We start from the raw sequence: 288,358 nt of genomic DNA, 5'->3' as shown, positions 1-288,358 counted from the left end.
ACAAATACGGTTGTAACCACTGAAAATTTCAGAGTAATTGGTCCAGTAATAAAAGAGAAAAGCGACTTTTTAGGTTTTCCATTGGGTGTCCAAAAAGTGTCAAAGAACAATAACAACAACAACATAATATTGAAACGATCGCTATGTCCACTAGGTGTCCGACAACAAAACGATCGCTATGTCCACTACGTGTCCAATAATATTAACCTACTGTCCAGCATAAAAACATCCAAGAAATCCCATCCCGCATCGCAAAACCACAAACAAACATCCCTGGTAACCCACCGGAGACCGAAGGCACTCCCACAGACACTCATGACCAGAATCCAACTAAAAACCAACCACACTGTACCGGTACCAACCATAGCACACGCCAACAGGATACCAAAGGACAGATCGACAGTGTCACAGCTACCCAGTGTTGAAAATACAGAATACCAAATATGGAAAAAATATCACATGACATCATTTACCAGATAAAACGAGGGTCTTCACAATAATATTATTCAACTTTAAATTTTTTTTCTTCAATTCTACCGATTTATGCTTTGCTTTACACAACTGAGCCCATAAGCAAGTCTAAAAGGAATTTAATCCCAACTCAAATACTCGACCCACTGCCCTATCTCCCTCCACTTTCCTATTCTCGATCCTCTGCCCTGTCTCCCTCCCCCCGGCCAACTGCTCCACCTTCCTATCCTCGACCCACCGCCCTATCTCCCTCAACCTTCCTACCCTCGACCCACTGAACTACCTTCCTTTCCCCTTCAACCTTTTTATCCTCCACTCATTGCCCAATCTCCCTCAACTTTTCTATCCTCGATCCACTGCACTATCTGCCTCAAACTTCCCACCCTCGACCCACTGTTCGACCTTCCTCAACTTGCTTATCTTCGACCCACGACGCTATACCACTCAGTACCTAACCTAACGGCGCTAGAATCAAGACTCGATCGCCAAAATGAACTCAACCATCTTGCGACCTACTTCAATGTGTTATACTGGTCAAGTATGCCAATGAGATGATTCAATCGTACGTCGACAAAACATGATAGACGGCATTTGTAAATGTAGGCTGGAATCTCAATTGCTAATCAATAACCATAATTAGTGGCTTAAAATGTGCTAGTGATGGCATCGGGTTTGGAGTCACTGTTTTCAAAATTTTAACAGGCCATTCGATATCGACATATCTGTATTCCTTTTCAGAAACTCATTCAATGTCGCCTGTATTTCCATGCGAGGCAAAACGATGAGGAAGTAATCAAATATTTGCACGCTTGGACTTTTTCAACGAATGTTCTGCCATATCCTGTTCTATATACAACTTTCTTTTACGTGACTGAGAAGGCTAAAAAGTCAAAAAAAAAGTCAAAAATATAAGTCACTCAGGGAGTGTAATCCCTTCCAAGCTATTTTGAGCTATGAAATGTTTTGTCGTAGCTAGCGTTTCCAACTGCATTTTGATTCAGCGTATAGTACCAAAAATGAGCTTATCTTATCTGCAACTTAATGAAGTTGCAAAGGACGCAGTTCGTACGTAATCATTGGCATCGCTTTCACTATAAAATGTTGAAGAAAAATACTTTATACGGACCAGAGCACTATTCCTTTTTTCGGATCAGCATCATATTGTCACAAGACTGACGACACGGCCAATTATTAAGGTCATAAAACGGCTTGTTAAAATTTAGAAAACTGTCATTTCCAACAAGAAACCATCAGTAGCCAAATTAGTAACACATTTTCAAACTGCCAATTATGGTTATTGTTTACCATTTGAGATTCCAGCCTACATATACGAATGCCGTCAATCATGTTTTGTCGACTTACGATTGAATCATCTCATTGGCATATACCACCAGTATAACGCATGGAAATTGGTCGCAAGATAGGAAAGTTTAGTGTGGCAATCGGGTCGTGAATAAAGCGCCGTTAGGTCAGGTACTGAATAGTATAGCACCGTAGGTCAAAAATTGGTAAGTTGTGGCAGATAGGGCAGTGGGTCGAGGATAGGTAGGTTGAAGGAAATAGGGCAGTAGGTCGAGAAGAGAAAGGTTGAGGGAGATACAGCGGTGGTTGGGGGATGAGAAAGTTGGGAAAAATAGGGCAGTGGGTCGAGGATAGGGAGATGGGGAGATAGGGCAGTGGTTCGAGGATAGGGAGATAGCGTAGTGGGTCGAGAATAGGGAGGTTGGGTGAGATAGGGCAGTGGGTCGAGGACAATTTTCAAGTGAACGAATAGGTCGCGGAGGCTCTAAGTGCCTTTAACGGAGTCCTGAGGCGCCGTACGGAGCACTTTAAGAACCTAAAGTACACGTAATAGGATATAACAATGCGAACAACTATGTAACGAATGTTTCCCGAATTTTGATCTCCTGAATTCTTCCTCTTTACACTCTACCATTGCAAAATTATTGGTACTTATTTTAAGAATGGTTTTGCGAGTTTAGGACATATATTTACCAAAACACAACTAAAATCTAACAAATAACACGCGAAAACCGACAAAACGAGGTAATATTCACAACCATGAAAATCTGTCTGAATGACTAAATCAGTGGTCGGCAACCACCGGCCGCGGCCCATCGCCGGTCCGCAGAAAGGTTACTACCGGTCCGCAGAAACGTGACGCAAAAGACGGACAATGTCCTAATAACAAATTTAGTTGATTGAAATTTGGGTCGCGACCCCGTAGTTGCGGACCCCTGCCGTACGGTACCTTACCAGTACTGCAGTACCTGTTGCTGTATGTAGGCCTGCTATTCGATCGTGGAACGGTTCTTCTCTGGCATATAAAAACTCAATTCAATTTGCTCTTATCAAAATTAACAAATACAGTTCTAACCACTGCAAATTTCAGAGCAATTGGTCCAGTAATCAAAGAGAAAAGCGACTTTTTAGGTTTTCCACTAGGTGTCCAAAAGTGTCAAAGAACAACAACAACATAATATTGAAACGATCGCTATGTCCACTACGTGTCCAACAACAAAACGATCGCTATGTCCACTATATGTCCAATAATATTAACATACTGTCTAGCATGAAAACATCTAATAAATCCCCATCCCGCAGTTGCAAAACCACGAACAAACATCCCTGATAACCCACCGGAGACCGGAGGCACTCCCACAGACACTCATGATCAGAATCCAACCGAAAACCAACCACACTGTACCGGTACTAACCACAGCACAAGCCAACAGGATACCAAAGGACAGATCGACAGTGTCACAGCGCCCCCAGTGTTGAAAATACAGAATACCAAATATGGATAAAATATCACATGACATCATTTAACAGATAAAACAAGGGTCGTCACAATAATATTATTCAACTTTCAATTTTTTTTTCAAATTTTACCGATTTATGCTTTACTTCACACAACTGAGCCTATAAGCAAGTCTAATAGGAATTTAATCCCAACTCAAATTCTCGACCACTGCCCTATCTCCCTCCACTTCCCTATTCTCGATCCGCTGCCCTGCCTCCCTCGCCTCGGCCAACTGCTCCACCTCAATTCAATTTGCTCTTATCAAAATTAACAAATACAGTTGTAACCAATGAAAATTTCCGGGCAATTGGTCCAGTAATCAAAGAAAAAAGCGACTTTTCAGGTTTTCCACTAGGTGTCGAATAGTGTCAAAGAACAACAACAACATAATATTGAAACAATCGCTATGTCCACTAGGTGTCCGACAACAAAACGATCGCTATGTCTACTACGTGTCCAATATTATTAACCTACTGTCCAGCATAAAAATATCCAACAAATCCCATCCCGCAGTCCCAAAAACACAAACGAACATCCCTGATAATCCACCGGAGACCGGAGGCACTCCCACAGACACTCATGATCAGAATCCAACCGAAAACCAACCACACTGTACCGATACCAACCACAGCACACGCCAACAGGATACCAAAGGACAGATCGACAGTGTCACAGCTACCCAGTGTTGAAAATACAGAATACCAAATATGGAAAAACTATCAGATGACATCATTTAACAGATAAAACAAGGGTCTTGACAATAATATTATTCAACTTTCAAATTTTTTTTTAAAATTCTCCCGATTTATGCTTTACTTTACACAACTGAGCCTATAAGCAAGTCTAATAGGAATTTAATCCCAACTCAAATTCTCGACCACTGCTCTATCTCCCTCCACTTTCCTATTCTCGATCCGCTGCCCTGCCTCCCTCGCCTCGGCCAAGTGCTCCACCTCCCTATCCTCAACCTTTCTACCCTCGACCCAATGTACTACCTTCCTTTCCCCTCAACCTTTTTATCTTCCACTCATTGCCCAATCTCCCTCAACTTGTCTATCCTCGATCCACTGCACTATCTGCCTCAAACTTCCTACCCTCGACCCACTGCCGACCTTCCCCAACTTGCTTATCTTCGACCCGCGACGCTATACCACTCAGTACCTAACCTAACGGCGCTACAATCACGACTCGATCGTCAAAATGAACTCGACCATCTTGCGACCTACTTCCATGTGTTATACTGGTCAAGTATGCCAATGAGATGATTCAATCGTACGTCGACAAAACATGATAGACGGCATTGGTAAATGTAGGCTGGAATCTCAATTGGTAATCAATAACCATAATTAGTGGCTCAAAAATGTGCTACTAATTAGGCTACTGATGGCATCTGGTTTGGAGTCACTGTTTTTAAAATTTTAACAGTCCATTCGATATCGACATATCTGAGTTCCTTTTCAGAAACTCATTCAATGTCGCCTATATTTCCATGCAAGGCAAAACGATGGGGAAGTAATCAAATATTTGCACGTTTGGTATATTTTAGCGAATGTTCTGCCATATCCTGTTGTATATACAAATTTCTTTTATGTGACTGAGAAGGCTGAAAAGTCAAAAACTGTCAAAAATATAAGTCGCTCAGTGAGTGTAATTCCTTCCAAACTATTTTTAGGCCATGAAATGTTTTGTCGTAGCTAGGGTTGCCAACTGCCCTTTACTTCAGCGTATAGTACCAAAATTGAGCTTATCTTATCTACAACTTAATGAAGTTGCAAAGGACGCAGTTCGTACGTAATCTTTGCCATCGCTTTTACTATAAAATGTTGAAGAAAAATACTTTATACAGACCAGAGCACTATTGCTTATTTCGGATCAGCATCATATTGTCACAAGACTCACGACGTGGCCAATTAATAAGGGCATAAAACGGCTTGAAAAAATTTAGAAAACCATCATTCACATCCAGAAACTATCAGTAGCCCAATTAGTAACACATTTTTAAACTGACAATTATGGTTATTGTTTATCATTTGAGATTCCAGCCTACATATACGAATGCCGTCAATCATGTTTTGTCGACGTACGATTGAATCATCTCATTGGCATACACGACCAGTATAACGCATGGAAGTTGGTCGCAAGATAGGAAAGTTTAGTGTGGCAATCGGGTCGTGAATAAAGCGCCGTTAGGTCAGGTACTGAATAGTGTAGCACCGTAGGTCAAAAATTGGTAAGTTGTGGCAGATAGGGCAGTGGGTCGAGGATAGGTAGGTTGAGGGAGATAGAGCGGTGGTTCGAGGATGAGAAAGTTGGGGAGATAGGGCAGTGGGTCGAGGATAGAGAGATAGCGTATTGGGTCGAGTATAGGAAAGATGGGGAGATAGGGCAGTGGGTCGAGGATAGGGAGATAGCGTAGTGGGTCGAGAATAGGGAGGTTGGGTGAGATAGGGCAGTGGGTCGAGGACAGTTTTCAAGTAAACGAATAGCTCGCGGAGGCTCAAAGTGCCTTTAACGGAGTCCTGAGGCTCCGTACGGAGCACTTTGAGAACCTAAAGTACACGTAATAGGATATAACAATGCGAACAACTAAGTAACGAATGTTTCCCGAATTTTGATCTCTTGAATTCATCCTCTTTACACTCACCGTTGCAAAATTATTGGTACTTATTTCAAGAATGGTTTTGCGAGATTAGGACTTATATTTACCAAAACACAACTAAAATCTTACAAATAACACGCGAAAACCGACAAAACGAGGTAATATTCACAACCATGAAAATCTGTCTGATTGACTAAATCAGTGGTCGGCAACCACCGGCCGCGGCCCATCGCGGGTCCGCGGAAAGGTTACTACCGGTCCGCAGAAACGTGACGCAAAAGACGGACAATGTCCTAATAACAAATTTAGTTGATTGAAATTTGGGTGGCGACCCCGTAGTTGCGGAACCCTGCCGTACGGTACCTTACCAGTACTGCAGTACCTGTTGCTGTATGTAGGCCTGCTATTCGATCGTGGAACGGTTCTTCTCTGGCATATAAAAACTCAATTCAATTTGCTCTCATCAAAATTAACAAATACAGTTGTAACCACTGAAAATTTCAGAGCAATTGGTCCAGTAATCAAAGAGAAAAGCGACGTTTTAGGTTTTCCACTAGGTGTCCAAAAGTGTCAAATAACAACAACAACATAATATTGAAACGATCGCTATGTCCACTACGTGTCCATCAACAAAACGATCGCTATGTCCACTACGTGTCCAATAATATTTACATACTGTCTAGCATAAAAACATCTAATAAATCCCCATCCCGCAGTTGCAAAACTACGAACAAACATCCCTGATAGCCCACCGGAGACCGTAGGCACTCCCACAGACACTCATGATCAGAATTCAACCGAAAACCAACCACACTGTACCGGTACTAACCACAGCAAACGCCAACAGGATACCAAAGGACAGATCGACAGTATCACAGCGACCCAGTGTTGAAAATACAGAATACCAAATATGGAAAAAATATCACATGACATCATTTAACAGATAAAACAAGGGTCGTCACAATAATATTATTCAACTTTCAATTTTTTTTTTTAATTTTACCGATTTATGCTTTACTTCACACAACTGAGCCTATAAGCAAGTCTAATAGGAATTTAACCCCAACTCAAATTCTCGACCACTGCCCTATCTCCCTCCACTTCCCTATTCTCGATCCGCTGCCCTGCCTCCCTCGCCTCGGCCAACTGCTCCACCTCAATTCAATTTGCTCTTATCAAAATTAACAAATACAGTTGTAACCACTGAAAATTTCCGGGCAATTGGTCCAGTAATCAAAGAAAAAAGCGACTTTTCAGGTTTTCCACTAGGTGTCGAATAGTGTCAAAGAACAACAACAACATAATATTGAAACAATCGCTATGTCCACTAGGTGTCCGACAACAAAACGATCGCTATGTCTACTACGTGTCCAATATTATTAACCTACTGTCCAGCATAAAAATATCCAACAAATCCCATCCCGCAGTCCCAAAAACACAAACAAACATCCCTGGTAACCCACCGGAGACCGGAGGCACTCCCACAGACACTCATGACCAGAATCCAACCAAAAACCAACCACACTGTACCAATACCAACCACAGCACACGCCAACAGGATACCAAAGGACAGATCGACAGTGTCACAGCTACCCAGTGTTGAAAATACAGAATACCAAATATGGAAAAACTATCAGATGACATCATTTAACAGATAAAACAAGGGTCTTCACAATAATATTATTCAACTTTCAAATTTTTTTTTTAAATTCTCCCGATTTATGCTTTACTTTACACAACTGAGCCTATAAGCAAGTCTAATAGGAATTTAATCCCAACTCAAATTCTCGACCACTGCTCTATCTCCCTCCACTTTCCTATTCTCGATCCGCTGCCCTGCCTCCCTCGCCTCGGCGAAGTGCTCCACCTCCCTATCCTCAACCTTCCTACCCTCGACCCAATGTACTACCTTCCTTTCCCCTCAACCTTTTTATCCTCCACTCATTGCCCAATCTCCCTCAACTTGTCTATCCTCGATCCACTGCACTATCTGCCTCAAACTTCCTACCCTCGACCCACTGCCGACCTTCCTCAACTTGCTTATCTTCGACCCACGACGCTACACCACTCAGTACCTAACCTAACGGCGCTACAATCACGACTCGATCGTCAAAATGAACTCGACCATCTTGCGACCTACTTCCATGTGTTATACTGGTCAAGTATGCCAATGAGATGATTCAATCGTACGTCGACAAAACATGATAGACGGCATTGGTAAATGTAGGCTGGAATCTCAATTGCTAATCAATAACCATAATTAGTGGCTCAAAAATGTGCTACTAATTAGGCTACTGATGGCATCTGGTATGGAGTCACTGTTTTTAAAATTTTAACAGTCCATTCGATATCCACATATCTGAGTTCCTTTTCAGAAACTCATTCAATGTCGCCTATATTTCCATGCAAGGCAAAACGATGGGGAAGTAATCAAATATTTGCACGTTTGGTATATTTTAGCGAATGTTCTGCCATATCCTGTTGTATATACAAATTTCTTTTATGTGACTGAGAAGGCTGAAAAGTCAAAAACTGTCAAAAATATAAGTCGCTCAGTGAGTGTAATTCCTTCCAAACTATTTTTAGGCCATGAAATTTTTTGTCGTAGCTAGGGTTGCCAACTGCCCTTTACTTCAGCGTATAGCACCAAAATTGAGCTTATCTTATCTACAACTTAATGAAGTTGCAAAGGACGCAGTTCGTACGTAATCTTTGCCATCGCTTTTACTATAAAATGTTGAAGAAAAATACTTTATACAGACCAGAGCACTATTGCTTATTCCGGATCAGCATCATATTGTCACAAGACTCACGACGTGGCCAATTATTAAGGGCATAAAACGGCTTGATAAAATTTAGAAAACCATCATTCACATCCACAAACCATCAGTAGCCCAATTAGTAACACATTTTTAAACTGACAATTATGGTTATTGTTTACCATTTGAGATTCCAGCCTACATATACGAATGCCGTCAATCATGTTTTGTCGACGTACGATTGAATCATCTCATTGGCATACACGACCAGTATATGGAAGTTGGTCGCAAGATAGGAAAGTTTAGTGTGGCAATCGGGTCGTGAATAAAGCGCCGTTAGGTCAGGTACTGAATAGTGTAGCACCGTAGGTCAAAAATTGGTAAGTTGTGGCAGATAGGGCAGTGGGTCGAGGATAGGTAGGTTGAGGGAGATAGAGCGGTGGTTCGAGGATGAGAAAGTTGGGGAGATAGGGCAGTGGGTCGAGGATAGAGAGATAGCGTATTGGGTCGAGTAAAGGAAAGATGGGGAGATAGGGCAGTGGGTCGAGGATAGGGAGATAGCGTAGTGGGTCGAGAATAGGGAGGTTGGGTGAGATAGGGCAGTGGGTCGAGGACAGTTTTCAAGTAAACGAATAGCTCGCGGAGGCTCAAAGTGCCTTTAACGGAGTCCTGAGGCTCCGTACGGAGCACTTTGAGAACCTAAAGTACACGTAATAGGATATAACAATGCGAACAACTAAGTAACGAATGTTTCCCGAATTTTGATCTCTTGAATTCATCCTCTTTACACTCTACCACTGCAAAATTATTGGTACTTATTTCAAGAATGGTTTTGCGAGTTTAGGACTTATATTTACCAAAACACAACTAAAATCTAACAAATAACACGCGAAAACCGACAAAACGAGGTAATATTCACAACCATGAAAATCTGACTGATTGACTAAATCAGTGGTCGGCAACCACCGGCCGCGGCCCATCGCGGGTCCGCGGAAAGGTTACTACCAGTCCGCAGAAACGTGACGCAAAAGACGGACAATGTCCTAATAACAAATTTAGTTGATTGAAATTTGGGTCGCGACCCCGTAGTTGCGGACCCCTGCCGTACGGTACCTTACCAGTACTGCAGTACCTGTTGCTGTATGTAGGCCTGCTATTCGATCGTGGAACGGTTCTTCTCTGGCATATAAAAACTCAATTCAATTTGCTCTTATCAAAATTAACAAATACAGTTGTAACCACTGAAAATTTCAGAGCAATTGGTCCAGTAATCAAAGAGAAAAGCGACGTTTTAGGTTTTCCCCTAGGTGTCCAAAAGTGTCAAATAACAACAACAACATAATATTGAAACGATCGCTATGTCCACTACGTGTCCAAAAACAAAACGATCGCTATGTCCACTACGTGTCCAATAATATTAACATACTGTCTAGCATAAAAACATCTAATAAATCTCCATCCCGCAGTTGCAAAACCACGAGCAAACATCCCTGATAACCCACCGGAGATCGGAGGCACTCCCACAGACACTCATGATCAGAATCCAACCGAAAACCAACCACACTGTACCGGTACTAACCACAGCACACGCCAACAGGATACCAAAGGACAGATCGACAGTGTCACAGCGCCCCCAGTGTTGAAAATACAGAATACCAAATATGGAAAAAGTATCACATGACATCATTTAACAGATAAAACAAGGGTTGTAACAATAATACTATTCAACTTTCAATTTTTTTTTTAATTTTACCGATTTATGCTTTACTTTACACAACTGAGCCTATAAGCAAGTCTAATAGGAATTTAATCCCAACTCAAATTCTCGACCACTGCCCTATCTCCCTCCACTTCCCTATTCTCGATCCGCTGCCCTGCCTCCCTCGCCTCGGCCAACTGCTCCACCTCAATTCAATTTGCTCTTATCAAAATTAACAAATACAGTTGTAACCACTGAAAATTTCCGGGCAATTGGTCCAGTAATCAAAGAAAAAAGCGACTTTTCAGGTTTTCCACTAGGTGTCGAATAGTGTCAAAGAACAACAACAACATAATATTGAAACAATCGCTATGTCCACTAGGTGTCCGACAACAAAACGATCGCTATGTCTACTACGTGTCCAATATTATTAACCTACTGTCCAGCATAAAAATATCCAACAAATCCCATCCCGCAGTCCCAAAAACACAAACAAACATCCCTGATAACCCACCGGAGACCGGAGGCACTCCCACAGACACTCATGATCAGAATCCAACCGAAAACCAACCACACTGTACCGATACCAACCACAGCACACGCCAACAGGATTCCAAAGGACAGATCGACAGTGTCACAGCTACCCAGTGTTGAAAATACAGAATACCAAATATGGAAAAACTATCAGATGACATCATTTAACAGATAAAACAAGGGTCTTCACAATAATATTATTCAACTTTCAAATTTTTTTTTTAAATTCTCCCGATTTATGCTTTACTTTACACAACTGAGCCTATAAGCAAGTCTAATAGGAATTTAATCCCAACTCAAATTCTCGACCACTGCCCTATCTCCCTCCACTTTCCTATTCTCGATCCGCTGCCCTGCCTCCCTCGCCTCGGCCAAGTGCTCCACCTCCCTATCCTCAACCTTTCTACCCTCGACCCAATGTACTACCTTCCTTTCCCCTCAACCTTTTTATCCTCCACTCATTGCCCAATCTCCCTCAACTTGTCTATCCTCGATCCACTGCACTATCTGCCTCAAACTTCCTACCCTCGACCCACTGCCGACCTTCCTCAACTTGCTTATCTTCGACCCACGACGCTATACCACTCAGTACCTAACCTAACGGCGCTACAATCACGACTCGATCGTCAAAATGAACTCGACCATCTTGCGACCTACTTCCATGTGTTATACTGGTCAAGTATGCCAATGAGATGATTCAATCGTACGTCGACAAAACATGATAGACGGCATTGGTAAATGTAGGCTGGAATCTCAATTGGTAATCAATAACCATAATTAGTGGCTCAAAAATGTGCTACTAATTAGGCTACTGATGGCATCTGGTTTGGAGTCACTGTTTTTAAAATTTTAACAGTCCATTCGATATCGACATATCTGAGTTCCTTTTCAGAAACTCATTCAATGTCGCCTATATTTCCATGCAAGGCAAAACGATGGGGAAGTAATCAAATATTTGCACGTTTGGTATATTTTAGCGAATGTTCTGCCATATCCTGTTGTATATACAAATTTCTTTTATGTGACTGAGAAGGCTGAAAAGTCAAAAACTGTCAAAAATATAAGTCGCTCAGTGAGTGTAATTCCTTACAAACTATTTTTAGGCCATGAAATGTTTTGTCGTAGCTAGGGTTGCCAACTGCCCTTTACTTCAGCGTATAGTACCAAAATTGAGCTTATCTTATCTACAACTTAATGAAGTTGCGAAGGACGCAGTTCGTACGTAATCTTTGCCATCGCTTTTACTATAAAATGTTGAAGAAAAATACTTTATACAGACCAGAGCACTATTGCTTATTTCGGATCAGCATCATATTGTCACAAGACTCACGACGTGGCCAATTATTAAGGGCATAAAACGGCTTGATAAAATTTAGAAAACCATCATTCACATCCAGAAACCATCAGTAGCCCAATTAGTAACACATTTTTAAACTGACAATTATGGTTATTGTTTACCATTTGAGATTCCAGCCTACATATACGAATGCCGTCAATCATGTTTTGTCGACGTACGATTGAATCATCTCATTGGCATACACGACCAGTATAACGCATGGAAGTTGGTCGCAAGATAGGAAAGTTTAGTGTGGCAATCGGGTCGTGAATAAATCGCCGTTAGGTCAGGTACTGAATAGTGTAGCACCGTAGGTCAAAAATTGGTAAGTTGTGGCAGATAGGGCAGTGGGTCGAGGATAGGTAGGTTGAGGGAGATAGAGCGGTGGTTCGAGGATGAGAAAGTTGGGGAGATAGGGCAGTGGGTCGAGGATAGAGAGATAGCGTATTGGGTCGAGTAAAGGAAAGATGGGGAGATAGGGCAGTGGGTCGAGGATAGGGAGATAGCGTAGTGGGTCGAGAATAGGGAGGTTGGGTGAGATAGGGCAGTGGGTCGAGGACAGTTTTCAAGTAAACGAATAGCTCGCGGAGGCTCAAAGTGCCTTTAACGGAGTCCTGAGGCTCCGTACGGAGCACTTTGAGAACCTAAAGTACACGTAATAGGATATAACAATGCGAACAACTAAGTAACGAATGTTTCCCGAATTTTGATCTCTTGAATTCATCCTCTTTACACTCTACCATTGCAAAATTATTGGTACTTATTTCAAGAATGGTTTTGCGAGATTAGGACTTATATTTACCAAAACACAACTAAAATCTAACAAATAACACGCGAAAACCGACAAAACGAGGTAATATTCACAACCATGAAAATCTGTCTGATTGACTAAATCAGTGGTCGGCAACCACCGGCCGCGGCCCATCGCGGGTCCGCGGAAAGGTTACTACCGGTCCGCAGAAACGTGACGCAAAAGACGGACAATGTCCTAATAACAAATTTAGTTGATTGAAATTTGGGTCGCGACCCCGTAGTTGCGGACCCCTGCCGTACGGTACCTTACCAGTACTGCAGTACCTGTTGCTGTATGTAGGCCTGCTATTCGATCGTGGAACGGTTCTTCTCTGGCATATAAAAACTCAATTCAATTTGCTCTTAACAAAATTAACAAATACAGTTGTAACCACTGAAAATTTCAGAGCAATTGGTCCAGTAATCAAAGAGAAAAGCGACGTTTTAGGTTTTCCACTAGGTGTCCAAAAGTGTCAAATAACAACAACAACATAATATTGAAACGATCGCTATGTCCACTACGTGTCCAACAACAAAACGATCGCTATGTCCACTACGTGTCCAATAATATTAACATACTGTCTAGCATAAAAACATCTAATAAATCCCCATCCCGCAGTTGCAAAACTACGAACAAACATCCCTGATAGCCCACCGGAGACCGTAGGCACTCCCACAGACACTCATGATCAGAATCCAACCGAAAACCGACCACACTGTACCGGTACTAACCACAGCAACCGCCAACAGGATACCAAAGGACAGATCGACAGTATCACAGCGACCCAGTGTTGAAAATACAGAATACCAACTATGGAAAAAATATCACATGACATCATTTAACAGATAAAACAAGGGTCGTCGCAATAATATTATTCAACTTTCAATTTTTTTTTTAAATGTTACCGATTTATGCTTTACTTTACACAACTGAGCCTATAAGCAAGTCTAATAGGAATTTAATCCCAACTCAAATTCTCGACCACTGCCCTATCTCCCTCCACTTCCCTATTCTCGATCCGCTGCCCTGCCTCCCTCGCCTCGGCCAACTGCTCCACCTCTATTCAATTTGCTCTTATCAAAATTAACAAATACAGTTGTAACCACTGAAAATTTCCGGGCAATTGGTCCAGTAATCAAAGAAAAAAGCGACTTTCCAGGTTTTCCACTAGGTGTCGAATAGTGTCAAAGAACAACAACAACATAATATTGAAACAATCGCTATGTCCACTAGGTGTCCGACAACAAAACGATCGCTATGTCTACTACGTGTCCAATATTATTAACCTACTGTCCAGCATAAAAATATCCAACAAATCCCATCCCGCAGTCCCAAAAACACAAACAAACATCCCTGGTAACCCACCGGAGACCGGAGGCACTCCCACAGACACTCATGACCAGAATCCAACCAAAAACCAACCACACTGTACCGATACCAACCACAGCACACGCCAACAGGATACCAAAGAACAGATCGACAGTGTCACAGCTACCCAGTGTTGAAAATACAGAATACCAAATATGGAAAAACTCCTCACAGACACTCAGAATCCAACCGAAAACCAACCACACTGTACCGGTACTAACCACAGCAAACGCCAACAGGATACCAAAGGACAGATCGACAGTATCACAGCGACCCAGTGTTGAAAATACAGAATACCAAATATGGAAAAACTATCAGATGACATCATTTAACAGATAAAACAAGGGTCTTCACAATAATATTATTCAACTTTCAAATTTTTTTTTAAATGTTACCGATTTATGCTTTACTTTAAACAACTGAGACTATAAGCAAGTCTAATAGGAATTTAATCCCAACTCAAATTCTCGACCACTGCCCTATCTCCCTCCACTTTCCTATTCTCGATCCGCTGCCCTGCCTCCCTTCGCCTCGGCCAACTGCTCCACCTCAATTCAATTTGCTCTTATCAAAATTAACAAATACAGTTGTAACCACTGAAAATTTCCGGGCAATTGGTCCAGTAATCAAAGAAAAAAGCGACTTTTCAGGTTTTCCACTAGGTGTCGAATAGTGTCAAAGAACAACAACAACATAATATTGAAACAATCGCTATGTCCACTAGGTGTCCGACAACAAAACGATCGCTATGTCTACTACGTGTCCAATATTATTAACCTACTGTCCAGCATAAAAATATCCAACAAATCCCATCCCGCAGTCCCCAAAACACAAACAAACATCCCTGGTAACCCACCGGAGACCGGAGGCACTCCCACAGACACTCATGACCAGAATCCAAATAAAAACCAACCACACTGTACCGATACCAACCACAGCACACGCCAACAGGATACCAAAGGACAGATCGACAGTGTCACAGCTACTCAGTGTTGAAAATACAGAATACCAAATATGGAAAAACTATCAGATGACATCATTTAACAGATAAAACAAGGGTCTTCACAATAATATTATTCAACTTTCAAATTTTTTTTTTAAATTCTCCCGATTTATGCTTTACTTTACACAACTGAGCCTATAAGCAAGTCTAATAGGAATTTAATCCCAACTCAAATTCTCGACCACTGCCCTATCTCCCTCCACTTTCCTATTCTCGATCCGCTGCCCTGCCTCCCTCGCCTCGGCCAAGTGCCCCACCTCCCTATCCTCAACCTTCCTACCCTCGACCCAATGTACTACCTTCCTTTCCCCTCAACCTTTTTATCCTCCACTCATTGCCCAATCTCCCTCAACTTGTCTATCCTCGATCCACTGCACTATCTGCCTCAACCTTCCTACCCTCGACCCACTGCCGACCTTCCTCAACTTGCTTATCTTCGACCCACGACGCTACACCACTCAGTACCTAACCTAACGGCGCTACAATCACGACTCGATCGTCAAAATGAACTCGACCATCTTGCGACCTACTTCCATGTGTTATACTGGTCAAGTATGCCAATGAGATGATTCAATCGTACGTCGACAAAACATGATAGACGGCATTGGTAAATGTAGGCTGGAATCTCAATTGGTAATCAATAACCATAATTAGTGGCTCAAAAATGTGCTACTAATTAGGCTACTGATGGCATCTGGTTTGGAGTCACTGTTTTTAAAATTTTAACAGTCCATTCGATATCGACATATCTGAGTTCCTTTTCAGAAACTCATTCAATGTCGCCTATATTTCCATGCAAGGCAAAACGATGGGGAAGTAATCAAATATTTGCACGTTTGGTATATTTTAGCGAATGTTCTGCCATATCCTGTTGTATATACAAATTTCTTTTATGTGACTGAGAAGGCTGAAAAGTCAAAAACTGTCAAAAATATAAGTCGCTCAGTGAGTGTAATTCCTTCCAAACTATTTTTAGGCCATGAAATGTTTTGTCGTAGCTAGGGTTGCCAACTGCCCTTTACTTCAGCGTATAGTACCAAAATTGAGCTTATCTTATCTACAACTTAATGAAGTTGCAAAGGACGCAGTTCGTACGTAATCTTTGCCATCGCTTTTACTATAAAATGTTGAAGAAAAATACTTTATACAGACCAGAGCACTATTGCTTATTCCGGATCAGCATCATATTGTCACAAGACTCACGACGTGGCCAATTATTAAGGGCATAAAACGGCTTGATAAAATTTAGAAAACCATCATTCACATCCAGAAACCATCAGTAGCCCAATTAGTAACACATTTTTAAACTGACAATTATGGTTATTGTTTACCATTTGAGATTCCAGCCTACATATACGAATGCCGTCAATCATGTTTTGTCGACGTACGATTGAATCATCTCATTGGCATACACGACCAGTATAACGCATGGAAGTTGGTCGCAAGATAGGAAAGTTTAGTGTGGCAATCGGGTCGTGAATAAAGCGCCGTTAGGTCAGGTACTGAATAGTGTAGCACCGTAGGTCAAAAATTGGTAAGTTGTGGCAGATAGGGCAGTTGGTCGAGGATAGGTAGGTTGAGGGAGATAGAGCGGTGGTTCGAGGATGAGAAAGTTGGGGAGATAGGGCAGTGGGTCGAGGATAGAGAGATAGCGTATTGGGTCGAGTAAAGGAAAGATGGGGAGATAGGGCAGTGGGTCGAGGATAGGGAGATAGCGTAGTGGGTCGAGAATAGGGAGGTTGGGTGAGATAGGGCAGTGGGTCGAGGACAGTTTTCAAGTAAACGAATAGCTCGCGGAGGCTCAAAGTGCCTTTAACGGAGTCCTGAGGCTCCGTACGGAGCACTTTGAGAACCTAAAGTACACGTAATAGGATATAACAATGCGAACAACTAAGTAACGAATGTTTCCCGAATTTTGATCTCTTGAATTCATCCTCTTTACACTCTACCATTGCAAAATTATTGGTACTTATTTCAAGAATGGTTTTGCGAGATTAGGACTTATATTCACCAAAACACAACTAAAATCTAACAAATAACACGCGAAAACCGACAAAACGAGGTAATATTCACAACCATGAAAATCTGTCTGATTGACTAAATCAGTGGTCGGCAACCACCGGCCGCGGCCCATCGCGGGTCCGCGGAAAGGTTACTACCGGTCCGCAGAAACGTGACGCAAAAGACGGACAATGTCCTAATAACAAATTTAGTTGATTGAAATTTGGGTCGCGACCCCGTAGTTGCGGACCCCTGCCGTACGGTACCTTACCAGTACTGCAGTACCTGTTGCTGTATGTAGGCCTGCTATTCGATCGTGGAACGGTTCTTCTCTGGCATATAAAAACTCAATTCAATTTGATCTCATCAAAATTAACAAATACAGTTGTAACCACTGAAAATTTCAGAGCAATTGGTCCAGTAATCAAAGAGAAAAGCGACGTTTTAGGTTTTCCACTAGGTGTCCAAAAGTGTCAAATAACAACAACAACATAATATTGAAACGATCGCTATGTCCACTACGTGTCCAACAACAAAACGATCGCTATGTCCACTACGTGTCCAATAATATTAACATACTGTCTAGCATAAAAACATCTAATAAATCCCCATCCCGCAGTTGCAAAACTACGAACAAACATCCCTGATAGCCCACCGGAGACCGTAGGCACTCCCACAGACACTCATGATCAGAATCCAACCGAAAACCAACCACACTGTACCGGTACTAACCACAGCAAACGCCAACAGGATACCAAAGGACAGATCGACAGTATCACAGCGACCCAGTGTTGAAAATACAGAATACCAAATATGGAAAAAATATCACATGACATCATTTAACAGATAAAACAAGGGTCGTCACAATAATATTATTCAACTTTCAATTTTTTTTTTTAATTTTACCGATTTATGCTTTACTTCACACAACTGAGCCTATAAGCAAGTCTAATAGGAATTTAATCCCAACTCAAATTCTCGACCACTGCCCTATCTCCCTCCACTTCCCTATTCTCGATCCGCTGCCCTGCCTCCCTCGCCTCGGCCAACTGCTCCACCTCAATTCAATTTGCTCTTATCAAAATTAACAAATACAGTTGTAACCACTGAAAATTTCCGGGCAATTGGTCCAGTAATCAAAGAAAAATGCGACTTTTCAGGTTTTCCACTAGGTGTCGAATAGTGTCAAAGAACAACAACAACATAATATTGAAACAATCGCTATGTCCACTAGGTGTCCGACAACAAAACGATCGCTATGTCTACTACGTGTCCAATATTATTAACCTACTGTCCAGCATAAAAATATCCAACAAATCCCATCCCGCAGTCCCAAAAACACAAACAAACATCCCTGGTAACCCACCGGAGACCGGAGGCACTCCCACAGACACTCATGACCAGAATCCAACCAAAAACCAACCACACTGTACCGATACCAACCACAGCACATGCCAACAGGATACCAAAGGACAGATCGACAGGGTCACAGCTACTCAGTGTTGAAAATACAGAATACCAAATATGGAAAAACTATCAGATGACATCATTTAACAGATAAAACAAGGGTCTTCACAATAATATTATTCAACTTTCAAATTTTTTTTTTTAATTCTCCCGATTTATGCTTTACTTTACACAACTGAGCCTATAAGCAAGTCTAATAGGAATTTAATCCCAACTCAAATTCTCGACCACTGCCCTATCTCCCTCCACTTTCCTATTCTCGATTCGCTGCCCTGCCTCCCTCGCCTCGGTCAAGTGCTCCACCTCCCTATCCTCAACCTTCCTACCCTCGACCCAATGTACTACCTTCCTTTCCCCTCAACCTTTTTATCCTCCACTCATTGCCCAATCTCCCTCAACTTGTCTATCCTCGATCCACTGCACTATCTGCCTCAACCTTCCTACCCTCGACCCACTGCCGACCTTCCTCAACTTGCTTATCTTCGACCCACGACGCTACACCACTCAGTACCTAACCTAACGGCGCTACAATCACGACTCGATCGTCAAAAAGAACTCGACCATCTTGCGACCTACTTCCATGTGTTATACTGGTCAAGTATGCCAATGAGATGATTCAATCGTACGTCGACAAAACATGATAGACGGCATTGGTAAATGTAGGCTGGAATCTCAATTGGTAATCAATAACCATAATTAGTGGCTCAAAAATGTGCTACTAATTAGGCTACTGATGGCATCTGGTTTGGAGTCACTGTTTTTAAAATTTTAACAGTCCATTCGATATCGACATATCTGAGTTCCTTTTCAGAAACTCATTCAATGTCGCCTATATTTCCATGCAAGGCAAAACGATGGGGAAGTAATCAAATATTTGCACGTTTGGTATATTTTAGCGAATGTTCTGCCATATCCTGTTGTATATACAAATTTCTTTTATGTGACTGAGAAGGCTGAAAAGTCAAAAACTGTCAAAAATATAAGTCGCTCAGTGAGTGTAATTCCTTCCAAACTATTTTTAGGCCATGAAATGTTTTGTCGTAGCTAGGGTTGCCAACTGCCCTTTACTTCAGCGTATAGTACCAAAATTGAGCTTATCTTATCTACAACTTAATGAAGTTGCAAAGGACGCAGTTCGTACGTAATCTTTGCCATCGCTTTTACTATAAAATGTTGAAGAAAAATACTTTATACAGACCAGAGCACTATTGCTTATTCCGGATCAGCATCATATTGTCACAAGACTCACGACGTGGCCAATTATTAAGGGCATAAAACGGCTTGATAAAATTTAGAAAACCATCATTCACATCCAGAAACCATCAGTAGCCCAATTAGTAACACATTTTTAAACTGACAATTATGGTTATTGTTTACCATTTGAGATTCCAGCCTACATATACGAATGCCGTCAATCATGTTTTGTCGACGTACGATTGAATCATCTCATTGGCATACACGACCAGTATAACGCATGGAAGTTGGTCGCAAGATAGGAAAGTTTAGTGTGGCAATCGGGTCGTGAATAAAGCGCCGTTAAGTCAGGTACTGAATAGTGTAGCACCGTAGGTCAAAAATTGGTAAGTTGTGGCAGATAGGGCAGTGGGTCGAGGATAGGTAGGTTGAGGGAGATAGAGCGGTGTTTCGAGGATGAGAAAGTTGGGGAGATAGGGCAGTGGGTCGAGGATGGAGAGATAGCGTATTGGGTCGAGTAAAGGAAAGATGGGGAGATAGGGCAGTGGGTCGAGGATAGGGAGATAGCGTAGTGGGTCGAGAATAGGGAGGTTGGGTGAGATAGGGCAGTGGGTCGAGGACAGTTTTCAAGTAAACGAATAGCTCGCGGAGGCTCAAAGTGCCTTTAACGGAGTCCTGAGGCTCCGTACGGAGCACTTTGAGAACCTAAAGTACACGTAATAGGATATAACAATGCGAACAACTAAGTAACGAATGTTTCCCGAATTTTGATCTCTTGAATTCATCCTCTTTACACTCTACCATTGCAAAATTATTGGTACTTATTTCAAGAATGGTTTTGCGAGATTAGGACTTATATTCACCAAAACCCAACTAAAATCTAACAAATAACACGCGAAAACCGACAAAACGAGGTAATATTCACAACCATGAAAATCTGTCTGATTGACTAAATCAGTGGTCGGCAACCACCGGCCGCGGCCCATCGCGGGTCCGCGGAAAGGTTACTACCGGTCCGCAGAAACGTGACGCAAAAGACGGACAATGTCCTAATAACAAATTTAGTTGATTGAAATTTGGGTCGCGACCCCGTAGTTGCGGACCCCTGTCGTACGGTACCTTACCAGTACTGCAGTACCTGTTGCTGTATGTAGGCCTGCTATTCGATCGTGGAACGGTTCTTCTCTGGCATATAAAAACTCAATTCAATTTGCTCTTATCAAAATTAACAAATACAGTTGTAACCACTGAAAATTTCAGAGCAATTGGTCCAGTAATCAAAGAGAAAAGCGACGTTTTAGGTTTTCCACTAGGTGTCCAAAAGTGTCAAATAACAACAACAACATAATATTGAAACGATCGCTATGTCCACTACGTGTCCAACAACAAAACGATCGCTATGTCCACTACGTGTCCAATAATATTTACCTACTGTCTAGCATAAAAACATCTAATAAATCCCCATCCCGCAGTTGCAAAACCACGAACAAACATCCCTGATAACCCACCGGAGACCGGAGGCACTCTCACAGACAATCATGATCAGAATCCAACCGAAAACTAACCACACTGTACCGGTACTAACCACAGCACACGCCAACAGGATACCAAAGGACAGATCGACAGTGTCACAGCGCCCCCAGTGTTGAAAATACAGATTACGAAATATGGAAAAAATATCACATGACATCATTTAACAGATAAAACAAGGGTCTTCACAATAATATTATTCAACTTTCGAATTTTTTTTTTTAAATTCTACCGATTTATGCTTTACTTTACACAACTGAGCCCATAAGCAAGTCTAATAGGAATTTAATCCCAATTCAAATCCTCGACCCACTGCCCTATCTCCCTCCACTTTCCTATTCTCGATCCTCTGCCCTGTCTCTCTCGCCTCGGCCAAGTGCTCCACCTCCTTATCCTCGACCAACCGCCCTATCTCCCTCAACCTTCCTACCCTCGACCCACTGTACTACCTTCATTTGCCCCTCAATCTCTTTATCCTCCACTCATTGCCCAATCTCCCTCAACTTTTCTATCCTCGATCCACTGCACTATCTGCCTCAAGCTTCCCACCCTCGACCCACTGTCCGACCTTCCTCAACTTGCTTATCTTCGACCCACGACGCTATACCACTCAGTACCTAACCTAACGGCGCTACAATCACGACTCGATCGTCAAAATGAACTCAACCATCTTGCGACCTACTTCCATGTGTTATACTGGTCAAGTATGCCAATGAGATGATTCAATCGTACGTCGACAAAACATGATTGACGGCATTCGTAAAAGTAGGCTGAATCTCAGTTGTTAATCAATAACCATAATTAGTGGCTTAAAAATGTGCTACTAATTAGGCTACTGATGGCATCGGTTTTGGAGTCACTGTTTTTAAAATTTTAACAGACCATTTGGTATCGACGTATCTGAGTTCCTTTTTAGAAACTCATTCAATGTCGCCTGTATTTCCATGCAATGCAAAACGATGAGGAGGTAATCAAATATTTGCACGCTTGGTCTTTTTTAACGAATGTTCTGCCATATCCTGTTGTGTATACAAATTTCTTTTACGTGAATGAGAAGGCTGAAAAGTCTAAAACAGTCAAAAATATAAGTCGCTCAGTGAGTGTAATCCCTTCCAAACTATTTTTAAGCCATGAAATGTTTTGTCGTAGCTAGCGTTGCCAACTGCCCTTTAATTCAGTGTATAGTCCCAAAATTGAGCTTATCTTATCTGCAACTTAATGAAGTTGCAAAGGACACAGCTCATATGTAATCTTTGGCATCGCCTTGACTATAAAATGTTGAAGAAAAATACTTTATACGGACCAGAGCACTATCGCTTATTCCGGATCAGCATCATATTGTCACAATACTCACGACAAAATTTAGAAAACCGTCATTCTCAACCAAAAACCATCAGTAGCCCATTTAGTAACACATTTTTGAACTGCCAATTATGGTTATTGTTTACCATTCGAGATTCCAGCCTACATATACAAATGCCGTCAATCATGTTTTGTCGACGTACGATTGAATTATCTCATTGGCATACACGACCAGTATAACGCATGGAAATTATCTCCCTCCACTTTCCTATTTTCGATCCTCTGCCCTGTCTCCCTCGCCTCGGCCAAGTGCTCCACTTAACCATCTTGCGACCTACTTCCATGTGTTATACTGGTCAAGTATGCCAATGAGATGATTCAATCGTACGTCGACAAAACATGATAGACGGCATTCGTAAATGTAGGCTGGAATCTCAATTGGTAATCAATAACCATAATTAGTGGCTTAAAAATGTGCTACTGATTAGGCTACTGATGGCATCATGTTTGCAGTCACTGTTTTTAAAATTTTAACAGGCCATTCGATATCGACATATGTGAGTTCCTTTTCAGAAACTCATTCAATGTCGCCTGTATTTCCATTCAAGGCAAAACGATGAGGAAGTAATGAAATATTTGCACGCTTGGTATTTTTTAACGAATGTTCTGCCATATCCTGTTGTATATACAAATTTCTTTTACGTGAATGAGAAGGCTGAAAAGTCAAAAACTGTCAAAAATGTAAGTCGCTCAGTGATTGGAATTCCTTCCAAACTATTTTTAAGCCATGAAATGTTTTGTCGTAGCTAGGGTTGCCAACTGCCCTTTACTTCAGCGTATAGTACCAAAATTGAGCTTATCTTATCTACAACTTAATGAAGTTGCAAAGGACGCAGTTCGTACGTAATCTTTGCCATCGCTTTTACTATAAAATGTTGAAGAAAAATACTTTATACAGACCAGAGCACTATTGCTTATTTCGGATCAGCATCATATTGTCACAAGACTCACGACGTGGCCAATTATTAAGGGCATAAAACGGCTTGATAAAATTTAGAAAACCATCATTCACATCCAGAAACCATCAGTAGCCCAATTAGTAACACATTTTTAAACTGACAAATATGGTTATTGTTTACCATTTGAGATTCCAGCCTACATATACGAATGCCGTCAATCATGTTTTGTCGACGTACGATTGAATCATCTCATTGGCATACACGACCAGTATAACGCATGGAAGTTGGTCGCAAGATAGGAAAGTTTAGTGTGGCAATCGGGTCGTGAATAAAGCGCCGTTAGGTCAGGTACTGAATAGTGTAGCACCGTAGGTCAAAAATTGGTAAGTTGTGGCAGATAGGGCAGTGGGTCGAGGATAGGTAGGTTGAGGGAGATAGAGCGGTGGTTCGAGAATGAGTATGTTGGGGAGATAGCGTATTGGGTCGAGTAAAGGAAAGATGGGGAGATAGGGCAGTGGGTCGAGGATAGGGAGATAGCGTAGTGGGTCGAGAATAGGGAGGTTGGGTGAGATAGGGCAGTGGGTCGAGGACAGTTTTCAAGTAAACGAATAGCTCGCGGAGGCTCAAAGTGCCTTTAACGGAGTCCTGAGGCTCCGTACGGAGCACTTTGAGAACCTAAAGTACACGTAATAGGATATAACAATGCGAACAACTAAGTAACGAATATTTCCCGAATTTTGATCTCTTGAATTCATCCTCTTTACACTCTACCATTGCAAAATTATTGGTACTTATTTCAAGAATGGTTTTGCGAGTTTAGGACTTATATTTACCAAAACACAACTAAAATCTAACAAATAACACGCGAAAACCGACAAAACGAGGTAATATTCACAACCATGAAAATCTGACTGATTGACTAAATCAGTGGTCGGCAACCACCGGCCGCGGCCCATCGCGGGTCCGCGGAAAGGTTACTACCGGTCCGCAGAAACGTGACGCAAAAGACGGACAATGTCCTAATAACAAATTTAGTTGATTGAAATTTGGGTCGCGACCCCGTAGTTGCGGACCCCTGCCGTACGGTACCTTACCAGTACTGCAGTACCTGTTGCTGTATGTAGGCCTGCTATTCGATCGTGGAACGGTTCTTCTCTGGCATATAATGACTCAATTCAATTTGCTCTTATCAAAATTAACAAATACAGTTGTAACCACTGAAAATTTCAGAGCAATTGGTCCAGTAATCAAAGAGAAAAGCGACGTTTTAGGTTTTCCACTAGGTGTCCAAAAGTGTCAAATAACAACAACAACATAATATTGAAACGATCGCTATGTCCACTACGTGTCCAACAACAAAACGATCACTATGTCCACTACGTGTCCAATAATATTAACATACTGTCTAGCATAAAAACATCTAATAAATAACAGACACTCATGATCAGAATCCAACCGAAAACCAACCACACTGTACCGGTACTAACCACAGCAAACGCCAACAGGATACCAAAGGACAGATCGACAGTATCACAGCGATCCAGTGTTGAAAATACAGAATACCAAATATGGAAAAACTATCAGATGACATCATTTAACAGATAAAACAAGGGTCTTCACAATAATATTATTCAACTTTCAAATTTTTTTTTAATTCTCCCGATTTATGCTTTACTTTAAACAACTGAGACTATAAGCAAGTCTAATAGGAATTTAATCCCAACTCAAATTCTCGACCACTGCCCTATCTCCCTCCACTTTCCTATTCTCGATCCGCTGCCCTGCCTCCCTCGCCTCGGCCAACTGCTCCACCTCAATTCAATTTGCTCTCATCAAAATTAACAAATACAGTTGTAACCACTGAAAATTTCCGGGCAATTGGTCCAGTAATCAAAGAAAAAAGCGACTTTTCAGGTTTTCCACTAGGTGTCGAATAGTGTCAAAGAACAACAACAACATAATATTGAAGCAATCGCTATGTCCACTAGGTGTCCGACAACAAAACGATCGCTATGTCTACTACGTGTCCAATATTATTAACCTACTGTCCAGCATAAAAATATCCAACAAATCCCATCCCGCATTCCCAAAAACACAAACTAACATCCCTGGTAACCCACCGGAGACCGGAGGCACTCCCACAGACACTCATGACCAGAATCCAACCAAAAACCAACCACACTGTACCGGTACCAACCACAGCACACGCCAACAGGATACCAAAGGACAGATCGACAGTGTCACAGCTACCCAGTGTTGAAAATACAGAATACCAAATATGGAAAAACTATCAGATGACATCATTTAACAGATAAAACAAGGGTCTTCACAATAATATTATTCAACTTTCAAATTTTTTTTTAAATTCTCCCGATTTATGCTTTACTTTACACAACTGAGACTATAAGCAAGTCTAATAGGAATTTAATCCCAACTCAAATTCTCGACCACTGCCCTATCTCCCTCCACTTTCCTATTCTCGATCCGCTGCCCTGCCTCCCTCGCCTCGGCCAAGTGCTCCACCTCCCTATCCTCAACCTTACTACCCTCGACCCAACGTACTACTTTCCTTTCCCCTCAACCTTTTTATCCTCTACTCATTGCCCAATCTCCCTCAACTTTTCTATCCTCGATCCACTGCACTATCTGCCTCAAACTTCCCACCCTCGACCCACTGCCGACCTTCCTCAACTTGCTTATCTTCGACCCACGACGCTATACCACTCAGTACCTAACCTAACGGCGCTACAATCACGACTCGATCGTCAAAATGAACTCAACCATCTTGCGACCTACTTCCATGTGTTATACTGGTCAAGTATGCCAATGAGATGATTCAATCGTACGTCGACAAAACATGATAGACGGCATTGGTAAATGTAGGCTGGAATCTCAATTGGTAATCAATAACCATAATTAGTGGCTCAAAAATGTGCTACTAATTAGGCTACTGATGGCATCTGGTTTGGAGTCACTGTTTTTAAAATTTTAACAGTCCATTCGATATCGACATATCTGAGTTCCTTTTCAGAAACTCATTCAATGTCGCCTCTATTTCCATGCAAGGCAAAACGATGGGGAAGTAATCAAATATTTGCACGTTTGGTATATTTTAGCGAATGTTCTGCCATATCCTGTTGTATATACAAATTTCTTTTATGTGACTGAGAAGGCTGAAAAGTCAAAAACTGTCAAAAATATAAGTCGCTCAGTGAGTGTAATTCTTTCCAAACTATTTTTAGGCCATGAAATGTTTTGTCGTAGCTAGGGTTGCCAACCGCCCTTTACTTCAGCGTATAGTACCAAAATTGAGCTTATCTTATCTACAACCTAATGAAGTTGCAAAGGACGCAGTTCGTACGCAATCTTTGCCATCGCTTTTACTATAAAATGTTGAAGAAAAATACTATATACAGACCAGAGCACTTTTGCTTATTTCGGATCAGCATCATATTGTCACAAGACTCACGACGTGGCCAATTATTAAGGGCATAAAACGGCTTGATAAAATTTAGAAAACCATCATTCACATCCAGAAACCATCAGTAGCCCAATTAGTAACACATTTTTTAACTGCCAATTATGGTTATTGTTTACCATTTGAGATTCCAGCGTACATATACGAATGCCGTCAATCATGTTTTGTCGACGTACGATTGAATCATCTCATTGGCATACACGACCAGTATAACGCATGGAAGTTGGTCGCAAGATAGGAAAGTTTAGTGTGGCAATCGGGTCGTGAATAAAGCGCCGTTAGGTTAGGTACTGAATAGTGTAGCACCGTAGGTCAAAAATTGGTAAGTTGTGGCAGATAGGGCAGTGGGTCGAGGATAGGTAGGTTGAGGGAGATGGGGCAGTAGGTCGAGAAGAGAAAGGTTGAGGGAGATAGAGCGGTGGTTTGAGGATGAGAAAGTTGGGGAGATAGGGCAGTGGGTCGAGGATAGAGAGATAGCGTAGTGGGTCGAGTATAGGAAAGATGGGGAGATAGGGCAGTGGGTCGAGTATAGGGAGATAGCGTAGTGAGTCGAGAATAGGGAGGTTGGGTGAGATAGGGCAGTGGGTCGAGGACAGTTTTCAAGTAAACGAATAGCTCGCGGAGGCTCTAAGTGCCTTTAACGGGGTCCTGAGGCTCCGTACGGAGCACTTTGAGAACCTAAAGTACACGTAATAGGATCTAACAATGCGAACAACTAAGTAACGAATATTTCCCGAATTTTGATCTCTTGAATTCATCCTCTTTACACTCTACCATTGCAAAATTATTGGTACTTATTTCAAGAATGGTTTTGCGAGTTTAGGACTTATATTTACCAAAACACAACTAAAATCTAACAAATAACACGCGAAAACCGACAAAACGAGGTAATATTCACAACCATGAAAATCTGACTGATTGACTAAATCAGTGGTCGGCAACCACCGGCCGCGGCCCATCGCGGGTCCGCGGAAAGGTTACTACCGGTCCGCAGAAACGTGACGCAAAAGACGGACAATGTCCTAATAACAAATTTAGTTGATTGAAATTTGGGTCGCGACCCCGTAGTTGCGGACCCCTGCCGTACGGTACCTTACCAGTACTGCAGTACCTGTTGCTGTATGTAGGCCTGCTATTCGATCGTGGAACGGTTCTTCTCTGGCATATAATGACTCAATTCAATTTGCTCTTATCAAAATTAACAAATACAGTTGTAACCACTGAAAATTTCAGAGCAATTGGTCCAGTAATCAAAGAGAAAAGCGACGTTTTAGGTTTTCCACTAGGTGTCCAAAAGTGTCAAATAACAACAACAACATAATATTGAAACGATCGCTATGTCCACTACGTGTCCAACAACAAAACGATCGCTATGTCCACTACGTGTCCAATAATATTAACATACTGTCTAGCATAAAAACATCTAATAAATCCCCATCCCGCAGTTGCAAAACCACGAACAAACATCCCTGATAACCCACCGGAGATCGGAGGCACTCACACAGACACTCATGATCAGAATCCAACCGAAAACCAACCACACTGTACCGGTACTAACCACAGCACACGCCAACAGGATATCAAAGGACAGATCGACAGTGTCACAGCGCCCCCAGTGTTGAAAATACAGAATACCAAATATGGAAAAAGTATCACATGACATCATTTAACAGATAAAACAAGGGTTGTCACAATAATATTATTCAACTTTCAATTTTTTTTTTAATTTTACCGATTTATGCTTTACTTTACACAACTGAGCCTATAAGCAAGTCTAATAGGAATTTAATCCCAACTCAAATTCTCGACCACTTCCCTATCTCCCTCCACTTCCCTATTCTCGATCCGCTGCCCTGCCTCCCTCGCCTCGGCCAACTGCTCCACCTCAATTCAATTTGCTCTTATCAAAATTAACAAATACAGTTGTAACCACTGAAAATTTCCGGGCAATTGGTCCAGTAATCAAAGAGGAAAGCGACTTTTCAGGTTTTCCACTAGGTGTCGAATAGTGTCAAAGAACAACAACAACATAATATTGAAACAATCGCTATGTCTACTACGTGTCCAATAATATTAACCTACTGTCCAGCATAAAAATATCCAACAAATCCCATCCCGCAGTCCCAAAAACACAAACAAACATCCCTGGTAACCCACCGGAGACCGGAGGCACTCCCACAGACACTCATGACCAGAATCCAACCAAAAACCAACCACACTGTACCGGTACCAACCACAGCACACGCCAACAGGATACCAAAGGACAGATCGACAGTGTCACAGCTACCCAGTGTTGAAAATACAGAATACCAAATATGGGAAAACTATCAGATGACATCATTTAACAGATAAAACAAGGGTCTTCACAATAATATTATTCAACTTTCAAATTTTTTTTTCAAATTTTCCCGATTTATGCATTACTTTACACAACTGAGCCCATAAGCAAGTCTAATAGGAATTTAATCCCAACTCAAATCCTCGACCCACTGCCCTATCTCCCTCCACTTTTCTATTCTGGATCCTCTGCCCTGTCTCGTTCGCCTCGCCCAAGTGCTCCACCTCCCTATCCTCGACCAACCGCCCTATCTCCCTAAACCTTCCTACCCTCGACCCACTATACTACCTTCTTTTCCCCTCAACCTTTTTATCCTCCGCTCATTGCCCAATCTCCCTCAACTTTTCTATCCTCGATCCACTGCACTATCTGCCTCAAACTTCCCACCCTCGACCCTCTGTCCGACCTTCCTCAACTTGCTTATATTCGACCCACAAAGCTATACCACTCAGTACCTAACCTAACGGCGCTACAATCACGACTCGATCGTCAAAATGAACTCAACCATCTTGCGACCTACTTCCATATGTTATACTGGTCAAGTATGCCAATGAGATGATTCAATCGTACGTCGACAAAACATGATAGACGGCATTGGTAAATGTAGGCTGGAATCTCAATTGGTAATCAATAACCATAATTAGTGGCCTAAAAATGTGCTACTAATTAGGCTACTGATGGCATCTGATTTGGAGTCACTGTTTTTAAAATTTTAACAGGCCATTCGATATCGACATATCTGAGTTCCTTTTCAGAAACTCATTCAATGTCGCCTGTATTTCCATGCAAGGCAAAACGATGGGGAAGTAATCAAATATTTGCACGCTTGGTATATTTTAACGAATGTTCTGCCATATCCTGTTGTATATACAAATTTCTTTTACGTGACTGAGAAGGCTGAAAAGTCAAAAACTGTCAAAAATATAAGTCGCTCAGTGAGTGTAATTCCTTCCAAACTATTTTTAGGCCATGAAATGTTTTGTCGTAGATAGGGTTGCCAACTGCCCTTTACTTCAGCGTATAGTACCAAAATTGAGCTTATCTTATCTACAACTTAATGAAGTTGCAAAGGACGCAGTTCGTACGTAATCTTTGCCATCGCTTTTACTATAAAATGTTGAAGAAAAATACTATATACAGACCAGAGCACTATTGCTTATTTCGGATCAGCATCATATTGTCACAAGACTCACGACGTGGCCAATTGTTAAGGGCATAGAACGGCTTGTTAAAATTTAGAAAACCATCATTCACATCCAGAAACCATCAGTAGCCCAATTAGTAACACATTTTTAAACTGCCAATTATGGTTATTGTTTACCATTTGAGATTCCAGCCTACATATACGAATGCCGTCAATCATGTTTTGTCGACGTACGATTGAATCATCTCATTGGCATACACGACCAGTATAACGCGTGGAAGTTGGTCGCAAGATAGGAAAGTTTAGTGTGGCAATCGGGTCGTGAATAAAGCGCCGTTAGGTCAGGTACTGAATAGTGTAGCACCGTAGGTCAAAAAATGGTAAGTTGTGGCAGATAGGGCAGTGGGTCGAGGATAAGTAGGTTGAGGGAGATAGGGCAGTAGGTCGAGAAGAGAAAGGTTGAGGGAGATAGAGCGGTGGTTCGAGGATGAGAAAGTTGGGGAGATAGGGCAGTGGGTCGAGGATAGAGAGATAGCGTAGTGGGTCGAGTATGGGAAAGATGGGAGATAGGGCAGTGGGTCGAGGATAGGGAGATAGCGTAGTGGGTCGAGAATAGGGAGGTTGGGTGAGATAGGGCAGTGGGTCGAGGACAGTTTTCAAGTAAAGGAATAGCTCGCGGAGGCTCTAAGTGCCTTTAACGGAGTCCTGAGGCTCCGTACGGAGCACTTTGAGAACCTAAAGTACACGTAATAGGATATAACAATGCGAACAACTAAGGAACGAATGTTTCCCGAATTTTGATCTCTTGAATTCATCCTCTTTACACTCTACCATTGCAAAATTATTGGTACTTATTTCAAGAATGGTTTTGCGAGTTTAGGACTTATATTTACCAAAACACAACTAAAATCTAACAAATAACAAGCGAAAACCGACAAAACGAGGTAATATTCACAACCATGAAAATCTGTCTGATTGACTAAATCAGTGGTCGGCAACCACCGGCCGCGGCCCATCGCGGGTCCGCGGAAAGGTTACTACCGGTCCGCAGAAACGTGACGCAAAAGACGGACAATGTCCTAATAACAAATTTAGTTGATTGAAATTTGGGTCTCGACCCCGTAGTTGCGGACGCCTGCCGTACGGTACCTTACCAGTACTGCAGTACCTGTTGCTGTATATAGCCCTGCTATTCGATCGTGGAACGGTTCTTCTCTGGCATATAAAAAATCAATTCAATTTGCTCTTATCAAAATTAACAAATACAGTTGTAACCACTGAAAATTTCAGAGCAATTGGTCCAGTAATCAAAGAGAAAAGCGACTTTTCAGGTTTTCCACTAGGTGTCCAAAAGTGTCAAAGAACAACAACAACATAATATTGAAACGATCGCTATGTCCACTACGTGTCCAACAACAAAACGATCGCTATGTCCACTACGAGTCCAATAATATTAAGATACTGTCTAGCATAAAAACATCTAATAAATCCCCATCCCGCAGTTGCAAAATCACAAACAAACATCCCTGGTAACCCACCAGAGACCGGAGGCACTCCCACAGACACTCATGACCAGAATCCAACCAAAAACCAACCACACTGTACCGGTACCAACCACAGCACACGCCAACAGGATACCAAAGGACAGATCGACAGTGTCACAGCTACCCAGTGTTGAAAATACAGAATACCAAATATGGAAAAACTATCAGATGACATCATTTAACAGATAAAACAAGGGTCTTCACAATAATATTATTCAACTTTCAATTTTTTTTTTTTTAAATTCTCCCTATTTATGCATTACTTTACACAACTGAGCCCATAAGCAAGTCTAATAGGAATTTAATCCCAACTCAAATCCTCGACCCACTGCCCTATCTCCCTCCACTTTTCTATTCTGGATCCTCTGCCCTGTCTCGTTCGCCTCGCCCAAGTGCTCCACCTCCCTATCCTCGACCAACCGCCCTATCTCCCTAAACCTTCCTACCCTCGACCCACTATACTACCTTCTTTTCCCCTCAACCTTTTTATCCTCCACTCATTGCCCAATCTCCCTCAACTTTTCTATCTTCGATCCACTGCACTATCTGCCTCAAACTTCCCACCCTCGACCCTCTGTCCGACCTTCCTCAACTTGCTTATATTCGACCCACAAAGCTATACCACTCAGTACCTAACCTAACGGCGCTACAATCACGACTCGATCGTCAAAATGAACTCAACCATCTTGCGACCTACTTCCATATGTTATACTGGTCAAGTATGCCAATGAGATGATTCAATCGTACGTCGACAAAACATGATAGACGGCATTGGTAAATGTAGGCTGGAATCTCAATTGGTAATCAATAACCATAATTAGTGGCCTAAAAATGTGCTACTAATTAGGCTACTGATGGCATCTGATTTGGAGTCACTGTTTTTAAAATTTTAACAGGCCATTCGATATCGACATATCTGAGTTCCTTTTCAGAAACTCATTCAATGTCGCCTGTATTTCCATGCAAGGCAAAACGATGGGGAAGTAATCAAATATTTGCACGCTTGGTATATTTTAACGAATGTTCTGCCATATCCTGTTGTATATACAAATTTCTTTTACGTGACTGAGAAGGCTGAAAAGTCAAAAACTGTCAAAAATATAAGTCGCTCAGTGAGTGTAATTCCTTCCAAACTATTTTTAGGCCATGAAATGTTTTGTCGTAGATAGGGTTGCCAACTGCCCTTTACTTCAGCGTATAGTACCAAAATTGAGCTTATCTTATCTACAACTTAATGAAGTTGCAAAGGACGCAGTTCGTACGTAATCTTTGCCATCGCTTTTACTATAAAATGTTGAAGAAAAATACTATATACAGACCAGAGCACTATTGCTTATTTCGGATCAGCATCATATTGTCACAAGACTCACGACGTGGCCAATTGTTAAGGGCATAGAACGGCTTGTTAAAATTTAGAAAACCATCATTCACATCCAGAAACCATCAGTAGCCCAATTAGTAACACATTTTTAAACTGCCAATTATGGTTATTGTTTACCATTTGAGATTCCAGCCTACATATACGAATGCCGTCAATCATGTTTTGTCGACGTACGATTGAATCATCTCATTGGCATACACGACCAGTATAACGCGTGGAAGTTGGTCGCAAGATAGGAAAGTTTAGTGTGGCAATCGGGTCGTGAATAAAGCGCCGTTAGGTCAGGTACTGAATAGTGTAGCACCGTAGGTCAAAAAATGGTAAGTTGTGGCAGATAGGGCAGTGGGTCGAGGATAAGTAGGTTGAGGGAGATAGGGCAGTAGGTCGAGAAGAGAAAGGTTGAGGGAGATAGAGCGGTGGTTCGAGGATGAGAAAGTTGGGGAGATAGGGCAGTGGGTCGAGGATAGAGAGATAGCGTAGTGGGTCGAGTATGGGAAAGATGGGAGATAGGGCAGTGGGTCGAGGATAGGGAGATAGCGTAGTGGGTCGAGAATAGGGAGGTTGGGTGAGATAGGGCAGTGGGTCGAGGACAGTTTTCAAGTAAAGGAATAGCTCGCGGAGGCTCTAAGTGCCTTTAACGGAGTCCTGAGGCTCCGTACGGAGCACTTTGAGAACCTAAAGTACACGTAATAGGATATAACAATGCGAACAACTAAGGAACGAATGTTTCCCGAATTTTGATCTCTTGAATTCATCCTCTTTACACTCTACCATTGCAAAATTATTGGTACTTATTTCAAGAATGGTTTTGCGAGTTTAGGACTTATATTTACCAAAACACAACTAAAATCTAACAAATAACAAGCGAAAACCGACAAAACGAGGTAATATTCACAACCATGAAAATCTGTCTGATTGACTAAATCAGTGGTCGGCAACCACCGGCCGCGGCCCATCGCGGGTCCGCGGAAAGGTTACTACCGGTCCGCAGAAACGTGACGCAAAAGACGGACAATGTCCTAATAACAAATTTAGTTGATTGAAATTTGGGTCTCGACCCCGTAGTTGCGGACGCCTGCCGTACGGTACCTTACCAGTACTGCAGTACCTGTTGCTGTATATAGCCCTGCTATTCGATCGTGGAACGGTTCTTCTCTGGCATATAAAAAATCAATTCAATTTGCTCTTATCAAAATTAACAAATACAGTTGTAACCACTGAAAATTTCAGAGCAATTGGTCCAGTAATCAAAGAGAAAAGCGACTTTTCAGGTTTTCCACTAGGTGTCCAAAAGTGTCAAAGAACAACAACAACATAATATTGAAACGATCGCTATGTCCACTACGTGTCCAACAACAAAACGATCGCTATGTCCACTACGAGTCCAATAATATTAAGATACTGTCTAGCATAAAAACATCTAATAAATCCCCATCCCGCAGTTGCAAAATCACAAACAAACATCCCTGGTAACCCACCAGAGACCGGAGGCACTCCCACAGACACTCATGACCAGAATCCAACCAAAAACCAACCACACTGTACCGGTACCAACCACAGCACACGCCAACAGGATACCAAAGGACAGATCGACAGTGTCACAGCTACCCAGTGTTGAAAATACAGAATACCAAATATGGAAAAACTATCAGATGACATCATTTAACAGATAAAACAAGGGTCTTCACAATAATATTATTCAACTTTCAATTTTTTTTTTTTAAATTCTCCCTATTTATGCTTTACTTTACACAACTGAGCCCATGAGCAAGTCTAATAGGAATTTAATCCCAACTCAAATCCTCGACCCACTGCCCTATCTCCCTCCACTTTCCTATTCTCGATCCTCTGCCCTGTCTCCCTCGCCTCGGCCAAGTGCTCCACCTCCCTATCCTCGACCAACCGCCCTATCTCCCTCAACCTTCCTACCCTCGACCCACTGTACTACCTTCCTTTCCCCCTCAACCTTTTTATCCTCCACTCATTGCCCTATCTCCCTCAACTTTTCTATCCTCGATCCACTGCACTCTCTGCCTCAAACTTCCCACCCTCGACCCACTGTCCGACCTTCCTCAACTTCCTTATCTTCGACCCACACGCTATACCACTCAGTACCTAACCCAACGGCGCTACAATCACGACTTGATCGTCAAAAGGAACTCTACCATCTTGCGACCTACTTCCATGTGTTATACTGGTCAAGTATGCCAATGAGATGATTCAATCGTACGTCGACAAAACATGATAGACGGCATTCGTAAATGTAGGCTGGAATCTCAATTGATAATCAATAACCATAATTAGTGGCTTAAAATGTGCTACTGATGGCATCGGGTTTGGAGTCACTGTTTTTAAAATTTTAACAGGCCATTCGATATCGACATATCTGTATTCCTTTTCAGAAACTCATTCAATGTCGCCTGTATTTCCATGCGAGGCAAAACGATGAGGAAGTAATCAAATATTTGCACGCTTGGACTTTTTCAACGAATGTTCTGCCATATCCTGTTCTATATACAACTTTCTTTTACGTGACTGAGAAGGCTAAAAGGTCAAAAAAAAGTTAAAAATATAAGTCACTCAGTGACTGTAATCCCTTCCAAACTATTTTGAGCTATGAAATATTTTGTCGTAGCTAGCGTTTCCAACTGCATTTTAATTCATCGTATAGTACAAAAAATGAGCTTATCTTATCTGCATCTTAATGAGGTTGCAAAGGACGCAGTTCGCACGTAATCTTTGGCATCGCTTTTACTATAAAATGTTGAAGAAAAATACTTTATACGGACCAGAGCACTATTCCTTTTTTCGGATCAGCATCATATTGTCACAAGACTGACGACATGGCCAATTATTAAGGTCATAAAACGGCTTGTTGAAATTTAGAAAACTGTCATTTCCAACAAGAAACCATCAGTAGCCCAATTAGTAACACATTTTCAAACTGCCAATTATGGTTATTGTTTACCATTTGAGATTCCAGCCTACATATACGAATGCCGTCAATCATGTTTTGTCGACGTACGATTGAATCATCTCATTGGCATACACGACCAGTATAACGCATGGAAGTTGGTCGCAAGATAGGAAAGTTTAGTGTGGCAATTGGGTCGAGAATAGAGCGCCGTTAGGTCAGGTACTGAATAGTGTAGCACCGTAGGTCAAAAATTGGTAAGTTGTGGCAGATAGGGCAGTGGGTCCAGGATAGATAGGTTGAGGGAGATAGGGCAGTAGGTCGAGAAGAGAAAGGTTGAGGGAGATAGAGCGGTGGTTCGAGGATGAGAAAGTTGGGGAGATAGGGCAGTGGGTCGAGGATAGAGAGATAGCGTAGTGGGTCGAGCATAGGAAAGATGGGGAGATAGGGCAGTGGGTCGAGGATAGGGAGATAGCGTAGTGGGTCGAGAATAGGGAGGTTGGGTGAGATAGGGCATTGGGTCGAGGACAGTTTTCAAGTAAACGAATAGCTCGCGGAGGCTCTAAGTGCCCTTAACGGAGTCCCGAGGCTCCGTACGGAGCACTTTGAAAACCTAAAGTACAAGTAATAGGATATAACAATGCGAACAACTAAGTAACGAATGTTTCCCGAATTTTGATCTCTTGAATTCATCCTCTTTACACTCTACCATTGCAAAATTATTGGTACTTATTTCAAGAATGGTTTTGCGAGTTTAGGACTTATATTTACCAAAACACAACTAAAATCTAACAAATAACACGCGAAAACCGACAAAACGAGGTAATATTCACAACCATGAAAATCTGTCTGATTGACTAAATCAGTGGTCGGCAACCACCGGCCGCGGCCCATCGCCGGTCCGCGGAAAGGTTACTACCGGTCCGCAGAAACGTGACGCAAAAGACGGACAATGTCCTAATAACAAATTTAGTTGATTGAAATTTGGGTCTCGACCCCGTAGTTGCGGACCCCTGCCGTACGGTACCTTACCAGTACTGCAGTACCTGTTGCTCTATATAGCCCTGCTATTCGATCGTGGAACGGTTCTTCTCTGGCATATAAAAACTCAATTCAATTTGCTCTTATCAAAATTAACAAATACAGTTGTAACCACTGAAAATTTCCGGGCAATTGGTCCAGTAATCAAAGAGAAAAGCGACTTTTTAGGTTTTCCATTAGGTGTCCAAAAAGTGTCAAAGAACAATAACAACGACAACATAATATTGAAACGATCGCTATGTCCACTACGTGTCCAACAACAAAACGATCGCTATGTCCACTACGTGTCCAATAATATTAACCTACTGTCTGGCATAAAAACATCCAACAAATCCTCATCCCGCAATCGCAAAACCACGAACAAAAATCCCTGATAACCCACCGGAGACCGGAGGCACTCCCACAGACACTCATGACCAGAGTCCAACCAAAAACCAACAACACTGTACCGGTACCAACCACAGCAAACGCCAACAGGATACCAAAGGAGAGATCGACAGTATCACAGCGACCCAGTGTTGAAAATACAGAATACCGAATACGGAAAAAATATCACATGACATCATTTAACAGTTGAAACAAGGGTCTTCACAAAACTATTATTCAACTTCCAATTTTTTTTTTAAATTCTACCGATTTATGCTTTACACAACTGAGCACATAAGCAAGTCTAATAGGAATTTAATCCCAACTCAAATCCTCGACCCACTGCCATATCTCCCTCCACTTTCCTATTCTCGATCCGCTACCCTGTCCACCTCGCTCCAGCCAATTGCTCCACCTTCCTATCCTCAACCCATTGCCATATCTGCCTCAAACTTCCCACCCTCGACCCACTGTACTACCTTCCTTTCCCCTCAACCTTTTTATCCTCCACTCATTGCCCAATCTTCCTCAACTTTTCTATCCTCGATCCACTGCACTGTCTGCCTCAATCTTCCCACCCTCGACTCTCTGTCCGACCTTACTCAACTTGCTTATCTTCGACCCACGACGCTATACCACTCAGTACCTAACCTAACGGCGCTACAATCACGACTCGATTGTCAAAATGAACTCAACCATCTTGCGACCTACTTCCATGTGTTATACTGGTCAAGTATGCCAATGAGATGATTCAATCGTACGTCGACAAAACATGATAGACGGCATTGGTAAATGTAGGCTGGAATCTCAGTTGGTAATCAATAACCATAATTAGTGGCTTAAAAATGTGCTACTAATTAGGCAACTGATGGCATCTGGTTTGGAGTCACTGTTTTTAAAATTTTAACAGGCCATTCGATATCGACATATCTGAATTTCTTTTCAGGAACTCATTCAATGTCGCCTGTATTTCCATGCAAGGCAAAACGATGAGGAAGTAATCAAATATTTGCACGCTTGGTATATTTTAACGAATGTTCTGCCATATCCTGTTGTATATACAATTTTTTTTTACGTGACTGAGAAGGCTGAAAAGTCAAAAACTGTCAAAAATATAAGTCGCTCAGTGAGTGTAATTCCTTCCAAACTATTTTTAGGCCATGAAATGTTTTGTCGTAGCTAGGGTTGCCAACTGCCCTTTACTTCATCGTATAGTACCAAAATTGAGCTTATCTTATCTACAACTTAATGAAGATGCAAAGGACGCAGTTCGTACGTAATCTTTGCCATCGCTTTTACTATAAAATGTTGAAGAAAAATACTTTATACAGACCAGAGCACTATTGCTTATTTCGGATAAGCATCATATTGTCACAAGACTCACGACGTGGGCAATTATTAAGGGCATAAAACGGCTTAAAATTTGAACGAGAATATCGGTTGGAAACCGAATACTTATCGATCGATAGTTAGGGGATCCCTCAAAACAGAAACTGCAGTTTCGATTCATCCGCTCGTGTAACTTGCGCACTGCGCATCGCACACACACACTCGGCGGGTCTCAAAATTCTCTCGCATTACAAAAATCTAGATCACTTAAAATCAATAATTGATTGATAACTCGCTAATTATACGACATAATTCGCCCAAAATCAATAGGAATCTGGTCCGAGATAAGATGAATGCACATGCAAAATCTGGAGCAGATTCAATCTCGCTTTCGTGAGATATCGCGTGCATCTAACAGACAGACACACAGACAGACATACATACAAATACTTATCAATATACTTACCGATCTTAAGATCGATAAGTAAAAACGGTTAAAATTTAAAAACCATCATTCCCATCAAGAAACCATTGGCAGCCCAATTAGTAACAGATTTTTAAACTGCCAATTATGGGTATTGTTTACCATTTGAGATTCCAGCCTACATTTACGAATGACGTCAATCATGTTTTGTCGACGTACGATTGAATCATCTCATTGCCATACACGACCAGTATAACGCATGGAAGTTGGTCGCAAGATAGGAGAGTTTAGTGTGGCAATCGGGTCGTGAATGAAGCGCCGTTAGGTCAGCTACTGAATAGTATAGCACCGTAGGTGAAAAATTGGTAAGTTGTGGCAGATAGGGCAGTGGGTCGAGGATAGGTAGGTTGAGGGAGATAGGGCACTAGGTCGAGAAGAGAAAGGTTGAGGGAGATAGAGCGGTGGTTCGAGGATTCGGAAGTTGGGGAGGTAGGGAAGTAGTGTAGTGGGTCGAGTATAGGAAAGTAGGTGAGATAGGGCAGTGGGTCGAGAATAGGGAGGTTGGGAGAGATAGGGCAGTGTGTCGAGGACAGTTTTCAAGTAAACGAATACCTCGCGGAGGCTCTAAGTGCCTTTAACGGAGCCCTGAGGCTCCGTACGGAGCACTTTGAGAACCTAAAGTCTACGTAGTAGGATATAACAATGCGAACAACTAAGTAACGAATGTTTCCCCGAATTTTGATCTCTTGAATTCTACCTCTTTACACTCTACCATTGCAAAATTATTGGTACTTATTTCAAGAATGGTTTTGCGAGTTTAGGACTTATATTTACCAAAACACAACTAAAATCTAACAAATAACACGCGAAAACCGATAAAACGAGGTAATATTCACAACCATGAAAATCTGTCTGAATGACTAAATCAGTGGTCGGCAACCACCGGCCGCGGCCCATCTCCGGTCCGCGGAAAGGTTACTACCGGTTCGCAGAAACGTGACCCAAAAGACGGACAATGTCCTGATAACAAATTTAGTTGATTGAAACTTGGGTCGCGACCCCGTAGTTGCGGACTCAACTTACTTATCTTCAACCCACGACGCTACACCACCCAGTACCCAACCTGACGGCGCTACAATCACGACTCGATCGTCAAAATGAACTTTTCCATCTTACGACCTACTTTCATGTGTTATACTTGTCAAGTATGCCAATGAGATGATTCAATCGTACGTCGACATAGGATAATAGACGGCATTCGTAAATGTAGGCTGGAATCTCAATTGGTAATCAATAACCAGAATTAGTGGCTCAAAAATGTGCTACTAATTAGGCTACTGGTGGCATCTGGTTTGGAGTCACTGTTTTTAAAGTTTTAACAGGCCATTCGATATCGACATATCTGAATTCCTTTTCAGAAACTCATTCAATGTTTCCTGTATTTCCATTCAAGGCAAAACGATGAGGAAGTAATGAAATATTTGCACGCTTGGTATTTTTTAACGGATGTTCTGCCATATCCTGTTGTATATACAAATTTCTTTTACGTGACTGAGAAGGCTTAAAAGTCAAAAACTGTCAAAAATATAAGTCGCTCAGTCAGTGTAATTCCTTCCAAACTATTTTTAAGCCATGAAATGTTTTGTCGTAGCTAGGGTTGCGAACTGCCCTTTAATTCAGCGTATAGTACCAAAATTGAGCTTATCTTATCTGCGAAGTTGCAAAGGACGCAGTTCATACGTAATCTTTGGGATCGCTTTTACTATAAAAGGTTGGAAAAAAATACTTTATACAGACCAGGGCACTATTGCTTATTTCGGATCAGCATCATATTGTCACAAGACTCACGACGTGGCCAATTATTAAGGGCATAAAACGGCTTTTTAAAATTTAGAAAACCATCATTCCCATCCAGAAACCATCAGTAGCCCAAGTAGTAACACATTTTTAAACTGCCAATTATGGGTATTGTTTACCATTTGAGATTCCATCCTACATATACGAATGCCGTCAATCATGTTTTGTCGACGTACGATTGAATCATCTCATTGGCATACACGACCAGTATAACGCATGGAAGTTGGTCGCAAGATAGGAAAGTTTAGTGTGGCAATCGGGTCGTGAACAAAGCGCCGTTAGGTCAGGTACTGAATAGTGTAGCACCGTAGGTCAAAAATTGCCAAGTTGTGGCAGATAGGGCAGTGGGTCGAGGATAGGTAGGTTGAGGGAGATAGGGCAGTAGGTCGAGAAGAGAAAGGTTGAGGGAGATAGGGCAGTGGGTCGAGAATAGGGCGGTGGTTCGAGGATGAGAAAGTTGGGGAGATAGGGCAGTGGGTCGAGGATAGGGAGATAGCGTAGTGGGTCGAGTATAGGAAAGATGGGGAGATAGGGCAGTGGGTCGAGGATAGGGAGATAGCGTAGTGGGTCGAAAATAGGGAGGTTGGGTGAGATAGGGCAGTGGGTCGAAGACAGTTTTCAAGTAAACGAATAGCTCGCGGAGGCTCTAAGTGCCTTTAACGGAGTCCTGAGGCTCCGTACGGAGCACTTTGAGAATCTAAAGTACACGTAATAAGATATAACAATGCGAACAACTAAGTAACGAATGTTTCCCGAATTTTAATCTCTTGAATTCATCCTCTTTACACTCCACCATTGCAAAATTATTGGTACTTATTTCAAGAATGGTTTTGCGAGTTTAGCACTTATATTTACCAAAACACAACTAAAATCTAACAAATAACACGCGAAAACCGACAAAACGAGGTAATATTCACAACCATGAAAATCTGCCTGATTGACTAAATCAGTGGTCGGCAACCACCGGCCGCGGCCCATCGCCGGTCCGCGGAAAGGTTACTACCGGTCCGCAGAAACGTGACGCAAAAGACGGACAATGTCCCAATAACAAATTTAGTTGATTGGAATTTGGGTCGCGACCCCGTAGTTGCGGACCCCTGCCGTACGGTACCTTACCAGTACTGCAGTACCTGTTGCTGTATGTAGGCCTGCTATTCGATCGTGGAACGGTTCTTCTCTGGCATATAAAAACTCAATTCAATTTGCTCTTATCAAAATTAACAAATACAGTTGTAACCACTGAAAATTTCAGAGCAATTGGTCCAGTAATCAAAGAGAAAAGCGACTTTTCAGGTTTTCCACTAGGTGTCCAAAAGTGTCAAAGAACAACAACAACATAATATTGAAACGATCGCTATGTCCACTACGTGTCCAACAACAAAACGATCGCTATGTCCACTACGAGTCCAATAATATTAAGATACTGTCTAGCATAAAAACATCTAATAAATCCCCATCCCGCAGTTGCAAAATCACAAACAAACATCCCTGGTAACCCACCAGAGACCGGAGGCACTCCCACAGACACTCATGACCAGAATCCAACCAAAAACCAACCACACTGTACCGGTACCAACCACAGCACACGCCAACAGGATACCAAAGGACAGATCGACAGTGTCACAGCTACCCAGTGTTGAAAATACAGAATACCAAATATGGAAAAACTATCAGATGACATCATTTAACAGATAAAACAAGGGTCTTCACAATAATATTATTCAACTTTCAATTTTTTTTTTTTAAATTCTCCCTATTTATGCTTTACTTTACACAACTGAGCCCATGAGCAAGTCTAATAGGAATTTAATCCCAACTCAAATCCTCGACCCACTGCCCTATCTCCCTCCACTTTCCTATTCTCGATCCTCTGCCCTGTCTCCCTCGCCTCGGCCAAGTGCTCCACCTCCCTATCCTCGACCAACCGCCCTATCTCCCTCAACCTTCCTACCCTCGACCCACTGTACTACCTTCCTTTCCCCCTCAACCTTTTTATCCTCCACTCATTGCCCTATCTCCCTCAACTTTTCTATCCTCGATCCACTGCACTCTCTGCCTCAAACTTCCCACCCTCGACCCACTGTCCGACCTTCCTCAACTTCCTTATCTTCGACCCACACGCTATACCACTCAGTACCTAACCCAACGGCGCTACAATCACGACTTGATCGTCAAAAGGAACTCTACCATCTTGCGACCTACTTCCATGTGTTATACTGGTCAAGTATGCCAATGAGATGATTCAATCGTACGTCGACAAAACATGATAGACGGCATTCGTAAATGTAGGCTGGAATCTCAATTGATAATCAATAACCATAATTAGTGGCTTAAAATGTGCTACTGATGGCATCGGGTTTGGAGTCACTGTTTTTAAAATTTTAACAGGCCATTCGATATCGACATATCTGTATTCCTTTTCAGAAACTCATTCAATGTCGCCTGTATTTCCATGCGAGGCAAAACGATGAGGAAGTAATCAAATATTTGCACGCTTGGACTTTTTCAACGAATGTTCTGCCATATCCTGTTCTATATACAACTTTCTTTTACGTGACTGAGAAGGCTAAAAGGTCAAAAAAAAGTTAAAAATATAAGTCACTCAGTGACTGTAATCCCTTCCAAACTATTTTGAGCTATGAAATATTTTGTCGTAGCTAGCGTTTCCAACTGCATTTTAATTCATCGTATAGTACAAAAAATGAGCTTATCTTATCTGCATCTTAATGAGGTTGCAAAGGACGCAGTTCGCACGTAATCTTTGGCATCGCTTTTACTATAAAATGTTGAAGAAAAATACTTTATACGGACCAGAGCACTATTCCTTTTTTCGGATCAGCATCATATTGTCACAAGACTGACGACATGGCCAATTATTAAGGTCATAAAACGGCTTGTTGAAATTTAGAAAACTGTCATTTCCAACAAGAAACCATCAGTAGCCCAATTAGTAACACATTTTCAAACTGCCAATTATGGTTATTGTTTACCATTTGAGATTCCAGCCTACATATACGAATGCCGTCAATCATGTTTTGTCGACGTACGATTGAATCATCTCATTGGCATACACGACCAGTATAACGCATGGAAGTTGGTCGCAAGATAGGAAAGTTTAGTGTGGCAATTGGGTCGTGAATAAAGCGCCGTTAGGTCAGGTACTGAATAGTGTAGCACCGTAGGTCAAAAATTGGTAAGTTGTGGCAGATAGGGCAGTGGGTCCAGGATAGATAGGTTGAGGGAGATAGGGCAGTAGGTCGAGAAGAGAAAGGTTGAGGGAGATAGAGCGGTGGTTCGAGGATGAGAAAGTTGGGGAGATAGGGCAGTGGGTCGAGGATAGAGAGATAGCGTAGTGGGTCGAGCATAGGAAAGATGGGGAGATAGGGCAGTGGGTCGAGGATAGGGAGATAGCGTAGTGGGTCGAGAATAGGGAGGTTGGGTGAGATAGGGCATTGGGTCGAGGACAGTTTTCAAGTAAGCGAATAGCTCGCGGAGGCTCTAAGTGCCCTTAACGGAGTCCTGAGGCTCCGTACGGAGCACTTTGAAAACCTAAAGTACAAGTAATAGGATATAACAATGCGAACAACTAAGTAACGAATGTTTCCCGAATTTTGATCTCTTGAATTCATCCTCTTTACACTCTACCATTGCAAAATTATTGGTACTTATTTCAAGAATGGTTTTGCGAGTTTAGGACTTATATTTACCAAAACACAACTAAAATCTAACAAATAACACGCGAAAACCGTCAAAACGAGGTAATATTCACAACCATGAAAATCTGTCTGATTGACTAAATCAGTGGTCGGCAACCACCGGCCGCGGCCCATCGCCGGTCCGCGGAAAGGTTACTACCGGTCCGCAGAAACGTGACGCAAAAGACGGACAATGTCCTAATAACAAATTTAGTTGATTGAAATTTGGGTCTCGACCCCGTAGTTGCGGACCCCTGCCGTACGGTACCTTACCAGTACTGCAGTACCTGTTGCTCTATATAGCCCTGCTATTCGATCGTGGAACGGTTCTTCTCTGGCATATAAAAACTCAATTCAATTTGCTCTTATCAAAATTAACAAATACAGTTGTAACCACTGAAAATTTCCGGGCAATTGGTCCAGTAATCAAAGAGAAAAGCGACTTTTTAGGTTTTCCATTAGGTGTCCAAAAAGTGTCAAAGAACAATAACAACGACAACATAATATTGAAACGATCGCTATGTCCACTACGTGTCCAACAACAAAACGATCGCTATGTCCACTACGTGTCCAATAATATTAACCTACTGTCTGGCATAAAAACATCCAACAAATCCTCATCCCGCAATCGCAAAACCACGAACAAAAATCCCTGATAACCCACCGGAGACCGGAGGCACTCCCACAGACACTCATGACCAGAGTCCAACCAAAAACCAACAACACTGTACCGGTACCAACCACAGCAAACGCCAACAGGATACCAAAGGAGAGATCGACAGTATCACAGCGACCCAGTGTTGAAAATACAGAATACCGAATACGGAAAAAATATCACATGACATCATTTAACAGTTGAAACAAGGGTCTTCACAAAACTATTATTCAACTTCCAATTTTTTTTTTAAATTCTACCGATTTATGCTTTACACAACTGAGCCCATAAGCAAGTCTAATAGGAATTTAATCCCAACTCAAATCCTCGACCCACTGCCATATCTCCCTCCACTTTCCTATTCTCGATCCGCTATCCTGTCCCCCTCGCTCCAGCCAATTGCTCCACCTTCCTATCCTCAACCCATTGCCATATCTGCCTCAAACTTCCCACCCTCGACCCACTGTACTACCTTCCTTTCCCCTCAACCTTTTTATCCTCCACTCATTGCCCAATCTTCCTCAACTTTTCTATCCTCGATCCACTGCACTGTCTGCCTCAATCTTCCCACCCTCGACTCTCTGTCCGACCTTACTCAACTTGCTTATCTTCGACCCACGACGCTATACCACTCAGTACCTAACCTAACGGCGCTACAATCACGACTCGATTGTCAAAATGAACTCAACCATCTTGCGACCTACTTCCATGTGTTATACTGGTCAAGTATGCCAATGAGATGATTCAATCGTACGTCGACAAAACATGATAGACGGCATTGGTAAATGTAGGCTGGAATCTCAGTTGGTAATCAATAACCATAATTAGTGGCTTAAAAATGTGCTACTAATTAGGCAACTGATGGCATCTGGTTTGGAGTCACTGTTTTTAAAATTTTAACAGGCCATTCGATATCGACATATCTGAATTTCTTTTCAGGAACTCATTCAATGTCGCCTGTATTTCCATGCAAGGCAAAACGATGAGGAAGTAAACAAATATTTGCACGCTTGGTATATTTTAACGAATGTTCTGCCATATCCTGTTGTATATACAATTTTTTTTTACGTGACTGAGAAGGCTGAAAAGTCAAAAACTGTCAAAAATATAAGTCGCTCAGTGAGTGTAATTCCTTCCAAACTATTTTTAGGCCATGAAATGTTTTGTCGTAGCTAGGGTTGCCAACTGCCCTTTACTTCATCGTATAGTACCAAAATTGAGCTTATCTTATCTACAACTTAATGAAGATGCAAAGGACGCAGTTCGTACGTAATCTTTGCCATCGCTTTTACTATAAAATGTTGAAGAAAAATACTTTATACAGACCAGAGCACTATTGCTTATTTCGGATAAGCATCATATTGTCACAAGACTCACGACGTGGGCAATTATTAAGGGCATAAAACGGCTTAAAATTTGAACGAGAATATCGGTTGGAAACCGAATACTTATCGATCGATAGTTAGGGGATCCCTCAAAACAGAAACTGCAGTTTCGATTCATCCGCTCGTGTAACTTGCGCACTGCGCATCGCACACACACACTCGGCGGGTCTCAAAATTCTCTCGCATTACAAAAATCTAGATCACTTAAAATCAATAATTGATTGATAACTCGCTAATTATACGACATAATTCGCCCAAAATCAATAGGAATCTGGTCCGAGATAAGATGAATGCACATGCAAAATCTGGAGCAGATTCAATCTCGCTTTCGTGAGATATCGCGTGCATCTAACAGACAGACACACAGACAGACATACATACAAATACTTATCAATATACTTACCGATCTTAAGATCGATAAGTAAAAACGGTTAAAATTTAAAAACCATCATTCCCATCAAGAAACCATTGGCAGCCCAATTAGTAACAGATTTTTAAACTGCCAATTATGGGTATTGTTTACCATTTGAGATTCCAGCCTACATTTACGAATGACGTCAATCATGTTTTGTCGACGTACGATTGAATCATCTCATTGCCATACACGACCAGTATAACGCATGGAAGTTGGTCGCAAGATAGGAGAGTTTAGTGTGGCAATCGGGTCGTGAATGAAGCGCCGTTAGGTCAGCTACTGAATAGTATAGCACCGTAGGTGAAAAATTGGTAAGTTGTGGCAGATAGGGCAGTGGGTCGAGGATAGGTAGGTTGAGGGAGATAGGGCACTAGGTCGAGAAGAGAAAGGTTGAGGGAGATAGAGCGGTGGTTCGAGGATTCGGAAGTTGGGGAGGTAGGGAAGTAGTGTAGTGGGTCGAGTATAGGAAAGTAGGTGAGATAGGGCAGTGGGTCGAGAATAGGGAGGTTGGGAGAGATAGGGCAGTGTGTCGAGGACAGTTTTCAAGTAAACGAATACCTCGCGGAGGCTCTAAGTGCCTTTAACGGAGCCCTGAGGCTCCGTACGGAGCACTTTGAGAACCTAAAGTCTACGTAGTAGGATATAACAATGCGAACAACTAAGTAACGAATGTTTCCCCGAATTTTGATCTCTTGAATTCTACCTCTTTACACTCTACCATTGCAAAATTATTGGTACTTATTTCAAGAATGGTTTTGCGAGTTTAGGACTTATATTTACCAAAACACAACTAAAATCTAACAAATAACACGCGAAAACCGATAAAACGAGGTAATATTCACAACCATGAAAATCTGTCTGAATGACTAAATCAGTGGTCGGCAACCACCGGCCGCGGCCCATCTCCGGTCCGCGGAAAGGTTACTACCGGTTCGCAGAAACGTGACCCAAAAGACGGACAATGTCCTGATAACAAATTTAGTTGATTGAAACTTGGGTCGCGACCCCGTAGTTGCGGACTCAACTTACTTATCTTCAACCCACGACGCTACACCACCCAGTACCCAACCTGACGGCGCTACAATCACGACTCGATCGTCAAAATGAACTTTTCCATCTTACGACCTACTTTCATGTGTTATACTTGTCAAGTATGCCAATGAGATGATTCAATCGTACGTCGACATAGGATAATAGACGGCATTCGTAAATGTAGGCTGGAATCTCAATTGGTAATCAATAACCAGAATTAGTGGCTCAAAAATGTGCTACTAATTAGGCTACTGGTGGCATCTGGTTTGGAGTCACTGTTTTTAAAGTTTTAACAGGCCATTCGATATCGACATATCTGAATTCCTTTTCAGAAACTCATTCAATGTTTCCTGTATTTCCATTCAAGGCAAAACGATGAGGAAGTAATGAAATATTTGCACGCTTGGTATTTTTTAACGGATGTTCTGCCATATTCTGTTGTATATACAAATTTCTTTTACGTGACTGAGAAGGCTTAAAAGTCAAAAACTGTCAAAAATATAAGTCGCTCAGTCAGTGTAATTCCTTCCAAACTATTTTTAAGCCATGAAATGTTTTGTCGTAGCTAGGGTTGCGAACTGCCCTTTAATTCAGCGTATAGTACCAAAATTGAGCTTATCTTATCTGCGAAGTTGCAAAGGACGCAGTTCATACGTAATCTTTGGGATCGCTTTTACTATAAAAGGTTGGAAAAAAATACTTTATACAGACCAGGGCACTATTGCTTATTTCGGATCAGCATCATATTGTCACAAGACTCACGACGTGGCCAATTATTAAGGGCATAAAACGGCTTTTTAAAATTTAGAAAACCATCATTCCCATCCAGAAACCATCAGTAGCCCAAGTAGTAACACATTTTTAAACTGCCAATTATGGGTATTGTTTACCATTTGAGATTCCATCCTACATATACGAATGCCGTCAATCATGTTTTGTCGACGTACGATTGAATCATCTCATTGGCATACACGACCAGTATAACGCATGGAAGTTGGTCGCAAGATAGGAAAGTTTAGTGTGGCAATCGGGTCGTGAACAAAGCGCCGTTAGGTCAGGTACTGAATAGTGTAGCACCGTAGGTCAAAAATTGCCAAGTTGTGGCAGATAGGGCAGTGGGTCGAGGATAGGTAGGTTGAGGGAGATAGGGCAGTAGGTCGAGAAGAGAAAGGTTGAGGGAGATAGCGTAGTGGGTCGAGTATAGGGAAGATGGGGAGATAGGGCAGTGCGTCGAGGATAGGGAGATAGCGTAGTGGGTCGAGAATAGGGCGGTGGTTCGAGGATGAGAAAGTTGGGGAGATAGGGCAGTGGGTCGAGGATAGGGAGATAGCGTAGTGGGTCGAGTATAGGAAAGATGGGGAGATAGGGCAGTGGGTCGAGGATAGGGAGATAGCGTAGTGGGTCGAAAATAGGGAGGTTGGGTGAGATAGGGCAGTGGGTCGAAGACAGTTTTCAAGTAAACGAATAGCTCGCGGAGGCTCTAAGTGCCTTTAACGGAGTCCTGAGGCTCCGTACGGAGCACTTTGAGAATCTAAAGTACACGTAATAAGATATAACAATGCGAACAACTAAGTAACGAATGTTTCCCGAATTTTAATCTCTTGAATTCATCCTCTTTACACTCCACCATTGCAAAATTATTGGTACTTATTTCAAGAATGGTTTTGCGAGTTTAGCACTTATATTTACCAAAACACAACTAAAATCTAACAAATAACACGCGAAAACCGACAAAACGAGGTAATATTCACAACCATGAAAATCTGCCTGATTGACTAAATCAGTGGTCGGCAACCACCGGCCGCGGCCCATCGCCGGTCCGCGGAAAGGTTACTACCGGTCCGCAGAAACGTGACGCAAAAGACGGACAATGTCCCAATAACAAATTTAGTTGATTGGAATTTGGGTCGCGACCCCGTAGTTGCGGACCCCTGCCGTACGGTACCTTACCAGTACTGCAGTACCTGTTGCTGTATGTAGGCCTGCTATTCGATCGTGGAACGGTTCTTCTCTGGCATATAAAAACTCAATTCAATTTGCTCTTATCAAAATTAACAAATACAGTTGTAACCACTGAAAATTTCAGAGCAATTGGTCCAGTAATCAAAGAGAAAAGCGACTTTTTAGGTTTTCCACTAGGTGTCCAAAAGTGTTGAAGAACAACAACAACATAATATTGAAACGATCGCTATGTCCACTACGTGTCCAACAACAAAACGATCGCTATGTCCACTACGTGTCCAATAATATTTACCTACTGTCTAGCATAAAAACATCTAATAAATCCCCATCCCGCAGTTGCAAAACCACGAACAAACATCCCTGATAACCCACCGGAGACCGGAGGCACTCTCACAGACAATCATGATCAGAATCCAACCGAAAACTAACCACACTGTACCGGTACTAACCACAGCACACGCCAACAGGATACCAAAGGACAGATCGACAGTGTCACAGCGCCCCCAGTGTTGAAAATACAGATTACGAAATATGGAAAAAATATCACATGACATCATTTAACAGATAAAACAAGGGTGTTCACAATAATATTATTCAACTTTCGAATTTTTTTTTTTAAATTCTACCGATTTATGCTTTACTTTACACAACTGAGCCCATAAGCAAGTCTAATAGGAATTTAATCCCAACTCAAATCCTCGACCCACTGCCCTATCCCCCTCCACTTTCCTATTCTCGATCCTCTGCCCTGTCTCTCTCGCCTCGGCCAAGTGCTCCACCTCCTTATCCTCGACCAACCGCCCTATCTCCCTCAACCTTCCTACCCTCGACCCACTGTACTACCTTCATTTCCCCCTCAATCTCTTTATCCTCCACTCATTGCCCAATCTCCCTCAACTTTTCTATCCTCAATCCACTGCACTATCTGCCTCAAGCTTCCCACCCTCGACCCACTGTCCGACCTTCCTCAACTTGCTTATCTTCGACCCACGACGCTATACCACTCAGTACCTAACCTAACGGCGCTACAATCACGACTCGATCGTCAAAATGAACTCAACCATCTTGCGACCTACTTCCATGTGTTATACTGGTCAAGTATGCCAATGAGATGATTCAATCGTACGTCGACAAAACATGATTGACGGCATTCGTAAAAGTAGGCTGAATCTCAGTTGTTAATCAATAACCATAATTAGTGGCTTAAAAATGTGCTACTAATTAGGCTACTGATGGCATCGGTTTTGGAGTCACTGTTTTTAAAATTTTAACAGACCATTTGATATCGACGTATCTGAGTTCCTTTTTAGAAACTCATTCAATGTCGCCTGTATTTCCATGCAATGCAAAACGATGAGGAGGTAATCAAATATTTGCACGCTTGGTCTTTTTTAACGAATGTTCTGCCATATCCTGTTGTGTATACAAATTTCTTTTACGTGAATGAGAAGGCTGAAAAGTCTAAAACAGTCAAAAATATAAGTCGCTCAGTGAGTGTAATCCCTTCCAAACTATTTTTAAGCCATGAAATGTTTTGTCGTAGCTAGCGTTGCCAACTGCCCTTTAATTCAGTGTATAGTCCCAAAATTGAGCTTATCTTATCTGCAACTTAATGAAGTTGCAAAGGACACAGCTCATATGTAATCTTTGGCATCGCCTTGACTATAAAATGTTGAAGAAAAATACTTTATACGGACCAGAGCACTATCGCTTATTCCGGATCAGCATCATATTGTCACAATACTCACGACAAAATTTAGAAAACCGTCATTCTCAACCAAAAACCATCAGTAGCCCATTTAGTAACACATTTTTAAACTGCCAATTATGGTTATTGTTTACCATTCGAGATTCCAGCCTACATATACAAATGCCGTCAATCATGTTTTGTCGACGTACGATTGAATTATCTCATTGGCATACACGACCAGTATAACGCATGGAAATTGGTCGCAAGATAGGAGAGTTTAGTGTGGCAATCGGGCCGTGAATAAAGCGCCGTTATGTCAGGTACTCAATAGTATAGCACCGTAGGTCAAAAATTAGTAAGTTGTGGCAGATAGGGCAGTGGGTCGAGGATAGTTAGGTTGAGGGAGATGGGGCAGTAGGTTGAGAAGAGTAAGATTGAGGGAGATAGAGCTGTGGTTCGAGGATGCGAAAGTTGGGGAGATATTGCAGTGAGTAGAGGATAGGGAGATCGCGAATAGGGAGGTTGGGGGAGATAGGGCAGTGGATCGAGGACAGTTTTCAACTAAACGGATAGCTCGCGGAGGTTCTAAGTGCCTTTAACGGAGTCCTGAGGCTCCGTTCCGAGCACTTTGAGAACCTAAAGTCTACCTAGTAGGATATAACAATGCGAACAACTAATTGACGAATGTTTCCCCGAATTTTGATCTCTTGAATTCTATCTCTTTACACTCTACCATTGCAAAATTATTGGTACTTATTTCAAGAATGGTATTGCGAGTTTAGGACTTATATTTACCAAAACACAACTAAAATCTAACAAATAACACGCGAAAACCGACAAAACGAGGTAATATTCACAACCATGAAAATCTGTCTGAATGACTAAATCAGTGGTCGGCAACCACCGGCAGCGGCCCAACGCCGGTCCGCGGAAAGGTTACTACCGGTTCGCAGAAACGTGACGCAAAAGACGGATAATGTCCTAATAACAAAAGCCTGCTATTCGATCGTGGAACGGTTTTTCTCTGGCATATAAAAATTCAATTCAATTTGCTCTTATCAAAATTACCAAATACAGTTCTAACCACTGAAAATTTCAGAGCAATTGGTCCAGTAATCAAAGAGAAAAGCGATTTTCTAGGTTTTCCATTAGGTGTCCAAAAAGTGTCAAAGAACAATAACAACAACAACATAATATTGAAACGATCGCTATGTCCACTACGTGTCCAACAACAAAACGTGTCCGAAAACCAACCACACTGTACAGGTACCAACCACAGCAAACACCAACAGGATACCAAAGGACAGATCGACAATATCACAGCGACCCAGTGTTGAAAATACAGAATACCAAATACGGAAAAAATATCACATGACATCATTTAACAGATAAAACAAGGTTCGTCACAATAATATTATTCAACTTTCAATTTTTTTTTTAATTTTACCGATTTATGCTTTACTTTACACAACTGAGCCTATAAGCAAGTCTAATAGGAATTTAATCCCAACTCAAATCCTCGACCACTGCCCTATCTCCCTCCACTTTCCTATTTTCGATCCTCTGCCCTGTCTCCCTCGCCTCGGCCAAGTGCTCCACCTCCCTATCCCCAACCAACCGCCCTTTCTCCCTCAACCTTCCTACCCTCGACCCACTGTACTACCTTCATACTGTTTTTAAAATTTTAACAGGCCATTCGATATCGACATATTTGAGTTCCTTTTCAGAAACTCATTCAATGTCGCCTGTATTTCCATTCAAGGCAAAACGATGAGGAAGTAATGAAATATTTGCACGCTTGGTATTTTTTAACGAATTTTCTGCCATATCCTGTTGTATATACAAATTTCTTTTACGTGAATGAGAAGGCTGAAAAGTCAAAAACTGTCAAAAATGTAAGTCGCTCAGTGATTGGAATTCCTTCCAAACTATTTTTAAGCCATGAAATGTTTTGTCGTAGCTAGCTGTCGTAGCTAACTGCCCATTAATTCAGCGTATAGCACCAAAATTGAGCTTATCTTAACTGCAACTTAATGAAGTTGCAAAGGACGCAGTTCGTACGTAATCTTTGGCATCGCTTTTACTATAAAATGTTGAAGAAAAATACTTTATACAGACCAGAGCACTATTGCTTATTTCGGATCAGCATCATATTGTCACAAGACTCACGACGTGGCCAATTATTAAGGGCATAAAACGGCTTGTTAAAATTTAGAAAACCATCATTCCCATCCAGAAACCAACACTAGCCCAATTAGTAACACATTTTTAAACTGCCAATTATGGGTATTGTTTACCATTTGAGATTCCAGCCTACATATACGAATGCCGTCAATCATGTTTTGTCGACGTACGATTGAATCATCTCATTGGCATACACGACCAGTATAACGAATGGAAGTTGGTCGCAAGATAAGAGAGTTTAGTGTGGCAATTGGGTCGTGAATAAAGCGCCGTTAGGTCAGGTACTTATATTTACCAAAACACAACTAAAATCTAACAAATAACACGCAAAAACCGACTAAACGAGGTAATATTCATAACCATGAAAATCTGTCTGCATGACTAAATCAGTGGTCGGCAACCACCGGCCGCGGCCCATCGCCGGTCCTCGGAAAGGTTACTACCGGTCCGCAGAAACGTGACGCAAAAGACGGACAATGTCCTAATAACAAATTTAGTTGATTGAAATTTGGGTCGCGACCCCGTAGTTGCGGACCCCTGCCGTACGGTACCTTACCAGTACTGCAGTACCTGTTGCTGTATGTAGGCCTGCTATTCGATCGTGGAACGGTTCTTCTCTGGCATATAAAAACTCAATTCAATTTGCTCTCATCAAAATTAACAAATACAGTTGTAACCACTGAAAATTTCAGAGCAATTGGTCCAGTAATCAAAGAGAAAAGCGACTTTTTAGGTTTTCCACTAGGTGTCCAAAAAGTGTCAAAGAACAACAACAACATAATATTGAAACGATCGCTATGTCCACTACGTGTCCAACAACAAAACGATCGCTATGTCCACTACGTGTCCAATAATATTAACCTACTGTCTAGCATATAAACATCTGATAAATACCCGTCCCGCAGTTGCAAAACCACGAACAAACATCCTTGATAACCCACCGGAGACCGGAGGCACTCCCACAGACACTCATGATGAGAATCCAACCGAATACCAACCACACTGTACCGGTACTAACCACAGCACACGCCAACAGGATACCAAAGGACAGATCGACAGTGTCACAGCGCCCCCAATGTTGAAAATACAGAATACCAAATATGGAAAAAGTATCATATGACATCATTTAACATATAAAACATGGGTTGTCACAATAATATTATTCAACTTTCAATTTTTTTTTTAATTTTACCGATTTATGCTTTACTTTACACAACTGAGCCTATGAGCAAGTCTAATAGGAAGTTAATCCTAACTCAAATCCTCGACCACTGCCCTATCTCCCTCCACTTCCCTATTCTCGATCCGCTGCCCTGCCTCCCTCGCCTCGGCCAACTGCTCCACCTCAATTCAATTTGCTCTTATCAAAATTAACAAATACAGTTGTAACCACTGAAAATTTCCAGGCAATTGGTCCAGTAATCAAAGAGAAAAGCGACTTTTCAGGTTTTCCACTAGGTGTCCAATAGTGTCAAAGAACAATAACAACAACAACACATAATATTGAAACAATCGCTATGTCCACTAGGTGTCCGACAACAAAACGATCGCTATGTCCACTACGTGTCCAATAATATTAACCTACTGTATAGCATAAAAACACCCAACAAATCCCCATCACACCGTAGCAAAACCACGAACAAACATCCCTGGTAACCCAACGGAGACCGGAGGCACTCCCACAGACTCTCATGACCAGAATCCAACCAAAAACCAACCACACTGTACCGGTACCAACCACAGCACACGCCAACAGGATACCAAAGGACAGATCGACAGTGTCACAGCGACCCAGTGTCGAAAATACAGAATACCAAATATGGAAAAAATATCACATGACATCATTTAATTAACAGATAAACCAAGGTTCTTCACAATAATATTATTCAACTTTCAATTTTTTTTTTAAATTTTACCGATTTATGCTTTACTTTACACAACTGAGCCCATAAGCAATTCTAATAGGAATTTATTCCCAACTCAAATCCTCGACCCACTACCCTATCTCCCTCCACTTTCCTATTCTCGATCCGCTGCCCTGTCTCCCTCGCCTCGGCCAAGTGCTCCACCTCCCTATCCTCGTCCCACCGCCCTATCTCCCTCAACCTTCCTATCCTCGACCCACTGTTCTACCTTCCTTTCCCCCTCAACCTTTTTATTCTTGACACATTGCCCTATCTCTCTCAATTTTTCTATCCTCGATCCACTGCACTATCTGCCTCAAACTTCCCACTGTCCGACCTTCCTCAACTTGCATATCTTCGACCCACGACGCTATACCACTCAGTACTTAACCTAACGGCGCTACAATCACGACTCGATCGTCAAAATGAACTCTACCATCTTGCGACCAACTTTCATGTGTTATACTGGTCAAGTAATCGAATATTTGTACGCTTGGTCGTTTTCAACGAATGTTCTGCCATATCCTGTTCTATAAACAACTTTCTTTTACGTGACTGAGAAGGCTGAAAAGTCAAAAACAGTCAAAAATATAAGTCGCTCAGTAAGTGTAATCCCTTCCAAACTATTTTTAAGCCATGAAATGTTTTGTCGTAACTAGCATTCCCAACTGCACTTTAATTCAGCGTATAGTCCCAAAAATGAGCTTATCTTATCTGCAACCTAATGAAATTGCAAAGGACGCAGTTCGTACGTAATCTTTGGCATCGCTTCTACTATAAAATGTTGAAGAAAAATACTTTATACGGACCAGAGCACTATTGCTTATTTCGGATCAGCATCATATAGTCACAAGACTCACGACATGACCAATTATTAAGGGCATAAAACGGCTTGGTAAAATTTAGAAAACTGTCATTCCCAACAAGAAACCATCAGTAGCCCCATTAGTAACACATTTTTAAACTGCCAATTATGGTTATTGTTTACCATTTGAGATTCCAGCCTACATATACGAATGCTGTCAATCATGTTTTGTCGACGTAAGATTGAATCATCTCATTGGCATACACGACCAGTATAACCCATAGAAGTTGGTCGCAAAATAGTAAAGTTCAGTGTGGCGATCGGGTCGTGAATAAAGCGCCGTTAGGTCAGGTACTGAATAGTATAGTACCGTAGGTCAAAATTAGGGCAGTTGTGGCAGTGAGTCGAGGATAGGTAGGTTGAGGGAGATAGGGCAGTAGGTTGAGAAGAGAAAGGTTGAGAGAGATAAAGCGGTGGTTCGAGGATGCGTAAGTTGAGGAGATAGGGCAGTGGGTCGAGGATAGGAAAGTTGGGGAGATAGCGTAGTGGGTCGAGAATAGGGAAGTTGGGGGAGATAGGGCGGTGGGTCGAGGATAGGGAGGTGGAGCACTTGGGCGAGGGAGACAGGCTTGAGAACCTAAAGTCTACGTAGTAGGATATGACAATGCGAACAACTAAATAACGAATGTTTCCCCGACTTTTGATCTCTTGAATTCTACCTCTATACACTCTAACATTGCAAAATTATTGGTACTTATTTCAAGAATGGTTTTGCGAGTTTAGGACTTATATTTACCAAAACACAACTAAAATCTAACAAATAACACGCGAAATCCGACAAAACGAGGTAATATCCACAACCATGAAAATCTGTCTGAATGACTAAATCAGTGGTCGGCAACCACCGACCGCGGCCCATCGCCGGTCCGCGGAAAGGTTACTACCGGTCCGCAGAAACGTGACGCAAAAGACGGACAGTTTTCCTAATAACATCTTTAGTTGATTGAAATTTCAAACAATAATGAGTTGAAAAGAGTCTTTGCGATTTATAGGGTAGCTACTTTGGCACTCTGTTGGGCAATACTGCTATCTGAATACCCCGGCATTGCAAAAAAAAGCTTTTACAGGCATTTTTACATTCATGTGAGATCGGGTTTTCAAAATTGACAACTACAAAATCGCAGTAGGCTAAAAGTAAGAAATACGTTACTTGAATAGCATCACTTTTATTTTTAAATTTAATATCAACCTAAATTTAAAACGTTTATTGTTACGTCAAATTCTGCACTTATACTGATTGGCCAATGCTACGGCAGTAAATAAGGAAGTCTAAACTCGGGGGAGATTCCATAAATATAATTAGGGTTTTATATAGTTGTTATAGCTAAATTCGCTACACAGTCGCAATGCTCATATTTATGGAAAATTTAGATTGTTTCGCGACCCAGAGCGGAGGGCTTCTCGACCCAAATTCGGGTCGCGAACCCGTAGTTGCGGACCCCTGCCGTACGGTATCTTACCAGTACTGCAGTACCTGTTGCTGTATGTAGGCCTGCTATTCGATTGTGGAACGGTTCTTCTCTGGCATATAAAAACTCATTTCAATTTGCTCTTATCAAAATTAACAAATACAGTTGTAACCATTGAGAATTTCCGGGCAATTGGTCCAGTAATCTAAGAGAAAAGCGACTTTTCAGGTTTTCCACTAGGTGTCCAAAAGTGTCAAAGAACAACAACAACATAATATTGAAACAATCGCTATGTCCACTACGTGTCCAATAATATTAACCTACTGTCTAGCATAAAAACACCCAACAAATCCCCATCCCGCAGTCGCAAAACCACGAACAAACATCCCCGGTAACCCACCGGAGGCACTCCCACAGACACTCATGACCAGAATCCAACCAAAAACCCACCACAATGTACCGGTACCAACCACAGCACACGCCAACAGGATACCAAAAGACAGATCGACAGTGTCACAGCGACCCAGCAATGAAAATACAAAATACCAAATATGGAAAAAATATCACATGACATCATTCAACAGATAAAACAAGGGTCTTCACAATAATATTATTCAACTTTCAAATTTTTTTTTTTAATTCTACCGATTATTGCTTTACTTTACACAACTGAGCCCATGAGCAAGTCTAATAGGAATTTAATCCCAACTCAAATCCTCGACCCACTGCCCTATCTCCCTCCACTTTCCTATTCTCGATCCGCTGCCCTGTCTCCCTCGCCTCGGCCAAGTGCTCCACCTCCCTATCTTCGACCCACCGCCCCATCTCCCTCAACCTTCCTATCCTCGACCCACTGTACTACCTTCTTTTCCCCCTCAACCTTTTTATCCTCGACTCATTGCCCAATCTCCCTCAACTTTTCTATCTTCGATCCGCTGCACTATCTGCCTCAAACTTTCCACCCTCGACCCACTGTCCTACCTTCCTTAACTTGCTTATCTTCGACCCACGACGCTATACCACTCAGTACCTAACCTAACGACCAGTATAATCCATGGAAGTTGGTCGCAACATAGTATAGTTTAGTGTGGCGATCGGGTCGTGAATAAAGCGCCGTTAGGTCATGTACTGAATAGTATAGCACCGTAGGTCAAAAATAGGTAAGTTGTGGCAGATAGGGCAGTGGGTCGAGGATAGGTAAGTTGAGGGAGATAGAGCGGTGATTCGAGGATGCGAAAGTTGGGGAGATAGGGCAGTGGGTCCATAGTGGGTTGAGATAGGGCAGTGGGTCGAGGACAGTTTTAAAGTAAACGAATAGCTCGCGAAGGCCCTAAGTGCCCCGACTTTTGATCTCTTGAATTGTTCCTCTTTACACTCTACCATTCAAAAATTATTGGTACCTATTTCAAGAATGGTTTTGCGAGTTTAGGACTTATATTTACCAAAACATAACTAAAATCTAACAAATACCATGCGAAAACCGACAAAACGAGGTAATATTCACAACCATGAAAATCTGTCTGAATGACTAAATCAGTGGTCGGCAACCACCGGCCGCGGCCCATCGCCGGTCCGCGGAAAGGTTACTACCGGTCCGCAGAGACGTGACGCAAAAGTCGGACAATGTCCTAATAACATCTTTAGTTGATTTCAAACAATAATGAGTCAAATATTAATTAACAACAATTATTAATTATTACCCGTTTAATGATAATAAGTACCCCGGAAACTTCGACCTGGACTTTCTGACGACTTCGCCGTCAACACTAATTGTATTCAAGCTTGCATTCTTTGGCCCAACTGTGAACAGAATACAGTTTCTTTCAACGCAAGTACATGGGCCTTGAGATTGCAGCGTGCTGCGCTTAAAAAGCAAGCATCAGTTGGGATTGATTATACACGCTTTCAGTTACTCTGTAACTCGGAGGTGATTGAGTTCGTGGCCAGCGCATTTACAGCCAAATTTGGTGTCTGCATTGAAAGTCAAGTATGATGAATTAGCCTTCTGCGTTAAGTATTTGATTGGAATCGCTACTTGTGGCGTGATTTGTTGCAACGACGGAAACTGTTGGGTTACTTTTTTCAACACCTAATATATATATATATATATTAATTATATGTGTTGTACACAATCCTGTCCTGTATATTTCCTATCATTACTTGACGAATGTAGTAATGGTATTTACACTGCTATACAGAAGGGCGCCTGACATTTTTTCATAGCAAGTGTTATTTTCGCTTTCGGAATACTTTTGAAACTCTTCGCTTTATCCTAAAGTCGGTTCTGAAATTGTTTTGTGTTAGAGACGTTATTCGAATTTCTCAATACACACGAGTTGAAATTTTTTCAGAGGAGAATTTTGAATGAAAATTTTAGAATGCTCAACATATACAAATACATTAGAGTTAAGTTTCGGATTTCGAAGTCATCAAATAAAGTCCAAGTCGAAGTTTTCGAGTTGCCTATTCACGTTAAACGGGTAACTTAATAATTGCCGTAATAAGAGTGGCTTCAATAATATTGGCGCATTGCCGTCGCCGTCTCTTACGAGATTACCGTACAATACATAGCTCTTTGTCTTTACCTTCAATCTAATGCTGCTATAGATATCTGCACAACGGTTTTCCGCTATATCTCTGGCCGGCTACGGGACACAAGTAAAAGAACAAAAATAAATAAATAAATAAATAAAAAAACACAATAAATAAAACAACACAATTAAATAAATAAATAAGGAATACCAAAAAATGCAGCGCATTTTCACATGGTAAATGCACGTTCGACACATGGCCCAAAATACACAAATACCTATTGGACTTGCTTATATAGGCTCAGCTGTGTAAAACATAAATCAGCAAAATTAAAAAAAAATATATTATTATCACAGGCACCTATTTTATTATATACAATTGAACTTAGATGAATAGCTTACTGAAATAAGTACAAATTGTATATATATATGTTGACTCAACACCGGTTGTCAAAACCAGAATTTGCATGAAGCATGAAATTGAATCTGGCAACAACATTATGATAAACAAAGTGTAGTTGACAAGGGCATAATTGAATTATTAAATATTTCAGAAGAACAAAAACTGAGTTCACAACGTCTTTCTCTGCACGGACATTGTCACACGACCGTCATCCATCGCGTGCAGTAACGTCTATAGTCGACCCTGTCTGTAAGCCAAAGAAAGGAAAGTGAAGTGTAAGATAGGGATGGTTAGTTTGCTTTATCTGTTTCAGCACTATCAGAGGAATACATTTGGATTGTTTTGAAATGACAGTCTACATTTTTATTTGATTACCATGCAAATCGGAAAAATGCATTGGGGTTTGTGATTAAAAAGACAAAATGGATCGACAAAATTAGAAAATGAAAATAAATAATCAGTTTCGTTTTTAAACATTTGTAAGAAAACTCGCTGTCTGACAAAAAACCTACATGCAGAAGCCTCGGAGCTTATTTGTTCTTTATAGCAGCTTACTTTGTTTTCTTTTTTAAATTTGTCTTTTTCCTAGAAAAATATATTCATTTTCAATTTCATTTATTTGTTTATTCTGGAAATTTTTAAATCTAGCAAAATGAGCTGTGTCATTGGAAAAGTGTAATAAACAATAAACTATTCTGATAGATTTGTAAATTAAAACAACCCACATGTGTGACTGATAACAAGCTTATAGTTTGACCTAGTTTTCATTTACTGGAAAATAAAAAAGTCTGTACCCTAATAGAAAAGGTAAACTCAATAACACTTGAAGTTATTACTTCTGACAAGAGTATAACAAAATTTTAAAAGTTACTATAACCGCTGTGAGCCAGATATTTGGATAAGCAAATCCAATGTACCATTGCAATACATTGATAAAATTCTTACTTGTATGTATTGAATTCTTGAAAAATAAACACGTCAAGCATGTTTTCACAAAAAAAGCCGATGAGGAATAATCTCGGCCGGCTTTTTTGAATTTGAGATTGAAGTAGAATAACATTGTACATATGCAACAATGCTCCATTGCAAATTACAAGAAAAGGCCTTTCCTAAATAACTTACGAGACCCAACCAAAGGCCAACGTATAGGGAATGTAAACACGTGTTGAAATAAACCTATTAAGTCATCTGGAATGACACAAATGCAAAACCATAATATAGATCGAATGTAACTACTTAAAATATAAGATACTTCTATCTCAAATTTTCATGATCTTAGTGATGTAATTAATTTAGTCAAATCGTTGATATTAGTCCGGCAGAATCGGGCCTTAACATTGTTTTGGGACATAAAATTTTTTTTATTGTTTAGATATAATGTATATGACATATATAATGATACCCAGGTGGGTGTGGAGTATATAATGTTGAGCAATTTTTTTTAAGTGGATTTAAAGTATTCGGCCCAAGATGACGCACATCCTGAACCCTAACTTGGTAAACATACAATGTTCAGGTTGTGCGCCATCTTGGTACGAATACTTCAGGAGCGCCTTTTTGTTAAAAACAATTATTTCATAACTACATGGTTTAGTTTTGCATACATGGCAACATTGAATCTCCTTACAATGTCAGAAATTTAATTTTAGTAGAATAAATGGTGGTTTATTTCACTAATACAAGCCAAGATCCATCGACAGCATCTAGCCACTTTCTATTGCGCTCTTCAAACTACATTTGCGTTGCCGCGCGCATTTCGTTTTCCTAGTTTAAGCTTAGGGACTTGGGAAATATTTTATTAGTTGAATTGGATTGGAATATTTGACCTCGTCTTTCACTCCGAACAAGGCCATGTAAAACCATCCACTGATATCTAAAGATGTGTAAAGAGTTTTCTTTTGGAAGAACCGCAACCTTTCAGTGCTGCATTGACTTTGGCAAAATTAATATATCCTTGTGGAGATAGAAGGTATGCGTATGCGTAACCGAGATGTGCACCTGTTATGCCAACACAGTTGAGTCAAAGTTTTGAATACTAGTACATCACACACATCTTCCTGCGTGCTTCGGTTGTACGTAGTAACGCGCACATTTTTGCGCACATGTATCAAATTCCACTTGATTATTGAGCTATAGGTTTTTGACGAGCTTTTGTGTATGATTTCATTCCATAGAATTTGTATGCTGTTCTAAAGAATACTAGTTTCAGCTTTTTCATTCATTCAAACCTCGTGTTAAAAGTAAGTTTTGTAATATTGCGTGTTGGTTTCCAATATTCTTAAATCGGTGATGCCAGTAAATCTTAAATACAAAAAGATCAGTAACATCTGCAATAAAAACAGCAGTACTCTCTCAAATGACAGCTGGGGGATGGATACTCTTAGTATCTGCTCCATCGCGTGCCTCTTACAGTCTTACCAGTTTACATGCGTGTCAATTGGTATCTAAGCTCAGCCAGAGACAAAAAGTTTCGGACTGCAGTTGGCGTGACGAAATGTTTTTAAATATATATTCTACAATAAGATTATTTGATTGTATACTACTGAAAGTTCCGCCTTATATGTCTTTTCCCATTGCACTATTCCTTTACTGATATTCGATAATATGAAGCTCACTGACATAGTTCTTAAAGTGTGTAGATGGGTATAATCTTTTCCACGCTGTTCAGGTGGGAATGCGCGAATATATATAAGAATTGCTAATATTGGTTTGCAATGCGATGAAATCCCATCTTGGCATTTCTGCCTCTCGCAATTGCTGCGTATACTTATCGGGGAAGTTCTGTGGCGTGGTTATCAAATGAAAAAAAAAAAAAAACATGGGAGTATTTTTTCTACTTCTCTACTACTATCAAACCTTGACATTTTGTGAAAACTTTTTTCCATGCAACCTTTTTATAAAACATCCCCAACAACCACAATTAATTCTGTTATTAAACTTCCGAAACAAACACATCATCAACAGATGCATATATCACCAAGTAGATATTGCTGAATTGATCTTTATTTTACCATTTTTCATGTAATTCTTTTTGGTAAACCTATTATCTATCGTAAATACAGCACATTTGACAATGTTGTAGTGTGCCACTGCTTTTTTTGGCCTCACATATTTGATATTTGTAGTTAGAGCTCTTGGGGCTCTGTCAAACAAAGTTACATACAAAATATTAGTTGTAAATTGCAAAACAGGATCATGTTGTTGGAATAACTTGGCATTTTACCACCCGTATATCATTCATTGTTGAGAATATTAATAAAATCATAAAATTTAAAAATCCGTTCTTGTGAAATTTTTGTTGTAGCTAAATTCCAGGGACAGCATGACAACAGGCAAGAGAAGCACGGTCGCCTCTTTTAGTTTATGACAGGGTTTCTTAAAAGGGGACCCCGTCCTCCTTGGAGGCCGCTGATCGGTTATCTGGGAGCACGAACAAACAGATGGAAATGCGAATATACAATTACAATGTATTTTTATAGAAGAGAAGAAGCAAAAGTGTTGAGAGTCTTTGGTAGTTTGAAAAGCATTGGCATGGAACATAAGAATGAACTACATTCTTTCCCAGGGATATACTATGAAATGTAGCAATTTTCTCATGCTTGTTCTCGTGATATCATTATCTTTCACTGTGACGTCGTGATCAACCCGCTGCCTAACAATTCTCGCTAACAAATAATTGACTGTTCTCCACTGGGTGTATATCCACTTGAACCACTGGCATTAGCAGGCTTGTATTGTTAATTGCAACAAAAACGGGTATTTTGAAATAGTACTCTTTATTTTACGCGCATGTTTCGACAGTATTTCCATATACTTAATATGGGTCGCGACCCAAACTGGGCTCAACAAATACCTAAAAGTGATTGATTTTATTTCCTAGTAAATTTGGTGCTTGCGTAGTTTGTGCACCAAGATTGCGCACAACCTGAACATAATATTGTAACAGGTTATGGTTCAGGTTGTGCGTCATTATGATGCACAGGTTTGACGAAAAACACTAATACAAATATCGAGCCGTAAAAAAAATTGCTCAAGGCTGCAAACTCCACACCCATGTAGAAATGATGGGCAATGACCCCAAGATGAATAATCACAAATAAAAAAAAACTTTATGTCTGAAATCAAACTTGGGCCAAAAAGGTCCCCTTATCTGCCGGACTATATACACTCCAGTGAAGGTTTACGTTATATATACAAGGAAAAAAATTGAGAAAATGTTTCAGAAAGAATATAATTTATTTTCAGAAGTACGATCTAAGATCACCGAATACAGGCCACGCAAATAACTAGCACCTCATTTGAACATATTCTTCAGCCTTCCCCATGTTCTAAATTTTCGTCTGCGCAAAATAGTATACCCCTTTATCACGGCGGTGTGCATCGATGAGTTCTTGATTTAATCAGGTATTAAATTGTTTCTGGACATTATTTTTGCTGCTTCAAATAATAAAACACGTCCGAGAAAAATATTAAAATATACTTATTTATTGATTGGTGGTAAACACAACCGATTCGATTAATGAAGTCTATTTAAAAAAGATTTTACATAGGAAATATTTAAGGTAACTCAAGAGAAACCTATTAGATGGGATTAATTAAGTCTATTAAAAAAAGCTGCAGAATACCTATTATAAATAACATTAGCGTGTAATATTTACCCTGTGTAGCGCCTATCGTCGCATATTTGCAAATGCATTTTCTCCAGCAGTCTATGGTTGATAATTCTTTGTACAACAATGATCCACACAATTGTCAAACCATGCGACATATCTAAATATAAATACTTGATAAATAAATACAATCACAAAATTTTAATTTAATAAAATATGTAATATGTTTCACATGAGAGTTTTCTCGAATGCCTTTGATTTTGCACAATGAAACATAAACTGATTTACGATAAAAATTAATCCTATGAAACGGGTGTTGATAACGTGACATTCATAGTAGTACCAACGATAATAAAAGTACCTATAAATCGTTGGTTGCAATTGTGCGTAGGCGAGCGGAACACATATGATATACCCCCACATTAAAATATTGAAATAAATTGAATATTGAGCAAACGGAGAAAAAAAAGAGTCTAAAGTATTCGAGTAGGCTAACCAAGCCCCGCTTGATTAGTTAATTTAAGTTTATATATTTTTCTAAAAAAATTTAAAATTTTAATCTCGTCTTACATGGGAATCAAAGTTTGGCAAAGTTTTAAATTGGATCCAGTCCATGCTTCAATCTTTTTGATTATGTTGTATAACGATAACTCCGTGACCACTAAGATATTGATTTGCCGGAACCCCTCAAGTTTTATAATTCGCCATTTATAAAACATATTTATACCTGCAGCTTGATATAACTATTTTATTTATCAAAAATCATCTGCTTACCTTAATGTTGCGTCGAAAGAATCAACAACAACGTTGAATAGCCCAAGCTTCCACGAAATAGACAAACCGATCGTCATCACGTACCCCAGTGACTGGTTGAGAAAAGCGACGCGTTTCCCCACATTCCCGCTCAAACTAATTAGCGATATAACATAATTAATTAGCTTTAATCAAATTAGAAAACGGTCGAGGTAAGAATTGACTAATTACTCGGGTTACAGTAGGTCGATCGTTTGGCCCGGCGATATCATGCGTCTGGAGAAGTTTTGCGGTATACTCCACGTTGATGCGAATTTTACAAAAGACAACAAACATTCTTGCACAATGCGGATTTTGCTTGGTTTGCTTACGTTATTTCTTTTCTCACGTCATTCCTCTAGTAAAAAACAAAATCAGCATCTGTTGCTGATGTCATCTTAGCACGGCGGCTAAAAGTGTACTGCTGAGCTATTATAAGTACTTGGATTACCTTTTTACGAGTAATCAAGCATGACTTGAATATAAGAATTGAACGGGTATTATGCATGGATGTGATTTTTTAAATTCTTGAAGATGCAGCAAACTGAACAACATTGCTTCGGTTGTGAGTTTGCGGCTCAATGCGTGGCAATATCACCTAATTCAGATTCAGTTAGTGTCCTCAATATGGCATTCACCACAATAATGGTGTTTGTCGAATGTATAATTTCTATAGTTCATTGATGAAACCTCACGCACTTTCACTGGCATCACCGCATCAAAGTAGAATATATTAATAAAAATATTCACAATTCAAAACAAAACGGCAATGCTTAAAAATACGGACACGGAGGTAAAATGATAGTAATATGAAGTTGTGTAAATAAAACGTGTACCCGTGAATTGAAATTAGACAGCAGAATGTCGTGTACACTCTCGGCCCCAGCAAGTCTTGAAAAGTTTAAATAAGTAGCTTTCATGTGACTTTTTCCATTTGCATGTATACACTGAACACTTGAAATTGATCGCCTAGGAATTAGGAAATCGATAGCTTTAACAACAACAACAATTTTACGATCCGTATGTGCACCTGGTGTTCAATAAAGGGTTTTACACAACAAGCTAATGCTAAATGAATTCTTTTCAAATCATTCGTTCCAGCCTTTTATTTTCAGAAACCTCCCGCCACCTTCAACGTCTACTAGGAAGAAATAGTTCGAACGATACAATTTATTAAAATATTCCTTTTCGGGCACATAAAAAGGAGTAATGAAAACAGTGACGGCGTACATGAAAAATGTTGAAAACGCAAAAAGTCAAGTCAAAGCGTCGATCTTCCAGTCAATCGGTCGCTAAAAAGTGAAACTAAAACAGAAAGCTACAAAAGTGCATATATATAAATAAAATTTGCGGTTCGACGAAAGCTCGCGTATCAGCACCTGATTGATTTTATTAGCAAAGGTTGAAAGCCACTAACTTAATTGTTAAAGTGACGAACTAATTGGGCGTGCCTAACTATTGAAAAAAAAACGTCGGGAGCTTCCACAAAGCGCTTGTGATTTCATCAAAGCGAACGCATATGACCGTAATTAAGCAACAAAAGCTTTCTCAATGTAACTTATGTCGAATATGGCGCATATTCTATTCAGTGTGTAGCTTATTATCTAGCTTCAAACAATTGTACACAAACGGCGAAGTAGAATGTCCGAAAGAACGACTTTATCACAAGGGGAACCTCTCTTGTGGAACATCGTGTAAACCTACGTCCACTTTTATATCAGATTTCGAAGCCGAGCAAAATTTCTCTTCCTGTTATTTCCATTTTTTAGGTGCTCAATGAAGTTGAGTTTTGATATAATGAAGTGAAAATAAAGTATAATAAGCATATAAATTACATATTGTACTAAGTATTAATGATAACTCCATCTTGCATTCTTATTATTATATTCGTCCAATGTACTGTGAAAATCAATTATTACGTCACACAGGGTAATGTGTAAAATTAGATTTTAGATTAGATGATTTATTCTAGTCTACTCTATTTCACTTGAATCCTTCTCCAGAGAGAGAGAGATAGAGAGAGAGATCTTCAGCTAATGAATATGGGAAGCGGGTCGTCTAAAACGCAGAGTATATCAAAGCCGAAAGAGATATCTCTTCAGGCAGTACCTAATGAAAAGTCTATGGTAAAATTAGAAGAACGTGAAACCATTTCAGATGAGGATGTGAAATATGTAAGGAAGGCGTTAAATTGCTTGCCTATAAAACTTCGCTTGCCTTCTCTAAAAAAGGTGGATATCCAAGAGAAAAAAATTGTTAGCGATGAAGTTGTCTTACGACAGAACGAACCAAGTAAATATTGCTACGTTATTGAGAAAGGAGCTTGCGTCATCAAATACAAAGATGATGAAATGAAGTGCGTGATTGGGATTTTAATGCGAGGTGCTGTGTTAGGAACAGACTCCATTTTTCTCAATTTACCTGGCGTGGACAGCATTGTTGCAAAATCTGGCACGAGACTATTGTTTTTTTCAAAAGAACATATCATAAGGACAGACAATAAAGACGTAAATTATAACGAATGGATGATGAAATCACAAATTTTCAAGGCATTGTCAAATTTGGAAAAAATGCCTAGTCTAGACGGGACGAAACAAACGCCAATGTCGACTCTTGTAACGGAGTGCTTCCGAATATCTCCCGTATTCCGAAATTGGCCAGATTACGCAGTAAAGAGAATAGCCGAAAGTATAAAAATCCATCAAACGTGGATGGTACCTACTGGTGCTCATCTTTTTGAATGCGGGGATAAACCAGAACCACCTAAGTTGTACATAATGGTAAGAGGAAAATTTGAGGTAGTTGGTCTCGAACGCGATTTGCTTGTCACATTAAAAGCGGAAAATTATCCTTTCGTAATTGGGGAGGAAAATATGTTCACCGGGAAACCTTATCAAATGACTTTGAAGGCAATGGAACCCTCGTTTGTTCTTGTGTTGGATAAAACTCAACTCCAGTACGCTTTAGGAAAAGAGGAAACAACAGCTAAAGAAACATTGCTCGGTTTTAAAACCTGGCATGAAGCAAAACAAAAGTGGACGCAGGAAAAATCAACTAAAAATGCTGGATTTACACATAATGTTCCACACGAAGTTCTTGTCGTTAAACTACGACAAAGTCGTTCGTTCAGACATTCTACTCCACCGTTTGTGTACAATTGTTTGGATGGAGCTGAATGTATATCTTTTCAAGAGAACGACGTCATTGCAAAGGGTGGCGACAATAATCGCGACGACTTTTTGAGTCTGAAAGAACACTTAATTCAAGTAATACTCGGGGAAGCAGAGTGTAGACAGGGAGATGAAGTGATTAGGAAGTTACATTGTGGTTCCACATGTTTTGGGTTGAACAGAAATATGCAATGGGATTCAGATAGTTCTTTAGTAGCTACAACACCTGTTTGTAGAGCAATAATCATTTGTATATCATCCATGGAAAAAGCTATGTTGTGTGAGCCAGATAATAAAATACATACTGAATAGAATATGTGTCATATATAACTATAACATACGTTGAGTTCAGATATATTTTTAATTCAAGCCGGTGTGTGTTCTGTCTTAGACTTTGGCGCACGCTTCCGTCATTAACACAATACGAACTTATGCATCTTGCATATTTTCAACGACCCACCAGTGACATTTCAGGTATGAAACACGGTTCTTGATGCGATCTGCATTTTTTGTTATTCTGTACCATGTCACACAAGATATCTTAGAGCCACATGCTTTTTTATTACTGAATATTTTTAACAGACATTTTAAGTTTGAATTCGACAACTAAACTTGTCCACCGACGTGGTAAGTCTTTCTTGTTGAGCTTTCCGTGTTGGCTGGCTGTTAGATATACCAAAATGTCACTGATTTCCGCTAAGACAAACAACAAGAAGGCTGAATGAAATAAAGGATAAAGTAGACGAAATACGGAAGCGTATGCGTTCCCGCCGAAAAAAAAATCGAAGTCTGAAACCTAAATGTAAGAAGTGGCTGGATTTGTCCCGACGGGAGGCGGGGTGGTTAAATTCACTAAAGGATCTGAAAATTTAAGGAAAGATAGGTCTCTTCCGACATGCTGACATGAGGGGCATTTGAGGTCATATCTGTACCATTGAGCTGTATATACACCTCGATGTACTTGCAACACGTAAATGAATGGTGCAATTTACCCGATATTATCTTCCGCTCCAGAACAGGGAATGGGCTACTATAGCGAGAAGTATCCCGCTTTATGTATGCAGTTTGAGGTACGGTTAGGATAAGTGATATCCATTAGTCACGTACTAGCCTGAGATATATCTCACGATATAGTCTAGTAATACCGGTTAAGGTCATCTTATCATGTAAGGTGGGCGGATGTTTCAGATATTAAAAAAAGTTGGGTTGTGCTGATACTATCCAAATTGATGCTACCATGCAGCGCTTATATATATCATGCCAGGGGGATTTCTGTTACCACAATTTTACGTAATACAAGCGCGAAAACACGGAACCCCCTGCATACCGTATGAATTACCGAAAAACGTTTAGATATTTTTTCAATGGTTTCAAAGAATTTGTTTGGGAAGGAATACTTCAATGAAAAAAACGTATTTCTCCATCGCCTTTCATTAAAGTTACTACCATTCAGGTCAATTGGTATTTCAGATTTCTAGCATTCTTTTAAGTTTAGTAAATTTTGTTTCCCAAACGGCACAGTATGTGGGAAAATAATTAACTGCAGAGTAGCGTTTAGTTATTGTATGTATATCCCCCAAAATACTCTACGCCAGTGGTTCTCAACCTTTTTCAGTTCGCGGACCAGTAAAATTTCAAAATAATTTTTGCGGACCGGCGGACCTTCAAAAATTAACCAAAAATGTCATGGACACATAACAGGAAAGCAATTATGACAAAATTAGGCGGTGCAGAAACGGACAATCCAATATTTGTTGCTGTCTTTTTGTTATTAAACGTATTAAACGCTGTTCTAATGAAGTTTCTGCAAGGCGAAGTAGAGCTGTCTGAGCTGGATAATATTTTGGTGTTTGTTTGCTTCCATTTTACTATCAAACCTCGCTAAATTATAGGCCTACTGTCAAATTACCGAATGTGTGAACTGAGAATTTTTCTGTCAGGTAGGCCTATCGTTCTATGTAGGGTTAGGGTTGGGACCCCGGGAAATCAATGAAACTCAATAAAACCTTCATAAATTTAGTAAATAGCACTACTTCACGAATGCGTGGTGGAATTGACGATTATTTCATATCTCGAACACAAAAACGGTTATCTTTTTCGGATAGCTTTAGCAGTCCGAAAAGTCGAATAAACGTTTCGAAATAGTAAATGCTATGATCTTTGCCATCAAACTTTGCTCGAGCCTTGCACGAAATTTATAACATAAAAAAAAACCGTCCAACGGTGAAAATTGTTTATAACAACTTTAAACCTATTTAGTGTTTTTAGCGATAATAACTAATTGTTGTAATGAAATACATTTTGTTTGACCCTTTCATTTCTCTTGCAAGTGCCGACAATAACACTATTGAATGATTTCGGAAATGGGAGAAACATATTGAATTGTAACAAAAATGAATTAAGTTATGAAAAATTGACAATACATATGATAATAATGGGGGCGTAACGTGGAACGGCGAGCAAAACCTAAGCGCTGATCGGCGGCGCGTTTGAAGGCCACGTATTACCCGTGCGGCCGCGTAACGTTTACAATAATGAGAGGTGCTCCAAAGACGCTCTCGTAATGTAAGAAAACAGTTGTAATATCGCTAACTATTAACCATTTGTTCGCGTTCGACTATTGCACGCACTCTTTATGAGTTGAAAATGTTCGTGTTGTGTGATAGGTGTGCCGCGAATATTTAGTTAGCTAAATAGTGCGCCGCGATATAAAAAAGGTTGGGAACCACTGCCCTAGTTGCTCTAATATTTCTGTGTCGATATTACATGAAATAAATACGTGATTTTATTTTCATGCAAGTTGTTTCAATCTTTTACTTAATCCGGAACAATCCCAGGGTTATACGGCTCAATACCGGGATTTCAAAAACTGGCTTCGAAATCCCAACGCTAGTACCAGAGCTCTGCTAGTACTATATGCTATCAAACTCCTCCGCTATGACGTTAGCCGTCGTTATGAAGTCATAGACTTAACAAACATCCAGCCGTTCAGGGCCCAAAATTGGACCTCTCAACAAGTTTGGCTGGTAGGCGAATACCGGTACTACGAATCAATAAGAGTTAAAATCATAAAATTAATGGACATGCCGTCAATACCTTGTATTTTGCAATTTGCTTATAATATATTTATATTGGAATATAGGCTATTTGGTGGACCGGCAGCAAAGTTGACGCGGACCGGCGGTTGAGAACCACTGCTCTACACCCTGCTTGGCACCGTCTGACACCGAGGCACCAACGAAAGAAAGTTGGCCCCTGTTACAGGTTAATTTGCAGTAACTGAACGCATTGTTATGCCATAAACGTTGTAACATCATACAGGCATACTATTATATAGTACTATGTCGGGTTACCTGTAATACCTGTAGTTGAAATATCATGATGCAGTGATAAAAGATACAGGAGACATGGATGAATCAGACGCGTTTTGGAGTGGAAGTGGTGACTCCTCTACGGCCCATGGGCCGGGGCCACGGCCCATTAAGTTGTGCAAAGGGACTATTCACTTGGCTAACACAGACAGTCCCCAAACTCATAATAGAACTATAATGTGAAAAATCTGAACAAAATTTTGTCCTAACCCTAACCTGGTACACAATCTACAGGAGTATCCTTTTCTATAGCTTGATATTTTGCCTTATTTTTATATAAATGCTTATCGTAAAAAAAAATGGTGGCATACAGCGATTTTTTTTATTCGAATATATTGACAATTTTGTAAAAATTGAAAATTTTGGTAAGATAATTGTATTTTTCCTGATGGGACCGCGGCCCATAGCTTGATGGGCCATGGCATATGTGGACCAATCAGATGGGCCGTGGCTCCGGCCCATGGGCCGTAGAGGAGTCACCACCCCTGTAGGCATTTTGGGTGCAGACTGTGGATGGTACCATAGGGAATATTCAGATACGGTAACAATGTACCAGTCATTAGTTTGGTTCAATATAACTTCAGAACTGCGACCATCATATTGCATCAATGGTGTTACTTTCATTTTGAAAGCAAGCTATTTTCAGTTTGCAAAATTCAAAAAATCTGATTATTAATCACTTCGTTATTTCTGTATATTTGAGCGAATTTTATTAAGATTTCATAACGAGGCAAGGGGCAACTGTTGGATAAAAAGACCAAAATTACCATACAGCCATATCACTTTTCCATTTATTTAATACCGTATTGATTAGTTTATTGAATTTAATGACCTCAAGTTGGGTAAACCATTCATACTTTTCGTGCTTATGAGCAAGACAAGTGGATTTTTGGAATATGACAGTAAGCCTCAGTTGTAACTGATTTCTCATTTTCAAGATATTTCATATTTCACTGAGCTAAGTTGTAAAGAGTTGTTGACTACATTTGTTAAAGGTCAAAACACATGGCCTCCCCTTGGTCCTACTATCCTATTTAAATAACTCGTAATGCAGTAATGAATGGTCAGACAATATGGGACTAGATTAGACTCTTTTGTCCAAATCCCATGAATTTAGTCGAAAGATTTTTTAAACCATTTAATCACTTTTTTAGCAATGCCCAATCAGTTTAGATTTTTTATGGCTCTTGACTATCCTCTTCAATTTATCACATTGCATTCTACTTTCATTGCATTCTATTTTCTTTGCATAACTTTCAATTGGTCATTATTAGCCTATATGTTTTAGAAGTACAAAAGCCTGGAAGTTCAAAACATTTGCGTATTTTCGTTCGTTCATTCCTGGCCGAAGCATCGTTGAACTAGGTTTGTGTTTTTTGTGTGCTGGTGAGCAGGCACATAATGGTTCTCACGTTTCAAACTTTTCTGAAGTTTTTGCTCGTTCTCCAGAATGCTTCATTTTAATTAGTTTACACTCTGGAGTTTTAAAAATAAACTATCTATCTAAGAGAAACTGAAACCCTTTGTGTCCATAAGGACTGTGAAATTAAGATATCTTTTTTGGTAACATCGAAGACTGAGGCTGTCGTTTTTTATTTCTGTATTTACAATGACATGGTTGTGAATTTAGTTTCAGTCTTATCACAAACAAATTTTTACTTACAGATTTATGCTTTAATTATTATGTAATCAATGTTATTGGTGGTATGGTCGCCAACAAACTTGTTTGGATATTTACTGGATCTGTGATAGTACTTTCGTATTATCTGTCATATGGTGAGCAATTAATTTTCTCTCTTCAAAGTTTTATTTTTTATACAATATTCCAAAGTACACTAATAAAAAAATATCAAAATGTAGTGGTGTAATAGGAAACCCGATTTTTATATCTAAATTAATAACATAATTGTTATTAGGTGCAGCGAACAGAGGTGGATTTTTTTTAACATCATGTTTGGTAAATTGAGTCTCAAAACGCAAGACAAACATACAGGATTGAAATTTAGGAAAGTTGCCAAAACTGCAAACCAGCTTTAAAACATGAGACACAAAAATACAGTCTGGGGAATCTCACCATGTGACATAACAACGGTTCCTAATCTTTCTACCCCTGTGGGCGATAACATGAAATAAAATGACCTTTTCAAAATATGTTATATTGTTCACTTTAAATGTGAAGGCACGCATTGCGCCTTTGTTGCACTGTTTTCATTCCAGCGAAACCCCTCCAAAGTTAAAAAAAAATTCTAGCTGCACCCCTGAGTGGGTGGTATATGCATATTATTCTTATCATGCTGTGAACAAACTATAATATCACATAAGTGGTGCGTACCTGTTATGCCAAACCTATATAAACAGTGTACATTGCTGCACATTTGATTGGTGACATACTGACACTTGAAATCAGGTTGAAAGGTTGCCCATGGGTACAAGTACAACAATGCAAAAGTAGTCCATATATTCCAATCCGCTTTTCCCATATGTCCATTGCCCATACATGTACCTTGTCGACGCTTATTAACAGCCTCTGCTATATGATGGAATTCTGAAATTTGAGGAATTTTCACAGCCAAACCCACATGAGCAGCTGCCCTATCTCCAGGCTATCGCCCCCGCACTGTGTCTGTTACACTCATGCATGTCTGTTACATTCATGCACCAATTAAAATATCTTGATTTTCAGGCCAACCTGACTGTGAGGATTTCTTGATGAAGGATGTTTGTTCTGCATACTATAGTTTTGGACAATGCCACCTGTATCAAGCCAGACGGGATTGCAGAAAAACTTGCAAAGTTTGTGGTATGATATTGCTCACAGGATGTGTGACATTTATGTTATTTACATTTTTCTGTCAATCGTATGTTAGCTTTGATTTTATCTGTTGCAGAATGTGTTTTTGGGACAGAGTTAGATTTGAAATGCACCATAAAGCACTATATATTGGTAGAGACTTAGAAATTCATGTTTTCAAAGAACATTAAAATATTCATAATAAATTGCAGGGGAAGGATGGTCGACATGGTCAGAGTGGAAACTTTGTTCAGCTCAATGCGATGGTACTCAATCACGAACAAGATCATGTTTGTCAAGTGCTCTACATTGTCCAGGAGAAGATTATGAAGTACAGTCTTGTAATAGAGAAGGAGCAAAGTGTGGCGACGATCCAGATGAACTGGAAGAACCAGATGAAGAAGGTTCTTTATTTTCATTTTGGAGTATTATGTATTCGAGTATCGTCACATATTAGCCGATCCTACAAATCGTACCATGCCGTATCACAGCAAATGGTTGCAGAAGGAATTAGTGCGATCAGAGTTATGCACGTATGAGCTGACCCCCCTTAGTTTGGCAATTTTTCAATTTTATACTCAACTTATATGCAAGGGTTGTGTTAAAAACATTCAAACTCAAATTGATCAAAAAATGAAAGGTTGAACCAAAAATTGGTCAATAACATAAACAATACAGTACTTTTCACACAGTACAGTCTCATGTCTTTAGAAATTTTAATCAATGGAGGAATACGATAAATTTAAAACCACATTAACTTTCTGATTAGTAATTTGTATATTGTATAGAGAAAATAATAGTTAGGTTAGATGTATTCATCATTGTATTCATAGCATCCCTGAATATTGAATATTTTTGATCTTGTCTATAGTTACTTTGTGCCGTTGTTCGTGACGATCATCAAATTTATTCTGACATATGAAATGAGTTTTAATGAATATTTTCTATTTAAAAATAGGGATTGATAACGAATATGTCACTTCTATGGGAATATGTCACTAGGGATGGGCCGGGATTCGGATCCGGACTCGGATTCGAGTCGAATCCAGACATTTTTTGGACTCGGATTCGATTTCGCGTCCACATCATTTTCACTGAGTCCATAATCAATTCTGTTTTTACTAATTTACGCCTATGTTTGTACTTTAGCCTCTTTAAATCCCACTACATACCTTAACTAGTTAAAATTCAAAGTTAGTTGAGTTTTTGATTCGCGTAAAAATGAAACATGCCCGGGGTCAACCCAATGGGGAATCTCATCAATACCTCTTTCAATTTTAAATCAAGTTTATTACGGACAATCCTTTCGCTATGAAGGCAATGGAAAGCATGGAGAGTTTTAGAACGTTTACATGAACTACTAAATTGCAAGCAGATGTACCACAATGTATTGACGACGAGTGTCATTTCTCTACCATATGCGCACGTGACATAGTAAATTTACGGCTAGAAATATCTGGAATTATGGGAAAGCATTGTAGTCAAAAGCGATTTATTTTTCATCATGTAAGAATATCTGAAAAGCCGATCAGAATTGACGCAAGGTGGTGGGCTGGAAATCCAGTTCAGTCAAGGCACACATTGACTCACGTTTAAGTTTGTATTATGGCCGCCAAAAAGAGGAAAATATATTTTTAAAATGATTCAACAGCTATCTGCGTAACCATTAGACAAAAAATTCGAGCTACGACTAGAGCTCGACCGATATCACTTTTTGACGCCGATATCGATAATCGATATATCGACCAACTGGTGGCCGATAACCGATATCGCAATGCCGATATTATTAAAAATCATATTTTGAGCCACGCTTTCATGATGATAACTTTAGTTAATGCTCAACAAATGTTATTCTGTAACTTTTCCTGCTACTTCAATATCAGTCTAGCTATTTCCAGGAAAAAGAATTGTTAATCAGACGTTTTTAAATATAACTATGGACATATGTTAAGGGTAATAAAAAAGTATAAATTGATATATTTTAAAGTGAATCGTGATAATGATTTTTTGATATTGTGATAGCATATGTGCAGTTACATGTGAAATTTTAAATAACTTTGTTTCCAAAGACTCTCAATACCTTATTTAGTCAATAATAATAGATTAAGTTTTTATTCTGTAATTTTCAGCAAAATGATAAACAACCATCAATATAGACAAGACTGTTACCTCAGAAATTCAAAATTGAGTTTGGGGAGGTCACAAATTTGGAACTGACATTATTGCTTTGAGCTACCTGTACCATGTTTCTATGATTACTAACTCACCAGCTTCCAATCGGTTCTATTTATAGAACCACCGTTTAATGCTATTACTAAATTTGCCTTTTTCTCATTGTGTACTCTCTCAAAAACGTCACTTTATAAAACGTCATCGTTACTCCAGATGATAACTTTTCAGTTATGACCATGCATGAAATGGCTAATCATAAGACACCGGGAATTAGGAGAGACACCTTTATAACGCAAAATGAAAGCGAGAGAAATATTGGGAAACCAGTTACGCAGGGGCGAGAGCCGTTGCAGCACGCAGCCCGGCGCTTGCCGAGTATGGCCGATATGATATATCGGCAAACACGCAATATCGACCCGATATATCTGTTGGCCGATATATCGGTCGAGCTCTAGCTACATCGTATATTTGTGAGCGCACGATGCTGTAGTATGGTCAAAAACGTGTTTTTCTGCTTTTCTATTATAACGTCAGGACTCGGCAGATTCGATTCGAGTCCTTGACCTATTACTCGGATTCGTCGAATCTCTGTAATGCCGGACTCGTCCCATCCCTATTGTTTACCCCTTTGTATAGGCAAATGTCAGAACTTACTTTTTCTAACCAAAAAAACACTTGATTTTTTCAGAAGTTGATGAAGAAGAATTTTTATCTGAAAATCTGATGAAGCGTAAGTATGTGTGTAATATTTTATTACTCATTGCAACAATTTTAATGGAATTTTCATAATGGTTGTCTTGTAATTCACCTCTTTGTGATGTACATTTGGTGGCACCAAATTACCAGGGAAAAACTCACGGCGCACTATACAGAAAAAAAGATGCTGCTTTTAAATAAAACCCCAATATGTGATTGTGGTTCATCTTTTGGGAACGGCTGGTCTAGGACAAAAATTTATGGAATTCATTTGTAACTAATACTACAAGGGAACCAAGTCATTGTCTGCAAAATTGATCATGGAGAACATGAGCAATATAACGATCGAAGAAATGATCACGTAAATGCTTGGTTTCGCAGAGACCATTTTGGGAGACCGATTTCTTGCAATTTGATCTTTACTTCATTGTGTAGACGAAAAAGACCACTTTTCAACTCCACACTGGAAAAGTTTCAGCATCATTATGCTCCAGGCTGCAATCGAACTCTATCCTTGGAATGATTCCAACATAAAACAAGTTGTCAACAACATATTTTATGATAACAGCATTTGTAGCATCACCAGCTACACAAGTTCGAATATATGAGCTAGAGCTACAGAAGTTTTGAAATTACATGCCCAAGCAGCAGAAAAGCTTATATTCCATTCATGGGAAGAACCGATAAAATTGACCAGATGACACGTCTGCACAAGTGCCGGAGACATTATGAATGGCTCAGACGACTGGTCATGAAGTTTTTCATGTGGGCGAGCTACAACTCTTACGTCCTTATGAATTTTGTGAAGCCTCATCACATGAGAGGAAAAATAGTATCTACATTTCATGTTTTCCTCGGGCTATTTTTATTTGAAGGTCGCGCTGGATAAGGCAAAATGTTGTCAAAAAAATGCAAGATTGTATAACACCAAGAAGATTTAACAGATCTAAGAAGACTCCCAACTAAACGTATTACATGTGTATTTTAACCGAAAAGTGCCATCTCTAATAACAGGTGCGTCGTATGCCGCAAAATTTACTTAATTGCAAAAAAAAATAATCCCGCTGCTAAAGACAAAGAGTTGCCCAAACAATGCAAGACTATGTATAAATGAAGATACTGTGACAAATACTTATACATAGGCAACGAAAGCAACAATTATTGGTATGATTGGGATACCGAAGTACAATATTGGATTTAGAATGTATAGCAAGCATTCTTTTATCTACGTAGTATTTTTGTGTTCTTTATTGTTCTGTTATTTGCTAATGAAATCACAATCTAGGTCATATTTTGTATGTTACCACAAGTTTATGGGGCTTGAGCGGACAATCGATTTCAAAACCTAGGGCTAGGGCATTCCTACAAGTTTATGGGGCTTGAGCGGACAGTGCATTTCAAAGCTTAGTGCGAACTTTGAATGCTTGACATTGGGTTAAATAATAACATCTCAACGTAATTTTATTTTGAATATCGATACGCTCTGTTGCATTTGGGTCATATACGAGAAGTCGTGCGTGATGAGACAATGCATTACGTCATGTTGTCGTAGCAATGCAATCAAAGCTACAGAAAATCGAACATATTTAATATTTGACTATGAAATTTAAGTGACACATTGTAAAATCGTTGTGAAAGCGTCCATAGAAAGACATACAAGTTCTCTAGATATATTGTCCATTACATATTAGGTCATTTAGGCAAGAAATCAAAAAATTTTGATATTTAATATTTCAAATACTTCAATTTGCCAAATTTTCTAAGATAATCGAAATATATAGCATCTATATTTACAGTGTAAAGAGTTCAAATGACTAGCTTTCAACTTAACTTATTCAAATATCTATTGTGGTTCCTAAGATAAGCAAGCATAAAGTTAGTTGCTTTTGGCGCAAGCTGGAAAACCGGCTTGCTGGGTGAGAGAGCGTTTCTGCTTTCTGGGCAAGCCAGAAAACATGTAATATACGCAGAGAAATACAGTAATTCAGAAAGTCATTTTTCGTAGTTTCTTTTACATGACTGCTTCACCCCTGTGTTTTTTGTTGGAAATTTGTTGGCAATGTGCATCTACATTGTATAAAAATTGGAATATTTCAGATGTTTGCAATGAATATCAATTTCGCTGCACTCCTGATTCATATGTTTGCATCGATAACGATTTAATATGTGATGGATATGATGATTGCCCAAATGGTTTTGATGAAGATTTTGGTAGCTGTGCTTTGGCTACTATCAGTAACTCTTGTGAGTATTTTAAATTGACTTTTAATTTGTTTTTGTGCATTTTATGTTCAATTTTAGGAAAGTTTTGCTTATGGTTACAATGACTATAAGGGTATCAGTATATAAAACAAGATCGACATTGTTTTGAAAAGACTGGTGAAGATTGATAAGACAGCCACTCGAACTTGCTTCTAAGTGCTGAAACTTAATCTCTCTCAACGCAATGTGAAAGCCAGGGTGTTTGGGGTTGAACACTGCGCATGTAATGCTTACATGACTTAGAAACTATATTACAGGAATTGATGATGAAACACAGTAAATTGTGTGCGTCTGCGAAGATTTTTTTATCCTTCTAAAATTACCATAAGGTCCGCTATTGAATTTTTCTCGGTTTATGTTGATATATAAGCTAATAAATGTAAAGATGCTCAATCGGTTTTCTATTTTTGTGTTTTCTATTCTCTAAATTGTATTCTTTGGAATATCATACCAGACCGATGCAAACACAAGTAACCGGTACATTAAATACAATTAATATGGCACATTTTAAAGGTTCCTATTAGCCATGGATTAAGTATTTTGTGCAGCAGAAAAGTTATTGTCAGCTGAAAAAGCCTATTTAACTAGTGGTATAATCGCGACAACTGTTTCAGAAGTCCTTGCATGGGAGTTTTTGATTCGTTGAATGTCTATTCTTGAACCCTCCTTCTTGAAAATTTTGCTTTACACAATAAGTCAGTTAAAATTATACATGTCATTTACTAATCAAGACTTAAAACCTGAATGATTTCTTTTAACATGCCTAATTGAATAATGTAATGTGTTCAATAGCATATAACCTACACGCAAGAACAAGCATGATCACAATAATAATTTGCTTGTCAAATTTTGAAATGTTATTTTTGTGCATTTGGAACTCAGTGTCAACTGTATAAACTGTATGTAGATTTCTGAAGATTAATAATAAGTTAAAACTATACAACTGAGAAGTTGATCATAAAACAAACAACTAAAGTTTTTGTTTGCCAATGTACACATTTACTTGTTAAAACTGTATTTTGCATCAGCTTTTCAAATAAAGAATGAATTGATGCAAGTTTGTCTTGAAGTGGTAACTGATGATCCACTTGGTCCTGTTGATAGTGTCAGAGGATATCGAAGATGTCCAAGTGATTACAGTCCTCATAGGTGTGTTTTTTGTAAATGTATCAGGAATTTATTTATTTTTCAGTATTTTTTTGTACAAAAGGTATTTTAAGTTATATTAAAAGAAAATTTTACATTAACTCAAATATATCATAAGTTTGATTACAGTAAGAGAAACGTATGACAAAATGTGATTTCAAAGTAATTCAAAAGAGTATATTCACATAAGTATATACCAGTACTTACTGTAAAATTTTTTAATATAGCCAACTTGCTTCCTTTGCTATGCATATACAGGGTGACCCAAAACAAAAAAACTTATGAATTTCTTAATTACTTTTACGAAAAGAAGATTTATAAAACACTGACACTTATGTTTGTGTATGATTGTGTCATGAAGTTTCAGTAATCTAGGACGCTTTGCACAAAAGTTATGTTCTCTCTAGTCTAGAGTATGTTTAATTTTTGGTCACCCTGCAAGTTGCGCTGCATTGGTATTGAAAACTATATTTGTAATGTCAAATTTGAATTAATATATTTTACTATTATTTATCCAAAGAAAAAAATATACATGGCGATGGTGGAAAGGCTATAATTTGATTAATTTGTATTCCGGTGACTGTCTAACTGCTGATGATCCAAGAAAAAATTCTGAACCTTCCGTAAGTTGACATAGTTGTTATTTTTAGGTACTCGGGGCCAGTGAAGAAATATCTTTGAAATAATTTTTCTATTTTCAGGTTAGAGTGGAACCGTGTAATGATGCCATGGCAAATCAGCATTGGATGTGTGAAAACAGTACTCTCACAACATTATTGATACGATTACGGGAAGTTAATAATGTAAGAATTCCTATTGTACTGGACACAACATGGCCATCTGGATTGTTGTTGTTGTTTGTTGCTAAATTGTTGTTGTTGTTTGTTGCTAAATTGTTGTTGGGACGCCTTTTTACTGAAGTGAAAATTGCTTCTCTTCCGTAACTAATGTACCAATCTGTTTTTTTTCATTTCTTAAAGATGGGGGTAGTCACCAGGAGGTTATTCATTCTTTTTTTATTAACCTTCGGGTCCTACAAGATCGAATATTTCACCCAAGATTTTTTTCTGTTTCATTTTAATTCATGAGAACTTTTATTTATGTCAAACTCGACATTCTTGAGTCCTATGCAATCCAATGTTGCACCCAAAATTCCTCTGTTTTAATTTAATTCATGGAAACATTTATTTATGTACCGATAACATGCTGAATGTCATGTCCATCAGCCCACTAGGGAAGTGATACAACACAGGGACTAGATAATAGCATCACATGGACAATAAAGGGTTCTAGCCATTGTTGAAAATATATTTCATCTGAAATTCGGTTCTTTAACATAGGCATTTAACCTTTGTACCCATATATTTGAGCATTGTTTTCTTATTTCAAGTGTGCAGTTGTTAGATGTAGAACAAATACTAGAAACATTTAACTTTCACTATTAAATTTACATGGAAATCTTACCATTATTCATCGACTTCTGTCAACTCATACAAAGGTGACTAAGTGGGTCCCTCATTATTCTGTCTGGAATATTTCAATACTTGTAAATTATGCTAATTTCCTGTTCAAATATCATGTTATTGTTACATGCAATATCGTGTTATTCATTCTTTTTGCTCTTTTTGAAAAGAAAAATACTCCACGTTTTCTTAATCTTGGGGAAGACAACCTGGGATGGCCTCTTATATTCTCTGTTAATATGACGACAATGTCATCAATGTGGCATAAAGGACCCAAGGAACCTCCTGAAAGTATTTGTAAAGACTTGCAAGGTAATTTAATTGTTTGAATAGCCAAAGTTATGAGATATGATATGTTGAAGTAATGGATGTTAATCAGATGTCCTTGAGCATCGATTTCCTTGTAACAATGACCAACAGGCAAAAACCTACAATGACGTAGCAATTGCACTTTATGTAAGTGCTCAGACACTTCTGTCACTCAGACAGATATTCAAGCATGATAGTACAAACATTTCCTTGTTTTTGTAGTTTTGCATGTTATTTTTCAGTTTAAGGTTGTGTTTCTAAAAAATAGTTGTAAATTGAATAACCTAATAGTCATTATGGCTTTTGAGGAGCTTTAGTTTAGTTACAGTAATTAAAATTGAGTATCACAAACACAGCGATATACTAAAATTAGTTATCAATACCTGTAAGTAGGGCTGTCCAAAATCAAATAATTTTTTGTTTCGAATCGAATATTTTCGCCGAATCAAACCAAACAATCGAATATTATTGGGCAATCCTAAATTGTCTCCATTATACAATGAACGCCTGCCCTTCGATGTTGTGGTAAAGTATGTGCATCTGACTTACTGCTGGTCTTTTGCGATACCATGTTTTCAGATTCATGAAAGAAGATCATTCGCTTGCATGAACTGGTCTAAAAAAATGGAGAACTCCAAAACTAGGGTTTCGAAAACTGTTGAGTGTTGAGACTAAAAATCACACAATTCAAAAATTGCACTTTCAATTCTAATGGATTCAGTTTTAATAGGTCATGTAAAGCCTGTAGATGCTATTTTAATCCTATTATCACTAGTCTTATTATGTTTTTTAGTATAATTTTTGAAAATAAAATAGATAAAACTATTGCTCAGATTCAAAATTGCATTTAAAAAATTTGAAGCTAGTTTGCTGACAGTATTATTTGATGATTATAATATTGTTAGTGTACAACAGCCATCAAAATGCAGGAGTGCAATTACGGTACTTGTCTTGGTAAATAGATGGATAATATAGTATTGCCATCATGAGAAATTACAAATTCCACTAAAAAAAGATATTGCCATCATAAGGATCCCACAATACCTGTTTCAGCTTTGAGTTGCCTCTACCATGTTCCTATGATAACTAACTCAATATCATCAAATCGATTCTATTTATAAAACTATCGTTTTCTAACGATAATAACTTGCCTTTTTCTCCTTGTTTACTCTCAAAAATGTCATTACCGATTATAACTTTTAAGTTATGTTGACCATGCGTGAAATGACTAATCACTTGCCACTGTGCATTAGGAATGATATGTTTATCGCAAAATGGAGGCGAGAAAAATATCTGGAAACCAATTAAGCCAGGAGCGAGAGTGGTCCAAGCTCGAAACGCCTGCAAACGTAGTTTGAAGCCTTTTCCACTTTATGTACCTAATTGTAGCGATTTGAAAATTCGGTTCCCTTGGACAACCCTACCTGTAAGCGGCACATGGTTGAATAATTTTAATAAAAATGATGATTTCAAGCATGTAAACCTGTTCATAAGTGCATTGAAAACATTCTTAAATGAGCATAAAGAATCCAGCAATAGTAAAGTATAGGGAGAATTTATTTGGTGTCAAGTGTCGGGGGAAACGTCCATTACAAATCTATATATCAATTGTGTACTGTATTTATTGAATGACACACAATCAGAACAAAATCAGAGGTCAAGGATTTCTGATGTTTTGTGTTATAGAACTTGTAGCATAGCTGCATAGGCTTTGAAAATTTTATAATTTCCGTACCTGCTACTAATTGATATTCTAATCTTAATTTTCAGTTTACTGGTCAGATTGGTCAACTTGGACTGATTGTACATTAACTTGTGGTGCGGGGATGAGAACGAAGAATAGATTTTGTGTTAATGGTGTGAAGGGAATTCCTCCATGTGACGGATCATCTGGTGAAAGTGAACCTTGTAACAGAGATGTTTCATGTAAAAGTATGTCTATTACATTCAAATTTACTATTTTTTTTAATTGATTGATAATTTTTAATGTAATTAATTTTTTAATTGATCTGATAAAAGTGAACCTTGTAATAGGGATGTTTTATGTAAAAGTACTTCTTTTATTAAGACACAAAATTTTTTTACGAGCTCAATCAAGTTATCAAAGCTATTCCTCATAACTAAAAAGTACATTTTTATAATCATTTCATACACATCTAAAAAAACTGTATTTACAAATAATAAAAAGAAAATACACATAAATTGTTTCATTTCCATTTGATAATCTTTTCAAGGCTACGATTGCATTCTGGGAGAAAATTGAGTGTAGTTGAATTCACAATACAGAATATATTCACATCATCAGAATATATCTGTTCTTTAATGATCCTCTCTTCTTTGTTTGTTTACAGAGGTTGCAGGATTGAATCAGAACAGCAAATGTAGGTCTGGATTTTATATGCTTGATAATGAACAACGTGCAAAATCAACCAACGTTCTCGATCCTTCTTGTTACTCGATTAATGGGATGTTGAGTCCAAAAACGTTTGAGGCAAGAATGATCATTCATGTATTGAGTAAACCAAAAAAATTGCATATTTTAGAAGTTGTGTTCGAATTCGGTAACTAAAAAGTTTACAGAAGTCCTATGTTTATGTCAGAGTATATATGGATTCATACTGTTATATTCATAAACTTTGCGAATGTTTTTGAATTAGCTATCTTCTCATTATTAAATCTTTTATTTGTTCAAGGGAGCAGATAAGTCTTGCAAAAACCATCGTGGAACTCTTTCCAGCATGAAAACGGAAAAAAGTCAGGAATTTATAAAAGATTTAATGAAAAATTATACTGTTTCTCATGCTTATTTAGGTAAGTAAATCTGCTTGCTTGAATATTTTTATATGCTAAAAATTCAGACGCAGCAATGTTTCAATTTTTCCCCTAATACAGGATTCTTGTTAGCACTTTTTGCTGTAGAGCAGGGATGGCGAACCACTGACCCACGGTTCACAAAGTGACCCATCCTGATTTCCCGGTGACCCGAAGTCATGAATTAAAATTTTCAGTGATAAAGATATTTACAAACGAAGCCTTAATTAACCTGTTTCAGACGCTCAATCGAGCCCAATTTTGAATACATTTTTATTAATGTCATACGACCCCCAAAATTTACCCAATATACAATAATTATATACCATTGGAAAGGTATTTTAGAGTACTATACGCTAGATGTCACTGGAGGACCGTAAACTAAAACACCTCTTTCGAGAGGTCTCTCGTAACGTCAAAAAATAACAAAAATATTTACACTTTCTCATTCTATCAGCTGTTGGACGTCTATCGCTATTGTAAAGCTGAAATGTGACTATACAGTTGACTGCACATTGGTTTTCTCTTTCATATGATACTAAACGCTTTTCCATAGCGCGCGTTGTTCAAGCGTTTTGGAAATTTTCCGTTTGAGAAGTCACCACATCGAATCAGGCCAGGCTAAGCTTGATAGATCAATCGGTTGTTTGTTTGTGCTTTATCGCGTTGAAAGCTTTTGTGAGTCATAATAAAACATTTATTATGAATCATAAAAGCTTATAATCGTCAGACAAGGAGAATTTGCGAGATAAAAGGCCTAACTTTTTTTCGGTGAGGCAGCTGCGATCAAACGACTCGATATTTTTATAACTTCCTGACGTTGTGAGATGTCCACTCTCCTATGTTATGTAGCATATAAAATGACCTTCAAAATAAGACCTTATCATACTAGCTTTTGTTATTGGTTTGCGCGCAACGCCAAGGTTTATGGAATCATTTTCTTGTTGTGCGACGTTTTTATATCGCAGCGGGAAGTACACGCGTGATATGTAAGCGAAATTTTATCACTTCTAAATGTCATACAAGGTTCATCCTCATATCGTTGTGTGGGGAATAAGATTTCCTTTCAAGCAAGACCATAACAAACATTCCAGACCTCATGGTATACACACAGCATTGCAAAACGTCTGAAACGTCGCGCATGCGTCAAACCGGGAGGATTAGGTTAAACCTAACAATAACTACTATGGCAGGGTTTCTTAATGTATGATAGTATCGAGACTCGAGAGAGTCGAAAAATAGGCCACATCTAAGGTATTTAACTCCTTCGAAACAAATCTTTAAATTCCATTAGACTGGATTATTGTGGCATACGCATTTCGTTTGGCTTCATCTCAAACAAAAAAATGGAAGATTGCATTATAAGTGCTTTTCTGAGAGTTTTAACTGCCGAAATTCCTACTACACAGGACTTTGGTGCCGCTACAGCTTGGGATGGGCAATATATAATATCCAGAGGATTCAAATCCCACAAGATTTAACATGAGAATTCGCAACAATTTTCTCGCTTTGGAGTAATCAATTATTGATTGAGCAGACATCAAAACTATTTTTTCTCGCCTGTGCTAGCACATAGATACTTTTTTGTTTGATTATTTGCGTCTTTCTGTCAGCTTGAGGAAAGTGATCGTACCTTATTAATACCAAAAACATTGATTGCTTATCACAGGACACCCTTTCATTTAACTCCAATAATGTTAATAATATGCGTTAACTTCAATAAAAACATTGATCGAATGCTACGAAACTTAATAGCCCTAATTTTAAAATAATGATATTAGTAGCTTATCAGTAAGAGCATTTCTAGAACAAATTTTGCAGTTTTTCACAATCATATTTTGTTTGGTTATCATCTTCAGATCTTCAATGATGGGTGTCTTGATTTTTATTCAAACAACAATCTTTATAGTTGACACTCGCTAATGATGGGTGGTAAACGCCCAATTTGGCAATTCCGGTTGAAGTCCTTCTGAATCTCAAGTTAAGAATCGGACTCCGAAATTCCAATGGAGAACTTGCGTCTTAGACGGTCTTTTGTGCTGTTAAGATTTACTATCAACATATTATATACTTTTGAATGGAGTTACTTCAATTTCTCGATCTAATTTTGAGGCACAAAATGCCAGAAAAGCTAAAAACTTCTAATGTTTGTGAGCACTTTGTTTTAAAGTTCCAAAGTAAAGTCAAGGGCTACTGCAACATCACAGGAAGTGTTTTGGGGGGAAAACATGTTTCTGTTGGACTTGATCAAACAAGTGGCACTGCTACCTCGCTTTTGCCATAACCTAAGCAGCTGAAATTAACGTCTTATTTTCCAACTCCGGTCACACCTGCGAAATTCAAGAAGATCACTGAACTGAGTTTGAATAGGCCTACTATAGAAAATAATTTGGGACCGATTGGTTAAGTGGAGTGGGAAAACTAAACAAAAAAATTAATAAAAAGTTAGCAGCCAGATACGAAATGCCAAGTTGCCGAACACTGACAAGAAATACCAAAGGGAATGTTTTAAACTGTGAAAATCATATAGGGAAAGAAAATGTAAAATATGCAGCATTAACAACAGATCTATGGTGCAATGCAAAAATGTAACCTTTACTTGGCATGACTCTTCACAATATGAGTGGAATAATGTTTCCACAAGATGAAATTCTACATGCAATATGCTGCTGACGTGCTGAGACTCTGCTGCTTGCAAGCGTGTGTTCATCAAGTGCTCTGCAATGGGCTCATTGTGGAACTGATATCAACGTCTCCTTTGGAGTTGAGAGACATCCACTTTGCACTAATTCAAAATCTTGTAAAAATGCTGAAACCTATTGAGGTAAGGTGCGACTAAAAGAAACATAACTTGGGTCACATAATTTTATTTATAACGTATATATATTATTTTGTTCACAGATCGGAACAGATTACCTAGGAGGTGAGAAGTATGTCTCAATAAGTGGCGTAATACCATTTTTCAAAGTATTATCCCAGACATGTCTTGCGAAGAAGATTCACAAAGTTTGGCATTATTCAAAACAAGACCAAGATTTTGACCCAGATTTAATAGAGATTTGGGTTTGTTTTCGACCAAAACTAACCTCATATGACATGAGCATTACGACTTGGCTGAACCCAAGCTACAAGATGTGCTATTTCAAAAAATTAGCTTCTATTCGAGTACCAAGTTTCATTGTAAAAAAATAACTTTTACTGCTTCAATTTTTTACAAAGTTCTTATTTTTAATAGATAAAAGGCAATGTGGTATCAGAAATGATCACCATTAAGCAACAGCAGTCGAAAGCTTATGATGAATGTTTCGGCAAGAATATCAACAATTGTCTTAAATGGCATCAAGAGTTTGCCAAAAAAAATCATTAGTTGACCTATAATGGTTGACCTATGAGTCGTGGCGATGAAAGCAGAGACACAAATGAACGAAATGATGATGAAATTGCTAGTGTTTCGAAAAAAAACAGCATCTTATTTAAAAACAAAAATTAAACCCAACAACTTAGATACTTGGAATGGGGGAAGAGTAATGCTGCTATTACACCTGTTCGAAAAAATCGCATTGAACTGATTGAGGTACTCACGTATACCTGCTACATCAGCATCCTCTGAACGATGCAGGATTGACTGCTACTAAATTAAGATCACGCCTAACTGTAAAACATGTGGAGAGTTTAAATGTTTTTCAAAAAAAATTTTTGTATGCGAATTTCTCAATTTTATTTTAATTTTTACCATTTCGTCCAATTTTAAAAGGTTTCACATTGCAATAAAAAAGTTTTAAAATTCAGATTACTGGTGTATGTCCTTGATTTAATCTGTTACAAACTATTATAATTTTACATTTTTCGATGTTCGAAATTTAGGTCGCGCCTCAAAAAGTAAGAACTACTATACTATGGTATATTGATATGTAACCATTGAGGACCACACAATGACTTGTTAAAGCATTGCAATTTGCAATGTTGATAATGCAACAATGCTGCTACAATAACTTAATTAACAGCAGCAGCAAGTTTCTCATTAATGCAGACATTGAATCGATTATATATGACCCACTTCCCAATGTTCCTTTTCGAACAAAAAAATATAATTGTTGACCCATTCACGGAAAAAGGTTTGCCATCCCTGCTGTAACGTTGCCAACATCTGGTGACTTTACTATTGATTGGTCTAAAAATTTTGATACAAAATCATTAATGCTACAATATCCACTACTATTAGTAGTACAATGTTAAGAAGAATTTGTCTTAGCATAGCCAACAAGCTCAATCTGGGTTGAAAATCACTAGTCTGTATTGATTATAGTTTATATTTCATGTCTTTTTTTTATTTTTTAGGGTGCAGAAATCCATATAATTTTCATTAATCTCATAAATTACAAAAGCTGCCTTTGAACTAATTAATGTCACTCTGCAGCACCAAGAAACCCAAAATGCCTTCATCGCCTTTCTTATTTGTATATTTCTTGCAATAAATAATAAGGATGAAAAATGAAATGGTTCATTGTATTTCAATTAGGTATTGCAGAAGATTTTAGTCGAATGTCTATGCTAGGCCATCAATTCCGTTTTCATTTTGATGGAACTGCTGTTGGATCATTCAATCCATGGAAGGAAGATTGTATTATAGGTGCCGGTTTTGATTACAAAGGAAAGGTATTAGAATATATATAATATACATTTTTAACAACTGAAGAATAGTGCTGCCTTGAAATTTAAATAATTCTAGCAGCTGTTTTTTATAACTTGGCTTGGGGGTATGGCACATCGTGCTAAGTGATAGGATTGCATGGCCCCTCGGGTCACCTTGCTGGTTCACTGATTAGAATCCTGTGGGGGATAATTGTGTGCAAAAAGATTGCTGAACTCCTCGTCGCAGGATGGTTTGCGTACCCACAGGGCGGTTATGGCCTTCTCCACCATCAAGTCCATGTATATAAAACAATAATCCCAAACCCACATGGACTGGTACCCAGACGAGAATAGCCATATAATTGGGCCAATTTATCGACTTTCAATTCCTCCAGGATAAATATGTAAATGGAATGGTCTTATGGAATAGTAGTAACTTTGCAAAATAGTACTCCTTTCCTTCTAATTTAGATTTCTATATCACTGTACAACTCGAAATTAGTATATAGAACAAGTAGATATTCAAAGGTATAAAAACTATTATGTCCAAGCTAAAAACAAGCTTTTGGCATTTTCTGGTCTTATGGAATAGTAGTAACTTTACAAAATAGTACTTCTTTCTTTCTAATTTAGATTTATATATCACAGTACAACTTGAAATTAGTATATAGAACAAGTAGATATTCAAAGGTATAAAAACTATTATGTCCAAGCTAAAATTAAGCTTTTGGCATTTTCAAAGGTGAATGTGGCTTATTCAGGAGTAAACAGCAACATGTTAAAATGTCAATCATGGTCATCAAGCTCTCCTCATGAAACAAAACATAAGCCCTTAACTGATTCTGATCATAACTATTGTCGGTAAGATATTATTTCTTATTCCAGGAATATATTTCTTGTGGCATTTCAAAGCCAGTTCATTGTAGTAGAACTAAAAACTTATTGGAGAAACTTAAAATGGGAAGTTTTAATCTCCACTAATTGTTATTCTTCATTTGAATTCTTTTACCCATAGCCACAGAATTTGAAATTTAACTTTTCCATACTCTCTTTCTACGATATTCTGCTTGCTGTAAGGTACCATGGATTATTACAAGGTGACCCCCAGAAAACAGAACCTGATCATTTGAACATATTTTTGAGAAAACAATTCTTAACGAAGCGTCTTAGATTACTGAAACCTTTAGATACAATCATGTACAAGTTAAAGTGTCAAACATATTTTTTAATTTATTATATAAGGTATTAGGAAATGTATGGGTTCTGTTTGTTGGGGATCATCCTGTAGCTTCCTAATCAGTCATCGCATCTGTGCGAATCAGAATCAGTAAATTGATATACTGTCCCTCATTTGTTGTTGACTGACATTTTTGTCACCTTACACCGGCGCGAAGAGAGCTAAAAAGTTATTACCGGTATCTTATTTTGAAGAACAACACTGGTTATCAAATTTGTCTTTTTATCACAGCAATCCAAATCTGGATCCACAAGGTCCCTGGTGTTACACGCTTGATCGAAATGTTGAATTTGCCTATTGTAATATTCCTCAATGTTCTGAATTTCTTACGCCATTTGAGGTCAGTTATGTCATTTTATTGTTGTTACTTTTTGGGTTAAGAGTTACTTATTTTATAAACTGTCTTTAGAAATGGATTGATTCAATATTCAGAGGATTTTCAAATTGATAAATGAAGTATCGAGGGTTAAATCTGTGTCCCTTTATCTCCCAGAAACTCCCACTTTTTTCAGAAAAATATTTGAGTCACCAAATCGTGTTTATGAACCATACTACGCAACTGGTACTGGTTTTGTATGTAGACTGTAAACCATAAACCACTACCTGATCCATACATTAGGTGCACTAGCTTTTAAGGCACATGATTGATTTTTGATAAAAAGTCATTCAAAATGCAATGCACTTTGTGGTCTGTAAAATACAGTATTTTATTTTCACGAGTTCACATATAATATTCATTAGACCTATATTCTGTCTTACGGTATTTGATTTGAAAATAAAAAGATACCGGACTTCGCCCAACTTAGGTTATACTCTTAATTTTAGCTTTTAATTGTCTATAAGTTTTAAATGATATTGCATAGTCAGGAAATAATGAAGGCCATGCTTCCAAAAACAAATAACAGGCTAGCTAATCTCATACCCGACCTGGACTGGTAATCGGACAAGAGGCCGTCGTTCTTCATTTGATTAAGCTGTCTTATCGGCTCTCCTCTCCCCCAGGATAAATATGTAAATCCTATTCTACCCCAACTCTTCTCATTCTTGTTGGCATCTGTGGCATTTTGACTTGACTGTGAATGGAAAAAATCAAAATACAAGTTTTTATATTTAGTTGAACAAAGAATACTTTCAAATAGCACAACATGAGAGAGGTTTTGTATCTGATACAGGAGTAAATAACAACATCACAAACACAGAAGATGGTATTGCAGGAAAAAAATGCTTATCAAGCGGTGGAGTTAAAAATTATGGACCATCTGGTAATTGTTCCATATACAAACACATTTGATATTAGAAATGAGTTAATTTTACAAGTATATTTGTATATCAGGAAAACCGACAGGGAAATGGCTCAAGCTAAAAAGTTGTGATAAATTGACTGGTGAAGGGAGTATTTCTGAGGATCAAAAATTTGTTTGGGACATCAGTAGAAGAAGAATACTTCATGTTGATTCCATGGCAAGTTTCCTTGTGTGGATATCTGACGTAATACAACGCTCACTTGTGCCTTTTGCTCCGAACAAAGCCAGATAAAAGTAGCCACTGATGTCTTACAATATCTTAAAGAATCGCTCTACAGACGTACTTTGCTGTCGAAGTTATCCAATCCATATAAGTGTGCATTTTCATATATCGCGTTTGGAGTCATTTGGTGAAAGGATTATAGATAGCAAGCCAGGTTTCTTTTTACGTAAATCGTTCAAGAATAGAGCAAAATGGTTTGGAAAAGGCATATGAATTGCTTTCTGCAAATGCCGCAAAATTGCATTAAAGAAAATTGTTGAAAATGTCAGGGGGAAGGGCATGTCCCCTCAGCCCTCCATGTCTATGCCACCGAGTCTATGCATTCAAAACAACTGGTTAACTATTCTCATACATGGATTAGACAGGAAGCCATGGTTTGCTATATGAATTAGCCGCTTTCTTGATTATTGTTTTCTGTGAAACATATATTTTGTCGTTTAGTTGTGCATTGCAGCAACTTCTGGGAAATCTGAATCCTCTGTATTTCTTGATACATGCAGTGCTGAGAAGGCAACACAGAGATGGAGAACAGAAGATAATATGGTTTTACTAGATTATTTTCATGTTGATGAGGTTTGTACCTGCTGCTTATTCTTACTTTATCAATATTTTTTAAAGAGGTTTGTTTTGGTATATTAACTAATATCTCATAATATTTGTCATTTATTTATTCAGCTACTAAGTACCGGTATTCAAAATTTGGAGCGGCCACTTCATCTGTGGCTTACAGCCATTGAATAAATAATAAAATGAAATAAAAAGCTAAAAAATCAAATTTATTGACCATCACAAGTAATTTCTTCATAATTGGTCAAGAACAGTTTTAATTGGTGAAATTAAAATTTATAGTCTTCGGCGTGTGTGAACTTTTCTTAAAGAATTACTTCTCCAACCACCCTATGATCACTTATTTCGAACATGACACTAAAGGTTTTATCTGACATTATTTGTTACCATTAACTATCTGTTTTTAAAGAACGTACACTTGGACATTAATGGCAATGATATGATTGTAAGCAGTGTACTTTTACGCTCATTCTCTGCTTCTCGAGCTGGTGGACATTTAGTTGATTGGTTAGGATTAAGAAAAGCATACGGAGGTGAAAACGTATTTTTTTACATTTGTATTTATATTTATTTTTGTGTCAGTTTTTTTTTTCTCTATTTTTGACTTGTTTTAAATCTTGGTGTCGAAGACTCATGAATGATGACCAGTTCTGGTCCTTCATGACTTTCTGTCAGTTGCGATGAAATACGGTATTCTAATGTATAAAACCTCGTGTCTGAATCTGAATTATTTGAGATGTCTTGCATGACGAAATAAACTTCTTTTCTTGTCTTGTCTTTTTCATGTAATTTTATTATAATTTTGACAATATTCGCTGTTTTGAAAATTATACCTCAAAATTAATTCAGCCATTGTGTTGTTACAGATGAATCCTTTGAACTTTATAATTATGGTCTGGATAAGTGCTTGGCTCTGGATGTTGGTGACAAATTGGGCAAACGTGGTACATTGTTTGTCGGTGAAACGGCATATCTGACTATGCTTCCCTGTTCTGCTACTCCACGATTTCAATGGATGCGGTTTCCTGCATCTCCAAACTTATTGCTCCATGTTCAGACATGTGAGAGATTTTTTTTTATGTATCATAAGGAGCTTATAAATGCTGTTTGCCGAGTTTCAAATGTCAAATGTCAAATCATTCAAATTTTATATTTTAATGAGATGATGCATAATAATTCGAGGATTTGAAAATGAAGGGGGCCCAGGTTAAAACAATTTTTATTCGAAAATATTACAAAGAATAAGCCCTTTTCAAGCTGATATCTGATCATAGTTTGGAGCAGTATTCAACAGTGTATCATCATATACAGTTAGAGTTCAAAGCTCAAAAAGATGAGTTTTTCTAATTTTCTGACACCGATTTCAACTTTCGTCTTTTTGGGTTAAAAATTTTCAAATATACCAAGTCAAAACCTTGATGAGCAGTTTCCTTCTTTGAAATTGCAACTCGTATTTGTTTTCAGATTTATTGCATACATTCCTTATATTTGAACCTGTCTAGTGCCAATCAATTGTAATAAGCTTCCAAAGGAATATATTGGAAGTCAAATCAACTCATAATTTCGAGATGAATATGAGATGAAAAATTGCATGATCACAGGCTTCTATTTGCATCCACCTCTTTTATTATGAATTGATTATCGTAAATGGTTAACCGACTCTTTTTCTGCTTGACCTGAACTGATAACAGGTTATCACATCATGGTTGCTATTATGAAACAGCCTATTTTACCATGTTTCCCCGAAAATAAGACCAGGTCTGATTTCAATTATCCTTCGAAAAATACTACTAGGGCTTATTTTTGAGGGATGTCTTATATTTTCATTTAACAAAAACAAAATTACGAAGTAGAGAATTACGAGATTTAAAATGTGAAAACCGATACCCGTTTACTGTACTTATAAATAACACCTTTTCCTCTCTCACGCACGTGTAGGAGACATTTCTTGCTATCGACTAGGTCAAAAAAAAATTCGTGCTATTGGCTAGGTCTTATTTAAGGGGAGGGCTTGTAATAAAATCTTTATAAAATTCAGGCTAGGTCTTATTTTCAGGGTAGATCGTATTTCCAGGGAAACACGGTATATCCCAATTAAAGGAATATCTCAGATTCTGCGATTTTGAAATTGGATTATTTTACAGGTTGCCAAAGTAGAAACTATTAACTTATAATTTATATTATGGGATTGTCATATAAGTGCACACAAGGGCGCATCCAGGATTTTCAAATGATGTAGGGGTTAAAAGAAACTCCCAGGCTACTGATAAAACAGTTGCCGCAATTCTACCACCCATGGCACATACATGCATGCGAATTTAATTTTTAACCAAGAAAACCATAAATATTTTATTTCTGAGCTCTGATGTCGAATGCTTTTTTAGAAATTTTGGAGCAAACTAGTAAGAATACTAGTAATTATGAGTTGCTAGTCTTATTGAAAAAGAAACCATTCCTTTATAATATTGTTTCTTCATTCTTAGCACTGTGCTTGTCTGTTGATACCAAGAAATTGGGAGCAAAAGTTTGGCTGAAAAAGTGTTCAGTTCAAGATAATTCACAGTGGTGGACTTGTTCAGGATACAAGGGACAAAATATTGCTCTCCAATCTGATAGGAACTTAGTAGTGGGATCTCTTAACATAAGCATGGTATTTTTTATTTTTCTTGCATTATCAACTAGGAAACTCCATCAGGAGTCCATCACCTTTATCGGACACGAAGTGTACATATGGATCATTTTGTTAATATGTTGTTGTTATTGTTAGTCATTCTTTTCTTCTTGTTCTGAAAAAATCACTTTTCTTATCAATTACCAGACCAATTGCTTTAAAATTTTCATTGGTGGAGGATTGTATTTTTCACTAGAGGGCTATTACTTCAAAAATTTCTATGCTGTAATTTATTTTTTCTGTGCGATGTCGTCATCAAAATTAAAAATAGTGTATTTTGTGGCATTCCTTGTTTGTGTCAGTGGTCAGGCGAAGTCGTGATAACTGCAGTACCGGTAGTCTACTGTGACAGACCTGCATACCTCCTTTTGCCTGTTGTTTCCATATTATATTTGAGCATCGCTCTTTTTTTTAGTATTAGAATACTATTATTATTTTCTGCGAGATCTTTATTGTTATTACTTTTTTAACGCAAGCAAGAGGATTTGGAGAATAATTGTTTTTATAATTTCAAACAATTATCAACTATGATATCGATTACTGTTATTTTTTTCAAAATCATGTTTGTATTTCAGAAACTAAGCTCGTCATCAGAAGATAATACTTTATGGATTGCTTGGGGATCAACCAATAGAACTACATGCCAATTTAGAGGTATTGGCATTTATAGCCTATGTATATATAATTTTTGCTCAATGTTTATGAAAGATTTACAATTACTGATTTTAATTCTAGTTGCGAGTGGGGATTTACCTGTAGGAAGTAATTTTGCAATCAAGAACCGACGTTCTCCAACATGTTTACTTGTAAGTTTTTATTTAAGATGGGGATATCAGGAAATAGCATACATTTTGATTTGGGAATATCATTTGAAACATTTAACTGTCCTATTAGCTCTCATTTCTGCGCTTGCTACAATTTGTAAATATATACACTGTGGTCTTTCCTGATTCTCTTTTCACAGTAAAAGAAAATGATTTCAATCTTATCACACATGGCATTTGTTATATTAATATCTGCTTTACTATAACAACATTGTTAAAACTTATTTCCTATGTTGTCTTTTACAATGTATTTGAAGTTTTAGATTTAGAAGACTTTTAGGATGTATTAAGAACAGTCCAGTATTCGGTTATGGCATGTTGTGCAAAGGATGGGGGCCAGAAAAGTTATTGCAATATGTAGAAAGCTGGATATGTGTGTGAATATAAGGCATTGTCTTAGTTAGCATTTGCTGCTTTTAGCCTGATAAAGTTGGAAATCTTGTGATGAAAGATTGTGTGGAGAAAGGAAATAAATCAGATGAAGTTTGGAGTTTCACTCGAGCACCTACTATGATTCGTCATATTAAAACAGGAAAATGCATTCGAGCTGGATCTGGTAGTTGAATTTCATTTGTGATTCAGATAGAGCAGGGGTGGGCAATTACTTTTTTGAGTGGGCCAGTTACAAATAATAGACTAGGTTACTGGGCAGAAGGCTTAAAAGTCAATATGGAACTATGAATAAAAAACGTTTTTTTTACAAATGAGTTGCGTAACTGGTAATGTTTAACAAACATCTAGTGTACCAAGTGGCACAATGATTACTAGGACTGACATAGCCTACTGCATGCGTCCAAACGCTTGTTTGAATGATGTTCGAAGCTGCTCGTGCTAATCCTTAGACCGCTTATAAGTTTAAAAATTGAATTCTTTGCTAATATGGATGTGTGAGTATGAAGTATATGGGGCTCGTTTTCGAGATTATATTCAAAGCGTGGGGAATTACAATATTTATTTTAACACTTTGGTGCGCCGAATCCGGCTCGCATCATGAGTAGCTTATACTTGCATCTCAAAAAGGGAGGTGTATTGGCTATCAAACTGCAATTTAAATTAGAAGGCACTATACCTTCATTGATAAACAGGAATATCAAAAAAAATCAGCTTCAAATTTGCTGTAGTGCGTGTAATGATGTTTTTTGTAGGTGTGTATGTAGCAATTCTAGTGAAAGGAAGTTTATGCTCAGCTGAAAGTATAGTAAGATCTCAGGGATAAGTTTGTTAAAAAAGAAAACAAAGCAATGTGTTTTTCCCCTTCACTTTGTTAAGTCTACCATATAGGGTTATTCACGGGCAATTTAATTTTTTTTTAAATATTTATCTTAGCTCTCCACACAAATTGGTTATTTGTAGTTTCTAGAAAAACTAACAAATAGAGGAAGATCTATCCATGATCTTTCAACAGTTTGATAATAATTTCAAGATAAATTTTTTTATGAGAGAAATAAATGAATATTCTTAATAAATAGCGTTTATAGCAGGATGTAGTGTTGAACAAATATTTCTAGTCAATATGAGAAATGTCTGTCTAGAAGTTTGTTTCTATAACTTGTATAATTTTAAAGTAGAATATTATAAAACTTTCGTATTAACTGTTAAATTAGCAACCTCTGGAGGAACGATAATGAGCTATAGATGCAGCACACAGGATGCTTTACAACATTGGACAATATTTTCAACATCACCTAAACATTACATTGACGAGCATAATCATTATTACAGGTACGCTATGCTGTTTCATCAAATACTGGTTTTAGACATTTTTGATCATTTTATCCAGATCGAATTTAGTGGTGCACTTGATCTCAAATAAGGTTTGAAATGCAGTTAATTTTCTATTGCATGGGGTTCCCAAACTGGGGTACATGTATCCCCAGGCATACATTTTAACTTTTTAAAATGTGCGATATCTGTGGGCCACCCTCTATTGTCATTTAATATCACTTCACTCAAGCAGGTGAATACTGTGACAGCGAAGCCTGTAGTGTCAACCTTGATTAGATCGACTGAACAGATGGGGCGACAACAAAATGAGTGTTACCAATTTGGCGTCCCATCTGTGCTGTCGACTATATAAGTTGGCGAAGAAAACGATGAAAGAGAAGACTGTGACTTACCAGTAATATTATACTGTTAATAAATATCTCAGAACTTAAGACTGTGGCACTTCATCTGACAAAAAAAACTTAAAGGAAGTATAGCACACAGTACAAAGACGGTAAAGGGAAGGAAGAATGATAGCTGCCGGTACGATCCCTGCATTTGGTTACCCTATGACAAGAACAACCGTTATCTGATTGGAGTCAGATCACACCGGATTGATCAAAAATTTCTGATTGGAGTCAAGAACCCGAAGGATCATCATAGACAAGTGAAACCCATGTACAGTAATGGAGTTAGTCAACGTGGTCGATGTCTGTATCGATAAGCAAGTAAGAACACAATTAGAAACTCATGTTCACAAACGTGACGAAAGATTGAAAAGAATGCAAGTTTAAATCACATTCATAAACGACATTTGATGACTTTGCACAGAGTTTATTCCTTTGTGTCAAGATGTATTGTTCTAACGCTGGAATACTCTTTGCTGCGAAGAACTACACGGAACTGTCCATTATTGATGACGTGAAATTAAAATTTGCGTTACCCCTCCCCAAAGTTAGTCGAACAGGACGCGGTGACAAGCGTCCTCGATAAATTTATGGACAATTGGGAAATTGTTAGCGAGCGCATATCGAACTCGGAAAGGCAATAGCTCAGTGCTGTAGTCTGGGCTACGTTAGGAGGAAATAGGGCAGCTATAACATTTGGAGATCTCCTGCTATCGATGGCACGTGGAAAAATGAATGTTACACTTGTTCCACATTTGCATTACGACTGTCTGTTTGCTGGCAAGTACACCGATGAGGGAAATGATCTCTCGAATGTTCTTATACGAAAAGCATATACTGGCGCCTATTTTATTGAACATTATTACCTCAGCCGACTGTTCCCTTTTAGAACCGGCCAAATTTGTACAAATACGTAATCATACTGCACTCTTGCACAAGTCAACGCCAGAGTCGCATAAATGCGAGGTACAGACCAATTAACTTTTACGTCAATTGTTTACTTTACCTCAAAAGGCGAATCACGAAAATTCACTTAGTCGTGCGAATACAGCGACAGCGGAGCCTGTAGTGTCAACCTTGATTAGATCCTCTAAACATATCTGGCAACAACAAAATGAGTGTTAATGATGTTACACTTTTTGGCGGCCCATCTGTGTTGTCGAATATATAAGTCCGCAAATCGCCACTAAAAAAAAAAACTATGAGGGAGAAGACTGTGACTTAATATTATACTGTTAATAAATATCTCAAAACTCAAAACTGTGGCACTTTATCTGACAAAGAAAATTCTACGGAAGTATAGCACACAGTACAAAGACGGTAAAGGGAAGGAAAAATGATAGCCACCGATACGGCCCCTGCAGCTGTATATTAGATAAAGCATGGGGATATTCTTTAAAAAAATTCAAATATTCCTTGAAATAATTTTTATCACCTGATACAAATAAATTTAAGTTCTGAGTTTAAGATCTCCTTAGGAAGTCAAGCCTACTTTTGCAGTTCACATACCTAACTTATTTTGTCCAATCACAGCATATAGTACAATTTTGGGGGTACACAAGCGATCTCATTAGGTTTTTCAAGGGTACCGATGAACAGAAGTTTGGGAAACCCTCCTCTATCGTAATACTGCCATGGAACCAAATCATAATCCACTAACATACGGTTTATTCCACACAATTTTATTATTTAAAATAGATAGGATTTTCATATTACCCCAGAGGGAAAAAGAAAGGCGACCATCACAGCCTCTCGTTTGGTAACCAGTTCATGTCGAGTATGGTATTAGTTTCACCAGCTATTTGTTTCAGATGAAATGGACTTGGTGGTGGAGTGAGCCACTTAGTCGATCATTGGTAACATGAAATTTCCTACATTGGCTAGGAGTCCGACAATCCTCTTGCACATAGTTATCTCCAACAGGACTCAAACCTGCTACCCATGCAGGGTAATCAAAGATGCGATGACAATCGTATTCCTAATAACCATATTCCGTGATGCGCCTACCACTGAGCTTAGTTTATCAATTTTGATACTAAATTGGAAATTAGTTCAAGTATTATTGTGTTCATTGATATTTTTTTGTTGCATTTTCTCAAACTGCAATGTTTGCTATTTTATTCTCACAATTCAGTACTGTAAACGTCAAGTTTTTGGTTTCGTGTATTTCAGCCTTCATCTGGTTATTAATCCTAGTCTTGCTATAGCTATTGATGGAAGAACATCAGCTTTAAAATTGCGGGATAGTACTGCTGTGCACTGGGATGCATTTGGCGGGTATGAAGTCTTGTAATATGATATGGAATTTTTTATTGAATCACTTTACAATTTTATTCAGTATGTGGGTTTTTAAATAAAAAAAAAAACTGAAGTTGATAATTGGGTGCTTTTTAAAACCAACTTGAGAATGGCTTGGACCCGAAATGGTTTGATTGACATGAGGGCGCTCAGCCACTATAAAAATCTCGAAATAATTTTTTTAAATCTTTTATTCAGGTCAGGAATTCGAAGTTCAATTTTTTCCAAGACAGATTGTGCTGTGCATACTTCATCTGCAATATATTATGGTGGGACTACAATGGTTACAAAGTACGGTCGCAGGTATTGAAAAAATTCGCGATTTTGGGTCACTACTGCCTGGACATACTGAATTACCATAGTTCTGTATTCCAGGAAAATGAGAACCCACTATTTTTCATGCTGGCACTTTGAATCTTTTTTTTTATCTCAAAAATCAATTGTGCACCTCAATCATAATCAGGCATGCCTAATGTATTGATCAGGTAGTGCTTTATGTTTTATTGCCTACACTTAAAAGCAAAACCGGCACTTTTGTTTTATAAACAAACTGCCATCTTAAGCAATCAACTTGCGTAATCAATCAATGTTGCGCTTTATAGCCGTCATTGTATTGAGATACATTTGTGTGTCAATAATCTTGAATTTATGAGCAATTTTTGTTTTTATATTTTAAAAGTGAGGTCATTTGAGGGCCACAAGAAATTTGGTCCGCGAGCCACAGTTTGCCAACCCCTGTTGTGCCTTTTTCAATTCTTTTTGTCATGCTTTATTAAAAATATACAGTCAAGTCATTACAGCCATAGATTCTCTGCATCATTTATATTCACATTTAAAATTCACATATAAATATTTTGCTAACTCAGATGTGTTCAATGGACGGATACAAGGTACGGTTCTGTATTTCCAGACCTAGAAGAAAATTATTGTAGAAATCCAGGGAGAGCAACAATGGAACCGTGGTGCATTGTTCTAAATGCGGTATAGATATTTATCATTCAAAGTGTGATAAAATTTTGCTACTATTAGGTGGAAAAGTAATAGCGAAAAAAAACTCATTAGCTAATGTCTAAGTGAGCTTTAAAAAACTACCACTAAAGACTTCACCAGATTACTAGCGTCGGTGCACATTGCATCTAAATCAATTAACACATATGGATCCCAAACATAAGTTTTTATTATCTGGAATATCTCCTTTTTAATCTGCATAATGTGCACCATGAATAATACTCACGAACTATTGTTTAAACCTGTCTGCCTTGTACCCTTGAGGTACCGGTAATAATTACATAGTATCAAAATATCAGAAATATCAACTGTTTTGAAATATTGGCGTATCGATATTGGGGTTTTTCGTTGGTATTGGATCGGTATTGGCGACAAAAGTGGTATTGGTACATCTCTAGTAAGTACCAGTACATGGCCTAGTATAGGGGATTGGAAAATATGAATAATCTTAAATTCTATATTCCAATGCGTTCATCAAAGTTGAAGGTTTTTCAATGCCAGTTTACAAAAAAAATTTGTATGTGACACTATGCACTTTTTAGAATGGTATACAAACGAAAGAGGATTGTGGTATACCAGCATGTTCACCAGTGAAAGTGAAAGTAGATGCAGATGGAAAATGGTTGCCAAGCAGTGGACAAGAGAAGTTACCATACATATGTCAATCTGGTAATGTGGTAAATGTAGAATTGCCTATTTCAATACTCTCCCTGTTATTTCAACTATGTATTCCTAATCAGTGTTTTCATTCTGATATTTTGAAATATGCCTGATGTGATTTTCACATGCAAAAATAAAAATTAAACATGAGGAGTCCTATTAAAGTGCATATTAATTGTCGTCCCAAAATGTTGTGTCCCGCTTGCTCCACATGTCCCATGTTTCCCAAATATCATTTTGCAATATTTGATGACTGTTTTCTTCAGAGCCAGAATGTTATCGAGGGATAGGATTAGATTACATTGGATCATGGAATGCAACAAGAAAAGGATATTGTGCATTTTGGAAGGATCATAAAGAATCAGGCTTTGAAAAAAATTATTGTAGAAATCCTAGCAGGTTTTTATAATATTTATTTATTCAATGCTACACAGACAAAAATTAATGTTTTGACTAGGTTTTTGTTATATTTTTAAAACGTCATTTGTGTAATTTCCCATGTGGTAATTAATAGGCCTATACATCGTTATATATTAATATTTACCCTTATCCTCCTTGCTTGTATAACATTGCTGGTCTGATCTTGACAAATCTTTTAGATTTAATAACATTGATTAGTCAAATTAAATAGTCAAATTTTCATGGTTCTTGTGATTTCTTGGCCATGTTGAAAAACTGAATTTCTATATTTTTCATCAATTGGATATGTATATGGGCAAAATATTCGAATAGACAATGTGACATAATAATATTAAACTTTATAGTGAAAATACCCATTTTATTCCGAGTTCATATTTTCATGATCTTCACGTTGGGGCCATTCCGATTTAATATACTCTACAATGATTATCCTATACTTTGATATAGTTCGTGAATCGTGATAGCTGTATTCGGCCTCAGCAATAAACCTTGAATGGATAAAAGGTGTACATGCAAAAAATGCGAAATTTTCAACAATTGTGTCCAGTCACAAGTTCACAGGGTTAATATGCAAGCATAAATAGTAAGGGCAATCACAGCTTCATTGAAGATTGAAATCAGAGTCGGATTGAATAACTTATAGCACAACTGTCCCGATTGCACAAGACCGATACTTGTGAAATCGGGAGAAGTGGTGGAATTTTGATTTCCAACATAGAGATGTTTCTCCAGATTTTGGAAATTGTTATCATTTTGAATATGTAAAAATACCATTATAAGAGGAGAAAACGCTGAAACATCATTGACATAATTGCCGAATCCTATCTATTTTTAATAACTAATCCACTACATTTTAAAATATTTCAGTGCAACGTCTGGGCCATGGTGTTATACTTCCAAGACTAAGACAAGCAGAGAAACATGCCCGATTCCTAAATGTCGTGAGTTGTTTTGGTGTTTGTTGAATTTTGTGTCTTGATAGGAAAAGTCAATTTGATGGAGTTTTAGTGTGTTTTTATGATTAATATACAGGGTTTCAGTATTGAGTATTCGTAACATGGCAATGAAGAACAGTTTTACACAATAAAAGTTTTTATATTTGTTTTGATATAATACCTATTTATCCTTTTTTTTTATCCTCTCCATCACTTTGCTGGAATACTGAAAAGTCCCCCGTTTTGAAATTTTGTAATAATATCCTAGTTATTCCATCATCTTGTAAAATTCAATACCAGTGCTCCTATTCTACAATTTACATTGTAGACAAAACCTGCAGAGGAACTCCTGAAGAAGTTTATCATAGTGAGGTGGTTGAATTAAAAACATCGGCATCTGTGTATGGGATTGAAGAGAAAACATCCATCACGAAGCGTTGTCACAAAGGCTATTGGATTGGAAAAAATGAATATAACACTGAAAGTTTTTGTTCCGATGCTAAATGGGTTCCTGAACTATTGCCATGCAAAAGTTGGTACTAAGTTGTATTTTGAAGATGTTTCAAAAATTTAAGTTAAAAATTTGTCTTATTAGTCAAATATTTATGTATTTTTTCTGTGCAATTCCATCTATTTACAGTGAAATATGATTACCCAATCAGCCTTACTGAACAATTATCGTATGCTCCAAGGCTTTTTTATGACAAGAAAAATCTGAGAGCAATCATAAAAATTTAGTATAGTCTATCTGAAACGAATTTGAATAAACTAATTTACAATAAATTGCAATGAAATCTTCATTTATGAAAGCTTTAAAATTTGAGAATTTTTCATGTACAGCATACAAACACTTGAAAAATATATGAGAGTGAAATTTTTGGGTACTTCACAATTTGAGAAGTAGGACAGGATTTACATATTCATTCTGGGAGAGAGGACAGCTGATAAGATTTTCAGATAAAGCACTCTGTATATTCTGTTCGAATCATAGAATGATACCTTATCATATCTGTAGCTCATCTCGTACAAACAATCGATTTGTCTGCAACTGGCTAAGTATTCCCATACATGACATGAACTGGTAATTGGACGAGAGGCCGTGGTTCGCCATATGATTATACGGTTTTCTCAACTTTCCTCTCCCCTGGGATAAATATGCAAATCCTATCCTATACTAATTGTATCCATATTAAATTAGTATCTGTGAATGATGGCTGTCAACATTTTGGTATTTTCTCATTCAGTGGTTACTTGCTCAGAATTCAGTCGTACAGTAGAAGGTGCTACACTATCAGCATCATCATCTTCATTATATGATCAATATACTTATTTTACTTGTCACACTGGAACCCTGGCAGGACCTGGGAAATCTAAAGGTTTGTGTTTTGTTTTCCATACATGTTTTTAGTTTTAAAAATTGTATCCTCACCAGGATTTGTGATTGGTTTAGTCTCGCAGGTACGTGAACCACTTCATGGTAAGGAGTCCAGCAATCCTCTGGCACAATATTACGATATAAATGATATGCAGGGTAATCAAAGTTGGATGGCGAACTTGCAACATTTATTCCATATCCATCTAACAACAACGAAAATGTCTTAACTACCTATTACATATATTATGAAAATAGCAATAGAAACACACTGGTTTTTGCAACTATTGAGAGCTTTTTGCACAGGGCTACAGGAAGCAGGTAACCAATCATCATATTTTCTAAATCCTAGCCCAATAGTCTTCTTTACGAAACTTTATCTTCTGGTCAATCTGCTTATTCACTGGATTTAAAAACCTCATCCCATATAGCTGAATGTGCTGAAAAGCATTTTCTGTGTCTTCACCCAATACCGACTTTTTACAGTAGGCAACAGGAATATCATCTGTACACTGACAAAGGTTGCACGTCACACTATTTAATTTGCAAATACTGTATAAAAATTACTACTCCGACTATATATGCAAAATGAGCTCTTTTCAACAATGGATTCCGCCTAATTATAAAATTTTGTTCTCAACGACTCAAGTTGTATTGTGTAGAGTTTAAGAACCTAATCAATATCAACTCGCCAATTTCTTGATTAAAATAAAATCAGGGAGATTTTTTTTTTACAAGTGATGACAGATTTATCTTGACTTGTTTATTTCATTTTCTTTCCAGTTTCCTTTCGTTGTAATGAATTTGGGGATTGGGAGGAAGAAGATCCTGAAGAGCAGAAATGTGTGAATTCATGTGATGAGGGTTGGACTCAATTCCGAGAATATTGTTTCAAAACATTTCCTGATCAGAAGCTCAATTTCACTGATGCATTGGCATATTGTCAAGATCTGGTAAAATTTATTTGAATAATTTATATCATTGTTTCTCATCCATATTTCTTATCCATTTTTTTTCGAAAGGAAATACTTTTAAGTTGTTTAGTTCTACTTTATTATATATTTATAATATACTTCTAATGCATTTCAGGATGGAACATTGCCAGATATAGATGATAAAATAATGTATGATTTTTTACGTGATATCATATGGGAATCTGATGTACCAAGTAAATTCACATCCTACTGGACTGGTATCAGAACAATCTGGGATAAAAAATCTGGTGCTTCTGATATTACCAAGTCTCGATTTAAGTAAGATGTCTTGTCATTTGTATCTAAAATAAAAAGAACAATTTCCCTTTTTTATTTTTCAAATATTTTTATGCAGGTTGACCCCTAAAAACACAGAACCCATGTCTTTCGAAATATATTGTAGAGAGAACATAACTTTTATATAAAGCGTACTAGATTACTGAAAGTTTTGGGTGCAAGCATACACAATGATAAATTCAGATGTAAATCAGTAATTTTTTTTTGAGTGATTATGAAATTTATGGTTTCTGTTTTTTGGTCACCCTGTGTTTTACAGTATTTAATACAATAAAGTCTATAGCAGATGAGAATCATGGGCCCAGCTCTAATCTACACAATACAAACTAAGTATCATAAGACTTGCTGAAAATATGCAACAGAAAAATTTTCATGGATTCAGACATTTTCTAATATCTGTGACCCACAGTCTGCTTTTCCATAATAAAAATATAATTTTTGACCCATTCAATGACATCCCTTATATATAAGAACATAGAAATCTCTCGCTTACGATCTTAATTTCACAGATCAATAAACTACATTGATGATCCAAATGCTGATGAAGAAGCAGGAATTGGACATTTACCAATGCTTTACATAACTTTCAAAATAATGCAATTCTCTCACGGTCGAAAAACCCAAGAATTCATGGACATATTACCATATGATAGGAGGTGAGGCATATAAGATTCATTAAATAGCATTCATTTTTGTTATAATAATTTAGTCTTTGTGGTGTGGATGTGATTACAAAAAAGTATACATATTTATTTTACTATCATAATTTTCTCTTTACACACTCAGCACACTTTTGGTACAATCATACGCAAATAAAAGTGTTTGATAAATTTTTTTCAAAATATTTAAGAAATTTATGTTTTTTCTTTTTTTGGGTCCCCTGTATTACTTGTGACCACTTTCTGTTTCTTCTATTCAGATGCATGTTTGGATATGACCACACTGATTACATAGTATCACGTTCATGTAGTGATTACATGCACAGAAGAATGTTGTGGACATGGATAACACCTTATCATTTATATCATGTTGCTACTAAAAAGTGTTTAACTGGTATCTATATTTGTATTTTCAAAAGAGTAATATAGAGGTAAAAATCCTTCAAGTTGAGATATCTTTTGATGGCCATCCATGAACACTTCTCTATCAAATATTGTTGCTCCAGAAGTGTATTTACCAATATGGAGGAAACTAATCTTGTTCGCCTACTTTACATCAAGTTGTTTAAAGGGATTAAAACCTATGGGCAGGGGGTATATTCACTTGGCTAACACAGACAGTCCCGAACTCGTAATAGAACTAAAATAAGGAAACCGGAATAAAATTATGGCCTAACCCAAACTTGGTACATATACTACGGGAGTACCGAAATATTTTCATTAGTGTGAAACTTCTTTCTTGTGATTCAAAATTAATCTTCCAAACTGGAAAATTTAGTCCATTACTACTTGCACAGAGTATTAATCTTTGGAGTAGTATACAAAGGTAGCAAGTTTGTAACTAACATTGAATGTTTCGTAAAAGACTGCTTTGCTGACTTTGCATGATCTTTGTCTGCTCAAAAATTGCTGTCGTGTTACCAGTATGTACTAATTTGCAGGATCTCAAGCAAACTCAAAAACTGAAAAAGACAAAATGGTAGCAGCTACTTTAAAGAAATGTGAAAGAAATAACAAAAATCAATATATAACTTGCAGAAGACATGGAAGTGCTTCATTAAAATTAAGATTTAATGAAGCAAGTTTTTTCGCTGATGATGTCCGAGAACAAGACTGGGATAAAGTAGTCATGGGAGATGAGTATGTCATTTTATCTCCATGCTACTATCATCAAAATTTTTTGTTTTTGTTTGGATAATCATTTGTAACAATTGTTTTGATTAGTCTTTGTCATTGAGCTGTCCGCTTATATTCTACATTGCATTATAATCAATCAACGTTTTTATTTCTCAGTGAGTATGGTAACAACATGTCGCATTGGATTATAGATGAAAGAGAGGTGGATGTTTGTCATTGGAGTTTAACAAAAAAAGGTTTATCAATTTTGTCAAATTTTTTCTCCAAATGAATACCATAAACCAGTGGTTCTTAGTCTTTTTCTTGACACGCCCCAGTAATGGTGGGCATAATCTTTTGCGTCCCTCCATTTTTAGCTCAAATGCCGATTTTGTGTATAATGACCAGCGATAGGTGAGAATGTTTTTGTTTCTTATTCATATTTGACGATAAACAGCCATTGGGCCAAAAGTAAGCAATCAAGGATTTGGCTCCTCAAAATACTACGAGATGTTGATTTTAGTCAAGTTGGCCATCCAAGGCACAATACAGTCTAATCTAGCAGTTTTAATTAAGAAACTTTAATTAGGATTCATATTATGTACAAAACAAAACAACACTTTACTTTCTTGTCAAATTTGTTTTTTACAAATACTGATAATGGAAATATGATACTTGATATTATTTAATATCGTTTCATAGTTATTTTAAATATAGTCGAAACCATATAACTCATTTTTTTATCATTTCATTTTTTATTAATTTTGGATCTTATTAGGAAATGTTTTTCTCATCTGGGAGGGAACACAAGCTGCAGGATCAAGTTACTCGTACAGTGAAGCAGAAAGTAAATGCGAGGAAATGGGAGGGAGAATTGCTACTCAAGAAGAAGTTGATAAAAAAAGTGAATCAGAAGTATGGTTGGCTGGAAAATCTATCCACTAGCAGTCAGATTGAATAAAATTAATGATACTAGGATTTGGTTTATAACTGTTTGGTCTGATTGTTATACCCCAACTTCATTATATTTATTATTACTTTATTATTACTTAGCAATTGTGTACATGTTTGTGCGAGGGTTCTGGATAGGATCAGACTTGCATATTTATCCCAGGGGAAGGGCTTATGTTATGGCGAACAACAGCTCTGTGTTGTACCAGTCAGGTATGAAAATAGTTGACCAGTTATTGGATTCAGATACATGGACTTGATGGTGGCCGAAGTTGTAACCGACCAGTGGTTATGAGAGCCATTCCACAATGGCCAGGACTCAAGCAATCTTTTTGCTTGCACATGTGGCCTGCGGGCCTGGGTTTGGACCACTGTGTTAGATCATCTATCTACTGATACCAGCTTTTTGTTTGGTATCTTGTGCTTCAATTTCTCTTGTGGCAAAATTATGAAACAAATGATTTTGATTTCAGGATGTATCAGCATGTGAGTGTGCTTGGGTTGATGGAAATAAATTAATAAGTGTTCACAGACAAGAATCGAAAGGCTGTGATAAAAGTAATCCACCTGGAGTTAAAATGTGTAATTCACAGTCAAAAGCAGATGTGTTCTGTTATAGAGGTAATTATATGTTTCTTTCAATTTTTTAAATGTGCATGCTTATGCTGCAATTTTCAATGAAATAAATTGAATTTTTAGCAATTTACACGACATTGGAATATTTTTGTCTGACAATGACTCAAATTGGGATGGTTTTAATTAAAATTAATCCAATTTTTTGTTGCTTTTCCATTTTCGTTGAATTTTTTTGAAATTTAGTCGCTATGGAGTGGTTCTTCTATAAATAATTTGTCCTGTATATTTTGTTTCATGTCCCGGATTATTTATAAGAGTGCAAATTGTTTAATTTTATGTTTCCCCAACCATAGATGAATTTACTTGATCTTGGGATGGAATTTTGCTTTATATTTGCTGTTGTATTTCTAATATGCTGATGCTCTTAATTATGTACACATTATAAACTACGGTACTTGAAATAACCAAAACCAAAAGTGCGATTTGCGCATAACAGTAGCTTAAGGATTTATTAAAGATTAAATGAATTAAGTAGTTTTTATACATAAGGAGGGAGGAATAAATAGTACCAAAATACATGAAGGAAGGGATTTGATGAAAAAGATTGGAAACCACTGGTTCAATTGAACAGCAGTGCTCGATTTTGAATTTTATTACTGTCATTTTTTCATAGGGGAGGATATGGATGCATTAGATATGCCTTATGGATTGGCTTTGTTACTAGAGAATACAACACGACAAGGGTTGCAGGAGAAACCCATTGAAGAACCGCATAAGTTGGTGTGTCGGTATGTTAAAATCTCTACAAAATGTTTTCTGTAACTAGCTTTGTATTTCCATGTGGCACAACTTGGTTTGTGATGTACTGTATTTGCACTTCAAGTGTTTCTCCAGCAACACAGTTAATATTGCCTTTAACTTTGCAGACTGTTGCACCCTGGTTACATTTTGTTATGTTTTGAAATTAAGCTTCTTTGAATATTTCATTGTAGATTAGGCTTGCATATAATCAACCAAAATAAAGTCTGTAATTACGATAAAATCCTTTATGTAATGACCCTGTGATCACTAACGATCTACTTGCATTATACGATAAATAAGCTTATACATGGCAAAAAAAAAAGAAAACGGGCGAATTGCTGAGCGAATCAGCAATGCATCTCGAAATCGACAGTTTTCTGAAACTAGTGCAGTCAATAATCACAGAATTTTTGTGGACATAAATTTTCTCTAATTTATAAATCATATGCAAGCCTAGTAGCTATGCCTGTCCGGAAAATATGCCGCAGGAAATCTTGGCGCAGGAATTTTTGTGTCGTTGGAAAATTCGCAGCATAAAAAATCGGCGCAGAGCATTTTGCTGTAAAACAAGTACCGTATTTGTGATAGGATGAAAAATCGCCGCAAGAACACTTTGCTGTATAACAAGTATTTGTTATAAAAACAGTTACCGGTAGGTTTATAAGGTCAGGGTATACTCTTAAAAGACAAATTTTTTTTAAATAAAAAGGTACTTCGAAAAACTGTTTTTATCACAAATACTCATTTTACAGCAAAATACTGCGATTTTTCCTATTCGGCGAAATTTCTTGATACCGTCGTTATGTATCGAACATTAATCTATTCCTCAACACTTCCAACTACTTACAAATCTTGCCTCACTTCGTCTCACCACAGTTACATTATTATTTTCTATTCTGATTATTCCCTTCTTTTTTAAGGAAATTAGCAAGATGGCATTGTCCTCCACCACCTATAATACCTCGTGCTAAAATTATGGAGACAATAGAGACAAGTTACTCTTATCTAGGATTCACTACTTACACCTGCAATGCAGGATTTTGGTTTGAAAGAGGAGTTTTTAGCAAAGTATGTATGATTACCTGTAGATTTCTCTGGTTTGACTAGTTTTACTTTTAATCAGAGTCTCTAAATCTGATAATGTCTGTTATCTGATAAGTTATTAGTAAATTCAATAGATGAATTAACATCTAATATATAATTTAAACTTGTTTTATGGTGACACTGATCAGCCATTATGTCATCAACAATAATCTTCTTATGAGTGGATGAACTGTTCTAGATATATTTTAAATCAATGTCATTTTTTGTAGTTATGATCAAAAATTCAAATTTACATGAATGCATTATGAGTGATTGATTGCTTTTAATGGAAATGGCTCAGCGGTGTGGTTCATCATGCTACGCGTTCTGAATACGCTCGCCACCGCACCTCTGATAACCCTGCATTGGTTCGCAGGTTCGAATCTTACGCAGAGTCTGCTGGACTCCTCGTCGTCGTCTTAAGATAGTTTACTTAACTGCCGGTAGGTTATGGCTTCTTCCACCATTGAGTCCCTGCATCTGAAGAATAATAACTGACTAACTAATCCCATACATGACAGGTAATCGGATGAAAGACCGTGGTCTACCATATGATTAGGCCGTTTCGAGCCTGTCACAAGAAAATATCCTACTATGCAGTGGTAACTCTAAGCAAATTATGAGTGCGAAAGTGCTTCGCAGTCCAAAAAAAAAAGTGCGAAAGTGCTTTTGCCGATTTTAACAAGTTAGGTGCCCTAGCCTTTCATAAAACCCATTTAAAACGGCATAGATACTCGAAAAAGCGCTCCTCCGGTTAATATTATGAATTAAAGAGAAGCCTTTTCGTTAACGGAGTTCCCTTTAAGCGAATTCATGTTTAATTAAAACAAGCGAATTCATCGGCAACGAAATGACATCTGCTAACACCTGCCGCGGACAAAACTTTCATGCAATGTATCAGGTGTCAGTTGCTTACTCGCGTAAACAGCAAAGACTTTCACATTTGTTACTCCTTCCATGTAACAGACACAGGCCGGCTGGAAACCATATTAGTTACAGGGTGGATCGTTTGTACAAATCCGGTGCAAAATAATAGAAGCTAGAAATTCAACTTTTCGATTCATCCCTAAACCTAATCTGATAATTATTAATTTGTGATTTTGAACCACTTTGAAAGTCGCCACCCGCTGTTTTAAAAGATAGGTTAACCTACGTTCCTTCCGAAATATTATGCAGGATACTCCCCTGTATTAGGAGATAGGTTGACCTACTTTCCTTTCAAACTTTTTTCTCCGAAATATTACACAAGATCACTTTGAAAATCCTCCCGTTTCGTGAGCTAGCGTGACCTAATTTCTCATTTACATTTATATTATACTATTTCAGAGCTTACCCAAAGACAAGTAATTTTTAAATGTCCACATGCCTTGGTTTGCGTGCGAGTTAGTTTAAATCAGGCAGAAAACATCATATATTGGCAAAATGTTTAGTAATGTCATGTACTTTCAGCATTCATAAATAGCACTCTTTGTAATGCTGCTGACCTAGTATCAAATATTCGCATCACAACGCCACTTGCGAGGTTTCCATATATTTCAATTACACTAATAGGAACGATGACATCAAAGAGTTTTCTTTTGCGAAGGTACACTAAATATAACGAGGGTGATTCTTGAGAAAAACATGAATATAAAAAATAAACGAATGATATGATAATGGATCCCAAATAATTTTGAGAGTGTCTCGAAATACCAATCCATTTGATAAATAATTTTTATTCGACCACATGAACGCTGATATCCTGAAAATTAATGTTGAAAGAGAATTAAGCATTCTCAGATATCGGACATCCAGTCGCGATATTCAATCGTTCATATGCACAAATCTCACATTAATAGTAATTGCTACCCAAGTTTGTAAATTTTAGAAACCAACAAACAGAAAATAACTAACCTAAAACACAATTAAAATTCAGTCAGCAATAAATTCGTCGCCAAGACGATGCCATACAAAACAAAAAAGATTTGGTCGCGAGAGTTACGTGAGATGACTGCCATTGTTTTTAAGCAGAACGTAAAAAAATTTATAATTAATAAACGGGAGTTACGACGCCCTTTACACATCGTGTGTGTTAAACTTCCCTGGTGTGTACTTTGGTAAGTACTATTATTATTGTACCTATACACCTGTTGGAGTATTTCGGACAATTTCGAATTTAAAATAAATGAAAACCAGACATATAATAAAGACGCAAAAGTAAAATGAACATTTATTGAAAAAGTTATTATTTAAGAAAGACAACATGATCGTACAATTCCGCCAAAACCTCGATGTTCGCAAGTGAGATGATAAATAAATACTTCCCTGTATTCGATCAATTAACTTTAGCGTATCGTTGTTCTGCCAACAAACAGCGGGGTGCAAAATATTTCCGTCCGGTGATATGCTCAAATATTCTCGATATTAATATCATACCCTCGCGTATGTACTTTCTATTAGCTCTTTAGTGATCCCTTCCATCCTTGGCCAAGTCATGTTTCGAATATGTGAACATTTTATTCGACCATACATGGCCGGCGGGATGTTAAAATTGTAAACAAGAGAGAGGTAAAATCAATCGCGAATTTCGTTATAACGGCTCGTTTACGAATTGTTGCGCCTGTTATCGTCGAAAATTATTACATTTGCTGTATTTTGAGGCATTTAAGCAGTAATAATTAGGTCATGACATCATCAAAATCGTCAAGTGAGATCTTGAAATTGCAAATTCCGTAAATAAAATTGCGAATTATTCGGTAACGAATTCAGCTTTAATGACCGTCGGGGTATTGTTTTGTTGAAAATTATTATTAATTTGAGAGCGCCAAAAACATACAGTCCATAACGATGCGACTGCAATTTATATGGTCGCAATTGGTGTGGCGCGTTTATTAATAGTGTAAAATAAATTAAACGAATATCAATTATAACCAAGCCTGTCAGCGTGTTTATTTTCTGTGGGCAGGAATTGTAAAATACCATCTTGAGACTAATTCACTTCTATTATAAAATCTTAATTTTCAGTTATTATCGTTATACAAATAACGTGTGGCAACTTTTTAATTTATCGTCGATCAAAAAACCGCCCCACACTCGTCCAAACGTGTGTCGAGCTTGAACGACAGGAACAGATTCATCGAAGACCTTAATTAGGGAAAATATGTATTTTATTGGGAATGCAAAATAAATGTAACGAAACGCATTTTTTGTGATATAACTTTGTATTTTCGAAAACGTGTTGCCGTGAAAGGTAAAATTTGATCTAAATTAATTGCAAAAATGTTTTATTTTAAATGTAACAAAACACATTTTGCGATATAACCTTGTATTTTCGAAAACGGGTTTCCTGAAAAGTAAAATATGATCTAAATTAATCGCAAAAATGTTTTATTTTAAATGTAACAAAATGTAGCAAAATATGATCTAAATTCACCGTAAATAATGTTTCATTCCAAATGTATCATAACGCATTTTTTTGCGATATAACTTTGTATTTTCGAAAACGGGCGTCACGAAAATTATTAATTTAATGTTTTATCTATCGTCTAACTAACGTCTGGAACACATCATTTTCGGGGAGAACTCTAGCCCGCGAAACGTCATTTAATTTAAAATAGAGAGTGTTTCACGCATTTCAAAACGGAAAATCACCAGTAAGTGGACAGGGATTCGGATTCAGTATTCTATATCCCTGTGTCAGAACTTTCTGAAGAATGGAACAAAGAACCCGTCGAACCGCCGCGGAAGAAGGGGAGTATTTTTTGCACTTATAATTAGGGCGTGACAACATCAAAATCGTCAAGAAACTGGTGAATTTGCAAATTCCATAAATAAAATTGTGAATTGCTCGGTAACATTTTAGCTATAATTATCGCCGGGGTATCGTTTTGTTGAAAACACGTTGAAACTTGAGGGAATTAGTTACAATTAGCGCCTGACCTCTATTAGGCACTCGAGCACTCGAGCCCAATCTTTTTAGCATTAAGTCGCATACGTAAAATATCCTGTAAAAGAAGTGCTGTTCAGTAACGTCATCTCGTCTTATGACCACGCAGAAATGCCTTTATAGCCGAATTATTCAATCACTATTTCAAATCAACATTCAGGATTGGCACAATTTCAGATTTGCGAAGTTTATCACCATAGAAATACATGAGAAAGTTAATTATCGTCTTAATAAATATCTGCATCACGGTATGGACAATAATATTACCATTCGCATAAAATTTGGACGGTAAATTTACAAATCTTGATAGGTAATATTGAAGCCAGCGCAAATGTTAATTTGAGTCCTCAATGTCTTCAACAGCTGTTGCCGATGTGAACGAACGGGTAAACCCGAAATATAAAACTTCGATGTCCGCCGACCCACAAGAATTCATATTTGTAAAAAAGAGAGGGCGGGAATATAGATTACCCAAAACCTGGATATCGCCGCCAAAACGATCGGTGACAAGAACAATTAGTGATTACGACGGAATTAACCAGAAAAAAGTCTTTGTTGCCGATTTTTTAATGTTTCCACCACGTTTATTCGATACTCCTTAAAAATATTCGATTTAAAAAAATATTGAATTTTGCCCACCCCTCCTCGCATATCAATGAGAAATAGTTGTGTAAATATCGCAAAATTCCGGAAAATGCCACGTCCTTTCACCATTGTGATTACAATAAAATGGCACTTAATGGTATTTTGTGAATTTGTTGATTTTGCAAATCTGTGACATTCTGCTAAAAGTTTCGTCTGATTTGAAAATCGTGCAGTTTGGTCACAATTCATCCAAAGTGACTATAACAGGTTACTAACACTTTTTATAGTCAATTTGAATTCACCGATATCATCGATAGTCACATGACCACTCTCGTTCAAAGAAACGCCCCCGGAGCGTTTTTTGCGGGAGAAGCGGAATCCCTGTGCTTGTAAAATAATCATATTATAAACAAGAATTTTGCCGTTAATGCAAAAGCTTTATCTCCTATGTCTGCATCTCATAGGTTAGAATTCCGGTAAATATCGTTATGATATGCAGAATTGAGTTACAAAAGTACCAGTAACTTAATACTCGAAAATATTTGTTAACTTTGAATTTTTATTCCATTCAAAATCGGAAAAAAGTGCTATTTCTCTTCAAAATCGGAAAAAAGTGCTATTTCGCAGTCCCTAAAAAAAGTTGCGAAAGCGCTTCGCAATTTTCGCAAAAAAGTGCGCTAATAGTGAACACTGCTACTATGCTTTATTTGCTGCTTACATTCAACCTCAAAATTTTTTCGAAGCCTTTGCTATAATGAAGATGCCAACAACTGATAATAATGTTTTTATATCTGCAGGTTGTAAGATGTACATATAAACTACATTGGGAACCTGATCCAGCTGACCTGTCATGTGAACGTGAGTAAAATTTCTTAAAAAAGTCTTTAAATTTGTTCTTATAAAAATGAAATATGGATTTGTCAGGTGTTACAGTGTAGTTACTTTAGTTGTTGTATTGTTCTGATTTACTGCCATGCCTGAAAATCTGTCAGAATGACAATGTGTCTGAGCGGCTGCTAAAACGTCTATTGTTACGGCACTTTTTGCATCTTGCTGGTTATCCAATGTTGCGGAAGTAAACAATTAAGTCAATGCTTGAGGAAACATTCATACTTTGGGAAGCCTTTCATTGAATCCCCACTGCTTCTAACAAAACAACCTTTAACAACTGCTGTGATAACTTCGATTAGCAGGGGCCAGAGCTTAGAGAGCAAAGGGCTGCATACAGCTCTGGGGTCGCACGAGTCTCTGGGTCTTAAATAATGTCGTATATACTAGAGATGTATCGGTGTCAGCGATATTGGCCAATTTTTCGGTATCAATAGTGTATCGATATCGGCTAAATGTAGAGTGTAGACCGATATTTTCGATATCTTTAGCTATTCAATATGATCTAGAATGTTTTAAAATTAGATTAGAATACTGATCTTGAAATTATTTTTTGTCTGGATAGATCGTGAACTATGAGCCATACACGTCCCCAACCCGCTACTATAAACACGAATTGAATTCTGACTTGTTTTTAGCGATTTATCAGCCAAATTTGCTCAACTAATATGGCTATTTTCGCTGCCAAATTTTTATAATGACATTCCCAATATTACACAGTAATTATGAAAAAGTATATCAATCGAATATTAGTGGATTTTCTGATGTGTAAAATATCAAATTCGACGTTATATTGGCACATAATCCTGCGCACGTAACTCAATGTATCAGTTTCATAGGATAAGTGGGCTAAACATTTATTTATTTTACCACCAACAGTAGCCCAATCCTATTAGTTTTCTAATTGAACACCAAGATTACTAGCGCCAGTGCTCAATGAATCTGAATCAATTAACGCATTTGGATCCCAAACATCAATTGAGCACAATTGAGCTAATAATTACATAGTATCGGAATAACGGCATTTTTCAAATATTGGCGTATCGGTATCGGCGTTTTTAGTTGGTATCGGATGGGTATCGGCGACAAAAGTGATATCGGTACATCTCTAGTATATACCGGTAACTTATAACTTATATTTTTACTTTCTGATAGCTTTGTACTGCCCTCCTCCTGCAGAAATAGTCAATGCAAATTTGACTGTTCAATCTGTGAATATTCATGGTAAAGCAATATATCATTGTGATTTTGGATATCAATTTGGATGGTCACTGTTTAATTTGGAAGTAACTTGTGAAACTAATGCATATTGGGATCCATCACCAGCTACTCAACAATGTACAGGTAACACATTCATTATTTCAATCCTTAAGGAATGAATTGCCTAGAAAATATTCTTGACCAAAAATAGATGCTAAAATAACATATCGCCTAATGTGTTTTGAAGTACCTTATATCCTTTCATATAAGCCGAGTCTAACTTGAAAAAATCTGTCAAATCGGTCGGCTTATACACGCATAACATTAAAGGAGTAAAAAGTTAAAAAGATCTCTTTGGGGAGTTTGATAGTGAGGATGAATTTGAAGGATCTTGAGACACCTTCTTACCGTTATTGAAAGTAAGACATAACAACTATGGTTATCATTTTCATTAATTCTCTTCTGCAACCATTTGCTGTGATAGGTGCGTACGGCGTGTTGCGATTTGTAGGTTCGGCTCATATGCGAATTTTTATAAATTCATCGTTTTAGGGCCTTTTTTTGGGGGTTTGGCTCATATGCGATATACGGTATATGAAAGATATTGTGTGATGATTTATTTCCTTCTATTTTAATAAAACACTTCATTTTTCCCTTATCGTGCATAAGCACTCTGTTTTCGTTATTTGTTCAATCTTTAATGGATCTTTCGCTAGCGTTGCATCCAATTTGCACTTTTGTGCAGTTCAATGGTTTATATTAGGTGTATAAATATGTATTACAATTTTATTACAGAACTAAACAAAAACTTTTTATTAATATCTTCCTTCTACCTCAGCTGTAACATGTAGACCACCAGCAAGTGTGAAACATGCCACCCATGTAACATATTCATTATCATATCCTTACAATACAACTTATGCCTGTGAACCTGGGTATTGGTTCGAACCTGGGGTATCTGAATGGAATTCAATGTGCAATGGTGATGGAAGATGGAAGCCGGAACCTGAATCTTTACGTTGTTGGGGTTTGATTGATTTTTTGGTTATAGGAGGGGTTAAAAAGGGGTGAAATACAGGGTGATTGAAAAAACAGAACGTATAAATTTCTTAATTCTATGAAAATAAAGAAAGTTTATTGAACACTGGAAATTATGTTTGTATATGATTGTACCCAAAAATTACAGTCACTGGCACAGCCATGGGGCCATTTTGGAGTCTGAACCCTCTCCTGTTAAAATTTTCAAAAAACTGAAAAAGTTGCACATGTGATTTTCAGTAGGTGTTGCATCAGGATTTCCGATCTCTATACCCTCCTTTACCTCTGGTTTTCATAATCTAGAATGCTTAGCACAAATATATGTTCTTTCTAGAACTTTCAAAAGGACATGGTTTTTTTTTTTTTTTTGCTTTTTTTTCCATCACAACCCACTTGGCACAGCCAAATTGTTTCGCAACCCTCAGGCCTCCAGAAAACATTGAAAAAAAAACAATAAAATTGACAAAAAAGATAGAATCTTGGCTTTATACCAGTTATGATGGGTTTCAGTACTGGTTTCAAATCTTTCAAATTTGATCAATATTTTGTTGTAATTGGTGGCGAAATTTTTTTTATCTCACCCTATTGAGCCCTTTGGCGATCCTCAGGACACTCAGTTTGAGGAATCCTGCTTTGATCAATAAATACTCAGTGCACAGTTTTTTAGATCTGATATAAAGCTGCCATCTTCCGTTTGAGTTAAATGTCGTTTAATTAACGGTATATGTAAATTTGAAATTCTGGTGGAATAAACAATTTTTCATACTTTTGTATATTTTTGGAATCAAGAGGTTCTCAAATAATATTAACATCTTATTTTGTTTAGAAATTGTTTGCTTAGCTCCTCCCTATATTCCAAATGTAGTTTGGAATAGATTTGGAGTCAAAAAAATGGACATGTCATGTATGGAAGGGTTCTATTCAATACACATTGATGGAAAAATTGAAGATTATAATGATTGGAACATGACATTAACATGTGAAGATGATGGATTCTGGCATCCTAATCCTGAAGAATATAAGTGTGTAGGTGAGAATATGGCACATTTCATCCACAATTCTGGTGAATGATAGAAATGTTTGATTTCTATGGCCCGACAGAATGGGTCATCGTGGTGCTAGGAGTAGTTTTTAGTTTCTTTGTCTATCGGGCGTCTCCTGGAAATTCAGGTCTCTTTGACTTTTATTTCTTCTTATATTCTTTAAATCATTTTTCGACTTTTTCATTGTATTGTTAATAACTGTTAGACTTATCACTGGTGTCTCCTTTCACCCCAAAATATCTGTTTTTGATTCTCTTTACAGTCTGTATTCCTTTAGTTTATTTCATGTATGGTGAAAAAATACACTACTGATTACTGATATATTTGATTATTCAAAATGTGTGATCATGATTGCAATTTTACCATGAACTTACAGTATTTATATCAAACTTGGGTCTTCTATTTTTAGAAGGGGTCAATTTTATGACAAATTGTAGTATGTAAAAGATAAAAATACTGCATTGATATTTATCAAAAAAATGGGAATACCTATGGGTTTTGATTTTATGACATAAGGTTAAGAAAGAAAGATAATTGTAGCTGGAATCTGAATGTGGCAGAGTGCTTATGGTTGCAGGTCAAATCATGTCTGCAAAAAGTCAAATTTTGCAGCGTACTAAAATCTATTTTATCCAATTTATTCAGGATGATACGTTTTAATATTTTTCAGAATATCAATGTACACGTCCTCCTGATGTACAGGGCGCGAAAAATTCTGCCAATTCAAAAATCATGTTATTTTCTCATGGTTCTACGGTTGAATATCATTGCAAGCTTGGATTCTCAACACGATGGACTTTTACTTTGTACAATCCTCTTGAAGATGTTTGTCTCATGATAGGTAAATTGAAATTGGGGTCATTCAACTGACTTTCCAGTTCCATATAGCAGACCCAATTTATCACAGTGAAAGGTTTCCTGCCAGGGGAAGTTATCCTCCCAGGGAGATATTTGATTGATTTAGGGCAGTGGTTTTCAACCGGGGTTCTGCGGCACCCTGGGGTTTTGCCAATATGGTCCATGGTTTCAGAAGTTTTCATTCAAATTCGAGAGCCTTTATTATTATATGTATATTAATCATTTAAATATAATTAAATACCTGTTAAATTTGCCACTATTATAAATCTTGCTACTTTTCAAATATCATTTTGTTTTGTTGTATTATGTTTTCTTTATGAGTAATTTCATTCACCAAAAAATGATTTTTTAGCATAAGGTGATTAAATTGTTGCACAAGCTTATGGAATGTTGATTGGAGTTCTGCTCCATTAAAAAGGTTGTAAAACACTGCACATCACTTGCTGATAAACCAGTAAAGATTAGACATTAAATGGGAGTGTTTTTATGCGTAACGAGGAGGGGGGGTGAAGAATTTTAGAATAAGCCAAGGTAGAGCGCTCGATGTTTCAAAAAAGGTTGGGAACCTCTGCCTTTGGTGAAGTGAATCCGAGATCATTCACCAGCAATGCCAATATAATTAGGCCAAAGCAAATTTAAATTATTCGATTTGGATATTTCTTATATATATAGATGAAGAAGACGTAGTGTATGCTTCTTCTAGTGCATGTGGAACTTCGTCTGCTCTAAGTACAAGATGGTATTTGAATTCAATGATTCAGGATGTTGATACTGAATTGTGTTTGAGCACAGAAGCTGTTCCTACTGCTGTTGATTCTATACAGGTCTTTGTATCTCTTATATATACCGTGTTTCCCCGAAAACAAGACTGGGTCTTATTTCAATTTTCCACGGAAAAAATAACACTAGGGCTTATTTTTGGGGGATGTCTTATATTTTCATTTATCAAAAACAAAATTACAAAGTAGAGAATTACCAGATTTTCAAATATACAAAACATGAAAACCGATATCCATTTACTTATAAATAAGTTTTTATTCAAAATACCTGCAAAACATGGATTATCAATCATTTTAAATGTGTAGGAGAGACTAAATCAAAAAATGAATTCGTGTTATTGACTAGGTCTTATTTTAAGGGGAAGGCTTCTTATTTTAAGGGAAACGCGGTATGACGCATTGGACAGAACTTGTCCTTTTTGAACAACTTATAGTGTCTTGCAACTGTTGTGTTATAATTTTATGTATGGCACATGCTTGGCTGTTATATGTTATACTGCTGATATGGCGATGTTATAGGATTAAAATGTGTCAAGAGTTAAACAAGTCTATGTAGTCTTAGAACTTTGTTTATCATGAACTACTGGCACTGGCAAATTTTTTTGTGATCCTCAGGAACTAAAATAAAAATAAAGTGGAATTCAATAATACAGGAAATAATATAAAAATACATAGTACCTTTAATGGAACCGATGTGATTGCATATTCTCACACAAAAGGTCGAATCTTGGCTTTATTTTGTTGATAGTGGTTCTGTGTTGTTCCCAAATCTTTCACATTTGATCAATATTTTGTTTTAAAATAAGTGTCGAACGAGATTTTACCGTGACCCACACTGAGACCTTTCGTTACCTACCGGGGCATTGGGATCCACAGTTTGAAGAGCTCAGGTAGGAATTATGGAGGGTACATACAAATAGCACACTAAAACACCTTGTTACCCATCGGGGCGGGGCGTTGGGACCCACAGTTTGGAAAATCCTGCTAGCATTTATGAAAGACACATACAAATGGCACACAAGGACACCCTGTTTAGTCAATCACATTGGGGTGACCACTACAGATCATGTCTACATCCACACAATACCATGTTCATTTTGTTTTTTATCCGCAGAAATTGGTTATGAAGAATTGTAATGAATCTGATGCTTCCCAACAATGGTATTGTAATGAACATGGTACAAGTGATTTATTGCTTGGAATTAATTCATCTGTACTTGCATTCATTGGCGTGAAACGACTGAGAAATACTGCTTATGTTACCATAGACCATTTAAAATGGTTGGAATGGATTGATTATTTTGAAATGGGCAATGTTTTGGAACAAAATGTATGCAAGTATGTAATAAAATATCAAAATTTTCTATTCATTCTTGACATTGCCATGGCTTATTTTGTTTTTTGTTTTATAGCATTATATAAATAATTGCTTTCTGATAGTACATGCGTTCTAAAAATGTGGTTCACGAACCCCCAAAGTGTCCAAGAAATAATTTTTAAGGGGCCCATGAAGAAATGAAGCTTACAATTTTCATGTCTTGTTATTTAATCTACCAAAGGGCACATGTGGCTTCACATATGTTCTTTAGGCAACTGTAAGGGGTGCTGCTTGGAATGAACCTGTGATAGAGTCTGGGCCTTTTAGGGGTGTTATTGAACATGAGGTCAGGCAGAGGCGCAGCCAGGATTTCCCAAGGGGGAAGGGGTTCAAAATCGGAAATTCGTGTTTACTTCTGATACAAAAGAACCGACTTTTTCGGTATATAATGACTTTTCTGTTGCGTAACGTATTCATTCCATAACTGCAAGAATCAAAGATGCAATGCTGCGCCACTAAGTTTAGGTATCTTTTTTATTTTGTGTTTGTGCAGTCTTATGCTATCTGCAGTACCATTTTACTTCATTTTTTGTATTGTTTATTCACAATGTGTACTTTAGTGTGGTGGAAAAATAAATTACTGATTACTGATATCTAAAAAGTGTGATAGTAATATATTTCATCAACAAACTATTGTAAAAATTAAAAACAAAATGGTGTTGTTAATTTTTTTATATTCTTTATATTAATTTTAAGATTCAAATCAACTACAAACAAGCAAAAAACCGTTTGTTATAAAGATGACAAGTGGGTTCCAGATCCTATGAAAAGTATCAAATGTGAGGAAATAACATGTTCTGTGTTACCGGATGTTCCACATGCCACTCATATACTGTCAGGTTCATCTGAAATTTTTGAGCTACCGTTTTCTACTGCAGTTCGTTATACTTGCGATGAAGGCTATGAATATCTTCCAGAGAGAGTTTCTTATGTTACCAGGTAGATAGCATTTAGAATGTGTAAGAAGTCTTGCATTTCAAAAAGTTTTTCTGACTGGAGCAATGTTTCCCAACCTATGCTTTTTCAACTTCAAAAGTTACTATTTTTATTTCCTATTGAATTTTTTTGTTTATTTTATATTGGTATTGAAGTGTTGCTCAATAGTAATTGTATATGTGAGAAGTATCAGAGCGAAAAAACTTTGTAGCAATATTTTGTTTTGCCTAAGTAAAGCATTGCCACAACTTTAAAACCTTGCTGAGGGCAAACTAGGCAGCTTTCTCACTTGTTTTATAATATTAGTCATCCAATTTTGTGGCCCCAAAAGTAGTACATGCCATTTAGTATTTGAGCATATTTTTGGGTTGTTAGATTTTACGAAATTTAGTTTTTAGAAAATTTGGGGTTGCATAAAAGAGGGTTGGTGACCACTGAGCCAGAATATGCTTATCTGCCTGTATGATCAGGCTACCTTTTATAATAATTTACCTAAAGATTTAATCACTGATTTTGTGAGTTGTCAGCTTTGTCTCATTCATTTTTTATGAGAAAGACTGCTGGTGGAGTAGGTGGTACTAGGATCTAATGTGATAAACCTTTTGGGCAGTGAAGTATCCTGCATGGAGTTTGTCTTTGTCATCCTATCAGGTGCCAAGCCATTAGTCTAACCATGAGCGCTTACTTTAGGTGGGCGTTTATATGGTGCTAACATTAAACCGTTTCTGTTCTTTAATGACAAAGTTATATTGACCTAGTCAAGCCCTACTCCCAAAGTACACTAAAATTACCACTCTACAACAAAAAATGAGAGGCACACGAAAATTACTATTTCACAACGAAAATGAGAGGCGAGGCAAGACACAAATCAAAATCTTTCTCTGTGACATGAATTTTCATCTCGGAAGAGCTATGCAGCATATTTCCAGGCGCATGACCAGCTGTTCAGAAAAAGCCAATCAAAACCAAAATGCAACTGCCCTACAACAGCTTTTGTGTTTATTCTGTCTATGCCATATTAACCTTCTATTTTCCCAATTTGTATTCTTTCAAATCAATGTCCCTGGGCAGCCTTTTGGAAAACATCGGTCATAAGAATTCACACGTACACCTATTCATATTTCAATCTTTTGTAAAAAAAAAACATGGGCATATTGCTTTTAATTTTTGACTTTTATATTTAGTACTAGAACTTGTGTAATACTAATGGAAAAACAAAATACTATATAACTGTAATCTAATGTTGAATATTGAATTTTACCTTTCTTTTGACAGGTGCTCAGAAGTTGGAGTGTGGGCACCTGATCCAAGATCACTTCCATGCCGGCCGATTCGATGCCCCGTGTTCAAACCTCCATATCATAGTTTGATCACGAAAGGATCTGTTGATGATTATGAATTCAATAACGAGATTCATGTCAAATGTCCAAAGTATAGCAATTGTTTTTATGCTGTATTCTTATCGAGATTCAAAGATCGAATATAATAATCTACTACAAGAATCTTTTTATATCTGTATTATATATTTTGTCCTATACATAGTGTGACCAAACAAATAGAACCCAGGTTATTTAGAACATATTTTAGAAAGAAATAACTTTCGTGCAAAGGGTTTTAGATCACTGAAACTTTTGGGTATAATCATATACAAACAGAAATTCAAGAATTATCCATCATTTTTGTAGAAATAATTTAATCGCTGGTGCATCGTGCTAAGCGTTAGGAATAGCTTGCCATCGCATCTCCGATTTCTAACGGGTTCGCAGTTTCAAATCGCGTGGGTAATAATTATGTGTGAGAGTATTGCTGAACTCCACACCTTTGTAGGGTTGCTCACGTAGCCCCATACTCAGTACTCGATATGAGCTGGTAAATCGACCAGAAGCCGTGGTATGCCATATGATTAGGTCATATAAGCTTTTCTCTCTTCAGGTAAATATGAAAAGGAAGAACCCCATATAGCAAATAAATAAGGTTCTGTTTTTACTGTGGTCACCCTGCATAATAGTTTTAAGTGGGCACTGTATGATAAGTGTGCACTGTGTAATTGTGCTGTTTCAAAATGTAAGATAGATGTTGTCTGTATGTATATATGAATAAAATCAATGGGAAATTTTTCTGGTTCTTGTTTGAACTAGTAAACAACCTTCTTCTGCTATGTCTTTCCTAATTCGACAAATTACCAAATTATTTTCATATGCAGTGGTTGGATGTTCAGACCTGGTGTATTTGATATGATGGCAAGATGTAATGCTAAAGGAAGATGGGAAACTTCAAATCCTGCAGATACTTGCAAAGAACTGTTCTGTGATCCTCCCACTGAAGTAAAACATACAACAATCAAAACAACGTCTGAAGAATTTCGATTTAACACTGTTGCAAGGTATAAGCAAAACAGTTTTGAGCAAGATTTTGGTAAGAGTGATATGAAGTGAATATAGGAGCAATGTTGCCAAAAATTCTAGAGAGTACATAACCATTGTGTGGAGCGTCCTAGGTTACTGAAAACTTTCGAGTACGATTTATACACAAACAAAGTTCAAGTGTTAAATATGTTTTCGCAGAAATAATTCTGTTCTGGAAAATCAGTATTTTAATAAGAAGGTGCTGTAAATCCTAAATAATAATAACTGTGGCAACATTTATTCGTTGCATGCAGTCAGATTTATGTAGTCCCATTTTTTTAAATGAAGTCTCATCTGGAAAGGGAAAATGGAGAGTTTCCAAATTTATATGAGTCTAGTGTAGTTTACCGGTTTGTTTATTTCTTATAGCTTCTACGAGTTACCATCTGTTTGTTGCGCTGTTAAGTACAGCGATCTCCTTCATAAGGAGCATTTCCCAGAGGGTCTCACAAAATGTTTTCACTATTCAAAATTGCAAAAAGCTCACAAACTAAGCTCAAAAGACAATAACATAACCTTTTAGTAATGTTTTAATTACAACTCAGAGAAGAGCAGGCTAAAATATTGACAAAATATCATTTGTGTCCACCTCAGTAAAAAAGGTCTCCCATCCCGTTCGTACATGCTTACCATGTGCTAAAATGATATGTTCTTTGTAAAAAGTCTTGTTTATATTGGAACATATATTTTTGTTGTTCCAAATATTGTATGATTGGCTATCTGATTTATTTTAATTTAACCACAGATATACATGTGATGAAGGAAGTTGGTATTATCCTGGTCAAGTTTGGAGAGAAAGTTTTTGTCAAAGATCTGGATTCTGGGAACCAAATCCAACTACATTTGTGTGTGTTGGTAAGACTTATCAATATGTTACAAATTAGAACTTGAAATTTGAATAGGACTAGCAATTTGAGTTCCATTAAAAAGGCCTAATTCTTTGGGATTGAAGAGAACGGCAATTTTACAATGTGGCCATGTTTACTCCAGTTTAAGAACACATGTTATAGAGCAGCGGTTCCCAACCGGCGGCCCATGGCCCCCCAAGCGGGACACAGTGCCTTTTTACAAGAAAATCCCCTGTTCTTCCTAGTTTCATTGCTGAATGAGGAAATTCCACAGGGTGTTTTCACTTTGTTGAGCATGAATTGTTTGAACATTATGGGATTTGCAATCTACCAATTAAAACAACGCTATAAATTCCACTGGAATGATAAACAGGGGCCCATGAGTGCTAAAAGCCTCCGAAAGGGGGCCACACAGGCCATAAAAGGTTGTGAACCACTGCTATAGAGGTTCTAACTTGCAAAAAAAATGCTTCTTTTACTACCCTTTTTCAATACAGGTTGAAAATCTTGCCTTTTACTTCTGCAATCTATTTATTGAATCGAACATACATGCAGGGGTCAAATGCAACCAAACCAAGACACTTACATCCAATAATTCATACATGTTTCGCATACATACATACATACAGGTTTCGCATACAACCAAGACGTATAAATCCAGGGGTTCACAGACAACCAAGTCATATACATACAGGTTTCGCATACAACCAAGACGTATAAATCCAGGGGTTCACTACAACCAAGTCATATACATACAGGTGGACATGGAAAAGGTGCACATGGAAATTTATATCAAATTTTTTTTGTGCTTTGTTTACAGAGGCTTCATGTGGTGAGCCACCTGAGGTAGCACATACAAAAAGAGATGGTGCTGTTGCTAGAAAAGAAGACGAACGTTATCCATTTGGCAGCATCATTTTTTTGAAATGTTCACCTGCCAGACAGTTTACAGAAGGAATACAAAAATTAGCAATATCTTGTCACAGAGATTCACTCTGGCATCCTGATCCTTTTTACTTAAAATGCGAGGAAATCGGGTGCCCCAAAATCACCCCATTGCCAAGAAATTCCTTTTTAGTGGGTACTGACTATGGAATAGGATCTATTATATACATAACTTGCTTCGATGGATATAGAATAAACTCGCATGACCTTAATTCACCATCCAGAGCTCCGGTAACTTGTCTTGAAACCAAGGAGTGGGACATCAATATTAATTCAATATCTTGTAAACGTAAGTTTTTGAGAAATAGGAACTTTGATAACTTTTGAGGAATAATTTATTTTTAATCAAAACCAAATAACGTCACAATTAATATTATATTATTTAGCATCATCGCCAATGAAGCGTCTTCCCCTTTGTCAATACAAAAAAGTACAGTTACAAACAAATTTATTGCAAAACCCAATTAGATAGATCATGGTGTTTTCAAATAGCACAGACAAGCTTGGGATCTTAAACTAGTTTGTCTGGTACAGTCTTAAATCACTCTGATTGCTACCGGAAAGGCTATTTCTTTGTGTTCATAGTACAGTAACCACGAATGAAAACCCTTTTCTACCGAATTAGATGTTGAACTTGAAATAATCCATTGTTCAACTTGGTCAATCAAAACTAAGCGGGTATTTTCCATCAAATTAACACCTAATTATATCATACCTATCATTTGCATAATTTGTTTTAGTTTCGAAGTAATTCTGACATTTTCGAAAATGCGCTACCATCCCTCTAGTTTTTTACCCCCAGGGGGCAATGTTGCCCACTTTGAGTAATAATGGTTTAGAAATATCCAATCTAACTTTTTGAACCTTTAAATTAAAGTATGACAATGAATTGATAAGTATATTGTTTGTCATAATTAAAACTTATTTTCATATATCATAGCTATTTCTTGTGGCAAACCAACCCCAATTCGAGACTCTACTCTTCTGGGATCAACTTTTCTACTTGATAATTTTGCACAATTTGTGTGTGATGTTGGATATTGGCTTCGTCCCGGAATCCATTATTTACTTTCTAAATGTACACAAGATGGTACATGGCTACCGGAACCATCTGCATTTAGTTGTGAAGGTATTTGAAGAATGTCCTCTTATTTTGATTTCAATATATAGTTTTGCTGTATATGTGATTTCCAGTTCATGTGTGTTTTTCATTTTCAAGTGGATGGGATAGGAATTCACATTTATCCCAGGGAGAGAAAAACTAATGAGATGGCGTAGTCCAGGGGTGAGCGGAGTGTTTCATCCGGCCCACTTGTGCTTGCTGAAATTATGACTATAGTTTATATGGAGATAAACTTTTGTTGAAAATATCGATAAAAATAATGTCATATTATATTAATCATTATGACCCCGATTGTTACTTTGTGCTTCTTATTATCATATAAACGTTAGCCTAGCTGTTGTAAATAAACTGTTTTGATCCATCGTTTTTCCTATTGAGTTTTGAGCCCGGTCCAGTAACCAAGTCTATTATCTGTAACTGGACCATTCAAAAGAGTAATTGTGGTCGGGTGCGAAAATATTTAAAAAAAAATTTTGTGTCAGATGCATGGACTTGATGGTGGACAAATGACCAGCGGTTATATGAACCACCCTACAAAGAAGAAGAGTCCGGCAATTCATTCGCACATAATCATCTCTCAGAATATCTGAACCCACAAACCTACGCAAGGTAATAGAGTGCTATGGTGAGCATTCTCCATTGCTTAGCACAATGTGTCAATCGGCAGGTGATTGTTTGTTGCTTCATTATGGATCAACTCTCAATTCCCTTAATTTGTGCCTCTTGTCTCTTATATACCTTTAATTTTCCATGATTTTCAACTTATATTACAGTTGTTGTCTGTGGTCATCCAGGAACTTTTGAAAATGGCTTGATTTATTTATCAGTTGGTTCTATTGAGTATAATTCAAAAGCATGGTTAATATGTCATGATGGGTTTTGGATTGCTGGATTCTTTGCAGCTGATTATATGCTTCTATGCAATGATGAAGGTCTTTGGATGCCAGCTCCTGAGAATATATATTGTGTTTGTACGATATTTCTTTGTGCTATTTATCATGTTTGTATAGGTTACTCTTACCACCATGACTTTTATGAATTGGGTTGCGTGAGACTAACTCTATATCCTTCCTCTATTTCTTTATGGTAGTGGATTCGTATGCATACAATGCGAGGATGGGCGAAGTATAAGAGAAATTTGCGGTTCTTATGCCTATATGGTATGCGTCACTCAAGGGTGCTAGTAGAGTCTTTGATAGAATGTATGTATTTCAGCAAAAATATGAACCATACAGATTTTGTTGAAATACTTCTGAAGTCTGACTTTGGTCAGACAAAAAATTGCAGAAATACGTTTGTGTTTGTGTGCAGCCGGACTCATGAATTGCATACCATGTCTTTTGTTTTAATTTTACATGTTTGATTTGTAAACTTCGATGCTGTATAGAAAGTATAGTGATAGCGGGTAGAGCGTTAGACTTGACTCTGTTGGCATCGCAGATTACATATTTCGGGTTCAAATCCCACACCTCCCACTTTGCCCAGGGTGTAGTAAATTGGGTAGGCTATGCCTAACTAGAAAGATTACAGTCTTCTCGAATAATAGTAGCTCTTTACATATTGTTGGATATCAGTGGCTTCTTGTGTTGGGTGTTGTTCGGAGTGTAAGTGTGAATAGTAGTCGTATAAGAAAATATTAATGACAAAAGATCATTGTTTTTTTATAATATTTCAGCTGTGAAATGTGCAGATCCTGGGGTTTTACCTCGAACCACTCGTGAAATTGCAAATTCACCACCTGATTCATCTGATTTATTTGATGAGTATGGTAGGTTGTCGGAAAAACACTCAAATTTTTGTAGACCACTCTCGTTAATTACTCAAAATAACAAATATTTGAAATGTTGAATGTTTTATAAGCAGTATCGCTGAGAAAATCTGTGATGGTGACAGCATGTTTGCACCCACGTAGCCTACATTTGCACCCGATAAATTTACACCTTCATACTTTTGCACCCACCGACATTTGCACCCATACGTTTCCACCCATCGATTTTGGCACCCACATATAGATTGCAACCACAGACATTTGCACCCACGGACAGTTGCTCCCATGGACGTTTTCACCCATTTTGCACCCACGTACATTTGCTCCCATAGACGTTTTCACCCATTTTGCACCCACGTACATTTGCACCCAGGAACATTTGCACATACTCAAGTTTCAGTCAAACTGTTCTATGTTCTATATTATTTTATAAGGTAACCGATACTATATTTATGAGACCCAGTTGACTTATTATTGTCGAGAGGGTCTTCAATTTGGAAGACAGCAAAGGTACATCTCAACAACATGTGGAAAAGATGGATTCTGGAGTTTGGACATTACTACCATGTCATGTAGTGATATTATATGTGAACCACCTTCTGGAATTTTATTTGGACGAGTTATCGAAAATATGGCAACATCTTCTGAAGGATATTCAGTGGTAAATTTGTTGTAATGTCTCACAACTATTGTGTTATGATTGAATTCGATTGGTATGTGCTGCATAGGCTTGCATGCAATCGACCAAAATCAATTTCGTACTTACAGCATAATTGCTTACATAATGATCTTGTAATACCCATTTCTCCAGTCATAAAAATGTGGTATCAAGACGAAACGTTTTGCAAGCATTGCGGTTAAATAAAATTATTTCAATTAGCTGATAAACAAACTGACGAATATCCTGTTGAAATGAAGAGCTATTACTTGCAAAAATGGACAAGTTTCATTTCAACAGCCACACGACGCATAACAAACACTATTATAGACAATATAAATCGCCAAAATATCGTGTTTTCCGGCGGCAGACATTATTATAAAAACTATACCATAGTAACTGGAAATTACCGTCACAGCAACACTTGGCTTTTCCCATATTATAATGATATAAGCTAATCAATGTAAAGTATGTTAATTCAATTTTATATTATACTATGCTAAACTATATTCTTTGGGAATTTCCGATTTTTGAAAATCCTGGCTTTGCCCCTGATTGCAAGATTGCTTGATTCGGAAGATTTCAAGCGATAAATTTGACTCACTGCTTAAACCCAATCATCGCTGGGTACACAATTAGAATTCCACATAATTATAATAACAAGCAGAGTTGCACAATTTCTAAATACTCATAAGATTACATGCTATTCTGGTGCTCCAATTTGCATAGTACTACAGACATTTGGCATTTCACGAAGACGCATAAATCCTTTTTGAAAACTCGCATCTCTACTTCAACGTTTCTTCGCGAGGTATAGGAATAGTTTTGCAGCACAAGATTGAGACTGACGGTAGTATACACCTTGTAAGACTGGTTTCTAAAACACAGTGAGTTTAGTCAATAATTATGGCTTAACGTAATTCAAAATTTGCCGGCGTAACAGAAAATAAGTTCTGTAATTCCGTAAACTTATTAATTATGTGCAAGCCTAGTGCAGCATACTGATTAGTAAATTGCAGAAGTGAGGAAATTGTAATGTACAATTTGAGGTGCTCGCCAGTGTGCAGGACAGTTGTTAATTTGCCAACTCACCACGTGGTACTGTCTAATAAGTTTCTTATTAAAAATAATCTTTTATCAGTGTAAACTTACTCTCATACCAAACGATATGTTTTGTAGAATTCGACAGTAACATTCTCATGTAACAAAGGATATTGGTTTGAAAAAGATGTTTATGTCAAAGAAGTTTCTTGCCTCTCCAATAATCAATGGTCAATAAATATAGAATCTATTGCTTGTATACGAGTAACCTGTGATGAACCTCCAGAAATTGAACATGGAACATTTATAAATACTGGCCTGACTGCAACTGATAAAACAACTTATGCATGTAATACTGGTTATCGTATTTCACCTGCAGGGGAAATTTTCTGTAATGAAAATGGGATATGGAGTCCACTTCCTGAAACGCTCAAATGTTTACGTAAGTTATTTGAAATTTTAAGAAATAACGGACTTTGACAGTTGATATTAGATTGCAGTTCAACCATTGACCAGTGTTTATTATACAAGAAGACCTGAAAAAACAAAACGCAGTAATTCATACCATATTCCAGAGAGAGCATAACTTTTGTGTTAAGCCTTTCAAATTACTAAAACTTCTGGGTACAATCATGTAAAAACAGAAGTCCAAGCTTTATATAAATATTTTTCATTTTAATGGAAGTAATTAAGAATTTTATGGGTTATGTTTTTGGAGGCCCACCTGTACTTGTGACTATCCCACATCTTGCTTTGAACAAGACTCATAATTCATACAGTCATTTATATAGAAGGAGAATTATGTGTAATAGAAGCAATGTGATCTTTCCGGTTAAGCGTTGGCTACCCATCATCTTACATTTTCAGCAGTACATTAGTAAAAAAAATGTCTTTCTACAGCCATACTTGATATATTTTGCAATGTTTATGAAAATTCTCAATTTATTTTAGTAGCAGTTGTATCGAAAGTTTCTGTTATTAAAACATCAACTACTTAAAATGATCTCTTCGGAAAGTTTACCATTTTATGGTAAACGCAATCAATGATGTGCGCGGGGTTTTATTTTCAAGTGAAATTGCAATTTTCTATGGATTTTCTAACGAAACAATTGTTTTTAGAAATCATTGCAAAAATTTTCACAAATATTTGTTACAAAGAATGTCAATATGTGAATTATGTAATTTTTTTTTCTCATACTAGATTTTTATTTCAGCTGTTGAATGTTCGACTCAATTGAGTATACCGAATGCATTTGTTTCAAATACTAATAATGATAGCAGCCCAGTATCTGACTTGCCTTATGGTTCTCAAATGCAAGTGATATGCGAAACTGGTTACTATTTTTCACACGGAATAACAAAGATCAACATAACATGCTCTGATAGAGGAAATTGGATTGATGATTCCCTAGTTTGTCTTCCAGTATCTGCATTTGAGTGTTCTTCTCAGTACAGAATCAAAAATGCTTTTCTGCGGGATTGGGATGAAAATGAAATAACTTTTCAATGTCATCCAGGATTTTATTTTTCGTCACATTCAAACGAATCCATGATTACAAGAAAAGTCACTCTGAAGTGCAATGACACAGAAAGTTGGATACCTGATCCACCTACTTTGGAATGCAATGGTAAATTGGACTATTACGTGCCTGTTTGTGGATACTACATTTTTTTGAATGTTGATATCCTCATTGGCGCATGCATTACAGCAGTGGTTCCCAACCATTTTGTTATACGACCCAAATTGTTTAAATAATAATTTTTGTGAAATGTCCTGATTACAATCATTATTACAAAACATTTATTCTACCAGAAATTACTTCAAAGTGAGAAAATCACGCTTGTTTGCCATTAGGAAGTTTTTTTTATAATTATGGCATTGATTTACTTACGGTAAGCAGAATAAATGCTTTCAAGTTTTTACGTTGTGATACCTTCTACATATACAATTGAGCAACACTTGGATTCCAAAAGAAAAATAAATAATAATAAATTTACAAGAAAATTAAATAAATAAATTCAATGTTGTTGAAAAAACAAGCGACCCAAGAGGATTTTCAGGCGGCCCAGCTTTGGATTGCAACCCATAGGTTTCTAAACACTGCAATACAAGATCTATCTACCTGCTCATATGAATCCCAGTCTGATATTAGATTGAGTTATGCAGTTTTAGGAGGATAATTTCAAAGAAATTCACTTTGAAGTCTGAATTTTTTTAATTCTGTTTCCCTTATGTACGTTTTATTTTGTGATGCAATTTTTGATGATTATTGATTTTATTTTCAATGTCTTAACTTTCAACTTCTACTGATTTTTATCAAATCTATATAAAAGTAATATTGTTCCTAAAACGTGTCAAATTTAGGGCAAAAATTATTATTTTCATTTCTAGAAATAAATTGTTCAATGCCAATTATCAAAGATGGAGGTAGCATTAAAGAAACACTTACTCCCAATATTTCCAACTTTGAATTCGCTTCATCTCTCACCGTTGTTTGTGATCCTGGATATGCAATCATACAAAGTACAAAGAATGGACCAAGAATTCTCCACAGAAGTCTAAGTATAACTTGCAATGAAACAGGAGAATGGAATCCTGATCCTGATGTTGATTATTGCAAAGGTAATCAAGGCTTTGTTGTCACTGATGATTTTGTAGTTTTGCTTGGGAGAAGTGATGTTACTTGTACTATTATTTATACTGGCATATAACATAAATTCAGTTGGCTCATTGTGCTTAGTGTTATGAAAAAACTTGCAATCACACCTCTGATTACCCTGTGAGGTTTAAATCCCATGGTTATAATTATGTATAAGAGGATTGTTGAACTCTTCGCCGGTGTATGCAACCGCTGGTCGGTTACAGCTGCCTCTACTATCAAGTCCATGTATCTGTAACAAATAACTTTCCATCTAATCCCATACCTGACATGGACTGGTAACCGGATGGAGGCTGTGGTATGTCATATGATTAAGCCTTTTCATCATCTTTCATTTCGACGGGATAAATATGAATCATTGAATGCAATGCTATCATTATCAAGTATCAATCGGCCATTTGTATTGGCATTTCTGGTTGGGAATGTTTGGTTCAATCCAGAGATGACCATGATCTAGTCCAGGGGTTCCCAAACTTTTTGTAGCGTCGCCCCCCTAAAGTAGTTTATACAACTTCATCGCCCCCCAACACTACAAAAAAATGTTAAGCCAGGAACGAATATATTACAGACCAAACAAGAAGACAACTCATAGTTTACAGTGTTCTTTAATGAGATGGATGAGCTTGGTGTTCTTCAGCGAGTTTATTATTATATCTAAAATTACCCCGTTTACTGATGGAAAGGCGATTTCGTTGTTTTGATAGCAATAGTAGCATGGCAGAAAATCCCTTTTTCGCCAATATAGGAGGTCGGAAATGGAAAATTCCAGAGTTTTACCTTTTCAAAACCCGCCATGTACTCTTGCCTTATAGCAATTATCTCCTTAAATTCACTCCATTTCACATTAAAATGACGAAAACAAAGTTAATTTTCCTAAACTTATTAAATATTTTCGTATTACACTTGATAGCTTTACGACGACAAGATTGAAACATTTTCTAAATAAGCATCACTAATCCTAGTTATTTGTAATGTAAATTGTCGAAAATAACTGTTCGCAAAAAATATGTAGCCTACTTCCAAACATCGGAGTGAATATTTTCGCATGGTTTGTGAAATTTTGATAAAGATTTTTTTTAAGAAAACACATTCTTACAAAAATTAAGCAGTGAACAAATCTCTCGAATAGAATATGAATTTAATTTCCTTATTGCATTGCAATATATTCGAATATTTACTGCGCTATTGAACCCCTGCACTCAGCATCAACTTTTCTGCGTGTTTCCATTTGTCTAATTAAATTGTACGCTCGTTAAATGAGTAGCTGTTCAGTAGAATTTTTAAGATATAATGAAATTTAGTCTAAACGTGTCTCACGATAAAGTCTGTTTCGTAAAAAGATGTAATTTACTCCTTGCGTAGATTATTAATAAAATACTTAGTCAAAACCGCCGCTAGGGTGTTTCGCCGGGCATAGACTTCCTTGTTTACTTCGTGACATTGGCCAATCAGCAAGATGCAAAAATAAACGGAACAATGCCCCCTTTCGCATCCGGTCAGACATAAATCAAACAAGTCAATGATCACTTTGTCTTCCTAGGAGTCTCAGTTTACTTACAGTAATCAAAAATTAGTATAGAAATAGCTGTGATAGACTAGGCTAAAATTCTTTACCGGTACTTTTAAAAAACAAATTGTTGAATGGTTTCAATTAGAAGAGATAGGCGGATAAAATGTATTTATTTAGACATATTTTACTCCGGCCGTATTTGCCGACCCCTGGATACGCAAACTGCCGTGCCTTACTGCGAAGACAAGTCCAGCAATCCTTTCGCATGTGATAATCGCCCACGTGATTCAAACATACGAAAGCACGCAGAGTACAGTAATCAAGTGCATCGATGCGCCGAACAAAAACAGGTTTCGCGAAATCACCCCCTATCGCCCCCTTCGACTTTTTCGCCCCCCTCTGTATCGTTTTCGCCCACCGGGGGGCGATATCGCCCACTTTGGGAATCACTGATCTAGTCTACTATATATTTTTTTATATTCTGAAAATTTGTTTCGAATATGCATTATTCTCAAAATTGGCATGAATGTTGCATTAATTGTTCATATCATTTGAAATTTATAATACAGAAAAATTTGAATAAGCATGATTGCCTTTGATTTTATTTTTCAATTCAATGGACTCTGATATCAAAATGCAAAGGCGCAGCCAGCCTATATATTATTATGTCAATTAATCAAGTCTACCACTTTAGCCCTGTCTCTAAACTGTGGCTGTTTCTGAGTGAATGAAAATCTAAGAATAAAAGCAATGTTTTTTGAAACATCCAGTCATTGCAGTGCTATAAATTTTCAATTTGTGCTTCACAAATATATATGAACGGTTTTTTCTTTTTCCTATTAGATATGGTTTGTGGAAATCCTCCAGAAATTATGAACGCAACTTTCACACCTACTATAATTTCCAATGCAACATTGCCAACCACTCGTTCATCCAATGCTACAATAGCCAGTGTCAATTCTAATGATACATTTGAAACAAATGTGACGAACACAACACAGTCTCCTTCATATTCAATTCTGAATGAGACAAACACAACTGAGAATTCAGTATTTAAAGCAATTACATATGAATGCGATGGACATATGGCTTTCAGTCGTGATTCTGTTACATTTGATTCAAAATGTTCTGATGATGGTACATGGCAGCCTGATCCTAAACTGCAATCTTGCAAATGTAAGTCAATATTTTTATCATAAAATGATGCTGATTTCACTTTTTAGTTACTATACTATGCAGCGAAGGTGTATTAATATTGCATGAATTCAATGGCCTTTTTTTTTAATGTACCTTTAAATATCATCTAAAGTTCTCAATTAACCTATACATATTAAACAATATAATTCAACTATATTGATATACTGAAAAAATATAAAAAATACTGTATTTTATCATACTATACAGGGTGTCCATAAAGTCCTTTTACAATTTCAATTTTGTCAGTTCATTTTGAAGTCAGTTCTCAATATATCTTGTTGTTTTTCAATCAGTAATTGTTCAAGTATTTTTACTTCATTTAATACATCTGTGAGGGTCAGAACAATATGTAGTATCGATAAATTCCCTTTGTGATTTTAAAACATTTTAGGACTTTATGGAATATTAGATTTAAGTTTTAATAATGAAAGTTTCAGTAATACAGAACGCGAACAGAACAGAACAAAAGATATGTTCTTTCTTTATTTTATATTAACTTCAGTATAATATTATGCTACCTATTTGATAAAATGTACATTTCTATCATATCAATATGCGGGTAAAAGAAGAAATATTATATTTTAAATAAAGTTACACTTTGATAACAAATATTTCAGTAATCTAGGATGCTTTGCACAAAAGTTATATTCTCTCTGTATTTTATATTAACCTCCTTTATATTATCGTCTACTTTGTCAATATTTTTAAGATTATAAATGTGATATTCCTTCTCAACCACCGAACTCAAACATATTATTGGAAAATTCTGACGATGGTTTGCAGATATTGAGACTGAGTTGTAAAAAAGGATACAGGATATTGAAAAATGAAACTTACATTTATTCAACAACTATTCTTTGTAATAGAACAGGACAGTGGATAGAAGATCTTACATTATTAAACTGTGAAGGTATTAACAGTGACAAATAAGTTATATAAATGATGTTATACAATATTGAGCGTGATTTATAACTGAGATGTTAAAATCATGCCTTGATTCAATGTTAATTATTAATTTCAATCAGTTTTAACGAAGGGTGGAATTCAGCAGATTCGAACGTTGAATCAGCAAACCCATTGGTTACTGTTTATTTTTAATTTCAATCAGTTTTAGCGAGTGTTAAAATTTAACGAGTTTGCTTGTCAACTAATCAGCGAACCCAACGATTTTTGTTTTTTTTTACGTCTGCACGACATAGGTAATGATTACATTTGACGATTTCGAAAATTATGTATTAGATTTATATAAAGTGTTGCATGTTAACGTCGCTTGCTTAGTGACATACATACATTTTCTGAAAAAAGGGAACCTGTTATTAGGGAGCTTGATGCAAAAGAGAAGCTGCTTTTTTAATTTTCAATCCCATTACTGGTTTTTAACTTGTGTAATCTGACTCACCATACACAAATATATTTTCAGCTGTTACCTGCAATTCCCCGGCTAATGTTACTGACACTATCATATCAGACACAATACAATGGCAGGAACAATCTCAAATAACTCAATATGCGTATAAACACAAAGTCACATATTCATGTTTGAATGATATGTGGTTTTTTCCTGATCGTTTTACTAGTAGGTAAGTGAGTAAGTTATCTTGTTTTTAATTTATTATGGGCAGTGGTTCTCAAACTTTTTAAGCCGCGCCTCCTTTTTAGAATTAATTTGTCAAGTCTTTCGCCCCACCTCGAAAATAACTAGCTAACAATAAGCTACAAATAACAGAGTGTAAGGCGAAAGTATGTTTTATTCAAAAACCTTGTTGAAAATACGTGGATGGAACGTAAATATTCAAAATAAAAAAATGTGAATATTCAAAATTATGGTAGGCCAATCAGATCAAATCTAACGAATATTTTTATTTACAATTAGCTTCACGCCCCCTCAAAAAATTGTCTACACCACACCGTTTGAGAACCACTGTTCGAGAGAAAACATAACTTTTGTGCAAAGCACCCTGGAATACTGAAACTTTTGGGGACAATCATACCCAAACAGAAGTTGAAGTGTTGAATAAATTTTCTTCATTTTTACCTAAGTGTTTAGAAAATTTAATAGTTCTGTTTATCAGGTCAGGGTGTATATTAATAAACCCATTATCAATCAATTAATACACAATGCAGTGATGTGGTGCATTCATTTTCTTTACTTTTCTAGAGTAACAGAATGTCAATGGGATGGATCATGGAAACCTAGTGTTGAAAAATTAAAATGCATCAAGAAACAATGTGTTCAGCCGCCCTATGTTGACAATTCCGTTGTTACAGGAGATTCTTTGTCACTTGGTAGCAAATGGATTTATAAATGTAAAAAAGGATATGATTTCAATCAAGGAATTTATGAACAGGAAATATCATGCCAGTCCAATGGAATATGGTTTCCTGACCCTAATATTAATTTCACTTGCAAAGGTGTGATGAGTTTTCTTAAAATTGGTTTCTAACTCGGTTTTAGGAATTATATACTTAATCAAGAGTTATACATTTCTTATGTTGTATAATTTGTTTACAAAGGTTTGGTATAGGCGATGCTAGTCCAACAGCTAGGCTAACGTTTATATAAGAATAAACACAATGTAACAATCGGGGTCATTATGACGTTATTTTCAACAGAAATTTATATTCACAAAAACTATAGTCTTCAGCAGGCACAAGTGAGTCGGATAAAACATTTCGATGGGCGGGACCATAATTTGTTCACCCCCTGGTCTAGCAGTTAAAATGTAGACTTAATAACAGTGTTAGTGTGTTACCATCTCAGATTACACATCTTGGGTTCAAATCCCACCTCACCCAGTGTGTAGTGAATTGGGTAGGTAATGATAAATTGAAAAGGTTCCAAGATATAATAATTCCTTACATTTACATACTGTGAAATGCCAGTGGTTGCTTAAGTAGGGCCTTGTTTGGAGGGGAAGTGTGAATGAACCTTATATAAAAAAAATGAACAATGTATTACAATGTTAATTTTTCCTCTTTCAGATTTCCTCTTTTATTCATAGTCATATCTTAGTATGCAATGGGATTGTAGAATTATGTCACCGACTTACACTCGTTTTGTGTAATTCTCTGAACGAAATGAATTTGCCTGAAATTTTGCACTGGCAAGCAATCACATTCAGCCTGCTCAGCGATGGCGCACCGCCCTAATCGTTAAGAATACACTTGCAACTGTAACCGGAGGTCCGATAAGGCTTCCTCCACCCTCAAGTCCATGCATCTCGAATAAATACCTGGCTAACTAATCATGAACCCGACATGGACTAGTATCCAGACGAGAGGATGTGGTTCGCTATATTATTAAACCGTCTTATAATTTCTGGCATATCACAGTAAAGCATTAAATACAAACATTTACTCGAGTTTTGATATTTTATCAAGGACCATGTTATAGAATTTAATTATATACTTCATATTTTCAATCAGCATTGATTAATTATTTGGTCATGAGAAAATATCTCTCACAAGTAATCTAAGTCAAGCCAGTTCAATAACATTAAATTAACAATAATTTTTTTGATTTTACAGCAATTATATGTGATCCACCACCAATCATATCACATACCAAAGATGAATTTTCCGACTTGTTTGAATCAGAGTATACATTCTATGAAGGTTCTTTTTATACTTATCATTGCATGGAAGGATATTGGATTGCAGATCGTACAAACAGAAAGAAAGCAATCCAAATTACATGTGAAGAAGGAAAATGGGTGCCGGATCCTACTGAAGTAATTGAGTGCACAAGTTAGTAGATTTGCTGAGTAAAAAGATGGCCAAGTGGATAAATTGTTATACTTGACTGTGTTAGCATTGCAGATTACATATCTTGGATTCAAATCCCATGCCCCCCACCTTAACCTGGGTTTAATAAATTATGTATGCAATGCTTAGCTCAAATCCAGTGCCCCCCCCCCCCCCCCCACTTCTTCCGGTATGTGATAAATTTTGTAGGCAATGTCAAACTTTTGGTTCAAATCCAGTGCCCCCCACTTCACCCGGAGTGCAATAAATTATGTAGGCTATTCTGAACTGGAAGGATTTCTGCTCTTTCGAATAAAAGTAGCAATTTACAATGCTGTTAGATATCAGTGGTTTTCTGCAGAGCCTTGTTCAGAGCCAAAGGCATATTTAAGCATTGTATAAAAAATGTCAATCTACGATTTGAGTAATTTGATTAAAAGAGAATACTTTATTGACATTGACCTTTTTTTTTCACTCAGCAATTGTTTGTGATGTGCCTGTGCTTGTAGAAAGTGCTCGTGTTGAAGGGCTTAATCATATGTATGGTGATATTATATTTTATCAATGTGCAAAAGGACAACATTTTCTATCTCATCGTCGACAAAAGGTTAATGTAACTTGCCATGAAGATGGGTTGTGGCTTCCTGATCCTTATGAATTGGAATGTACCGGTTAGTTGTACTGAATTTTTGAATGTGCCTGGATCAGGGGTTCTCAAACTTTTTAGGCCGTCCCCTCTTTTTAGAATTTGTCAAGTCTCGTGCCTCACCTCAAAAATAACTAGCTAACAAGAAGCTACAAATAACAGATAGTAAGGAGAAAGTATGTTTTTTCCAAAAACACGATGGAAATATGTGGATACAACCTAAAAATTGAAATAAATGAAAAGTCTTAAAAACAAACAAAATTTGTTCTTATTTTTATAAGGCAGTTGTTTATGGCTGACGAAATAAAAAATACAAATATCTAAAATGAAGCGGGCAAAATCAGATCTAAGAAATATTTTTTGTTGATAAGCTTCACACTCGCACAAAAAATTGTCTACAACCCTCTTGCGGGGCACGCCCCACCGTTTGAGAACCACTGCCCTAGATTATAATTTGTTGGACATCCTGTTTATTATCAAACACGGTGTATTCAAACTTCATTGATTAATGGAATATACTACTTTTATAGGTAATTGTTTTCATGCTAAATTTCAATTTTTATAGATGTCATTTGCAAAGATATTAATATAGAAGGATCTGTGAAGGAAGGTGATAGAATAGATATGGATGCCTTTGTTTCATTTCATTGTCCCAGTCCTACTTGGCTAGAAAGGTACCTTCTTCTTTAGACATTACTATATAATTGTTTCATATTCATATTATTTATTTGTATCTGCTTTCTGATGTGCGTCTTTGACCTGTAAATGTGTATTTTTTGTTGGTATGGTGCAAGGGATGGTGCTTGGCGTAGAGATGGAAATGCGCTTGCCATTGCCACCGTACTGAATCCTCTACCATCAAGGGCGTGTACGTGAAACAAATTACGGTATCTGAATAACTAATCCCATACCTGACATGGACTCGTATCTGGATGAGACGTTGTGGTTGGTCATAGGATTAAGTTCTTTCCGCTGTCCTCTCCCGGGATAATTATCCTATCCTATTTTGATATATGATATTATATATATTATTGAGATTTTTATGTTGTTGCATTTAGAGATGTAACGGAAATTTCAACGGTCTGTGATGAGGATGGGAGATGGCAACCTGATGTTGATGAAATGGCCTGTAAAAGTAATTAAATTTTTTTATTCATTTGAATTTCAGAGACTTTATTTAGGAAATTGAATGAGCTGTGAATTTCATAAGCTACCCATTATATGACAGTATTCGCCTAACATTAATCATTTTAATGAATGTTTTTAACGAAATCTTACAATACTAGTGTGTTGTAACAAATATTTATACACATTCTTTTAATGCTTGGGCGAAATGGTGCGGTTTAGTCCTCTTATTAAATAGAAATATGCATTGTTCCCATGTGAATGTCATGTCATGAACAGTCTGACGTAACACATTGGCAACTAATCCTTTCAAATAATGAGTTAATTGTCCGGAATTCCTTATAAGTGGATGGTGGATCACTTGTAGCATGCACTTGATGAACTAAACTATTATTTGCAACGTTCATATACATATGCTCCATATCCTATGCTCAGGGGAGATATTACAAAATATGAAAATAAAACTACGGTATGTCAAAGAGCCTAACTTCAGATGAAATGACCCTATTTTCACCAATGTTCTCTCAGACACCCTCGTTTACAGATCAATATTGTGTTTGTTTCATATATCCAAATATTGGGACAATCTTGAAATTAGAAGTGAGCATTACAAAATTGTGTAAAGTGCAAATTTGGGTGAAATATCATGTCACTTAGAACTCGGGGTTGATTTGAAGAGAAGCTAAAGAATATCCTTCTGGCGACTTTCTTCATTTTAGAGTATTTGAAATGGTTCAGCCTATTAGTTGCATACAAAAGCGATTTCTTTTCTCCCAATAAAAAAGTCACTCTGACCACAAGAACCAACCACTATTTAGGGAAACAATCCATACTATTAACACTGATTTCCTGATAAAATGCGAATATTAAGAAGGGTATTTATTTCTCTTTATGTTGTAGCAATCACATGCGAGCCTCCTTCACTTGAGAATTCTTTGGTGATTGAGAGAAATCTATCATATACGAATCGTGTGAAGTTAAGATGTAAACCTGGGTATAGGATGCTGCCAGAAGTATCTGCCTATCCTAGTGTGCTTTGTGATATAAGTGGAAATTGGTATCCTGATACCTCTCATTACAGATGTGAAGGTAAACCATTTGATAATAGTCTTATCAGGGCTAGGGAGCCGCAGCCATTTAGTCGTAACTTTTTGTTGGAGATGGAACCAAGCTTACCATATTAGATGGAGCCGAGGCTATCAGGAATTTGATCGGCTGCAACTTCCTAACCATCCTTTTCAGCAGTTTCCAACCATGTCCCATGGACCCTTGGGCCATGGTGCCAAACTGATTTTACTTTACACTCAACGAGAAAACTCTGCATTCTTCCTAGTTTCATTGCTTACTATGGTTATTCCGCAGGGTGTGTTCACTTGTTGAGTAGGAATTGTTTGAACGAATGGGATTTGGAATCTACCAAAATAACTCTATAAATACCACCAATATGTTACCGGTGAGACTTGTCTCTGAGTTGTTTATTCATTCAATTAAACAGCCATAGCATGTGATCCTCCTCCATATGTTCTTCATGCAAAATTATCTGGTAACTTAACATTTGATTCGTCAATGAGAGTTGAATGTGAGGCAGGATATTATTTTCGACCAAATATGAATTATATTGATGTTTATTGTGAGGCTGATCGTACTTGGTCTGAAGACTTCAACAGAATGGACTGTATTCGTAAGTAAATTCATGTTTTCTATCTTACTTTGAAAAAAAATATCAAAAAACAGTTTTACAAATACAAAGCAAGATTCCTCCCAAAGAACGATAAAATTCCTATCCGATTGGAAAATATTGTGTTAGGCTAAGAAGCTTGCCACAAGGAGTTCCCCATAACGAAGTAATAAACAATTTTTATTAGTAATAAACAAACCTTTCTATTCCATTTTATGACAGCTGTTCGTTGTTCTCAAGCACCCATGATATTACACTCCTCACGTTCTGTGATTAGTTCCATAAATCCTCCCAGCTATAGTGCGCAAATCAAATATGATTGTGCACCTAACTACAGGATTGAAGATGGAATATTTTCGAAAACGATACGATGTAATGAATCTGGTGTTTGGGATCCTCAACCTGATTTTGAATGTTCAGGCATGTTTAATTATGTTTTATGTACGGTATATTATTTTCAGACACGAAGTGTACATATGGATCGTGTTGTTGTTGTTGATATTTTTCTTCTTGTTGTAAAACAATTGCTTTTCTCATTAACTACTGAACAGTGGTTAAAATTGTATTTTTTTGCTCAAAATCGCTTTATTTCCAAAAATTCTGTGTGCTCCATGGGACTCGTGTGCGTTGGCATCATCAAAATTAAAAATTGTACACCTTCTTGCAGTTCTACATTCGCTGTATTATTGTGGTCAGTCATGAAGATTGTCGTATTTCAAGTTACTCATACTACTTTGATTTGGTCTTTGTGTCCATATATTTGAGCATCTCTCTCTTGTTTTATATATATCCTAGTAATAATTTTCAACGCTGATTATAGATTATAATGTCTTCATAATTCCTAACCAGTGTCTAGTATTTTCACTCGAAACAATGCTCCAGATAAGCAGCCACTGATATATGGGAAGATACTATATTTGTGGTAGTACATGGCATATCCTACCTAAATATATGAGATCACCTTTAGAATATGTCGTCTTATAAATCTTTGTATTCAATCATATATTTTACTCAATTTTTCTCACATTTCTTTGTATCCAGAAAATATACTTCAAATCTATTTTGAATGATTCAGAAATATCATGTCCGAGACCAACTTATAAAAAGAATTCTGATGTTGTGTATCCACCTGAGATTAGGAATATCTCGAGTCAGGTTGTTGGCACTAAATTACGCTATGATTGTCGGCCAGCATATTGGATTTCTGCTCAACATGCATTGATGGAATGGTCGTTCATTGGAATAAGATTTGTTGAGATAGAATGCAATAAAAACGGAGAATGGGAACCAAATTTATTATCGTTTCAATGCAGAAGTACGTGTTTTTGCATTTCAATATTTGGTTTGGTTGCTGTTTAGAAATTGGAATAATTTTTTCCATATATTGGTATATATACTTTTATATGGTAATATTAGAGCAGTTCTTTATAAGGCAAATTGGCTCAATGAAAAGTCACTCGCACTCAAAAATATAAGAGATTCATCTCCAAGTGAAGTCACAGGCAGCTTCTCAAGTGTTAAGAGCTACTGAGAATATTGCGTTTAGCTGGGTATGTACCAAATTTACGAACTATAGGGCACATCATCAATAAATAGCTTAGATTGGGATGTTGTCCGTACATAAGCCGCACTGCTATAAGACGCAACCTGTAGTATCAGGTTACCGAACAAAGCTCATTAAACAAAAAAGGACTCAATATTTTTTACGAAAATTTTATTTTATTCAAAGAAAAGGTAAAACAACGGTTTGTTTATAAAACAATAATACAATGGTTTGAGTGTAGGCACTACCTGATCCATACATTAGATTAGGCGTACCAGCTTATGGTGCACAATCAATTTTGAGAAAAAACTATTTAAAGTCCACCTTATATTTCGTTAAATACGGGAGACTTAGGGATGGGCAATGTAGAATAATTTACTATTCTAGAATAGTTAAATCGAATCCAGAATACCGAATCCTATTCTATTTTCATACTTATTCAAATAGTGGGAATTTCTACATTGCTGGATTTAGATGGTAAAAATTGCAAATGTATTACTTACTATAAATGTATTATCTATTTGGAAATGTCCTGGACATTGGATTTCATTTGATACTAAACGGGCAGTTCCCAGGACAATAAAATTTAGGAATTTTACAATATTTTTTGCCTTCAATTGTTCCAAATGTATGTAATCCCTAAATCAGTGGTTATTAAAGGGGTTGCGACAAGGTCGTCAATGCAAGGGCAAACTAAGAGGAGAAGGAAGAATTTTCAGCTTTCCCAATGTTTCAATTTAACTTCTAAACTCTGGTATTTAAAAATAATGAAATATAAAATTTCAGTCACGGAAAGAACTGTCTTGAGCTCATTGTTACATCACAATTCTGATATGCCAGTCACGTGTATTATTTTTATGGTATCGGTAACCATGCACGTCGCTTGTCATTGTGTTGACCGCGTGGAATGTCGTCTTAGTGGATTAAAATAACCAAAAATGGGTGTCTTTTTGGTAATGTAAATTGTAATAGACGACGCAATGAAAAAGCTCGCTTCTCGACATTAGATTATTCAATATCTATAGAAAATGTGACTTCATCTCGAGGCACCATTTACCGCGAACGAAGCAGTGTGTGCACATTTGATGAGTAAAAAGTTGTATATTGCGAGAGATACCGAAGGCCAGCTAGGATGTCGTGTTTGCGACGGACAGCGGACGCCTTTTCTGCTACAATTCGCGACAAGGCACTTATGCGAGCGAGGATATTTGGCACTGAAGGTTATCAAAACTAAGCTCGCAATCGCCTCGATACCCGTGACAACTTGCGTATTCCGTTAAGTAAAATAGAGCTGTGTATTGAAGATATAATGAAAAGGAAATTTCAGTTTCATCAATCTAACTGAGTCAATGGACTGTTTCTAATAAATAGTTGTCTGTATTTGAGTCAAACTGTACTAACATTAAAAACACATTTTGCGTTATTTAGGATTGGGTCGCGAGTCTTCATAAAACTCAGATTTGGGTCGCGCTCGAAAAAGTTTAAGAACCACTGCGCCTAAATACTAATAAATACTGATATGTTAAATTAAGACACGCTTTACACACTTTAATAGTAAGCGGTTAAATACAAATTAGACATGGAACGGCGTTAAATCATTATTAATGTAAGTCTGCCGAGTATACTACAACATACCCGCTGAGAATTAATTAGATGCTGAACCAGCGTGTGGCCACCGCAACCTATGCGCCGTTGTAAAATATTAAATTTAACCACTATCAATTAAAATCAACCTTTTATTCTGTGAGAGCAAGACACGTAAAACCAAGTTCCCGTAAACGCGATTTCGTACTTAGTTTTTTGGTAATAACATCTGAAGACGAATTCATTTTCTATGATTATCGTTACATATCATTATCTACCCAGACTTGGCCCTACTCAAATTCAATACGTCACTATCTTCGCCAGATGCGGCAACTTTTTTCAAAATTTATCGGCAACTAAAATACTACAGACACTCGATCAAACGTGCGTCTATCTTGAACGATAGAATTGTCATCATTAATCATTATCTACCCAGACTTAGCCCTACTCAAATTCAATACGTCACTATCTTCGCCAGATGCTGTAACTTTTTCCAAAATTTATCGGCGACTAAAATACTACAGACACTCGATCAAACGTGCATCTATCTTGAACGATAGAAATGTCATCATTAATCATTATCTACCCAGACTTAGCCCTACTCAAATTCAATACGTCACTATCTTTGCCAGATGCGGCAACTTTTTCCAAAATTTATCGGCGACTAAAATACTAGACACTCGATCAAACGTGCGTCTATCTTGAACGATAGAAACGGACCGAAAAATATGTACCGGTAATCTTTTGAGAGTGAAATTTAAATGTGACAGTAGTTCGCGTTTTGCAATATAACTTTGTATTTCGGAAAATGGTATAATAAAATTATTTGTAAATAATATTTGATTTAAATTAATGGCGAGTAATGTTATAACATTTAACGCCTGGTTTCGGTTTACGTGCATCATTTTTTTGAAAAAACTCGTAGGTCGCGAAAAATCATTTAATTTAAAATGAGGCAAGGCACGTCTGTAAACAATTAAAGATTGTTGCATTCAGATTATCGGAATATCTTCAGTAAGTCGGCACAAATAACGCTAGCTAGATAGCAAAAAAGGAAAACGTAAAAATGGTGCAATAACGAGTCCTCGCTGTGAGGTTATATTACCGACTTCTTGTCCTGAATATGCCGATTGAAATTACAGTGTTTGATGTTTACCGATTTACGGGTTCTTTGCGAGCAGACGCAAGTTTAATTAAACGAGAGAGATTTCCACGCGAGAAAAACGCTCGTCTATAACTATAATTGATAAATTAGAAACCCGAAATACAAAAATTGACACTTGGCGCCGGAGAGGCAGAAACCGAATCCTGTTATCGGATCCCGTTGGATTCGAATACTTTGGGATTCGAATCCTCCGGATTCGGTATTCTATATTGCCCATCCCTAACGGTAGTTCACTTGTTCTTATGATGATGGTTTTTTTGACAGATATGGATAATGGTCCATTACCATCTGGATTTGACAGTGGACTCTCACTTGCTGAAGTTGTAGCAACTGGTTGGTCAAAGAAGGCAAATACTGTATCAGAAGATATGGAACAACATCAATATAAAACTGCAATTCCAACAGGTGATTTATCCATTTCTTAGGGAGTTGTGTGAGAAAATTCAAACAAATTATTTCAAAATGAAAGTTACCTTTGGTATTCTCTTTACCAAATATGTGTGATCTGTATGTCAAATATGACTCTATTTTTATATGCCAACTCAACCCTTCGGGGTGGACATCATAATCTATACCAGGGTGGTCCAAGGTTGTCGTCTTCGCGGGCCATATTTTTACATTGTTCGCGGGCCACAATAGTGTCAGAAATAGGTAAAAAGGGAATTACAAAACAAACACTTTTATTGTGCAGACAATTGATCATTATTTGTCATTAATCAATCTATAAAAACATGCAAAATACACCAGAAAAATCACTGAAACCTGAAAAAGTTTTTCTATATCTACGTTTAATGTAAGATTTTAAACTCTTCACAACGGAGAAAGTGCACCCGCAAATGTAAGTGCTCTCGAACATAGATAGGGTTGTCAAAGCAAAATCCCTCAAAATTTAGAAATGCTCATTGCTCCCATGATAGCGAAATGTCGTTTTAGATTATATTTGCCATAACTGCAGATTGATTGATTTTCAAATTTTACCAAATGCAAGGTACAGGAGAGTAATTACTAATTTTTCTGACATAGTAGAAGCATTTTTTATAATACTGTCACCGGAAGGAATCACATTCTCAGGTTATAACATTAATATTCAGTTATCATACCTGTTGGAATATATTCCCAGCAAGGATAGAAGACCAGTGAACAATTTGGACTACCCAATCACACTATTCAACTTTGCTAGTTGCTTCGACTGGCGTGACACGAGTCAATTTAGTGACATTAGTGAAGTAACAAAATGTTGAAAATATTTTCTGATTATTTTTATGACGAAACAACACCAAATGCGATATTTTTATTACCCTTCAGCAAAGACGACGCGGGCCACAGAAAATGACATTGCGGGCCACATGTGGCCCGCGGGCCTGGGTTTGGACCACCCTGATCTATAATACCATTAAATCTTTGCTCTGTCGTCGCAGGGTGCTTCACATTACCGCTGGTTAGTTACGCCTTCTTCCACCATCAAGTCCATGCATCTGAAACGAATATTTGCATAACTATTCCCATACTCGACATGGACTGGTATGGGTGAGAGGTAGTGGTTTGCCACATGTTTAAGCCAACTTTCCTCTTTCTCACTATTAATATAAATAAAAAATCTTATCGTGTTTTGAGGAGCCTTACTTCATTTCACCCAGGTCCTTTGTTTTGGTTGAACGGCGTTTCAGATGAGAGATCTCAAGCACAATCTGTTCATGACTTTGATAAGTTTGCAGGAAATCTTTGGGATGGGAAACCAAACACATTTTTCATTCCTCTTCAAACAAAAAATCGAGATTATGGAGTTGTCTTCTATCTTGGGGATCTGTTTCTGATGAAAGTAAGTAATTTTGTCATTTGATAAATTAAAAGATATATTGACCCTGAACAAAGAGGAGCTTTCAGTCACCTAGTATAATGCCTGAGGACTGGCGGCTAACACACCATGCGACAACGGTTAACGGGTTAGCCTACTAGGGCCGGCCGGCTGTGGTGGTGAATATTTTGCACTTGCACAATATTCAGAAACAATCAAAACACATATTGTTTACTATATTTGTCTTGACTCCTTTCGGTGAAAACAAGAAATCTCCTCAGTAGGCTGACCCGTTAACTGTTGCTGCATGGTGAGTTAGCCGCCGTGAGTACTCTGGTCAGAGTTCATAAGAACTTTTTGCTGCTAATATGTTTAAAGAGAACAGCAGATCTGTTCAATATTATTCCACCATTCTGAAGGCTGTCTTGAATTTAATCATACTTGGAACTCTACTCTAGTTCAGGATATTTAGAACTATCTCGTAAACATCGACTGACTCTTTGCAAGCGCAGATCTTTCCTGTTTTACTTTTTAGTGATGTCCCCCTTCTTTGGACTGTACAAGGCCATGCCCAAACAACCACTTATACTTATGTAGCAACTGTATTTTAGACAGACTGAAATCATTTTTATATATGTCACATTTTGCTTCAAGGCCTTGATATGTACTGATATGTATATTCATTTGGGAGGACCATAGTCATTCCGGTTCGGCATTGCCCACCCAATTTACTACACCATGAGTGAGGTGGGGGGCATGAGATTTGAACCCGAGATGTGTCTACAATGCCAACACAGCGAAGTCTAACGCTTTAAACCACTAGGCCACCGTGTCGTATGAATAAGAATGTTCTTAATTTTCAACATCTGTAGACTCATTCCAGAATATATGTTATATATTGAATGTTTCGTTCGTGATCTTCACACAGAGAAACAAAGAAAACCGATGAGATGCTTTTATATGATCAAAGTTATCTAATAAACTAAAGTAATATTCATTTTTACTTCATCTAATTTTTTATCAATTTAGGGAATAGAGATATTGTCTGAAAATGTGAAAAATGTGCCAGGAAGTGCAGTGATAGATTTTAACCTTGCATTTTCAAATGATGGAAAAAGTTTTGATGAATCTGATTTAGCTTTTCGAACGCCTCGTAGCAATATGAGATCAAATTTCACAGATGGAAAGAATGAGCCTTATCTCAATGAATCTGTATCAAAGAGGTATATTGTTTCCATTTTTCAAACAAATTTGTACTTTATTGTGTTACTACAAAGTATACAGAGGCATAGCCAGGATTTTTTTGAGAGTCAGATACCCCCCCCCCCTTTAGAATGTAAAAAAAAAATCTGTATCATACATAGCATCAATGCAATGAAAACCACGTTTTCTGGACCTGCTAGCTGTTGCAGTCTAACATGGCAATTAGAAATTTCAACCTCCCTCTTTAAATTTTTCTGACTCACCCTTGCTGATATACATACAAAAAAATAAGATAATACTTAGCTCACAGGATATCTAGTTTTTCTCAAAAACACTTTATGGTAAACTATGTCAAACTAACAACAAAATGTGATTTTTTCTTCACATATTTCACACTTTTGCTTCCAACGAAGGCTCTGTATCAGAGCGGTGTTGAATATGCAGGTAACTATTAGATTTTCGAAGCAACCGGAAATTTGTTCTAGTCTAGTATCAGTAATTTTCATTTAATTTTAGAAGTGTCCTACATTGTTTTGATAAAGAATAACTCTGAAATATTGTTTTTTTTCGTATTAGGAATAAACAATCAATATTAAAATATTATTGGAAAAAAAACAGTTGTCTTGTTAAATGATTTGTTGTTTTATTGTAATTCATTTTATTATACATTTTCCCATTTATTTATATACTACTAATATCTCCTTAGGCCAGTTGTGGAAGGACTACCAACTTATTTTAATCCAAGAGGAAGAAGCAATATAGTGACAACAAAAACATCATCTGGATCTTTTCAATTCGAAGGATTTTCAACTCCTTCCAAATTTGTTAAGGTGTCTAAAAATAATATCTGTATTATATTTGCACTTTTCTCGTATATTACAATCATATATCACTGTGGTTCATGTAATATTATTGTTATATAATATATTACTATGAATAGTCTTTGTAAATATTTTAAATTGAAGGGTACCTTGATGCATAATATTCGCAAGATATAAAGTTACATTATACTTGAGTTGTTTCGAAAAATTTAAATTTTCAATAAAGTACATTTGAACGATCTTAAAAGGGATGAAAATAATAAATTAAAAGACTTCATATTTTTACATTGAATATGTTTTTAATTTTGTATTAAGACAATATCGATGTGTTTACCTGCTCATTAATAAAACGGGATAACATTTTCATATTTATTCTGGGGGGAGGAAAGTTGATGAGCTGGTGCCATCATAAGGTGTATTACAACCTCTCATCCTGTCACCAGTTCATGTCGGGTTAAGGATCAATTAGCCAGTTATTTGATGTATGAACTTGATCACGGAGGAGGCTGTAATCACCTAGTACTTATGTGCACCACCTAATGAATCTATCACTTCTGTTGGATTTAATCATCAACAATGCATATTAATTTATTTGAAAATATTTTTTGCTGTAGGTGTCTTTCATCTCCACACAAAATCCTAATCTTCCACCAATTATTCAAGAAATTCAATTTCACACTGCACCTGCTGAATGGGCTATTGTGTATCCAACTGATTATTTCACAATACCATCTATTATATTTGTGTTCTTTTTAATCTGGATATTAACCTATTACTTTGGTATGATTTTGGATCGCGGAGATTTGAACGTCGTGCATTTCAGTCATGAAGAAGGTTTAATGAAAAAGAAAAATGCCGAAATGATATCAAACAATTATTTTGTAAGATTTAAAGTTTCAAACATGGAAAAAGTTGGTTTTATTGTTGCAAGGTAATTTGTTTTGTTTCAACTAACAGTAAGATTCCATTTTTCATAGCTGAAGCGATCATTTTGAGAAAACTATCAGTAGCAGGCCTATGTTATTTTTATATGACGCTTGTTCAAGTCTCTTTCTCCAAACAAGGCCCTGTATGAGTAGCTACTGATACCAACGAATATGTAAGGTGTTAGTATTATTTGAACTGACCGAATTTTTTCTTGTCCAGCATGGCCTATCGAATTAATTACACCGTGGGTGAGATGGTGGCATGGGATTTGAACCTGAGGTGTGTAATCTATGATTCAAGGACTGTTAAGTCTAACACTTAAACCGCTAGGCCAGGGGTGTGCAGCCAGCGACCCGCTGGCAAAATGCGGCCCACATGGAAAAATTGTGTCATAAGGTCAATAACCAACATTTTCAGGCCTGCAACTACTAAAAAGCCATTTTCCAATTCCTATATCATTCATAATATATGTGTTATATATCCTGTGCTCTCTTGTCTTTTATACCTTCAAATTTAGTCCAATAATTAAAATGATTTTTTATTTTAAGAATAATGATGCCCTAACATCTCAATGTTGCGAAGTAAGGTATTTATCTTTCAGATTTGTTGGAGATGAACACCAGTCCAATCTTATTTGTCTTAAACCCGATGCTTCAATTCTTAAAAGAAAGCATGTGATTTTGTTGTTTGGCGGAAATGAAATTATGTTCCAACCGATGAAATTGGAATTTGGATTTGTATCAAGTGAAGAAGAAAGTGATCCAGATAGTTCGATTTCTGATTATCCAGTTAAGAAAGAAGATGCAAATGAAGATGACATTGTTGAATTTGAAATTAAAATTGCACAAGTAATATAAATTTATGGTGATGGAGCATTTTAAATCATTATTTTTGAATTCTATTACAGCGTGACCCAAAAATATGGATCATAAATTCCTAAATTACTCCTACGAAAATGAAGAAGATTGTTTAACACTTAAAAACTTCTGTTTATAAATGATTGTTCACAATATTTTCAGTAATTTAGGATGCTTTGCACAAAAGTTATGTTCTCTCTGGTATATATTTCAAATGACCGGATTCTGTACCCTGTAATATCAAGTCCATGTATTTGATACAAATAACTAGCTAACTAATCCCATACCTGACATGGACTGGTGACTGGACGAGAGTCCGTGGTTCACTATATAAATAATCCATCTAATCGATTTTCCTCTCGCCTGGGATAAATATGTAAATCCTTTCATATTATAAGCTATGAAGTCATAATTTTTTCTCATTAATGTCAGGTTCTGGATGATGAACCCTTATATGGGAAAATGAAATGGATTCGTTCGGAAAGTAACATAAAAATATCACCTGAAATTCCTGTTTCTGTAAATTTGAATATGGATCAACGTTCCATTAAACCTAATCCAAGTGTATCAATGTCAAGTACATTGATAAAACCAAACAAACTTGATCAACAAACTAATATTTTGTATGGTTTATTGATGAACCATATGCTTTTATCTGTATTCTTTAATGGTAAGTTATTTGATAAGGATATTTTTAGGACATAATATTAAGTTTGAAATCTTGATTGTACAAGGGGACCAAAAAAAACACCCTTAAATTCTGTAATGGGTTCTACGAAAATAAAGAAAAATCATTTAAAACTTGATTTTCTGTTTGTGTATTTTTGCACCCGAAAGTTTCAGTAATCTAGGACGCCTCGCACAAAAGTTCTGTTCTTTCTAGAACAGTGGTTCCCAAACTTTTTGAGCTGCGCTCTCCCTTCAGAATTTGACGAGTCTTGCAGCCCACCTCAAAAATAAATGGCTAACAATAAGATACAAATAACATAAAGTAAGACGATAATATGTTTCATTAAAAAAACATGTTGAAAATATGTGGATGGAATGTAATTATCCAAAATAAAGAAATGTAAATATCCAAAATAAGGCAGGCGAGTTCAAATCTAACAAATTTTTTTTATTTTTGAATAGCTTTATACCCACATCAAACAATTGTCTGTACCCCACCTGGATTCCCAGTATTTAAAATCAATTCGTTCATCTTAGTCATATTTTGAAATTCAATGCTAAGGGGAATTCAATTTTTTTTTTGCATATTCCAGATTTCCTCACTGAATTGAGTAGAAAAGACAAATCACTGATCATATTTGTTGGATGTTTCTTCAGTACGGTCACAAGTGTGATACTTACGATGATTGATTTTCTCACAACATCGTTAACCTGTCTTGGTGTGGGATTTTTAACTTCAATGATTTCAATATTTCTCATATTTTTTGTCAAATTCATTTATTCGAAATATCCTACGTTCTCACCATCTGATACTCATAGTGATTTAAAAGGAGAAGTAAAATCGAATGAAGATTTCATTGAAGAATACAAAAAAGATTCAGCAAAAAATATTAATCAAGGTAGGATTTCTCAACTCGACAGATTGATCTATGTATCACTATTCTAAAAGGTTCTTACTCATTTTATCCATGTTTCAGTAATTGCTAAGAATTTATACTCAGGTAGATATCAGCCATGAAAATGTTGTTTCCGTACTGTATTTTCTGTTACTTTAATATGCCTATATATATAAAAAAAAAATTGTTGTGCAGTTTAATTGAATGCTTAATGTAACATTGTATGAAGTTAGTTGAAATTGTTTTTCTACTTTCAGATAAACCCCTTGAGGGATGCATCTGTGATAAGGAAAAGGAAGGAGTTTTATCCAAACTTCCGGAAGTTCAATCAGAAATTCCAGAAATTGGATCAGTTATTGAGGCCAATTTTGTTCATGAAAATCCTAATCTGCGAAAATTAGTAGAAAAATTCAAGACAGAAACAGCACCTCAGCCTTTTGGTATGTCTCATTTGAAATTTTCAAAACACTGGCATGCTTTATGATCAATACTTGGTGAAACATTTATATTTCAGCTTCAGTAACTGCTTTGCAGTCAAAAAGTATTTCAACTCTGGCCACCACTGCTTCTCTGCTATTACCTCATAAGTATAGACAGGCAACTGCAGAAAGTTTACCTGATATTTCAAGGTAAGTTTTTTATTTATTAATTGACCACCAAAACAATGCCTTTATAATGAAACATTATTTTTTTTTCATATCTTCTACCTATGAAGGTGGTAGGAAGATATTCTGATTTATATCAAATAGACATTGTTGTGAGTTATGAGTTTAGTATTGTGACTAATATTGTAACTGCCCATAACGATTTTTTACGCTGATCTTACTGTGATGATTTTTGAAGATTCAAACCATTGCCAACATCAGGGGTGTACAAACTGCGGCCTGCGGGCCAAATACGGCCCACAAGGAAAAATTGTGCGGCCCGCGGCCAATTTAAATAATGTTCTGCCTGCGAAACGAGTTTTTAATTTACCGTAGTTTAATCTGGTATGTGCGAGTAATTCCCATCCCTTAGCATTGCACAGCCTATACCTCAGTCCAATTTATTATCTATGCATATGATGTTGCAATGCCCTTGTGCGAAGCGAACAACGCATGTCATAAGATCAATAACCAAATTTTTGTGCCTGCAACCACCAGTAAGCCTATGTTAAATGAAGGTGCGGCCCGAGGTTTTGTACGTGGCCCTCTTGTATTAAAGGTTGCACACATCTGGCCTACATTCTTCGATTTGAACTTATCGTGTAAATATTTTGTTTTATTTGCTATTTGTTCTGGTATTTTTGGGATTATTACCAACTTGTTATTTTTCCTTTCTAGGCCCAAATATAAGATTAACATATCAAACAAAAAATTAGAAGAAGCAGCGGAAAAACGAAGGAAACAAAGAATTAGAAGAACAAGATCATGTTATGCAGTCATGCAGTATCATGGATCAACTTATGATGACTTAGCTGGTCATTATACCAACAATATTCATTATATTTTATTGCATAGATTGATCATAAGTGGTTCCCAGCCTTTCTTGATAAATTCATCTCTATGCCTCTTGAATCTCTTTATTCCTCCATCACTACAGATAATTAATTAAACACAATTAATTAAAAAAAACAATGAATTAAAAAAAAATTCTCACAATGCAAAATATCAGTTATTTAACATTTTAGTGGAACAGTTGAAATTTCGAGTTCTTGCATAGTTTGTTAATATCAACTGTTATCATCAACTATCGGGTGAGGATTTTATGCTTGATGGGGAAAAATCTGAGTGTTGATAGGGGCCACACTAAATGCTCGATGGGCTGTGTTGTGGCCTGCGAGCCATCTGTTGCATACCCCTGCTTTATAATATATTCATAAATATTTATTACGATAATACTAAATAACTAGGCAATATTTGTGAAACTACCAAATGCGAATTGGTATTTCCTCCCCCAAGAACATCAAAATCCCCCCCAGTTGGGAAACATTGCCTTCAACCAATATCTTAGTCCCTGTATAAACAGAAATCCAGTTTTTGCTTGACTACTTTTTTCACTAACATCATTTGTATTACTAATTGAAAATGATGTTTTTGTTGTTATTGTATTGTTAAGGAGAAAATTTGACACCATACTTTTCTTACCTAATAGGATCAATGTTCTCGTGTCCAATTCCCGGACAGAAAGAAGTCGACATTCTCAGTTGTGCGAGCATGTGGTCACAAAGTACAATTGCTCGTGCATGGCATGAAGTACATCAGAGTGTAGATACGCCAATACAGAAGCTATTTTTTGCGTCGGAACCTTTTCTATGGGAAGATCCAACATATAGACGGATTCCTTCTAATGTCGAACTGATTGACGAAAAACCAACAACATCATCAGATGGGGACAGCAGAATCCCACAATGGCTTGCAGATGCAAAGAAAGCTTATGATGATGAGCAGGGTAATGTTTTGTTTTATATCCTGATGACAATTCGTTTGTGTTGCTTGTTGGGATAGTTGATTTTAGTAGTGTACTGATAGGACTGATATTCCTGCATTTTTTCACATTGTTATTAAAATTCATACAGTTGATCTCTCTTCTTGTATCCTTCTCTCAGTGAAATTTTTTTAATAATAATAATATAATAATTAATAATAATTTATTAATATTTTTTTAATTCGACTTTTATTTACAGCTATCACTGATATCCAATGCTATGTAAGGAGGTAATATTTAGGGGGGGGGGGGGGGGGGGCAAAATCGTGGGCCAACTACGGCCTGCGTAATGATTTAATATGGCTCACCAACTTAGGTGGAATGGTTTAACACTTTTTTTTTTTTTTGGCATTCTAGATACCGCCTTTGTTACATCATTATTACAGTTTAAGCATGTGTATATTCGTAATAATTCCATTATACCGGAGTATTTTGCATGCTTTTCCAACACTTGGAATGGACCAATATAAGGCGGTATTAAGATTTAAAGAATTTTGAAATAAGCAATTTCCAGCCTTTTTAATTAATTTTACCTGAAATACTGAATTTATCCCTAAATATATCCACCGCCTAAGCTGGGGCAATGAATTCTATATTTCCATACACGATCAGGACCAAAACCACAGATTTGTCAAATGATTAATTTGTCCCATCAACTTTCTTTTCCCTCTAGGATACACATGAAAATCCTATTCATTTTCTATTATTGATTGTGTTATACTATATTTTTCTATAGAACTGAAACGCCAGCAAGAAATAGAGCGTCAACGTCTCCTTGAAACCATGTCTGAGTGAGTTTCATTTTTTCAAAATTCTGATATTGTTTAAAAGTTTGTAATACATTATTTTAGTTTGAGATTTCGTAATTAACTATAAAAATATTTCTCACAATAGGATTAGAGATCAAATAAAAAGAACAAATAGTATACAGAATTTTGTTCTCATCCTACAGAAATGACGAAATGATATAATTAGAGGTAAAATAGAGTCACAATGGCACAACAACGAAATCATTTCAATGAAAGCCATTGTTTATGAATAGTTCGAGTCAATAAATAAAGTAGTCATCCCAAAAAGCTAATGCCACATCTTTTAGATTTGTCATTTAAGGGCAATATCCCACGTGATTAAAGGATGAGAATAGATGTATATATTACATCCGAACATACAGTCTACGACAGTGGTTCCCAAACTGTGGGTGTGACCCACCAGTGGGTCGTGAAAAAATGTAAATAGCTTTGATTAATTATACTGGTTATTAGGATCGGTGGCGATTCGAATACGTAAATTTTCAAAAAAACAAAAGAAATTAAATTGAATTTAAATTCTAATCTGTAAAAGTTTCCTTTTTTCGATCTTCTCAAAGCAACAAAAATTTGCTACACAAAGAATGACCATGTGCTTTTTTACGCATAGCAGTTTTGTACACTGTACAGCACTTCTTACCGTGTTTCCCCAAAATTTAGACAGGATTTAGATTTATTTTCTTTTGAAGAATAACACTATGGGTTTTTTTGAGAGAGTTCTTTTGTGTTCATTTATCAAAAATAAAATTACATTGTTGAAAATCACAAGATTTTTTAATAAACATTATATAAAAACTGACATCCATTGTTTTTATTTGTATTTCCTATACAAAAATCAAGTGACAAACATCATAATTGTGATTGTGACATCACACAATCTTGAATAGTGGTGTGATCTTCACCTTACCTCAGGTCATTGAGCTTTTCCTCTCCCACACATTTTAAATTTATTTTAAGGATAGGGTTTAATTGAAATCATTTTTAAAATTCAAATTAGGTCCTATTTTCAAGCCAGGTCTTATTTTCGTTTCCTCCACCAATGTTTTATTAATTCATTAAAGTTAAATGGGTCGCCATAAGCTGCGGTGATAAATAGTGGGTTCCAACTCTAAAAGGTTTGGGAACCACTGGTCTACAATACTAAACTATATAATCATGGTATAAGTTGTACAACCTTTTATTTTACTGTCATCAGTGCTTACTTATGTAAAGTTGCGACTCCTGTGGGATTTCTGATGAGATTTGCAAATTAATATCAGCTCTGTTTGCAAAATACTTTCAACCAGATAAAACATTCAGACGTGATTCTGTGAACTCAAAAGTGTGGGAAGTTTCTCATTACTTTTAAATGTCTTCTGTACTTTGTGCAGATCAGAAATTGTACAAAAAGAAGTGGAGATCGGAGTTCAATATCCAGAAAAATTTGTCCTCACATCGAAAGCTGGTACACAGTTTCCATCAGATCATGTTCTTTGGTTGCCTCCAGGTAAATGTTATCCTCATTTCTACAAATGTTCTCCGGCATCTCTATTACATTTTTATTAAAATCAGACATTTTGTCCTTTTCCTAATTTCTCTGTATGACCCCAAAAAACATAAATTAAAATGAAGAAAATTTATTTAACGCTCAAACTTGTGTTTGTGTATGATTGTACACAAAAGTTTCGATAATCTAGGACACTTTTCACAAAGCTTATGTTTTCTCTGGAATATGTTCCAAATGACCTGGATTCATTTGGGCAGCCCTGTATGTAATTACAACCCATTAAATCACCATACATGCTTGTATTTCAAGGCATCTGGAAAATGAATAAAAGGTCTGTAAGTCAAAAGGAAAATTTAAAAAAAAGTTGAATTCCAAGTCATGAAATCACATCTTTATTGAATCATGACTAAACTAAATTTTAGAGATAACTTGGCTTGTGGGTTGGATTGCAATATTCATGATGCAGCAACAGCAATGACCTTAATATATACGGTAATACTCATTATGGTGATTGTTTCGGATATATATTGTCATTAATCACACAATTAACCAACTATTCTAGCTTCGTCATCAGCTTCAAAAGTAACGGTTTCAGAAGTTGCAGCTACACCTTACAAACCAAATTTTGGAGGAAATAGAAGAATATTTCCAAAATATAAGAAAGATACGATATTTGTTCCCGATAAGTTGCAAAGGTATGTTTTTATAAGATAAGATATCATTTTATACTGGGGAAAAGAAAGAAGATAAGAAGGCCCAATCATATAGTGTGCCAAAGCCTCTTGTCCTGTGACCAGTCCATGTCAGGTATGGAATAAGTTATTTTTTTCAAGATGCATGGACTTGATCGTGGAAGAGACTGTAACCGATCAGCGGTTATGTGAAATACCCTACTTGATAATGGTGGAAGCCAGGTGAAAGTGTGAAAAATTGTCATAACTTACCTCACTGACAGCTGCAGCAAAAATGTAACACTATAGATAAAGCATGGGGACTATATTGGGTTTATTACTATGTGTTTCAGAAAGTCTAGATCAGGGGTTTCCAAACGTTTCGTGTTACAAAGCCTGCGAAGAGGTTGACTGTTATTTACTGAGCACCACCATAAATTCATTAAAATAAAAACAAAAAAACACATTGCTATTTATCGATTAATGTCCCTGAGTAAACTAAAATTATTTGTTTGATGAGTATGATGTATTTTTTGCTCTGTATTTAAAAATATTCAGTATTTCAATAGATAGATGAATACCTAGCGGAGCGTCTAGGTTTCTATCACGGAGCCCTGGGTCTCCGTATGGGACACTTTGAGAACCTATGCACTAGAATCTAGATAACAGTGTACTTGTCGTTTATTAATTAGATAGTGATTTAAGTTAGAAAATGAATTAAAATATTGGCATATAGTCATTAAGACAAAATTATTGTGTAAGGATTATGTATAAATATTTCTTCAGGCCTGAAGAGATGTTCATGGAACATAAAGATATGGAAAAATATATTTCACCATCTTTTGTCAAAACCAGGAATGATAAAATACAAGATTACAAGGATTTTTCATCGGAAATCGGGGATCCTTCGATATCATTCTTGTTGAGGGACTCTGTAATGAGACCTTCTCAAGGTAAATTTAACATTTTTTCTCGCATTAATGTATGGATATATCCATTCTATGGTAAGCAACCAAGAACGACAAGACTTATAAATGATTTACTCATATCTTAAATCACAACCACCTGCTATATTGTTGGTCTAGGTCAGGGCTACTCAACTGGCCGACCATGGTCCGAATCCAGACTTTTTGAGTATTAAATTTGGACTGCAACTGTGTTTGTTTCACAATCATGATGTTATGCATTTTTTGCTAACCTACTGAGGAAAAAAATGTCATAGCAATTTAAAGTTCTCAGCATCGTCTCACTTTTTCATTCCCCTAGTGTTGGCTGATCAGCTAAATGTTAATGGTTACATAGCAACTGAAGTTTTATCGGCTGCTAGGATACATTTTGGATACAGTATATATATTTTTATGGGTTCTATGGGGATGAATACTCCACATCTTTTCAACAAAGTCGGCGCTCAGCTACACAACTCAAGCCTTGTCATATCGGCATTGAAACACAATAGGAAGCATTGCTCTTATATTTTGTCAAACGATGCATTCAAACTATCTTATCTTCAACTTCAAACTGATATTTCATTTTTCGACATGTCAAATAGAAGGACAGGTTTATAACAAGCGCAACATTTACTTATAGTGGCATCTTTAGCTATGTAGTATTTACAGAATTTGATAACAATTAATGTAAAGAAAAGTAGCGCAAAGACAATTAAGGAAAACACTCATGCCAAGCACTAAAGGAAAGAAACTTGTTATGTAATGAGTCACAGGTGCAAAATCATGTTGGAAATGTCATCTTGGGCAGCCCTGCTATAGAACGTTTGTAGACATTGACACGAATTTCTATGTTGATAGGTCAGATATATAACTAATCTTTTTTCCATTACATTTTCAGGTCTATTTATGAGTCATGCTTCAAGCTATCATGCTGAAGACAATGATTTTGATTCAATAACTTCTGATATTGTCAAGGCAGAACCTTCTCATCTGCCAACATCAAAAGATGTCTTGCAACAGGTTAGTTCAATTTGATGTTTCAACAAGAAAAAAGTTTTGTGAAATATTTCCTAGGAAGAGTTGCTAGTTAACCTTGATAACATGATCAAAAACATAAACTTTGCGTACAAAAGCATTCACAAAAACTAGCATCCATGTAAAAAATCGAAGTGTTAATATACAAACTGCCAAGGGCAAGCAGTTCCAGTTCAGAATTGAGTCTGTGGTTATCACTTGTATCATGCTTACAAACTGAATTCAAAACAAAACTCTTATTGTTCCATCAACTTCTGGTGATGTACGGTAGGTTGTATGTGCCCCCCTTGCTCTTTTTCAATTCGAGTTACTCACGAGATTATTATTCTGTCTATTGGAGATGTCTATAAAATCTCCAACAGAATTTTTAAATATTGATGACGAAAAATATTTGACATGGAATTGATAAGTACGGTAATTAGCATTGTTATTAGTGTATTTTTTGTGTTTAATATATATTCGTATCATAAAAGTATTCTAAGTCTTGCAGGAAACCTTGTTTACCAAGATATTAAAAGGCATTATTATTCTCCAAACATTTTTATCTTTATGGTACACATACTAAAATTAGGTGACTTTTCTTCATCTGTTTGCTTGAAGGAAAGGCGAGAGTTTGCTGGAGGTGAAGGGCAAAACTTGTTGATGGGAAAAGAGATTGAAAATAAAACGAAAGAAGAAATTCATGGAACCAAAGTTCTTCTGTCTACACCTGCAAACAATTTTTACAATGTAAGAATTGATTCAGGATATCCATATGTGCAGTTTAATCACTTGCTGTTAAAGTTAATATTCCAATATTTCATTCAAAGAAATTAAGAAATGAACACTATTTAGTATTTTTAACCTGACTAAAAAGATTATTCTTCATATTGTGATTTTCATTTGCCATTGTACCTTAAAAATTCTGTAAGTTATCAGCTCATTTTAATATTCTAGATTGTTTCATGCATCTTCATTTGTCTTTTCAGGTTTCTGCTAATCGAAGAATCATCCACATTTTGTTATTTACATTGACCTTCATTTGTGCTGTCTTTGCTGGCTATTTAGGGATAGTTACCATAGACACTTTACCAACAATGATCTGCGTTGTAGTCACAAATATTTGTACATACTTTGCCATAGTGCTACCACTTGAATCACTATTAATGTTTTTTGTTTCACGAAACTATAGCAGATTGACTGTAGATGATTTTTATGAAAAAGAAACTGAATTAGTTGAACAGGAATCTAATATGAACAACACTGAAAGTAAGCTAATGCAAAGCCAAGTTCAATTCAGCTCCAATCAAATGGAAAACGACAGCAAAGCAGTAATCTAACAATGCCCAATTATTTTTTCAAATTGTTTTCATCAATAATTGAGTTTGCTATTGAGTAAATTCCATTCAACATGAATTTTCTCTCGATTTTGAAGATATTCTGTGGCTGGTACCAATACTTGGCACCCTGCTGAATTCAAGGTGAATTTTACCTTTTCCAACTGCATCTCGGTTGCTGTTTTTTAAAACTCAAGTACAGTTAAATAGATGATGTTCTGGTAAAGCTGATCTCGAGTTAGCGGGTCTAGTTTTGAAGAATCATTATTGTTCAGTTTTAACTTTCTTTTATTTGACGAGGACTATTGTTCTGGTTTATTGATTGTGAATTGATAAAATATACTATACCCATATTTCCCAGCGTCATTTTAGAAATATATGAGAGATTTGTTCCCAAACTTCTTAATTTTAAGGAGGCATTATCCATTTCTCAGTAAACAAGTTTGATTCAAAAAACTATTCGAGCTCCTAAAATATGGAATGGCTAATATCTGAATTTTATCGCTTATCTTTAAAATAAAGCACTGCAATAGGACCCGTAGACCACAGGCTGATCACTTGTCTTATGAATAACAGCTGCTGTTTGTTAAAGACACCAAACCTTTTGAAAATCTGACATTGGAGATGGCCAAATTGATGCTATGAAGTGAATTCACAATCGCTATATTCACTTTACTTGATAAAAACAGAAATCTGTAGAAGGTGGACCAGACATGAGAACTAATCTCAAAACTTTGTATGCAAGAAATAATAAAAATTTTGAGTGTTGCCCAGGTGCCACAAGTACAAAAAATGGATTCTGCGGTAAGAAATAACTCGTTCAATAATGGCTAATATCTGATGCACGAAATCGTTAAGGCCAAAACGGGAGTCGCCAATCCAGCATGTTTTATTTTTAATTCGAAGTCTATTTGTTGTCAGAGTCCGGCTTCTGTAGATAAAATACCAGCTGCATTCTAAACCACATGGATAAATCGATAGATAGCTTATTTTGAAAAGTCCGCAATATACACGAATAGCAAATGGGGAATTATGGAGAGTGAACAAACCTATGAGAAAGAAAAGTTAATAAAAATTTAAGATTATGTAATATGCGCATCCGAGCTTTTATCTTTAATTCCCGTTTGCCCTTCTGTATCCTTTCGTCCAGACTTCGTTTTTATGCGCTCATATATAATCACTAGGAGGATAAGTTATAGCATCATTCTCCGTTCAGCCAATGGTATCAAGAAGGCGCACTTAGAAATATAAATTGAAGAACCGATGATGGTTATTGAATAATGACAACACAAATAATTGATGCATATTGATGTATCTTTTCGAATAACCACTTCCCAAATAAAATGTGAAAACGGATAAACCGATTTTTGCAATATTTATAATAATATTGATTACATTTTAAGATTTTTCTGCGTTCTTCAAACCGCAAAAAAAATTCGATTTACCTCGCGTGGCAATGATAAAATATCTCCAGAAGTATGTGTATCAATATGGCGGTAACTAATTTTGTTGTCTACTTTACATCAAGTTGTGTAAAGGGACGGAAGCATATGGGCAGAGGGTATATTCAAATGGCTAACACAAACGAACTCGTAATAGAACCAAAATGAGGAAAATCGGATTAAAAACTAACCCTAACCTGGTATACCTACTACGGGAGTACCCTTCTGCCCACTTTACGGATCAGACGGGATATAAAACTGTCGGAGCATGATGATCAACCTACCCTATAATTTGTGGGTAATAATCTTTACTAACATCGCGAAGATGCTATTTGTCAGAAATCGTCCTGCTACAGAGACTGACTACTAACTAGATTACAGGCTGATCCGCCTGAAACAGGCGTTATCTTACGCTCTAAATTTGGGTGTCATAGAAACGGGTTGTAGAGCTTAATATAGTAGAGTTAGCGAACGTATAGATGAACGCTGTGATGTTGGTGATAAAGGTTATATGAAAACAGTCTCGTGCTTTTAGATTTGAAATTGATTCTCGTATATTCCAGAATGAGTGGGCGTAAATCGACCTGCGAATTTCAAGTAAAGAGAATTTAAAAGACTTTTTGAATGAACGGCACCATGTTTTAAAGCAGTTGCAATACGTCTGATTTGAGCATTTTCATTAGTTGAATATACGGTGCCTTGAGCAAATGTGTAGATGCATGTTCAAGCAATAAAATCAGTTTTGTGTGTATACCTGTACGAATATACGAAACCATGCTAGTCTAGTCTTCAATTGTCTCCGTCCGGTTGGCACTAATTTGTCAACTGGAATCAGAATCACACTCTGTTATAGAGATGTAAATAAATCCAACAGGCAACCTGCGGGCCAGATACGGCCCGCGAAGTAAGGTAATCCGGCCCGCGACGATTAGTATACAGCTACTCGTTTAACGAGCCTACAATTGAAATGTTGAAAGCATGAAAGTTATTCTCTTCACAAAGGATTCTGCTTGATGACAAAACAATGATCAAACGGTACAAGCTTGTATATGTAACTACGGCTCTCAACAACCTTTCCTGCGGCTCTTGTTAATGCTTTGAAAATTAATTACTTTCAAAGAAAAATTTTCATTAAAAACTAATCATTAACTTGAAATTAAAATGCGGAAGTCTATTAGTTAGTCGAATGGATTCCCCCGTGTTTATTTGCGTAGCGTTGAATAATCCACAAGATGCAATAGTGACGCAACAGTAAGCGTTTTCGCGGCCACTCGGACACTTTTAACTTGGAAAGATTTTAAACATGGCTGTAATCATTGGCTTGCTTTTGTAGATTTCCAGTTTTTGTCGCATTTCCGAATATTATGTATAAATCAAATAAATGATTATTTTAATTTCTAGAGCATTTTAATTTTGTTTCAGTAATCGACAATAGTCCCGAAATATGTGGCGATCATCTCAAGCAGCTACTGCACCTTGCATCCTCCACGATTACGACCCGCTTTGACAAACTTATCAGAAATCAAAGCCAAATTAAATGGCTGTTAGTCTAGGGTGGGCAAAATCGAATATTTTTTCGAGTCGAATAATTTGAAAATTTTTAACGAATAGTCGAATAATGAATATTTTTTTTATACATAACAGGGATCCAGAACGTCGGAGGTCGATACTCCATTTGGAAAGTAATAGAAACATCGAAAAGTCGGCAATAAAGCGTTTTTATACTGGGTGGTTAATTTCATCATAATCGATGATTGTCTTTGTCACCGCGATCGTTTCGGCGGCGATATCCTGAAGTTGGTATTCTATATTCCCGCCCTTTCCCGTTTTTTGCAAGCATGAGAGGTCGCCGGATATCGGAGTTTCATATTACTAGTATACCCTTTCGTTTACATCAGCGACAGCTGTTGAATACATTAAGGGCTGATTTATACATTAAGGCCTGATTTCAAAACCAAATTAATTTTATCCTCTGCCTTGAATTTGATCTTACTTATCACCGCTTGTAAATTAACCGTGCCTGTTTAAAATGAACGGTAACCGAGATGCAGATATTTATTAAAATGATAATTGAGTTTCTCATGCCTTTCTACGGTGTTCGTGTTATTTTAGTATTAGATAGATAAACATAGCAAATTTGTGATTGCGTGAATCCTGAATGTTGATTTAAAATAGCAATTGAATAAATCGGCAATGAAGGCATTTCTAGGCCTTATTGTAGGCCTTACAATAATCTCGCACAATTCACGATTGAGTTGGAGTTCGGTGTCCAAGCGGAGCGGCACAGGTCACGTGGTAACGGATATTCGAATAGTATATCGATTCGTTAATCGAATATTTTGCCCAGCCCCAGTTGACACGTGTGTTGTTGTTACGATGACTTGGTATTTAAATACGCGCTTAAGGTTTGTTGCTATTTTACCTTGCGTTGTTTGTGTGCGGCTCTCCATAACTTTGAGGTTTGAAATTTGGCTCTGGGACTAAAAATGTTTGAAAACTACTGATGTAAATGAACTATTAGGTAGTGACTTTACCCTTATTAAATGCCATGCAGTCATAAATCTACTCTAAAACGCAATTGCTTCACGTGTTTGCCTGTTTAGTCAGACCTCAATACTATAGCAGTATGGCCTGCAGTTGAGTAGACTTGTTCTCAGGGAGTTGAGGTTGCTATAACTGATGAATATTATCCGCAGACTGCGACACCTTAGGATAACACACTTTGTTACCCACCACCATTGAATTATAGTATCATGGAATCTCATTACTTGTCGATCTTGATCGGTAAGTATGTTGATAGGTATTTGTCTGTTTGTTTGTCTGTCTGTTAGACAGTTTCGTATGTTACGCGATATCTCACGAAAGCGAGATTGAATCTATTCCAAATTTTCCCTGTACATTCATCATATCTCGGACCAGAAGCCTATTGATTCTGGATGTATTAGGTCGTATAACTAGCGAGTTATAAATTTTTCAGTGATTTGACACACGGTGTCGCTATAAAGTCATAGCGGATGAATCAAAACCGCAGTTTGTGTTTTGGGGGATCCCCTAACTTTCGATCGATAAGTCTTCGGTCTCTGACCGATATTCTCGTTTACTACGTAAAAGTACCCGTTTCGAAAGTCGAACAGCGTCGTTTCGACTTATCAGTGTTTTGAAACGCCAAGTCCTACTTATATAGAGTTGATATTATTTACTATATGGCGCTTGCCACTCTCTGTTTTTTCTCGCCCACTGTGTTGTAAAATTTATTGCTGATATTTTTGTTCATATTTGTATTTGGCAAGTTGCATTACAATTCAGATACAGAATTTTAGACTAAAAGATGACAACGGGTCATCCCATGGTATGTCCACCCTCAATTCAATACTAAACCGAATTCTTCATAACTTCTTTCTCGCAAATGTTCCTCCGCGCGAAGATCATTTTTTTCATAACACTTGAAATTTATCTATAAAAATTACCACATCATTTACTCTAACCATTTAATTTAGCAACCAAAGGTATAATAGTGTCCATGCAACTAATCCCACTGCCCCGGATTATCGAGCTGTGTTTCTCACAATTCTCCTGAAGTGGACTCGTTACCATTAACTATCGTTACATAAATTGGGTGTTCATAGTTTTAACTCTGCTTTAAATTAGGCTATTTAGGCTTACCATACGTCCCGCTTTAGGCGGGACAGTCCCGCTTTTTTGCGTCTTGTCCCGCCGTCCCGACACGTCAGCCAAAAGTCCCGCTTTTGCGTTCAGCCATCCAGCATAATACACGAACTTATTCTCGTTACTGTTGTTGCTGTGAACGCTAGCGTACACTGAAGGTAAATGCGTATTTTGTTTGTTTCGTTGTTTCCCGATATTATTGTTAGCGAACGTATCACATGTAAAATCAATTCTAATTGGTCCTGTTCGGATGTTCACGTGAATGTAACATTGAACAACGTTTTTTTTAAGGTGTTGTCTACAGAAAAGCATGCTTGGGCGAATAAATAAATTCGCAATGCTTGAAAATGGCAGACTATTTCATTATTCTTTATTCCTTTTGCTGTTCATAAAAAAAAATCTAAATTTGGATCATTTGTATCATTAGCGTTTAATTCCTTTATATTTTTCGAACTCAACCCGATATTTAGACAGAGAATATGCGCATGAACTCTCGATGACAATATGGTCAATAAGGACAGCAGGGATGGCTTAAATGTAGGCCTTTGTAGTAAATCGAAAATGTAAAGTTACAGGAGGCGTCCCGCTTTAAAGTCAAAAAATATGGTAACCCTAGCTATAGTATTTACCAGGGGTGGCCAACAAGCCGATCGACCGGTCGATCGTGTCTGATGTTAGTTAATTTAATAACATACCCCAAAAAATTGCCTTGAACCATTTTCATGCACCGCCTGCTGTGTGTTTGAAAACAGGATGAATACAGTAGGCCTATTGTACATCCGCAAAACACGATATACATACACATACAGTATTTGAGTCTAAGCAAGCCCAATAGAGCATATAGTTACGTAATAAATGAAAGTTTCGCCGCTGCCAAGGTTAATAAACTTGCCGAATATCGTGTATCTTGACTGAGAAACGATCCTACAATAACTTCTGCAGTATCCGACAGTTATTGTCTCATCCCAAGGGTAGTGTATTCACAGCGGTAGCAGTGGCATCAGAATGCCCAATTTTTTCTAATTCCAAGCCAGCGAAGAATCGGACTTAGATACTGAAGTTTGAGCAGTCATGTGACATGTATGGTTTAGGAATATTTATTTTTCGCTGTCCAGATAATATGGATACTAGGCAAGATTTTTTGAGGAATTTTCAACACTTATATGTGAATTGTATGATTCGAATAAATCTCAAATAAATAATGAAAGTTTACTCGGAGTACAGTTACATAATCAAATTAAATGGAACATAAAAAATGCAAATTTCATGTGGCGATTTCATTAAAAAATGCGCACACAGAGCCTAGTTCATTGGCAGCGGTGGAATTTGTTGTATGCGTATATATGTGCAGTTATCTGCATATTCAGTACTCATTTGTTTGTGTGTATGACCTTGTTATCGATCAGTCGATCGCGAGCTATTTTGACGATTTTAGTCGAAAGCAGGTTCGCCACCCCTTTTATATACAATCGAATACTGAAATGTAGAGCCGTGCTGATCCAAACGATGAATCCTACGAAGACGATTATTGCAAGGTATTCAAATATTCCGATCCGCACGAGAGTAAGAGCTTCACGCAGATTGTCAGATGTGTGAACGTGAAAATTATTGAGTAATCTTTTACTCAAACTGCGATGTGCCCAACCTCCTCGGGTTATATTGAAAAGGATAGGTAGTTTCAATAATTCCTCCAAATTTCATTTCTGCTAAATATATTTTTATTTGTTTGTTTTGTGCTTTTCTTTCACTCTAGCTGTCCGTTTTTTTACAACATAATGCTTAAATAGAAGACGCCGACAAGAAGATTTCCTAGTCTATTCTATTATCTTTATGAGAGTAAAGTCGTTTTGATTGATTTATCATTTTTTCACCAAAAATAAGTATATATGCTTTTGAAATTCATGAAACGGTTACGTGACAACTCAATGGGGAAAGGTTGTTTTTGATGTGGAAGGTTTTATGCGTCAAACACTTAATTTCCCATTTGTCAAGCAAACGTAGACGGGAATAGTTTTTGTTGTTTTTGTCACTTTACCAAAGGCGTGAATAAGTTGTTCTAGTTAGAGTACAAATGAAAATCGTCCCTTTAGCTGGAAATTGAGATTTAACTCAAATTATTGAGTGGTGGAAGTGATTATTCGCATTTTCTTCGGGAGTTTTCTGAGTTGACATGTACAGTACAATTGATGCGATAATTTTAACTTCCATATTAGTGATGCACTTCCTAAAATTGAAAATACTTTGTTTTGATGAATTTTCTCAGGTACTTGAGAATGACACGAAATGTTTATTCGTTACTCGACAATTTTCCAACGGTACATGAGACAACAATCACAATTTGGTTTACCGCTTATATCAGAATATTTGATTTCAAAGGTATGTTTACTTTGACGATTTCAAGTAGATCAATTTTCACGCCGAATACGACGTTTTCTTAAGTGATAGCGTTCCCTAATGATTTCAATTGTATGTTTTGTCTTTCGATGTGACCATTTTCTGATGAGTTCGACGTTTTATTGTTTTTTCTCGCGGGTAAAGGTTTCTCAGCCATGATGTTTGTATATTCCATATGGAACTTTTAAATTTCAAAATAAACTTTTTGTTATTCGATTCAAACCACCTATACAAATGTTAGTAGTGAATTCAAAATGGACAACGTCTGGTAATCGTTTGTAACCTCGAAATAGTGGCATACATAAGTAGCAACTTAATGAATACCTTCTGAAATCATGTCATCATGCAGTGCTTTTCAGAGTGGACCCTCGGCCCCTTCTAACGTGCCACGTGGTGGGTACCTGGGGCCTGTGGAACATTCGCGATAACTGTGAATCGTTCAATTCTTTGGCTGCAGGGTATTTATTCTATTCATTTCATGTGGTTTTGTTATTAAAAGCGGTGCATGGAATACCTGATGGAAACAAATTATAACCAAAACTAGGTATTTTATAGGAGATCGGAGGTGCTGAGAGTCTTTGAAAGAGACCACTAATTATGAAAGTTTGAGAACTACCGGTACAGGGTATATAGACACAAGGTGTAGCCTACTGAGCGATTGAAGAATGCGCAAAATTATTCATCAACAGTAAAGTTCTGTGTCTCCTTTTGACAGACCTTTTTATAATAATATAAATCAACAATGTGAAACTTGTCGCGTGTAGAAAAGAAACAATTGGTTTATTCCAACATTCCACATTTACGTTCTAATCTCGATCTTATTATAGGGTTGGTTCCTCTCTTGATGCGGTTAGATTTACAATTTGTATTACAATCTTAATTTAGCAAGTGTATGGAGATAGTTCTTGCTTTGCAATAATTTTTTCTCAAAGATGTAGCTTACATTTGGGAAAAATCTCAAGATTCTGGTACATTGATTATACTATAATTGAATAATAGATCAGTTAAGAGGGCTCCAGAAGTATGTGTACCAATTTCGAGGTAACTAATTTTGTTCGTCTATTTTACATCAAGTTGTGTGAGAGGACTGAAACCTACCGGCAGGGGATGTATTCACTTGGCTAACACATACAGTCCCCGAACTCGTAATAGAACTAATAGAAGGAAATTCGGAAGAAAATTATGGCCTAACCTGGTAAACACACTACGGGAGTACCATTAAAAGTATATATATCACACAAAGTAATATAAACAATTGATCTTATTCGGAAGTTACGTTGAAAGTGAACACAGGCATGATGTTTTAACATAGAAAATGTTTTCATTTTGGATACAAAAAACGGAGAATTTGAAAGTTATTTTGGTGTTTATGACCGTTAATTGCTTTCAACAACGAAAAAGCAACAGAAAACTTGCAGTGATAATGTAATATCAAAACACTTCGGCCATCGCCAATTCAAAATAATTAAAGACCTCGAGGATCTACGCCACGCTCCTCTTCTAATACATATTTGAATGAGTTAAGCGTCCTGTAAATATTATTACAACTAGATGAATAGAGTATTATCGTTTGTATATCATTATCTTTGTTGTCATCCCGAGACAATAGAAGAAATTCAACATTGTCCAATAAAAATGCCACTTCTTGGTCAATTACACATCCTATCAATTACCACTTGAAAACTAATATCTAAAAGCACTAATCCAACTTGCATTCCAAGTGTTGTAATTTTAAGGATGGTCTTTATGACGTCAAAAATTAATGAATGAAAGTTAAACTGATAATATCACCGTATATTTAAAACTGGAATATGCAGGGTACTTCCATATATTTATCATGCTTGGCATTGGAAGAGATTATCTACTGGCACAGGTAAATGTAAAAATATTAAGGCAATTCAGGTCAAGTGACATGTAACATCCTATAATACTGATTTTGTGTCTGTTCTAAATTTGAATAACAGACTAAGAACTGGTGACAGTGGGTAAGCGATGAGATTTCGTGGTCAAGCGTTCGGACTCAAAAGGACTTAATAAAACGGGAACATCATCTTTCCCTTTTTCGAATTGTTGTCGCAAATCCGCACGGTAAAATAAAAATGGCCGTATCGTACGCAAAAATGAGAATCATCAAACAGTCTGTTGTCAGAAATTCTCTCAATTAAAACTAGTTCATATATCTCAGGATACGATTTTATAGGCACCCACAGATCGTGCTGAAGCCTGCTTAAGACAGATTTATTGCACATGTTTGTTGAGAGAGATATTTCAGAATGAAACAAAGGAAGATATATTTGAAGTTAGTGGGGCGAGCAGGACAATTTGGCAACACGTTCCCATGGCAGGGAATATAATGTGGGCAACAGTCTTGGAGTAGTATAATATGTAGCATATATTATATAAAATAGAAAAAACCTGGTGCATTTTATTTGAGGAGCTATATTATAAAGTTTAATTGAATGTGTGAATTTTATGTACAAAGCCCTCGCCACTAATGCAAATACGTGATTTGAAAAAAACACCCCCGCCACGTTTCAAAAAATAAATTAGTTATTAGTTAGGGATAGGAAGGATTTGAATATGCATTCCTAGCTCTCACGTTAACTCTAGCTAAATAATTACTATTTTTTTTTTTAATATGCTGAGATGTGGCTTGGGTATTTTTGTTGGCGCGAGCTTTGTCCAAAAGATTCAAAATTTTAACAAAACTGAGTTTGCTAGTACGTACGACTTGTTTACTGTCAAAAACATGAAAGAAATAACTCAATATTGTTATGATTATATGACAAAAGTTTAAATACACATCCTATTGTCTTCAATACAGTCTGCCAGCAATAAATAGTGACCCCACCTTATCATTTCTCCGCACCCCTAAATAGCATGTCGGTGACGGATAGTCGCGCGTAATATGTATTCATAAGCATTATCTTCCGGGGTTAAATCAAAATGAAGGTTACCAACGAGTGATATACTTTGAAAAAGCCAAATCGCTAAAAAATTTCAAAATGGGAAACCAAAATTTTGCAATGCTGAAGTATAGGAAGAATTTTCTGAATTCAAGATCGGGGAAGTATCCATTCACGCTCGGACAAAGTTGTAATTTTAGATATTTCTACATTCTATGTCGTTGAGAAAGGTTTGGAAATTAATTACGACTCAGTAAATAGAATTATATTTGCACCAATTTATTCAATCTAGGGTTATCAACCTTAAAATATATTACGCAAAAATATATGTAGTCCTCTACTAGTAAATTATGTTATAGAATATTAAACACTAGTTTTTTTCATCTGAATATCTTATCTTCACAAGCCTTATTTTCAAATTTTCTGACTTTATATTATTTTCGTAAGAGTGTATACATCCCCAGCAAAATATTTCATTAAAATTTGGCACTTACCTTCAGATAATACAACGGACAACTGGCTGTCTATATGACTATGTCTAATCCTGGGCGTTCTTTCTAAAGGAGGAATTGTATTTATAAAATGTCTACATCTGCGAATGGATTGCAGATATAACTCAAACCAACACTCGTTTAAAAGTCGTACGACCTTTATGCCCGAATTGTATAATAGAATACATATTCAGTCTAGCATTAAAATTGAAAATAATTGTCAAGCTTCCATGACTTGACAAAACATCAGACAGTTTATTAATGAGCTTCATAATAATTTGAGTATCCATCATGAATTTCTATAAATATATGTTGTGGTTAGCCGCTCACGAGGTATAATTTCCTTTTTCATTACTTTTGAACGAACAACACTTTTCATCGGTGCATCAAAATAAATCTATTTTACCTGGCGACACCCAAATAATTTGTCTTAGTCACAATAATAAATTAATTAGAATCTAGATCGCACAAAGGGTAGGGTTCAAAAAATGAACTTCTAATCTGACCATAATTTATAAAAATATGGCATGCAAGTAATAATGATGAAGAATTCGTATTTAATAAATAACCTACTGATTTTCTTTTCAGAAATTGCTTTTACGACAAAAAATTTTAGCCACAGAATCATTTCATAATAAGTCATTGGAAATAATTGAACAGTGATGAATAGTTTTGTAAAATTTTCCAGCTGGCATGACTTCTATTTATATGTATTATTTAAGGAAACATTTTTCAATTTTTTATTTCTATTGATAAAACACGAAATTAATATTGTTGAATTATATATGTTTACTTTACGACAAATAGAATATAGCTTCCTGAATCTGTCATCTTTTGTGTGGTTTATGGTCTGTATTCTATAAAAGCGGTGTTGTCAACGGACACAAAAAACAGTCGCTGATTGCGCCAGGAAATGCACGTTACAATTTAACGCAGATGGGGAAAGTATTATAGCACTGAGTCATCTAAAATGCGGTGTGCTTCGTATAATTTAGTTGATAGTTGTCTAGTTCGCTGTCCCAGATGTGATCAGTCTACACCAGGGGGGGCCAACCTGCTTTCGACCACAATCGACTAAAATCTACAAAATAGCTCGCGATCGACTGAACGGGAATAAAGTCATATATACATGAAATCGAATGAGTTCTGAATATGTAAATAACTGTACACACGCATTTAAAAAATTCCACCGCTGCCAATAAGCTTGGCCATGTGGGCGCATTTTTTTATGAAATCGCCACAAAAAAGGATATTTTTTATGTTCCATCTGATTATGTGACTGTACCCGGAGTAAATTATCATCATCTATTTGAGATTTATGCGAATCATACAATTCAGATCTGATGCCTGTCTAATTTTTAGTCGTTAGTGTTGAAAATTCCTCAAAAACCTTGTTAAGTATCCATATAACCTGAACAGCGATAAAAAAAAATATTCTAAAACCATAGATGTTACATGACTCCTAAAACTTCAGTATCCTATTTACAATTTCCTCCAAGTTCAATTCCTCGCTCGCTTGGAATTAGAAGAAAATTGGGCATGCTGATGCCAATGCTATCGTTGCGAATACACTACTCTTGAAGTGAGACAATAACTTTCGCATACTGCAGAAGTTATTGTAGGATCGTTTTCGGTCAAGACACACGGTATTCGGCAAGTTCATTTCGAAACTTTGGCAGCGGCGACCCTTTTATTTGTTTTGTAATAATATGCTCTATCGAGCTTGACCAGACTTGAATACCGTATGTGTATTGTGTATATCGTATTTTGCGCATGTATTCGTTCTGTTTTAAGACACAACAGGCGCTGCATGAAACTGTTTCATGGCAAAATTTTGGGGTATTATTAAATTCACTCAACTTCAGACGCGATCGACTACTCGAGACGTGATGATCACTTCCACCACGGAATACCAACTTAGATACACAGAATTATCAACTCTCATACAAATCAACGGAGCGTGAAAACAACTTTTTGAGGGGGCGCTGCGATTTTGCTTTGTGTTTGCATGTGTCCAGAGTCCTAGACGGTAGATGATCTGAGGACACGGTACTAAAGTAGGTTTGAATATGTCAGTGTTTTAGGCATAGGTTCTCAAAGTGCTCCGTACGGAGCCCCAGGGCTCCGCGAGAGAAACCCAGGGGCTCCGCGAGCTATTCGATTACTTTTCAAAATACTGACTTGGCTAATTTAAAACTGTTCCTAGAAGCAATAACAGCTTTGATAAAATTTGACAACAATATAGCCTCGAAATATGGCAAAATGGCGGACTTGAAAAATGACATTATTTATAAGCAGGAGCGCAGCCAGGATTGTTAAGAGGGAGGAGGTTCAAATTTGGAATCGGAAATTTATGCGCAACATTCTTGGCGATTCAAAAAAAAACGGATAACGAGATTTCTGTTGCGTAAAATACTAAAATGAAAGAATACTATTCTAAAATAACATAAACTGCCAACTATAAATAAATTGGAGTCGTATTTTTGCGATCTTGGGATTTGTTAAACTTGATTTGTTCTCCGTCGGTAGTTTTAGAGTGGAAAAATTTTATTCTGACGTGAGTCTGCTGAAACAAAACGTATAGTGTTATCTTCCATTTTAAGTTTTAGTTCTAATATTTTAGAATGCCGCTTTTTAATCAAGAAATTTGAATTGCGGATTTACCTCTTTATTAACTATTATTTTTAGCATTTCGTCGCCGATGATTATAATATGGTGACATGTTTTTCACATTGAACTTATAATTCCCCACGAGAACGAAAAAGCAATTATCGTCGTCATTGTGGAACAATACATGTATATGCCGGAGGAAATTTTTGATTTAGTGAGAATAAACACCGGCGTAAAGATGTTTGAGGTTTAAAAACACGCCATGCTGACGAAAACAATCGGCGATTGTAACAAAATGCAATCGCGCACGTTATTAGCAACCTTTTAAGTCTTTCAAAAATGTCAAGAGGGGAAAAGATTCAACGCCTAATTTATTAATATGTTTGTCATGTGTCAAATTTACAGCTTTAGTATATACAATTTATCTTTGAAATTTAGATTTATTTATGACTTGTATTAACCCTATTAAAAGGGTTTAGTATTTAAATTGAGTAAAGTACGTTTAACTTACTCAGGAATATTAATCGGAAAGTAACAATTTTAACGTTTATTTTGGGGCTCCGTGAATAATAGTCAACCTTTTCAAGGTCTCCGCAACGCCAAAAGTTTGAGAACCCCTGTAGAACACTATAGACTAGTTTTAAACGATATCTGGTCCTTCGACGGTACTGAAGTACCGGTACGGGTGCACTACTAATTAGTAATTTATTTTTTCATCATGAAAAATGCGTTTCAGGGCGAGGGGAGCCGCGAAAAACCAAGATAGGTTATCGAGCAGCGGCACCATTGAAATAGTCTAACAGATAATAATAACAAAGATTCGAACTATATAATATGTTATTTGAGGGAAACAATAAATACGCCAAGCCACCTACCTGGTGTGCCCAGGATTCGCGCGTTTTAACAACTACAAAAAAGACGACTCCGTGCACTGGCACTCCGTGTTGCTGGGAGCGTCCGTGAAAGGTTAATTCTAGTTGCGCGCTAACCTTTGGTTGAAATCATTTTATACTTTGAATACGCAATGTTATTTTTTGTATTATTTTCAATATATTTCTGTTGCTATATTTACCCATTTCTCTGTGGATGGACTATACTTGGCATAATCAATTTTAATGTTACTCTAATAAAACTGAAATGTTGGAAGTTTGACTAACAAAACCTACAGACATAATAATTAGCCGCATCAATTCCTAGAAGACAAATGAAATTATTTCCTGATAAACAGAACATGTTTTTAGTATATAGTTATTTTCCATTTAATTGTATTGATTAAATAACAAATTTATTTTATCTCGTGTGTACCAATTGCAGTATTAACAACCAGATAGGAACATTTGTCCACGTATTTGGACGATATCAACTACCATGCGTTATTCTTCATTTTTTGTATCTGCTTTGTTAATTGATGCTTTTTATTACGTCACACCGGGAAGTATTGAATCAGGTAGGTATCAATTGAAAACTGAAACTCGTCAATAGTATCCTAATATGCAAACTAAGCTATTATCCTGAATAGCTAAATATTCATTTGCTAAATATAGAGCCAATATACTTGGTTTCCACTTTATGACTTAAATCAATTATGCATTTTCTAAATAAATATTTAATTAGCGACCCGAATACATTCAGATTTTGGACACGGCGACGAATATGCCTCGGAATGCATGAAAGCGGCAAAAAAAAAAGTACATCGAGCAATTCAAAGAACAAAAATACGATGGGGAAGGGACGTAAGTGATGGACAAATTGTAATAAAATTGTTTATGCACCGCTTAGGAAATTCGATGTTTCTAATAACAGTTACCTCATACGTCCAACAAAGAGCTTTGTTCGGCCTCGTTCACTGTAATAAAAACGTGTTGGGATTGAAATACTCACATAGCGCGCGTGGGTTCAACCCTGCGCTAATTTTTGTGGGAAAATGGTGAGAAGTCTGCATAGCACACAACTCTCTATTTGCGTCTAATCACATTTTCATGGTTTTACTAATATATATTCTGTCTTAATAACTCAATCAAAATAAGATTTAGCTTTCGAAGTTCTCACACACTGCTATAAATAGGATGAAATAAGAACCGACTAATGAATTCTTAAAATCGTACGAAACGAAAATATATTAACCCATAGTTAAAGTTATAACACATAGCATACTAAATGACAATAGATGAAGATAAGTTATAGGTAATACATTTGATCTTGCTTCTACACTATTTTCCGTATATCATATATATATATATCATGTAAGCAATATTCTGAATATCGCGTTGCTTTAAAAAGGGTAGTTATAGTCCTGCAAATCGGCATTGATTGATCTGTATTCGAATCCGATTCTATTATTGTTCTTATATATACATTTGAATAGGATGTTTGGAAAAACAGCATGGATTTGTTTGAATTTTTCAAAAGACCGCCAACGCCAGAATCTTTCGAAATAGCTCGTGCTGCAGACGTTTTTGAAACAACAGTCAACTTTGTTCATGATAAACTCCAAAATAGTCGGTAAGTGAATATATGAAGAATGCTAAAATGTCATTAACAACTTGACTAATTTGTTTTCTCTTACGTACGGTTATTTTTTCACTCAGCTACTGTCTATGACTTGCTGGTTTTTACAACCGCACAGCAGTCAATCTCACGTCAAATTCAGTATTAATTGTTTGAATAGGCAGCCAAAGTAATTTGTTTCCATAGGGCTGTACATTCCGAACCAAATAGTAAACTATTCGAATCGGTTCAGAGCAAAATTTTGAATTTCCGCCATCTTATTTTTTTTCCGCCAATGGTCGATGTGAATTTCTCAAATTTTTTTTTTATATATATATATAAGTCATATTTTTTCAACTCAATTCTTTTTGCTCTATTATAATTTTATTTTAATTTGGAAAACGTTGATGGATTCTAGGGTGAAGAGGCGAGTGAATGCGACTGATGTTTTATCGTCTGAAACATTACAAGAACTCGCCAGATTTGCGGGATGCAAAGGTAATAAAAAGCTAAAAGAATGTCCCCGTACGTGCCAGGCTAATAAATATAGGTGAGTCATATTTTCTTTTTTACTAAAGTTTTTCGAAAATATAAGTCACGTCAAGAAGATTTTTGCTTGGTTCCGCGTGTTTCATAAGGTTTTAATGATATCTAACCACAAATATTTCAGAACTATTAACGGAGAATGCAATAATCTGAACATGCGCCACTGGGGGGCGTCAAACAATCCATTCGAAAGGTGGCTTCCATCACAATATGAGAACAATTTTAATCTCCCTATGGGTTGGGATACAGAGCGACGAAGAAATGGTTTCAAGTTGCCAATGGTCAGAAAATTATCCAACGACATTATGCACACCGCCAATACAAATGTGACTGGTGAGTTGTGATTCAAACATTTTAGTTCAATATAGTTTATTTTAATGCTGTTGCAATTTGCCTCTTGTTTGAATTTTGTTGTTTTCGATATTATTATTATTGGGGGGAATTTTCGCCTGACTATACGAGGCTAATTTTTCTCAATTTTGCTTGAATAATAAAGTGTATCTTATGGGCTTATTTTCATGTTATCTTGGATTCTTTGGTTTTACCCATATTTTCAGTTTGAATGTCCCGCTTCTTGGGTTTTCCGATTCCAGCGGGACCTTCTGGTGCTTCACATTAGCGTATTTATATTTGTGCGTTAGCTCATGCTCAATTTGAAATTTCAATTCAATCATTTTTGGTTTATGTCATTTAAATTACGACCCTATTTGCTCTTTCGAATCAAACTATTTATCACGTTATTACTTGAAAATTCAAGCACACTATTGTTCTTCAATTTGTCACTGAATAATTAAACCGATATCGTTATAAAGTTGTGCCCTGATTTACGTTAGTAAAAATACAACCCGATATTATGATGACAACGAGGTGATGCAAGGTTTTAAATGAGCATTTTGTTATGGTATTCATATTAAAATGAAGATTGTTTCGATTTAGGTTATACACCCCCGTGGTAGAACTTTATATTTTTCTTTTTATAAACATTGGAGCGGTATTAATTTTTTTTCATATTACAATACATTACAGACGACAGCCTTTACTCTCACATGCTTGTTGTATGGGGGCAATACATCGATCATGACTTCGACTTGACGCCACAAAGCCTCAGTACATCCACATTTCAAGGGTTAACCGACTGCAAAACGACGTGCACAAACTCGCCTCCGTGTTTCCCCATAATGGTGAGTATATTTATGGCAAGAAAGCGATGTTCAAATATATGGACATAAAGACCAAAACGAAGTAGTAGGCTACCTAGTACGGGTATGTAATCTGTCGCAGTAAACTGTCGGTACCTTACCACAGCTAACCACCAGATATAAACTTATAATTAATAGTAAATGTACTCACAAACAACTTTTGACATACAGATCCCAGGTGATGACCAAAGAATTCGAAGCGCGCGATGCATGCCATTTTTCAGATCTGCAGCAGTGTGCGGTACTGGGGAAACTTCTGGATTTTTCAACGGGTTGTTGCCACGAGAACAAATCAATGCTGTAACATCGTTCGTAGATGCAAGCACTGTGAGATTTTTTTACTTCGATGTAACCGTACTCCTAAAATCATGTATTATAAAAAATGAAGCTTAAACAAATTCGAAATTATTAAAAATTAAGCACTTAAAAAATAAAATTGGAGTCGTTGCCAGTGGTTCAAAAGATAAAAAAAAAAATAGGCATTATTCATGTTTTATTACAGTTTCATTACAAGTTACAAATTTATTTGAAAATTTTTCTCACACAAAAATTTTTGTAATCGTATTTAACATTACTAAAGGTTTATGGAAGCACCGAAGCTATGGCAGAATCTTTAAGAGATCGGAAAACGGGAGGAGGTCTCATGTTGGTAAACGACAAATTTAAAGGTGAGTTTTTGGCTTTGTAGTGAGATCATGTAGAATTGTAGGGAGATCTTTATTAAAAAATTTGGCAGCTTTGCTAAAAAATACGCTTTTATTTGACACGTGTAACAGACACACAAATGCCTAAATATTTGACGTCGAATTCCGTCAGGGAACCTAATAAATAATACCACTGCTATAGATTAGGATTGCCGTATGACCGTTTTCCTGGTTATGTCTATGTAATCTAATACTGATTACGTGAGGTCTGACCTTAAATTACTTGTTTCAACACTCAAAATGGCGAGGGTTGACTATACAGTACGACATTAGATATTGAATAATCTCCCTCAATCGAGATTTTTTGCTTGATATAAGATATAAAATAAACGAATTGAACCAGCAATTTAATCTGAAAATCAGGACGCTAGAATGTATCACAAGTATTAAAGAATTGGAGACGCTTTCCACCTAAAAATATATATCACCTTCGTCAAAGTGATTATATAAAAAATTGTCCGGAATAATGCTATTCGATATATTGCAACCCCAATTTAATTTTGCTATAGCACTGATAAACAATTAAAAATTTTGTTATTAATATAGACAATGGCAGAGAATATCTACCTTTCAATCCAAATAACCCATGTGTTCAAGACCCTTCGGATGCAAGCGGAGAGAAAATTCCCTGTTTTCATGCAGGAGATGGAAGGTTGTCTATTATTTTTGCCGTTTTGCTCTTGGCCTTACTTTTTGTCTTTATAATACGTGCTTTGTAATTACTACTCTAATGGTTACTCATATGCGTGTTTTAGACATAAACAGCACATTTTAATTTTCTCAAGAAAAATGAAATCGAAATCTAGGCTGCCAATTGTTTATACAAAATTGAGTTTGCTATTGGTTGCTTATTTTGGACATCGCGAAATGATAGAGTATCTTTTACCGTGTATTCATTGTTTCACTAACAGGGTATCCGAGCATCTGACTCTTTCAGGATTACATACATTATGGCTTAGAGAACATAACAGACTTGCCCGCGCCCTAAAAACGATTAACCCCCACTGGCACGAAGAAAAACTCTATCAAGAAGCCAGAAAAATTGTTGGTTCTCTACATCAAGTCGTCCAATACAGGTAACTTACAAAATGCTATTTCTCGTCACATAAATTTTTTCAGTCGCTTGGAAGTTAGTGGTAACAAAAATAGGATTATAAGTCATTAGTTACGTAACAAAGACGCGATGACGCAATCATGCGGTTCACTAGAACCCCGTTCCGTAAAGAAGGGGCAACTTACTACTAGTGAAAATGTGAAGTGAAATGGCGAAATGAATGAAAATTTAAATAGCTTATCAAGGTTTAATGGCAACATGACCTCCTTTCAGGGAATACATTCCAAAGGTCATTGGAGCGAGAGGTGTACAAATGATGGGAAACTATAACGGGTATTCTTCTTCTGCAAATCCGTCAATTTCAAATGTTTTTGCTACAGCGGCGTTTCGATTTGGCCATGTCACTATTGCACCGATGTTCCGAAGACTGAATGAAAGTTATCAAGAACATCAGAGATATAAAAATATTTTTCTTCATAAAGCTTTCTTTTCACCATGGAGAATCATACGCGAAGGTGGATTTGATCCAATATTCAGAGGTAAATTCACAGAGTCATAGTCACAAGCAGACGTTATGTGTAGTTTATCGGGGGCTTTAGGGGCCATGGCATCCCCCCCCCCCCCCCATTGTTTTCATTTCTTTCTTTTTTAAATGCAATTTTGCGGTATTTTCAGCAAGACATAAAGTCTGCTCCATTCTTGAACGATCCACTGAAAACTGGACTTTTCCTTGCTTGCTATCAATAATCCCTTAAGGTTTAAGCCAATGATCCAAACGAGATAGAAGAAACTGTACGCTTATATGCCTCGGATAACTCCGACAGCGAAGTAGGCTACATCTGTAGAGCGATTCTTCAAGATATTGTTAGATATCAGCGAGCGGCTAATTTTATCGGAATCTGTTCAGAGCAAAAGGCACGAGTGAGCGTCGTATTAACCCATTATACAAAAATTGACCCCTACCCCAACATTTAGGGCTGGCTAAGTTCTTCAGAACCATTTCGAATGATTGAATACAGAGAAAAAGTTAAGATTCTATACTGTGTAAATGTTACATACAAATACATTACATTACATACATTATTCAGGTCTAATAGGAAAACCGGCAAAACTTGCAACTCCAACGCAAATCATGCACGAGGAACTCAGAGAAAAGTTGTTTCAACTTCAAAACAAGGTATATTGTTGTATTTTCAACACGCGAAAAAACATATATTGTATTTTGATTATTTTCTCACTAGTTTTGAATTTCAATTTTTTTTGCAAGTAATTGTGTAACTTTGTAAATTTTTTTTACATTTTTCAAGGTGGCGCTCGATCTTTCTTCTCTCAACTTACAAAGAGGACGAGACCATGCTTTACCATTGTACAACGACTGGCGTGAATTTTGTAACATGTCAAGAGTGGGTAATTTCAGCGAGGTGATGAATGAAATAAAAGACGAGGGAGTTAGAAGAAAGTTGGAGGAATTATACGGTCATCCAGGGTTTGTGTAGATTAGTATTCAAAAGTAGCTGCAAATGATGTGTATAACTGCTGTTCACAATTGTCTTCAAATTTACAAAACTGGAAGAAAATATGAATATATAAGGACTACTAGACCAGGGTTCTTTAACACGCGGCCCGCGGGCCACATGCGACCGGCGAGGCAATTTTTTGCGGCCCCCGTCATGGTTGGAGATTTTTCCCCAATGAAACTAAAATAGCACGATGTCAACTATGAGTAAGTTTTATCGTGTTATTTCTTAACATCAAGAGTCCTGTCCGACAAACCGTAAGAAGTGAAATTTCTCTCTGTTATTCTACTTTACCACGTTCCTATTTTTATCTGTGGATGTTTCCCCGTGCAGTGATTTCCTTGTTTATATCCGTAACAGTTACAAATCGGCAATAAGTTAACAATAACGTAACAATTGGAATTTATGCCCGGCTCTGACACTTCTTTCGCTCAAACATATATCAAGCGTGATTGTAAACATCGTTGCCACTTTTGGTAGTTTTGCGTATTACTTTTCAGTTTTTAGTTATTTCCAAAAATTAGTTGAAAATCAACTGACTTAATTATCACTGTGACTTCTGTGGACCTTTAGTTTAATTACAATAATCCAAAATTGATACCGCAAACGCTGCGATATACTTAGCCTAAAATGGCACGTGTTTTATTGTTTTGCATAAAAATGGTAGGTTGAACATGTGAGCCAGTTTGTAAGCGACAACTCTCTAAAACACTCTCACATTCAGCCTTGATTAGGGACAACCTTTCAGGGTTCAAAGGCCGGGGAAACGCCCATTGTAATAATAAAATTGAGATTCAATAATTTCATTCTGCAATTTTATTATGATGAAATAAACAAGTTTCGACCAGATCATTGAAGTATGCAGTTATCAATCATTAATTCTGCATAATGTGCAGTTAAAGCACATAGCGCAAATCGTCTTTCATAAAGTAGTAAACCCATGCGCAATGTCCAAAAAGCGTAAATGTGCGGAAGAGCACAGAATATTTTAAGAGAGGGCCCATATGCTGTGTTGTTCGAAAGGAATACAACATCCGACAACATTACGACTCATTACACAGGGAAAAATACTGTTCTATACTGAAACAATTCGTCACGAAAAGGTATCGCAATTAAAATTTTCACTGATGAAACAGAAATTTTTTTTCTCATACATAATTAAAACTTGTGAAGCCAGCTATGCCATAAGTAAGATGAGTGCAAAATCGTCGCGTCCTTTCGTTGATATTTTAAAGAGTGTATTTTAATGGCTTGTGAAGAAACATCATTTTTTCAACAATAAAAGTTAACAAATCAGCCTTTCGCACACGACTAACGGACGAGCATTTGCATGATGTCTTAAGACTAGCAAACCAGCGCAATGTTTCATGTCTCGTTAGGTTAAAGTTAATTCAAGTGTAATTTTAACCAAAAACATCACTTTCGTTATTTTTTGTGTATCGATTTTGTACCTAGTTTGCGGCCCGCGTAGCCAATAAAGTTTAAAAAGTGGCCCGCTACCTATTTTGAGTTGGAGAACCCTGTACTAGACATAGAAATGCTTTTGACTTTCTACAGAATTGAATTTTCGTGAATTTTGTTGGAAGCGCAGTTGTAGAATATACACATGACGAGTTCCATAGTGGTGCTAACTTAGTCAGTTAAAAACCATCCCACGCGGGAAAATACGAGCAGTAAGTGCTCGTTGGCAGAATGTCATGGTCTAGCGAGCTGGCGAGAGAGACTCCATCCGAAACACCATTGAAGTTTTAATAAACGTTTAACAGAAAAACTTTATCGTGTTCATCATAATGTTAAAAAACTTTGAAAAGTATTGAAATAATTTCCTATTTATAAAAATACCCACAACGATAACCCTAAAACTTCGAAAAAATAATATATATTCGGTGACCAACTCACCATAAAAGGTTATGTTAAAATTGTTGTTCGTTTATGCCGTTTTTTTGCATTTGTTTATAAGACAAAAGTTTATTAGTGAACTACACGCTTCAAGAACTGCGTCGTCTTATTTACGCTGGTATCTCATTGAATATTTTATATATCGATCTTCCAGATTAAGTGTGTAACCTTGGTTATGTATTCGTTATAAAATATATGTTTCCGAACTGAATAGGATATATAATATTTTTAATCTGAATCAAGTGCAAATTATTTCTATACATAATGGTGAATGGTTCGACTCTTTTCGTGTTTAGAAACATAGATCTTTGGCTTGCTGGATTGGTTGAAGACCTTATAGAAGGATCAAGAGTTGGTCCAATATTTATGTGTTTATTGGCAAAACAGTTTAAATACCAAAGAGATGGAGATCGCTTCTTTTATCTGAACAATGGAGTCCATACACAAGCTCAGGTGTGTAGTGTGGGGCTGATTCATTTATTTTTTTAAAGTCATTAATTAATATATAGTGATTTCACAGTTTCGGGTATCTTCATTCCATTTTACAGAGGAACGCGCTCGAAAATGTGAGACTTGCTCACGTTATTTGTGCGAACACCGGCCTAAAGAAAGTACAACTAGATGCATTTCGAGTTGCAACTTTTCCGAGAGATTTTGTGGATTGTAATACGCTCAGGCCACTAAACCTCGAACCTTGGAGAGAAACTAATCAAAGTGAGAATTGAGAGTACAATGATATCTATATTATAAATTATTTTGAGAAAAAATTATCTTATGCAATAGGTATTTTAAACACTCAATTTCTTCCAGTTCTCAAACCCCAAATTCCGCAAATGTTCGTTAATTGATGTTTATGCAAAAACTGCAGATTTATTCAATTAGTTTTTCATGCAAACTGTAAACCCACCATCCAGCAAATTATTCAGATCGCAGGTTCATTTCCATCTTCAATATGATTACGAGGGCTTTAAATTTATCACAGAAAGAGCAAATTTATGTCTTGTTATTTGTAATGATAACTTCTTACATATTTTCCAATATATTTTACAACAGTCGGTAATTGCGGAAAACCAAGGGATATTACAAACGGAGTTTGGTCTTTGTGTGATTCCAACACAGTAACATATATGTGTAACAAAGGGTATCAACTACAAGGATCGGAAGAAGTAGATTGCATGAGTTCTGGACAATACAACAGAAATCCACCACAGTGCAACGGTAGGTAAATAAAGATTTTAGGTACAAAAAGAAAATAAATAACATGACGTCAAAGTAGTAGGCAGTTTAACTGATATCATGACTTCAGTATATATATATTCTATTTTGTTGCATGACCGTTGTCTAAAATATTCGCAGATATAAATGAATGTGGAACGAATAACGGTGGATGTATGGTAAGATGTACAAACACGCCAGGAAGCTATATGTGTGCGTGCGGAGAAAACCAAAAATTAAACGAGGATGGAAAATCTTGCAGCGATAAAAAGGTATATGAAAAATACTCGCAAATTAATAAGAATATGGAAATGCGTTGACACAGTATATAGAAAAATCGTCTACCAAAGTTGTGCAATCCTCGCTTGTCCATATATATAAAGAACTGATACAGACATATCAAATCATATTGTAGAGGAACTTCCCCTGGTATATTTATTATATCAGGAATACAATCTATACAGCAGGGTAATAAAGCATGTTATATTTCTCACAATTTTAATAATGTATTTCATGCACTCAATTTACATTTATAATACATTAAAAGTATTCAATCTAAATATAACACCTGGCAATAATACCGAACAGCATCAGTTTGCAAAAGAATATTTGGAAATAAAAAATTGATCACGATTTGAAGTAGACAATTAATGCATTTTCATGTCACAGCCTGACGACGGACCAAATGTTGTAGCAATTGTGACAGGAGTAGTTCTCGGAGTAGCAGTAGTAGGCGTTTTTATTGCACTCTCAGTTGGAATATATAAATATACGTAAGTAATAAAATTGACGTCTATTTATGCATAATTTAAATTCAGAGGAAAATAAAATTAAAATTATAGAATACTATACACATGCTATTTTAACTAATGCTGTTGGCGTTCAAAACAGCTGTCCTACAATTTAATGCAATCCGCAGTAATATGTGGTCATCTGTTGAAGAGAACACATTCCAAGGCCACGTTCAATTCATTATGCCCACTGAATTACGCCTATCCTAGTAGTAAATGTCGTTAAGTAACAGAAAATTGGATGCTGAACATTAAATGTAACTTTGTTTATTTTTTATTTTGCTCAGGAAACTCCAAATGATGATGAAGCCAAATTCAAGATTTAAAATTACCGACAGTATAGAGGACGATCTTCCGTCAAGAACAGGAGTTGATAATCCAGCTGCCTCGACTGATAAAATGTAAAAAGTGCCAAAAAATTAAGCTTTGTGCTTTTTCAAAACTTCCACGGAATTTCAATTCACATATTACAGATATAACAAATTGCTATTTAACTCGCCTGATTCGACTGAAATTTTTTCAAATGTGATATCAAAAGAGATATTTGAATAGTAGAAAGAAATTGTAAGTCAGTATAATTATCTTGTTATTTCAACATTGACAATTTGTCAAGAGTATACTTAGAAAGCATCTACTCAAATTGTAGAGTTGGCTGAAAAGTGTAATACTCAAGGACAATAAATACCTCGTTATGTTCTGCTTCTTTCTGATATTCAAAAATTTGCCAATGGATATATGCATACATAGTTAAAGTTTTCGTAAACTTCAAAAACTGCGACACAATCACCAACATAATCAGTAAATAATGTCATTATGGCAATTATTCCCGTATGTAGTGATTGTCTTGATATTTTACTACTAAAAACCACTGATATTATTTTTTTTATTATATATTTTATTTTTACCCATCATCATGATCTTATAAGCATTTGCTTATAGTAAATATTAAAAACTCATTTTGCAAACGATTACATGGTTTGTTTATATATATAAGAATGAAAAAGTGATGAAAATTGCGGTACAGAGCATAGTGATTTAACAGCATGTTTAATTAATTTATATAATCTAATAATGTTGATGTGGGCGTTGCATTGTATGATTCAAATAACTCGCCTGAGCTGAAAATGAGTTATATTTTTCGGATCCTTTGTCTATTCGGATCTGGAGAAACTTCTTTTTTTCTGTAAATTGGTTTACAATTTACTCCGAAAAAACAAAAAAACATAACCGACAAATGTTCATGTTATGATAAACATCTTCAAGAAAAAATCAAGTAACTTAAACACTTGGAACGAACAATCTCCAAAAATTGATAGTGATGATTCCTTCCATATAACTTGAAGAACAATTGAGTTCATCCTGTCCATAGGTCCAGACAGAGCGCCTTACAGAAATTTTCAAAAAACGGAATATCATGAAACGTGGTATGAATTCAATTCGTATATTCATATCCGGTATATCGTAGGAAATATTTGGCTTGTCCGCATCGAAATTCTCGGACTAGCCTTATCTTGTTATCGATGATAGTGGCTATATTCTACATAGGCAGTAAATGCTGTTTCTAAATGAACTGTCCAGCAACAAATTAGTATTAGCTTCAGTATTATTGAGAAATAATCACATTTACGCCACGTGAATTGTCTAATAAAGCCTATCCAAGCTATCTAGTACCTTCTTTCAATATTTGCTAGAGCAGATACTTGACCAGATGTTATGTTGTTAGTTTGCGAGTTAGCAGTAAAGGTGAATAAAATAATTTTAAAAGCTTCCATGTATGAGGCATATCATTATTTTCAAGATATATTTGCTAAACTGAAGTTTAATTCATCCAGATGTTTTGCACAAAAATTATACTGAAACCTACGCGAAAATTATTGAAATATTCACTATAGGTTTAATATATTTAGTTTTGCTATTTCAAATTTCATCTACTAAAGTGTGTGTTGAAGGTTTCAAAGAAAATCATCTATCTGAGAACGATTCGTCTAAAATACATTGTATAACTGTAAATTTCGTTGCTCTCTATGTTCCTGGCAATGTCTATGGTTCACTCACTGGTTAGATATGTTATGATTGATACCCTACTTGTGACTCGGAAAAGGAGCATATATATACTTGTAACTCAGGAGTACAGTGAGAGGAATGGATAATCGCACTTGGACTTAACTGTAATGAATGGTGCTTCAGTTTATACCTGCACGTTTAAATATTGTATAAACCTCATAATATTATTCAAAACATTCCCAACAATGTAACTTCCCAACATAAGATCAATGATCAATTATTGGTTTCACAGTACAAATGTCTTCCTCGTATGGACACCTGCAGTCAATGTAATCAAGTGCGTTACTTTTGATGGTTTGTTGATCGTCAGAATGTAGAATGTCAGAAACTCTTTCTATTAGCAACAGTTGGTATGGAGTAAAAAGTGGAATTCCAACGTAATCGTCCACATTAACATAGTATATTGTTTGTGAGTCGATTTTGTTGACAAGTTCGGGTACAAGAAAAACTGTCGAAAACATTTCGATGAGTTGCAGCTTCACAGGTTCAAGCTGACCCTCGAATCCATCAACGATGTTCGCCGAGTACACGTCAAGGGAAAGTTGCTCTTCTAGGTATTTTTCCTTTGCTGCAAAATCCTGCTTCTTAAATAAATCATCGGGAGAACGAAAGTAGCATGTTTTACCATATTGACATTGCAAGGCGGTAATCTTACAAAAATAACTGGAGACAGCGAGTTCAAATTGGGAAACGGAGAGCATCATTAGTTCTGATATACTATCTGAAAATAAAAATCCAAATAAGAGCAATGGTGCGGGATTCGAGAATTTGTAACAACGCTCATTTTATTACATCGCCCGAACATTTCATTGGTGTGAAACTCTACCATAAATTGCTCTCGACAATATCCCTCAATCTTTGAAATTAAAAAGACGTAATTAAAAATTGAAATACTTCCCACTTTCATCCATGCAAAAGGGCCAAATTTATATAATTTCCCCTACTTATTTAAGCGCTATTTTCAGTATATTATTCTGTGATGTAATTAACTCCGGGGTTATAGCCTATAAATCCCTATACATATTGAAATAAGACTGATACACCTCCGCTAAATTATCTTTGGTGAAATATGAACATTGTTGGTAAATACCAAATTTTAATTATAATTGCAACAATTTCAAATTACGCAGTTTTCGATTGACTTACCGGGATAAAAAGGCCAGTAAATAATTGGTTCAGCTTCAGACAAGATATCTGTCAACTTTATCAAAGTTTCGACAACATCATCTTTCGCTTCATGTTCGATTTGAAATATTTTCGCGACATTCAAAGCGTTTATCATTGCAGTTTCTGTACTGTTTTCCCGATTACTCTGCACTCTTTCTCTTTCGTCTTCTAATAGCTTGTAATCTGTTATTTTTTGCACGTTTTCTTGTTCGTCAATAAAGCATTTTTGTAAGGAACACTCAAGATCTAAGGCGTTTTGTGTACAAGATTCGTACTGAGCTTCTTTGTCGTCCAGGGAACTACTCAATTCGTCTACTTGACTACTCAAGTCGTCTATGGCTTCGTTTTTGTATGCCATTTCAAAACTTTGGTTAAAATTTTCGGCCATTAATGAATCGATTTGCTCATTTAATGATTCAATGTAAGGGACCAGGTTATATGGCTCCACGGCACCTAGCAACATCTTCATGTAATCCACTTGTTTTTGTAAGTTTGCGTTGTCCGCGAAACAGGAATTTTTCTCTTCTTTGCATACATTGTTATCGATTTGTAAACCACCCGACAATTCTTCCAAATTTACGGCCGTATCTTCACATTCGTCTAATTCTTTTAATACTATTTCAAATTCGTTCTCCCAGTTGTCGCGAGCAGGTACACAACTGTTAAGTTCCTTCATCAGAGCTGCGTTTTCTCCCTCATGTTCTGATATAATATCTTCAAGGCGATTTATTTCTTGTGTGGCCAAGTAGAGTGGCGTTTTGTCATTCTTAAAACAATGAAAAGCACGGGTTAATTGAGTAGTTCCAAACGCAGTGCTTTTTTACAACACAAGGTTACCAGAGCTAAGACACTAGTTCTGCACTAAAAATGAAAATGGTACCGAAATAAGTATTGAAAGGAGAGCTTCTGTTAAATAATTCTAGCACAACTTTTTTGAAGGCAGAAAAAAATTGGGACACTTTTTTGTACAAGGCAAAACAAACACCCCCACCAAAGCTCAAAATAAGCAAATTAGTAACTATCCAGTTAGGGTTAGGATGTAGGCTAGGGTTGCAGATTGCAATGAAAATTCAAATATTTAAATCATTTCTAACCCCAACCGAAAGCCTAACTCACTGGGCCCAGCAGTGGCCCATGGCCATCCCATTCTTTTCAAAAGAGGCCTACATTACAAATTACGAAACGATTAATCTGAGAAGAAATATGCGTATATTTAGATATCCCGCTGAGTATGCGTTAAGTTTTCAGAAAAGCAGGGCTCGTCCGGGATTTGAACCCGGGACCTCTCGCACCCTAAGCGAGAATCATACCCCTAGACCAACGAGCCATGACAAGAGAGAGAAGCGTGGCGATAGTATACATAGTTCGATCGATGTTATACATTCACTTTGCAAGTGACTGTTCATATTGAGACAATCGTCAACTGCGACGAGTAAACCACTGTTTGGTATATTTGTGGCTTCTCTTTAACACTATTCATGATTGGTAAAACACGTGTATGATCGAAGAACCTTTTTAATCCGTGGGAGGAAACATATACACAGGCAAGCGCATTCTAATACATCACAAAAAGAACAAAAGCGGGCAGTACTGGAAAGCAAAAATTCAATTACCCTGGTATTATAGTAATATAGTTAACCGTATCGAAGAGATTAATATTGATTGCCGTGACTGCAGCATTAATTTCGTGATTTGGCTTAAAAGTTTGTAATAATAATCTGGTAGAGACGTCATTCACTTTTCATATATATATATATATATAGGCTATATATGAGAGATTTCAATAACATGGTGAAATATGAAAAACACTTATATATATATATATATATATATATATATATAGGCTATATATGAGAGATTTCAATAACATGGTGAAATATGAAAAACACTTATATATATATATATATAGATATTGCTATTTTATAAAAATCCATGGCCCCGCCACTTTGCTGTGTCTTCTGACTCAAAATTGAGGAACCATAAACAATAATAAACAAACAATAACTTGTCGTAAACTGCAGTTCAAAATATTGCATGTAGTGTAGGCTATATATGCTTTATCGTTTGAACCGTCCCTTGCTTAATCGTGAGCAAATGAAAAAATCAATTCGAATACAATTTTTATAATAAATTATATGCATGTGATGCTTACCCAATCCGATAAATCTCCATTTTCATATTGTGAGAATATTGCCATCATGTTTAGAAAATCGGTATAAGTAATTTCAGTGTCCCCGGATATCCCTGGGAAGAACGCTTTTAATTCTTCGTAGGCTTCCTGCGAATGGTCATCAGTGTGGGCAATATCTAATTTACAGATAACCATTACAGCAAATAAAACATGAAGAGTTAACATTTTGACCATCGTTTTTTTTATCATGAGACATGCGTAAAAGTCTGCACCGAAAACAATTTATATGAATTTCATGAGTAATTTGGAAATCAGTATAAACAGGAACCGACAATATCTCTCAGCGACAATATGCTGAATGATATCAACATCCGGAACGTACATGGAAATACGCGAGAATAAAACGCGCAATCGGATTTGAAGAGTAATTCAAAATATATTTGTGCATTCATACATGCATAGTTTTATTAAGGTATCATCTCGTGATTTTTACAAGCAACTCTACTTTAGTGCATTAGCAATATATATCTTAAATATTAAATTAAAATGTGTCATTGTACCACTGACTTCTCCGAGTGAGCCAAGAAATTATTTATTTACGGAAGCAATAGCCTTGACACATTAAATTCGAATACTTCACAATATTACTTCACAAATCAAACGAACGCAAATTTATGTCATTTAATTAGTTGGAAATATTTCAAGGCTTGTATGCCAATGCCCGTTGTCATACTTTGAAATGTAACATTGTTTTGTGGTACCTAGTATAACCAAGGAATCCCTCCTTACATTAGCACACACACACACACGCGCGCGCGCGTACGCACACACACACATACACACACACACACACATACATACAAATACAATATAATACCCTTGTAACTTCTCTTATAACTTTTTTTCAATCAATCAATTTTTTTATAACTATACATTGTTCAAAATAGATTTGTTGATTTGTTTGACTTCTCTGCGCCGTTTTCATCAAAATTGATAGGAACAAATTAACACGGTCGGAAATGATGTAGCAAAGCATGGTTTGGATAGGAATACTTGCGATTGATTTCATACATTACAACCATCTAGTTCTATTATTCATGTGTTACATAAAGTCTGAACAAGACAAGGACACATTACGGATTATTTCTTGTGATTTCATGTTGCCATAAACATAGCAATATCGACAGCCATAGAATTTAGTTCGTTACCCGTGCCCACCGTGCTCGGTATGTTAGTCGTTGACCGCGCTATAGCAAAAAAGGATTATTGGTTAACGTTTCAACGTTAATCATGCATTGAAGTTGGAATAAATATTACAAGTTTATTTGTTATTAAAAACACTTCAATTCCATTGTGCAAATTTTACAATATATGAATTTATGGCCATTCGATACGGAGTGTTCTACATTGTAAAAACATCTTGATTTATATCGAATAACTGTAGGTAGATAGAACTATAGTTGACTTTGCTACCGGTTGTAGGCTGTACTCGAGTACAGGATAAAATGAGAATGGATTTTTTATACTTTAAACAGAGAAATCTCATTGTGGATAGCTAATATGTGCGATAAGTAACACTTAACGTGACAAATAGCAATAGTTAATGGATCATTGATGGCATAGATTTTGTTTGAACATAGGCAAAATCGCATGGAAGCTCAAGCCATGCATTTTATATTTGGTGCCGAATCCGCGAAATCCTCCTTTTTGTGTATGCCAATGTTTCAAAAACGCCACTTCAAAGGAGCAGTGACGGTATAAAGTACAGCTCTATGAAACGTTAAATTGCCACCACGGAACGAAGCATTCAAAACATGCAGTAGCATGCAGAATTTGAGCCCTAAATCCGACACGTGAAAAATCGTGCTCTTCCACACTTGATTTCTTTCGCTGCAGCGATTATCTCCAAGGCAACGAAGATTTGACGCAAAGTATTTATTTTTATCGTTGGTGTGTAACTTATTTAGTTATTTTCCCGATTTGTTTATGGGATAATAGGACGAACAGAATCTGAAAATGTCTCACATGGGTCGGAACCCGAATAAGAGTGTTCTCACGTAAGTCTTCTTGAAGTTACTTACAGCTATACCACTTGACAGTTTGACAGTGTTCCTTAGTCTGTTAGTCCTATTATAAGTGAGGGGTCTCATGTAGTTTCTTACCTAACATACTTCTAGTGGGCGTAGCATGACAATTTTTTCATGTATCAATCCTAACTCCCACCTGACTACACCATCCAAAAATTACGTCAACACGACGTCACAGTGGCGTAAAATTGCCTTTCAAACTATACGAACTGCCATCCAAGACGCGCAAACGAGCACCCGAAATCGAACAGTTATTTCTCTCGTTTTCTCGTCGCAACGATTCCAAAAGGAGAGAGATCGATAACGTCAGTCAGTTTCTTATCTTCGGCGCCAATGCCATTTCGGGCGATTGTGCGTATATTTGGCAAGCTCTATGACGTGATTGTGATGTCGTAGTGACGTAATTTTTGGATGGCGTAGTCAAATGGGGGTTAGGATTGACATATCAAAAAAAGTACCACAAGTACTTTAAGTTGGCGTAGCAAAAAGAATTTTGCATATGTTATTCCTAACCCCCACCTGACTATGTCATCCAGAAATTGCGTCACCATCACGTCATAGAGCTTGCCAAAGCATAATGACGATCCCCCAAAATGGCATCTGCGCCGCCGATAACGAACTTGTGATCGTTGCGACGAGAAAACGAGAGAAATAGCTTGCTCGATTTTGGTATCCATAAGAAAAGCGTTCCAACTTACCCAATATTTGTCACCATTAGGGACAACCCTGTCTTTACGGCCCACCTGCCGTGGTTAGGACAGCAAAAAGTTTACCTGCCATTGGTTTTCAATTTGCTGCCGCGGTAACGGCAGCCTGTCATTGGTTTGTGGCAGCTAAAAAGTCAGTCGCCATAGGTTTGGCCGTAGCGGCCATGGTATGGATTTACAGCCATGGTTTTACAGAAGCTGCAGACGCCACAAAACTTAAAACTGCACTTGGTCAGGTGGGGGTTAGGAATGACATTTGCAAAAATTGTTGAGCCAGGCCAACTATAAGTCCATGTGGTACTAAACGGTAGTAGTGACGTAATTTTTGGATGGCGTAGTCAGGTGGGAGTTAAGATTGACATGCGCAAAAATTGTTATGCACGAGACTCTACTAAACTATACCAAACCCATTAAGTGTAGTTGGCGACTATGGTACTGTTACTTTGAAACTTACCACAGGCCATGTGAATTAAAGTCCAGAAAAATGTCTATTATTGAATACATTTGTCACACAGTCATAATTTATCCTAAATTTGGGGATACAGTTGATTTTTCAAAATGCATATATTTGTATATGGGATTAGTATGATTCTTGTATTGTTTAACCCTTTTTTTTCGCTGTATACAATCGACTTTTTGTACCATTTTATAATATGTAATGACCAGTTAACCAAACGTACAAGGAACACCCCCAATATCTCTTTAAAAAGCTTATTTTCGCGTCTTCCTACTAGAACACGCTCAAATGACGTAGGCGCAAACCGTTCGACCCTACGCCGGTAAGAAGAGAGAAATTTCAAAAAATTTTAGAGAACGTTTCACACTCTTATCGCTTCGATGAGCACATGTTACAAAGACACGAAATTCCAAGCGCTCTTCTGAAAGAGCGTTACGTCACCTTTGCAGAAAAACCAGACTCAGCTTCGCAAATTGTTTCCCGCTCGTTCAAATGACCTATTTTTGAAGTAGTGGCAAATACTTTCGTGTATCTTTAAGCTTTGAAATACCTACACAAATAAAATTCACTTAGTAGTAAAATAAAAAATTTACAAAAAAAAAATGTTGACAGATCAAGCACGGATCATAGTTGGATGCCTAAAATGAGTTTAGTTTAGAGTGGAATACTTCACAAAACATGAACATAAATGTAAAATAGTCCGAAAATAACTATTATGACCAAGGATGGTAGTACGAATATATTCGTCATACGGAACAAAAGAGTTATAATATTAAAGTGCTTTTGACATATATTTCCTGATTTCTCAGTAAGATTTTTAGGTCAAGATTTTCATATTCATCATTTTATGTTTTTCAATTTATAAATTATTTCATATAAAGATAAAATGTCTACTACCGGTACTCTTATATCTAGGTCTCGAATGACTGGAAATCGCACAAGCGGAATTCTCACAAACACAAGTCAAAACAGGTTTACGAGTAGAAGGAGTGATATTACCGCTTCACAAAGTCGCAAAAGTGTGAGTGTGAGTGAATCAAAATTGGGAGATTCAAGAATTGGTGGACATGTTGGAAGAATTGTAAGCTTCATTATGTTGGCTATATTTCATTATTCTACTTCATTTTGTTATACTCATTTTTCATATATTGTAGATTGGACTGCTTTATAGTTGATTGTGTGTTTTTATATTCAAAATGTTTTCTTGTTCGGAATTCAAAACCCATTTTAAATTCATCTCGACCAACAAAACCTGTTGGTTGTTGCGTAAAGGAAAACTTCTATATCAAATTTGTTGAGTGACGATTTTATAGTACTGGCATTAATTTCACTCATAACTAATAAATTTGATATTATGATTCTTATTTATTGAGATATGCTTTTTTGGTTAAGTTGAAATTTCATTTATACTAAACTTTCTAAAGATTCTCATTCAACGAATTAATTTTAAACAAATTAAACTTTTTCTATTTTAGGTGAGAGATGAAGATGGAAATGATGTTACTCCAAAGCGATTGTTCATTCAAGATCCGAGTAATGTACCAAAACATCAAAGTCAATTATTTGGGAGTGATCAATCAACTGTGGGAACACCGACTGATTTCATGTCTGCAGCATCAATTTATCAGACGGGGACAACCAGTGCATACGCACAACCTTTCAGCAGGTGGTTCAGAATTTTGGTCCTATACTTAAGATTTTTCTACATGATTTTTATAGTTATTTTTGAATACTTTCATATACTGTATATGAAAATATGACTATAAATGGTACAAATGACTGGGTAGAGGCCTAAATTTCCTAAAGTCAGTCATTCCATTCAGCAATAGCAATTTTTATAGTCATGATAAATTTTAATCAGATAATCAGAGATCCACATTTTAATCAATTTGTTAGGTTTATTAGGCTATGAGGAAGGAAAAGAAAGATTGATAAGACAACTCAATCATATGGCGAACCACGGCTTCTTGTCCGGTTACCAGTCCAAGACGGGTATGGGATTAGTTGGCCAGTTATTTGTTTTCGGAAGCATGGACTTGATGGTGGAGCAAGCCGTAACCGACCAGCGGTTATGTGAACCACCCTGTGACGATGAGGAGTCCAACAATTCTTTTGCACATGGGATTCAAACCTGTGAACCCACGCAGGGCAATCAGAGGTGCTATGGCAAGTCTAGTCCTGACGCTTAGCATGATGCACCACACTGCCGAGCCAATCTAATACGCATCCATAATAGCCCTATTCAATTCATTCCATTTTTCAATACAGGTCCATATTTGATGCCACATCTAATCGTTCAGCGAAATCCAAGACAATGTCATCAATCGATTCTAATGGTGAAATAACAGAAGGTGGACCTGAGATAACCACAGGTTTAGCAGGTTCGGATTTTTTTTCAATAATTTGGTTTTGATCAATTTCTTTAATATACTGTGAATTTGGATTCCCATGTGAATTTCCAATTCATTTAACATTCAGATGTTCAAATTATGAGACAGGAAGTGAAAGAAATTTTGAAAGAAGAGGATTTAAACAAAATCGTTGATATCACGTTAGAGGAAAGCGATACAATTTGGTTATTTGAACAAAAACAAACTGCTTTGTCCACAGAAGGAGAGGATTTCGCAGATATTGAGTGAGTTTAAAATAAACTTAGAGCATGGATGGTGAACCTTTTTGAATGAGTGGGTCAAAAAAAATTTTACCTTGGAAAAGAAGACTGTGGGTCATAGATTTTAATCAATGTCTGCATGAATGAGAAACTTCATGTTGCATTATTTCTGCAAGTCATGGAATCCTTGGTCGATATTGTGCAGTTTAAAGCATTACACATGTAGCACTTATATCACGACAGATGCGATTTTTGGTGCTCGATTTTACAAAATACATCAATACGGATTTGCATGCATATGCATTACCAAAACATGTTTATAATGCCATGGCAAATTTTTAAATGGTTTCAAAAGAATTTGAATGGAAATTCCACTCTGAGGGAATTGTATTCATCCGTCGTCTTTCAATCACATTAAAGGTATTACCATTCAGTTCAATCGTTTCTTTAGATTTTAATTTTGTGAGCCGTAGGTCAGTGGTTCGCCATCCCTGAGTATGGTTGGATGTAGACTGAGAACACTTTCTCACCATTAAAAATGCTCTGGAATAAATTGCACCGAAAAATTGATTAAAAGGAAATTGTACTAGATGTACACCGTAGAATTTAAGAAAAGCAGAATACAAGCATAAAACTTGGACACCTAAAACGGAGAACATCTTTGGTAGACAGAGTTACAATAAACACTGCTTTGTTAAAAAATAAATATCCTTATTTTTGTGACCAAGCTGCCAATATTACATTGTCTGTAATACAGCTGCCAACTGTCATAATTCCATAAGTTATTCACAAGATTCAAGTTATTTTATAATGTACAATAGTAGATTATACAGATGATATTCATCAGACCATATGTATAGCAATTTTTCCAAATGTTAGCTATGTCTAATTGTATTCAGTAAACGAAATCAAGCCTATGAAGAATTGGTCAAATCAAGAGCTGGCAATGACAGATATGTTGCAACTGGAATGCAGACTTTTAACGATGCTTTCAAACACAAGGATATTCAAACAGAAAGGGTATGCTATATGGATTTGGGCTATTTTCTAATTTGAATAGTCTTAAAACTTGTTCGGGATACCATGTAAACCATTGCCCTTTACAATATAGCATGGCCGTGTTACATGCCATATTTTTATGAAATTTTGTATAAATCATGATGTAATTACACTGGTCACTGGTTAGGCTTTCTCTGACTACTATGTACACATCAGTAGGTTCGAATCTCAGGAGGGATAATTAGGTTTGGTAGGATTGCTAGACTTAGCATCATAGGCTGGTTCACACAACTGCTGGCCTGTTACGGCTTCCTCTACCATTAAATCTATGCAGTCGAAACAAATAACTGTTTCACTCGACATGAAATGGTAACTGGACAAGCGACCATGGTTTGCCGTATAATTTATCTGTCTTATCGGCTTCCCTCTCCTCATGATAAACCATCCTAACATGTGACTCGAACCAAAAACTTGCCGGTTACCGGTATGTATTTAACATCTTTTTTCATAATATGTGATACTGTATTAAAATATCCAGATCGGCCTAGTGGAAACCGGTGTAACTGTAACAAATTGGGACATGTATGATACCTACCAAAAAGAAGAAGCGAGCAAGCCACCAGCCACATCAACTGGTCGAGCCACCGCAACATCTGGTGATATCAGTCGACCAATGAGTACCATGAGCGTGACAGGCAGCAAACTTAAGAGTGAGGAAGAAAGTATGTCAACATCACAAATTACAGGTTTGTCTCAATATTTTATCAGAACTATGTAAAAAGTGTGATGAATCTGATGAGAAAAGCACTTTCAGCTATCAATTGATGAATAAGAATGCCCATAATCATTTTCTCTTTCTGTAACATGATTATTTATGTGCACTTAATGGGTCTTGTGTAGTTTCGTACCTAAAGTCCTTCTATTGGGCGCAGCATATCGATGTCACAATCAGGTCATAGAGCTTGCCCAACTATTCCCATGATCGCTCGAAATGACATCTGCGCCGACAATTAATAACTCACTAACGACAGCAATTTCTCTAATATCGAGATCGTTGCGACGAGAGAACGAGAGAAATAGCTTGCTCGAATGCAGGTGATTGGATGAATCACTAGACCACATTTGATTTAGTAACATTGATTAAGTACTTGCACCAAAAAATTAAAACTCCTAGACCTGAGTTTTACTGCTATGTTTGTTGATGTACACTATTCGCTTTTTACTTAATTGTATCTAACTTATAAATAACTCTTTTTGAAACAATAATCTTACTTTCAATAGGAAGCAGGGCCAGTATGATAACAGCATCTGTTGCTGGAGAACCGGAAAAGGAATCACGTACAAGATCAAAATCTGTGGTATCAAATTATGATCCGAACTCAGACCCCGCAGTGGAGGCAATTTTGAATTCAGACGAGCTGAAACAACACTTAGTTGTCATGGAACGCGTTGTCACAGAAAATATTTATCAACCAAGACAAGCAATGTACAGAGGATTGAATGTTATTCGTGGTTAGTATTGCAATATAGAGACTTCATAATTCTCTTTTTTTTATTTGATATTTTGACCTTTGCTTTTCATATCCTGCAATTAATCACTTTCTGTAATTTTTGCAAAGTCTGTTGGCGGTTCTTGGTCTTGGATTGTAATATTATATAGGTTAAAGGAATTTAAAAAATTTAGTGTAATAATGGTATTTCCAGGAATTCTAAACACACAAGAGTTTACTATTAGTTGTTCTTTGGAGGTCATGTACAATAAGATTCCTACTTTTATCGCTTTCCTTATCAATTATACTAATTAGTCTATTGCTTAATAATCGTCACCAATATTAGCATGATTAGTTCATAATTTATTATTCAGTCTCGGTTCCAGTTCTGAGACATCAAATTATTTGACACTTGAACACAGTTTCTGACTTATAACAAATTTTAATTTTGGAAAGTTAGTGTTGGTGTAGGCTCCATGTTTGTATTACCTCACTATGTTTTTTTTACATATATTATAATGGCCAAAAACATTTTTTGAGTCCGATAATTGCATTTAACAGTTCAGAAACTATTTTTTTTACAGATCCAGATAAAGTAGAACCTGAAAAGGATAATGCAATTGTAGGATCCCCTGATCTACTGATGACAATGGGACCAACTTTGGATAGATTGTGGGCATACAGCTGTTCTATTACAAAAGTAATATTCCATAAAATATTTTTAGCTCACTATATTTCTTTTATAAATAGATATAACACAGATCAAATATCCATATTTTATCCACAAGTTTGGCAATATTGTATTGTTAACGACTCAGATATATTTTATACAAAATTTGGTATGGTGATAAATATTCAGCAAATATTGGTGATGTTAACTTTTTCTTCAGAGTTAGGTGTAAATTCTTTTAAAATTGAAGGATATTTGCCCTAGATTTTAGCTATTCACTATAATGGTTTAGTATAATATGTGTCTACTATAATCAGGAAAATTCCATGTTCCTGTGTAGTTTCCCTAACAGTGTTGATTTGAAATTATTCAAGTTACACACCAACTGATAATTCTTTGGATATTTATATATTTATGTGGGGTTCTTGGTGGTTGAACGTTTGCCTGCAATTTTTTTTTATTATTATTAGTCTGCATAAAAAAATGAAAATTTTTAGAAAGTACATAAACTGAGAAAAACTTAGGGAATTTACTGAAAATATTGAGAGCCATTCATTATATTCTTCGATTAATTTAGGGACGAAATGTTTCTGGAATGGCGTGGAACAAGATGAATAAAGACATTTTAGCAGTAGGGTATGGACAGTTTGGATTTAATGAACAGAATAAAACAAAGAATGGACTGGCCTGCTGCTGGAATTTGAAGAATCCTGAAGTAAGTGGCACCGATCAATAAATCAAGATTTTTTTTCTTTTGATCATTCTCATGAAACAATGGATTATTCAAACCAAACTGTAACTGCATCATGTATGGATGAGCTTATAAAGTAAAAACATTTCCACATTTCATTCTAGTATCCTGAAAGAGTTTTTCACACAAAGGCTGGGGTGACAGCAATTGACTTTAGTTCTGCAAATCCTAATCTTCTCGCAGTCGGTTTATATGATGGAACAGTCTGTATATATAATGTACGTTCAACAAAAGATTCTCCAGTTTTGGATAGTTTGTGAGTAACAGAAGATTGTTTTTTATGAAAAAACCTAAGATGACTTCGAATAGCGATCTGATATTTATTGACGGAATGGGACTCAAATTGTGGATATTTATGTACACTTGCAAATGTGGTAGAATTAAAAAAAATTAATTCCTATGCGTACTTTATGATGCTTGTATATGTGGCAGAAATATTTCGACTTTTTTTAAATATGACTTTTCAAAGTAGAATGTAACAATTTTATTTTTTAATTTACCATCAAATTTTCAGAATATCCCGGATTTTTATATAAATCCGACTTCTTCTGTTTTCTCCATCCATGGTGGAGCCTACAACAATTTGTTGAAATTATTATTCCAAATCATCACAAATCTATACTGTCTTTGGCCATCGTTATATTCAATATCAAGATGACACTTAAATTTTTAGTGAATGTATCGGAAAACATTCAAGTCCAGTATGGCAGCTATGTTGGATTGATAGAGATCGAGGTACGGGAGATGAAAAAAGTGAAGTTTTGATATCTATCTGTGCTGATGGAAGAATTGTACAATGGTCAATAAGGAAAGGATTTGAATGCACTGGTAAGTAGGTTAATGTGACATTGTTTTTGACATACTTTGATTTTCTCCAACTATTTATTTTCATCAATTCTATATCAGAAATTTGTTTCATTTACTCAGATTTGATTGACTCAGATAGAAAACCAGAGGCGGGTGGCGAGCGTATTCCAAACGGTTAGCATGATGCGCCACACCGCCAAGCTTCTTTGTTCTAATTGCTTGATTTCTCACAGTAATTATTTAAGTACATACCAATTAGAAACAAAAGACATGCGCTGTAGTACAAGTCTAATGATATTTTGTACAATTTAGATTTGATGAAATTGAAACGAACAGTTGCTAAAAACCAACAAAAAAAGAAGGAAAAGGCAGAAGCATTCATTTCAAGACAAGCCCCTGGGTTATGCTTTGACTTCCACGCTAAGGTTAAATTTTATTTTTTCATTAGCCGCTCAAGGGAGATTGCTAAGTTGCAGAAACCATATAAATATTCTTAAGGAAATGAACTCATTTCCAAATTGATGTACAGTAAATATTCGAAAACTGCCTGACAAAATATTTTCTTCTACATATGTTTGCAGGACACATTTCTAGTTAGTGGTCTACCACAAATCTACAGTATGCTTTATACTTATTTTTAATAAAAGCTTACTCACTTTTCATGGTGAGGACCATTTCAGAGACCACAAAATCATACTTTCTTTACCCAAAACAACAAATTCGTCTCTTTTTGCAGAATAGAGTAAGAGTCATCTTGTATACACAAAACTAAATACTGTTATTATAATTTTATTTAAGTAGAAGACACATTTTTACAGGACACAAATATATATTTGGCTGGAACAGAAGAAGGTGCCATTCACAAATGTTCGTGTTCTTACAATGAACAGTACCTTGATACATATGTCGGGCACACGGGACCAATGTATAAAATTCGATGGTCTCCCTTTTCTCCTGATGTTTTCTTATCATCTAGTGCAGATTGGAGTATCAGGTGATAATTTCATGAAGCAAATCACATTGGACTAACTAATTAGGCAATAGTTGTGATTTCTCTCTACTAACTACATCGATGCACATGATTCATGTCAATTACCGTATTTTACGGACCAAAAGGACCTTTTTTCTCGAAAATCGAATGAGCGCCTTATAAGCTGGTGCACCTAATATAATATAGATTGGGTAAGGCTTGATGCTCCATTGCCTACACTCAAAACCAGTACCGGAATTTGTTTTCTTCTGAATAAAATATGATAATTATAAAAAGTTTTTGCGTGTAATGAGCTTAGTACAGCAAGTCGATACTCCTCAAAAACAGTTGCGTCTTGTGTGTGGACAAGAACCCAATCTAGGCAGTTTATCGACAATGTGCCTAATGGTCCTTAAATTACGATTCTATTCCTTCACAATCTGAAGCAGAAGCTCAAATTGGTCTTCACCTTCTTGGGATAGATATTTAAATATGGATTGCCATGAAAAAATTTAATCAGTTTTATTCAATTTGATTTTTGCAATTTACTCCTGTGTTCATATCACTCAAATATTAAGAAAAATAATTAAAATACATAAATATGACATTTTTCTTCTTACAAGAGAAGTTTTGAGTATTTCCCACAACTTGCTCTTTATACATTGATGGTGGTTCAGAGCTCTACCTTGTGTACATACACAATTTCCCAGCAAACTGTAGAATCTTTCCTTGGATTACCTGATTCACATTATTCTTGCACAGTCACCTGTTTTTTCACTTAAACTTGGGAGATATTAAATGAAGCTTCTTGTCAGAGGCATATTTAATATACATATTTGCTATGGAGTCAGATCCGAACTCTCAAAATTCCTGAGTCAAAATTGTAGGAGCGGAAAATAAGTCAAAACTTCCCAATTAAACAACAATAATTTTACCAAGAAATTTACAGTCTTATTGATTAACCAACCATTCATTCCATTTCAGGTTATGGATGCAATCAGAATTGAAACCTGTCCTTAATTTATTTTCATCAACCAAAGCAGTTCATGACATTTGTTGGTCTCCATATAACCCCACGGTCTTCTGCTCAGTCAATGAAGGTTCAGTAGAAATTTGGGATCTTTCCATTAATACGTAAGTTTACTGGATCAAAATTATTACTTTGCCGAGTAACTATATTTTTTACACTTTCTTTCACACTGTTTGTGATCAAATTGTTTTTTTTAAACTTGAATTTTGTTACAATTTCTTAGGCTGGATCCAATCATTGTAAGCTTGGCAAGTCCAGGTATCAAGTTAAGCTGCGCAACGTTTTCTAAAAATTCCAACAGTATTCTTGTTGGGGACAGTGATGGCCAAGTATCTATTTATCAATTGAGGGACATGGGTGGTACATCTACGAAACAGGTAAATACTGCCAGTTTTATATGATTTGTCATATACAGTATGTGGAATAGGATAGGAAAGCCTATAAGGCGACTTAATCATATGGCGAACCACGGCCACTCTTTTCCGGTTACCGGTCTATGTCAGATATGGGATTACTTAGCCGGTTGCTTGTTTTCAAATGCATGAAGCCGTAACCGACCAGCGGGTATGTAAACCACCCTGCAGCAGCGAGGAATCCTGCAATCCTCCCGAACATAATTATCCCCGCATTCGAACCTATGAAATCATGCAGGGTAATCAGCGGTGCAGTCGCGAGCGAATTCCTAACGCTTAGCATGATGCCCCACACCACTGAGCCAAATATTCAAAATAAATTTCCCACCATCTAAACCTCGCATCCACACAAGGTATTCATGTTCACCCTGTTTTCATTTTCAGTCAAATGCTTTGATGAGCCTGATTGAAAGCACATTGAGCAGTCAACTGCAACGAAATGATGACAAGAACTGAAAATATATTTCTATGTTATATTTATATCAGATAAAGTTTTTAATAAAAATTATTTTTTCAAGCATGCTAGTTCTCTTTCAAAAAATGAGGATTCTCCTATAGTTCTAAAGTGCTGTTTTCCGTAGTATGGTTTACATTTATACGGATGAAAAATGGTGGCATAGTCAAAGCTTGAAAGAGTAACGCATGCTTTTTTTCGAATAAAGCAACAGGTGTCGCGGTTTTCTGAATTTCCTTCACCCTGAAATACCATTCCTACTTCTCAATTCATAAAGTGTATTTATGTATTGTGGAAAAATAAACTAATGATTGTACAACTCCCAAGGCGGTCCTCACCCACTTCGTGGTCTGAAAAGTGTATACACAACTGTTGCACCTGAGTACCTTCAGTTTAAAGGTATGTGTAGTAAGCTAACCTGATGGAGTGTCTGTGTCACTATATATAATATTGTTCAATCTGGAGCTAACAGGCTAATTTTTGCGCAGAGGTGCGGCCGATCACAGTTCACATTAAAGATTTAAACCAGGACCGACTTGGTGAATCTAGAATTCGATTTTTTCAGCCTTGGCTCCCTTCTTTATTGTAGTCGAAAACTTGGGCTGTGGATTCACTTCTTTAACTTCTAATACGAATTCCCACCAACTACTCCTTTGAAAAGGGATATTAGTTTACTAGCTGCACACAAAGTTAGGTTTTTTCCATTTCATTTAGAACTCCAAAGTATTTCTTCTTAATTTATTTTTCAGCACTGCTCTGTTGGAATAGGAGACTGCAGGTTCAGTTAATAAGCGCTATAATATAAGAGCAATCAATCATGCTTGTATGAGAATGATGGCCCTCACTTAATCTACAAAATTGAAAATAATATTAAATCTGCAAATTTACCAGAGCAATAAACTTTTATTTTTATAAGTGGCAAAGGAAGAAATAAGTTATCGGAAAATAGACTTCCTTAACAGCTAAGTCAAGGGTACATTGTGAAAAAGCTAAATTATCATTCAAGAATCGATATCTCAATTTCCACTAAATAATATATTGATTGCCGCTTCAACATTTCCTTGTGTTGCAGTTAATGCATGCCTACTGGCTTCATCATCAGTTATACCCATTGAATGAAGCTGTTCAAGTCCTGCTCGCATTACATCCTCACTTAACACAGAATCATTGCTTCTTGGAGCAGAACTTTCACTTTGTAGAGATTGAGAGACTTCTCGAAGACCAGTTGACATTAATGCTTCTTGCATCGCTTGGTTTAAAGCTTCTGGTGTGAGCTGCTGAGGTCTGGTTTCATTTCTTTCTTGAGGTGTAGTTGATGTATTACTGGTTGTGTTTGAGTTTGGTGTATTGAAAGCTGAATATGGAAAATTGTAGCCCTCACTTGGTGGTGTCGCTTGCGCAATAGCGGCAGATAATTGAGACAAAGTTATCATATTAGAAGCTTGGTTTGAAGATGAAGGATGACTTTCATTTGACTGACCCGCATCCACGTCCATAGAAACCGTACTGCTTGTGGAAGCTGCTGTATTGGAGTATTTACTGGAGGTCATCAATGTATTCCACATTGCCTCAAAAGCTATGGCCAAACAAGGGTGCTTTTCAACAATATTTTTCAAATATTTTGGATTAACTATAACTTTAAACAACTTTGCATTCTGCAGAATATCCATTGCTGCACGGTCCTCTCTGAGCCCTGATATGTTTGAAATAATTTTGTCAATAGTTTTTTTATCTTCAAAAAGTTTGGTAAGTGCTGATTTTTTATGCGATCGATTCTCATGTTGAATCATGGTAGCCAAACCATAAGAAGCATTTTGTACTTTAGCGTAATCTATCTTCGGAACATCCTGTTTTGTTGATGGTAATTTCTTTCTAATAGCATGGAGTCTATTACCTGACTGCAATCCCCACTCCTTCATCTCTTGGTCAGGATTACAGTCTAACCGTTTCAATCCAAAATACAACTCGTAATCATCCGAAGATAAACCAAATGTTGAATTGATTTTTTCTCTAAATTGTTTATAAATAGGTGATTGCACATCCAAAACTATCTGCTCAGATCTGTGGATATTTTCATTATCTATATAAGACACATGGAGCTTGAATGAGTTCTCCATGCTTTGTAATTCATCAGATAATCTAAATGGCAAAACAAAAATGACAGTTAACTGTAATAAAGTTGTTTTAATACAGAATTGATTTATTAGGAATAAGTTGAATTTCAAAAGAACAAGGTCGCCACTCGCCACACTTGTACAATACTGCTACGTAATAATATGGAATTAGTCAATTCTGATATATGGTAGAGGCATTCCATTTCCATATAAAAAAACTAATATATTTATTTGAACAACTTTCATTTTATCCAAGAAAGGTGTTTTTCATACATTGTGAAAATTTGTTTGATTGATTTGCATGGATGGTTGTATCCCAAATTAAACGGACATTGCATTCAATACATCAACCTTTTTCTGAGTGGGAAAATCGCCAGAAATGACCATGCCTTATGCTTACATAAATATAACTTACTATCATACAATTCTGTACAAGAAGATTTTTCACAGTAAAAATGCCCACATTTGTGAGGCCATAAACATTTGAACTGTTATACCCATATGTCCTACTTATTTGGGAAATATGTCAACATAAAAGCCTCGAACAGGGTGACCTAAAAAAACACAACCCAGGTCATTCAGGATATATTCTAGACTCTAAGAGTTAACATAATTTTTGTGCGGAGCGTCTTACATTGCTGAAACTTTCGGGTACAATAAATCACTTTATAAGAAAGTTATGGGTTCTGTTCTTTGGGGGTCACCCTGCACATACAAGAGTGGAGATAGTTCAATCGATCAAAAATTGAATTTCAAAATTACATTTAAACAGGCCTAATGATCATAAAAATTTTAATTTAGCAGCTTGTTACTGAAATTATAAAATTCTGAAAGATGTGACTATTCGATAACATAAAAGACAATCATATTCAAATACAAGTATCAAATATGTGTTTTTTATTTTGCGGAGGAACAATTTTGATTCTGCCATCACCAGGTATTCAAGCAGTATGATCAGTCAAATTAATTAAGGAAGGTTGCTTTATCACCAATCATTGTCTGCTGGCATAGGACGGGTCACACCGAACAAAAGTGAACTAGATCCTAGTTCACTACATATATTTTGTTCTACATATTCACTTTTTAACAATTTGTAAAACATCTTCGTGACATAATTGGTGAGTCAAGCCTACATGTTGACCATTGTATTTTGCGCTCCTTCCCCAGACTTGAGCATATTTAAAACCTGATACTAACGATCTATGCACAGCATGGCAAGCATGCTCCACAGTACAATTTGCACGTAAAATCAACCCATCACTAAAGTCTGGCTTTTTTGCAGGCTTTTTTGTATATACAGTCATAAGAGCCAAATACTCCCACATTTTTTCGAGTAGATAGTCTAAATTCAATTTCATGTTGCAACTGATGACAACACTATGTGGTTGTCGTGCGATCCTGTCAACCTCCTCAATTGAAATTTGATCAATTTTATTGTAAACATAAAGGCATGACATATATTTTCTATTCCCAACTACAACATCAATAAATTCGTCTGGTCCATAATCATCGCGAAAGAGAACTTCAGCATTAAAAATCTTGTATTCGTGAAGGATTAGTTGAACCATTTTCTCGTTTATTTTTGTCAACACGCATGTAGAGTTGAATGACAGTCCTCCACCTTTTTTAAGTTTGAAGTAAATATTTGGAACCTTTTTGTTGAGACGAATTCCCACGGCTTCTAACTCTAGGGTGAGGAGTTCTTTCTGTTTTTCACCCTTTGCAGCATCCAGCATCATAACAACAACATCTGCTGTTCTACCAACTGCAATGACTTGACGACCTCGACCTTTACCACCCGCTGCACCTTCGATAATTCCTGGTAAATCAAGAAGTTGAATATTCGCCCCATTATATTCAATTACTCCAGGGATGCAAGTCAAAGTTGTGAACTCATAAGATGCTTGCTCACTTTCCGTGTTGGTTAACGTAGACAATAGAGTTGATTTGCCGACAGAAGGAAATCCAATGAGAGCTACGCGGGCATCACCCGATTTCATGACATCAAAACCTTCCCCTTTTTGTCCAGATCCCTTTGGCCCTTCAAGAAGTTGAGCTCTATACTTTGCTAGTTTAGCTTTCAGCAGCCCAAGATGATATTCAGTGGCTTTGTTTTTTTGTGTCCTTTGAATTTCCTTCTCAACTTCCGATATCTTCTCTAAGATACCCATGGTTTATAAGAAACTTACGAGCGTTCTCTCCAATTTGAATTCCAGAAGCAAACTAGAGCTTGATAGTCTAATTATCTTTCAAATTCAGTAATTTACAGAATAATTTTTATAGGGTTTTTCCCAGTCCACATTCACTATTACATTAACTGCTGAATTGAAAAACAGTATTCAATAAAACTTGATAGCATTTACAAATTTAGCAAATAGATCGGTATGTATAGTTTTGTACCACATGCACTTCTAGTTGGCCTGGCTCAACAAAATCTGAGCCTCTAAAGCAGAGTGATGCGCTACATTGCCGTACCCTTTGTGAAGCTATCAGCAAAACACAAAATTGTGACTGACAGAATCGCAGAAAATACCCACGCGTAAAATTAAATGTTCCCAATGATTTTTAAAAGAAGGTGTATATTTTGATTAGTTTCACAATAGCAAATAAAGCAAAACAATCATTAACTACACTCCTCTTATTGTTAATATATAGTAAACAAGCTAAAGCGTCTGTTACAGTGCATAAAAATTTTTTATACTTTTTTGAGAGTTGTTTAAAAATGACTGAATTTTCGTCGTTTAAGACGGTCGTTTCATGAAAACCTCCAATAAAGGCAGCATTGCAACACCATTGGTAAAAAGTAGAAACCTCAAAGATTCGATTTCATTATGTCAGAACAGTCTCAGCACGTTTTGACTTGGCCATATATAATACTAAACATAGCGTATAATTTTCAATTTTATGCACAATGTATATACAACAAATTTAAAACTGATTTTGTGTTTCAACTAAATTTACTGGAGTTCATAAAAGAAGATATTTTCCTCTTTGTCACACAACAATAATGCACTTTAATAAACTTAGAATAAGTTGAGGAAAGTCTAAAATACCAAAAAAAAATTACGCCCTCTTGTGGATTCTTTAATAAATATCACAAAATTATCGTTTTTGAAAGGGCGATTTCTCAAAAACCGCCAATAAAGGCAGCACTACGACACATTCGGAGAAAAGCAGATATCCTATAGATTCGATTTTAATATGTCAGAACAGTAGCAGCACGTTTTAACTTGGCCATATATGATACCAAATATAGCATAAAATTTTCAATTTTATCAACTATGTAGATGTAACATATTTAAAAACGGTTTGGTATTTCAACCAAAGTTACTGGATAATTCATCAAATACTTTTCTCTCTTGGTCATACATCAAAACTGTACGTTCATTAAACTTGGAATAAGAGGCAAATCTTAAAATAACAAAAAATGATGGATATTTTCGGAATTTCGAAAAAATATCGTTTTTGAAAGGGCAATTTCTCAAAAACCGCTAATAAAGGCGGCACTACGACACATTCGGAGAAAAGCAGATACCTTATAGATTTGATTTCATTATGTCAGAACAGTAGCAGCACGTTTTGACTTGGCCATATATAATACCAAACATAGCGTGTATTCAAAATGTAATAAACAATGCAGACGTAACATATTTAAAAACCGTTTGGTATTTCAACTAATTTACTAGATAATTTATCAAACATCTTTTTCTTTTGGACATACATATATTCTGTACGTCCATTAAACTTGGAATGAGTTGCGGAAAGTATAAAATAATAAAAATCATTTTACGCGTGGATTCTTTTCATTATTCTAAAAAATATCGTTTTTATAAGGGCGATTTCTCAAAAACCGCCAATAAAGGCAGCACTACAACACATTCGGAGAAAAGCAGATACGTTATAGATTAGATTTCATTATGTCAGAACAATAGCAGCACGTTTAAACTTGGCCAAATATATTGCTAAACATAGCGTGAATTCAAAATTTCATAAACAATGCAGACGTAACATATTTAAAAAGTGCTTTGTATTTCAACTAAATTTGCTGGATTATTATCAAATATATTTTTCTCCTTGTCGCACATCAATATGTCTATTAAACTTAGAATAGGTTTCAGAAAGTATAAAATAATAAAAAACATTTTACGCACCCTCGTGAATTTGTTTTAAAATTTCGAAAATTATGGTTCATGGAGTGGCGATTTCTCGAAAACCGCCAATAAAGGCAACATCACACCCATTCGGAGAAAAGCACATACGTTATAGATTCGATTTTATCATGTCAGAACAGTAGCAGCACGTTTTGACTTGGTCCTATATAACACCAAACATAGCTTATATTCTTCAATTTTATAAACAACGTAAAAGTAACAATTTAAAAATGGTTTGAGTTTCAACCAAATTTGCTGGATAATTAATTAAATATCTTTTTTTTCTTTGTCGCACATTATTACTGTACGTCTAAACTTGGAATGGGTGGCGGAAAGAATAAAATACCAAAACTCGTTTAAGCCCTCTGGTGGATTTTTTTACTTTTAAAAAATTAATCGTGTTTGAAATAGCGATTTCTCGAAAAACCCCAATAAAGGCAGCACTACGACACATTCGGAGAAAAGCAGATACCTTGTGGATTACGCACTATAACTTTTTTTTAATTTTCCCAAACATACGCTTTTAGAGTGACGGTTTCTTGAAAACCGCCAATAAAGGCAGCATTACGACACTTTCGGATAATCGAAGATACATTAAAGATTCGATTCCACTAAACCACAACAGTAGAAGCACAATTTGATTTGGCCATATATAACATCAAACATAGAGTATATTCTTCAATTTTTGAATAATGCTAACGTTAAAAATTTATAAAGCTGTCATATTTTAAACGAAATTACTGAATACTTGTTCAAATATAATTTTTTCTCAGTCACACATCAATACTGAACAAGGCGAAAAATATATTTGATCAATTATCCAGCAAATTAAGTTGAAATGAAAACTTTTTAAATTCGTTACGTCCATTTTGATGTAAAATTTTAAAAAACACGCTATGTTTGGTAATATAAATGACCAAATCAAAACGTGCTGTTACTGTTCTAGAATAGTAAAGTCGAATATGTAAGGTATATGATTTTTTCCAAATGTGTCGTGGTTCTGCCTTTATTGGCAGTTTTTTAGAAATCGCCACTCCAAAAACGATAATTATCAAAATTTTGAAAATAATCCACAAGAGGGCGTAAAATGATATTTCGATATTCTATGCTTTCCGCAACTTATTCCAACTTTAATGAACGTACAGTATTGATGTGTTAGCAAGACAAAAAAAGTTTGATAAATTATCTAGTAAATTTAGTTTAAATGAAAAACTCTTTTTGAATATGGTATGTCTGCATTGTTTTTTGAAATTTTGAATACACGCTATGTTTGGTATTATATATGGTCAAATCAAAACGAGCTGCTACTGGTCTGGTTTAGTCAAATCGAATCTTCAATGTATCTGCTATTCGCCTAAAGTGTCGTAATGCTGCCTTTATTGGCGGTTTTCAAGAAATCGTCACGCCAAAAACGGCATGTATGGGAAATTAAAAAAATATTTTATAGGGCGTAAGACATGTGTCGAATTATTTTTCGAAATTTTGAAAAGAATCCACGAGAGGGCGTAAAATGTTTTCTTGGTATTTTATACTTTCCGCAACTCATTCTAAGTTTAATAGACGTACAGTATTAATGTGCGGCAAAGAGAAAAATATATATTTTATCAATTGTTCAGCAAATTTAGTTGACATACAATTCCTTTTTAAATTTGTTTCGTCCACATTGTTCATAAAATTAAAGAATATACTCTATGTTTGGTATTATATATGGCAAAGTCAAAACGTGCTGCTACTGTTCTGACATAATAAAATTGAATCTATAAGGTATGTGCTTTTCTCTGAATGTGTCGTGATGCTGCCTTTATTGGCGGTTTTTGAGAAATCACCACTCCAAAAACGATAATTTTCGAAATTCTCAAACTAATTCACGAGAATGCGCAAATTTTTTTTTATTATTACTTTATACTTTCTGAAACTTATTCTAAGTTGAATAGACGTACAGTATTGATGAGCGACAAAAAAAAAAAGATATTTGATCAATTATCCTGCAACTTTAGTTCAAATACAAACCCTTTTTTAATATGTTACGTACCGTTGTTTAAAAAATTGAAGAATATACGCTATGTTTGGTATTATATATGGCCAAGTCAAAACGTGATGCTACTGTTCTGGCATAATAAAATCGAATCTATAATATATGTGCTTTTATCCGAATATGTCGTAGTGCTGCCTTTATTGGTGGTTTTCAAAAAATCGCCATTTTAAAAACGATAATTTTTTGTAATCCAGGACAGAATCCACTAGAAGTCGCAATTGTTTTTTTGCTGTTTTATACTTCCCGCAGCGTATTCCAAGTTTAATAGATGTACGGTATTAATGTGTGACAAAGAGAAAATGATATTTAATCAATTATCTAGCAAATTTAGTTGAAATACAAAATAAATTTTAAATTTGTTACGTCCATGCCGTTTGTAAAATTTAGATTACACGATATGTTTGGTAATATATATGGTCAAGCCAAGACGTGCTGCTACTGTTCTGTTATAGAAAAATCGAATTTATAGGATATCTGCTTTTTTCTAAATGTGTCGTGGTGCTGTCTTTATTGGCGGTTTTCAGGGAATCGAGGTTCCGAAAAGGATAATTTTTCGAAACTTCGTATTTGCGGAATACCTGAAAATTCATTTTTCGCTGAGTTAGTCTTTTTTTAAACACTATTTTCTTGGTAAATTCAATGTATTCATTCAGTTTGAAGATTTTTCATGTATTTCCGTGCTAAAATTATATTTTGATCAGCCTTTTCAGTTTCATATGTAACTATAAGTGAAATTTATATGCGCGTGGAACCTATATTCAATGTGTAAAAATATTCTGGCTGAAAGTTCTGCTAGCTTCACAGAGGTGTTGCGTAGTCATCAATGGTGACAAAGTGGATATTTATCAACCTCTGACCCCAAAAAAATTACTCAAAGTGTTTTCGCAAGTTGGCGTTTATAAAATCTGAAAATGGATTCTTTTTTTGAAATCATCGGTTTGCTGAAAAATGTCAAATAAACTGCCCATAAAGATATAAAGACGGTTAAAGATATTGGAAATGTGGGTCATTTTTGCCAATGCCGATATCCTAAAAATATTGCCGATATTGTTCGTTACATAAGATTAAGTACATGCTAATAGAAACTTGACAGTCAGTGCAAAGTGAACACTCAAAAAACGTTTGGAAATTTTGCCACTCGGTGGTGTAAAGTAAACGACGAAGCAAAAAAAGCTTCTCGATATCTTGTTGTCACACATTGCATATAAAGCGGATCATAGAAAACAAATACCAAGTTACACTCATATTATAGTATTTTTAACGGGATTTCATAATAGTACACAATTTTGATTGCTCCAGCCCACTCATGCAGTCATGATCCATTTAATGTGTTGTGCGTCCACATTCAGGAAATGCATGGTGGTTTGGGAAGCTATTGATCTGATACATGTAAACCGTTTGCTATGGATTCAGAGATGTAGTACAGGTACGCAGTTTTCGAATTCGAGCATAACATGGTGTAGGCCTATTTCAATTTTGGTATAAATTAATCTGCATGAATGGCTTTGAAAGTCCCTTTCGGAAATTATTAATAAATGCCAGATTGAACTTCAAACATATTCAATCCTAAATTTTCCAGAATCCCTTCTTTAAACTGATATTTGTTATTGTGGATCTTTTCATTTTACCCATTGTAATCACATAGGCCTACAACATGGCCCATCTTGTTGTACATGATATATATATTTCACAAAAACAATAATTAAACTACTTCCGTGCAAATTTTGGATACATTGTTGATCGTATTCCTTTTTGATATTTTGAAAATAATGGTTTACGCATCTGGGTCTGACTTTGTCACGTCGTCTTTTTTCCATAATATGTATAGTATATTATACTCCTCGGTGATAGCGATGTAAATAGAACGGCAATCCAGAATACACATTAACATATAAAGCTTGAAAACAATGTCAACGATCAACTAAAGTACTAAACCATCAACAACTTGGTGACCGTACATTTCAACCCATGTGTATATCCGCGGGTTCAATCTATGCGGATGCTAAAACCCATGGGTTGGGGTTAGTATGGGTTCAAATATCCGCAAAACAGAAAAAAATCCATAGGTGCAATAGTATGCAGGTGCAATTGTCGTGGGTTCAAATGTACGGTAACCCAACAACTTTATAGAGTGTGTGTTTATTACTCCCGTGGTTTATTTTCGGGGGATGTCTTATAATTTCATTTATCAAAAACAAAATTAGAAAGTACAGAAATAGGGGATTTTAAAATATTAAAACCGATATCCATTTATTTAATTGACACGTTTTCCTCTCTCACACGTTTTAGAATAATCATTTCAAACGTATGGGAGAGATTTCTTGCTATCGACCAGATAAAAAAAAATTCGCGTTATTGACTAGTAGCCTAAATCTTATATATTTGCTGGCCGTGATACCAAGATCATTACGTTGGATGTATCGGGACGAACTGCAGTGACTAAATAATAAAGATGTAATTTTTGAAATTCATTTACTGTACCATAAAAACCAATTGTAAAAAGCTTCAGGGCGCTAACTGCAATGCCAATCACAGTTGTAGAGAGTTATGATTATCGGTATATATACTTCATTTTCTTGCAAAGCATGTTTGAGGAGGTCGTTACAGGGTTGTTCACGAGATTTCTTTCTTTGCCCTCCAGGCCGTGTACGTGACAAATCAAAATCTTGGTCCCTGACATCATGTTGACACTTTACATGTATGGTCAATCATAGCAAATAACAGTCCCATCATGATATTTCTAACGGAATTTTAAAATAGTACACAATCGTTTTGATTACTTCAGCCCACTCATGTTGTAGTCTTGATTCGTTCATGCTCTATTCAGGAAGTGCATGGTGGGTTGGGAAGTCATTGGTCTGATATATATGAACACGTCTATATTGTGCATTGCCAGTTTAAAATGGATTTTGGTATGTGGTGGCTAGTAAGGGTACATAGTACACTAAATTACACATAACGCGTTGAATTTCAGATTTATTATAAATTGACCTGCATGAATAAATTTACCAGTAACTTCATTTGCGAATTTCGTTAATTGTTCATAAGTGTCAAATTTTGAACATCTATCAGGAATTCCTCAGGCTTATTGGTTCAAACAATAAACTTGTGCTTGTGAAACTTCATTTTTATACTTTTATTCATCATAATTAGTTGTAACATCTCGCATCCTTTTTTACACACACGCTTTACAAAGAACAAGTGCGATAATAATTAAATTAATCTTGTTCAGTAATGGCGTCGGCTGTGCTCAGGTGGCTAGATGGTTTATAATCTGGGAAATAGATACCCTTATTGTACCCGTAACTGGTGAACGAGAAGTCTGTAAGGTACCGATATAATAGTATATTGACTTATGGAGTAAAAATTGCTGTTGTCAAGTGTGCTTTCAGTATGGTGAGAAAATAAACTACTGATTACTGATTCCAAAACACTAACTTAGCTCTAAAATGTGGCCGAATTTCACAAGCGCCTGAGCGTACGTAGGGTTTGAGTCTGAGATGCCGTGATAAATATTGGTGCCGGTAATACAATATAATACCGTGATAAATATCGGTGCCGGTAATACAGTGATATATCAGTATATATAATATAATACCGTAATAAATATCGGGACCGGTAATACAATATCGTTTTATTATTGAAGAAACAGGATTGCTTTAGTCCGATGGTCAATATACATTCCCCGCCCGACTTCTGGACTTTGATTGTGTAAATGTGTAGTTGTGTGTTGCGATTTTTGTACCGGTACGGTTACTACGACGGGGTTCAAAATAAACCTCATCATCTATCAATGCAACTAATATTACAGCAGTACTGTATTCGCGGTACTGAATCAACCAGTTTAATCCTAGTGTCTTGAGTGTTGGGAAAATGGTGAGATGTATGCTGGGATAAGAAGCCCTAATACTGTAATATTAGGGTGACCATAACACAGTAACAGGTAGTCAGGTACCGGTATAGGGTCTGGTATAGTTTAGTACCACATCCACTTCTAGTTGGCCTGGCTCAACACTTTTTGCATATGTCAATCCTAACCCCCACCTGACTACTTCACCGAAAAATTACGTCCTACCGGTTTCACAGTGGCGTAATACTGTAGTAAGGCCCACCGATATATGCGGATGGTCGTCCAAAACGCGCAGACGATAACCCGAAATCGAGCAAGCTATTTCTCTCGTTTTCTCATCGCAACGATCACGATAGGAGAGAGATTGCCGGCTTTAGCAAGTTCTTATCGGTGGCGCAGATGCCATTTCGGGCGATCGTAATTATACTTTGGCAATCCCTATGACGTGATGGTGACGTCGTAGTGACGTAATTTTTGGATGGCATAGTCAGGTGAGGGTTCATATGTTATTCCTCGTTAAAATCGTTATGCTACGCCCACTGGAAGTACTTGTGGTACTAAACTATACTAGACCCCCGGTATATACTGATTTGGATTTTCTCATTAACTGCATAAAAAGTTTTGACTCATTTCAAGTACTGACACTTCTGCACTTGCTGTGACTATGGCACCAACAAAGTCTTGTATCAGACACACACCAGCCCAATGCTGCGATGTCTGAATCCTAGAATCTCATATGGCTGTTTTGATTAAGCTTTTATTTTGCCTCTTCACACATTCTACTTCGATAATATAACATGTTGTATCGAGTGATAAATAAATTCTAATATAACATTCAATATCAAAAATAGTGCAGTAGCGTGACTGGATTTCAGCTTTGAATTTGGATTGTATATAATATATATATGTGTACCAAAAATTAGTGTTGCTTTGTGATTTCATCCAGCTGTTTATTAAAAATGAGTGTCAGTTTTTTTAAACACAAACAGGCGTTAATCAATACCTACAAAGAGGTTCTTGATGAAAAATCGGACACAGATTGGGCTCTTTTCACGTATGAAGGTAAAGATAATGAATTGAAGGTGGCAGGTACTGGAGAAGATGGCTTGGAAGAATTAGAAACTGAATTTAATAGTTCCAAGATCATGTATGCTTTTATTCGAGTTAAAGATCCAAAAACTTCTCTCAACAAGTTCATATTTTTGCATTGGCAAGGTGAAGGTGCTCCTGCAAATAGGAAAGGTGCTTGTGCCAACCATGTTAGGGATGTGGAAAGATTTTTTAAAGGAGCTCACATTACTATCAATGCTCGAAACGAGGATGATGTTACCCCAGAGCAAATCATGGAGCATATTAATCGTGCATCCGCGTCTACATATGCATTTGACAAGACAAAAGGTTCATATGATGATCCATCTGAGCCTGTTGGGTCAGTATATAAAAAGATAAATCCTGGTGCAGAAATAAGTTCCAAAAGAAATGAGAATTATTGGGAAAAGCAAGAAAGGGAAGAAGAGCAAAGGAAAAAACAAGAATTGAGAAAGGCGCAAGAAGAGAAAAATAGATATGCTCAAGAAGTTCGCGAAAGGGAAAAAGAGTCAAGCATGAGAAGACAAAATTGGGAAAAAGAAAGAGAAAAAGAAATTAGTGAGAAAGTAAGAGCTGCAAAACTTACTGACGACACTGCTGATGTTCGTAAAAGAGAGAAAGAAAAATGGGAAGCAGAACAACGTGAATTTGAAGCACATGAAGAACGGGGAAGAAAAAGAAGTGAATCTATAGAGAAAGCAGCTGAAGCAGCGCATCTTGTGCAACAACGAGACACTAATATGCGTGCTTTATGGGAACAAAAAATAAATGAAGCGACTCCTTCAAGTCAACCTGTTATTCAAAGGCAGCCCTCGAAACAAGGCGAAAGACCAATTGAAACATATCAACCGGCTGATGTTGAAGAACCAGAATATGAAACATTCGAAGAAGAAACTCGGAATAACGATAACAATATTGTGGACAATAAGCAGGAACCCACAAAATATGATGCGGAAGCAAATAAGAGTGGATATTCAGCAAGAGCTATTTATGATTATCAAGCTGTTGATGAGACCGAGATCAGTTTTGATCCCAATGATATTATCACTGATATTGAAGATATGGACGAGGCATGGGGAAGAGGTGTGGCCCCTGATGGACACTCTGGACTTTTTCCTCTCAATTATGTCGAGCGTTTGGAATCTGCTCCAAAAGCAGCAGAAGGTCATAAAACTTCCGATAATGTTTATGATGCAGTGGGCCATAATCAACAGGACGAAGGTCAAGGGGCACAAGATAATATATATGATGCAGTAGGAGAAAATCCTGGGGAAAGTAATGATGAAGATATTAAAAGTCCACATTCAGCAAGAGCTCTTTATGATTATCAAGCTGCTGATGATTCCGAAATTACTTTTGATCCAGACGATATCATCACTAACATTGAAATGATTGATGAAGGATGGTGGAGAGGTTCAACACCAGATGGAAAGTATGGACTTTTTCCAGCTAATTATGTGGAGCTTATTACAGAGTAAATTACTGCAATTGCCAAAGAATATATTCTTTATTGTGATGCTGCCTAAGTTATAACATGCCTTTATAGGACCAATCCAATCACCAAGTGTTTTTTTGACATTGAGTATTGTGAAAACATACTAATGCATCTTGAAAGTGAAATATTTGTAAATAAGCATGAGTCACAATAATATATCCACGCAAGATTATATTATACTAAGACATGAACACCAACTAGCGGGCTACACATGTTCTTGCTATTTTGCTTCTCAATGTTAACAATCACTTTACTTAGGCGAGATAGTTGCATCATTTATTAATAAATAACTATGGCTGTATCAAAGCTCGGTTGGCTAATTCAATCTAGTTTTAATTATATATTTTACCTGAATGTCATATAAACTATAATGGTATTATTATCTGTTATAAACAATGTTACCTGCGCCTAATTATTTTTCTAATGCAGTTTTTGACATCTGGCTGTCTTTGTTATTGTTGTATCCAATTATAAAACACTATTATTTCATAGTTGTTTTAATCGAAAATCAAAAATAGACTTGAACTTCATTCTTTTTTTGATTACAGTTTTTTCAAATCCTGTCAGACAATGTTTGCTTGTAATATATCTATTTTTTTTTTCAATCAAAAAACATTCAGTATATAACAATATGCTTCTACAATTTTTAATTTGTTTCTGTCCTCCATTAGAATAATTAATTGTTGGCTATATTTTAGGCAGATAAGATCATGATTTATGTCATACTTTACTCGGTCAATATTCTTATTTCATGCAAATTGAATCCAAGGTCATATCATTTGATTGTGAGCTTACCTAATGAATATCATTTGTATTGAAACTGATATAAGATGATATCAAGTTATATATATTTGCTTTTGTAATCCTCACTCAACGTATTCCAATAGGGAAAGCAATTTCCCTCATTTGTGTCTTTACCAAACTGCATTTAGTTTATACATATATTCAAATGTAACGATTATGTCTTAATTTAGATCTTAAAATAAAGACTTCATTATGACATTTTCTTCAAAGCTAACGGATGAAGAAGAATTTTTAAAGAAAAAATATACTGTACTACGTAAGAAGAAGAAAGAGTTACAGCAGCTTCGTATGAAGCGCAAACAACAGGAAAATGAAGCTGCAGAAAATGGCCCAACAAAGGCTAAACAGAAAAAGGGGCTTATGAAGTCTGCATCAGACTCAATATTGAAGTGTAATATTCCAGAGCGAAAAGACGCTGTTGCTAATATCAAAAACGTTTCCTTAAACGCTGCAGCTAATACTGAAGCTGCTAAAAAACTTATTAAATCGGGTGCAATACAGGTCAAAGTTAAAACAAAAACTACCTTTAAACGCTCGTTATCCAAGAAAAAACGAGACGAAGTGATGAAAAAACCTGTTTTTCAGCCATTCAGTCCTTGCAGTGGAACGGGCAGTTCATCAGACCAAGGTGATGATATGTCACTAAAAGATCAGTCTAACGCTATTGAGAGCAATAACAATCAACCAAAAAAAATTGTGCAAAATCGCAAAGAAAGCCCCAAAAAAGTAAAAAGGGAACGTAAATTTGAGAGACATGCACCAAGAAAAGGGAACACAATTTATATTCATGGTTGTGATTTAACAGAAAAACTGCTTGAAAGTCATTTCCAAGGTTTTGGAAAAATTATTAAAATAGACATTGAACAAAATGCACGGAGTGCTTTCATAACGTACAACTCCCTAGAAGCAGCAGATGTTGCCATCGATAAAATGAATGATGCGATGGTTGAAGGAACAAGATTGAAAGTATCTCTTGCCAGGCGACAAAAAATGCTGGAATCTGCAATGTCTTCATCGTTATGGGCTCCTTTAGTCGTTGCCCAAAGTGATAAAGGTCCTACAAATCGCAGAGAAAAAAGAGCGCTCGTAGTTTATGATGATGATGATATGTTTTCAAGCTAAGATTTTCTATGGCTTATAGCAGGGGTGTGCAACCTGTGGTCCACAAGGAAAAATTGTGCAGCCTGCGGAGACGTGCCGATTTTGAAGTGTGTGCAGCCTGGGAAATGAGTTTTTAATTTAGTTTAATCTGGTACCTGTGGGTAATTCCGATACGATACAATGCAAAGCGAACAACGCATGTCATAAAGATTATTAACCAAAAATTTTGTGCTTGCAACTACTTTAAAGCTTAAGATAAATAAAGGTGCGGCCCACGGTTTACCCTCCGTCATTTGAATGTGGCCCTCCTGTATTAAAGGTTGCACACCCCTGGCTTATATACTATTACTAGACATTACACCGATACCAAATATCTGGTCCTTTATTTCACGCCTCGTTTGGATCGTATATTTGAAATTCACAAAAATGTTCTTTCTAAAAATCTGTGTTGTATGGGCTATTTTTTTATAATCACAAATTTTTAAGTTGAGCATGGATGTCCATGTTTATCAATTTTTTTAACACTTGCAACTGCCATATATTATATTTATTATTACTGAAATTCCTATTACCTTTTGACTTTTTTTTTTTTTTACAACATCCTCCTGGCCAGAATCGTTCTACTCCTTGAGTCAGAATATATTGTCCAAGTTTTGGAGCAGGCTCTAGTTAAGATTGAATGATGTAGTCATGAATGAGTCTCCCATGTTTATCTTTTGAAATTTTGATAGAAATGACACACTATTATTAATAAGCTATTTATTATAGCTTAAGAAATTTTAATTTAATTTTACTCCTGTTGGCACTGTCCGTTTTTTCGTTTTTTGTTAGTGTTGAAATCAATAAAAATATAACTGCAATAAAAGTTTTTGATTTTCGACTAAGACTACCGTTTCATACGAACGTCATGTGTATGCAATATGGCTTTATCGCAGAGACAGAGGTCGGGTCAAGTCATATCAACGATATAACAAGTGCTCATTTAATACAACCGTCGGCATGATGAACCGAGGATGACATTGGCTGCGACATCAAAGCCAGGCAGGCAGTTGGAAAAGCAAGCGTCCAATTGAACATATCGAGCGATACAGCTCTCAAAGTCGTACAAGACAACGCCGCTGACGCCAATCTGGTGGTCAAGACATACTCCTCTAATGTGGGGCAATTGCGTCAACACGGTATCAGGGCCTTATCGGAGTCCCGGAATCTTTCACAATTTCATCTCAATCTCCATTTTATATTATCTGATTATGACTATTATTATGAATCTTGTAAAAAATTATAAAACGTCTTACAACTATCAATTTGTGCTTATAATTAATAAAAATAATTGCATTAAATTTATGTACTGATGTTTTGCGGTTGGAATTATTGGATTTCTATGAAGGATTTGCATAGCATTTTCATTTACTTCTTGGTGATTTAGTCATTTAATAGGAAAAATGTCTCGCCACAACAACTAATCATCTCTGAGAATTTGATATTACATCGCTTATATATACTTTATTATTCGCATAACATGCAGCAGTAATTGCCTCCACCAACGTTGCACTTTCGAAGATCGATCGATTCTGGCAAACACACAAGATTGCATTCTCTTTGACGGGAATTTCTCTTCGCTTCGAAACAATATGTGTAAATATGCCTGCAAGGCAATAAACGTGGAAAGAGGAATTCTGCACCGCAGCTCAAAATGCAGAGAACTTTATGACTAAAAAAACATTTTTTGCGAATGATTATGGCTATAAACACATTTATCGTGCAAAAAAATAGAAAAATGACACACTGACGAGTAGCCGGTATAGGCTGTTCTACGCAATCTTCAGCTTATCGTTTCAAAAACTGGAATGTACTTTAATATTATTAAAAATATTGATTATACAGTGATATACAATTTTGAAGACCTCATATCTGGTCAGTTTCGCGAAGATTCTACTTTGGACTGAATGCACATAGAGAATTTAGGACCAGCTCAAGAATTTGTGCGATAGTTGATTCAACTAAAAAAGGGCTTTAAGATGTTTTTAGTTTTATGGTATGGGTGTTGTGTTGCATGGGCGTTTTTTTTTATTTTGACTGGTCTTGCTAGAATAAACTAAGCAATCAGGCAATGATGACTGGGATGATTAGGACTGACCAAAACTTTGATATCGGAGTATAGCTACCGCCATTCAATCCGCCATTATGTATGATTCGATGGTCCAAGATCACGGAACGTTGGGGATTATTCTGATTAGTGGCAATAATATTGAAATTTGCTGTTATCAATCGATATTTTCAGATTTTCTGAACCTACATCTAAATCTATATTATTTTCACAGAACAACACTCAGGCAAAAATGCCGAACGAAAAGAATGTCATATTTTTGAGGCCCCAGATATTCGTTTTATGAAGAAATACATCTTCAATATTTGACATGGAGTCATCAAGAAAATCAAGTCATCAAGTCAAAATAGTAAAAACTAGAGATCATCTGTTGGACTAAGATGGAAAGCAAGTTTAGTTTTCAAATTCGATTTTCAACTAAGCGTCATTATTTTGAAAGCAGTGAACATGTTGAAATATTTCCCGTTGTCGACAAGTTCATTGTTCCTCATTCATCAATCGGTTGTTATGGATTGGTCTTTTTTTGCATGGAGAATTTATTATGCTTTTTGTAATCGTTATGTTCCTGATATCTCGATCTAAAATTAAACAATGACATTGTACGCTAACATGAACGTTATTTCAATAATTTAGTTTAACCAATAACTCCCATCGCGATATCTTAGTCACTAGACACGAAAAATGTATTTGAAAAATTCGTTCGCTTTCTGAAGTGGATCAACAGGTATAAATCATTGCATCAAAGGAAAGTTATGATGAATTGAACTCAGAAAATATCATGCCAGAACGCAAACTAAGTTGCGGGGATGTTGTACATTGGCGTTCCATATATTTATGTTTCCACTAGTAGGCGTTAAAGGTCCATATTACTTCAATTTCTAGAATTTGGTGTTGCGTTGGCTGATTTGTAGGCTGTTCTGGAAACTGACGTTTCTATCAAGTTGGATTATTGTGTAGTTCGTTAGTCAGTGTTAGGGACACAACAGGGGGATGTCATTGGGATTTATCCAATTATATGCATTTGAACCGAATATCATTTAAAACATTAAACCAGGATATTCTAAGCTTACTTGATGTGCCGTGTTCTCGTTTGTTTTCATTAAAACTGACGTTTATATCGAGTTGGATTCTTGTGTAGTTCGTTAGTCAGTGCCAGGGACACAACAGGGGGAATAATATGCATTTGAACCGGATATCATTTAAAACCAAAATTCCGAAATATTTTAGCTTTCTGGATACAATCTATTTCTATTCGTAACGTTTCATTTTGACCGGGCTCATCCTTGTTAAATAATATGTTACTGCTATTTTCAAACAATATCATGAAAATTAATCATAATTTGGCTTTCAATCGGTAATGAATACTGAAATTACTTTTTAATTTCAGATGACATAAAACACTAGTTTCATTAAATTTATATTATTGGCCACGAAATTTACATATCGATCGTTTTGTTATTATGTTGTAATTGTTCTTGTTGGTATTTTTCTTTATTCTCGGTTAAAAAAAATGGTTAACTTTTCTCATTAATTAACTACTGAATCACTTGCTTTGAAATTTTCAGTGGTTAAATATTGTATTTTGGGCTAGAAGGCTATTACTTCCATTTATTTAAAAATATCTGTGAGCTCTATAGTCTACTCTATGGGAATCATTTTTCGTGTGCGATGCTGTCATCAAAAATTACGCACTTTGTGGCGATTCCGCGTTCGCGTCAATCATGAAGAATGCGGTAGTAAGGAACACGAAATGTAGATATGGATATTTTCGTTATTATGTTGTATTTGTTCTTGTTGGTATTTTTCTTCTTTGTGGGTTAAAAGATGCTTTTCTCATTGACCAAATGACCATGGGTGCAAAAATATGCAGGTGCAAATGTGAGAAAATGGATCCATTTTACTACGGCGCACAGTAAAGACAAGTAAAATAATGCCTGTCAGTAGGTTGGAATTCGTGGGACTATCTTTATTTGTAGGCGTAAGAATGCAGACCCATCAATTATATATGGTATCCCACATGCACTACTTAATTTGCTTACGTTATTTACGTTACACTTTTCAAATCCCCGTCGATTTATTTCTTTTGCTTTCGAATTGTATGTGTCAATATATATATGATTGAAATTAGTATAGCTTGCGAGGACGACATACGAGTATGTTGCGCTTGATACATAGCCATGCGATTGCCACGGATTAGTTTGTAAAGCTATGGAAGAGATGAGCGATTTGTTACAAATTTGTCAACTAGCCATTCCAGCCAGACTGCTCTGTCTCCGGCCCCAATCATCTCTGGCAAAAGAACGAAGATGCACTCAGTTCGGGCGCAACTGGTTGGCAAGAGCTGAGTGTAGATTGGACGCGACCAATCGCTGGAATAAAACGCTATGGTCGCTAATACTGGATTAAAATGCATGGATACAGAGGCACATCGGGTTTCCGAAAAATTAAATCATACAAACTCGTCATTATTACGTTGCTTAATCATGTCCCACATCTAAAATCGCAGTATCAAGGTAATACGTAACGGCATTAAGAATAATTCAATCACACGCGATATTCGGGTTCGCTATACAGATTTTCTCATCGGGCGGGTATTCTGCTATCACTCAGTTTGAAAATCAAGATCTAGGATAGTCCAACATATACCCCAGCTATGCATTCACGACATAAAACCTCGAAGAGTCCAAATGAAAGCACTATTATACAGATTCATTTTATTTTTTACATTGCGACTAAGAACGAAAGGAGTGGTAACAATATGGCATCGATATGAATAAGTAGCGATGAGTCTGAAATAGTACTAACAGATAAAGAGAGAGGGAGATTAAAATCACGAAATTCATGGAAAGAAATTAATCAGTAAACAAAAAGCATCAAATAGAAAATAACTGCAAAAATACTTGGAAAATCTAGTAGGGTTACAAATAGGATAAAACCTGAAATAACTTAATTCGTGGGAACCCACAACAAGCGTGGTAAGTCACATTTTGCCTCGTCATATATTAAACAAGGACGACATGCGCGGGTACATTAGTGTCACCTCAACTATAATACACTAGTTTATCAGCTACAATAACTATATAAAGTTAGATAAGCAAACAGACGGTTGAAAGCATATAGGATTAAATCATACTGTGCACACCCGTAAAACGCCCCGCCTATTTAAAAAAAAACACAAGATTACCAAGGTGAGTTTGAAAAATGATGAGGTAGTTTATTATATACAACAAGACATGTCCACTCTTTTAAATATCAGGCACAATATCTTTAAAATATTGTTTTTCGCATGCACAACGCGCAGTCACAAAGAAGTAACGAAATGATCTGATAAACTCGATAATACCATCTTAAGATAGCTTCAATAATACTATGTTGCTGTCAGTCCGAGTATATATAAATGTAAGTTAAAACTCAATAACTTGAAATTTATAGGCATCCTCAGATTCAAAGGCACGTATGTTGCCACATCATAAAAAGAACTAAAATCGTAATTGTATCAGGCCGTGCTTCAAGTTTTATGGCTTACTTAGTCATTCACGCGCATGAAGGGAAACATACATGTAGATAGATGATAAAGAGATAATACGGTAAGTATAAAGAAAATTCGCACACGCAATTTTGATGGTGCGCAATGAGATTGATATAGACTGCTAATCATTCAAATGCAATCATATAGGCTAATTATAACATAGAAAATTGGAGAATAATTCAAATAAACTTAAGTGAAATGATGTGTAAAGATTTCATGAAAGCGCTTTTGAAATCAGCGCAAAAACTAGGCACGAAGGAATTTTCTAAAGCGCATGTGTTCCTTCCAAAAAATTAAATATTAAAAATTGTCGAAGTCACTCATAGAATGAAATTATGCCCCCGCACTCCCAAAAATTCAATATTAGCTCACTACTTCGACAAGAGTGCATGCATGTTGGGGGCTGAGGCAGATAATACACGGTACCCAGCAACGAACATACAAATAATTCTCTTCCACGGATTCTTTTCAGTGACGGCGAGGATGGCCTATCACTTACTTATGTTAAAAAAACTATTCCATCGCATGGGAGGGTCTTCATAGTGCTTTCAAGAGGCGACAACCTGTTTGATTAAACCGGTATGTTCTGGTTTCGACCGGTTCCATCCGCCTTTTCGTCACGCGCGGCGAACGAGAGAAGTAGCACCGATGTGGAAACATGAAACTCTCTCGTCTAGATTGCTTGGCACGGCAACGGTAGAATTAAACAGTGACGGTCTCGGGAGGCTCGTGTGCAACTTCTTTGATTTCAAAATCCTTTTTGATGTCGTCAAATTGAACCTGAAATTAAAGATAGTTAGAACATGAATCAGATATTGCATTTTATTTTGCGGCAATTTTATCTATTTCACCAATTGTATCCCATGCGTGGCAGTTTGATTACCATGATTACTAGGATTCCATCCTCGCGCATCATGTACTTAAAATCCAATCCAACCAATGGTTACCAAATCGACTAATAGTGAAAATATGTACCTCCATATTTGTGTCCCGTGTAGTCGCATTATCGTGGGTAGCAGCCACCACACTGACTGGTTCGATTGCAATTCCAGATGTGGTCTGGTTCTCCGCTACCAATTCAGGCTTATCGATGACTTTGGATGAGTTACTACGCCTGATTTGACGCCGATGACGTTGTCGATCCATTTTCTTCTTGAGTTCCTTCATTTTGCTGCGAGTGTTAGAATTTTCGTGTTCTCTCTTGACTGAAATTATTAAAAGCCATTAGGATTTGCCGTTTACTGTGATGGTAATCCACGAATAACAAATGAAGAAGAACAACTCACTGTAGGAAGCGCTAAGCATCATCTGGGCCTTCGCCTGCCTTCTACACGATGACGATCCGCAGCACGATGCTTTCTCAACGCTATGGTGCTTATGGTGATGGTGGCATCTGCTGTGGCTTCTGTAGTATTTGCTGCTAACGTTGCCAGCGGGTGAGTTTCTTCGTGAGCTTCTGCTGGTGCCATGCCTGGAACCATATGCCACAGGAATGGCTCCTATTGGAATGGTTGAAACGGACGACATGTACTGGGCCGGGGCGGTTAGCTTTTGACCTATTTCTGGGGCCATATTAGTCGGCGGCAGAAGGTAGGAGTGATTGTAAACTGGTTTCGGTTGATGGTGGTGACTCTGATTCGATGGACGCAATTTTGGCTGTTGCCTTTGTGGCGTTAAAATCGGTTGCTGTAAAAAAAGTAGTAGAACTTTTACTATTCTGTATTGTGAAATTTAATCTGCTCATGGGCTATGGCTGGTTATATCTTTATTTATATGTATGTTTGAAAAGGGACTTACAGGAGCGGTATCAAATGGTAACAAATGGAATAAAAATATCTGGGCATACGTACCTTCGAAGTTCCGGGTTGTTGGACTTCGCTTTCAGAAGAAGGGGATGGCGTGTTTACGTCCTTTTTATCGGCAGCGACATGTGTGTGCGCCTTCCCATTTTCTTTGTTTTTGTTGGCATTCACAGCCGAGTCAGCTTTAAAATGATCTTTGAAAAGTTGCGGAAGGAGACCAACATTGCCTAGCTGACCCTGTGTGACATAGTAGAATATTTTATTAAAGAAAATTCGAATACTAAGACAAATCCACTACGATGACAGTGATAATTAATTAGTAACATCCACCAAACGCCAGAAAGCTTGAAAACAATTTATAATCTTTTTGTATCACTTCCATTCTTTAACCTGTATGAGGAAATGAAATGACCTACGAAAACGAATACCACTAAAGCTTATCGAGATAAAGACCTCGCCAACCACATTACAATTTCGATGGCATTTTGATCATTATTATTACCCGTAGGGATCAATCCAGCACTCAATTTTCATGACCGCGTCGTGTCATTTTGAAGAGACTTTCGAGGTAATTTCTACCTTTGCTACGGACGCGCCCGCTCTTATGCTCAATATTTCTTTCGTTAAAAGCTACGTGAAGTACAATAATATGTTTCGGGGCCCGGAGGCATTGGCGCACCACCGACACATCGAACTGCCTGTCACCAAACCGAAACGTTGAAATAGTCTGAAGAATTTTGACGCCGTTCTTATTACTCATTCAAAACACGTTATTCATCGACGGCGAACTTTGTCAAGTCAGCCATCGGTTGATAATAAATGTTGAATACTGTACATTACGCTACAGAACCATAATTGGTCTTTTCGCAAGGTCATGAGATGACAGTAAGTATTAACCAAAAGCCGCTAAAATTTTGAAGCAGTGTAAAAATATTATATTTTATGGAGTTAAAATAAAAATTAAACTATACTATGTAGTGTTGGGAGAATCTGAAAACTAAGAAACAGAATTTACCGTCACATTTACTTTCACAAATAAAGAACTTTCCGGAAGCCTATTGGAGAAATTTACCGGAATAAATATGAGCGGAAAAGCGTTTACCATGACGCCTTGGGGCTGACAGGAATAATTACATAAGAAAATGAAGGGCTACTTGCGATATATCTATCAGATATTTTTAGATTTGCCGCAAAATATCTGAAATATCAATTGAAACACCGGTGACTTGTGCCTAAATTTAGATCTCACATCGAAGTTTTATCCAATACTTTATGCATGGATGATTTCCAAAAAAAATAATCTGCTGCCCACCTGATATTGCTGTGTTGCGTTCAGTAAATCCGTAAGAATTTGTAAAATAGTTTTCGGATCCCTTTTTGGCCTTCCGTCGGCGTCTTGTATGCTCGGATGGAGAGAGCCTAAATAAAATACACGTATTTTAATTTTAAAAATTGTAGACAAACTAGAACTTGTTGTAAAAATTCGGCGCCAAACAGTTGATTTAATTAGCGGAAAGCTGAAATTGCGACGTCACTGGAAGACCTCATGACGGCGCGCGATAGAATAATACTAAAATTTAAATAATTTCAGATTCAAATTGATTGTTAGCTTAAATTCGAGTGTTAAGGCCAATTTTAAAACTGGATTAAGAAACTATTAAATTCAGATACTCGTAGAAATAAGTAGTGTAATCAAACGAGGTAAAGCTACAAACATAGAATAAACCATGAGTTAACAACGACACACGTTCTAATGTAAAACAGCCTTTTGTAATCTATCTACCGTATGTTTGACGTTACACCAATTCTTATCGATATACAGGCCTACATCCTGTTTTAAGGGCAAAATAAAATCCGATAGGCCATCCACCACGAACGAGTATGGTAACTCGGCGGATGTCATTTATTAGTTTGGGATGTTTACCGAGATCGATTATGAAAGCGAACTATTCTGGTGTTTGCTAAATATGCAAATCGAAAATCGTTGTCATCCTTCCGACGGGCATTATCAGAGCAAGTATTAACAACAATGCGCGACCATGAAAACAGACACCGGGCTTTAAAGGCATCCGGTCCTCTGTGGGACGACAAGACAAACATTGAAAGAGTACTGCAACGCGTCAAAAGACTTAAATAAGCCAGGGTGCTTGTACCTAGTTGCGGTCCATTGTCCACAACGCGAGCGTCGTATGACGAGAAAATAAATTTACATCCAAAGTGAGTGAGTTGATTTACTCACATTATATTTAGCTATTGAGCGTTAGTTTGGTCATGAAAAAAATATCGATGACGTCATATACCATGTGCCTGGCTTGTGAAAACTTGCACGCAAATAAGTGACGTCATCGTCGGAAGTGAAACCGGCAACGGCATGCTTTATCAGCTAAACCATCGAGAAAATTATGAAGCAACCGATTTAGGACGTGATCACGCAGCCTAACAAGTTTGTTGTGCGTACTAGTAATACATGACGCATTGTATGCATACTGACGAAAGATTTCAATGGATGACGACATATTATTGGCATGCCCCTGCTATGATATTAGATTTAAAACGAATCATTAACTGTACAATTTATACGAGCAATGAAGCGATGGTACGAAAATCCTGCGATAACGAGGTCCGAGCTTAACAGGAACAAACATTCATCAAATTACAGAGAGGCAGCAAAAATGATTTCCCTTTATACGCGCGTTATATCATTATCTAATATTCTGCAGTAACAATTTGTGCCATTCAATTGAGCACGCCTTGACACAACACGCGTGTTGGTTCACAGCTCTTTATACCATTCGAAAATTTTGACCCTAATAACTCGCACGAATTCGATCCGCGTCTTCCGGGTATTGCTTTACCAAGCGCCTCGTTCCACGACGACCACAAGCTGAAACCATTGGACTCGTTTTATTATGGATAAAATCACTGCAAACTTACTCAAAATATTAACATAAATTCATGGCAAAAGAATGGTATGTAGGGAAATAATTTTTGGTAACCCTGGTTCCGGTATTCTTAGTTTGCGTGGATAACAGCAGTAGAGATAATAAAGCGCTTATGATGAACATTTTATTCAACTCGTGTGTGGCGCATATAGGTGAGATCACAAACTACAAACTAAAATTTTGTTGCGTTTCACGGACGAATGATTGGACGTGATGGTCATCTTTAAAACCGTTGAATATTCGTGTATTCCCAAACCGGACAAAGATTGATAAATCTGTATATCCAACATTGAATTAATGATTTGGAAGACACCGGCTACGTCACTACATCACGATTTCGTGAGGCATGTTTCACTTATCCATTTTATAAATACAGATTAGACTAGTCTTGTTCTGTTTCCTATATGTTACTAAACCATGGACGTGCGCAAATGGACCTAACTTCGGCAACAGACTCAGCCAAATGTCCTATGTATGTTTTGAGTTCTGACTAAAATACCGCAATGTGGGCGGTCAAACCAATAAGCAATATATTAAATAACTTGACTAAAAATATGTCTGCTTTAGTAGTCCAGACACGCCATTATACTTGTTTTTCAAAAACAAAAACGATCGATTTGCGATGCGTTGGATTTTAAATTGGAAAAAGACAATGGAGGATATTTAAAATAATGCTACCAAGTAATACTAAAATATATTAACTTCGCCATGGAGAAAATACACACCTAAAAGCAGATCCAAAAAGCTTCCCGTGCGCGTTTATTCACGTCACGTCAATTCTCGTTCGTCGTTGCATACATGGGAAACACTCGCTGACGCAGCGTCAAAACTTGCGGCTTAACGTGCGCAAACCAAGCTGCGTCATGGTCGCGTGATTAAACGTTCAGCTCAGATACTTCGAAACGATGCAAGAATTTAACCTAAGGGGAAATACTTAAGACAATACGTCACTGTGATAATAAATCCCATTTCGGCGGGTTCGAGAGATTCTACGAATAACAACTTCATGCTTGAAGGCAATGTACGGCATTCTAAAATTACATGCGTTTCAGTACCGAAATAAGTCACACACATATAGTCGTTCTCCTAAACAGTAACAAATGATTTAGTAGGAGAATAAAACGTCCATCCCAATCCACACCTGAAAATGTTCCAGAAAAAATTCCAGGCCCGTGCGTGGTGAAGCTATCGATACATGCACCAGCTGCCTGCCCCGATGGTGCGCTTGAATCGGAACTCTGATCGGTGACACCGGAGACCATCGAACTGGAAGTGCGACCACGACTGTGACACTCTCTACATGCCTAAAAAAAACGTTTCAATGTAAGTCCTGGTAATGGTAACTGGGTACAAAGTTCTACTTAAGGATAAGATGGATCAACATGTAACCAATCATAATGGATATATTTTTATTCGAAGATAGTGCATAAGCCATTTCTCGAACAGATGGGAGCTAAACTGTACTGTTTCCACCATTACAAATCCGAATAATAGTATTTTCGACAATCATTCACTCATCTTTTAGAAACTTGCCTTGTGGCTCTTTCTGTGAGTTGATCCTTCAGATCTTGAATGATGATGCGAGTGTCTTGCCATGTGAACAATAGAAGAAATTTCTGTCGCTAATTCGCGATTGCTATAGGCTACACATTGTTGGTGTGATCCACAAAGACGTCTCAAACGTTGCATCTGTCGAGCAACTCTAGCTCCTAAATATACGAATTTATTAATATAATCATTTGCAAAAAAAGGTATAGATAATAAAGATATTAAAATTTTCTATCCCGAGGTGAGTGCTAGTCAGTGCTTTTTCAGGAAAACCTTCATTCAGAAAAACACAATATCTGTGTACCAGATGAATTACAATATATTTAGCCGTGAAATCCTAATAGTTCTTACGCTAAATTGAACAATTCCCACCTGATATTCCCGAGGAATGATGAGATAAAGAGCCCGATGTCATCCTTCCACTCGTTGATGCTCTTCGGTGACTTCTTTCCGACCTGCTGGGGTGTCTGCTGGTTCCGCAACCTTTACTACCAGAAGAAGACGTCTGTAGCATTGTGGACGTGATAGGATGTTTAAGTTTAATTTCTGCAGGTGTAGTGCTGGCCTGGGAAGATGACCCAGACGGACAAGAAACGCTGTCACGAGGTGATTCGGGACGGTACGAAGCTCGATATTCAGCGTACGCGGACGATAATAATGAGGCAGCATGGGATGGCGCAAAACCATTCAAGTGAGAATGTTGGCGCAATAGCGCGTTTTGGATTACCGTTGGAAGTGCATGTCCAACATTTTCAGGGTATGGAGTTCTCTGTGAGGACGAAGGAGGCGGAGAGAGTTCCGTTGGAGATAGCATTGACGAAGGCCGCTTTCGAGAGGATTTTCGGTTATGTTCGGGAATTGTGGGCACTTTTAGGTGCTCCATGCCCGGTGGAGGGATTGCCACAACTTGTTCAAGAGAAGAGCATGCGGTGACCAGCCGACGTAGATGGTTGGCTCCACTTTGTGTGTGATGATTGAGCTGAGAAGCGAGTTGATTGTAGTGATGTGTAATCTGTTGCAAACTGTCAAATCGGGGATCCAGAAAGGCATATGGTAACTCTTCTGGCGAGGATGGTGCAGAATGCGGATGATGGTGCTGAAAACGTTCAGATTTATGAACGATCCCAGTTACATCAGGCCCCTCTTGTACATACTCACTCTCTTTACTAACATCGCTTTTGGCTGAAAGTTTTGGTATTTTTGGAGATGGTCCAGTAGTTATTGGTTGACCCATTACAGGGTTTACAGGCGTCCCTGAAGGGGATAAAATTTTCGCCTTGTTTAAATCAATTGGAGACTTTGGTAGCAAAGATGTGGCACCGAGTGAGGAAGCTGGCTCGCTGGGTACACCTGTGAATAACCTAGAAAAAAAAAATAGAATAATAATCCGTTTAAAATTAATGTCAAATAAAGCATTCTGCGTTGTATAAATAAATTGAAAGGTTTATTATGTAGTTTCACAACTAATAATTAAGACTTGGAATGGTTTAATGCAAAACTAAATTTTAAATTTTGTTTTCATAGCATACAACTTACCTGGGAGATATACAAGTCGAAGAGGAATGCCGGAGTTGACTGATCGGTATAGAAGAATGCGATCGAGAAGGTCGATTGTCTGAAAATAAGAATTTCATTAAAAACCCAATCAGGAACAGTACAGTTTATCGGTTTTATTGTCCTAACAGAATTTATAACTGCCCTTTATATTTGAAAATGCGAAATTCAAGAATTTGACACACTTTAGTAGTCGCCATGTTATTTACTAATTACAGCTATTTCAAGTTACTGGAAATATACCTGTTAACAAATCAAAGTAAATCAAATTTCACCTGCGTTTTGTGAGTTGACTTGTGACTGTTCCAGCTGAAGTTGAACAAACATCATGTGATCACCGACGCGTAAAGCTAACGTAAGCGGAAGTCGACCGGAAAGGAAATCGTCGATCTGTCAAGGAAGGATAAGACGAATTTATTAAATTTCCTCCGTTAAAAAGATCCAGACAATACCATTCCCTACAAGGGAGTTGAATATCAATCAATTTCCCGACCGGGAATGAAGGGTAAACCACGGATAAGGCACGCATTTGCGAAGATATCCATAAAGTGTTAGAATATTTCCACTCTATTCTACAAATTTGTAAATATATGAGAGCCAGCATCGTATAAAGTCGTTATTGTGGAATTAGATATCTCGTTTTCAAACAGGGTGACTCATATAAGAAAATATTTATTCAAAATTGTGAAATCACGCTCTTTGTTTGACAGAGCATGGCCATACAAGATTCACAGACAAAATTGCGTAATTTTAATAAATCGGTCTCGCTGTAATTTATAACTTAGAATTTGAGAACTTCAAAAAGCTGTACGTTTCACAATCTTTGCCAAATAAATTGGAGTGGTGAGTCACGCTTTATCTAAGTGCGCGACACAAGGTAACTTAACAACCTCCATAAAGAATGTTAACGCCGCGCAAATTTACCGAATGCTCAGTAAACAATTCCGGTTTTATGCTAGTCGTAGCATTAACAAAAAACTCTCCATAAAGCATCCGACACTACCCTATGAAAATTTTTATTCATTCACGGTAGTTTTCACCTGTTATTTTGAACCTACAGTGCACTTCCAATAGCCCAGCGTCTACATAATTCATGCTCACCAAATTACCTCGACAAAAATATACAAAAGAGAAAGCGGGATAAAAAAAAGAAAAAGAGTCATAAGACCGACCGCCAGTCTTGTTCTCTTTTTTATAGTGTCCCAGTATAATAAAAGATACGGTTGCTTTTTTCATTAAGAGTGAGATGGGACTTTTTGCTGACTAAATACTTATTCACGCTGAAGCTCAGTCCTGGCTTGGGCTACGGGGGCTGTTTATGATATGGTATGCCGAAATAAAAACAAACTGCGACCACATTCTCCCACGCTTAGATTCTGGCACAAATGTAACCCATTATCCCAAGAAAAGTGGTTCAAACGTATGGCGATTTCAGTCAACAGGTTAGAATTATTTTTTCATGAAATTTCTTACTCTTGGGTTGAATATTTTTTTAATCTTTTTTATATATTTAAATATTTTCAACGTGAAGATTAGATCTAGCAAGCCGACGACTTTATCTTGTTCGACCACTTATAATAATAAGTCCTCCTTCCGCATATAATACTGGAAGTAATACGGTGGCGGCTATGAGACTGGAGCCAAATCCTGCTGTAAACCCGACCCAAAAATGTGAAATGGGCGAAGTGCCCTAAGAATGGTTTATTTGACGAAAGGATGAATTTTTCTATATACAGCGTACGGCATTCTTTCTATCGGCAACTGAAGTGAAGGGCTTTTACCTCATTCATAATAAACCAGCGTCTGTGCTTTAGCGGTCACGCTAGAAACAAAAGCCAGTTTGCTCGATGGTATGTTTGACTCTTTTTATAAGCATTTATAAAAAGCCAGGGCTGTGCACTGATTAGATTCGCGTCCGCGGAGCTAGGCAACGCGAAAAGGGTTAACAACAAAAAGCAGATGTGGTCACGGCTTGGCTTTCCCAAGCGAAGCGAAGGTGGCTGCGCCGCTGTTATACTGTGACGCGACGCTCGTTACCCTCTCGTACGCCAACATAGTCAAATACGCTAAACGACGATTTCTGAAAACGTTTGAGGAGCGTCAAATGTCTTAAACATACCAACTTGTCTCACACTATAGATATATGAACTTCCCAAACGTGAACATAAGCCTAATATGAATTTTGGACTGTAAGAAAGAAATTGAAACTTTCAAGTATAAGAATGACAAATCTGTTTTGATATCTTGGTGCTATATTCCAAAATTCCCAAGTTAATAGCGCTTGATCACTCGACATACTTTTCACACTCTCTATTTACTCGAGTGATACTCATATATAGCAAGCCATCTCGGCGGAGCTCCGATAAGTAGCGCCAGAAATGTCCACCCGTAATGACCTCCCTACACCCACACATTTTAGGCATACAATAGGATATAATATACATTATATATCAACGTACCTCGGATAGGACCATGTGGGTGAAAGAAGCTAATATAAGAAATGCTATCCAAACTCATATCAATGAGAGAAAATTATATGACAAAGCCGTATCTTGATGAAGAGAACAGTCACTAATCAGTTCTTTTGCCACAAGCGAAAAGGTTGAAATATTTTCCAGTTCAACAAATCAGATTCAGCAGATGATTGATTCCTTCTTCAAAGGAACGAGTCTCCTAATATCGCCTCTAGATATGATATATCTTGGAAGGAGGTAATCGGCAGTCAGTGAAATTGACGAAAACAAGTGATCGTCACTCTGAAAATTGGCGGATGACTAGAGAGCAGCGCTCGGGGCTATTTGAGAAAGTGTATACAGGTCGTTCAAAATTTTAAGAATCGCGTTTCGAACAAGACCATCAATTGTCGCATACAAAGAAAATGATCAATAACAAGTTTTCATAATACATGAGAAACAACAAATGGCTAAATAAACTGGAAATGTTTATGTAATAAATTCTAATAAGGCCAAAATGAGTGCGGAATAGAGCAAAACTACTGCATGCCATATTCATCGTATCCAATTGACTTCAGTTATTCTGCGTCGTGCAACAATTGCTTTCATTGAAGACTTATCAGAACAAATCTGTTCGTGGGTGTTGAGCTACTTTATACCAGTGTGAACAACCAGTGTGAAAAGATATCAGATAGCGCAATCCGTTTTCTCACAAAGGCCTACCTGTCGTCGAATAACAAGTATTCATTCACACAGCGTCTACAACACACCTCGCCAGTGTAAACGCCAGAGCTAAAGTACGTGACGGAATTCTTTCATACTTGTATATAATATAGGAGCGCGCACAGCTTTACTTGCTGATCGAACCGTAATCCTTCGTTTACTTGACTTGAAAAGACGTGGCCCGAGGCTTTTGGTACTAGGTCGTGGAGCTCGGGAGGGGAAAATCCTAAGAAATATATTTATTTCTAAAACATCTCTATTCAATTCAAGTAAACGCCTACACATGTATTAGTGGAATTTCGTCCGTTGTAAAATAAGTCGCATTGGTTCAAAATGTTAACAGTGCTCTGCTGAACCAAATCCCTATAAAATTGATTGGTTTTTGAACGGAGCTAAAACAACGATTTCCGATTTCTTGATTTGCATAGAGAAAGAGAAATATGGACTGAAAGAGTCGTATGTTCTGCCAAATCGAAGACGCCGTCGATTCGTAGAGCAAAGTGGTCTTTTGGATCGAAGTCACCACAACTCGGTAGACGCCGTGCGACGGACTAGTCTGCCTGGTTTCCGGAACTAGCGGGGCGCTCTGGTGCCTCTCTGTGAGCGTGACGGCGAGTGGATGATTAACAGAGACGATAAAACGGGAGATACGGTGAAGTGGCGCGGAGAGGGAGCGAGTGATCAAACAGGTCGATTTTATTGAAATAAATGCTATCTCGAATAGCGAGCGAATTGCCCCGCGACATATCTTTTAGAGCTAGAACAATGAGTGCAATGTAGGTTGCTATGAATCAGATTGAGATCTAAAATAATTTAGATCCTACCCATGTTACAGTCAAAATAAGCATAAATAAAAAAGTAACATGAAACAGAGCTTGTATGGCGCTTCGCGATTATTTTAGTCCATAACAGGCTAATATGGGATTTCGTGATGCCCTGTTATTTCAGTTGTTCCAAAAATGGTGGCCTACAGGAACATAACCATATACAGCCCCTATTAAAATACGACCTGAGATAAAGCATTTGACGAACAACTCTGATAGAAATATGTATTCAGGGACAACAAAAAATGTGGCTGATGGAATGAAATGGATCTTTATCCTAAACAAAGAAATGAATAACAATATTTGATTTATATGTGGAATGACGGTTTAATATCGTTTTCAGATGCCCATTCAGCGATATTGATACAAATGATCACGGACTCTAAGAGAAGAAATAAACATGGTCGATCTAGATTAGTCACCCATTACTTCCAGAATAATTCACCGAAAACCGAATGAGATGGTCTGAAGACAATTTGCTCATGAGGGTTGGGTGACACTGGCAACATGACATTAAATTGGTAACTTCAGCTAATCCGATGGTAGAAGTATTCATGAATGATTTCAATGACAACCCTTTACACTTTACAGTCTAAAGAGAGATTTAATAAACCCATCATTTTTCTTCTTGTCATAATATTATTAATGGAAAATGCCACTGAAAAGATAAGTGTGGACTCAGTGGAGACCCAGGGCCATATATCACAGTCGTTGGCTGTTCACAGGATTTCGCAGTCATTTATTCTCGCTGGCCAAAATACTATTGAAGTCAATCCACTTTCATGCTAGACAACAAGATGAGCGATGGGCTGATGTCCCGCCATGCTACAAGGGACGTTCCAGTGCGACTCCCACTAAATATGAAACACTGGTCCTTTCAAGTTAGTGAATTTATCTTCCCTGTCCTGGAACGTACTTTTAGGTTGCCTTGAATATACATACAATCGTACAAGGATAACCCGATTGCAAGTCACGTGTTAAAAAGAAGGAGAAACAATTCCGCCCAACCATGTCGAGTAAATATCGTGCCCTACTAACAATATATGAAAGAGGTGATACGACCTTATAACGCGCTTGTGTGTGTCGAACTGAGCCTCTCTTAAAGATTGTAACAAACTAACAATGTATTGTTGAACAAAACGCTTAAAGAAATTTTGATTAACACTGACTTGTGCTGTTTTTGTCTGTAGTTGTTCACGGAAATAGGGCCATGATATCAAGTTCAATAGGGATCAAAGTTCGCTTAGGATACTGATAAAAGATGTTGCGTTAGTGGAAAATATCTTTTGCATGCATTCCTCATTGTGTCTGATTCAATATATAAATTAAAAAACCGCTTTTTGATGGTCCCAAGACGTCGCAAAGTAAAAGTAAAAAAAAATGTTGCTTAACGATTCATAGAATAAATTTCAAAACCTTCATAATCAATCCATAGACTGATTGACTAATTTATTATAAAAGTGCGCATTCAAGCGAATTGGTTGGTAACATTTTGAAGCCTGGCATGAGATTGAAAAAACGCATTTGACTAATGTATTTTTTATAAAAAGGTTTCGTACCTTTTCACTGAAACCGCTAAGAATAAGCATACTTTTACGCGAGTCGCCCAATATAAAATCCGCTAGACTAGGCCTGTTTCCAGTCAGAGGGTTTAGCGAAAAGTTTAGTATTCTCCGTTAATATCCGCGCCTGGATATAAACATGAAGTGGACTAACTTAAAAACGAAGGTTGTTTTGTAAAATTACTTGTGTATCGACATTGTTGCTACGTTGAAAACAAACCCTGGGAATCAATATCGTCATTCTGCCTCGGCAGTTTAAATCTCGATTTCCCACGAGGGGCACAACTAGCCAGCACAAAAGAGCGTCACGACTATGAATGAGGGAAAGAGAGAAGGAACGAAAATAGCGAATACGCATAAGCCATCGAACGAAGTATCCACGGCAGTGGCGCAACGGTTTCCGTTTGCTCGCAGTATTCTATATGGATGGAAATTGCTGTATTTTAAAGAAAATTTAATTTCTCATTTTCTCGGTCATGTAGCGGCATAGGTCTGTCAAATCTAAATATTATTCTCAATGTGCACTGGTGAAACCCACTTCAAGTTATTTAGTACCAGCTTGTTCTCCAGGTTACGGTTTAAAAAATGATGTATTACGATCGCTGAGCACAATAATGGTGAAATACATTATTTCGAAATTACAGCAGATGAATCTGCACACGTAGTTGGTCCGTTTTCCATGTGAAATGGTATGGAGTAGAAAAGTTGGAAGTTGGGAGGAAAACCAAATGGTAATTGACTATACTATTCATTAGTAGCATGGAACTCTCTCCGGCGATATCGAAATCGGAGCGGACGATAGTCAGCGTATCAAATTGAACAAACCTTATCAGGTATAGCCGGCCGTTGATGATAATACTACTGACGAGCGGTACATCAAAACACACGGCAAAAAACAACGGTCCACTAGGTGTAAACAATTTATCTGACATGCTTGGATACTTTTAAGCGATAAAATTTAATTCCATTCGGAAAGACTTAAAGAGTTACACAAATATTATACAAATAATTTATATTTTTAGCAGCACTAGCAAGCTACTTTAAAAATTATCATAAAATAAAAATTATCAAAAAATAAAAATAGCAATCGAATTTAATATTCTCACATGACAAATTGATAATGACTTTAAATTTTAACAGAATAATTTTTGATGCTAAATTTTCATCCAGTTGAATAGGAAAGGGCGTGTATTTTTAATTCACAATTTATTGCCATACACTGTTGTAATTATCTTGACCACAATTATGGTTAAAACACTTACACATGTATATTGTTCGAAATTATTTTAAAGTATGTTTAGTCTAAGCTTATGAATGTTAAATGAATTTATTTGGGAGATTTTTTCATGTGATTCTGTACAACTGTGTATGGAACTGTTATTTATTCGGCCATTATGGGAAAATACTATGCCGCATAATTACACCAATTCGCATGGCTATAGGCTCAATTGAACCATGGCACGTCATCAATGATTGTGGTTTTGGTCGCAAATGAGCGTTAAGATTGCCTGAGAAATATACCTGTGGGTCGGAGAGACTCTCTATAGCTTGTATGATCGACTGCTGAGTTCCTTGGACTGTAGACTGAAAAATAAAAATAATTAAAATTAATGAAGTCCATCGGTTGGTATTTTCAACATTATACCTGCACAGAAATATGTCTGCAGGATGTGTAATAAGATACATTTAATTTTAAAAATAATTTACTTGCTGGCTGTCTCCCGTGTAACGTCATCTTTTATTTAAAACAAAATGTAACTTTGGTATAAACGAATTTAATAAATATGGATCGTTGTATGGAAACAGTAACCACGAAGAATGTGCATGACATGCCATCCATCCCTGACAAGTAATTGTGAATGGCTTCTGTAAATGGCCGTGTCAGCAAACATTTGTGAAGAACCATGATCACTTAGCACGCACGCTCTATTATCAGATAATCTATTCGCAACCAACTGTAATCACCAATTCTGAACTAGATTGAATAAGGCCGTTACGGTACGTTTTTAGATCAAAGTATACACGTGTCACTACGTCACAGAGCGTCTTTTAAACGTTTTCAATAAGTGTTTTCGAGCATATGAATATTGATTTGTACAAAAAGATGGTAAATGTCTAGTGTCAAGATGTTTTAAAATTGGCGGGCTATCGTAATTACTGAAGGGACTACATTCAGCTGGTCATAAATCTTTCCTTTCTGAATATTCGGCAATATCCTTCAAAATCCTATGAGGTTTCACATATGGCTTGGGTGGATTTCTACTAAGCAATAATTCAACGGTCACAAAACATGTTCCGCAAAGTCTAAACTCCGTCGCATAGAAATAACTGTCGGCTACGCGACTTCTAATTTTAAACGCATATTTCGGTTCGAGACACAGCTTGCTCGTAAAATGTCACACACGCCTGGTTTAGTCCCGAGTTTTAACGTGATGAATGGCCATGCACACAACACATTAGTAAATACAGAGTAGACAGCACGACATCGGTTCTTCTGAAGGTTGTTAATTGACCGCCCTTATTGAATCGTGAATAAAATTGGTTTGCGGATTAGCATATCACCAGATTATAATTTAAATGAGACACAATCAAGTATACGTAGATGAATGTTTTGATTAACTGAGCAAGTAACCCAAATCTCTCAAGCAAGAACGACGGACTTCAGCGTCTACTTGCCGTACCCGAAATGGTATAAGACACAGCACAGCTGTGCTGCTTGAAAATGTAGCATCAGCACTCCCGCAACTTTTACACAACTTTTAGGTTTTACTTCACCTCTGCCATGCATATCGTAATTAAGCATATACCGAGAGGACTATACTGAGTGATTTACAATTCGCTTCCCGCTTGGTCTAGTACACAAACAGCTGATGTAGCGTACCAAAGAATTTCGCAATCATTATTTCCTACCGAGAAATTACTGTTCTGAAGAGCAATCGGAAAACGTTAGCATTTCTGTCATGAACCATGATTCGACAAAACGCGTGACTTTCATTCACAGAGTCGACTGATTTGCTCACAGCAAATCAATAATACGCGGAGGAAAACACCAAATGCATAACTGTAAGAATTCGGCTAAAATATTGTGACGTTGTATTTTTTTAATTTCAGCTTTCTTTTTGCTATCGCATACAACCGATCGATCTCAAATGTAACCGTGTCGGTGTAGACGAATGTGGAACGAACTGAAATACCAGCTGACTAAAATGTCAAGACAAAACGATATATAGCGGAAATCGTTATACGGTAACTTCGTAAGACGGCTTTTGCCGATAAAGACAGTAAACGTCTAGTGATCTAGTCACTAGTGTTCATCGAATATTCAAACTTCAGATACAACGGGATACATGGACACCATTTGGATTTATTATATGACCATCTGAGCAACTTCTATAATTACAGGGCAGGCATTAGAGATGATGTAATAATAAAAACAATTAAATGTGCATATTTTAATGCGCAAACTGTTTTAACAAACACATCACTAACGGCCGCGCAATCTCAGTCGAAACATTGCTAAAAGTTACTGTTTCCGTATTTTAACTTTAAGACTATTAAGTTGACGGAATGTTTTGATCGCGAAACAAAAGTAATCTAAACTTGGTAGATCACATTTTTTCCATTACTGAAGATTTCAATGTACGGCGGTTCTATATCAACTGCTGTGATAAGTTTACGCAAAAAAAACATTGAATTAAGATTTCTAAGTTCATACGAAAAATGTACATACTATGCTTTTCTTAACGGCCGGATTTTATTGTTAAGCACTGAAGTGGGTTCGGTTCCTAGCTGTGTTGAAGTGATACAACATTGAAAAGCATATATTATTATACAGAAGTAAATGTTAGAAGTGACTTATTGCTCAACCGTATCCGAACGTTGAACTGCGTTTAATTTAGCGCCATCAACGCCCTCGGCGGGTTCCGTTTTAAACGAAAATTACTGTACGGGAAATGACCGGATCTGGTTCGTTACCATGCCAATTAACCAAAGGCATAATGACGACAATTTTGGAGACAGATATGTACTACGAAATCAAATCATCTACAGTGCTTACACGCAAGCAGATCCATGTCGCTTCTGTACACTAAACGCCCGTCTGTGCCATTCCACGATTGTATCTAACAGCCGGTTTCTGCAAATTGGTGACGTCACACCCTCACGAAGCTCGATATGATGAATGGCAAACACTTCGACTGAATAACCAAACATGAAGCGAAAAAGCGAGTTCGTATTTGCGGCTACGGTGATCTAACTTACTCAAACTATCCTTTTACATTACAGCAGACTAACGTCGAATTATGGTATGTATAGTAGTGAGAGAAACAGCGAAGAAAATCCCTTGGATTGATAATGGAAATCGTGGCGAGAATTTTCAAGAATCCAATTTGAAACTTACCGAAAATCCACTTTCAACTGACGGTAATAGTGTCACTTTGCTTCCATCTACAACATTGTATTCTCTTAAAGGTTTAGCTTCCAGTACTCTGTAAGAAAATTAAATGATATATTTAAAATACAAGTTCACAAAATATTTGAAAAAAGAACACACAAAATTAACGTACTGTTCTTTGTAGAGAACTTTTAATCGCTCTTTGGGAGTTTGAAGTCGTCTTGATATTTTTCTTCGCAGCTCTTCGGCGGTTTCGTCAGGCGAAATTTCTATTTGGAATTGACCCCCTGTTGTTGGGTGTACATTTATCGTTATCCGAGTATGTCCCGATGGATTCGCATGCGAAGCATCGCTAGGACTTTGTGAATCCATTTTTATTGACAAGCCAACTCAATTACTTGGTTTATGGTGGTGTCACTTTGCGATATTTCCTTACGTAACGGATAAATAGGTCACGTCGCTCAGAGAGGGCGATCGTTGGTGCGGAAGGTCTTTGTGTTCTAATTAGAACACGTACTTCGAAACGCGGTGGTGCTGTAAATATGACTGCAGATAGTATAAGCAGACCGTTTTGTTTTACGGTCACTGAATCAATACAACACAGAGACTGCGTACTTGTTCACGGCGTTTCTTTTTCTCTTAGCTTCTTTACACGTCAAGATCCCGCGGGGTTCTAATTCTTTGTAATTATTCTAGTTTGTGAAGACTAATAAACCTACCACATCTGAATATAAGATAAAAAAGGTTTTGTAAATAAAAACACATAATTCCGTTATGACAGTATGCTCATAGTCATATTCAATAGACAATATTAACTGAAAATATACAAGTATAAGCTCAACTCTCACAAGACATGTATCTGCCTGTTTTAGATACTAACACGTAATATACTTCACGGAGCTTTGAACAGCCAGTATCTTAAATATCGAAACATATGATATTTTTCTGCGCTATACCATAGCTTAAATAATGTAAGTTGTAATAGCTAACGTATGACCAGGTTACGACTATTCCAACTGCTTCACAAATACCCCAAGCTTTACCAACAAACGAACTGCCACAAGCCAGCCTTCGCGGCACTCGATCAAACGAGGACTGAAACCTCGTCAGCTTCTCTCGTCATCCTTTTGTCATTCGCGTGGGAACGAAAACGTGACGTTAGTATCTTTATTGTGAGCAAAGAGTGTTTCTTTTTTATATCTCGCTTTTTCGCGTTTTTCTCTTCTCAGAATGTAATAAACTGATTAATATCAGCCGAGGAGAGAAGAGAGAAAAGAACGAGCGTGTAATAAAGAGCTGAAGGAAGTGGTGCAAACATCACATAGCGAGTTAATGGCCCCCAGGCGGGCTTTCGCGTTTCTATCGATATCCAGCAGACTTGTATTGAGTGCAAACGATACTGAATTCGACTTAACGGTTTATAACTTGGTCGCTGTGAAGGGGGTCACATAGTTATTAATCTTAATCGACGGAGGATTGCCTGGCTGTTGCGAAAGAAACTCGATTTTTTTCAACTTTATATCTGCAGATACGACGCTATGGTTGTAAATACGTCAGAATTAATAAATAGGGACTGGCTTACCAATAACGAAACCTCGTGTATATTAAAATATCATAAGCTTAGTTGTGTATGAATATGATTTATGTTCATATCTCTAGTTTGCAAGAAATCGATATCCACGTTGCTGCAAGCGTTCGGTCCTTTCACTGGTCGTATTCGTGGTTGAATACCTCATATACGTTTCAAGTTAGTCGCTCTTTAGCACGGATCTTTGATCAAGGTTTCTCATCGTAACGCCCTGCACTTCCAGATTGACAGTTGAAAATAAAAGGTGACTTATTCTCAACGACCTGGCATCGAGAGTCACAACTTGTGTGCATCCAGTCACTTCAAGGAGAGCTGTGGAACCGTTCTGTTAATAATAGTTGTGGGGGTTAGAAATAATCAATCGACAGCTTCATAGATCCATTAACTAAAAATTTCACTCATTTTCTTCCATGGTTTTAATCACAACGTTGTGACGAAGAAAGTTCGGACCTCCTGAAGTATGCGCACCAAAATGGCGCACAACCTGAACTTAGGTTGTGTACCAGGTTAGGGTTCAGGTTATGCGACATCTTGGTGCGCATACTTCAGGAGTATCATCTTTCATATCTTTATTTAATATTTTCATATTGATTTGACTATACAGTAAGTAAATCTGAGTGGAACTGATATTATATTACAAAAAAACATTCGTTGGTATAGTTGATCATGGCATAGGCTATGCTAGGCATGAACCATACCTCACGCTCAATACGGCTGGTTGTGTCAATATTGGCTTAGGACCAGACTACCTTTTGGCAGACGATATGGTGCAACTGCTGAGGTATATTGCTCCCTAGCACCACCAGTGTAAGTTCATAGATGAAAGTAGAGATGTACCGATACCACTTTTGTCGCCGATACCGATCCGATACCAGGTAAAAACGCCGATGCCGATACTACAAAAATGCCGATATCCCGATACCGATACTATGTAATTGTTACCTAATTAGGTGTGCTGTGTAGGGCAGTCGGGTTAAAACAATAGTCTATGAGCGTTGTTCATAGTACACATTATTTCAGATCAAAAAAAGATATATCACATAATATGAAATTGATGTTTGGTATCCATATGCTTTAACTGATTAAGATACATTGTAGAGTAACGCTAGTAATCTCGGTGTTCAATTAGAAAACTCATAAGCCGGGATGTTTAATTTGAATTTAATGTTAATATCGCGACATTCGAATATCGTTATTCGTGTTCAAAAGAATATCGAATATCACCCACACATTCTAGCGCCGCCGTCCTACGTTCAAATTAAAAGCATTTTACAAATATTTTATTTCGTGGCTAATCGTAATCGTCGACGCAATAAGTCAAAGCCAACATGAAAGAATATCGATCAGCACCGACAATAAGAAGACCTACCTATAACCGTCGAGGATGTTTTTTTTACTTTACTATTTTATAATATTTTACAATTGTATCATATATTCTGAGACAGTCTAGGGCTAGACGGTCATGTCAATATATCTATAAAGAAATTGTATAGTTAAACAAAATTAAAATTATTACCTGCGTAGAGGGATAATTGTGTCGGAATTTAGTTTATCGATGTCGACGGACTAAATGACACTCGTACTTGACAACAAACAGTCAGAATTTATACCCGTGCCAAAAGTCCATGTGCCGTTAATAAGGACCCCAATTCCATTGTATGATTTAAAACTATGGGCGCCTAGTTGCTTTTTGTTATGTGCTGTGATATATTGTTGATATATTTCTTCATAATGACTATGTAATATTAAAAATGTCAATATAAAAATTTGACAGCGGAAATAGCCAAATTAGTTGAGCTAGTTTGGCTGATAAATTGCTAAAAACACGTGAATCCGATTCTCTCGCGAAGGTGGGGACATGTATGGCTCATAGCTCACAATCTCTCCAGACAAAAAATAAATTAAAAAGTAGTATTCCAATTTCCAACTTATCTTTTAAAACATTCTGGACCATATCAAATTGGGTAAATATATCGGAAATATCGGCCTTAATCTAACCGATACCAAGACATGGCCGATACCGAAAAAATGGCTGATATTGCCGATACCGATACATCTCTAGATGAAAGCCTCGGAAAGTAACACGCACCACACGAAAAACACTTAAACCTAAAATGATCATAGTTGACCTACATTGTTACTCCATGGCCAGTCGCGATAGAAACGAAATGTTACTGGTTGCTGATTTTTAAGTGTAAAACGAGAATTTCGAATAAACAACAACTTTTTCTTATTTTAGTTTTTAGTAGTCCAGTGACAAATAAATATTATTAGGTTGAACTCACAAGAATATATGGTTCTCCGGCTCAATTTATTTTCGTAATTATACCAGAAATAACTTACAATGACAATTAAAATTTGTACTGCCGCTGCGGCACTTTTTCCATTCAGATAGAGTTTCAATCATGGCTAGTCATGGGCGTGTTTTCATTCTTTTGGGTAAATACTATTTGACAATTTTTGAGTCATGTTTCCAAATTTTAGATATGCATCAAACAAAACGCAATGATAGTTGATTATAACACAGCGAGGCGAGATACAGAGGAAAATAAAATGATGAAATAGTTCTGTAATGTGGATATAAATTTTAGTGTTTAGCAGAATGAGAAAATAGTGTTTAAGCGATGTACTATATGTATTCCAACCAGGGCTGGAAATGAATAATCGATTTTGGATGGTTAACGGTCACGATTTTATTTAACCGTTAGCTGGCATCTCAGGTACAAATCATCTTTATATTGTATAATTTCTTCAAAAATGATTACGTCATCGCAAATTACAATGTAATCGAATTATTGCTTATTTACAGCACTTGCTCGTGGGTCAGCGTCTTCGGAGGCCTTTATCAGTCATGCATACTGACTCATACAAAACAAAGATTACAACCAATTACTGTTTAATTATTTTCTATTCTGACTTGAATTTATAATAGTGTTGACTTTTGTCTGGGATAATAAAATCTCTCTCATCTCTTCACTTTGCCTCAAAAAGGCATAAATGTTTGAATAGGTGAGCACTGGGGGCGCTGTCTTCTCCAGAAGCAAAGTTGTCTGCTATGTGACAGTATTTTAGAAATTGTGAAAGGGCCCGGTCCAATGGATTATGTAGCATTTATGCGATAAGAATTAGTTGTGGTTAAATTTTCGTATACATCGAGCTCAAAGTCCAAGGAAGAGACACTTTCGGTCTACAAAAAAAAACTGATTTTCCTCGAAAGAACCAGTTTTGTCTCAAATGTGTATGGAGAGTGTGTCATGAACAGGCAGATAGATAACCAAGTGTTCTACACTCATGGGACAAACCTGAAATGTTCGCAAGAGTATGCTACGCAGAGGCATTATTGTACAAGACCTGGTTAATAACGAAGGCTTCAAAGTCAACACGCTCTAATCAATACGAGTTGTAATGTTAGGCCAAGACGTAATTGATTTGATTGGAAAATTTAGAATTTGCCATACTCATGCTCTTCGCTATCAATAATTTCAAGAATACAGTCATTGGCGAAGTTGCTTGTATTTTATTTTCGCAGACAATGCATTATGATTCTTGATGATCAAAATAATGTCATCGTGCCTCAAGGGTAGAATTTCCTCCGGTTAGTTATACGATCTCTGGGATCTCCAAAAATGGCAGGTTTGCAAACATGCATATCCCTCAAGGAGACACTTTTAGCCTAGTCCTTACCGCGCATCCGACTACTGCAATGTTTCCGTAACGCTTTCAATGCATTATGATTATAGACTCTAGTAATGTGGCGTGGAATTAATATGCTGTCCCGCAGTCTATCAATATTTCTTTTCGGTCTTGTAGTATACGCTGCCGAATAGATTGGCAGATAGATAGACGAAGAGCTCTTCCGAGTCTTGCGGGTTTTTCATCAATTTCATCGACGATGCCATCGAGGGAAAGGTTGCATCAATGACATTAAACAACATGATGCGCAACTCCGGCATTTTTGTCCGAAGATCGTATTCGATAGCACGCTCCAATGCACATACTTGACGAGACGAAAACGAGCGGATGTGTGCTGCTTTCAAGGCGTAGCACGAATGGTGTTCGTGTCTGCTTTGACAGTTGTTGTCGATTTTAATGATATTTTCGAAAGTTGGGGTAAAAAGAAATCGGTAAAAGGTAAGGTGAATACTATTGTTGTATATCACACCCGGGCATCGCACTGTTAAGTACATGTGGGAAAGCCAGCCTTTGTCAAATACTACGAAGTTATTAATTCAGTATGGTACGTAGTTGCCCATTTGCCGAAATTACATATTTACTTACCCCTTATGGTTTCAAATAGTTCATGCACCTCCAGTTAGATTTTTTTAATCAGTGAGGATATATACTCATTGTTGATTGCTGCTCATTGTAACATACTATTACGCATTCACTTTTATTTGCGTATTGAATCAAAGTGTTAACAAGTTCACCTAACATTTCACTCATACCGGTCTATATTGTATAGTCTGATTTCTCAAGTATTCGGAGCCACGAATGCTTGTAATTTTCTGACTAAACCCTTTTATTAGTTGGTTTATATACCAAATTCAGTAAAATATTTTTTAAATAAAACATGAGATATTGGATTTATTAGCTTTTCCATTCTGAATCATATAGACTGCTTTATTTATTCTTAACGAAAATTATTAAATCTCCTCTCTTTTTTCAGATGTGAAAGTTGTGGACAAACCTGTCTAAGCATTGTGAGACTCTTGCAGCACAAGAGGCAATAGCAGAAATAGGAAGTATATCAATCAAGAAATTAAGCCGACATAAAGCAAAACTTTCAACTATTCGTCTAATCTCAATTTCCTATTATTTATTCACAGGACAACTATAGCAGACGGGGAGATATCAGAAGTCTGGCGACATATCAGTGACAGTGTGATTCCAAGAAATATAATGCAATTGAAAATAGAAAATTGCAATAGAAAAACAACCTATGGAGGCATGCAAAGACATTTGACCCTCCGGTAGAGTTGTGTATGGCCCCCACATCCTGCAGGGCTTGAGGAAAATAACTAAAAATTCCAAAGCGTAAGATTGCATAAGCGGTCTTATTTGTAAAAAGGCACAAAACACGCCAGACATACTTAAAACAGCTTTGGAAATGAGGATTACGGGTACCTCACTGCACCTGTGTTATATTTGGTTCATCAACTTTTGGTAGTACTATAGAAGAAATTCCGGAAGGGGTATAATCATCATTCATGATAAAATACTATCATATATTTTTCGAACAACTTCAATCTAGACCAGGGATCTCAAACTCGCGGCCCCAGAGAATTTCCAGTCCGGCCCTCGAACGCTTAACAATAATTGTAATAGTATTTTTAAAGTTTTTTTTTTTATCTAAATGTAATAGATTTTTCAAACTTTCTAAAGTGAAATTGATTATTCACACAGAAAACAATTTACTGAAAGTAGTTTTGGAATATTAATTTTTTTGTCCACATTTTGACCCAATTAAGAATACACATCAAGCTAGCAAAAGAATACTTGAATAAAACACTTGAGTAATTAAATTAAACGCAAAGTACATGAAGAAGGTGGCATTTTCGAAGAAAATGGGAGTTGTAACATTTCTGCTCTTCACAAAATTCTGAAGCACATTGTTTAATTTGTCATATTTCCGTCAATACAATCAAAAAACACAATAAGCTCAGCAGTCAATATGACAAATTCGAAGACCAACTTCGAACAGAAAATTTCCATGTGTTTGTATATTAATATAATTATACAACGACTTAGTTACTAAAAATCAATATCAATAATAATTCAAGCAATCCTATGCCACGCAATGTAGTGCGAAATGTCTTGTCGAAAAAATCTGTCAGTTGTTTTTTTACTGATCTATACATGAAATGATAAAAGTAACTTTTTTGCATTACTGGAATTAATTAAACATTCGTAAAGATCCAGATAAACCCATGATCATGTGGCCTCGTTAGTTAGAGTTGGTACTATAAAATCATTTCAGACTGGCCTTAGTATGCTGGTGACACAAAAAAGATGCCAAACGCCAGGACAAATGTAATTATTAAAACATTGAGTTTATACTGTAGTATTTTTGTTAATTTTAGGTTCATATATTTAGATTAAGTTATTTTTAGTGTATGTATTATTCTTTCCTTATTCAAAGCTTGTTCAAAAATGATTTTAATGGTTGTACATAGAATTTTACGATTTTCTATAATAAAAACTGTAACTTGCAAATGTTGCAATAATAGTGGAATGCAAATATTAATATGTAATTGCATTTGAAATTGAAGAAAATAATAAAACTTAATCCAACTGTTTAGTTGCATCACAATATATGTCACAAACTAAAACTATCTTAAAAATATCTTTTAAGTATACATTATCAAAAACTGTTTGCGGCTCTTTTTACAATTTTCAAAATGCAATGCGGCTCTCGAAAACCCATGAGTTTGACACCACTGATCTATTCTAGACGATTCAAGCATTGCTTTGCGAAATTATATCACTTCAATTAAATTGAAATAATCTCGCTATATTAAATACAAAATCGTTGCTATCATAAAGGTAAACCAATTCAGCCACTCGAAACATATTGGCCTTCACAAAGCAAAGGAGGCAAAATTGAGAGTTCATGAGCTATGAACATTTGTTCTTTTCTTTGTCTTGAACTTTCCATACTCCACAGCCCCTATTAATTTTTTTTAATTTTAATTACCATGTGATGGTCATACATATCTTTAACTTGTATTTTCTGTCATGATGTATTATCTCAATGTGCCAAACTATTAATTAGTGTGCATATTTTGCTTCCAGATGACATAAATGTATTGTCATGTTTATTACCTCAGCTTGGAGTATTGACAAGAAAAAGGTGCCAGTAAATTAGGTAAAAAAATTTTCAACTCATTGTTATAATCAGAATTCACAATCAATAGGAATTATAAACAGCCAACAATCAGTGAGAATTATATGCGAAATCCCTCAGAATAAATTTGTCTAAAATCGGAGGAAGGCAAAAAATATGGGTAGTTTCCATCCACACAAGCATTTCAAGAAGACTTGCTCGAGCCAAACTAAATGAGCATCGTCAGGTGATCGGTAAGGCTGCAAGTTGAATTCAGCCCTGCAACCTCCTGCATAGAAGATAATATTAATTAGTGAGCTATGAGCTAAATTCCTAAATTTAAACAAACCTATCTACGATGCATTATGTACCAGCAATGTTACCTACGATTAACTGAATATGTAATATGTCTAATAAATTCACCTACAAAAGCAAGTTCGATAGGTGCAAACTTTGTGTTATGGAATTGTATCGCAGCACAGTTTTGTATGACACCCTCTTTAAATGAAATTCCAATGATTAAGCGCAAACATAAAAATTACTAACTTTGAACTTTGTCATTATCTGCAAAATGTTCCACACAAATCTTTCCGCTATCGCGTTTGTAATCTTCTCTGATAAAAAAAAACGTCTATGATGTCCAGAATTGCTCTTTACAGCTTGCCTGTTATTCCAGCTTTCCAAGTAAGCAAAACTTTTTAGATATAGAGATTATTTTGTTTTGTTACAGGCGCAAAAAGGCAGGTACTACACGTAAAAAAGACGCCGAGTAGCAAAAGCGAGCGGAAAACGGACGCGAAAGGCGACGAGAAATATGTGCATTGGAGCGTATCATGAAATACAATGTTTTGCCTGTAGTCTTATGGAGTGACGTCAGAGTTGCCTATCATGTTGTTTAATGTCATTGGTTGCATCATGCTGTGTCACTCGTCACGGCTGAGTTGAGACTCAACGTGACAATTTCATCAATTCATTCATAATAAAGGTGCAATCTGCGTATATCGAGGAGTTTCTGTACCACGGTATTTCGGCTCAAAATGGCTCAGACTAGTTTGCCTTTGCATGAGAAAAAGGAATTAATTGTTCGACATCTTCAGGTATGGACATAATTTGACTAGGCCATTGGTGGTTCACGTAACCGCTGGTCGGTTACGGCTTCCTCCACCACCAAGTCCATGCTTCCGAAAACAAACAATATAACTAATCCCATACCCGACTTGGAATGGTAACCGAACGAGAGGCCGTGGTTCGCCATATGGATAAGCTGTCTTATCGGCTTTCCTCTCCCCCGGGATAAATATGTAAATCTTATCTTATCTAAGACTAATTGTATTATTATATCACATTGTGCACTGTGGTATGAATGTATAATGCCCCATTCTCTTGGTTCATTTTTTATTAATAGAAACCTCCTTGCTGCCTTGCGCTGTGTGAGACTCGGCATTATCCTTTTACAGTTTTAAATTTTGGGGTGGCCCTGGTTTATGCCGAATCCATCAATTTAATCCTGATTCTTCTCCTTGCTTTTTTTCTCTTTTACTTCTTTTCTTTTACTTCTCCTTGCTGCCCTGACACGAATTGTTTGAATACTCCCATCTTTTTATATTTGTTATTGGCGATGAAAGAGTTTAACTGAGAAATGTTACAAATTTGTGCTAACTTTTCCTGTCATCCTTTGTATGTCTAACATGAATTTCTGAATCTAATACCATTCATCTCCACATAAACATAGTTGTCATTCGCTCCTAGTAATCTACGTGCTAATATTTTTTGATAGGAGGTGTTGGGAGATGACAAGTTGACAGAGATACTAAAGGAGCGAGATGTTAAAGTCTACTGGGGAACAGCAACAACAGGAAAACCTCATATTGCTTATTTTGTTCCCATGTCAAAAATAGCAGACTTTTTGAAAGCTGGCTGTCATGTGAGAATTTTTAATCTAAAAGCAGCATTATCTATCCATATCCATATCCACATAATGTGTGTTGTATTTGAATTAATTTTATGGTAAATATCATAAAATTATTTGAAAATCCAATGTTTGCAAATTGTTTTGCCAGAGTAAATTAAAAATCTGAGATAATTTAATTCATTGTTTTCAAATGTTTCTACTTATTTTTAGGTTACGATATTACTGGCTGATCTTCATGCGTACTTGGATAATATGAAAGCACCATGGGAACTTTTAGAATTACGAACAAAGTGAGATTATTAACTACAATTTCTAACCAGGACGGGATAAGAATGGATTTTTATATTTATCCTGGGGAGAGGAAAGTAGATGATATTGCTCAATCATATGACAAACCACGGCCTCTTATCCAGTTGCAATGTCTGGTATGGGATTAGTTGGCCAATAATTTTTTTCAGATGCATGTACTTGATGTTGGATGGAGTTCCAGCATAATAATCCTCTACTGAATTCAAACTTGCGAACTTGCGCAGAGTAAGCACAGGCGCAAAGGCAAGCGTATTCCTCACGCTAGCATGATGCGCCAATGTCTTGAATAGGAATTATATTAGTCAAACTGCTTTGACTATTCATTCGGAAATTTTGTTAGAAAGTCATGTAAAACGAACATGTATTATCGTTGATCAGGTATAAAAGTTTATGTCACTTCTATTTTAAGATACTATGAAGCTGTAATTAAAGCGATGTTGGAATCCATCAATGTTCCATTGAATAAGTTAAACTTTGTTAAAGGGACAGATTATCAATTAGATAAGAAATATACTCTGGATGTCTACAGGTTAACATCAGTAGTGACTGAGGTAAGTACGGTATACCCCTGAAAACTAACTATCAAGTTTTTGTATCCGACTGATCTTCTAAATACGTTTTTTAGCACGATGCAAAAAAGGCAGGAGCAGAAGTTGTTAAGCAAGTGGATCATCCATTACTGAGTGGACTTCTATATCCTGGATTGCAGGCATGATAACTGAATTTATCATTTTTCTTTGTTTTCTGTAGTGCAGGGGTGTGCAACCGCAGCCCGCGAAGAAGTGCGAATTTTGAATTGTGTACGGCCCGCAAAGCAAGTTTTCAATTTAGTTTAATCTAGTATGTGTGAATAATTTTAATCCTTTTGCATTGCGAAGTAAATTATACCCCAATTATTATTTATGCCTATGACGTTACAACTTAAAATGCCCTAAATTTTTGTGGCCGCAATTACTAGGAAGCATATGTTCAATAAAAGTGCGGCCGCGGTTTCACCCAGTTATTTAACGTTTAATCTTAGAATAATAAACAAAGGTGAATGGTTTGTTTCAATCAGGCTTTGGATGAAGAATACCTTGACGTCGATGCACAATTTGGTGGAGTGGATCAACGAAAAATTTTTACTTTTGCAGAAAAGGTGATTTTTCCAAATGCTTTTCCCTAAACCTAATGCGTTGTCATAAAGGTAGTTTCACAACTAGGTATCCTATGCCTTTTCAACATCTTTCATTGTCAATTGATTAGGTTTCGAGGTCTTACTTAGTTCAATTTTTATTATCAGTATATGCCTGCACTTGGATACAGAAAAAGGATACATTTGATGAATCCAATGGTACCTGGACTAACGGGATCAAAAATGAGTTCATCCGAAGAGGTGAGATTTTTGTTTTATTTAATTTTCTATTACATAGGAGGGGCACTGTGCATTTTCTTCATATGCCACAGTCTGGTCAGATAAAATCGGATTATGTTTTAAACCTAGTTTCGGGCTTATTGTTACAAAACATTACCGAAAAATGTGAACACAGAGTAAAGATTAATTGGATTTAACTCAAGTTGGTAATTTACTCATAATTGACTTTCTATGAGCTTATGTTTTTGACCTGTTTTCCAGGACTCTAAAATAGATCTATTAGATGACAGTGCTGCTGTAAAACGAAAACTGAAAAAAGCTTTTTGTGAACCTGGCAATATTGAGAACAATGGACTTCTCGCATTTGTGAAACATGTTATATATTCGGTCTATGGAGGTAATGTAGTTTCATTTATTAGTGATAGTTGATCATTGGCAGAGTCCATGTATGACCGAAAGTTCTGATGTTATCAATTATTAATTTTATAGAATTTGAGATTTTGCGGAAAGAAGAATTTGGAGGAAATATAGTGTATAAAAATTTTCATGATTTAGAAAAGGATTTTGCAGAAGAGGTATGGTGTAACTAGAATCTAAAAAATAAAAAATCCATGTGTTATTTATACATGGGAAGGGAAATAGTTCCTTTCATGTATGGTGTTCATTGGTAAATTTTTCCATTTTGATAAAATTAAGATAGGGAACATAGTTCCCAAGCTAGGCTTATCGAGCCACTCAGGGGGGTTTCAATCAATGATACCTTCTCATAGGAATCCAGCGATGTAGTTCACTTGTGAATTTAAATACTGAAAAAAGTGACATATTTTCTGTCATGGGCAGCACAGTGATAGAATTTATTTACACTGAATAATTACGTAAAAGAACCGGCGCTCCAGGTGTGTGTACCAATATGGACTGGTAACTGATTTTGTCTGGCCACTTTTCATCAAGTTGTGTAGAGGGATGGAAGCCTATGGGCAGGGGGTATATTCACTTGGCTAACACAGACAGTCCTCGAACTCGTAATAGAACTAAAATAAGGAAAATCGGAATAAAATTATGGCCTAACGTTAACCTGGTACACACACTACGGGAATACCAAAAATCTATGTAGGATCCCATTTATATATTGATACCAAAAATAATTAATAAGGATCAGAAAATTTTGGAATGTTGTTCCTTATTTTCGGGTTAGAGTGCTTAAACTTGTGGAACAATGTTTAGCACTTTTCTAGGAGAACATGAAGTGAAGTTTATTGTACTTATCCTCCCACTCTCCCAGGGATATTTTAATATTAAAATATTATTTGTAGACTGTAGAGTATGTAATATCAATTTCTCAATATTATATATATATATGATTTGACATGAATAATTTTTTTTTTTGTGGAAAATCTGAATTTAAATGTCTCATTAGAATTTTTAACTATATACCATTGTACTTATTGCACTGATTCTTATTGATATATATATATTTCATTTTTTTTTTTTTTTAGAAAGTTCATCCAGGCGATTTGAAGAATTCGTTACAATCAGCATTAGATAAATTACTTGATCCGATCAGAACTAAATTTCAATCTCCTGAATTGAAGGAACTAACAGCTAAAGCTTATCCTAAACCAGTCAAAGCAAGTAGGAATTTATATTTTTGATAAAATTATCGAAGATTTGAATTTTGCCGTATTACCGTAAGAATGTAATTATGTTTTCATGACATTAGTACAATAATGCATGCATTTTTTCTTGCTGAAAAAATGTACAAAAAATAATCGTATTTATTTAAAGCAGGGACCCCTAACTTTTAATACAAGAGGGCCAAATACAAATAACTGGTTAAAACCATGCGCACCTTCATTCAACATGGGCTTTCTAGTGGTTGCTGCTGTCACAAAAATTTTGGTTATTGATCTTAAGACATGTGTTTTTCGCTTTGGCGAACAGGCACTTGCAGCGCAAAGGGATTGGAATTTTTTGCACATACTAGATTAAACTGATTTTAAAACTCATTTCGTGGGCACTCCCATTTGAAGTTGGCTTTTCTCCGCAAAATTTTTTCTTGTGGGCGGTATTTGGCTTGCGACCGCAGGTTGCACATCCATGATTTAACGGACATCCAACCACTTTATGCTGTTTACAAATGCATTTGAATCCGTTCCTTTTTTTTTTTTTCATAATTTATTGAAATCCATTTTAGATTATTATACTCTATTACTATTATATGCAATTAACTTTTTTTCATCTAATTCCATAAACAAACAGAAGCAAAAAAAGGTGGAGGGGGGAGTGGAGATCAGGCAAACCAAATTGATGAAACTAAAATAGCTGGTCGACTTGATATGAGGGTCGGAAAAATAATATCGGCTAAAATGGTGAGTTGTCAAAAGCATTGCATGGATTAAATTTCTGAAACGGTTGTCAAAATGTATGAGCTTGTTATCTAGGGCAGGGGTGTGCAACTTTTTTCACAGGCGGTCCAAATATAAGTAACTGGGTGAAGCCGCGGGCTGCAACTAGAAGCTCTACATACGAAAATCTTTGGATATGAAACACTTGTAGTTTTTATTCGGTATTGCTCTGTTCTTTCTTCTTACCATGTGTACCTCAAATAATTTTCTGTTTGCAAGGGTTTTCGTTTTGGAACGAAATTAATTTGTTCCAAGCCCCTTCGTAAGTAGAAAATTTCGTAAGTACGAACGCTCTTTACCTGAAAATGCAACAATTCGTTCTAAGCCCCCAAAAAACCTGGAAATAATATGACTGGGCCAAGCAAAGACCGTGGAGAGTGGGAGGACGGCGGTCGGAGGTGGTGAGAGGAGGCGTTAAACGTTGAAATCTAAGATAGAACGTAATGAGCACACGCACGTGAAATTCAAAATTAAGATTTTTTTATTTATTTTGCAGTTCCATTTTTTTTGCGCGCGTCTCATTGTCCTCCCGACTGAAACTGTGTGAGACTTATTGTACTCACCGCGGGAAACGAACGGGCCATTTGGATGACACTGTCAGATAGTTGATTGGCGTGTGGCAGGGCAGGTACCACGTAGTTCAATTTTTATATTGCTTACGACACCATTCGTAGATTCAAAAAAACGCAAATGTAATTACGCGATCGTCATTATCAAATGAGTAACCTGATTCCCAGAGAGAATTAAGACCGGAAATCTTCGTTCATTTTGCTAGTCAGCGCTGATTTAAATATTTCATGTCGACATGTGATTTTATTTTTGATTAAAAACTGATACAATCAACTTAAGCTGACCGATATTATCATCAACGACGCGTGATAGATACCAAATAATCTGTAAGAGCTATTTTATAAAATCGAAATTGCAAGAAATGGAAAAATTTGTTCGGTCACTATCGAAATGTAATATACGATAATTAATTGTAAAATATTTCCAATCAAAAACATCCTCGACGTTGAATAAGCACTTTAAGTCAGCGCTAATTGAATTATTGAAATCATTTCATGCCGACTGTAATTTACTGCCTTCGATTACAATGAAAATGAAATAATTGTAAAATGTTTTAAATCCAAATGTTGACGGCGGCGGTAGATATGTGCGCCATATTCGGTATTCTTACAAACACGAAAAACAAAAATAATCGAAGTTTGCGTTATTCGAATAATGAATTTGAAATGGACATCTGTGCTTCAAGCACTTCATTAAATTAACCTAAAATAAACAAAAGTCACTACACACATTTTTTGTTTTCGGTTTTCGGGCACATCCTTCAAAATTGGCTCTTCTCCGCTGACCGCACAATTTTTCTTGGCGGGCCGCAGTTTGCACACCCCTGATCTAGAGCGATTTACGCGATTTAACTTGTATTTCCGTTTTTTAATATTATTTTCATCGATTGCCTAATTATTCGGTACTCCCGTAGTGTGTGTTCCAGGTTGGGTTTTTCTGTTTTCATTCTGATTTTTCATATTTTAGTTCTGTTACAAGTTCGGGGACTGTCTGTGTTAGGCAAGTGAATATACCTCCTGCCAATATGTTTCAGTCCCTTTACACAACTTGATGAAAAGTAGGCGAACAAAATTAGTTTACTCCATATTGGTACACACACTTCGAGAGCAGCAGTTATTCAAGGCGTGGATCATGTAGTTTGTGATATTGAATTTATTATATATTTTAAAGATTAAAGGATTATCAAGTGTCCCAAATTATACACTTTCTTTGACATTTCCTCAGCTAAACTCATGTCTTACAATTATTTTTTTTTTAATTTATTTTACATAACACAACAATGTGGTGCCTAAGGCCAAAACGTTTTATTTCTGCTTACAAGCATGAAATGTTTTTATAACGAATATTTATGATGACTTGCGACACTGTGGCCATGTTCATGTAAATTTTATGCTAAACGTATACCAGACTTAATTAAAGGAATTGAGAATGTGTGCATCTGGGCAATTTTCCAAACTTTAATTTCATACATTTCAATAATCCAAACCCTTTATAATACAAAGTTGTCTCTGAGGGATATAGGATGGGAATTGATAATTCTAACCATGTTTTTTCAAACTTGAAATTAATTTTCTTGCAGCATCCTGATGCTACTTCTCTATATCTTGAGGAAATAGATTTTGGTGAAGAGTCTGGTCCAAGAACAGTCATCTCTGGCCTAGCTGGTCTTGTACCGTTAGAATCATTAAAAGACAGACTTGTAATCGGATTGTGCAATCTAAAACCACAAAAAATGAGAGGAATCGAGTCAAATGCCATGTTACTGTGTTCATCAAAAACGTGAGTGCAAGGGGTTTTAACAGTACTGCAGTTTTACTTTATTGATGTTATATCAGTATGCTAAATAAGGGTCGCTTATTAAAATATGAATAGCATGGGATTTACATATTTATCACTGGGCAGAGGAAAGCCGAAAAGTTGGCTTCATCATATGGTGAACCACGAACTCGCTTCCGATTACCAGTCCACATCGGGTATCCTCTTGCACATATATACTCCCCCACACGAGATTCGAATGCGGTACACCGCCGAGCCGAATAAATTTTGAGCATGTAATCCGGGGCAGAGGGTGCCGCAAGTCAAAATTATTCTTTCAATATAAATCGTGATTTTTTGCGTGCATTCATTTGTTTGGTGTTTTATTACTTCAGAACAGATGAGGTACGTTCTGTTGAGCCATTAGATCCACCAAATGGTAGTCAGGTTGGTGATCGAATTTATGTTGATGGACTCAATGATGTAAAACCAGATGAACGACTGAATCCAAAACGAAAAATATGGGAAAAAGTTCAGGTAATTTTATCATATTTTTATTAAGTAGTTCTGCTCAACTTTGAAAATATCATATAGAATGAATAAGCAAGCATCTTCAAGTCAGCTTAAAAATTCTAAAATTCCGACCTTTTTGAATTAGATATTACTGCTCGATAACCAGCTTTGGTTCCCCGCGACTTCCCTTTCCCAGTAAAACTATGTAATTTATCATTTTCTCGTAATTTGTGCTCGTGTGATATTTTTTCACTGGTTGGGAAAAATAAACTTGACTTGGCTTGTAATGAGCTGCCATTTGCTGTAGTTTACTCATTTACATTTGGCAAGTATTACAGACTTGATAGTATTCGGAATTCTGTGGCAATACACTCCAGTGGCAAGTCTCTATTCTAATTTAATTGGGGTTCTGCACCGCCAAAAAAGTTGAACTACTGTTCTAAGCTAATTCATGGTCCCCCTCGCTAATAAGAGATCATCAGTTTATGTCAATCAGATACCGAACTTCTTGGTCAAACCTTATTGGTTAAACATGGCACTAGCCATCTCAATTTTAGAAAGTCGCGAATCGCAATGTAACAAAACTATAACTATATCAGTTGCAAACTATTTTCAATTTTTGTTTCAGGCTGATTTAAAAGTTTCGTCCGATGGTCAAGCTCTGTGGAAAGACTTCGCTTTGATGTCGTTAAAAGGCAGAGTTAGTTCAGCAACATTACGAGACGCAAATATTTCTTGATCTTGAATAATATATATTTAAATGGAAATGAAATATATTATATTATTGAGCGGAAATAGGAGGCATGGTGAAATTTAACTTCAGACTGACGTTGTCGTGATTTACATGTGGACCACGCTTGATTTGGTTTAACCAAAGTAGTAACGTTCTAAATATAGATACAATAAAAATTAAACCTGATTATACAAATTGTTTGTGGTTTGAGGTTCGTGTCCTACTGTCTGACTAAAGATTTACTTGACAACAATGATGGTTTAGAAGGGCTGCTGTTACATTCAACGTTCAGTTTCCAGTGGTTTAGGCATTTCTCCTATGTGTAATTAGGGGACTGTGCTGTGCATTATCTTAGGCCACGCTTTGGCGACGACGTTATCAAGATTTAATATTGAGTTCAAATCTTTTAATAACCGACTAAAAATTAATTTCCTTTAAATTGCGTGACGAAAAGGATGTCATGGCCAAAAGCACATTCAAGTTTTCCCCGTACCAGCTTGAATGTGTTGTGATTGTATACGAAAGGTCGTTTTTATTGTCTGCATTTTTACATTGTTTGCGCAAAAAAAGTTAGACGTTCTTGGTAGTTTTCACGGACCGATGACCCGAAGGTATTTTCTGTTTTTGCGAACGTGACCAGCGCTTCAGTCTTGTTATTATTGCTATTTTTAATCGCTCATATCGAATCTGCATCTCTGCTGTTAGCGCTCGGAATAGTACGTGATATCACGATCTTGTGATTGCATAACGTATGTTTTATTAGCCCGACAGGTTATTGTAAGCGGAATTTCAAAGGTAGTTTGATTTGTGGTTGGTTTTCGCGGAGGTAATAAGCAGGTAGTTTTAATCATGTTGTGGATAGGTAAAGTGCAGTGACAGAAAACTATTGTTCAGTCAACGTATTGTTTGTTTGCTGATATTCGATTTAAAAATAGTATGCATTATATTGATAGCATAATGTAGATGGACTCCTTCGAGCGTGTCTACTGATATTTGATTTAAAAATTATATACAGTATATGCATTTCATTGGTAGCAAATGTAGATAAACTCCTTTGCGCGAGCCTACTGATATTTAATTTAAAATAATATGCATTTCATTGGTAGCATAATTATGTAGATGAACTCCTTCACGCGTGCCGTACAATTCGAACCGGTAGCTAGAACTTGAAATTGGTGACTTCGCCAAGCAATGTTTGTTTTAATTGACCACTATTCCATTTTTCCAACTCACTCGCGTTAATTGAAAAACGCTGTTGAATTTAGAGGAAAGCCGTCTGTGCCAAGCGAAATATTTCGCAACATGGTTGAATCAGTTTCAATATCTTGAATGCATTTACCGAAAATCAGACATCGAACACGCTCTAAACTTTAATTAAGAATTTCTTTAGTAATAAACCCAACATAGAGGAGTGCCAAGCGAACTCTTGTATTAATACTCATTCCACCCCAACCACTTAATTGAAACGTAAATGCACTTTTCTCATTGTTTAATTCTGTTATTATTGTGAACAATATATCAGAATGCAAATAAAAGATCCTTGTAACATATATTTGGGTGAGCGAACACGTACTATTTCTTTTAACAATATCTTTCCATCTATGTTTTGTTTGCTCTCCCGATCCTATAATCAGTTTTATTTATTTGTTTTTATCAATTATTTTATCGTCTATTATGCTGATTATGGAGTCGGGATGAACTTATACTTATTTAAAATATACATCGTCCATTGGTCCTGGTTTGACAACTCACAATTATATGATCATTTTTAACGGTTGTTATAAATACGAGCTCATTCCATGCTGATCCGCAAATGGGAATTCACCCTGCCAATATTTGACAATAAATTAAGTCATCGACTGTCAGACATAATTAATTTTCAGGTCACGTGAGCATTAATCATTGGTGGAATGCCATAATCAATATTCAGATTAACTGCGCAAAAATTTTCGTAGTATTTTTTTTACATTTACGCAAAAGTATTGGTTGGGACCATCATCACGAATTTTAAACAGCACACGTTTATGCATCAACTATAACATGAAAATATAATTGGAATATTTAGAAGGCCATTTTAAATGGAATATATTGGTGCGATTTAATTGTTGTTTTCGATTTAGCGATTGTTCAAATTTGATTTGTAATTATATCCCACTTCAATAATATCGATAATCTAATTTTAATCATGTGAGTGATTTTACGTGTTATTTTAACTCATACTAAATCGAAGTTTGTTTATATATATAATATATATTTAGAATTTAAAGTAATAAAAATCAGCAATTGCGACAGTGTGGTGGGGGTTGTAGAAATTGATGTTCTGGTGGCTTAGAACAAACGTGTTTTAGCAATTATACCAGTGCGCAATAGTTATTAACTTTTTTCATTCAATTTGCTATGACTGAAAATAAAAATGGTTCGATATTACAAAATCCGTTAGCTCGTTATGCCATAAATATGTCTGTATTGTCGCAAAAACTAAACATTGACGACACTAGTAAATTAAAACAAAACATGGAATTCATAAATCAAATAATCGCGGTGAATAACTTTTCAGTCGTCTCTTGATTTGAAGCACGGTATATCCTAATGCTATTTACTAGAATAATACAATAGTAAATAATCGCTGGCGTTTATTGGAATATATATAACTGTTTTTCCTTTTTTTCAAAATTAGACGTATATTCATAATATCGAAGCATTTTCACATCCAAGCGGGATACTTTGTATGGTATTCTATTATCATAGTCCTTAATGTGTCTCGGATGAACTTGATACAAAATTACAATACTTTGGCTAAGTAGTGTCCTGGTAATTAATGTAAAATCGCCAATTATGGATTTGTATTATATTAAAAACTTATTTTTCTCAGAAGAATAATATAATTTTAAAATATGCAAAGTCCTGCAAATAGAAGCAGAATTCTCAGACGACCTATTATACAAGATCGTAAAAACTGTTGCGTAACAACCGGAATACTCCTTTTAGCTCTTGGCGTATTGATGATAATATGGGGAATAACGTCGACAGGTGGCGATATTAAGGTTCCAAAGAACCCACTACTTCTTTCTGGAATCAGCCTTTTCACCCTAGGTTTCGTTTCAATTTTGATAATATCTATGCTCCAACAATTTACACAACCTAATTTGTCTGGTCGAGGGAACGGAATGAGCCAATCCGTTTACGCTGACGACCCTCCGCGATACAGTGAATGCTACGTTATCGATGTTGGAACTGAGTGTCCTGATTACGTCCGAAACGCGGGCGAGGTCGCACAAAACACTTCGGACGAATTGCCTTCATATCAGGATATATTTGGAACTAAAAAGGCTGAGGATACACAACTAAAGTAAACAGAATCATCAGATTTTACTTTGGGAAGATACGACGAACCTTGCCTGGTAACAGATATATGGTTTCATTACAAGAGTGATGGTGATATGCATGCCCGAGTTGAAACTCCCAGGTTGCGAGCACAGAAGGACTTTATTCGATGTCAATCTGAAAAAAGTTTGAGTCAATAGAACATATTGTTATATTGCTTATGAATCGGAGATGAATATATATTTATATAGTATATTTCAGAAAGAAAAATTCCTATTTTGGCAAATTTTTTATATTTTTGAATGTTCACTTTCTAAGATTTGATACCCTCTGTACTGATATTTCAAGAAAAAGCAGATAAAATGAATTCAGAACCTTACTATAAAAACAAACGTCTCAGAACGACGAGTTTTCAATTATATAAACATTCAAAAGGTAATATTTTATGCAATCAAATAATAGGCATGAAAAATCACAAGCGGTACTTATGAAAATTAGATTAAGCTCTGAAATTAATCAAATAGAGTTATGAAGTATTTGGCAATAAAGCTGGCACATTTTAGAAACAATCTCCTGTTTTAGTCACATTGGGCCTTCATGCTTCGAAATTGGTAACTGAACAAAAAAGGTAAAATACTTCATGTATCTAATATATAAACGTTTTTGCTGTAAAGTTTCATTAACAAGGTTTGGCACCTACAATATTGGGTGCTCCCGAAGTATGCGAACCAAGATGGCGGACATCGGAACGTAACATGGGTAACAGGTTAGGGTTAGGCCATAATTTTTTTTTCAATTTTCCTTATTTTAGTCCTATTATCAGTTCGAAGACTAGCCAAGAGCCTCCCGTAGTATTTATACTTAAAATTATGGCCTAACCCTAACCTAGTACACATATTACATTCCGATGTCCGCCATCTTGGTTCGCATACTTCGGGAGCCCCCAATATTGCCTATTGAAAATACACCTCAATTAATGTTTGATTCTTTTCCTTGATGCAACTTATCGCACTTAAGATAAACACAGATATACTGTAACTGTTTTTACTTGTTGTTTATTGCTTTATACGTTCGCGTTTATTATTAATAACATGTATGCAATTATGTGTGGTTTATGAATGGCCCTCTGTAATGCATTGACTTGCTTGTATACCTGTTTATTTCTCTCTGAGATAAAGTTCAGAGGTCATTTATTGATATCAGCATTTTGAATCCAACAACGCAAGCTATTCTTCCAATCACCAGTGAGTAATCTGGTTTTCCATATTGATACTCTAAACGTCTGTAGCTCCAATGCAAAGGAGTCGATCGTGCTCTTGTACCTCTTCATAAGACGGTGGTAAGTCGTTGTCATTGGCGATTATAACCGAATCAATCCTTGAACTAATAGATGGAGACGATGCAGTGTTTACTGAAGCGTTAATAGAGATTTCTGTTACGTAATAATCGGAATTTCGGTCGAATGTGTCAATAGGTACCGTAACATTATCGGTGTCTGATGTCTTATATGCTGTAGTTTTCTTTTGCGATCGTCCGCAGAGTTGAGTCCAAGTGTACCTTATTGAATGATGGCACAGTACAAGGCAGGGCAATATAAGCAAAAACCCGATAGCATGGTTCACGAAAATAGTTATAAAAACCAGTATCAGGAAAAGAAGAATTGGCAATAGAATCCAGGCGATAGACTGAACTTTTTCATGTTTGGTGTTCATTATCAATAAAACATAGTACAATACAACATCTGAAACAAGATTTAAACAGTTTGAAATGTAAATAATACCTCACAAAATAAAAAGCGACAATAAACTTATATGTATAATGACAATACAATCCCCACTTCTATTTTTATTCAAACTAAATTCTCTCATTCTGTATACTCTTGCAAAAACTCGAAACAAGCTGAAAAACGCGAGAGTAATGGCATTATCTTAGAGTCAAGAACGTGGACTGACAAATTCAGACTTTTGGTAAAAATGAAACTCATTTCCCCCTTTGTTCTAACATAACTACATATGCTTTTTAGTTTATTACTGCTCAATGTCATTCCACAATATTACACCGTCGGGCTAAATACTTTGTAATAAACAGCGTGTTATATTTTTCTGCGCCTTTGTGTAGCATCGTCCTTTGTTCGCCCTTTTTTCTTATCTATGGCGCAACTTCGTCGTTCAACTAAGCGACCCCCCGTTGCGCTACATCCTTTTGAGCTTGAATCTATCTAAGTGGAATTAGGCTTTAAAAATCCCCGTTAGGTACAGTTAATCGTCGTCAAGGTGCCAGACGCCTGGGTGCGGGTGTCGCCGCTGCATTGATCGTTGAAAAATAGCGTTCCAGTCAGTAAATTTCGATATTTGCTAGAAAGAATAATATGTACATATCAAATTCTTCCCTTCCACACAAGCAAACGTATAAACACCACTATTTTATATCGCGCACAAAAGCACAAACTAAGTGATTGCATTTGAGTTGAACTGGGTATGAATCAATATGAATTACACGGGTTATTACAGAAAATAGACAAGCGAGTTTATTCACTTTTTAAGCCGGCTTTATATATCTATCATGAACATGCCCCTATTTTCTAAATGAGACTTTTTTAGGGAAAATTCGACTCGTTTGTAATTCCCTTATATTCCGTTTTGTTAGTTTATCAAATAAACATTTCCTGATCTCTGGTACAGTTGTGCTTTGCTTACTGATTCGCGTTTACATTTATTCCCATATTTTTTGTTCTGTTGAGTTCACTCTATCTAATCGTATCACTAATAATGTTCCAGCAATTTAATTAACCTGCAGCTGTCTCACGATAAGTAAAAACTGCGCGGAGGACATCTGATACAATGAACTAACTATACGTTATGACTGCAAAATGCTAATTTGCCTGTACAGTATTAATTAATTTCTTTTCTGATAACTCGTAAATCAGTTAGTTGATAAAAACAATAGCTTCTGTAAGCAAAGCACCTTATCTAAATTTTCAGAATTTAATAAAAGTTGTTTTCGTTGTGATCAAATTTTTGACCTAAAGACAACAAACATAATCTGCAATAATCGCGAGGCCGTCGCTGTGCCCGCCGGTTCTAGTAAGATTTGCACTTCCAATTAGTCTCTGTTTAAATAAACTCATTCTAAACAATCTTGTCCTTTTATCCTTCCATAATTCGGTGAATCGGATAAAGGGAACTAGGACGTTTCATGCTTTTGTGTTCCCATAATAAATAACATCTTTTGTTCGCAATTACGTCGCGTCAAATTATAGTCTGTTGTTGCGATTTGATCACGTGATGGAGTAGAAGATGACATTAAAGTACTCTAATTAGAAGTGCAAGCATATTTGTCCTGAGGGATAAACGATTAGTAAACATGGTACACAATAACAGGGTTTACAAGAAACTGACAGCGCGAGTGAAAACGAGTTTAGTAACATAATATATATATGTTTATAAACTTCAGCAAAAATATATATCATAATTATAACATTGCCATTATCAGTTGTACATCATAATGTACCTTGTTTTGATTCGACCCCCTTGTGACCGAGAAAGTGTCTGGTCGGAGGTATTTTATTCCTGCAAAAATGATTAAATGCGATACTTCTCGTTCAATTGAATTAAGAGCTAGGCGTGCGGTGACTTGGGCAAAGAACACATATTACAAGGAAAACGACTGTCCCTTTTAGAAGCCAAAATCGCAACAGTGGTACAACTTCAAAATCTCGATTTTGAGTGAATAGAAATATTAATCCATTCATGCTTCGCATGTTCCTATTGATTTAGTATACAATTAAATACATGTATGTCTTAGTACAGTACCCAAAATTTTATTTATAGGACTAAATCAAGGTAATTATTACGCAGTACTACTTGGCGTTAAGGAATCCAAGTGTTAGTGTATTATTTACGGTGACCGTACATTTGAACCCATGTACATTTGAACCCATGCGTATATCCACGGGTTCAATCTATATGCGGGTGCTAAAACCCATGGGTTAGGGTTAGTATGGGTTTAACTATCCGTGAAACAAAAAAAATTCCATAGGTGCAATAGCATACAGGTGCAATTGTCATGGGTTCAAATGTACGTGGGTTCAAATGTAATGGAACCATTATTTACACAAACTGTGTTATTCGATGTACACATCGTGTTACGCTAAATACCCTTACACCTCGTTTGTGCGGAATTAATTGCTTCACAATATATATGTACCAGAAAATATTGATTTGTTTGACGCGAGCGCTATTTGAATACCCAAAAGATTTAAAGTTTCCTTTCACTGATTTCATGAGTCATTTAACGTAACGCCATAGTAGAATGGAAAGGTGTTTCGTTCTCGTCTACTCCGAGCATATGCATATATGAGCACAAAACAATTTGCAAGAACTGTTTCATCTCAGCCATAAAGTCATCACATTAACAAATATACAATCGAATATATTTGGAAATTTGATGATCCCATTAAGAAATCATCGTGATCAGGGATGGGCCATAGGGACAGCCGTCCCGTGCAGCACGTTGTAGATAAATGAGTTTAAACTTATATATGCGTTTGTTGCTTAGTTTGATGATTTATCTAATAATACACACATTTCACATTTACCTGACCTTTAATTTATTCATTCTCATGTACAACAACATCTATATATACTTTGTTTATCCCTCGAAGTATTTTTGAATTTACGTATAATAGGCTGCATTTTCTGATGCCCTGGGCATCAGAAAAGGCACGTCAATTGAACGGATCTGATGTTATTTATCGATTTATGATGTTTTGGATTAAGGATTAAACTCCATATTTTCCGTTTTTCATTGCTCACTTTCTTCCTAGTTTCAATAAACCTTGTCGCTTAAAGCTATAGCAATTTGGTCGATAACTTGTAACTGATAACTTTAGCGGATCGCGTTAGGTTGCTTAGTTACCTTAGTGAACCAGAGCTGTGATTCGCATGTGTGAGTGACTTTACGTTACGTTTGGAAAATAATCTCGTACCAAAAATTAGAAAACCGACAAACTGGAGACTTTGAATACACTTGATAGAATTATGTCATGGCCATTTTTTGACCGAGCCATTGTTATAGCCTTCCACATATAAATTGAAATTGTTGTAACGATATGCGCGATAAAATGAAACATAATTATTTTTATAATACAATATATTCTTGTAAAATCCAGATGCTTGGTCATCATTATCATCAATACGAATATTTGCTTAACCGTATAAACTCTATCCGGATCGACGTAATAAGGTTGGTAAATATTACCTCGATCGATTGAAAAAATGCCCCGTATTAAAACGCCAGCTATCAATTCAAATAGTCTAATTAAAAATCAGAAGCATCTAAAATATTGGTAATACCAAAATATAATAATAAGTTGTGCTACTTGCATGTATTTTAAAAATTTTGTGCTTTTTCAATATGTCATACACATGCACAAAGATCTCTGCCCAGCTGCCTATTGACTTCACGCATTCAGATCACATGAAAAATATTCATAACTAAAAACATTTTTACATTTTTACAAGTATAAAACAGGCAGGTTGTGGCCCTGTGAACCCCGGCCAACGAAGATACACAAGTTTTCCGTCTCCGAAATATTACCCACTTTAGCGAATTGAATTCATTTCGAAAAGCCTTTTGATACGGAACGTTAACGTTTTAGAAATGACACAGCTTTTTAAAAGTGCCTGGTATTTTGAAAAGTGAAGTAAGCATTGATGGAATTGAAAATTATTTGAAAACAGGTCCACTTCTTCTGTATCTCCCAAGCAACAGGTTTAGTCGTTTCAGAAATCCCAGTCAAACTTACAGCTCTATAAAATAAGCTGTATATAACGTAACATAAGCTACATTAACATGAGAAGACTTACATAAATCTAATATATAACTTTCGAACCGCCAAATATAACACTAGTTATCAGCTGCGGTATCCACTTGCTGCGATCGTCTAACGTCTAAAACAAAATAAAATGCGAGAACTGTTTTGCTGATTATCTCGACATTCCAAAAATGGTTTCGCACTGTGTGAAACCCCCTGAATCCCAACACCGGACGTAAAACATTTTGTCTGATTACAACTTATCATGCGCTCGAGAGGCATCGTCCATTTAGATCGCAAATTTGCATGGCCATAATAGGGGAATAAAGGATGAACATGAACAAGGTAATCTCTTTCTAGCTAAAGTTAGAAAAAGGGACGAGGACACGTGAACCCAATTGCCATATGAATCGCGCCATATGAAAAAAAGATTGAATTTTTTGAGCAGCTACAGAACAATTAAATGCAGTGCTATGTTTGAAACTTGTTCCAATTTAAATTACTGCGTGGTTTACAAATGTCAGATGGATCTATTCTATTCGATTTAACTTCGTAAAAGACGGGGTTGATATCCTCATCGAATAGCTGGCAACGACGACCATATTTTATGCGACTAGGGACCAGAGCTTATCGAAGTTTCATGGTTATCTGACGGATGATTTTTATAGAATGCCGGTGTTGAACTACTAAAAATCACCTCATGACAAGCGTACCCAGGCAAGAAATTTAAATAGTTTGGCGACTGCGTATGCCTAATCTCGGAAACCACCGCAGAGTCCATGAGTTCTAATGAAGCATCGTACATAAACAACAAAAGTTTGCCATCTTCTGAAGTTTCCTATTCAAGATGAGGCCAATTTTTTTATATTATATCATATACCTTGTCATTGGTTTCTCGTCGTTGTCGTAGACTTGTTGTCTGAGGAAATCTGGGTTGGACCAAACGTTGAAGGTTATAAGTGTGAAGCAAGACATTTCCATCACTCGATATAGATTCGCTTTTCTGTGACTTCAAATAATCTGCCATTTTACCTGACCTGCAACCAACAAGTATCTTTCCCCTAGCACAAATATTTACAATCTCGTTAAACCAGTAGCTACCAACCGTTTTTACATCGCGGCACACTATTGAGCTCTTTAAATATTCACGGCACACCTATCACAAAACATGAAAATTTTCTACTCATAAAGTCATTTTGCTATAAAATAATAAAAAACAAAGGCCAGATAAGGGGGATTTTATTCATGTAAATACAACATATCCTGTATTTAGTAACAGGTATAGAATTATATTGGTGAATGTCAGAGGGACTGTTGTGTCTGGTGCTTCTTTACTACTGCTGCCATTTGTGGACGAATGTGAGAGAGACATACTCTTAACTCTTCTTGCGTGTTTTTGAGTCTCTCGACTTTTTCATTCCTAATATTGTTTAGGTAAGAAAATCCTAGCTCACATAGGTAGGAAGTTGAGAATTTTAGTAAGACTTTGCTGGCGCTGACCAATCACACAGAGCTTGATTCTACGAATCACCTGAGAAGACAGGGTTCGGTCAGGGGTGGACACCTGGGGGCGGTCAGCACCTTCGGAGCACCTCATATTATTGGAAAAGATGTGCGGCCGCACGGGTAATACGTGGTCTTCAAATGCACCGCCGATCACGCGCTTCGGTTTTGCTCGGCCTTCTTCATTCCACGTCACCCCTTCTTATTATCACAGGTATTCTCACTTTTGCACAACCTCATTCATTTTTGTTACAATTTAATATGCTGCTCCCATTGCCAAAATCATTCAATAATGTTTTTGTCAGCGCTTGCGAGAGAAATGAATGAGACAAACAAACTGTATTTCATTACAACAATTTTTTACCGCTGGGCGTATCTTTTCACGTTATGAATTTCGTACAGGACCCGAGCATACTTTGATGGCAAAGATCATAGCATTTACTATGTGGCAAAAAACTATCCGAAAAAGATAACTGTTCTTGTGTTCGAGATACGAAATATCAATCATATCCACCACGCTTTCGTGAAGTAGTACAATTTACTACATTTAATGGAGGTTTTATTGAGTTATATCAGTGTTTGGACTACCACGCGTTTCGCCAGATTATTGGCGTGATTACAGATCGCAAGGGTTGGGCAAAATAGAATATTTTTATCGAATCGAATACTTCGAATATTTTTAACGAATTGTCGAATATCGGGTATTTTTAATATATATACAACAGGCATCCAGAACGATAGACATTCTAATGCTGTTGAGCTATTTCCGCGTTCTCTTTTTTTTCACAAAAACCCATTCTTACGCAACGGCGAACGTCGAAGTTTGGCTTTGTATTCCTGGGACAACTATGCGTTCATATCGTCGACATATGTTAAAGACAGCTATTACGGATTGATTTCGCGAATTTATTCCGATTTTTAACTTTTGCGCCTGTTTAGATGTTTCTCGTCGGATGCGGATATTTAAGAAGACGATAGTTGACCTTCTTATGAGTTTACTCTTCTATTGTGCCTGTTTTATTCTCGTATTAAATATTGAATAAAAACCCTGCAAATTCATTGCGTGAATCCTGAATGTTATTTTGAGTTTAAATGATGATGTAATAAATCTGCAATAATGGTAATTATATTAGTTAAATAATAATTCCTTGGTGAAATTTGGGAACTAACAATCTTAGCGTTCCATGTTCGCGCATTGTCATTGCTTTAAAAATAACCCAATAAACATTAAACTTGGGCTAAGCATGTCGTATGATTCATAACGGTCCAATCTGACCAGTGGATCAACACTAGTGTAAGTAGAATAATTGTAGCTTAAAAGCACATGGTTAGCATCAGATTATTTATCCAGTTTGTTTTAAGAAATGCAGACGGGTGTAGTGGCAAAATAAGATAAAAGTAATAGTATGAAAATATGGGATACTTTAGATAAAGTTTTATTACGAAAGAAGAAGTAATAACAAAAACAAATATTATTTGTCCACAAAGAATTGAATCCCATTTTAAGATCAAGGACAGATCCATTTCACCCATTTTTTAAATACACAAATACTCTTTATCTAGGTCTAGGAAATACTCGACGTGTCTACGACAAACGGTACATGTCAGTACCAAACCTATACCCCTCAGATGCAAGCAAGAACAATTCAATATATAAATATCACAATTTCGTCAAATAATAATATTAAAACAAAGATACTGCGCCACCCCATGTCGCACTCCGTCCAACGCCTATTTCTTTTGCATTATAAGTCAACATTCCGAAAGTCGATCCATATCTGAATTTCAAGCCTGTATAAATAAAATATATATCGTTAAATACCTAGAATACTCCAGCTGGTAATTACGTATGTCGCAGCGCTACAGACATCGCAACTGCTAGATTTTTGGGACACATTTATGAACATTGTGTTGATACAGGACACAAACATTGACTTTGCTAACTTTCTATTGTTACATCTTCTTGTAGGGTTAGAATTGAACATTGGATTCGAATTGGTATGTTACATTATTATTCACTGTATTGAATGGGGTTACATGCCACTAAAATCACGTTTATGCTTCACCTGTACGTTTCCCCACAGTGTTAAATTGTATAAATCGGAAGTATCATATTTTAAGAGTAAAATTTGATTGTTTCGTGTCATTAAAAAACTACGTAGATCGTAGATTGATACTTCCCAATTCTTATTTGTTACTTCACAACAGAATATTATAATTTTTAAAATGATATTTTTTTTATATATCATCTTCTTAAAAGGTAATATGTTATCATACCTGGAACATATCCCATATACTTGGGTAAAAGTCCGGAATGTACATGATATAAATTAGTTTTTTCTTGAAGCGCGTCTTTTCGATATAAATCATATTCAGGGATCGTTCTCATACCAGGAACTGGAGTGCTTACCCAAGGTACGTTTTCCGGTCTTATTCGTTGCCGATTCTCCTGAAATAATACGTAATATTTTTACTGAAGTCAATCTGAAAAACGAAAAAGATGAATAATTTCGAAACCGTTGGCCTGACAAAGGTGAATATGCCATTGTTGATAGCAATGTTCAAAGTAACACCACCCGAAACCCCTTCCCCCCTCCTGCAATTTTTAAGATGTGACAGCACATTTTAATTGCTTATTCAAATTTTAACTGTATTTGAATATCCAGAAAGTGGTGTAAGTATCATCAGTTTTTATCACAGATGGTCAGTCAAATACATAAACACATATTTATAAGTTACAAATCGCCAACAGAAAAATATCTGATACCCTCCTTATAATGAATATTTGGGGACCTAACTGGTCTGGGAGATCAGAGTGCAATATATTCATTCGCTGAATTTCACTGAAAATTCAATCGAAAGTATAATTATAAAAAATAGCTATGACGACAAACAGCAGTTTGTACCAGCCTGAACCGCAACGTGATTTATTATATAAGAGATTAATAACGTCAATATTAAGGCAAATCCAGTCATTACTTATCGATCTTAAGATCGGTAAGTATGTTGATAGGTTTTGTCTGTATGTCTGTTAGATGAACGCGATATCTCAAGAAGGCGAGGTTGAATCTGCTCCAAATTCTGCATGTGTATTCATCATATCTCAGACCAGAAGCCTATTGATTTTGGATGTATCATGTCGTATAATTATCGAGTTATTAATTAATTAGTGATGGGACACGCGGTGTCACTATAGAGTCATGAATCAAAACCGCAGTTTCGATCGATAAGTCTTCGGTCCCCGACCAATTTTCTCGTTATTTTATTAATTGCTTTCACTTATTACTGAACTCATTAATCGTTCTCCGCAAGAATGCAGTGCATCTAAATTTAATCTACACAATGTATGTCCATTTTATTTTTCCATGACCCAGTATTTATTTAAATAAACACAATCAAGTGACGTTTCGTTATATTTTTCCATATAAACTTACAGTTACAGGCGTCGATGTTTGATTTTGACTTGACAATGGTGGTAACTTAGATGATGTTGTTTTCCGTCGACCACCAGGAGCAGAGAAGGCTCTTCTGGCTTCTGAATCATTATTTCCGTAAGATTGTGCAACAAATTTTCGTGTATCCGCTTCGTAGTCTTGTCTGGTTTTATTTGCGGAAGCTGTAAATTCAAATAATATTTTTTCACTTGAACAACCGCTTGTACGCATTCGCCTATATGTAAATCCATAATTATTGAAACACCCATGCTGCTTTGCTGAGGGCAATTTGTTTCCACTGGTGATTTCATCTTATCTATTTGTACAACTGAAATATTTGTATTTTAGACATGTGTAAGCGCGTAGAATTACAACTGCGGTTAGTTGAAATTGTAGCCACCAATAATTAATTTAAGGGTTTGCACCTTGGCCGACGTGTATAATTGCATATATACAGTATGTATTGATTCAGATCAGACCCGACGCATATATGAAACGTGCATATTGTGATAACTTGGAAATGCAACTCAATGTGTCTATTTGTTTATACAGCTGCAGTCAAGCGATGATTGCTGTGGCGTTTTAAATTAGACACCAATCATTGCTGTGCTGTAGATGTAGTATGTTAATTCTTTCAACTTTATTCATTTAACTATTGAGCCGCTTACTGTTAGCATCAGCAATTCGATACGTATTTGTTTTCTTGTTTAATAACATTTGCTTGTGTTATATTACCCTAGATTCATTCTAAGAGTGCTTTAAATTTAAGTTGAATAAAGCCTTATATCAAGGTACTATATTTCTCATTCATTACATATATTGTGCTTTCAAGCTTAAATTTCGCAATGCACCGATTGATGGATGTTGATTTTGCGTTTCGGTTATTGGGCTGAAGGCTTTTTTAATACTTTTTTGTATTGAATAAAGGTGACTGTTTGCAAATATTTGAAATTTACAATATTATACATCACCGTTCTTTGTGATTTAATTTAGGCATATGAAAACAAATAGAACTGAATATTTTCACGGACGCATCTAAGATTCAAAATTATCACCAAATTCGCCGTGACTACAAAACAGACTGCTACAGGCTATCACAATATGTGTTGTGCAAAAGTTTAGCCTAGATCAGTTGCGGTGATTGCATGTGATCTTAAAAAATTCAAACCTCACTCATTTTCAACAACGCGATTTTACACTATTGTACCTTTTTCAATTAATTTCTGACTCCGATACCTTTAAAATACCATATTTTTTCAAAGTAGTTCACAGATGCATGCGTAATCTATGTGCAAACAAAATTTCCAAAGTATAGATAACTCTGGATGCAAATGTTCACTTATTCAAATTTTTCATCAAGTACATGCTGTATTTATAAGCACCAATATCTTGCGTGTCAATGTCTTTTACTATAAAGTTTGCATGTAGTAAGTAAGCTACTAGAGTACACAAGTAGTGTTTAATTTTTCTTACCGTATAATTCAGATGTTGAATAGTAAAATTGAGTCTTAGGTATGTAATGCCGCACTGGTTGTCTCTTTATAAGAGTCCCTTGACTTGACCACACAGGGCGCTCTATAGCTCTGTTGGATGACATCTCAGGAGAGTTCATCCCCGGAGGAATTGGCGACTTGCATACTTCCTCTGTTTTCGGTGTCATTACGATATTATCGAGTTCAATTGTGTGTTTTGTTTTATCAAATATTTAATATTTTAATCATAGTTTTAAATTAAAGAACCTTTAATCGTTTTATGACGTCACACTGTGATATAATATATAAACCAATATGTATAAATTATTACTCGATCCATTATTCATGAGCTGTATTTTTTGCTGTTTGGTACCAAACGTGCCTTGACTTTGACCAATTTCGCTTTGCGATACATCACTACGATAATATGCAAATCGAATAGAATTCTTATAAAACATTCTCTAGAGCAGGGCTTTTCAAACTGGGGACCCGACCCCATGTGGGTCGTAAAGGGTTCGATGGGAGACGTGGTTAAATTTTTTTCGATACTAATTTTTGTTAAAAACAAAATATCGATCAAATTTGAAAGATTTGGAGTCAGTAATGAGCCACCATCACCGAAACAGAGCCAAGATTCATTCTATTTGTGAGATAGGCAAGCACATCGCTCTGATTAAAGGTATTGTTAATATTATTATTATTTTTTAATTTTCTGTATTATTAAATTTTACGTCATTTTGATCTTAGTTCTTGAGGGTCGCGAAAAAATTTGGCTGTGCCTGATGAGTCGTGAACTCGTGATGAAGAACACTGCTCTAGGATATTCCATTTTTCAAAGTATAAACTAAACTTCTCACTAAAAAACATACACTGAATTTTTGACAATAGCTATTTTTGTCACTCATCATTATATAAAAAAAATAACAAGGTTTTTGAGATGTTGTTTTAGCATAAGGGAGTTTAGACTCCATTTTAGTTATAATTCCATGGGTAAATTTGGTGATTTCTCTCAAGTAAATCAAACAAAACCACTGTTATCTAACAGACGTACACCCATACATTCAACGAAAAGAACATTTTTTGTTAACAATACATGTAGCTCACTTTAGTCGCTAGCTAGAGATACCATAATGCCCGTTGCCTGTGCTTATTGTATAACACACTAGTTTGTTGCCATAGCAATTTTTAACTCAGTATAAAAGTTCAACTCAAACTGATACATCAAAGCCATTTAATGCATAAACTTTGTAGTCAACTTATTATATCCAACCATTTTACTTCTTCACGAATGTGTGTTGATTTCAACAACTGGTTGATATTACATTACCCTTCTATTGTGTGGTAACTATTGGCTCTCGATGTATCGACTACAGCCTATTGTCTCTTTTATTTCAACAACGACCTCTCGAAGCGTAATTTTTCTCCCGCGAAGAGTTTAATCTTTGTCTGATATTTACTCATGTTCAAGCCAGACATGGTATTATACTACGTTGAACGCGATTTTTAACTATGTTCCATTCGTGATCAAGTACAAAGATAAACAAATCTAGTCAAGTATTTAAATACGCTACTCTGTTTACGTATCTACAATGTCATATTTGATTTCATAAGTATCGAAGTTACCATTATTTTGTGTAAATATAATTAAAGGACTTTCCTTTACATTCAAGCAGACGGATGAGACTTATTTCCGACTCGGCAAACGAATTACTCAGTACATATTGAGTAAATAAACATGTTGTCCTTGTGCCATACGCGCACGATCTTCAACACTTAACCGATAAAAAAGGTGAAAAAACAAATTACAAATCGAAATAGGCTGAAGTCTGCAGAATATGATCTCGGTCAGATGAACGGCTAAAAAAAATACATTTGTGTAAGTGTATAACAAGACTTGAATAACATAGCATAGTCGTTGTTATTTCTGCTATAGCATCTTTGCATTATGTGTATATGGATTGGATAGCGCGAAGGCATAGATAGAGCAACGTTTTTAACGCCACTATAGGGGAGAAATTTTGCTCTAGGTTCGTATTTATTGTAGTAATACTAATATTCTTTAGTTCTTCACTATTACTATCTACCTATTTATGGACACACTTTAAACTACTCGAACTGTACAAGAGCGGGAGAGCGATTTGCACAACGCTGGTTAATGGTCCGATATCGAGAGAATAAAAGTACTTTTTATGCGTAGTTACAAAACATGCGTTCAACGGCAAAGTTTGGAAACCACTAACGAAATGTATGCCATGAACTTAAATTGTCATAACGCAGTGACACCGTTAACGACACCGGGAAAACATGAGAGAGAAGTTTGATTTCATTTTTAGTTTGTTCCCCGAACATCGGTACTCCCGTAGTGTGTACCAGGTTAGGGTTAGCTTAGGCCATAAGTTTATTTAAATTTTCCTTATTTTAGTTCTATTACGAGTTTGGGGACTGTTTGTGTTGATATATCCCCTGGCCATAGGCTTCCCCCTTTACACAACTTAATGTAAAGTAGGCGAACAAAATTAGTTACCTCCATATTGGTACACATACTTGTGGAGCGCCCGAACAGCATTGGGTAAAATAATATACGAAGGAAATTTATTTCCAAACTTTGGGATAATTTAACTCGTTTCCGAAAAATATTCATCTTGGGGGTTTATCAATACAGCGATACCAATACTCTAGCTAGGAAAAATATCCATATTCTACTACTGAAAGGTAAAAAACACTGATCGGAAGTGAGAGCAGTCTTAACATATTGATGCACATTACGAACCTTGTATCGTGCGGTTGCAAGGCACGTTCCAA

At 36.7% G+C, this 288,358-nt stretch overlaps 12 protein-coding genes, 1 long non-coding RNA gene and 1 other non-coding gene across 15 annotated transcripts; 7 read left to right on the top strand and 7 right to left on the bottom strand.

Annotated features, from left to right (window-relative positions):
* Positions 1 to 61,504: 61,504 nt before the first annotated feature.
* On the bottom strand, positions 61,505 to 67,265 carry LOC120346558 (uncharacterized). The gene is made up of 4 exons (XR_013477205.1): positions 67,149 to 67,265; positions 66,423 to 66,534; positions 62,277 to 62,349; positions 61,505 to 62,011 (listed from the first exon to the last, which is right to left on the bottom strand). It is a non-coding gene; the product is annotated as an uncharacterized LOC120346558 (long non-coding RNA).
* A 5,977-nt stretch (positions 67,266 to 73,242) lies between these two features.
* Positions 73,243 to 168,639, top strand: LOC120338112 (uncharacterized). The gene is made up of 94 exons (XM_078115382.1): positions 73,243 to 75,072; positions 75,373 to 75,483; positions 76,391 to 76,507; positions 76,711 to 76,902; positions 79,359 to 79,400; positions 81,464 to 81,610; positions 82,657 to 82,777; positions 83,295 to 83,397; positions 83,476 to 83,577; positions 84,408 to 84,549; positions 86,317 to 86,478; positions 86,898 to 87,112; positions 87,240 to 87,357; positions 91,877 to 92,013; positions 92,732 to 92,850; positions 93,458 to 93,566; positions 94,341 to 94,488; positions 94,560 to 94,687; positions 95,195 to 95,326; positions 95,730 to 95,853; positions 96,187 to 96,381; positions 97,804 to 97,970; positions 98,567 to 98,645; positions 98,727 to 98,797; positions 99,236 to 99,371; positions 100,420 to 100,537; positions 103,099 to 103,203; positions 103,423 to 103,527; positions 104,091 to 104,205; positions 104,775 to 104,901; positions 105,159 to 105,291; positions 106,180 to 106,253; positions 106,576 to 106,779; positions 107,492 to 107,623; positions 108,403 to 108,572; positions 108,709 to 108,872; positions 109,400 to 109,546; positions 109,810 to 109,943; positions 110,491 to 110,689; positions 110,843 to 110,922; positions 111,444 to 111,580; positions 112,090 to 112,237; positions 112,866 to 112,980; positions 113,914 to 114,061; positions 119,384 to 119,444; positions 120,630 to 120,818; positions 121,513 to 121,701; positions 122,539 to 122,742; positions 123,426 to 123,596; positions 124,286 to 124,437; positions 125,507 to 125,730; positions 126,467 to 126,709; positions 127,982 to 128,137; positions 128,910 to 129,089; positions 129,857 to 129,966; positions 130,780 to 131,193; positions 131,845 to 132,033; positions 132,801 to 132,998; positions 133,703 to 133,795; positions 134,230 to 134,456; positions 135,633 to 135,936; positions 136,709 to 137,122; positions 137,887 to 138,117; positions 140,508 to 140,840; positions 141,571 to 141,771; positions 142,282 to 142,441; positions 143,020 to 143,273; positions 144,390 to 144,608; positions 145,085 to 145,276; positions 145,817 to 145,925; positions 146,310 to 146,386; positions 147,277 to 147,465; positions 147,872 to 148,057; positions 148,277 to 148,474; positions 149,130 to 149,369; positions 152,611 to 152,751; positions 153,984 to 154,165; positions 155,171 to 155,364; positions 156,051 to 156,174; positions 156,780 to 157,096; positions 157,694 to 157,940; positions 158,382 to 158,619; positions 159,212 to 159,517; positions 159,772 to 159,954; positions 160,029 to 160,143; positions 160,837 to 160,973; positions 161,648 to 161,944; positions 162,717 to 162,771; positions 164,157 to 164,272; positions 164,835 to 164,967; positions 165,730 to 165,896; positions 166,789 to 166,910; positions 167,526 to 167,654; positions 167,894 to 168,639. Exons 2-94 carry the CDS (start codon positions 75,414 to 75,416, stop codon positions 168,242 to 168,244), a joined length of 15,492 nt encoding a protein of 5,163 aa, XP_077971508.1. The 5' UTR covers positions 73,243 to 75,072; positions 75,373 to 75,413; the 3' UTR covers positions 168,245 to 168,639.
* LOC120346526 (uncharacterized) lies at positions 89,227 to 90,993 on the top strand. Of its 2 annotated transcripts, XM_039416301.2 has the most exons (3): positions 89,227 to 90,181; positions 90,259 to 90,280; positions 90,593 to 90,993. In XM_039416301.2, the coding sequence occupies exons 1-3, from the start codon at positions 90,002 to 90,004 to the stop codon at positions 90,628 to 90,630; spliced, it is 240 nt and encodes a 79-aa protein (XP_039272235.2). In that variant the 5' UTR covers positions 89,227 to 90,001; the 3' UTR covers positions 90,631 to 90,993. The 2 variants fall into 2 exon arrangements, with proteins under 2 accessions (XP_039272235.2, XP_039272230.2); XM_039416296.2 differs by having other exon boundaries at positions 90,259 to 90,993.
* Positions 168,640 to 183,041: 14,402 nt separating the features above from the next.
* On the top strand, positions 183,042 to 194,130 carry LOC120346294 (thyroid peroxidase-like). Its single transcript, XM_039416004.2, has 19 exons — positions 183,042 to 183,197; positions 183,383 to 183,483; positions 184,116 to 184,252; positions 184,656 to 184,787; positions 184,908 to 185,116; positions 185,810 to 185,964; positions 186,154 to 186,309; positions 186,563 to 186,650; positions 187,233 to 187,338; positions 187,598 to 187,762; positions 188,014 to 188,279; positions 188,829 to 188,917; positions 189,048 to 189,226; positions 191,453 to 191,609; positions 191,705 to 191,870; positions 192,210 to 192,374; positions 192,513 to 192,643; positions 193,041 to 193,144; positions 193,450 to 194,130. Exons 1-19 carry the CDS (start codon positions 183,119 to 183,121, stop codon positions 193,565 to 193,567), a joined length of 2,703 nt encoding a protein of 900 aa, XP_039271938.2. The 5' UTR covers positions 183,042 to 183,118; the 3' UTR covers positions 193,568 to 194,130.
* A 746-nt stretch (positions 194,131 to 194,876) lies between these two features.
* On the bottom strand, positions 194,877 to 198,728 carry LOC120346408 (uncharacterized). Its single transcript, XM_039416138.2, has 3 exons — positions 198,546 to 198,728; positions 196,373 to 197,159; positions 194,877 to 195,947 (listed from the first exon to the last, which is right to left on the bottom strand). Exons 1-3 carry the CDS (start codon positions 198,717 to 198,719, stop codon positions 195,433 to 195,435), a joined length of 1,476 nt encoding a protein of 491 aa, XP_039272072.2. The 5' UTR covers positions 198,720 to 198,728; the 3' UTR covers positions 194,877 to 195,432.
* Trnap-agg (transfer RNA proline (anticodon AGG)) lies at positions 197,649 to 197,720 on the bottom strand. Its single transcript has one exon. It is a non-coding gene; the product is annotated as a tRNA-Pro (tRNA).
* A 1,379-nt stretch (positions 198,729 to 200,107) lies between the features above and the next one.
* Positions 200,108 to 212,347, top strand: LOC120346313 (dynein axonemal intermediate chain 4-like). The gene is made up of 17 exons (XM_039416026.2): positions 200,108 to 200,581; positions 202,691 to 202,856; positions 203,251 to 203,441; positions 204,044 to 204,156; positions 204,254 to 204,410; positions 205,286 to 205,406; positions 205,924 to 206,131; positions 206,667 to 206,897; positions 207,460 to 207,575; positions 208,123 to 208,260; positions 208,401 to 208,552; positions 208,970 to 209,124; positions 209,416 to 209,528; positions 209,922 to 210,097; positions 211,058 to 211,207; positions 211,327 to 211,480; positions 211,901 to 212,347. The coding sequence occupies exons 1-17, from the start codon at positions 200,541 to 200,543 to the stop codon at positions 211,970 to 211,972; spliced, it is 2,454 nt and encodes an 817-aa protein (XP_039271960.2). The 5' UTR covers positions 200,108 to 200,540; the 3' UTR covers positions 211,973 to 212,347.
* A 506-nt stretch (positions 212,348 to 212,853) lies between these two features.
* On the bottom strand, positions 212,854 to 214,090 carry LOC120346541 (ubiquitin-like protein 7). Its single transcript, XM_039416310.2, has one exon. It carries the CDS (start codon positions 214,085 to 214,087, stop codon positions 212,987 to 212,989), a length of 1,101 nt encoding a protein of 366 aa, XP_039272244.2. The 5' UTR covers positions 214,088 to 214,090; the 3' UTR covers positions 212,854 to 212,986.
* Positions 214,091 to 214,108: 18 nt separating this feature from the next.
* LOC120346473 (developmentally-regulated GTP-binding protein 2-like) lies at positions 214,109 to 216,422 on the bottom strand. The gene has a single exon (XM_039416226.2). It carries the CDS (start codon positions 216,253 to 216,255, stop codon positions 215,161 to 215,163), a length of 1,095 nt encoding a protein of 364 aa, XP_039272160.1. The 5' UTR covers positions 216,256 to 216,422; the 3' UTR covers positions 214,109 to 215,160.
* Positions 216,423 to 224,648: 8,226 nt separating this feature from the next.
* Positions 224,649 to 227,679, top strand: LOC120346366 (drebrin-like protein B). Its single transcript, XM_039416084.2, has one exon. It carries the CDS (start codon positions 225,080 to 225,082, stop codon positions 226,685 to 226,687), a length of 1,608 nt encoding a protein of 535 aa, XP_039272018.2. The 5' UTR covers positions 224,649 to 225,079; the 3' UTR covers positions 226,688 to 227,679.
* A 14-nt stretch (positions 227,680 to 227,693) lies between these two features.
* LOC120346478 (negative elongation factor E-like) lies at positions 227,694 to 229,495 on the top strand. The gene has a single exon (XM_039416232.2). It carries the CDS (start codon positions 227,701 to 227,703, stop codon positions 228,628 to 228,630), a length of 930 nt encoding a protein of 309 aa, XP_039272166.2. The 5' UTR covers positions 227,694 to 227,700; the 3' UTR covers positions 228,631 to 229,495.
* A 3,920-nt stretch (positions 229,496 to 233,415) lies between these two features.
* Positions 233,416 to 252,790, bottom strand: LOC120346284 (uncharacterized). The gene is made up of 13 exons (XM_039415992.2): positions 252,219 to 252,790; positions 252,053 to 252,140; positions 249,175 to 249,237; positions 242,367 to 242,481; positions 242,074 to 242,152; positions 240,910 to 241,898; positions 240,523 to 240,698; positions 240,131 to 240,293; positions 237,360 to 237,466; positions 236,096 to 236,284; positions 235,532 to 235,931; positions 235,221 to 235,450; positions 233,416 to 235,025 (listed from the first exon to the last, which is right to left on the bottom strand). Exons 1-13 carry the CDS (start codon positions 252,416 to 252,418, stop codon positions 234,948 to 234,950), a joined length of 2,877 nt encoding a protein of 958 aa, XP_039271926.2. The 5' UTR covers positions 252,419 to 252,790; the 3' UTR covers positions 233,416 to 234,947.
* An 8,579-nt stretch (positions 252,791 to 261,369) lies between these two features.
* LOC120346377 (tyrosine--tRNA ligase, cytoplasmic-like) lies at positions 261,370 to 270,203 on the top strand. The gene is made up of 14 exons (XM_039416095.2): positions 261,370 to 261,554; positions 262,235 to 262,381; positions 262,580 to 262,659; positions 263,088 to 263,229; positions 263,304 to 263,387; positions 263,736 to 263,816; positions 263,961 to 264,053; positions 264,294 to 264,429; positions 264,522 to 264,607; positions 265,529 to 265,664; positions 266,292 to 266,401; positions 268,587 to 268,786; positions 269,158 to 269,299; positions 269,904 to 270,203. Exons 1-14 carry the CDS (start codon positions 261,495 to 261,497, stop codon positions 270,012 to 270,014), a joined length of 1,608 nt encoding a protein of 535 aa, XP_039272029.2. The 5' UTR covers positions 261,370 to 261,494; the 3' UTR covers positions 270,015 to 270,203.
* Positions 270,204 to 282,070: 11,867 nt separating this feature from the next.
* LOC120346486 (uncharacterized) lies at positions 282,071 to 285,865 on the bottom strand. Its single transcript, XM_039416245.2, has 4 exons — positions 285,558 to 285,865; positions 284,085 to 284,266; positions 282,928 to 283,099; positions 282,071 to 282,441 (listed from the first exon to the last, which is right to left on the bottom strand). The coding sequence occupies exons 1-4, from the start codon at positions 285,742 to 285,744 to the stop codon at positions 282,335 to 282,337; spliced, it is 648 nt and encodes a 215-aa protein (XP_039272179.2). The 5' UTR covers positions 285,745 to 285,865; the 3' UTR covers positions 282,071 to 282,334.
* Between the last annotated feature and the right edge of the window lie 2,493 nt (positions 285,866 to 288,358).

Source organism: Styela clava, chromosome 1, assembly GCF_964204865.1.
Source record: "Styela clava chromosome 1, kaStyClav1.hap1.2, whole genome shotgun sequence".
Taxonomy (NCBI): Eukaryota; Metazoa; Chordata; class Ascidiacea; order Stolidobranchia; family Styelidae; genus Styela; species Styela clava.
This window is presented reverse-complemented; position numbering and strand designations above follow the sequence as displayed.

What these genes read in the sequence shown, in the direction of transcription:
- LOC120346284 (XM_039415992.2), bottom strand. Translation starts at nt 252,418, where the DNA reads ATGGATTCACAAAGTCCTAGCGATGCTTCGCATGCGAATCCATCGGGA. An exon ending in AAAGTTCTCTACAAAGAACA is followed by an intron (nt 252,141 to 252,218) that starts GTACGTTAATTT and finishes ATTTTCTTACAG; the next exon opens with AGTACTGGAAGCTAAACCTT. An exon ending in ACGCAACACAGCAATATCAG is followed by an intron (nt 236,285 to 237,359) that starts GTGGGCAGCAGA and finishes TATGTCACACAG; the next exon opens with GGTCAGCTAGGCAATGTTGG.
- LOC120346473 (XM_039416226.2), bottom strand. Translation starts at nt 216,255, where the DNA reads ATGGGTATCTTAGAGAAGATATCGGAAGTTGAGAAGGAAATTCAAAGG.
- LOC120346486 (XM_039416245.2), bottom strand. Translation starts at nt 285,744, where the DNA reads ATGACACCGAAAACAGAGGAAGTATGCAAGTCGCCAATTCCTCCGGGG. An exon ending in TTCAACATCTGAATTATACG is followed by an intron (nt 284,267 to 285,557) that starts GTAAGAAAAATT and finishes TTGAATTTACAG; the next exon opens with CTTCCGCAAATAAAACCAGA. An exon ending in AAACATCGACGCCTGTAACT is followed by an intron (nt 283,100 to 284,084) that starts GTAAGTTTATAT and finishes GTATTATTTCAG; the next exon opens with GAGAATCGGCAACGAATAAG.
- LOC120346366 (XM_039416084.2), top strand. Translation starts at nt 225,080, where the DNA reads ATGAGTGTCAGTTTTTTTAAACACAAACAGGCGTTAATCAATACCTAC.
- LOC120346541 (XM_039416310.2), bottom strand. Translation starts at nt 214,087, where the DNA reads ATGGAGAACTCATTCAAGCTCCATGTGTCTTATATAGATAATGAAAAT.
- LOC120338112 (XM_078115382.1), top strand. Translation starts at nt 75,414, where the DNA reads ATGGTCGCCAACAAACTTGTTTGGATATTTACTGGATCTGTGATAGTA. An exon ending in TACTTCATGTTGATTCCATG is followed by an intron (nt 94,688 to 95,194) that starts GCAAGTTTCCTT and finishes TTTGTCGTTTAG; the next exon opens with TTGTGCATTGCAGCAACTTC. An exon ending in TAAACTGCAATCTTGCAAAT is followed by an intron (nt 140,841 to 141,570) that starts GTAAGTCAATAT and finishes AATATTTTTAAG; the next exon opens with ATTATAAATGTGATATTCCT.
- LOC120346526 (XM_039416296.2), top strand. Translation starts at nt 90,002, where the DNA reads ATGAAATTCTACATGCAATATGCTGCTGACGTGCTGAGACTCTGCTGC. An exon ending in AAATGCTGAAACCTATTGAG is followed by an intron (nt 90,182 to 90,258) that starts GTAAGGTGCGAC and finishes TTTTGTTCACAG; the next exon opens with ATCGGAACAGATTACCTAGG.
- LOC120346478 (XM_039416232.2), top strand. Translation starts at nt 227,701, where the DNA reads ATGACATTTTCTTCAAAGCTAACGGATGAAGAAGAATTTTTAAAGAAA.
- LOC120346294 (XM_039416004.2), top strand. Translation starts at nt 183,119, where the DNA reads ATGCGTTATTCTTCATTTTTTGTATCTGCTTTGTTAATTGATGCTTTT. An exon ending in CGCCAATACAAATGTGACTG is followed by an intron (nt 185,117 to 185,809) that starts GTGAGTTGTGAT and finishes AATACATTACAG; the next exon opens with ACGACAGCCTTTACTCTCAC. An exon ending in TTTCATGCAGGAGATGGAAG is followed by an intron (nt 187,339 to 187,597) that starts GTTGTCTATTAT and finishes TTTCACTAACAG; the next exon opens with GGTATCCGAGCATCTGACTC.
- LOC120346377 (XM_039416095.2), top strand. Translation starts at nt 261,495, where the DNA reads ATGGCTCAGACTAGTTTGCCTTTGCATGAGAAAAAGGAATTAATTGTT. An exon ending in TATATATTCGGTCTATGGAG is followed by an intron (nt 264,430 to 264,521) that starts GTAATGTAGTTT and finishes TTAATTTTATAG; the next exon opens with AATTTGAGATTTTGCGGAAA. An exon ending in AAAAGGATTTTGCAGAAGAG is followed by an intron (nt 264,608 to 265,528) that starts GTATGGTGTAAC and finishes TTTTTTTTTTAG; the next exon opens with AAAGTTCATCCAGGCGATTT.
- LOC120346313 (XM_039416026.2), top strand. Translation starts at nt 200,541, where the DNA reads ATGTCTCACATGGGTCGGAACCCGAATAAGAGTGTTCTCAC. An exon ending in AGGATTGAATGTTATTCGTG is followed by an intron (nt 206,898 to 207,459) that starts GTTAGTATTGCA and finishes TTTTTTTTACAG; the next exon opens with ATCCAGATAAAGTAGAACCT. An exon ending in GCTTTGACTTCCACGCTAAG is followed by an intron (nt 209,529 to 209,921) that starts GTTAAATTTTAT and finishes ACATTTTTACAG; the next exon opens with GACACAAATATATATTTGGC.
- LOC120346408 (XM_039416138.2), bottom strand. Translation starts at nt 198,719, where the DNA reads ATGGTTATCTGTAAATTAGATATTGCCCACACTGATGACCATTCGCAG. An exon ending in ATGGAGATTTATCGGATTGG is followed by an intron (nt 197,160 to 198,545) that starts GTAAGCATCACA and finishes CATTGTTTTAAG; the next exon opens with AATGACAAAACGCCACTCTA. An exon ending in TTACTGGCCTTTTTATCCCG is followed by an intron (nt 195,948 to 196,372) that starts GTAAGTCAATCG and finishes TTTTATTTTCAG; the next exon opens with ATAGTATATCAGAACTAATG.